This window comes from Falco punctatus (genome assembly GCF_963210335.1).
Source record: "Falco punctatus genome assembly, chromosome: 1".
In the NCBI taxonomy this organism is placed as follows: domain Eukaryota; kingdom Metazoa; phylum Chordata; class Aves; order Falconiformes; family Falconidae; genus Falco; species Falco punctatus.
The window spans coordinates 92,819,757-93,105,208 of NC_137580.1; the positions used below are offsets into that span (position 1 = coordinate 92,819,757).

General features: G+C 48.6%; 2 protein-coding genes across 9 annotated transcripts; both read left to right on the forward strand.

Moving 5' to 3' along the window:
• Positions 1 to 6,229: 6,229 nt before the first annotated feature.
• On the forward strand, positions 6,230 to 9,958 carry LOC308069503 (dynein regulatory complex protein 10-like). The gene is made up of 2 exons (XM_080401877.1): positions 6,230 to 8,440; positions 9,672 to 9,958. Exons 1-2 carry the CDS (start codon positions 7,748 to 7,750, stop codon positions 9,939 to 9,941), a joined length of 963 nt encoding a protein of 320 aa, XP_080258003.1. The 5' UTR covers positions 6,230 to 7,747; the 3' UTR covers positions 9,942 to 9,958.
• A 3,320-nt stretch (positions 9,959 to 13,278) lies between these two features.
• OSBP2 (oxysterol binding protein 2) lies at positions 13,279 to 133,045 on the forward strand. Of its 8 annotated transcripts, none has more exons than XM_080401737.1 (15): positions 13,279 to 16,590; positions 24,282 to 24,359; positions 46,961 to 47,169; positions 100,242 to 100,492; positions 118,076 to 118,274; positions 120,808 to 120,925; positions 121,629 to 121,695; positions 122,099 to 122,266; positions 125,683 to 125,928; positions 129,306 to 129,426; positions 130,189 to 130,292; positions 130,721 to 130,816; positions 131,255 to 131,439; positions 132,281 to 132,501; positions 132,692 to 133,045. In XM_080401737.1, exons 1-15 carry the CDS (start codon positions 16,313 to 16,315, stop codon positions 132,832 to 132,834), a joined length of 2,484 nt encoding a protein of 827 aa, XP_080257863.1. In that variant the 5' UTR covers positions 13,279 to 16,312; the 3' UTR covers positions 132,835 to 133,045. The 8 variants fall into 8 exon arrangements, with proteins under 8 accessions (XP_080257863.1, XP_080257864.1, XP_080257866.1 ...); XM_080401740.1 differs by lacking the exons at positions 13,279 to 16,590; positions 24,282 to 24,359 and adding exons at positions 41,470 to 45,120; positions 45,914 to 46,021; XM_080401738.1 differs by lacking the exon at positions 24,282 to 24,359 and having other exon boundaries at positions 13,281 to 16,590.
• Positions 133,046 to 285,452: the final 152,407 nt, after the last annotated feature.

Below are 285,452 nucleotides of genomic sequence, written 5' to 3' on the forward strand. Positions count from 1 at the left end.
CAGTTCTTGCGTTACAAGAAGCAGTGTCTGATTGCTCATTTGTTGCTTCCCCATTTTCTGATTTCAGAGTCTTCGGCTTTGCCTCCCCTCCATCAACCTCCTCTTCGATGTGGGGCGGTTTCAGCTCAGCGCCGCTGTGCAGCCAGCCCAGGAGCAGTTCATCCCCGTTGCTACAGTAACGGCTGCATCCATCCATCTCTCAAATGGCACCCACCCTGTGCTGGGGGGAGTCCCCAAGTGGTGCCTGGCATGCAGCAGTACCAGCACCCTGCAGGGAGCAGGGGATGTCCCTCCACTCTTGCCATGGGAGCAGAGGGGCTGTGGGGCTCCGTCTAACGGTGCTCCTCTGTGTGGAGGTGACAGGGCCAGAGCTCAGCCCCTCTGAGCACCTCCCTGTCCTCCTTGTGCTGGGAGAAACCAGTCACCAGTCGTCATTCCTTCAGCCCACCAGCTCAGTGCTGTCCTTGATCCCAGCGTCCCCACGGCAGGAGTCAGCCCTTGCCACGCAGCAGCCACCCCGGTATGAGGAGCACCAGGCGTGGGGTGATGCCTGGCCCCATTTGCCCTTGCCTCGCCTACCTTCAGCCCCGTGGCCTCGAAACCGGTGGAGCTGTTGGAGCTGTAGCGTTCACCACGGCAGGCTGCCAGCGTTAGCTGGTTCCTGGGCCTGGCTCTGCAGCCCCACACGTGTTCCCACCTGGCAGAGCAAGGAAGCAGCTGAGATCTTCCTGGGAGAGCAGAGGCTCGGACTTGCTGCAGACCCAGCAGGCAGGTGCCTATCAAAATCACACACTCGGTGTCCCCGACAGCCCCAGGGAGATTTTCCTCCCAAAGAGCTGGTCTCATCGCTGCCCACAGCTGACTGCAGAGGGTGCTGCTGGCTGAGCCAGTGTCCCCGCTCACCCATGCTTCTGCCATCCCCTTCCCAGCCTGGTGCTCTCAGGCTTCCAGCTTTGCTCAGCCAGCTCAGCGCATCCAGACCCATCTGTCTTCCCCCTTTTAAAAGTCAGTTTGCTCAGAGCTGACAAGAACTCCACTACACTTGTCTCTTCAGCAAACTCCTTACTGCAGGAACTCACTGGTTTCTCTGTTTAGGTAGAGCGGAGGTGAAGGCAATGGTGGTTTGATCAGGAAAGAGTCCCCAGCTCCAGTGCTTCCCCATGGGGATCTCTGAGGGGTTCTTCTTGCCTTCCAGTGTCGACAGATGGCTTCAGGCGGGAGAGGACCATTCACCTTGGTGTCGACTGGTGGGGTCTCTGTTTTCAGCCAAACCTGGAAGAATGTGGAGCTGTGTCAGCACAGCGCTCATCAGCTGAAACAGGTGATGCTTGGAGCAGAGTGGGCTAGTATGGGCTGCCCACATCTTTCCCAGGGGAGCAGCTGAAGCCAGAGCCATAGGGCAGCTGCCACCCAGGATTAGATGAATTATCAAAGCAGCCCAGGGCACCAGCACTGACATATAACCCATGTTTCCTCTCCCTGCAGCTCCAATCTCAGTGCATAAAAGCAAGCAGACAGGATCTGGGCAGAGACCTGGGCCCTTTCCTCACCCAAGAGACTCCCAAGGGGAGAAGGAGCTGATACATCCCAAGTCTGGCACACTGTACAGTGCTCATGGATGCCCTGGGGCGGTGTTAGAACAGGCAGGTGACTTGACCGTAGCCCCATGCAGGCAAGACCTAGTACAGACAGTGTGACAGGCAGGTGTGAGTGGTTAGGTTCAGCCTCATCACAGGGCAGCACTGCCTGTGTTTGGCTTGGCAGGCAGCTCCCTTGCCTGCCCATGTGTTCAAGCTTGGGCCACAAATATAATATTAACATTGTATGTTCACTGAATGCTAAATCACAGGAGCTTGCACTGACGTGGAACAAGCTTTGTAAACTGCTGAGACGAATGTGCAGTTGGAAAGAAATAGCAGCTCCTGCATGTCTATCCTGAGACCAGCACTACTGCTTCACTGGGCTTGTTTTACGTACATGCTGCATCACTGTTATCCTCCACAATTGCAAGAGTCTGGTAGGAAACATCGCCCAAGAAGCAAAACATTAGCTGCTACCTGCTGTCTGGGTTCCCAGCAGCAGCAGGTACTGCTACTTCTTTGAGGTGACTCCTGCACCAGAGCTGTCTTCCTGCCTGAAGCCATGGAGGAAGCAAAAGGGTGAAAGTTTCATGTTCTGCACGTAGCAACGCATAGCCTGTTCCCCAGCATCTCCCCCAGGCAGGTGACAGGGCTGGGTGTCCTGAGAGGCAGAGAGGCAGAATCGGCGGGACCTTGCCCAGGAGCCGATGCTGGCCGTGCAGGAGTGGGCAGCGCTGGAGCTGCGCAGGCAGATGAGCACCACTCCTGAAGGCGAACCCTGTGGCAGGTAGGGTGGGAAGGCTGGAAAGCACCAGGATCCCTTGTGGAACGAGCCCTCCCGCATGTGGTGAGAAGGTTCAGGGCAGTCAGCAAACCCCAGGGTACAGATCTGTGGAGCTGGAGATCAGCACCTCCCAGCCTGGCTCTGGAGAGCAGTGGGCAAAGCATGCAGCCACAGGGGCAGCGATACCTCCCTGCCTGCTCCTGCTGCCCCCATTGCCCTCCAGTGGTCCTCCCCTGTCCTACGGCTGTGAAACCACCACTTCTCATGATTTGCTTGCTGTTTAAATTCCCCTCGGAGGCTGGACAGGTCTCCTCTCCAGCTCGGCCAGTTGTGCTGCGCTGCCATGCTTGGATAAGCAGCTCCCCCACGTCATCCTAACGGTGCCCCTCGGTGTGATGAGTCTCCTGTCCTGTGCATGACCAAGGACCTCTCCGGGCTCATCTGCCTGGTGGCCACTGCAGAAGCAGAAACCATTACCCCCAAAGTGGTGCTTGGGAAGCTCCGTCATGCTTTAACTAACCCACATTCAACCCTAAATTAGCTGGCAAGGGAACCAGAGGATGCAGGTCAGACAATCCTGCATGTAGCAAGGGTGATTACATGTTCTCTCTCCCTCTGCCAGGAAATAAGCTCTGAGAAAAGGGCCTGACGTTATTTTTAATAAGGTTCTCAGAGCCCTGTCTGAGCCTTTCTGACAGTCTCTGGGGGCCAGGGGAAGAGCAAACTCCTTCCGACCTGCTCACACTACAGACGAGGAACACGTCATCCCACTGACGGCGAGACATGGGAATGAGTGAACACAAGCCGGAGCTGCAGGTGGGCCGTGGTCAGGGATCAGTCAGCCCTGCAGATTCCCCTGGGGCTTGGTGTGGTGCCAGAGCAACAGAGCATGATGCAAGGCTTGGTGCAGCACAGCAACCAGCACAACCGGCTCCTGTGAGGGTCTCCTGAGGACCAGCTCATGTGCCTCCAGACGCAGCCTGCTCCAGCTCAGCACTAAGGGCTCTGCAGGGGTTCATGGCTTCAGAGCTCCTGACGTGCAGAGGAGCAGGAGAAGATGCTTTCCATCGCATTGGCAAATCGGTTTCTGCCCACTCCTGTAGGTGCACTTTGGCTGCCAGAGCAAAGATGGTGGCAGGAGGGGACTGTCCCTACAGTGACGCCAGGTTGGAGTGCTGTAGCCTGCAGCAAGGCATTGTTGTGTACCTCTGCTCTTTCGCCACCATTTCATAATCTGTTTTAACTGGCATAATCCACCCCTTCACTGCTGTCCCCTCCCTTGTCCCACGCATGGGTGGGTGGCAGCAGGAACATGGAAATCATTGGGGAAACCCAAGTTGGGGTGGATCATGGGCTCCCAAGCTGATCGGCCGAGCCTGCCTGGCCCCAGACGCTGAGCTTTGCTTCCCTTCATCAGAGGAGAGGGATTCAGCATCTGAAGAATGGTTCTGACAGTGGGTGAAAGCCCAGATGGGGTCAGGGAGGTCTTTGATGTTCTTGTGCTGTTTAGTCACAAGGCCTTTGTGTCTGAACATGGCCGGCCGCAAACGGTGGGGGACAGTGTGCTTGGGCTGTACCTGCACCCAGAGTCTCTCGTCTCTCCAGGCCCTGCTTGGACATGCCCCACACAGCTCCCCTGCCCACATAGTTTGGATTCTGGGGCACCTCTGCCTCAGGGCGATGATGCAGTCTGGTGGGTTTGGATGCAGTGAATTGTTTCAGGATGGATCTGAGGTTTTTCTACATCCTGGATGAGGTGGGATTGACGCAGGTTCGGTGATGTTTCACCCAGCTCTCAAATCGATCTGGTTTCCTTCCTGGCAGAAGAGCTGCTGCTGGCCTGGAGCGGTGTGTGAAGCTGCAGGACGAGTCAGGCTGCTCTGGGCACGTGTCATCACCCCCATCTCCACCTGCAAGACAGGGATGTCTCTAATTCCCAAATTCAGGAAGGAGTGGCAGTGGTCCACAGGTCTTCCCTACTTCAGAGGAGGTTTGAATGTGACCCACCCTTCCACCCTTTCCATCCTCTCCCTGCACGTCCCAAGGGCCCTTCTGTCCCTTCAAGCAGGCTGTGCACCCAAGGGCATAGGCAACTCTGGTGACAGTCACTAGACAGCTGATCCCATCTCCAGGTCCCAGCTGTAAGGAAGCCCAAGTGTGCGTTTCTTGGAGGGCAGCGGCCCATTTCAAATGAAGCAATCAAGACACTCGTCAACTTGGGAAACAAAAAGACATTCTTTTCAAGACAGATTTAATTGCCAAAATGCCTGCAGGGTGGCAGCCTTGCACGGGGGTCAGGGTTCACCCCTGAAATCCTTGTCAGGAAAAGCAGCAGCTTTCCACGTCTCAAGGCTGCTTCTCTGTGCTGGGCTGACAGCTGTGAGGGAAAAATCCAACTGACAGCACATCACCTTTGTAATCTTATGGCCCCTATGTGCTTAAATCCCATGTCTCCTGATCATCCTGCTGTCTCCTGATCATCCTGCAGCCAGGAAATCATGGATCTGGATCCAGCAAGATCATAAGTTCCCATCTGCCAAATTAGAGCACAAGAAGGTGTTTCTGGACAGCTCTGCTTTCACTGGAGGCTGAGGGACAGTCTGTCCTAGACTTGTTAGAGCCACCCCTTCTCCCCACAGCAGGCTGGGTATGTCCCAGCCTAGGGTTTGTTCCAGTGGCTGCAGCGTTTTGACCCAAACCCAGACTTGCCATCACATTGAATCCCGGTGTTGCCTTTGAATTGGTCCTTTGCATGGGTCACTGAGGGCAGGAGGTGGCCCATGTGCAAGTCACTGCTCCCCCAGGCACGTAATGAACTGGATACATCAAGCCTGACACGGGTCTGCTCCCACTTTGCTCTCTGCAGTTCCATCTGCCTCCTGTGTCTCTGCCAGACCCGTGGTCCCACTCTGTACAGGGAAGCAGCAGACCTGGGCAAGCCTGGCCCCACCATGGGTGTCCTCTCAACCATCCTCACCAGTGCCAGGCCTTAAAATTCTGGCGCTGGTAGCCCCACTGCATCTCCCATCATCAGACCTTAGCCTGCTTTGTGTGGGGAAATAATTAATTACTGGCGACGTGCTGGACCAGTGGGCACAGTTCCCAGTGCTAGGGATTTATTCATGGGGTCAGGCACGATATGCACAGAAATAGAGGGGACTGCTCACACGAGGAAAGGCTGCATGGTGCTGGGCTGGCTGAAACCTGGGACGAGGCTGCCCACGGGTGCCACAGCCACCACACCACTGCTTCATGCTTGCTCCTACCCCCAAGGACGGAGCTGGCATCACTGGGAGCCCAGGCTGGCATTCAGCATTTTGCCAAGTTTCCTCCTGGAAACCAAAACCCTGGTCTCCATGAATGTACCCTTCTCACTGACAGCACAGCAGGGTGAGGGCAGGGCTTGAGCTCAGCTTTCAAGGGCCAACATGTTCTTTGCAGACATTACTAATTCAAGGGGTAACTAACTAATTGGGCATGTGCGGCATCAGCATTTTAATCAGCTGGAGTTTATTAGCATTTATATGGCCCTGAATGCAGAGTCCTATAAAACCAGTGTTCCTTAGTAGTGCAGTTAGGGTAATTTCTTGGTTGCTGGTGTCTGTAATCCCTGCTAGACTCTATGTTGTGCCTTATTTAATATTGCAACATGGTCTAAATTTCAGTAACTTCAGCCTGCCTGAGGTGTGTGAGCATGCAGCGTCCTCGGAATGTATTCCAGCGTGGCACCCCTGCCCTTCTGTGAGCTCTCCTCACCAGGAACCGCGGCCAAGGCCCCACGTCACCCCTTGACGGGGCCAGGGATGGCTCCGGGGCCAGGGATGGCTCCGGGGCTGATGCCCTCGTCCTCCTGACGCCTCCATCCCTGTGCTCAGCTGCATGGCCAGCCCCCTCAGGGCTCCTGACACCCACTCACTGACACCCTCCACTTTTCATTCCTACTCTTCTTTTATGACACCAGGGCCTGGGAGACTTGATCTCGGGGGGCATAAAGTTTTATTTTCCGCCTTATTTTAGGACTCCCTGCAATGCACTGCTGGGGACCCCTGAGAGAACGCTGCTGCGAGCACACACTGCTCGGGATGCCTCTTCTCTGCTGCACAGCTGCCACAAAACCGACGCTGGGTTCCGCGCCCGCGGATCCCCGCCCCGCGCCCGCGCCCGCGCCCGCCAAGATGGCGACCCACGCCCCATCCCGGCATCTCGCCGCCGCGGGGCGTCTCATTGGGCAGCGGCGCTGCCCATCAAGCGATCGGCGACCCTGCGGTGTGGGGCCGGCGCGGGGCGGGGCAGAGCCGCTGGCCATAGGCTGCCGGGGAGGCCCGCCCCCGGGACGGTTGCCTAGCAGCGGGGGGACTCTGGCGGCGGCCGGCTGGGCCCGCGGCGGTGGCGAGCGGGGCCGGACTGGGACCAGAACGGGGCCGGGACCGCCTGCGCTGCAGGGACTGGGGCAGCCTGGGACCGACGTCCCCTGGGAGCCGATCCCTGAGATACCCTTGGCCGCCGAGGTCCTGACCCCCGGGATCCCCGCCGGGCCTCTGTCCCCCCAGGCCCCTGTCCCCCGAGGCCCCGGGCCTCTCCTCAGAGGAACCCCCGAATCCCGGCCCGGGCCCGCCCGAGCCTCCTGACCCTTACACAGGGAGTCCTCCTCCCCGAGAATCCCCCCCCCCCGACCTCTGACTCCCACAGCCAGGGAATCCCTGGGTTCCCCCAGACCCACGCTGAGGGGCCCCTTTGCTCCCAGTCAGCCTCCCACACGCAGCTGCCCTCTGCCCCCTCACTGCCCTCTCTTGCCCTTGTCCCTGCCAGCACAGCCCCTCCTGGCACCCAGATCCCCTTTCCCACCTCATCCCTCTGGCAGTGCCAGGCCTGGAAGGACAGAGATTTCGCACTGGGAACCTGCCTTTCCCTCCAGGGTGGCCCCAGGGACCTGCAAGCCTGCCTCCACACACCTCTAGGGACTGCAGAGCTGCAACATGTGCTTCTCCACTTCAGCTGCTACTTAGAAACAGTTGGGAGGGAGTCTTCTCCTCACCACCCTTCAAAGTCGGTGGTCCATTACTCTCCTTCCTTCCCATGGGTGTTCGACAGCCTTTCTGGGACAAGGACCAGTTCTGGTGCATGAACCCCATGTCCTGGCCCTGTGCCCAGACCCAGGCAGAACTCCAGCGTGATCTGAAACTCCCACGTTTTCCCACTTTATATCGTTTCTCTAATGCTGTCACCTTGTTTTCCTTTTAGAGATAAAATCCAAGAAAGAAGAATACATGACAGTAGCAGCAGAGGGACCTTGAAGTTCCTTGATTGAATCTCACCTTGTATAAGAGCTGTGTCCTTTCTAGACCTAAAAACCCACTCAACTCACAAGTGTTTAACTGAAGCCATGGCAACAGGGAATCCAGCTGTATTCCAAGAATCATCTCAGGACGTGAAGCAAAGAAACAAACCCTTGATGAAGGGCATGGCAACTCAGGAGAAGGCAATGATCACATTAGATGCCATGAAGATGTTAGGTCCACATCAGTTAAAACCTGATAATGTTGAGACAGAAAGAATCATAGCTGTCTTGGATGAGACAATTGCCAAGCTGGAGATGAGCAGTTTGATACCACATATTATTAACTCTCTGGATAGGTTTGCTGATATGCTGGGACCTGAGATCACAAACAGCCTGACTGAGCACCAAAAGCTTTCAAATGAAATGGAGCATCTGCTTGCCAGGTCTGAAGAAGAGGACACCATGACAGCTGAGGAGCAACGGGGCTGTCTCTGCTTGCTAGAGCAACATCTGAAATGTTCTGTTAGAAACGTACTGAGACTCTTACTGGCCAACCCTTCAGTTTGCCACATTCTGAAATATGAAGCCTGGGCAAGAAAGTCGCCAGCTGAAGTGTTCATCAAAGCTTTTGGGGACTTCAGGAATTTCATGCTTGAGAGACTCCTGACTAGTCCTGTGGAAGAGGAAAGAAAGATTCAGATCAAGGAGGACATTTTCCTCCAGATTAAGAAAAACACTGAAGCAATCACAGCTTTACAAGCAGAACTGGCAGCAGCAATCCGGACTCAGGAGGAGGAGGTATGATACTGTGGGAATATGTTTTCCAACAAAGCGTTACTGAAGCAAAACATTGGTAAGCTAAAAAATGATCCCTTTCTTGCAGTTCTTAAAGATGAAATTCTAGAAATAATTTCTAAACCAGATCCTAAATTTAAAGATACTATTTTCATTGTAAAATATAATTAAAAATGCTTATTGCATACTTTTTTTTTAATTTGGCATGTTTTGAACCTGTTCTCACCAGCCAACTTCAATGATACAAGTCACTGAGTTTAAAAAGGAGCTGCAGGACAGGCACAAATTACTGCGGTAGTGTTTTGGCAGGGCTACAATGCCAGCTTCCAGCATGAGACTTCATCCACTGCTGATGAAATGATGAAAAGTCATTCCAGGGAGAGATTGCTCTGATTAAAATCCATTTTTAATATCTGCTCTGTCTTCACTCTTGCTTAAAACCAACATTTCTGTGACTTCCAGCTCTGTAATCCTAGCTGCCTTAGAGCATTTGTGATTAATATGTGATTATACAAAATCTTCATTTTTTTCAGTGAAGGCAGCTGAGATACAGACAAATGAACAGGCATTTCCCAGGCTCGCTCTGTGAGTCTGTGGGCAGTGCCAGCATCCAAGCCCCTGAACTCCTGACAAGCAATCCTTTGTTTTATACGTATGCTTTTCTTTCTCCTTCCTGCAAGAGGGGTCAGAGGGGAAGGTTTTGTCATGTGCTTACTGCATTGAATGGTGCTAACAGAGACAAGGGCCTGCTTTCCTCATTCTCTCCGCTCCTTGGAGATCCGTGAATCGAGACACTTGAGATTTTTATGTGCAATTTGGCAGCTTGTCCAGGGCATAATGAATAAATCTGTTTCACTGGTCCCTGCTGAGGATTTCTCTTGCAGGCAGCACACTGAGCTGCATCCCCCAGCCAGCCATTCTGAGCCTAATCCAAAGCTTGAGGGAGCTGTGGGTAGCCCTGATTTTGGCTGTTCCTCAGATGGCAGTGCCAGTGGGTCTTGGTATGGTTTGTTCAGTTCTCTACCTTTATTAACAGGTTGCCAGAGGAGCAGTGGGGGAAGGTTTCCAAAGCACCTTGTGCAAGTCTAACTCTGTTCCCTCAGCCAGCAGTGGCAGGTCCCTGTTGCTACCTGATCAGCAGGGTGTTGTCTTAGGTCTCCTCCACCTTTGCAAGAGTGCCTTACTTCTGCCCACCTTATGCCTCAATGGTATTTCTCTTGTTTTCTGGGTCTAGATTCACAGGAGGGACAATGTGATCAAAGACCTCAAAACCAGCATGCAAGCTCTGTCCAAAGACTGCGAGGCTGGCATCCAGCAGATCAAGCAGCAAGGAGAACAACAGCAAAAAGAGGAGCTGCAAGCCTCCCAGGCCAAATGTGCCAGGCTACAGCAGGACATTCAGCAGCTACGAACACAACTCAGTGCACTTGTACTGGAGCATCGAGCATCAGAGCTGGCTCTCAGAAAGGTAAATGGGAGGAGGGCTCTAGAACAGGACATTTAAAACCTTTTGTAGCGCTGTCAGGTCTGGTTGCTGGCTGCTGCAAGTAATTACTTGGTTCATGCTTGCTCCTGGCAGGATGCACATGCTTTTTGTCAGAGTATACCTGCTCTGTCCTCATGCTCTGCTGATTCCAGTGGAAAGCAACCCTGCAGCAACAGCAGGGAAGTAGCCTGCTCACAGGTCCTCCTCCTGCCTGCTGACTTGACTCTGAAAACACCTTTATACAGCACTGTGACACTGCATGCTAGAGAGACTGTGGTCTAGTTGAAGTGCAGAGCAGCTGGGCTGTGGCAAAACAGGCATGGCGTATGTTAAGAAACAAGGGATTTGGTGTAGGGTAAGCAGAGCAAACATAATATTGGCTCTATATAAAGCCATCTTTTAGAGTTGATTGTAGTATTCAAGGTTGAGCACAGCTGATCTTGGAAGCCAAGAAGTTCCTATGTTGTCTGGCACTTTGCTGAAGACACAAACTAAGGCATCGGGTTGAGTTGAACGAGGGGGGAGATTTGATTTATCACAGTGCTGAGCAGCTACAGGAGGAGGAAATGGGCATGGCAGGCAGGCTCAGGCCTCTGTATCAACAGCTTTGCCCTGAGCAAAACATGCTAGTGACATGGGCACAGAGAATCTAGAACTGGAAAAAGAGCATTTTTTTCCCGCCTCATATTACTCCTACTGGGTATTTACTCCGAGCAAGCATTGGCCTCCCATCGGCAGGACAACCCGTGCTGGTAATGGGGCATCTTTCACTTTTGCATTGGATGACATAGAGCAAAGTGGCCGTGGGGCTGGGCACTGACAAAGCGTGACATGCAACTTAGAGCTGCAGCACAAAATCCAAAACCTACCCGTTTACACCACCTTTAATGGAGTGGCTCTATCAGACAGTTTCTTTTGAGGCTGCAGGCCACTGCAGTATTTGTGGGTATGTTGCTTGGCTCATTCTAATGCTCATGCAGACAGATTTACTGACCACAGAGGTTTCCTTTCCCCCCCTTTAGCAGGTCCTGTAGTCCTGTGTGGTCTAAATAGCTGAGGTCTGACCTCATGATGGCCTGGGAGCCCTTGGGACATTCTGGGTCAGTGTCATACAGGAAATCAGGCGGCACTTGTGATGGGCTTTAGCTGATCTTTCTCTTGATGATTCTAGGGAGCACAGACACAGCAGCATGTGGTAAATGGCCCATAACTGGTTATGCTGCAGTATAGCCACCGTTAAGCTATTTTACAGCTAGAAATATCTCTTTGTTTTAAAAGGCACTATCTTTTGAGTACTTTCTGTCCGGCTTTCATGTTTAGCAATTCTCTGTTGCCTAAATTTTAGGGTAGTCACCCCAGTTTGTCAGTGACTTGCCACATTCCATCAGACATGTTCAGTTCCTACTGCAGAATACACCTTTCAGATGCATGTCAATCCCCCAGCTCTATGCTGTACACCAAATAGGGCCTTTTTGCCTCAGGGAGTGTCCCATGAGAATCCTCAAACCAGGGCAAGAAAAATACGTCAGCTGAAGGAAGCTTGCCACAAGGAGGAGGTGTTACGCTCAAATGTAATGATGCTGGGGCTCAAAACTACATTATTTTCTAACTCGGGCTGCTCTCTAGCAGGCTTCAGGTACCTGCAAGGAACCTCTATTGTTTTGTGTTACAGAGGAAGTGCAGACTGGAGAAGGAAATTGTGAACTGGATCGAGAAATATGACACAGACATGGGAGAAAAACAGGTATCCACTTTAGAGTGCTTTGCTATCCCGTGAAATTATATGTTCAGATAGATTCTTGTCCAAAAGGACACATGGCTCTTACACAGGAGGCTATGGAAGTGAGGAGCAGTTCAGCATCCAAAAGAAGTACAGGCTTTTGTAGGAAAGGTATCTTTGTCCTGCCTAGGTGTTAGGAGTTCTCTGCTGCTTTGACTTCAGAAAAAGTTACATCCACTGCTAAATCCCACAGTATCTGGGGGAAAGTGGCTTGCCATGTTCTGTAAGACATGTCCACCCAATGCTAGGGAACAAGTTTTTCAGTTTTGCTTCAATCCTCAATCCTGTTGGCCCCTAATTCATGTCCAATTTCTGCTGCCCCTCTTGGGAGATGCGCTAAGCACTAAGAAACAGAACAACCTGCATACTGCTGCCTTGGCATCCAACTTAACCACAGCAGTCTGAGAATCACATCAACACCCCGCAACCTCGCCTCTGAGAAGGCCCTAGTTGCTTTCCTGTTCTTGCCCTATTTATGGAGATGGATAAAAGCTGCTGGATTGCTAACAAAGCAAAAAGTAGGTTATGGAGATGGATAAAAGCTGTTGGATTACTAACAAAGCAAAATGTAGGGAGGGACCTAGAAGCTGGCTGCTAATAGTAGGAAGTGATCCCCCCATGTCAGATGCTTAACAATGTGATTATTTTGGTCTCCTGCATGCTGGGTGGCTGGAGCACCACGTCACAGAAGGTTTGGGGCAGAACTTGATAAGGCAGAGACACACATTAACACTGCTGATTCCCCTAATCTTCCCTCTCTGTGTGGCTTCCTCAAAGGCATTAGGAAAGGCATAAACTGCTGCTGAGCTTGGAAGTGTAGCAACATCATTAAAAATACCTGTCCTTGGACTTTTCCAGGCTGACATGGTCTGGCACTTCTCATGCTCTCAACAGCGTACAGCATATTAGCTGGGCTTCAGTGCTGCTTGCTTGAATGGCTGCTTAGCAAAGGTGTTAGCTCAGGCTCAGCCTTACCCAAACTGCAGTCTTTTTGCACGGAACACCTGCAAAAGGGACTCTGTCCTGCGTGTGTGTGGGTGCTGTTTGCAACACAGGGAGAATTATGAGAATATTTTTCAGAGGTGCATGAAGATACTAGGACCTGGCATCTCATGAAATTCCCTGGGTACCGGGCACATGCCTCCTTTTTGAGTTCCTTTGGAAAGACTCAGCTTAGCTCCCAGTTGTGGTTCTGCTTGCGTTTGGGATGAGTTTAAGGACCTTTACCCAGGGATGTACAGGGAGGAGCTGCTGAATGCCCTCCAAACTGCTGTATTTGGTATCTGCTGTCTTGCTAGCCTGAGTATGAGGAGGTTCATGCTGCCTATGCCAAGGAGAAGGTCCAACTATCCCTGCTGAAAGAGAAACACGCGGTCCTTCTCCAGGAGTATTCCCAGATTGAGGAAGAGCGCAGGATACGTCAGGAGAAGGAGGAGCAGGCTTTGAAAGAGTTGACCACCATGACCCTTGCTGCCACCCGCATCCAGGCCTTCTGGAGAGGCTACTTGGTCCGGTCCCTCTTCAAGCCAAAAAGGAAGAAGAAGAAGGGCAAGGGCAAGAAGTCCAAGAAATAAAGCACAAAATCTATTATCTGTCCTCCTGGCAGAGCTTCTGACTCTGCTTGGCCTGAGCTGTTCTAGATAAAAGCATTAGGTTGGAGTGATCGTTTGCATTCAGGCCTCTAGGGCTGGGGCTGCCTCTCATAGTTGGAGTATATTAGAGCTGCGGTTCCAGTATACTCCATTTTAGGTCTCCTCAATGCAAGGAGACTCTGCAAGGAGTCTCCTGGTGAAGGGACTGAGCCAGGAGCACAGGTTCCTGTCTTGTGGCCTTGGTTGTAGTCTCCTTGTTTATGCTTCGCTTGTGTGTCAGGGCCTCATTCTGTTCTTACTGAAGGTGGCAATAAAATCATTCCTGGGTCAAGATGAGGCCCTTCATCTGACAAGGTTTCTGCTTGTGTGGATTTGAGACACCATGTCCCTTTCTGCAGGAGGAAGCTGCAGGACCATTGCTTATCAGTGCGAGAAGTGATGCAAATCCTGACTGGGCATCACCCCTGGCAGTTTGCAGTTTTCAGCAGGGGCCGTCCAAAGGGTGGGATGTGGCATGGCCGCTCAGCACCTGCCCTGCTCCCAATCCTAACAAATCACTCCCTAAACCAAGTAGCAAACTGTGCCCTCTTTAATGCAGATCCCTGTTTTCGACAGCATGTTCTCCTCTGGGTTCCCCAGTGTCTAATTCCCCAAGAGCATACTGTAGCCTTTCCCTTTCACACTGGCATGAGTCAAGTGTTTTTCATCACTTGGTCTCCCATTTTCAGTAGCAGTGTAGCAATTCATACCATGGAGCTCTTTGCTGCTCACTGGGACTGAGCCGGGTGAATACAGTCACGCATTTATTTCGTTTTCTGGGGAAACCAGGCTGTTACATGTTACCATAAAGGCCCAGGCACCTCCCCTCACGTATATTTTGCACTTAACAAGGCTGGGAGCCAACAGCATTTTGGATCCAGACTCCCAGTGCTATTTCTTCACTCCCGACTTCAGTGGCCCTTCACTGCAGCCTCTCTTCCCAGGAGAGGGCAGTGATGCTGGCTGCAAAGCCCAAATTGCCACCAGACCCTGTCTGCCCCTCTACCTCTGCTGATAAACTGGTACCTACAGCAAAAGGGCTGAGATGCTTTTTACCACCTAATGCAAACTGCAGTGGAGAGAGGGCCATTTGGCTAAGGACAAAGAGTGACTGGACATGTTCAAGGGCTGAGCTTGCTGTGAGGGGAAGATCCCACAGCAGCACCCCATGTACTGAACACAAGGACCTGATGGATTTATCCTTGACTGTTTATTTGCGTAAGTCACAGGGTCAGTGTGATGCGTCCGTAGAACACTCAGTACGAGCTGCTGTATTGCCATCCTGTGTCCGATCCAGTGCAGGGCCTGATCCCAAGCACATGCTGGAATCACAAGGATGTGAAATACAGGACCAGGTGAGGCCTCCCTCTCCTCTGACATGGCCAGGGAAGGTGTCTTCCCTTGTTTGCAGCCACAAGAGATGCCAGGATCTCTGGATATTTTAAATGCTGGTAACCATGTGGGTAATTTGGAGTGTATTTACATCAAGAGGGACGTTTCATCTCCAGGGAGGCTTCAGTTCACAAACACTAACAGCCCTAGAATTATAGAGGGGATGTCGGGCTGTTGAATATTGATTTTGATGCCTAGCCGTAGCAGAGTTTTGTCTAAAACCTCCAGATGTTGCTTCCAGATGTCAAAGCCTATCTGGAGAGGCATTCAGCTGGGTGACAGACTGAGAACACCTTCTTATGGGAGAATACCAGCCTTTGGAGTCCAAAGTACTCTTAGACTGTTTGCAGACGTAGGACTTGTCTGGATGAGCTGCTCAGTGTCTGCTAGTGCCAGAGGTGCTGGTGCTCATGGCTGAAGGACTCTCAGAGGTGTCTCTTTAGAAGGGGAAGAAACGTTCAGCAAGTTTCAGGGGGGCAGAAGCAGCTCTGCCCAGAGCGGCAGATGAAGTTGGCCTGCTTCTTCACCCGAGGAGCTGCCTAGCCTGCATCCTCAGGCTTGGAGCCAAGTGCGCTCACTGAAGGTCTTTCCAGGGCTGGTGTCAGGGGGCTGGGGGAGCCCCTTCACCAACCCCTCAGCCCTGTGGGACCCCGGCGAGGCTGGCAGGAGCTGCCGGTTCGGGCTGTCTGTGCTGGCAGGGCCGCCATGGGCAGAGGTGCACGTGCAGGTGATGGGCGAGCAGTAATGTGATTGGGGGGATCACAGCAGATTAGAGAGATCAGAGAAAGGCGATCCCCGGGTGGGGAAGGCAGGGGCACGGGAGGGAAGAGGCCGCAGCAGATGACCCTGGCAGGGCAGCGTCTGCCACAGGTCCCAGCGGCACTTTGCTGGGCTTGCTGTGGAGAGGGGTCCCCCTTTTTTATGACCCAGCTCGTAAAAAAACTGGCCTGGGGGTTGGCAGGGGGTGACAGGGCTCTTCCGCTGGGCAGGTGGCAACAAGAAACATTTCTGTGTGCGCCCCTGGCCCAGCATTTCCACTCCTCATGCCGCCCCCCCCCCCCCTCATTATTTTCCATGTTTGCTTGCTGGTTTGCATTCTTCCCCAGGTTATCCTCTCCCTAAAACAGCGTTAAGAGTGGGTTTTTGTCAGTGTTTTCGGAGAGGGGCTCTGGAGTAATGGCACAGCTGTGGTGGTGGGCTGCAGGGCCCTGCAGGCTGCATACCCCGCCCCCCCCCACGTTCTCCAGAGCTTCCTCCGAGGCTCCCCCGAGGCACTGGCCGCTCGGTGGGCCCTGTTGCCCGTTTGTAAAGGAGGGGTCGGCGCAGCCAAGCCACAAGATCCCGCCCGCCGCGCCGTGCCAGCGGGGTCGCGAAATGGCGGCGGGGGTCAAAATGGCGGGGGAGGGGGGCGCGGGCTCTTCCCGCCCCGCCACCAGGGGGCACCCGCGGCGCGGCCTCACGTGCCTCTCCTTAACCCCCCCCTTCCCTTCCGTGACGTGCCGCGGCACCGCCCCCGCGCCGGGGCCCAGCGGAGCGGAGCGGGCGGCGGGAGCGGAGCCGTCGGGCCGCGCCGCGCCGCGGGGTCTATGGGGAAGGCAGCCGCGCTGTGTGGCGGTGGCGGCAACAACAGCACCCGCGGGCTGGTCTCTCTCCTCAGCGCCGTCCCCTGCTTGGCCTGCCAGGAGCTGCCGGCCATGAGCGCGGAGCCGGGGGGCCGGGGCGGCGGGGGACCGGCGGGGGGGCCGCCCGCAGCCCCCCCGGGCTCCGACACCTACAAGGGATGGCTCTTCAAGTGGACCAACTACCTGAAGGGCTACCAGCGCCGCTGGTTCGTGCTCAGCAACGGGCTCCTCAGCTACTACAGGTACCGGCGGCGGGGGGGCCGGTGGCCGCTCAGCCCGGGCCTGCCGCGGCGGGAGCCCTCTGGCTGCCCGGGCTGGGTGCGGGGCTGGCCCCGCCGGGCCCGGCCAGCTGCCCCCGGTGATGGGGGACGAGTCGCGGCCGCCCGGCGGGCTCCGCGCTTTTGCGGAACGGAAATCTTTTCGTTTCACTGAGTTTAGTTAGGTTTTTTGTTAGTTTTTTTTTTTTTTTTTTTTTGGTTATTTTCTCTCTTCTAAAGCAAAGCTCGGGTTTTGGTCTTTCGGCGCCGCGGCGGGGAGCCAGAGGGGCCCGGTGCGGGCCCCCGGGGATCGCTCCCCCGGGGATCGCCCCCCCCCTCGGTCATCTCCCATCCCACCGCTTCCTGCTGCGGCGGTACAGCCGCCCTTACAGCCAGAAGCTTGCCTTCTAGCAAAAGAAACCACAAACCCAAAGCCCTTCTTGCCTAAAATTGATTTCCTTTTGTAACCTGCTTCTGCTGCTTTTTGCTTTTTTCTTTTTTTTTTTTTTTTTCCTTTTTGCTGGGCAGGAGAGCAGAGGCAGAAAACCCTTCCAGCAGCCGTGCGTGTGCTGCGGTGCCAGGGCGGAGGGGAGAGGGTGGCCCGGGATGTGCCTGGGGAGGCAGCAGGCTGTGTTGGTGACAGAAGGAAGTTTTAGCACTCAGCAGTGACTCAGAAAGTCTTGCCTGGCTTTCTTTGCTGTCTAACGTGATGGTTTTTATACACACAGGCTATAGGCTTCGTGTATCCGAGTATTGGATGTGGGGACTGGGGACTGCGAGGTTTGAGCCAAAGTGATGTCATCTTAGCAGGTTTTCTTGTGTTTCTTCTAGCAGTTGAGTTGTAAAAATATAAATGTACAAGCATTGTCGGATTTTGGTGCTTGTGTCGTTTAGGAAGGATCATGCCTATTGTCACTTGAAAGGCAAGTGCTCTGTCACCTTCAGTATTGTGGAGAACATTTTGGCTGTGTTTCAGAATGTGGAAATGATCCTGGATATTAAAGATGGTTAGAACTTTATGAAATAATAATACATTTTTAAGTACCAAACCCTCTGGGTGAGGACTTCTCTGTAAAGGCTGTGCAAAAGCTGTTTTTCCTCGTGACGCAAAGTTCATCTTCTGGTTTCCTCTCTGCTACAGCTGATGACATGTAGCCTGAAGCAGATCCCCGAGCTTCAGCTCACTGTCAGGCGTTAATGTAAAACGCTTCCAGCTCTAAAGAGGGATCTGGAGCGTGGACCCTGGTGTCGGACTACAGGAGGTAACAGGTCAGAAGTTCAATGGTGTATTTATCCGCGTGGAGTTCAAGTCCCCCCCTACAACCTCAATCCAAACAAAAATGCTCTGTAATGAACACCCCCGCAAGAATGTAGTTACCTCTCAGTAATTCAGCTAATTTACTTATAATCCTTTCTGGTATGCTTATGCTCTTTAACTCTAGTCCAGATCTGGACCAGCAGAGCTACGAGGCTTGAAAAGGTTGAGTTTTAATGCTCCACTTGTAACCATGTCAGAATATTATTTTTCCTGTATTGGTGCCAAGTCTGTCATGAGCAAACAAGTGGTTTTCTTCAACAATTATTTTAGATTGGTACAACTAGGTTTATTTTAAGACAGTTTGACCTGTTTTAGGCTGAAACAACAAACAGAAACATCCAAGGAAATTATTCTGAGCAGCATGCGAAGTTGAAACTGCATTACTTTGTGGAGCTTTCAGCCAGCGCAGACCTGCAGCAGCTGCTTGGGAAAAGTGGTGCTGAAGGTTTTTGTGCCGCCTTTTCATCATTGGGCTTGATGAGAACTGAGTTAATTTGATTGTGAGTCAGGAGTACAAAAATACAGTGCAGAACACGTGGTAAATTTTTTCTGAAATGGAAAAAAGCCTCCATGATGCTTTTTAAAACCAAGGCTTTTAAATAGCGGCCGTGCTAACCCATTGAGTGTCAGCTCACATTGCTCAGTGCAGAGTGCTCCTGTGAGGCAATTTGGGGTAAAATGGCGTTTTTATTTTAATGTGACTTACAACTAACTGACAGGAGCAAGGAAGCTCCAGGTATCAGACCATGTGTTTTCATTGACCTCTTGTATGTGTGCAGACCGCTGGGCAGCATGTGGTCTTCTGCTTGTTTGACTTTTATCTAGGGATTTTAAGAAGTAACTTTTATAAAGGTCTCTTGCTATTAGGTGAGCCACGTGTCTTACTTTCTGCTGGGTCTTTGTGCTCATCCCAACTCTGAAGGTGCATGCCAGAATTTTCTTTTTCTGCCCTTGCTGCTGAAGGCTTCGCAGGTTAAATCACACCCTTGTGGGTGAATTGGTGAGCTCTCCTCATCTCCATGGCTTTTGATGCCATTGTAGCTTGAGTTTGGAAGGTGGTTGCCCTGGTACACAACCTGGATGATTTAGCAGTTGACTATTTAGGACGAATTTAATCAGAAACTTCGTTTTGCTTGTGCACTAGAACCATCTTACTTGGAAAAACTGCACCGTGATGCCCAAGTGGCCTCCTTGTGTGTATTGATTTAGTTTCATTTGAATTTCTTGCTGCTTCTGTTTAGCTTACTTTAGAAACCAGCCTGTCATGTTGCCTGGTGGTGATTCCTGGTAGGTTTTTTGTTTGTAGAGTTGAGCTCTTAAAATCCTGCGTGACCTCTTGGGAGCTCCTGTTGTAGTGGTGTGTGGGTGGGCGCAGCGCCATCAGGCAGGAGCTACTCAGTGGGGTTTTCTCGAGCAGCCAGGTGCAACGTCTGTTTTCTACCCGGTTGGTTTCACAGGGACAGTTTGCTGAATTAAAGCTTGTAATTAGAGTATTCTTTCCAAATGGAGTGTTTGAAGCCACCTGTATCTTTGCTAAAGCTATGAAGACATCAAGTCTTACTGCCAGCAAAGCTTCCCTTCAGGTCATGTGCTTTTGCTTCGTATTCCCAACTCTGACCCTTCGGAAAATGATAATAGCTGAGTAGTTCTTGAAGATTTCCTCTGTGGTACCCTCCTCTGGAGTGAGGTGTGTGGATTTAGGAACTTTTAGGAGTTGCACAGTAACAGTTGGATCATTTTAATTGCCCTTGATTGTCTCTCTTGGGGTTTTTTTTGACAGAGTTTTCTGGCTGACTTGGAAATCTACAGTGCAGAGGTGATGCCTGTGTTGGAAGGTGGTTTAAGCATGGCACAACTAGCCTACTTGACTTGATAATGATCAAAACTCTTCTAAACTGCTCTGGCAGGCTGCCACTTATAGATTTGTCATTATCTATAATTAGCATGTCTGTACAGGAGAATCTAATCACCTTGAACAGATAAGTGTTTTCAAGGAGATTAGAGAGGATCTTTAGGTAAGTATTAATTCATCAAAGATTGGTGTTAGCTCCTGATTGATGCTCCAGATGAGTGTTGTCTTCTCCAAGCAGCTTTCTCCTATTTCGAAGAGCTCACAAGTTTTGTGTTGTCTCCTCTGTGGGTTTGGTTCATAGCCTGTTATTTGTGGATTAGGTGTCTGCAGAGCCTTCAGCAAGTACTTTCTGTGGTCACAGTTTGTACCAGTTAAAGCAAGGCCAAAAGGAGAAGGTAAAAACATTTCATGCTGTGTGTGATTTGATCATTGTAAAGTTGAAAGGCTTCTCACCAGAAAGCAACCTCAGCTCCTTTTGCTGGGTCTGCTCTTAAGAGGAATGATGGGTGCCTGGGGCAGTTAAGCTGCCTCTTCTGCATTATCCTGCTAAGGTGGAGGACATGGGAAGCTCAGTTCTTTGGAAAAACTGTGTTTCCCAGAGCAGCATTCTTCACTAGCTTTGTTTATCCAGCAGTTAACTCTTGATTAGCTTTGTAAGGCCTTGAGTACAACCCAGAGGGTTTTTTTCTCTGCTTCATTCATGTGCTGACACTGCAGCTGAAAGCTGAGGCGGTGAGTTCAGGAAGGAGCTTGAAAACCACTGCTGATAATAGAGACATGGAGGAATTGAGGACTTTCAGAAGAGACTGAGAGCCTCTGATCCAGTGCCCACTCAATACGGGGCCACCCAGTGAGGTTGCTCAGGACCTTGAGCTGCTGAAGTTTGAAAGTTTGAATGTCTCTGAGGCCTCTCTGGCCCCCTCTTCCAGTGTTGGACCACCTTTAGGGTGTGTGTGTGTGGGGAGGGGAATGTTTCCTTATATTTAGCTTATACATACTTTTGTAGAATGACTTTTATAACACCTTGTCAGACTTCACAGACATAGGAGTAGCTGAATGTCTCTGACTGTCATCCTGAGGGTGCTGGAGCACGCAGGTTTCAAGGACAGCCCTTTAGCTGTGGGGTGAATTTGAGCTACTTGTTTTTGAGCAGCTTTTAAATAAATTGTGTGCCCAGTCGTCTTGTTTTCACATGATGCTCGCTTTATCCGTATGGCACTTTGCTGTTGATCATTGTTCATCATTTGCCCGTTTTTGAGGAAGCTCTACTTCTGTGCTTTGTAGCTGGGGTCACGGTGCTTGCACAGCTCCATCAAGGCACAGCACACCAGAGCAACACTGAAGTGCTGCCATGGTGTGATATGAGCGATGCTCTTTGCTGTGCTGCTTGTTGCAGGCTTGATTGCTCCGGTTCTGGTTTAGTGCTGTGGTGGGGGAGCTGGGCTTACTTGGCTCCAAACAGTAACTGCTGCTGACACTGCAGGAGAGCGTGAGACACAGATCTTAGTCCTTAAGGGTGTCTTGATCATGGCTGGATTTATTAGCAGTGTATGAGGAGTCTTATATTTGTTCCTTCAGTTGTAGTATTCTGCCGGGTTCTCTTTGCTGGTTGCAAACTGCCAATGAGAGTTACGAACTATTGATGCTTTATTTCTGCTCATATAATCTTAAATGGAGTATGCTGACCCAAATGCTTCATTTGATGAAATTGTAGCTGAAGTAACTGGTTTCTCTTGTGCAGAACTAAAATTTTGAGAGGGGGAGTGCATTCTGGTTTTGTGTGGAACAACTGCAGCCTATATTTCTGTCTCAAGGTCGATGTATGGTGAACTTTCAGGTAGCGTTGCTCTCACTGCATTTTTAGCTCCTGGAGCTGTTTGCAGGTATGAAGCATGTTTATGGGCTCAGTGGCTTGGATACTTAGGGGAGCCCTTCACCCATTTCTGGTCTCAATTGTTCCAACTTTCATGGCTGGAGAACACGTAGGTGTAGTTACGCCTTTGCTGTAGCCTTCCTCCGTTGTCCTCTGCAAAGGCAGGGGAGGGCATTGCTACAGTCCTGCATTTCTCCCTACATTGCTGGTAGCTGCTGCTCAGCTCTGCCTTTTGCAGCTTAAGGCTTGTGTGGGCAGGCTGCTGCTTCATGACAACAGTGGCTTTGCTCACCTCTCAGAAATTGTCAGCCTTTGGGTTGGTCTTCTGTTGGTGTGTGCTGCTGGGCACACTTGGGGAGCGATATGGCTGGTCTCTTCTGGTCCAGGTGCACAGAGATGATGGGCATCACCTGCCTTTTGACTGTAGCTCCCATGCCTGCCTTTTTCCAGAGTGATACATATTCAGCTCTAACTTGGCTTGCTCTAATTACAGGTTTAAATTTGCTTGCATGGTCTGTCATCCTCTGTACCCACAGTGAGTCACTGGTGAAGGAGCTGATCTTTCTTGTTAGAAGTAATGTGAGAAACCTGCTGTGTTTTTCCTTACAGTATCCCTTTTAACTTACCTGATTTCCTCCCAAAGAGTTTTCAATCAGTGCAGTGTGCAGTGTTTAGAGCTTCTGAATGACTTGGACACTCATTATCTGTAGGTTGATTTTTACGTTGCAGCAAGTCAGACTATTGAGCTTATTTTCTGTATTGTTTTGTGCTTATATATAGATTGCATTGCAGCTAGGTAACTTGAGGAATTTTAGGTAACTTAAGCGTGCAGTGCTATCAGAGCCGTTTGCTTCTTGTAGGTCTCTTCAGATCTAGTGCTGATGGCCAACAACTGGGGACGTCACCCTGAAATGTGAGCTGCGCCAGCCGGCTGTTTGGGTGGCGGGCAGCTCGCCATGCTGTAACATCCTGGAGATTTGTCCCCTAAATAGGGTAGTGCTTCAAAACCTGGGCTAACTAGAGGTGTTAAACTTTCCCCATTATACTATTCAATTACTTTAATTGTTCCTATGGTACCTTGGCAGAGACCTTTCTACATGTTATGTCAGCCTTTGTTTGGTTTTGATCAAAAAGCTTCTTTAATAGTTAATTACTGACTATTCCTGTGTCTGATGGCTGCAGGCTGGGCAGAGTTAAAGCTGGAGGACAGCAAAGCTGTATGTGCTTGTTGCAGTTGGGTCAGCAATTGCTGACTCACACAGGCATGTGTTCCAGGACCAGTGCTGAGCTGTCAGCCTTCAGGCTATGTACGAATCTACTTCAGAATTAAAAATGCAAATTGAAAGCATGGTACTATAGGCCAGTGCCATGATTTGATTGTTAGTGGCAGCACGGGGATAAAAGCAGAACAAATTTCTTCCTTGATCCCATTCCAGGCACTTCTTTCACCTTTGCAAGCACAGGCTTCTGGGCGTAATGTTTTGAAATGTGGCTTGTTGCTCTCTGTCATCCCCACCTCCTGCTGTCACCAGGTGATGTTGCTCATAACTGTATGGCGTTGCTGCACTGTTGGGTTTGTTGCTGCTTGCAAGTCATGTCGTGCAGTTCACAGTGCTTATATGGGCAGCGATGAAATTTTTGCAGTGTAAGCCATACTGATGGGCTTGCATGCCTGTCTTAGGAACAAGTTGTTGTGTGTGTTTGCCCTGTGTCCAGCAGTCCTTTCTTTTACTCTAATTTGGGCCAAACTGTATTTTTATCAACTTTGCTGTTTTTTAAAAAATCTCTTATCCAACTCTTCAAGGATATTTCTGCTTTGAAATCACGACCAGATACATGTATGTCCCTACAGTGTCTCAGAAGGAGGTCCTTCATTCCCTAAAAATAGTCTTAATTCTCCAAATCTTTCTAGATGAAGAGCACTGTATAGGCACGCGTAGCAGTTTAAAGCAGCTTCTGCAGTGCATGTGAAGATAAATATGGTGAAGTGGGAGTCTGTGCTTTTCTCTTTTCCTTCTTTAACACAAAGCAGTCATTCTTAATCTGTTATTAATAGCTAGAGCAGGTTTTTGCTAAGGCCTTTGTAAGAAACAGAGCAGGAAAATGTTGTCCTTCTCACCCACTGCTTTTATGGTACTGCTGTATGTGTAAGTTCATCTTATTTCAGGCTTGTTGATTGATACGGATACCTAAACACTGCAGCTGTGTAGGTTTTTAAAGAACAGCGAACTGCTTCCCATGGCACAGCCGTCAGATGTGATAACAGGGCCTTGCAGTAGTAACCTTGGATGGGCAGCAAAGCTCCTTTCGGAAGACACTTGACCTCCTGTTGCCAGGGCATACGTTCGGATTACTTGCTTAGTTTCTTTAGGGATGCTCCCTGCGGCGTTCTGTGAAGTTGGGCTGTAAGTGCAGCCACGTTCTCAGAAGTCTGTTCTCAGAAGTGTGGTGCTGGGCACTTCCCAGCTGACTTGGTGCTTTGTGCCTGTCGCTCATCCGAACAGAGAATTATTTATCACAGCAGAAAATATCCATGGCAACTAATTCGCCAGTTCTGTGAATCTTCATGATTTTTGAAGTTTCTCTTTCTTTGTGAAATGCACAGGGGTGGTTCCACAAACTTTTTTTTTCAGGTCTTCTACAACTGTAAGGAGTGATGGCTCTTCTTGGAAACGTATGAAAGATACACCGGTCCCAGTTCGGAAGATGGGGTGAGTTTGGGTGATTTGGCTGCAGAATGGGCATGGGTGACTGAGATGTGCTTATGCCAGTAGGATGGAGACATGCCCCTTTATCCCCAGATGGATTGTGCATGAGTGGAGATTATGTGATTAAATAAGCACCTTTTTGTCTTAAAAATGTGGAGATGATATGCAGCAGGTGGAGGTGTCACCTGTGCCTGCAGCTTGTTAAGAGTTGATGAAGTTAAGTTCTAGCCTTTGGTTTGAAGTCTGTTTTGGAGGCATGTGGATGTGAGCTGGGGTGGTGCTGCCTGGCTAGGTGTCAGGGCTGTGTACTTCAGAAGCCCTGTTCTTTTATTTTTAAAAGTCTGAGACCTTCCAGCTTTGCTGTTTCCAAGTGTGTGCATTACTGATGTTGGATGCTGTTTACATACCGTTTATTATTCCCAAGTTACCACTGAGATGTTGCCCAGTAGAGCTTGTGGAGCAAAAAGCACTACAGGTTTATAGTGTGCGGTCAGGTGAAAATGACATATGACTTAATTATATCCAAACAGTTTTTTCCTTTCCTTGTCAGTTGGGTCTCTTGTGGCGTGTGTTGGTGAGAGACTGCTGCAGGCTCTCCATCTTTAAATCTCTCTTGGGATGTAATTTTTATAAGCAGGAGGGAAGAGAATACTCAAACCCAAAGTTGTTTTGCGATGGTACAGAAGGTGATAATCCTCTTAATACTGTGTAATTTGTATTGGGCGTGCAAGGTGCGCTATCAGCGCACATTGCTGATACATACAACTTCCATTGTCTTGAGAAAACCTGTAGGATCCCGTTTTGAAGCTGGTGTGGTGTTGATGTTCACAGTAGCCATATCCTGCCAAGGACTGATTAGGAGTACTATGTGGCTTGGTACTAGCGTATAGTGTTTGAACAATGTAATTTGATTATTTTTTCTGTAGATGTTATAAGATTACATCACATTAGTCCTAGTATTTGCTTTGTAATGTCTTTATTAATGGCTGAATGCACTCACAGCCAGTCTGTGGATGATACTAAATGGAGCAGAGAGGTTGCTACCTCAGAAGGCAGGTCTGGATCCTTCTGCATTTCTTCTGAAATCCATGATTTCGTGGCAGACTGGAGGAACAGGATGATGGGAACCTCATGATGTTCAGCAAAGGTGAACAAGATGACTAGGAGTCATCAGAGGTCAGCTGTCTCTTTGGCTGCGCTAGCAGGATGCACCCAGAATGTCGAGGGAAGGGATCATGCCCTCTGCTCAGCACTGGGGAGACCCATCTCGGCTGTGGGTCCAGTTTGGGGGTCACCAGCACAAGGCTGCAGTGGTGAAGGGATGTGGGTGTGCTCAGCCTGGAGCGGAGGAGGAAAAGGGGAGATCTTATAGCTGCTCACAGCTACGTGATGGGAGCTGCAGGGAGGACAGAGCCTGGCTCTGCTCGTGACAGAATGAGGCAATGGGCTGGTACCAGAGGATGGGAAATCCTACGTGGTCACAAGGAAACAAGTTTTAATGGGGAGTGAGGGCTGAATACTGGGATAGGTGTTTGAAGAGGTGGAGTAGGCTCTTGACTATATTCAAGCTGTGGCTAGACAAAGTCCCGAGCAACCTGATCTGGTTGCTTCTGCTCACAGCAGAAGATTGGACCTGAGGCCTCCTGAGTTGCCTGCCAAACTCAGTTAATGTACTATTCTTCATTATTTGGTTTCTGATGCTTAAAACTTGGTAAGTTTGCCTTCAGCTCTCCAGATACTTGAAGGAGGATGAAGAAAAGCCATGTCATATCTGCGGCTTGCCCATTGTGCCGGAGGAGCACCTGTGCCTGGATGCTTTAGGCTGTTTCACAGAATTTCCCACTTCCATGGCACCCTTCACTTACTCTCTTTTTTTTTTTTTTTTTTTTTTCTCTCGCTGATTCATGTTCCGCTGCCAGTATCAGGGACAGATAGCTGTAGCTGGGTGCTGGCTTTTGGGAGGGCAAGAGAGCTGCGTCAGCAAAGTGCCTGATGGCAAGAGCTGTGTGGGGAGGTCTGTAAACATGAAGTGAGGAGATCTGATCAGGGCTTACAGAGCATTGGGTGTGTACTGATAACCAGTGGTTTACTGCATCCTTCTGGTCCTTGTGTTGTACCTGCTCTGCTCGTTTCACAGGTGAGAGTCATGTCACAGCTGGGGGAGTGGGAAGGGAGGAGCTGCAGGTATGTCCCCTGTGGTCTGGAGCTCTGCTATGCCTTGCATTTGGAAGTGAGCAGGATGCACTTAGAAAACTGAAAAGCCGCTTTGTTCAAGAATCGGGACACTGGTGCTTTCAGTATAGCTTGAACAATGCAATCTCACCATGCACTCTGTGCTGTTCTAAAGTTGATTTTTTAATAGTACTGAGAGTTCGGCTTTGTAAAAGCTAGCATTACTCATCCAGCCCTTCCAGCTCTCCATTCCTGCACTGCTTGTGGTTGTAGTACTTCTTTTAAAAAATCGGTACAATTTTATTCTCTAAAGTTATTAAGTTGGCCCCTCAGTTGAGGGAAGGGCTGCTGCCTGACACTGGGACAGCCTGAGGATTGGCAAACTAATATAAATGCATGTCTGAGATTTATGATGTGATTAGACTGTGTTTTACTGGTATATCATGGTTTTATTAGTTAAAGCTTATAAATACAGTGTTTTGCTGGCTTGCTTAGGTAGGTAAAGACCTGGTTGGGTTTCTGATCCCTTTAGGAGTAGGATTTGCTTAGAAGCTGAAACAGAAATGTGTTTTCTTACCTGTTCACTTTTGCTTGTGTAGTCTCTGGAAGTCGTAGCTGTGGTGCTGCCCTTGAACTGTTTTCCAACGAGCCGCATTTTTATGTAGGTGAACTTTGAGTATGCACTGGGTGAGGCATATCTACCTCTTCCTCTCTGTCCCTTTCTTTTACACCACAAGAAAAGCAGTAAAGACTTCTGCTTTGAAATGGAAAACCTGTGAATGCAAACTCCTTGGAAGTTTAGTTTTAAATTTGGAAGTTGACTTGCAGAGGTCTAGCAAGTTGTCTTTTGTTGCCCTGTAGTAAGCCAGTTTTTTTCCTCCTTAGAGCCTGTAGGCATCAAGCCCTGAATTGTCACTTCTGAGTACCTTTAGATGATGCAGCACTGTGTCTCAGCACAGATAAGGTCTGTAATTACTGGATTGGATTGAATTCTACTTCACATCTGCAGCCCTAAGCTGCCTTTACAGTACAGTAATGAAATATCTCTCTGGCTGCCCATATCCAATATTCTCTGTTTTGGGGACATTACAGGTTAATGTATTGCCTGTCATCCCCTGCTTTAGAGACAGCATAAAGCATGTGCCACGGGAAAAAGACTGATTTAATCATAATTTTTACATTTGATTTCCAAATGTGCAATACCTGTAACAAGCTCAGTGATTGTGAGAGTCAGGTTCTGCCGTTAGTGTAGATGGGGCACTGAGAGCTTTAGGGGAACATCCCTATGGATGCTGCAGGGAAGCAGTGACATTTGTTTAGTGAAGCACTGCGAGCTTGCCAGTGGAGATTTCCTCTGTAAGGTGACTGCTGTGCTATGCTCTGGGTTTCACAGGGTAAGGCTGGATTGTTGTAATGGGAGTGTAGGAGCTCTGTAGTCTTTGACACAGTGTGGTTTTAATATTGTTGTGAACTTGGTCCGAGGGATCTGTAGTTCTAGGAAGGAAGAATTTGTGAAGTAATTAGCTTCAATGTCAGTAGTAAGCTTGCTTCTAATCATAGCAGGCATTGCCCTGAAGCAGGGCGTCATCACAGCTATGGAGGGGAATTACATTTTTGTGTCACGTTCAATACACCATTCTTTAGATATTTTTGCTGTTTTTCATTTGCCTTGTAAAGGAAATAAGTTAAATCTAGCAAGCTTTTTGTCCCATGTGTCATGTAAGTAAACTCTGCTGTTAGCATTAAGTGTATTTTAAATTGTGGTTTATTTATGGTACTGCTGGTTTACCTGTGCTGTTGATTTTTCATACAACTAACCAAGTGTTAATAACCCATGGCAGGTATATGTTACGGTAAACCCACATACTGCCAGCAGGAATCATAGAATCATATGATGGTTTGGGTTGGAAGGGACCTTAAAGACCATCTAGTTCCACCCCCCTGCCCTGGGCAGGGACATCTTCCACCAGACCAGGTTGCTCCAAGCCCCGTCCAGCCCGGCCTTGAGCACCTCCAAGGATGAGGCACCCACAGCTGCTCTGGGCAACCTGTGCCAGGGCCTCACCACTCTCACAGTAAATACCTTTAAAAGTATTCCCTGCCCATACAAGACTATGGGATAAGGTTTTGTTGATCAGACTTTTGTGTTGCCCAAACCTGGGATCAATACCTTGCATTGTGGTTGGCAGCAGGGTGTACGTGGCTGCTGGTCCCATATCGTCTTGCTGGGGTTGGAGCCTAAGATGTGCAGAAGACTTGATGGAGAGTGTGGTGTAGGTGAGCTTGGGCCTCCCCCCTGCTGCCACATCGATAGAGGTTCCCTGGTAGGAATTGCTTTAAGAAAAGCCACAGTGCATCAGATCTTGCATCAAAAAAAAAAAATTTGGCTTTTCAAGGAGCATTTAGAGGACATGCAAGAGTTGCATGTAAATTGTTGTTACTTAGCTTGTAGCATGTGTCTGGGACCACTGCTTCCCCCCCCCCCCCCCCATACTGAGTATATCTTCGTCAGATGGGAGGAGAACAAATACAAAATGCAAGACCCGAACTTGTTGTTGTGGACCTGCCAGTTGAGGTGTGATGGGCTTTGGGGTGATGAGGTTTGCCTGGAGTTGGAAAGCTGTCTTTCACCCTAAATGTTTTTACTGTACTTGATAATGGGAGAAAATATGGGGAGTTTTGTTGGCTTTGTACAGGACTAAACCAAAGACAACAGTGGTAATGTATGGTATGTTGAGGGTGGATTTATAGCCTGAGGGGTGTAAAGCTAGCAGAAATGCTTAAAATCACTGTATGGTTTCAGTGTGCTCTTGTGATTGAAATTAGTGAAGGCACATTAGAGTACGTGGTGTGAAGTGCGCCTTTTATCTCTTTAATAGAACCTCGAGAGTAACGTTTCTGCTGCAGCAGATCTCTATAAAGAGAATCTGCTCTCATGTGCAAGTACTGTAGTCTGAGCAGATTAGTTTAGTTTTAAGCAAGCATGAATATGATGTGATCTAGCTCGTTTACTTGGGAAAAAGAGCATTTTACTACTTTTTCACTGGTGTGTAGTTCTTAAGATGTTGATACAATTCAAGGTTTAAACCTGCTTTTTTTCCCTGCATCTCCTTACAAGACTGAAGAAATAAAAATGGGGAAAGAAGATTAAAAAGTGAATTTTCATGCATAAAAGTACTTTGGTGTATCCTGGGAGGAGGATGAACACAGCTTTTTTTCACCTGTATGAAGTTATGCTCTGAATACTAGCTAAGCAGTAGGCTGCTTTCTTCTGCAGCTCAGCTGGGGTCTTTCTCCTCCCCTGAGGACACTTGCCATGTCCTCCCTGCAGTACTTTGGGCTCCTTTGGTGGTAAAGTTCCAGCAGCTGAACCTGCTAGGGTGAGATCCCTGGGGCTCATTGTCCTTCCTGGTGGCTGCTAGAAAGACATGGGACCTTCTTAGATGTGCTTAAATGGAGGAGCACGTGTATGCAGAGGGTGGCTTTTAGACCAATTTTGGCCATTCTTATGTGTGACCTGCCATAATGCTTTCATATAGAAGTTCATTCTTCGATATACTACAAAGCTATGCAACAGAATTCATCTCTCTTCTGTTGGCTGGATAAGATGTAAAGCTGTGTAAAAGATTCAGAGAACTGGTTTCCTTCTGGTGCTGAGCTGTCCTTGTCAATGTTTGTTTTCAGAGGTGTATCTATATCTCATACCATATTGGGGTACTGTGTATCAATACACTGATAGCTGGTTAAGGCATGTGGCAAATACCTTTCTGCTTTTCCGGTTATCACTTCTGTTTTTTTCTGCGCTGGCAAAGTAACCAGCTGTTGCCCCTGTGTATGTTAGCTCTTTGCTTGCTTCATCCTGTTGAAATTGTTCTCATTAGCAAAGAGAAATCTCTATTCTGTCTCAAGCAGTATAATTTTGAAATTGTTGGGGAGGCAGAGGAGGCAGGCATTTAAAGAAGGTAAGCGTTTCATGCGTCTCCTATGGAAATGAAAGTTGCTGAGGCTGAAGTCTAAAAATAAACTGTTCCCAGCCCTGTCCTTTTGATGGGAACTGCTGGGCACAAGCTCTCGGGCACTCAGCAAGACAGGTTGTTAATGCCCCTTTATGAAGCATCAGGGCCTGGACCTGCAGTGGGGCTTTGGGACCTGCTGGCAAAATCCTTCTGCTTCCCAAGAGCCTGAGCAGCTGGGTGGGCTGGGTCGGGTCGCCTGGCTGAGCAGAGCGCCTGTCATTGTTCGCTTTTGTAATACATGTAAGGTGGGATTCTTTGGAAGTCCCTTGGCTTCTGAAAGTGGCTTCTGAAATGAAATACAGTGACTTTGAATAAAGTGCTGATGCTGCTTTTGTGGATGTGAACCTTGACTTTGTGGAGGAGACAGGTGGGATGGCAGCTGATTCTTCTTGAGAAGGTGTGAAAATGTCCTGTGAAGTGCTGCTTAGGAGACTAGCACCTAGACTTGACTGTAACCAGAGGAGCATGAAGCTGGTGAGAACAGAGGGCAGGTCTCTGTCTGTGCCAAAGCAGCTCCAGTATTTCTGCCTTAAAAAACCCCAAGCATCTTATTGCACCACTGAAGTTTCCTTGCAACACAGTATACTAAAATAACACTGAAAGTCTGGTTTGAGCAGTTGGGAAATTTGCTTAAAGCTGTAATTCATTCTTGCCTATGCATGAGAGCAGTCCCTTGTGAAGGTCACTGACTTTGCCTTCCCTCTTCGCTGTACGTTTAACTCTTCTGTTCCTGGTAATCCGCAGACAATATCCATAGGATTTTTCAGGAAGACACTGATCCCAATGTAGAGCGTTGGCATGACTTGAATCCCCAAGATAAATTTCTGAAAATACCTGTACATACGTTATACAGCTGTGTATTCCTGCATGCGTTCTCCTGGAGGGAACGTGGTGTCCCTAGCACTGGAGCAGACCAACTGTCTTCCTGGCATTTACTTGGTCAAGGTAGATACACCAACACAGTGTCGCCCGGTGCTTGCTTGTCATTTTGGAGTTTTGGCCAGTTTATATGATACAGTATAATCTTTATATAATAATACAATATATTACTGAAAATACACAATATATGGCACAATACTATATATATGATACAGTATGAATTAATTATATCACACACACATATATATAAATTGTATATGTACATAAATCCTAAATTTAATACCTGGCCCTAACTGTTGTAACTTTTTTCCATTCTTCATCCTTGGTTGGCTTGATTGACCCTGCTGAGCAGTGTTCATCTAAGGAGGCTGATGCTAATGAAAATGTGACTGTTCAGGAGGAGGTCTTGAGGCGCTAACACTGAAATACCTGTTTTGGGCATTCAGTCTTGCAGGTGAAGCAGTCGAGATGTCAGGTCTGTCCAGAAGTGGTTGGACAAGGTCACTTAGGCATCTGCAGGGTTTGATCGAAGATATCTGCCAATCTGAATCGTGGGCCAGTAAGCAGTTAACTCAGTTTCTATCTTAATAAAAGCTCTTGGCATCTCTAGTGACTGAAAAGCCAGCTGCCAAAATTTCTTTATTTTTTGGGTAGTGTCATAAGGAATGGGAAAGGTCTTATGTTGTGTCACACTGTCCCATGCACTCACATTGCAGACATGTTTTAATATCCTGCTTGCGTTTTCCCCTCTCTGTTTCATCAGTTCTTATGGAGAAAAAAATGCTGTTCATTGGATTGCTACCTCCTGTGCTCCTCAGGAGTGTGTCCCCAAAGGATAATCTTATTTCATAGGTAATGGAGATTGTGGAGGTACCTTAAATACCCAAGTGTCTCATTCAGTTTTCATGTTCCCTTCTTCTGCTGAGACTTGAGTAGCAATGTTATGCCCGCTACACAGCAACTTGAAGTGGTTCTGAAAGACAGGTAGCTGTGTCTGATATCTCTGCAAAGAAGAGGTAATTGCTACCAAAAGTAGGTTAAGCTGATTGTAGAGCTGAACACTTTTTTTGGTCGTGGAATAAAATTTCTGGGTTGCAGGAGGCCTCAGAAACTGCTGTTGTCCACTGATGTAGAGTTTTTGCCTTGAGCGGAAGCATCTGTTTGTTGTGTTTGGTGAGAAAAAGCAATTGAATGAACAGCTTTCCAAATCTGTGCTGGCACACACCTAGAAACCAGCCTTTATGCTGTACAGTAGATAAACCTGTAGCAAGGCAGTTGCTGAACTTGTTCACAGTCAAGGGCTGAGAGGCAACAGTTAGGTGAGGTGTTAAATGTGAGATTTTAGCTTTGTCTTCTTGTGCCAAGGCCTTAAAACAGAGGAAGAAGTATGTCTGTGCAACCATGTGGGCTTTGCATCTAGATATCTAGCTGTAAGAAATATTTCACACAGAAAGAAATTCTGTGCTGTAATTTTAGCGTTGTTTGAAAGTAGTCACAAGTGCGATGACTTCAAAAGTGATGTTCAAGGTCAGAGGCAGTGTCTCTGAAGAAAATTTGTTTGGTACTGAAAACATTAACGTTGATGGTAACTAGCATGAAGAGAGCTGCTTGCAGCTATGGAAAAATTCTTGAAAGCAAGCTCTTCAACCCACACTTGGTCTCAGAAAGACTAGGTAAGTCTTGTGCTCAGAGCAGATAAACCCCTAAACTCTATAGTCTGGAAAACCAGGATATTTTTACCATTCTGAATACTGTAAGTATGAAGACACATCAGCAGGATAGGAATAAAAGTCTGATCTTAATATTGACTGTGCTGTGCCTTCTGTGCTCTACGCTCTTGGACGTGGTGGAGGGTGTCCCTGCCTGTGGCAGGGGGCTGGAACTAGATGATCCTTAAGGTCTTTTCCAACCCAAACCATTCTGTGGTTCTATGATACGATTCTATGGTGGTGAGAAAATACAAACATGAGCAGACTATGGCTGATCTTTATTTTGATTATTACGCAAGTAATCATATAAGTTCCCAAGGGCTGAAGGACCAGTAAAAACTTAAAAGCAGAGGCTGTAACAAGAAAAATTACTGCTTGAGACTCTCATCTGCTGGTATTGCATTTATTTCAGTGTTCTTGTGTAGTAACAGCATTTGTCAAATTAACGTTCTGTATCGCCATTTGTTGTTTGTTCTTGCTTAAAAATGAGCCACCATGCATGTAAGTCATGTGTTGCCCAGGTCTTAGTTTATACTAACTTCTGTGGAGATGATGGGATCTGGACCAGACCTTCCATAAACTTCTAATTAATGCAGTAAATGTGGCAGCACTACTACCCACAAATCTTGGTGGGTTTTTTCCCCTCTGGATCTTTAGCATTTTTGCTTGGAAAGTAATGAAAATGGTGAACTGCTGTGCTTCCTGTGGCATTTTTAGAAGAGGCGAACAGGGTTTCTAACAGGGTTTTCTTGAACACTGAGCGTGTGCCTGCCTCCTGCGAAGCTGCTGGTGTTGCTGCTGGGCTGCAAGCTCCAGGCTCTGTCCAGCAGTTGCAGTTTGGCACTTTTTCATATGTGTTTGTAGTTACCTGAACATACCCCTGAACTGAGCTTTTATCGTAGGGAACTACATCTAGGCAACTAGTCAGAGGGGAGCCTAAATGGGAGGAAAGCCAGTGCATTCAAAATACAGGTGAGGGAGTGCCGAGGGTGATACAGGTGTGCCTGTGTCTTTTGCCCAGAAGCTTTTTGTTGTTGTGCCTAGTGTTGTTACAATCGTTGGCAATGTCGTTGCAGGAGATGCAGCTCCTTATGCAGAGCCCGGCTTGCTGCAGCCTTCCCCCTGCCCAGCTGTACACTAATGGCTTTGCTAAAGACGCTGACCTCATGGTTTGGGTTTCTCAGCTGAGATGGGCAACTGTGTGTCACATATATTGTATCAGCTGTGGGCTAATTGCTGTAAACGGGACACTTAGTACTCTGATATACTCTTACGGGGTTTCCTTTTGGCCAAGTACTAGGGTATTTTCCCAACCAGATACACTTTGCTTTGCTTTCCCTGTGCTGAGCTCCTTTGCAGCCTGTCATTCTGCTTCTGCTGGAAAGGGAGGAGTAAAAGCCCTTTTTGGGAGGTTGCAGCAGTGCTGCGTTGGAGCAAAGCTGTGGTTGTGCAGTGTCACACCAGCATGGAGAGCTTTTCTTGTCCTACAGAAGAAGGTGAAGGTTCACCCTGGGGAGCAGGTGAAGCCACTCACCCGAACCAGTGGCTTGAAGAGCTCTTTCTGGGTGCCCTGGTCTACAGGGCTGATAGCCTTATCAGCTGGGGCCACCACCAGCCCCTCCAGAGGCAGACAGGAGATAGCATGACATGGTGGAAGGAGTGGGGAAGCTTACTGGGAACTTTTTTTTAATCATTTGTTTTATTTCTTCATTTTTTTCATAAAAAAACCCAATGCAAAATCCCTTTGCCAGACCCTGTCTTACACTTGCTGATACCTGCTCAGTGGCTTACCTTTTTCCCCCCTCCTGATCACTGCTGAGCTTTCCTGGCAGAAAACTTGCACTGTGCACATGGGAGAGTCATAAACGTGTTATAAAAGCTAATCCTGAAGAACGTGAATCTAGGTAGATTGCTTTTAGAGTATCCTTTTATTTGGGGTGGAAATCTTGTTTGTGGGAGCACTGTAGGAGCAGAACATCTCCTCTTTGGGGAATGAGGGGAAGGGAACTGGGGTACATCTATGTGTTTTGATGTGGTTCTGATGTTAGCAGTAAAAGCATTTCTCAGTTTGTGTGCATTTATACAGGCTTTACACAGTGTTTTTTGGGGAAACAAGAGGCTGTGTGCTTGGCTCTCTGCTTGGATATGTTATACATTTGGAGGAGATTGCCTGTTGACAAGCCAAATAGGGCTAGCTGTGCTGTTCAGCCATCTAGCCAGCAGGTCTGCCACACATTTATTTAAGAAAAGAGGGGGGAGGCCTGGGTGTTTTCAGAGATGTTTCAGCTGGGCAATGCTGTTGATTTTCTTGACCTGACCATCTATTAAACCTGTGTGCTTCTCCAGTAGTGAATTTTCTGACACTCAGTTACATCGAAGATGCCTCTGACCTGAAAGTGCTAACGTTTGCTTAATGCGCTTGTGAGATTTTGCGTTAAACCTTTATGGCACATAGTGTCAGGGGTGAGTGCAGTGCCTTGTCCTACACTGCAGCGGGGTGGGTGAGAATGTTGCTGACAGATTACTTTCCCCAAGCTCCCTTGTAGTTTTTGTGGTGTGTGTTTTTTTTTTTTTTTTTTTTTTTTTGTGAAGCATGGAGAACCAAGTTCTATTTGTACATGATGCAAAGCAGAAGTGTCTTTGGGGTTTTTCCTTGCAGAGGCTTGCCCTGCACTGGGGCAGGTGTTGCAGCCAAACTAAAGTGGCAAAGCACTAGAGAAAGGAGTGTGAAACCCAGATTGCTTCACTGCATCCATTTATTTACCGCAGAGGTTTACAGTCAAGTCAGCCCTAAATCCTTGCTTGTGCAGTGCTGGCTGAGGCTCATTGGTGTTGGGTCCCAGGTGTGGGTAGGGGCTTGGCCCGGAAGTCAGGTTGGGAAGCTGCTGGACAGGTCAGGGATGGGTGGGAATATTCTTGTGATCTGTGGAGGGTGTCTGATCTACAGGCATCCCTCTGGCTGGTGAGGATTGCAGCCCGGATTGCAGGCTTTCCTTTAAACCCGATCGTTGCTAATCTGTGCCCATCCTGACTGCAGCCAGTGGCAGATTAATCGGCCTCAAAATAGAAGTAAATCGCATTTTTTTACAGAAATCTCAGGACAACGCTTACCATATGCTTGTTTGGGGCTTGTTTGTGATTTGGTAGGTTTGGTGAAGGCAAAAAGAGGAAGGAAAAAAATAATCTGAGCTATTTGTCATGTGGAGCTTGCGGTTTGTGAGAGCTGTGCTGAACCAGCTTGTGATGTGCTGAACGTGAATACTGCTTACTGTGTGAGCTGGGGAAAATACCTCCCGAGCCACGCGCCTGCTTTCTCTTGGGCATTTGTGTTCTGGAATTGAGTCATCACAAAAATCCTTTTTCCTTCAACCAAGGGAGAGCAATAACCCCAAGAGGTTTGGTGTCCACACTTACATTCCCTAATTTCAGGCACGTGAGCTTTTGGCCTCAAAATAAAACCAGTTTTAAAGTGCTTTTTGGAATTTCTCATGCATAAAGGAGAATGCAGAGATTTCACTGGCTTTATACCCCCAATTATTCTGAACAAAGGACGTGCAAAACCTCAGTTTATTAGGAAATGTGCCAGGAAGCACTTGCAGGTTTCTGTAACCCAGCTACGGGGCTGCTCTGCCTGAAATGTTTTAAAGGTTCTTGTATTGATGATGGGATGCCGGTGACTGTGAAACTGGGCACCAGATTTCAGTGCAGGTTAACTGCTTGGGCTCAGAGGATGCCGAAGTGGCAGTGGCATAGGACTGGAGGCTGGTGCCGAGGTGGGGAGGGAGCCACTGGCCGGCACAGGCGACGTTGAGGAGGCGGTGGTGGCACAACAGCCTTTTGTTGTCAGGGTGAGATGGGGAGCGCGCAGCTCCTGTCCCTGCACTGTATGGCAGTGCTGGTGGGGTCACTGAAGGATCAGAGAGCTTGACCTAATCCAGATAGTTGTTAGACTATGAATTCTATATGGAAATCCTTGTGCGCTGTCCAGAGTTGGTTCGTGCTTTGTGGAACACAAGCAGAGAGCAGCATCCCGTGGGAAGAGGGAGGCTTGCTGCTGAACCGTGTGGCAGATGGGCACAAATGGCCTTTCCTGCACCCTGAGTGCTTGTGACTGCATTGCCTTTTGTGCTGCCCCCCACTCTAGTAATGAAACAAAATCTCCTGAGAGAAATTTCCATCTGCAATTAACTAAGAGAAGGATCAGCCTGATTACCCTTGTGGACTGTGGTGATTGTTCTCCATCATCTTAGGGAAAAAAAAAGAAAAAGAAAAGGTGCTGAAAGTATTTAAATGCATTGCTTATACTGTGAGCCAGGCAGAGTGTAAATCCATTCGGTATCACCTCTTTTCTGTCCCGATCTATTGCATTGCCCAATTTTGCTTATTTTGTTTCCTGGTCCTTGATTTTTGTTCTTGCCTCTGCCTGCATTAGGCTCTGCAGCTTACTCTAAAGGGCATTTCCCAGTTATGCAGCTGGTACAAATATTTCTCTATGGCTGCAGAGCCCTTAACTTAGTTAATCATATGATACTTTTCAGGGGGATGGGAAAATGAAATGAATAAACTGGTTTCAACTTAATCCATGGAAGATGCAGTGGCAAGTTGGGAGAGGTCAGTGGTGTAAGAAGCAGCAAGGCTTTCCAGTTCCTCTCTTTTCCAGGGTAAACAGGATTTAAAAAGTGGTTTTTTGTCTGAACTTCTGAATGTTTCCAGGTTGCCATATAGTGGAGAAAGCAAAGGCAGAGATTAGTACGCTCCCTGTGTAATCAGATGTGGAGTGATGAGGGGTCAAACATCTACACTTTCACCACAGAGAATGGTCTTCATGTGTGTAATGTTAACAGAAGTGAAATAATCTTGTTGCACAAACGCAAGCAATGAGAGGTCTGCACAATTTCTCTATTAAATGTCTGTGTTTTGAAATACTGGTAAGAAGTAGTAGCAATTAGCAGACTCAGCCAGAGGGATGCTTCGCAGCCATTTATAGTTGGGTTTCCTGCCTGTTTCTGGTGATGTACTCTGCTTCTCTGTCAGAACGCCCACATTTAAATGAACTTCAATGCGCATTTGCCTTTTTTTGTGGTAGTTATAAGAATACCTGCCCTGTTTCCTGTATACCTATATATCTGTGGTCATGCGATGCACAATGATCTGTGTCTTGGACCGCTGTGCTTTTCAGGGGCTGATGCTCTTCCACAACCCTCTGCAGAGAAACTCTCTGATCTCCCTGGGACTGGGATGTGCTGAACTGCTGCTCCCGAGTTGGAAGTGCTGGGGACTTACCTTCTTTCTGTGGGAGGGAATATGCTGTCGGGGAGCCCTGAGCAGATGCAGGAACAGGACTCCCTCTCTCTAATTGGGGAAGTACCTCCTGGATGTGTTACTTTGCAGTCCATCTGCTACACTACAAGTTTCCTTTGCCTTGTTCTCTTCTTGATAGATCAGGATGAAAATGTTTATCCTTGTCATCTTGTTGAGAAAACTGGAGAACAGATACAAACCCCGGTGGTGTTTGTCTGGCGGCGTGTGAGTGCTAGACTGTAAACCTAGCTGTAAGGTGGTGCTGAGCTGGCTGAATTTGGTAGAGTGGCCAGGGCAGCCAGGCTGGAGGTGTTCAGGGATGGTTGACAACAGTAATCTTGCTACAGCGCTCTTCAGTTCTTGGGCTGTGAGTTGTCATTTGGGTCCTTGAGCTGCTTTGATACCAGATGTGCACCGGCATCTCCAGACCAACATGTTTATCAGTCCTGTCCTTTCCAGGTCTCCTGGTATGTTGGAGGGTGCGCTGAGATGCTGGGTTTGTGCTGCAAGGATGCAGTGTTTACTTCTGGCTGTGTTGGATTGGTTTTTGGGTGTGATCTGCAGCACCGGTGCAGAAGCCTAGATTTGTAATTTTGTTGAGATATGACAGCCAAAAAGTGTTTCTGAGCATCTAGCTCTTGAAATACAGTGTGGTGGTGGAGCTCACAGAGGAAGCTCCTTGAGGTGTGTGTTTTCTAGCTCCAGAAATGGACCTGGGATTTGTGTACAGCTTCATGCCATGTGTGTAGTGGCAATGTTGCTGTAAGGTCTCTGTATCTCACTTCCACGACTCAAACCGCCTGCCCCCATAGTTTCACTCTTTTCTATGACAGTTTGTAACTTTTCCTTTTCAGATGCTTCATGTGTCCCTTGTTCTCTCCCTGAATCCTTTGTAAGGGTTCCAGAGTACAAGTCAGAAACGTCCCTGATGGTGGTGAACTGCTTGGATCTGTCCCTGTGCTGTGTTCATCATCTCAGCTGAAGCGTGTGACCTGCAGGAGCCAGCTGTCACAGTGATGCCAGTGGTGCTGGGGAGGCTGTTTCTGGACCTACAATCAAAACTCAAACGTGAACAGTAAAACTTCCTTGTAAAACTTCAGCCACACATTATGAGCTGTTACAGCTCAAGTAATCTTTGAGAGAAGGGAAAAAAGACCAAAGGAGATTGCATGGCAACATCAGTAGATTTTCCTGTAAAAGTTATTTAAATTAGGAAATATTTCCTCGTTGGTAAATAGTGACCAAGCAGCTGAGTGATAACCTGGCAAATGGTCTAGTGTGTCTGCTAGTACCTCTTGCCTGTTGCCAGGGCTGTAGCTCACAGCAGATTTCTGTATAAACACTCAGTGCTGCTTTCCCAAGGGAAGAATGACTCAGACGGCTGCTTATGAGCTGTGCTGGCGTTCGCATCCTTGCTTACACTGGGGATGAATTTTCTGAAGCGTGTGGTCAGACACTTGGAGGTTCAGATGCAGCAGCCTCTAACGTACGTGCCCAAATTTTACTTGTTGTGGCATAACTGTGGTGAGTGAAATCCCAAGGTGAAGGACATGCTGGAATAGGAAAGACAAGAATATGTGACTGTTTAAATGCTGCTCACCTCGTGCCTCTCTGAGTTTGTTCCAGGGAGGTGGCTGTGGCTCTCAGCATGGGGACAAGTTTGAGGCCTGCAGTAACCTACATTTATACCAGAAAACAGAATGACTGTAGGAGTGATAAGATGGGAATTAAGTATTTAAAATGTAGAATCATGTGTGCTGGTTACTGAGGCTTATAGCAAGGTTTTGAGATAGTAGGAGAAGGATCTCTAGGAAGCAAGTGAGTGCGTATTTCAGGAGGTTATTTTTTGGGGTATAACTTAATTTGTGTTTGGATTTTCCTGTGAACATGCCGAGTGGTATGGAGTGGTGTTGGGAACCCACGAGCAAGCAGTATTGGCCCTCCCAGCTTAGGAGAGAAGCCTCAGGTCAGTCTTTGCGTAGCTTCCTGCTGAGTTTTTTGTGGATTAGCCACTTTGGAGAGCTGCACAGTCACTAGCCTGAGCATTTTTAGCGCCCTTGTGATGCTGGATGCTCCTAGCTAGGGTGTAACAAGATCTGTACATGTGTCATACCCACTGTGCTTAGCTGAACTGAGCTTTTGAGCTGCCAGGGTTGCAGCTGTGTGCTCTGGTCTCAAAGTTGGGCTGCTGTGCTCTCCTTGACCTCCTTGTTGGTGCTCAAGCTATAAAGCACGCTGAAATACTGCTGGCCACCTGGAAAGTGGATCCTGTGCAGAGCAATCTCTGTTCCCTGCTGGGGTTCTTTGCCTGATCCTGTCTGAGCTGTGAGAAAAGGAGTCATCGAGTTTTAGGACAGATGAGGCTACCCAGAAATGGTGTTGAGCTTTGCTGGTGGAAAGGAAATCTTAGCAGAGAAATTCTGTGAGCATCTGTCATGCTTGCTTGCTTTAAGTGAATGGTGTTTAGGAGCAGCGTGAGCTGGAGCTGTTTATTGCTTGCTGCGTCTTATTAACTTCCAGCAGAGCCACGCAGTTATTACAAAACCCGTATACAACACCTTACCAGCATCTGAGGCTAAATCTCTGGCTGTTATGATACCACTGAAACCAGAGCTGTGGAGCTAGTAGGTGATCTACTTTTTCACCTCCGCTGTTGGTAAATCTGTCTTCTGAGCTCTTACAAAGGAATTTCATCGTTTCATATATAGTAAGATTTCTTACAGTTGTTGAAAAGTAGGAGCATCTTTCTCTTGTATAGCACTGGCATACTCGGAAGCCTAGTGTAGCTCAAGTATTCGTTCAGAACTGGAAAGCAGGTCTTTAAATCATGATTTGTTGTTCTTTTATTGCAGTACGGCATGTAGCTGATCTGACAGGCTGCAGAATGAGTTGCTAAAATTTAGACTCCAGGAGTTTTATACTGAAGGCCTTTTTAAGTAACTGATGCTGATAAGTTGTCAAGCTCTGTATGTTTAGGTTTGTGGTATTAAAGTAGCTGAAGCAGATTTTCCAGTCCCCCCCCCCCCCCCCCCCCCCCCCAAAAAAAAAAAAAAAAAAAAAAGAGAGAGAAATGCTGCAAATAATATTTTAATAACAAGGTCTTTGAAGGTTTTTGCAAAATCCAGCATTCTGGAAATTGCTGTGATGCAAGAGCTTTGCTGTACTTGTGGTAGGGTGCCTGAGTGATGATGCCAGTCTGAAATTTGTGTCCTACACACTGTCAAAATAAAAAACGCAAATGTGGCCATATTCAGAACAGCATCTTCTGCTAGCTTTGACAGAATCTGTGCAGGAACTGGGACCTGTGTGTCCAGAGTAGGTTTGACAGCTGAAGTAGAGACCTGCTGGCATCATGAGAAAGTATGTTCATGCTTCTAGAGTAAGAAAACTCCTTTCTGATGATCCTAATGCATCTATGGGCAGCACCGTTCTTGCTACAAGAATGAATTTGGGAATAAGCCATGAGATCTGTCTCCACAATTCCTGGCCTTTTTTGTCTGGAGCCACATGCTGGAGCTGGGCAGCCCTGGCAGGGCCATGTAGCCTATGGCTTGGTTAATAGCTCGACTTGTGTGGAGCTTGCCCTGGTGCTTTGAGGATCTTGCTGCTGTGCTCTGGGGGGTAAGGGGTTATATTCACCCAGGATGTTAAGTTTTCCCCTTGCTGGATGGATGCTTAAGTCCTCCCTGGTTTTTAACACCTGCAGGTATTGTTTTTTAAAATTGTTTTAGCCCCTCTCACTGTGTATGTTGGCAAGGGCTGTATGCAAGTCAGTCCTCTTCCATCTCCCACGTGCAGCTGTAATTTTATGTCTCTGAAGGAGAGTCCCATCGATTAGCTTTGAGAGGGAGCAGCAGAAGAATCCTAGGTATTAATCTCTGTCCAGCTCTGTGTGGTCTATGTCCATGTTTACACTCCCTTTGGCTTTTTTGCAGCCTGCCCAGGTGCTCTCCCATATGTGCAGTGCTCAGATTATTGCAGAAAGTTGAGAATCAGAAAATCTGCCTGGATCATGTTATGCAATAGTTGAGCTGTTAGTGGTGAATAAGCAGATCCAGCTGACCACGAATGCTTCTGAAGGGCACCTTTTTTTTTTTTTTTTTTTTCCCCTCCCCCTTGCATGTGGATAGAGGAGATTGCTTGCTTGTTGGCTTGGGGCTGAGTCAGGTGCTTGCCTCGTGTGTGGGTGCTGATTGATAGGAATTGATTTCCCATGCAGATTGGCATGGGAAGGTAGCTTAAAGAACAAAATCCTGTACCAAAACAGTCGTCTTGAGTGGGAGAGCAAGGCTGTTTAACATGACTTAAACTGATATAGTGAAGTCACCTTTGTTTTGTGTAGAAGAGAAATTAATTTTTGCAGTTCTCTCCAGGTGGGAAGTAATCCCTCCTGAGAACCCATTGGTATGTACTGCATCATGAAGAGAATGACTTTGGAAATGAAATTCAGTGCTTGATTTCATTTGGAGCCAGTTCACCCCCACTGCAAGCAAACGTTACCACACTGTTAGACTGAGTTTGAACTTACCCTGTGGTGCTGTGAGACATGAATCGTAGGTCCTTGGGAGGTACCAAGATGCTTTAATTTCTGCATGTTGAGCTTGGATGTGACCCTAGGTTAAATCTGTTCTGCAAAACAGCGTCGGGGCTGAGCAGGCAAGAGAAGTCCTCAGGATGCTGTAGTTAGGGTTGTGGGGCTTGGGGATTTGGATTCGTGTTCAGCCAGAATGGCTTCTTTCTGTGTAACATGCAATCCCAGCAATAAGGTTGGTAGTGAGTATCTCTGGATTGCTGCCTGTTCTCCCCTGGTAGGAACCGTATCTCCATCCCATAATGAACTCCATTGCCAACACTATCTGAGAGTAATTCAAGGCTATGCCTGTAAAACCTCCCTAAAGAGACCTAGAGACTCCTGTTTGTGATGTGTTCCTTGGGGAGCAAAGTGCAGCCAAAATTTGGCTCTCCTGCTGTATCAGCATGTGGAGCAGGGCCAGAAGGTGTAGGAAGCTCATCACCAACATGTGGTGGCTTTTACAGATGCTGCGTGTGAACAGTGTTGAAAATCAGATATTTGCCATACCGCTGCCTGTGTCACTGTGCTCCAGGCCACAGAGAAGGAAGCAATGTGCAAACTGCCTTGAGTCTTTCAGGAGTAAGGGGAGATGCTCCTGGCACTGGTGGGAATGGTCTACTTGCTGAGCTGGTGATGTGTGCCTTCATGAAAGCTTCCAACGCTCAGCAGCTGATGACTTGTTCAGCTCCTACCTTTAAAGATGTGAATTGATTTTAAAATTTTGAAAAAGCAGCGGCCAGTGATCACTTTTGGACTTCAGTACATTTGTGGAGGTGTTATTAATGATCTGGGAGCTGTGCATCAGGGTGGCTGCTGTTGGGGTGGAGGAAGGCTGTTCGCAGTGGAAAAAAGGAGTAACTGGATGCCCTGAATGGAGATGAGGAGGACTCTGTGTAGAGGGAAATCAGAGGCAGAGGGAGAGACTTGGCATTGCCCTGTGAGGATCAGCAAAGACTTTCTGGGTCTGGGGGTATTGTAGTTTTAGGTGCAAATAGCTGGGTTAAGACATGTAGGGTAAAGGAACAAGGAAGAAGTGGAGAAAAATAGCAGAAAGCTGATGGAAAAACAGACAGATATGGGACTTAAAGCAGAGCTACATAACTGAGGGTTCAAAGCTGTGAAGCAAGAGTTGTTCGCTGCTTCTGGAGTCTGAAGTAGTCTTGTACAGCTGGGGTGAGGTCTTCTCACTGTTAGGTGCTTTATCATGCACAAATAGCCTTCAAGCCTTCAAAACTAGTTGGAAATAAGTGTGCTGTTTGGAAAATAACTTCAGGTAACAAGGCTGAACTTTAAAAAGCAGTCAGGTGTGTGAGGAGCACCAGTTCTTCTCTAGACCTTGTGCTCCGAGTTACTTTGCTGCCCTGAGCAATTAGTTCATCCTCACCCACGGTGCTCACACCAGCTGCCTGTGGCTGATGCAAACTGTTCTATAAATTGTCAAGGCTGATGAGGCAAGAGCCTGTCCTGCCTCTGGATCTTGTGGCTCCTTCAGTACCCCCAGGGCATTTCAGACAGGCCTCCATCCAGAACTGATGGGGCAATGTTCCTGGGTGAGGACTGTGCTGCTAGGCTTGGGGGGGAGGAAAGGGGCAGGTAATTCTACAAGTGACTGCAATTCCTCCTGCTATTGCAAGTCGGTGAGCAACTGTGTAGTAATGTATTTTGCTGAAATACTAGCAAAATCCTTGCAATGATTGCCTGACATCTGCTGAATTCCAGCATGTCATAATGTTAGGAAAAGGGTAGGAGAGAGGACTCTGGAAATGACTCAGACAAGAGCATTTAAAAGTATACAAGGCATATTTGTCCTATGATAGCGTTGTCCTGCTCCCATCTCTTTCCCCCAGCATGGTCACCTGGACTTAAGGGAATTTACAGTCTTGAAAACTCTCCTCGGACCTTTGACTAATTATGTGGGTGAAAATGGTAAACACGCTGAGGAAGATTGAACTGCTATGGGAAGTGATAGCTGGCAGCAGAAGGGAGGAAAACAGGGAGGAACTGAATTTTCAAAGTGTTAATGATGGCTGTTCTACATCAGCTGTTTAACGAGGTCAGAAGCGTGGACAAGCTGGGAAGGATCCTGCCTTGCTGTGCAGTGTAAATGCAAGGTGGTAAGTGGCTTGTGGGTCTGGGGGGAACAGGGGATGGCTGTGGATCTAGAAGTGGTCTAATGCCAAATGTGTTTATTGTAGTCCCACTTTCAGGGAGGGAATAGGCAGTGTGGTAGGGGGAGAAGGCACTGGGCAGTGGGAAGGTTGTCAGGGTGGATGAGGAATGAGGATTGGGGGTGGGTATGCATGCAGCAGAGCTGATTGATTTTGTCCATTCGCTTTCCCATTTCAAAGTAAAAAAAATTAATGAACTAAAGTAAAAGATGGATGGTAAAAGATGGAAAAATACAATGAGGATCAAGGAAAATTCTCATTTTTCCTCCTGTCCAAAGGTCCTCGCTTCCAGGTGCTGCTCAGCCCTTCCTGGCTGGAGGGACATGGGGGTTGCAGCCTCTATACCCCAGGCTGGAGAACATGCAGCCCCTGGGGTGGGAGCAGGGCAGTGGAGGCCAGTGGCTGCCGTGTTTGCCCTGGTCTTGCTGGGGTTTGTGTGGTGTTAGTGATGCTGTCGGCTGTGCCTGTGCTGGCTGCTCTGAGTGTGTCTGCTGGGCTGGTGGGAAACCTTGAGGACTTACTGGCTTAATGCTTGTAGAGCTATTTTAGGCATCTGCAATGCAGCAGTGGGTGTGGAGGCAGTTTTAGGACTATTTCAGCCTTTCTCTTTGTACCCAAGTGCCTTAAAAAACCTAGTCTTTGTAACTATTTTTTAAAAAATTGCTTCAGTTGCTTCTGAAAACACTGTTAAGTCATGTTTTAAGAAGTGGCTGTCGGTTTCTATGTGGCTCTTCCACAGCTTGCATGCTCTGAAAAGACAAGGCATCTCTGTGCACAAGAAGGCGGCTCTTGGCTGGTGTGGTACTGGCAGCATGGGACTGGCCGCTCTCCTGGGGCCCAAGAGCTGGTGAGGGGAAAGAGGAAAACTAATAAATAAAAAAAATTAAGTAGTTGTTTCAGCTTTAAAGCTAAAAGCCCATGGAGAGGTAAGAATGTCTGAAGATGTGGAAATATTTTCATGATAGAGCAGCAGCTATTGTGGATGCTGCACGGGCTCTTGCTTTGAAGCAACCTGCTGTGCTTTGTCCTTGGCTGGGGCTGTGGCATGAGGCAGGGGTGTGTATGGGCTGGGGGGCTTTGGCCCCTGGGCATGAAGTCCTGGATGCAGCTGTCAGCAGTGGGATTGTTGTGCGTAAGGGTGGGTTCTCCCTGGGATGTCCAGCTGGGGTGGAAGGAGGACTGGTTCTTTGGGAGGTAAGCCCCAGGAATGCTTTCTGCTCATGTGGGTGAGCCTACTGAAGTTCAAGAAGTGCTAAGCAATTTTGCCAGTAGTAAAGGTGCTTTAACAGCTGAAAAAGAATTGTGCTGCTTTCATTTGCCTTACAAGTGGATATCTTTGCATGTGAGATCTTACCACAACTGGAGAAAAAAGTGATTGAAAGGAGAGGATATAAAGAGCCGCAAAATACTACATGCTGGAGGTGGGATAGCAGGGAGAAGGGAGAAAAGCAGCAATGCAAATGAGATGAGAAAGGCCAGTGGTGTGCACTTGGTAGTTTTACTTTTAGGGCAACCAGAAGCAGTCAGCACAGCAGGATGTGAAACCAGCAGGCTAAATGATGGGGGTGATGTTTGTACAAGGGAATAAGCTCGATCTATGTGCTACATCCCATCCTTGTTTTTCTGTTCGAGGAGCTTGCCTAGCTTTGGCGGCTTTGATGGGCTTGCTGCCTGCTCGGGACATTTCTACAGGTCTCTGCTGAGCGGGAGGGAGTGTTGGTGGGATTTTGGGGACAGGCTGGGTGCAGGGAGACTGATACTTCTTTTTCCCTCTGTTCCCCTGCAGGACGCAGGCAGAAATGGCCCATACATGTCGCGGGACCATCAACCTGTCCACGGCTCATATCGATACAGAGGACTCTTGTAACATAGTGCTTTCGAATGGGGGAAGGACGTACCACTTAAAGGCAAACTCGGAAGTGGAGAGGCAGCGCTGGGTCACAGCCCTGGAGCTGGCCAAAGCAAAAGCCATCCGCATGAGGAACAACCAGTCAGGTAGAGTGTGTCTTAGTGTGCGAATCTGCAACTGGATCCTTTTTAAAACCTCCTTGTAAACGAGCTCTTCTGTGCTAGCTAAATTGTGCAGAAACCCTGGCAGATACTATTTCATATGCAATTAAAAATAGCTGGTGGTTTCACAGAGACACAAAGGGTTTTAAACAATACTGTGTGTACCAAACATAATCTCATCTGGTCATGCAGGATTGAGCAGGTCTTTAAAGCCCCTGGTAGTGACTGTAAATTATAGCGAGCCGGTAAAAATGAGCTAATGATGCTTCTTCTGGAAGGCAGGATGTATGCGCCTTTGTCCTGGAGACTTTGTATTGGTCCTTGTGGACAGAGTGCTGTAAGAGGCACTAAGTGCAGTGGTCGGTGGCACTATAGGGAACACCGGTTCACAACACAGTGCTGGAGCTGTGCCTTTCTGATTCGCCCATAGCTTAGGATAGTTTGGTAGATGAATGACCCATATATTTAGCTGAGCTGTCTCTCTCCATACATACTTCTCCTTCTGCCCCCTACACTCACTAAGCTATGGTGTGGTGTTTATTAGTATACCTTTGGGGCAACTGCATTAATATAAAGCTGTCAGAGAGTCATGCCTGTTACGCAGTCCACAGTGTCATTTTTACTGTTCCATTGTGTAATGGATCAGTTAGGTGCTTAACAAACAGAGTATTTTAGAAATATTTCAATGTTCGTAACTCTTGGGATTAATGTTTGGTTTTCTTCCACAAACAAGCATGGCTTCAAGTTGCAGAGAACAAAATCCATGAATGTATTAAAAAACTGGTTATCGCCTCTGTCCTAAAATAAAACCACTGCCAGATCTTACTTTGAATGCTGGAAATCAGGCCTTATACAAGATAAAAGAGTTAGCAAGCGCTTGATTTTGTAATGCTCTGCTTAAAAAGAAAATGTAGCTTCAGAAAATGCACCGAGTACTTCAGAAATAGTGTGTGTGAGGGTTAGACCGAGGAAAGCTGTGGTATTTGTTGCATACATAGCCTGGGCTGTTTTGGTGCAGTGCTTGTATAGCATCTTGCTGTCCTGGTCCAGGTTTGGGCTTTGGGGCAGCTGCAGGTGCTGTTCTGTGCTATCGACTACAGAGAATATGCATCTGTAGGTAGAATGTTTGTGAAGCTTATCTCTCAGAGTCACCACCGAGGAAGGTTGTGGTTGCTTCAGTGCATTAAGAAAAGCCTCTGCTTCCCCAGGGGAAATGCTGCTGTGTGCACACCAAAACCACAATGTGCCACGGTGTGACTGCGGGGTGCAGCTCTCTGTCTAATGCTGCTGGCTTATGAAAACACGCAGTCAACATAAAATTAGTGTAACCATGCTTTCAGAAGGGAGCGCGTTAATATTTTCATGTGTGCACCGGTGGGTGGGTCGTTTGGGAGGCTGGCTGCCAGAGGCACTGTGCGGGCAGAGTCTGTGCTTAATATAATAGTTTATAGAGAGCAGCAGAATGCCAGAGTGCCAGTGGTTTGACTTGCAGGAGAATAAAGCCCCGGTCCTGGACTAATGTGGTCTGACTTTTGTATAATTAGCCATCCCACAAGGTCATACAGAAGTTGATTAGTGTGTGAGCCATTTACCAATTCCCATAATTGTTTAAGTATGCTGTGTTCTGGGGCACTAGCATCTATGGATTTAATTACATAAAGTATTGTGAACTCTCTGTCCCTTAATATTTCAGCTGCGGTATGTATGTGAATACTGATGGAGAATACAGCTGACTGAAGAGAAGATGGAAGTTTCTAGGGACCCTTGTTTTGCCTGGCAGAGTGTGACATTGTGCCAGGTCACTGCTGTGGTGAGCTGGGTGTAATGGGTATTGGTCCTCTGAACATCCCATAGTGGGAAGTGAGTCCTCTAGCTGGGTGGGTGTTTGGAGAAGGATCTTGCATGTGAGAGAAGTTGGTGTGTGCCTTTTACCTTTACTTTTTTGAGCGTCAGGCTGTGGGCAGTGCTGGGGCAGGCGGGGAGTGGCACAGGCAGCTGGCTGCTGAGTCCTGCCTAGCCAGGGGCTGCAGGAGGATGTCAGTGATGTTGCCTCTGGAGTCATGCACAGTTATTTTGGTTTGTGTCTTTACACAAAAATAGCAAATGCAGAGACTTCCTGTCTCAAGGCTCTGGACATGCTGACTTCCTAACTCCAGTGAGCTCAGGCCATTCAGGGTAAGGACAGTGCAGCAGCAGTGCTGATTTGGCTGCGGATGCTCGTTTCTGAGCTGCCTCACAGTTGTGCTGACTCAGCTGTTTGCAGGGCAATGCTGTGGTTCAGGCCAGGGAGCTGATGGGAGAAAAAAACCTAAACCAAACTCTTGTTTTTCCAGGCTTTTCTGATCTGATCCAAGGGAATAAGACACTCTGTAAATGGGTGCTGAAACCTTGTGCTGTGGAGTTAGAGCTGAGGATGTTGGTGAATTACTTTATAGCTTGTTCACCTGGCTGATGGTGTTTTGTCCCACTTAGAGACCTTTTAATTAATGTAAAGAATGAATGTGTGCCAGCTGGGAGGGAACATTGATGGCTCTGAGAGGCCAGAAGACTGGGCGAGTGTTGCAGGAGGCAGGTGGGGAGGACAGAGAAGCAGGTTAGTATCTAACACTGCCTGCCCTTCTGCGGAAGAACACGAGAAGCCATCCTTGTGGTGATCTCACAGGCCCTGCCTGCTGCCCTGCCCGCTGCAGGGGATGCAGCAGGAACCCATCTTTGGCGTTGCCTGCTGGCGCTCAGGAATGTGGGGGCTCTGGAGGTGGCATGTCTGGGGAGGAGACGGCTGGCTTTAAGTCGGCTGTTTCTGAGATGTCTGCAGCTAACGAGTGCTGGGGCAGTCTCATGTGTGGAGCAGCTTTTCAGCTCTACAGTTTTCAGCAGGTGAGGAGCACCCAGGAGAGGGGAGGGGGTGTCCTTCATGGTGCTCTGAGGTCCATTGTAATCGTCCTCTCCTTGCATCCAAAAAGCAGCAATGTGTTAGTATGGAATTAATTAATTTAAAAAAACCCAAAAAGCCTGCCTTCTTTTTGGACATGTTTTAAAGATGAGCCACACTTGAGTCACTGCTGAAAATAAAACATGCTCAAGTGTAAGCTGGAGTTCTCCACTAATTTGTGTTTCTGCAGAAATCAGTGGTCTCTCCCTGTTTTACTGGCAGTTGGGATGTGATGGGGTGCTGGACCAGCAAACCAGGTTAACTCTGCAAATACCTAGACTACTGGGAGATTATTTTGGGGTGGATGAGAAATCTTTTTCCCCCAGTAGTTACCTAAAAAACCAGATACGGAAGCGTTTTTAACTTGGAGTACTAGCTAGCTCAAGCTGTGCACAGAGATGCCATTTTCACAGGACTGTTTTTCATTTCTATTTTTAAGAAATAGCAAAACCTGTACCCAAACCAAGTATGAGATAGGAGACTTTGCTGTTCCCTCTTGTGTGTAACTGAAGGAGCTCTGGTTTCCCCTCTACCCAGTGTGTAGCTAGGACTATTTTGGTAATGAGCTGTGAGCCTGGACATGAGTAAGTACTGATAGATGTCACCTGAGAAAGCTCACTGTCCTCATCCTGCCTCACTGGTGAGAAACATGCCTAGTGATACAGGGTCTATTAGTGGCAGAAAGCGAGAGTAGAGCTGGGTTGTTGTCTTGGCGTTCTCAATTACCATGTGGTGCTTAATTCCTCTAAAATCAATGTGTAGTGTAGCATTAGGACAGAAGGGGCCCAGACCTGGCTGGCTGGCTCACCTTTAGCTGCTGCTCAGCCAAATCTGGCATTCCAATTTCTAGTTGGATTTATAAAGTGTCGGTGAAGTCCTAGTAAACTTGATTTGCCCACAGTACCCAGCTCCATCACCCCATGGCGTCGGTGCTTGGTATGGGCCTGTGCTGTTTATCTGTCCTGAAAATCAGATTTCTGTAATTGCCCTCTGTTCACATGACTATAAGCTCTTGAATAATTCCAACCTTCTCCACTCACCATATTGTATCTGCATCACCCCTTGAATTTTTGTCAGTTTGTGCATTGGCCTCTTGACAGCTCCAAATTTGTAGACTGGCAGCAGCAAAGAAGTGCTTTTATCTGCTGCTTATATTCGCTTTTCTGTCTGCTCTTGTGGCTTGGAGGATGCAAACTTAAAAGTATTTGATGGCTGTGGTTAATATACCTTTTTTATGGCAGTAGAAATATTCTTTCTTTTTAGGGCAGTATCATGAGATACAAGAATTGATTGTGTGAATGGTGAGAATTATTTTCTTGTCTATGTGATGAGAGTCTTTGGAAAAGCCTACAAGAGGAGGGTAGAAATCTGTGACTGGTATTTTAAACACTAGGTGTTGTGTTGGGAGAGCTCTGCAAAATGAACTTGGGCTCCTTGGTGATTGATTAGAGATGTGTGGGGTTGGTGACTTCTTTTGACCCCCTGCTCGGTGGTTCCTGGGAGGAGGGAAGATGAAATCCACACTGTGATTCAGGTCATTGACTGAACCAGTGCAGATTTTGGGTTGACTGAAGGCACTTTTGGTGTTCATGATACTAAAAAACCCAGGAGTTAACTGGATAGGTGTCAGGGCTCATATCTGTGCCATGACCAACTCATCTGCCAGCTCCCCTCAAATGCATCTGGTGCCTCACACTGGGGTCAGGGCTCAAGAGATGTCAGTGTGGCAACAAAGCTGGGAACACTAAGAAAAGAGCAAAAGAGAACATACAGGTTTGCTTCGCAAGCAGCTGTGATGCTTGTCCCCTGGAGAGGCCCTGGCTTTCATCACACTAGCTCAGAAAGTTTTCAGCAAACTTAAGCAGAACCCTAAAACCCGAACAGGCACAAGATTAACCAGACAAATAAAACCTCCTCCACCAAGGGAAGGTGGATGGAAAAATTTACTTTCTATCTGGAAGAATGACAGCTGGAGGTGTGTGTGTAAGATAGTAAATGCTGCAGGAATAGATGGGGACAATTGCTTATAACAAGGAGGAAATTATCAGGTCATAGGTTTAAATGAAGCAGGAATAATTAGTATTTCGTACAACACAAAATTAAGTGGTGGCACTTGCTGTGGGAAGTTAGAAAATCAAGAGAGATTGAACAGATCTGGGCATAGTTTTATCACTCATGGATATAAGCTGTAAATTTCTGTATACAAAATGCAAACCAGGAGGTCCTTAAGCAGCACAGTACTAAAAGCTTACCAGCTGTGCCCAGAAAAACTCCTGCATGTGCCCTGTCCCTTTATCCTGTTTCTTAAGTACTAATTACAGTTTGCTTGCTAGAGAAGAGATGAAGCTGCCTGGGTGTTTGGGCTGACCTTGTGTGACCATCCTGGCAAGGCTGCCACTGAAACAATGCTCCCCAAAATATCTCGGTTGTGCCTGTCTGCCTGCATGTGGCATTTTCAGGCTCTTGGGTTTGTGACATCTGGGGGAGGATTCACTTTGAGACCAACACCCTGGCCGTGACTGTGTGTGGTGTGGGTCTGGGATTTGGGGTAGTGGGTTGACTGCTTGGGTTGTCTGGTTATTCTTACTACCTTAATCAGCTGTTTTCTTAGCAAAAAGGGAGTGATTAAAAGCAGCATTATAGGGGCTTGTTTGTAGGCTGTAGGAGAGCAGCAGCTTTGAGTGGTGCGAAGCGGGAGGAGGAGGGTTTTTAGTGCTGGTGATGCCTTCTACTCAGGCAGGCTACTGGGATCAGTTTCTGCTGTAGCAGAGTGTAAAGGGAGAATAAAACTCTGGAGAGGAACACTGCTGCCACAGAGGCTGGTGATCCCACCACAGGTTAGGTGTGCAGTTTGGTGAGAGCCAAGGTGCAGCTCTCAGGGTTGCAGCTCACCTAAGCAGGCTGCCAGAAAGTAGTTCTGCTTCTGCATGCCAGATCCAGTCATAGTGCCTTTGTAGTAGTATTAAAAAGGATCCATAATTAGTTATTCCTTGGCTTTCCTTTAATTGCTCTAGTGATAAAGCCAGTTTTGTTGCTTGATGTATTTTGGCTGTTCTTTTCCTCTTTCCAAGTAAGGGATTTGTTTGCAAAAGACATTTTGACTTGGGAATGTGATACTGCAAAGCATCTGCAACCTTCTTTGCCCTGCTCTTTGAATTATCCTGTTATTGCCCCCCCCCCCCCCCCCCCCCCCTTTCCTTGCAGCAAGCTCCTGGCCAGGTGGCCGTGGTTTGTGCTTCTGCTCTGGTTGTGGCAGGACCAGACAATCTGCGTCATTGTTGTCCATATGCTGTTGACACCAGCTCATTGCTTGCTATAATAGTCCTTGCTATTTCCAGCTCTTTTTACAAAAGCGCTCTCTTTTCGCATCCTCCTTGTGATGTTTCTTCATTACACTGCCATCTATTTTCCCCTGTTCGTAGGGCTTGTGCCTGGAGAGGCACTGGCTGCCAGCACTCCGTTACCTTGCTCTTCTAATTGTCTTTTTGATCCTTGGAGTCTTGATTTTCCAGGGATAGGTGGCAGCCGTTAACTGTGCCAGGAGCTGCTGCCATGGAAGAATATAATTGACAGTGCTGCTGAGATGGAGCCGTTTGCTTGGATTTGCCACTTCTAATGATTCCTGTCTCTGTTCAGTGCCTTCTGCTGCTCACTTGTGTTCCCTTCTGCAGTTGGCAGGATGCTCTGCCTCTCCTGTTTCCCTGTTAAGCTGTGACTGGGACAGGTTGCTCCATCTCAGCCATGACTGGTGAGCCGTAGTCAACACTTCAGCTTCTCCTGTTGCGGCCAGAGGGATGTGCTGTGATGCACCATGGGTGTGTGGTGTGTGAACCCCCTGTAAGTAGAGGCGGTGTGGAGGAGAGACAGCTGGAGCCGTGCCTGCTCTTAGATACCATGGAAGGGGTTTATTACTATGTCAACATGGAATTTTTCAAACTTCAGAGAGTTTCAGCCAGTCCTCCTCTTTCAAAAACGGCAAGATTTCTATGAGGGTATCACAATGGTACTTGGCCTTGGGGTTTTTCCATATATGTTTGTTTTTTTATATATGCTCTGAAGAGTCCTTGTTGGTTCTTTTTGACTAGTGGTGTCTAGAAAAACTGTAATCCTGCTGGCTGGTTCAGCCCTTTCTTGGGGGTAACCCTGCTCTAGCTGTGGATGTCACTAATGGAATTGCAAGGCTTGATACTGATCTGATTTCTGAGTGTTTATTCTCCATGTAATAAGGTTATATTAGGTTAGGCTTATTTAGGAATAACTGTGCTAGTTATCAGCCTTGCCTGTCGGATGGGGCCTGACACCCAGGGTTGGATGTAGGATGTTTGGAGGATATCAGAGCATGAAGCTTCCTGCTGGCTGCTGTGGAAATGGTGCCAGTGAGCTACAGGAGCCATCTCAAGTGGGTTTGGGGGACTTCTCCAGTCCTCTGTGCTCTCCAGGCTGCTGCTTTTGATCTCCCTGGCTTTTGCCTTCACTACTGAATACCTGACCTTAGCGAAGAGGCTGTGTAAAGCACTCCTCTTTTCTCCAGCTCTCCATAATCAGGCTGGTGGTGTACCCACAGGCTTTGCTGGCAAAGCCACATCCTGGTGGCATGGTGCAGGCACAGTCTCCTGCAACTCCCTTCCTTGTTTTGCAAGCCTTTGCTTTGCCACAGATGTGCTGGAAGTGTGTGGGACAAGATCCATCCCTAGCTGTCATCCAGTGTGATGGGATGAAGTTCCTGGGCACCGTGCAAGGAGTGGAAGGGCTTTGGGGATTGGAGGTGCGGAAGATGGCTGTGGTCCTCCACATCTGCTGCAGCTGTATGCTTGGGGATTCTCAGGTGATGGGACTATTGGCAGTTGCCCTAAACATGGAGGGTTATAGAGCATTTTTAAAATTTAGAAAAATTTAAATTTAAAATTTAAAACTTCTTTTTAAGTCCAGGTGGTTAAAATGAGGGATCTGAATACATATCTGGCATGTTCTAGGAAATTCAAGTGGCAAGCGGAAAAAGTAAGTGAATTCTCATTTTTGTTGGTTTTAGTGTGTCTGAGGTTGGGGATTTTTCTCAACCTGTGAAGTTTTCAGGCCTTGCCATGGGAGGCCCAGGGGGGTGAGTACTTAATCAGGTTGTCTGAATATTTGCAGCTGATGAGATCCTGATGGATGGACATTCAGCTGAAATGGGCTGTAAACAGTCAGAGATTTGCACAGCTTCCAGCTGCTCCCTTTCTCAGGCTGCTGCCTGGCAATGCGAACATGAGGAGGATGGGGGGAATCTTTAGGATTTTCCTATGTCACAAGCCAGGAACTGCCCCTCCCCACTCCCCCCCCCCCCCCCCTTTTTTTTTTTTTTTGCTAATCTGTTTTAATTCTCTTGTTACTGTTTTCCACTTAACGTGTTGGGATAGTTACCCCTGAAATATGCTGACCTCCTTGGTTTGATGCTGATCTTTCCCTTGTTTCCCAGGTGCAATACTATGTTAACTATTATTCTATTGTAGATGTAATCCATGATAATCATTTATAGCAAAGGAACACAGAAAATGGTGCTTATGTAACATCACAAATTAAACATTACAGCAGGGAGCTCAGCAGAGCCTGCAGTATATAGGCCATCTCCGCTGCTGCAGCCTCGTCCTCTGGAGTGAGCGAAGGAGCTGTGCTGCTGCTGCATGTGCCATGTGGCTGCTCCGTTCATCGCTGCTGTGGTGTCGATGGAAAAGGGTTTATTGTGCAACAGCAGCAGCTAAAGGCAAGAGAAAGACTGGCAAAACGCTCCAAGATGATGTTATAAATTTTCTTCTTAAAGAAAACACAAGACCTGCTATGAGGCATGGAGTGGTGTTGGGGAAGCAGTACACGTTAGCATTGCAGACATGTGGTGTACCAGCAGGATTCAGAAGAAGGATGGAAAATGATGTCCCAGCTCATGGCGTTCCCCACCGCTTCTGCAGGATGTGCTCTTACAACTGCATGACAGCACAGGTACATCCCCACCGCCTCTGCTGGTGTGTGGTGCTGCCCTGGGGAGCAGGAGGAAGAGGGTAGTGGCACTTTGCTTTCCAGGCAGTTGTCCTGCACTTTTATGCTGTTGGCAGACTTGTGGCACGAACTTGTGAAGCACATTTTAGGGCTCCTAAAATATAACTGCAGAAATCAGTGCAGTGAAGTAGGCTGCGTGTGGTGAGCTGTGCTCTGTGGCAGTGACAGAGCCTGCTCCAGCTGCTTGTTGGAACTTTATGGCCTCCTGTGTACTCAGTGTTACAGGTAAGGCTGCATTAATAAATCCCCAGAAAATAAATAATTGAACCGTGACTGTGCAGAGGAGTGAAGGGGGCGAGGGTTTTGTTAACTGCTGCCGCAGCAGGAGCAGTGCAGCAGTGGGCAGGAGCCTCTGCTCCCACGCTGGTGCTCAGAAAGATGCTCCTCCTGGAGGAGGGGGGATGGCATGTGCTGCACGAGGACATCAGCTGATGACAAAGGCCTGAGATGTTGAGTGTGAACACAGCAAACTTTGGGTCTGCAAGATGTCATTGATGCTGTGATTTATAGAATTTTTTGAGTGAAAAGTTGTTTTTGTGGTGATCTTAAAGGAAAGCTTTGATTATTTTTATTCCCCAAGTATAGAACAAGCATTGCTGTTAAATTATAGCCCACTTAATTACTTCTTAGGCTACGAATCTGTTAATGCCACTGTGGCTCTGTGCAGAATGCCCTCTGCTTGCAGCTGGCATTGGGGTGAGGGATGCTGCTTTGGTGACTTGCAAATATTTGAGTCCACTGAAGTCTGGCACAGCTGCGCTGTGTGGAGCTGCACCAGCTGTCTAGGCCCCTTCTTTCATCTGCAAAGCTGGCAGGGTTGTGCAAAGCGGGCCTGGGAGGTGTATAGTGAAGGAAAAGGCTCTCTTTTGGCTGAGCTAATGGTAGGAGTTTGGGGCAAGTATACAGAGAGAAAAAAACCCTTCTTAGTCCTTACCTGGTCCTGCATTGTGGCTGTAGGAGCTGGGAGATAAGGCAAAATTAGGGGTCTAAAGTAGCCCGTTGTAGCAATAGCAGTCAGGCCTGTTTTATCCTTGGTGAGTTGAACAAAAGCTTCACCAGCAAAAATGGGAGGGCAATAAAGATCTATGGCGAGGATTGTGCTACTCCTTGACTTGATAAATATGAAGGAAAAATGGAGACAGAATGCTTTCTGTTTTGCCATGTCTGTATTTACTACAAATTTCTTCCTGTTCTTAAGTGCTGTGTATCATGTTGGTTTTTTTTTTTTATTTTTCTCCTGTCCCTGGCTTCTGTGTTTCTTTAAAATCTGTGTTTTTTCCTCATTTCGTTATTTATCAACCTCTTGCCCTGCACTCTGGACAAAGGCCAGTATTCGCTGTGAGTGAGTGCATGGCTTAAGTGTTATTTCCATCATTTCATGGTTTTCAGCTGTGATTAAATAAGTGTTTCCTATGTCTAATGGTTGGTGGCCTTTTTGTTGCTTCTGTATGATTTCATCACTTCCATGCATTTTTTTGTGACAAAAGAATTTATCAAGGCTGCAAAGCAAAGATCAGTAAAACCTGGGAAGCTCTGCACATGTTTTACTTTAACTCATGTTTAATTATTTCACTTGGAGAATGACAAGTGGCACTTGGTTACTTCACCAGGGTTTGAAATAGCCTTCATAGGGTCCCATCCTTTGCTTGCAGTGGACAAAGTTTTGCTTTATCTGTGTGTCCAGTCCCTTTCTCTGTGTCGTTTTGAGCCTACGAAGGAAACAAGGAGCTGTTGGCTCTGCATTAATCCCTGTAAAGAGCTGGGTGGGCAGAGACCAGAGCAGACCTCAGGAGCCAGCACTGGCTGCTCTTGTAAATGCTGAAACCCAGAAAGAGCAATGAGTGGCTGCCTGAGGCTTGGGTTGAATCCTGTGCCTCTTTGTGGGGGGGATTAATCGCCTGATCCCTCCGGCTTTGGTCTGTATGATGTTGGCTGTTTTTAAGCAGTAATGGTGGAAGAATGGAGGCAGCAGCTTCAGTTTGCATTAATGTTGGTTTTAGTAATCCTTTTGAATGAGGACTTGTCAGTGGCTGGTTTGCAGACCTTGGTGCACCAGGGTCGTCAGAGAAGTTTGGTATTGGTAGTGGGAAGCAGAGGGCTGCTGTTGCTTGCTATGCTGTGGTAGACACTGTTGGGCTGATGCCTGCCTCTGTTAGCAATTTGCAAGACAAATGAGTTAAACCTGCTTCCCTTTTGCTGGGGGATCATGGCATGGGCCCTGGAGCGAGCCCACGTCCTGTGCCATGGCCACAGTCCAGAAGCACCAGCCCTTTCCACCTGGTGAAGCAAATCCCCTGCCTTTGGTAGTGGCTTTGTGCAGCATGGGACTTCCCTGGGAGGCTACCAGCTCCGATGCCCTGAGCGAAGCAGGACACAAATGCTTGTGGGTGGCAGGGCTTGGGCCCTGCCCAGATCCATCCTGAGGTTTCACCTCAGGGCTGCGAATGCAACCGAAGATTCTGCTCTCTGCAGAGGTAAAAACGCTCTGAGTAGACGCCTTCCTGTGCAGCCCTGTACCCCTTGCTGCCCCTTCTCCCTTCCTCCAAGGCAGCAGGAAAGAGCTGTTCCTCTTCTGTCCCCAACCCAGGTTCCATATCTTTTTGTTTGTACCAGGGTATGGGACTGCTTTGGACAGATGGAGGAGTGATTTGCCTGTGTGAATTCTTGATTATATTTTAAAATAATTTTTTATTTTCCCTCTACCTTTTTCTCTTGATGTGTATACGCATGATAAGTTCTTGCCTTGTCATTTGTGCCCTTTGTCCCTCCAGGGTGGGATGGCTGTGTGTCCTGAGAAATGGGATGGAAACCTATGGTCCTTTGCCTTTATAACTTGCATGCCTGCAAGCTGTTTTGAAGTAGTCCTGGGTTCATTTTAATAAAACACACCCTTGGTGACCAATTTCCATCGCCTGCAGGCGAAGCCGCTCTCAGTACGAAGTGAGCCAGCCCCTGGCAGCTGGGACCAAGGGGCAGGTGGCACCGTGCTCTGTGCAGCCATCATGTGGGTGGGTGAATTTGGGCTCCGTCGGTGATTGTTCATGCTGTGGCTGGGATCACTGCTCTGACGGACTTCGGAGGGGCTCATGTTGCAAGGGTTTGTGTTTCCAGGTTGAGCCTGGTGCTGCTGGTCTGGTGCATGGTGCTGCGTGGGGTGGCCAGAGGCGGGGTGGCCTCAGGCTGCTGCAGCAGAAGCTGGCTGTCTTTCCCATTGGAAAAAGGGAAGCTCCAACCTGGCCATTCTCAAGCCTTCTGCCTGTCTTGTGGTGTGGGTCACAGCTTTGCTACAGAGCTGGCGTGTGGTTGGCTTTCTATACCTTTATCATGCTGGCTGCTTTTGGGGGCAGAATTATCCTTAAGCAAAAGCAAAGCAAAGATGTAAGTTCTGGAGCAGACTGATGGTGGGCTGGGATGCAGCAGTGGCTGATGCACATCCCATTCCTGACCACCTGGCCCAGTAGTTGGAAACCCTGGGGAGCAAGCAAAAAGCCCCCAGGATTTCTTGTGGTCGGCAGTGCTCCTCTTGGCCAAGCACTGGCTGTCACCAGTCCTCTGCCCTTCCAGTGATGGGGCCGGGACTGGGCAGGCAGGATGCTTTTTCCCTTAAAAGAAGCTTTCAGGAGCTATTGAGCTCTGACTGGGAATAGCCTGACTGGATGTAGGGGTATCCCTGCTTTGCACTGGTTGGGAGCACCTTTGCTGAGCCAAGGCTTCCGCTGTGCAGCGGGATGTGCCACCAGATGTAGCAGTGCCTGGGGCAAGCAGTGCCGTGTCTTTTGCCAGGGTTTCTTCAGGTCCTTTTAGCCGTGGTTTGGGTGCAGTGAAAGCACAGCCTGGGAGCAGCTAGTGCTCAAGACTTGCTTAAGTGCCCAATCTGGTTTACTGGTTTATTCCTTTTAGCCGGTCTCTTTCCAGTTAGTGACTGAAAACCACTGGTGTGGGGAGTTGCTGTGTTACGGGTTCAACCAGCTGTTCAACTCCTACTTTCCTCGTTAATTCAACAAGCAGACAACTGTGTCACTCGGTGAAATAACTGGGTATGTGTGAGCAGCTCTACATCCACGTAGGTTGTATTGGAGCAGCTTGTGTCTTTGCCGGCCTTAGTAAGCCAGCCTTGCGCTGATCCTGCTGTTTGGCTTGTCTTTTGGAGAGCAGATGCAGCTAAAACAGCCGGTGAGTCCTAGCTTGTCATAGGGCAGGTCTCTTCTTGGCTTGTGCCAGGTGTGCAGCGTACATTCCCTGCAATCTTAAAAATCCCTGTTCCCGTGTGGGTGGCAGAAGTGGGAAGGGTGAGCTGTGTCATTACTTCTCTGCTGCACCTGCTAATATTAGCTTGGTCTGTCATTTTGGTAAAGGTTATAACTGGAGTTGGCATGCAAGTCAACACTACTTACTGACCTTCTTACTGGCCACCAGTGGCGACTTGCTAATTTTAATTCTCTGCTTGTGTTGAATTTTAACTTGCTGTTGTACTTCTGGGTCTTCGGGGTTGATGTCTGTGGCTTTGCAGCAGCTTGTTCGTGAACCTGGAGCCGTGTAAGGTTGGGCCCAGCATTTCACTGAGTGTATCCTGAATGTGAGGATACTACAAACGAGCTGCATGCTCCTTTAGAGTTGACACAGACAGGGAGGGAGCCTGTGTCTGTAATGAGAAATAAAGCAAATGGCCAGTAACTCATGCTGAAGGCAGTGGGGAGCCCATCAACAGGCTGCTGGGCTGCATGGGGGATGTCTCAGCCCCAGCCGTTTGTGGCACTTGTCTGATGAAGAACAAGCTGACTCTCAAGTGAGGACATCTGGTCAGATCCTGACTTCTGACCCTGTAGCCACCCAATGAGGCCTCTGGTGAGATTTCCCACAGCTGCTGCTGGCACTTGGCTGCAGCATGTGATGGCTGGTTCGCACCAGGGAGCGGTGGCAGAGGAAGCAGAATGGCTTTGGGAGGGGAAACAGGCAGTTGGCATGGTGTTACCTCCTCCTGCCCTCACTGCCAGGTGATGCTGCCTTGTGCTGTGGGTACCGCTTGCACCAAGTGCTGTGGGCAGCCCCAGGCTGGGCTCAATGGCAGAGAGCGGCTCTGCTGGCATATCTGGAGATGCTGAAATCTCACACTTGGAGGCATGTAGGCTTTTCTGCTCTGCACAGTTGCATCACAGGAGGCTTCCTGGTGTGGTTCGAAGGCACGGTTTCCTCCTGGGGATGCTGATATGCGAAGCTGTGTGTGCAGGAGAGCATCTGCAGTGAAGAAGGGCAAAACCCTGCGGCTGGGTCCTTGTATGTCCTGGCTCTTGCTGGGTCTCATGCCTTGAACTCTTGCTAAGTGCTGAAAACGGATGCCTGTCACTTAGGTTTTTAAGCCAAGCATGTTTCACCTGTTAGTAGGTTTTAATACAGTTTTCAGTAATGTAACAGGGATTTTCATATGGTTGGGAGCACTGAGGGGAGCATTTCCAGCTCATGGAATTGATTCAGTGTATTTCTGTGTTATTTTTAGGCATTTAAAATTTATTTTAACTGACATGGAAAAGGCTGTTGGAGAAAAATTAGTTTTGAACTCTGAAAACAACAATTCTTAATCATTAGAAATGAGTAATTAAATGAAAGTTGATCCCTTCAAAAAGTATGAAGATATCTTTTGGTGGCTGAGCTGAGGCAGTGGTGTAGGTGGCAGAGCTGTTTTATAGTAAGGAGTCAATGACTGGAAGGAAGCCCTTCTCGCGTGTGATTTGTGTCTAATAAAGTAAGCCCATCTACAGAACAGAGACATGGATTTGAGCTTAAGGTTGGGTACAAGTGACCTGTGCCACCCTTGCAGGGCATGATGAGTCCCTCTGTGTTTCTTCCCGTGGCTAAATTAATTTGTATTTTTTTCAGATTGGATGCAATGGTTGTGTTTGTTATTCAGAGGTCAGTGAATTGGTGGGACTCCAGGCTCAGGAGGACTGATGGCATCAGTGTACCAGTAGAGCCATGTGTGGTTTCCCATCGCTGTGGGGTGTCCAGCATCCTTTGGGATGAGGTAAAGGGGATATCGGGATATCTGAGCATGCTACAGTCATTTGGGTCCCTGCAGAGCATTTCACCCAGCACTGCCAAATGGTTTGTCAGCCTCAAGGGAATGCAAAAAATCCACAGAAACGACATGTTCCTGGTTTTCTTAAACTGCCTACTGAGGGCTGTGGTGGTAATTTATTCCTGAGTGTCACGTTGCTGTCCGAAGCAGTAGCTGAGGGGTGCTGTGATTCAGGGCACCGGCTGCAGGTTGTTGGTGGCTTACTCTCCGCTCTGAGCTGAGGCGATGCAGCAGGAGCAGGTTGCCCTCTCCTGGCACGCTCGTTCCATGAACCCCTGGCTCCCTGTGGTGCTCTGCCGGATTTGCCGTGAGGCTCCCCAGCTCTTTCATAAGAAATGTCTCTGCAGAGCGTCTGGCGTCAAAGATGCTGAAGGTGTTTGCTTGCCTGTATTTGACTTTGCAGCTCGCCTTTAAGGGATGACTTAAAAGAACAGCATTTAGCAGCTAAACCTTGCTCAGACACTCTCCAGTGGGATAGGAGAGTCAGCTCTTCTGGTGAGGCTACTATAGGAAAAACTCCTGCTCCTCTCTCCAGCATTTCAGTTTTTTGCCTGGGCCCAGGCATGCTTCAGGCTGCTCTCATCTCGTGGTGCCCCATGGGGACCCCAAAACATCTGCCACACTGAGATGCCAGGGCAGAAATGGCTCATCCGACCAGCTCGTGCTGGTATCTTGCAGCGCCTTGTCTCCTTCCAGCACTGAAATAGCCTTTGGCGCTGACAGATGCACCTTTGGGATATTTCCCTGGGTCCAGCCTGGGAAATTTATAATTTTTGTTGAGTTTAGGAATTTTTAAGTTAGAAGTGTCACACTTGGAAGTAAAGATCAACTTCAAGAGGATATAATGTTGCTTTTAATTCTGTTCAGCTTTTTATCTTATTTCAAGGAAATCTGTCTTGAATGTTAACTTGTGGCCTGCTCCATTGGTGAGAGGTGGCATGCATGGAGTGCTGCTCCTGCTGGAGGTCTCAGCCCCACTGGACTTGACCATACTGCATCCCAGTCCCTTGGGAAGGGTCCAGGGTCCTCCTGGTCAGGAAGGGTGTCAGGAGTGGCAGGACTTGGAGCTTTAGCTGAGGTAATTGTGGAGTGACCCTGCAGATGGGACAGCTCAGAAGTGCCAGGGGCTCTGTAGCCTGAGATGTGCTGGTGTATGGTGTGGGAAGGTGGGGGCAGAGCAGCGAGCTGGCTCTGCATGTCTGTGCAGCAGCAGAGCCTGAGGATGGAGCAGGCGATGGGGTGGTCGGGCTGGGTAAGTTGCTTGAGAGCTTTGCAGGATGCTGAGTCCTTCACAGGTGGCTTCAGTCCTGCAGGGAGGGAAGAGGCGTGAAGCTACATGGAAGCTGGGGTTGGTTGGCACCTCTGGAGGTCATGCAGTCCCAGGAAGGGCTTTATCTGCAATTAGAAATCCCAGCAGCTTCATTTGCATAGCTCTAGTTGATTGCAAGTTGTTTCTCTTTATAGCTACAGTCTGTAACTCTCCTTTCCCTGCCTCTTTGCCAAGTGCAGTTGGCACTGTGGCGCTGTGCATCAACCCATGGCGTAAGGCTCTGTGTTCTGCAGGGGTTTGTGGTGTTGACCCACCATGTGCCCACCACCGGTGGATGGCAGGAGGTGGCTGCTGGCTCTGGGGCTGTGACCTCCCTGGTCTTGCTGTTGCCTGACCGCAGACAGACGCCAGCAGGACAAAACCCCAACGCAGCTTGGTGCTAGGGAAGGGAGATGGGACCTGCGAATTGGTGCGCAGGGTTGGACCCATGTCCCCTGGGATGTGCAGGGACCCTGACATGTGTACTCTGTGTTTGAACGCACACGTGGCAGGAGATGGCTCCTGTGGATGCTGGTAGCTGCCTCCTGGTGAGTGAGCTGGGGAGGGCAGGTGTAACTGCATAGTTGATGCTGACCCTGTCTCCTTACTTCAGGTGTTTGATTTTTGCAACAGAATTTCTTGCAGGTAGCCTCATGGTAGGTAACAACCTACTTTTTATTCTATTTAAAATAAAAACTTCTGAAGCGAGCGTGATTGTGAGACGTCAGCTCAGCCGGTGAATCTGCATGCCAGCGGGGAGGGAATGGCTGCAGTGCTGAGCCAAGCCAGGAATATTTGCTGTTGGGGAGAGTGATGGCTCTTTCCCTTGCCTAGGGAAGGAAGGTCCATGTGTCCTTGTGTAACCAGATTTTATTAGTCTGGATGGCGTGTGGGTCATTGGAGGAGACCAGCTGCGTCTGTCTGATAAAGTTTACCGAAGGGAACAGATGTTAATTGCTTTTTGTTCTGTTTGCCTTTTAAAGGTGTCTGGCTTATGAACAGTACAAAAGCAAGCAGCAGGTATGGCTTCCTTAGCTTTTCTTTCAGTTTTTTTTGCAAATGCTTTCCAACTCTCTGCTTTTGTTTTCTGATGTCATCTTTAAAAGGTCTGAAAAAGCATTTGGGGGCACCAGGGCAGAGTCAGGTTTCTAGGAACCCCCTCCTGCCTGGCTGCCAAGGAGGGAGGCATGTAGCTTGACCAAACTGGCATGCAGAGACCCCTGTCACTGAAAAGGGTTTCTTTGTCATGCTGCTGAATGCCGTGTCACTGCTAGCTTCTGGTAAGAGTTCATTTCCTCTATAACACCCAGTTACATGTCAGTATTTTGGGATGGGTGCTGGAGAAATTCCCAAGGTCTTCAGCCGGAACATGTTTTGCTGCAGTCACGGTGGGTCTGATTATCAGACTGATAAAGTGATCAGAACGAATGAGCTGTGCAGATGTTCCTGCAAGAAACCCCTTGTTAAGGACCAGCATTTCTCCAGTTAAAAGGAGGTGAAGCCACATGTGCTGGGCAGCGTCCTGCTGTGACTGAAGGTGTTGTAGCTCGTGCACGCTGCAGAGGTGTTGCTGCCCTTACCTTCCTCCTTGGGGCACTTTACAGTCCGCCACAGAGGTGAGACAACGAGGTATTGCCCCTGTCACTGAAATACAGCTGCTGCAAGTATCGTAAGACCGTTCAACTGCAGTTTAGGATGGAGCAAGAAAATAAAAATTAAACTACTAGTGTGGGGTGCAGAGAGGCTTCTGCAAGAGGAATGCCGCACTGAAGCCTGCCTTTTTCTGTGTAAAATGATTTCTCGTGGTACTGTAATAACTTACCGTTGGTGGGGAGTGCTGTTCATGGAGGTGAATAATGGGTGGGTTTTGACCTCAGTTATTAGATTTGTAGCTTCAACTAAAAATTCAGCTTTAAGGAGTCTTGCCAATTTTAAAGTAATCTCTTCAGGGAGACGCTTTCCCTCTGGCAGTAACCCATTCACTAGAAACTTAAATATTCATTTACAGCTAAAGCTGGACAAGCTGTTGTGGGAAAACAAGGAGGAATGAATGCATGACGGGATGATAAAAATCCAGTTTATGATTCTCCCTGAAATGTACTGATAGGAGCTTAAATTGCTGACAGAGTCTTATCAAGGGAAGTGGTAGGTGTTATATTTAGCAGCATGGGAGCACAGCAGTGACTTGGCACACCAGACATAGGTAATCATTCGGCTTCTGACATGAGTAAGGATGGAAAGGCTGTGCAGAGAGCCCTTGGACGTAAGCAGAAGTGCAAGCAGCAGCAGCACGGTGGAGAAGAGAAGGACCTGATGGCATAAGATGCTGACACTGACTTTGGAGAGGATGGAGGGGATAGAAAAGCTGTAAGGCTTTCTAAATAGGCTCCTTAGTGCTGCAGGAGGTTTCCAAACTACAGGGGTAGGTTTATCATCCTCCTTTCGTGAAAAGTGCTGGAGGCTGCTTATTCTTTTGGGCACTACTGGTCGTGCTACCGAGATTCAGAGCTGTTAACCTGCAGCCAGGCTGTCTGCCAGTCAGTAACCACAGCCATCGGGCAGTTGTTTCTTCTTCCCAGAAATGGTGCAGATTGTACTTTTTTTCTGGCAGTTACTGACAGGGTTTCCCCCCTGGAAGAGTATAGCTTATTCCCATGGTGGGTGAGATGGAGCAGGAAATCCTGCTGGTCCCAGGGGCATGTTAGACACAAGGCACCCAGTTATGTGGATGCAACGTTGGGAGGATTGGAAGAGGTCTCCTGCCCAAATCTAATCCTTGCAGATCATAGGGAATGGTAGACTCTGTGGGGACCAGCTGGATATTTTATCCCTGTTAATCTACTTGTGAATGGCTCTGAAGCTGGATAGTATTCCTTCTAACTCTTGTGAGTCCACAGAACTAGGGGGTTTCATTTTCAGTGGTGCTGCATCTGCCTGAGCCAGTTCCCAGCTAAGGCACCTCTGTCCTACTCCCTTTTCTAGCTCTTTGATTTTAAGTCAGTTCAGCAAGTGGATTCTTCCTTCCCTGCCTGCACTGCATGAACTTGGGAAGTCTTGACCCAGAGAGGCATTTCCTGCTCTCTTTCACTGCTTAGCATCATAAGCAGCACAACAAGAGATACTGGAGGATTAGCATTGCTTGAAAAACGGAAGGGGGGGGGGGGGGAAGGGAAGAAATCAAGTTGTTCCCCTGCCTTCTGCCTCTGCTCTCCAGCACCCAGCTGCAGGACTGGTATGCTCCTGGATGAACCAGCTTCTTTGGCGAGAGCAAGGTGGCCCAATGTGTCCAGATGGTGCAGCCAGACACGGTTGAGGCTTGTCAGTCTCTTGGGACTGTCTGCAGGCGGTTCCTCACCTGTGCCTCAGGGCATTTGTTTCTGATGGGCACAGGGGTGAGAAGGTGGAGAACTGAAGTCTCCACTTGAGTAGATGGCACAATCAGACCTGGCAGCAGAGCCGGAAAGGACCTACTGATGTTTTTTGACAGGCAGTTAAGAAACCTGCAGAATAATTATGCCAAGGAAGTGATTAAAAGAAATTAATCGAGCTGCAGGAACAAAAAAATGGATGTGTACCTTTGTTTCATCTCATGTTGAGAAAGTCCCTTTCGTTTTGAAAAAGGTCTTTTTTTTTCTACTGCTAGAGATTCAGGCCTGCTCAAAGGGGGAATTCCAGTACTTTGGAAAAGTAGTGGAATAATAGCATCAGCCACAAAGTTATTGATCAGAAGTGCTCACAGGAGACCAGAGATGGCAATTTGCATGGCTGAGATGGTTTTCCAGCAAGTCTTGGCCACTGACCAAGGTTGGTGCTGATGTTCATTGTGTTGTTTTTATCCAGTGCATTTATTTATATGCTTCAGCTTCCCCTATGTGTGAGTTGTGTCAGTATAAAGATGCTTGTCTCAACAATGCCTTATTCCCTCCTTTCTAAATCTCTGACTGGAAGGTTTATAATCAAGACCAAATCTTTCTACATGAGGTGAGTGGCAGCGTTTGAAGGATTCTGGCTACAGAGGTCACGGCCAGCAATGTGCAGAATCTGTGTGTGGACTCTTACCTAGCATGGGCTGGAAGCTAACACGTTGTCCACCCCAGGCCACTGTTTGCATGTCTTTCAGGATGTGGGGGTGAGAAGTTACCTTCTGTGGGGCCTGTCAGAGAGGGCTTATTTAAATCAGTTCATTTAATGTGTTTTTTCCCTGCCTCCTGATGGCATTCAAGCCATTGCAAATGTTCCAGCACTTTTTAGCATACATACATAATGTATTTTCTTTTTCGTTGTGCGTAATACTGGAAAAAAGGAGCTGTGGCAGCGGGCCATAGCTTTGAGCTCCTGCCTAAGCCTCATAACACTTCTTCAGGCTTTCTAGATCCTAAAATGCTCGAATGGTTGGATATGTTGTGTTAGCTGCTGATGTGGGTGATGGAGACTGAACCTCTCTGAAAAATGGGGAAAATGAGAAGCTCTGGGTATTACTAAAGCTTGATGATGCTTAATTTCTGTTTAACGTGTCATGCCGAGCATGGAGGTGGGCTGTGTGGCTCCGGAGAGTGGTCCAAGAGGAAAGACACTGCTCTGCTGAGTAAGCAACAATGGCACAGCGTGATGGTGGGACCTTGGCACAGTGTGGTTGGAGGGCTGACACGCTGCATGTGGTGTTTCAGACCCCCACGTAAGGCCTTGGGGTCCCACCATTGCTGTGGGACCAGGTGACCCCGAGGTGCTGAGGGGATGGCAGGGATGGCTGGCAGTCAGAGCTGCGCAAAGGGGCCACCAGGTGTGACCCCACAGGCACTAAGATGTGCCAGCTCCCAAGGGATTTCCACCTGAATCCCGTGTCTGTGCCAGCCAGCACAACCCACCAGAGACAGCTGTGGTTTACAGGGTGGGCTTGGGCAGCTGTAGTTTGCTTTTCAGGTTGTTTTTGGCTTCATGACTGTTCTGGCGTTCAGGAGCTGGTTGGAACCACAATGGAGCTGCCAGCTGCAGAAAACCTCCTGCTTGGCCTTGTCCCTTAGACTTGATTTTTTCCAAGCACATTTGATACTTAATTTCAGTATTTCTGAGGCCTGATGATGCGCTGCTTTGGTAAATGATTGCAAATGAAGTAAAAAGAGACATTGCATTGCTATGTCATTAACTATAGGACGTGTAGGTCTATATTGATGAGGGGCCAGATTTTAAAAAAAAAAAACACCAAAGGAAACAACCCACAAAGTTGATTGCAAGTGTTTTACTCCTTGTTTATCTGCTAATAGCAAGGTGTGTTTTCCTGATAAGAGATTTAAGAGCAAAGAGCAATAAATGTGTGATTAAACAGAGTTCTATTAAACCTGAATTGTCTTGGTTGCACTATTCCTTGTGGGACAGGTTGTTTAAAAGCAAATTACAATGTTTTTGTTTTGTTTCTTGTCAGATATGTGGTAAGTTTGATGCTGTAGTGAAAGGTGGAGATGACTGTGGTGTTCCCAGAGTGGCGTGCTTTTTGATGTCAAATTTAAAATTAATGTGGAAAAAAAAACTCTTGACATATTTCCAGAAGCTGGTAAATCATAATGTGTGCTGTTGATGGGTACTGATATACGTGGAACAGTGTAGCCTCATGTGATCCAGAATCCGGTAGATTTTGGAATATGTTGAAGTCTTTTGGCTTGATATGATACAAGACAATTTTTTTGTTAGGTTTTCACATTGTGAAGGAGAAATGGCAATGTAATAGCTCAGACTTGGTGTCCTTTTTTTTGGTAGCTCTTTTTTGCACATTGAATTCCTTCTGTTGAGCTCTCTTTCTATGCGAGTTGTTTCTTCATCAGTACAAAGGTCAAAATCCAGCTAAACAAACAGAAATACAGGCGGGTTGTGATTAAAATGCATTTTTTTAACAGTTTTGAGTGCCTAACAAGGGATGCTGTGACCTACAGTGCCAAAGAAGAGCCTTGGTCAAGCTGTCCGTGAGCAGAACTGTCAGTGTGTTAATGAAAGATCCATGCGTTATCTCTTTCAACTGCCTGTTTACACTAGAAAAAATGGTTATTTTGATTTTTCCATTTATTTTCATCTCAAGGGTGCATTGCATATTCTTCATTAATCGAAGATTTTCATAGTACGCAAGCCCACTGTGGGAATAAGTGTAAACATGGTGGAGCCTGTGAGTGTTTTCTCTCATTCCGCTAGCGCTTTGAGTGGAATAAAATAAATGAAGGCAGCAGCAAAATGTAAAGAAAAAGCTAAGTGTTGGACAAAGCTAATGGAAAGCTGTCAGGGATCTGTTTCTCTGGAGACAACCTTTCTGCGTGACCTTGGACAAGTTACATGGTTTTGATTCTGGGCATCTGTGGCTTGAGATTTGTGGTCTGTGGGGAGTGAGGTGGGTCTGAAACTGCTCTGGACCTGCACGTGTTGTTTTCCTGGTAATATCTAGAGGTTGAAATTCTTCTCAATTAGGAAAACAGAAAGAAGCAGTAATAGCCGGCTGTAATTTTGCTCTTTTGCTGTGTGGTAGGCACGCACGGTGGGGCTGGCAGGTCAGAGGGAGCAGTGAGTGTGTCTTTCCCCAAATGGCATTTTGTCTGCAGGGGAAGGTTTCAGCTCTGGACTGTCTGACTCTGCTCATGGACAGGTTGACTGTAAAAAAAACCAAAACCAACCAACCAACCAACCAACCAAAAACCCCACATGGACAAAATGGGGCTGAGGGGGTTTGCTCCACGGAGGTGTGCTGCCAGGCTGGTGCTGACTTACTGCTGATGATGGTGGCAAACTCAGTGCAGCAGAAGGGAGCACGGAGAGAGGATTTGAGATGTTGATTATTGTTGTGCCTTGCTTCAGTTGTGTTTAAGTGTTTACAGCAAAATTAATTCCTTGCAGGGAGAAGCATGAGGAAACCCAGAGAAGTAAAGATACTATTATGTTTTACTTTCTTTCTTTACTTTTTACCCCTTAAATAATTCTTTCTTTGATGCACAGAACAAGAGAGAAGTTACCTAGCTGGCAGGAGAAGGTTTAAGATGCTAAATGTGTTTTCCTTTTCAAAGTCTTGAGAGTTTTCTTGCTGTGTTGGCACAGTGTGAATGGCTTTTCCTGGAAGGGAGGAGAGCAACGAGAGAGGATTGGAAATTGGTGAGTGGTCTGATATCTGTAAGATGAAATTTAATAAAGCCAGGTGTGAAGTACTGTGGGGTGTGGGGGGAAATCACTATTGTGTTTGGCTGTTTTAAGGCAGGTATTTTGTTCAAGATACCTTTTACTTCATGCTTGTGCAGGTGAATATGTACTTTGTTTTAGGGCATCATGCTTTAAAAAGGCAGAAGGTATTTGGAGAGTTGTGAGGAACACCCGGCAATCTAGGAAGCATGAAAGAATCAAATTTTACTACTTTTTTTTTTAAAAGAAAGCAGATTATGAAGGTACGACAGTTGCTTCTGATATGCTGAAGTTTTTTGCATGGAAAGAAGGTGACTGTTTCTTCCCTGTGTCTGCAGGGGGCAGAGGCAATCCCTTCAGTTTGGAGCTGGAAAATAACTTGGGTGTTGAGAATCAAGTCTGCTTACAAAATACACTTTTCAAGACAAGGTTTGGCAAGTCGGTGTCAGAGGTGGTATGGGTACTCTGGATGTTGCCTCAGTGTTGCTCGATATCCCTTCCAGCCCTGTGTTGCTGCTGTGAATGTTAGAGACACCTTTCGCTGTTGCCTGTGTGAAATGCTTTTCTTTGTAAGATTCTCCATTTTCTTGTAGTTGTATTAAACTTTACCTATTTGTTCTGTTTCTTTGGGTCCTGACTGTATTCATATGGCTGGGTTTTGTGGTGGTTTTTTTTGTGTGTTGGGTTTTTTTTTACTTTGGAATGTTTGGGCATTTCTAGAAGGGCTGTTTCAAGGCAGTACTATATATTGTTATAATTAGTGTATTATACAGTATTTCAGTGCAGGCAGAAGTCCGCAGAATTATTTTAAGGCAATTTTGTTGTGCTGCCTCCCATATGGCTTGAAGTGAGGACCTGAAATTTGGCAAGGAGCCTGTCTTTGTGTAGCTGTTGTCGCTCTTGAGATGCGGATCTGCCCCCCTGTGCTCAAGCGGCGGCCTCCGAAAAGGGGCTGATTTTGTGCTTTTCTGTTAGAAACCTTTAAAACCCGAACAGCTGACATCTCCGAAGTTTCTGTTTTTTCTGAGCCGGGTTCTTTCCTCCTGTGTGCTGTGGCAGGGCAGGCAGTGCCTGCACGTGGTGGATGCAGGGAGAGGAGGAGGAGGTATCTCCAGCCCTGAGTGCAGGGGGATGAGAGCTGCGGAGAAGAGAGGTGAAGGGAAGAAAGGATATGGAGCCTGTGGAGAGCATCCCGGGGGAAAGATCGCCTTTGGTCGGAGCCTTACAACTGTGATCTCCCTCCACACCTCCCTGCTTCACTGAGCTGAGCCCCTGCTGAGCCCTGGATGAGGAAGAGGTGCTGTGGAAAGCACAGTATGTAATTGCATAAATATAGACTATAACAAACCAGGAGGTGGGCTGTGTTTGGCACGTGTGGGCCACCAAAATATTGGTGCTTTGAGTGCTGGGTTTTTCATCTTGGGTTGTGCTCCTTTTGGGGTGTGTAATGCATATGCACGTATTTGAAAGAGACCTTGAAGTTAGTTGTCTTAAACTAATGTGTAAGTTCATGAAGTGATGACTCCCCCCCGTATGTGAGTGGTCTCTAGAGCTTGTAGAAACGCAGTGGGTCCTTGCATAGGGCAGCCCTTCCTACTGCCCGTACGCAGTGCTGCTTTCTGCAGCTGAATCAGTGAGACATTATTTCAGCTGCTACAAATGAAGTGCTTCTGATTGAGGTGTGTATATATATATTTAATGGATGAGCTGGGGTTTGAGTAGTTGCAGTACCACTACTCCTATTAGAGCTCTGGATTGTTAAAATTCATCTAATGTTTTATCAGTTCGTTTTAGAGATGGATGTGGCACAACTATAAAGATGTTAGAAAATGGACTATGGATGCTTTCAAGAGCAGTTGAATAATAATGATGAGAAATGTCCTGCCAAAGTGTGTAGCCCTTGGACTTCTGGTGGGTCTGTGTGTTAGTGGTCACACTCTGGAATGGGAAAACAGAAAATACTTGGAAGTGTCTCCACTTTGTTTTAGAATTTCATCAAACTTGGACAAACAAGTCAGATTAAAACCAAACTACAATCGTCACCCTAACCTTCCTGCCTCCTTTTCTTCCACATGAAGTATTTGGAAGGTAGAATTTGCAAGGGAGGGGTCTGTTTTTAAAATCTGATGCAGTTTTGATATTGCCAAACGGAGCCTGAAGGTAGAGCTGGTGATCCAGGAGGCGGTGCATGTCCGTGGGGATGCTGGGTGTGCCACGGGGAGATGAATGTTCTCCTTCTGGCTCCCCTCATTCATCATTTTTATCCTGGTCTTTTCCTGGCCCCCCTCAGTCAGCCCTGCATGACCCACACCCCCACACCCGTTCCCACCTTTGTCTCACTGACTGATTTTGTGTTGCTCAGCAAGAAGTAACGTCATGATGGGAGTATTTCTTGTAGAAAGCAACCAAGAAGAAATTTCATTGTGACATAAAGTGACATGGCAGGTGGCATTTCCCAGGTACCTTTTGCTGATCCTGTGACCAAGGTAGCTCTTGTTTTTGTTCAGGGATAAGTCTGCAATCTGTTTTTAAAAGGGAAGTTTAGGACTAGTCCTCCAAGCATTTAGATGAGTTATTGCAGCTGTGACTTAAATATTGGCAGGAGGAGGTTCATGGTAGCTGGCAGAAGAGATGCAGAGCTAGTTACAGCCGTTTGTGAACATTAGGTTCATCAGGAGGGTCTTAGCTTTGCTTTCTGTGACCTTCCTTGCAGTTGCTGCAATAGGAGATAGCTAACTTGTGTTCAAGCCACCACCAGAATAAGGAAGTTGCTTAGAAGAGCAAAACAAAGAGTATCTTGGTGGAAAAAAACCTTTTTCCTGGTGATTTAGACAGCCATTAAATGCATTTTCCTATAGTTAACTGGGAGAGATCGCTGAGTTACATGCCATGGGTTTGTCTGGTGAGTGGGGAGACTTCACAGGGATGGTGCAGGGAGTTGAACTTAGATGAACATTGTGGGTCCCTTCCAACTTGAGATAATCATTCTGTATTTGACCAAGACCCTGTATCGCTGTGTTCATACGCAGCAGGTTATTAGCTCAGCCCTGCTTGTCCTGCCTAGTTGACCTTCGCTCCCTGCAGACTCCTGCAAGGCTCAAGTGGTTGTCTCCATGCTGCACTCCTCTTGCTGTTCTGCCTTCCAAACCCAAGTGGAAGGTTCTTGCAAGTCACCCTTAAACCCCCTCTTGCTGTCTGTCCTTGGCAAGTGGCAGGCTGTGCTTGAAGCTTGGGAGGCAAAGCTGGCCCAGAGAAGAAAAAGGCATTGGTTATGTCAGCCTGATGTCATCTACAGGGGCCTGGACTGGAAGCTGCTCCTGAACGGATCATAAGTGGTCTGATTTTCAGGGAAATGGAGTGATTGTAGGAAGTCAGAGCTCTGCAGGTCATAGGTGTGCACATGAGCTTTGAGTAATTTGTATGTGGAAGATGAGTATATGAGATACATATGTGTGAGTGTGTGTATGTCTATCCCTCTTGGTATGTATGTATACATAGACTGATATATAGATGTATGTATGTATTGGCTCTGATATTGGTGTCAAAACACAGATCTTGGCTCCATCTGGTTCTTGGATCTGCTAGCAGAAATGGAAGTGCTTGTTTTGAGCTGAATCCTGTTGAGGCCTTCCCTGCCAATTAAAAATTGCTGTTCTTGTGGTATTTGTGGGTTTTTTTCCCTTGAAAAAATGCTGGTTCCTACCCAAAGCATGAGTATATATGCAACCAAGTTAATAACATTTTTACATGCATGTGCATTGCCAGCATTAGTTTTCCCTGCCTCAAATATGTAGCGTGGTGATAGCTTGACTTTTCAGAATTTGTCCTTTTCCCACCCAGAATGCTTGAAAAGTCCCTCCATCTTTTTTAAAATGGGTATACACAGAGAGTAATTGCAGTTTAAAAGGTGGATGATGAGCCTTTCCTTCGTTGCTATAAAAGCCTTGCAATCCAGCTAAAGTGGGAGAAAAGTATTGCATATAAACTATTAATACTTGTAAATACTTGACAGTGGTCTCATCTCCAGTTCCCTGAGCCCTGATTGTGTATTCAGCTGCACATCACGCAGTAGCACCTTGGCTGCAGCTGCTCATCTTATATCGAGTTGTGTTTCATGCTGCATTTTTCCTCTGGACTCGCTGGTTCTCCTGAGACCAGTGAAATATTAAAGGCTGGGAAAATCCACTTGTCCCACAATGGAGGGGTGAGAAAATAGACATCAGGAGGGCGTGCGGTTGTGAAACATCAGAGGTTTTGTTATTGAGCTGTTGGGGAGATGTGAAAAGTAGCTGCACAAGTAAAATATATAATGACGTTCCTGATAAAACCAAAGAAATTCTGATGCGTATTTTAAGCAAGTGTCCTAAAAATAACCTCAGCAGCATTTAAAGGGACATGCTTCCAAATACCATCCTTTCTCCCAAAAAGAGCATCCCTTTGAATTTTGGGCTGAATATCCAGCATCACTTTGGAGATGGCTCCAGCGAAACCTCCCCTTAGCAGGACCTGGTATTGTTTTCCCTCCTCCCGTACCCCTTTTTTTTTGGCAGGATGATGCCGGTTTCTGGCAGAGATGGAGTTAAGGTTGCTCCGTAGTGCATGCTGGTAAGAGGGTGATTTGATGGTTGCTGTGTGCTGGGTGCCGTAGTGCTCTGCTAACAGCATGTGGCAAGAATTTCTTATGTGAAGTGTGGAACTGTAAGTGCAGCGATGCAGCCATCTGGCTGACTGCTGAATAAGGACATTTTCTTCTTTCCTTTATTTTCCATCCTAAAGCTGACAGCCATGTAGTGCGTAGCCTCTGCAAGAGAGATCCCGCGGTGGGCATGAAGGGTAGGGGCTGCTGGGAGACTGGATCCATCCGTTCCTTCTGCAACACCGGCTGTCTGAATAAATTTCACAAGGGTTAGTGGCCTTCCCGGCGTACTCCTGCTGTCGCTGCCGGACGGATCCAGCCCAGCATGTGCTCCCTTAGCATCCTGGGGAGCAATGGAGGGGCTGCTTTAGCTAGTCAGGAGCCTTCTGGGGATGGGTGTGTGCGTGTGTGTTTAACCTCATGCAGGAGCCCTGGGAGACAGAGAAATATAAAAAATACTCTGTGCAGGTCCCTCGGTGGTGTTTGTGTGACAGCGTGTCATCTTGCCTACAGACAGGACTCTTGGGCTTCATGTGCTATGTCCTTTCTAGGTTTGGTTTGAGATTTGTAAAATGTGTGGCACCTTGGTCTTTGCGCTTTATCAGGCGTTTAAAAAATAGGGTAAATCACCCGTGGTTCAGATTTACAAAGTTTTACTGTGGAGAAGGTTAAATTTTATTATAGTTTGTTCTTTTGTGCATCTTTAATGTCACAAAGAATTGGTTTGCTTGTAAAGGGTAAATTATCAGACTTGTTACTTGGTTTCAGTAAATGAGATAGTTTGATGGTTTTGGTTTTTGTGTGGTGTGTTGTGTTTTTTTTTTTTTTTTTATAAGCCAAATCACCTTGCATTTGAGACAAAATGAGTGCGTGTGTGTACTGTAATCCGCCTTGCCCCTGCTTTGGTCTGACATACTGCAAGAGACAGAGATGTTCTCCAGGAGCACCTGGGTGGTGGTGAGCTGGAATTTAAGGCTGCGCACTATAATCTCCAAATAGTTACTGCTCCTGAGGTTACTCCAGGTATTTCCCACTGCCAGTCTCAGGAGAGCTCAGTGGTGGGTGTGCAGGAGCACTGTTCTTTGTGGGGCAAGTGATACTCTGCCCAAATCCGTGCTGGTTTAGGGCAGAAATCCCTGTTTTGTGAGTGCTACCAAACAATTTTGTTGTGCTTTTTCTGGGTGGGATCCTGCGATGAAGCAGAACAAGTCTGCCGTGGGGGGCCCTGCCTTTCATTTTGGACAACTTCTATATTGCTTCATTGGTGGAGGGGCCAAGCAAAACCAGGCTTCTCACAGCAAAGGAAAAGGGGTGGTGGTGAGAAAGGAGGGTTTGCAGGATGCTCTTAACTTTCCTTTCAGACCACTGAAGGCTCTTTTGATCCTGGGCACTGACAACTCATTGCTTACTGTATTTTCTTTACATTTCTGCGGTGCCCAGAGGGTCTGTACCTGCTGGGAGTTGGTGGCACTGAGACTTCCTTGGTGGTCACATCCAACTGTTGCTCCTTTGATGGAGTTTGAGATAATTAATAGGTTTATGGGAGGAAAAGGGGCAAATCCTAACAAAAAATTCATCAGGAACCAAGTCACTAATCTCCTCCTGCAAAGATTCATTAGGAATCATGTCACCATCTCCTGTGTGGGTTTCATCTCACCTCACTGAAGTTGAGATCATACTATATCCAATTTAAAAGCTGAAGCCTGATCCCTTACCCAGGGTTGTCAGTAGAGAGCTGGGCACTTCCAAGAGCTGTTTGTTTCTTCCCAAAATAGGTTGCCCACTGACCCTGAGGAAAGTCTGGGGATGGACCTGCTCAGATTTGGACTTTCCATTTCTGGCTGTCCAAAGGTGAGATGAGTCATCCCATCTTCTTTAGATATAGGTGTTTAAAGTTGCAACTTCTAAACACTGGTCCTATTTTATTTTCATTAGTGTGTGGTGTGAAGCTGCCTCTGCAGAACGGTGTGTGAGAGCATCAGCCGCTGCTTGATCTGGTCCTGGTACAGTCCACGTGGACGTGCATCTCCATCCTGCTCTCAAGCATCACTTCACAATAAGCTATTTTATCTAAATGTAATTTCTTTCCCCTAGAAAAAGGCAAGGAAAGAAGAAATGCAAATAGGTCAAATAAAAATGAAAGCAATTAAGGATTTACAGCAGGCTTCAGATGACAGAAAAAAAGTGCTCTTTTTATCAAATCCAGATTGTCTGCTTTCCATTGGTTTTCTTCTCGAGCCATTTTTCTAGCTGGGTGATGTAAGGACATGTGAGTAACAGGAGATCTGCACATGCATGCACAGCAGTTTATATAACTAGGCTTCAGTGGAGAATAAAATGCCCCAAACCAGAATTATTCTCACAAAAAGCTGAAGCCATCCTGATTCTTGATGCATGAAAATTGAGGGGAAGGTGGTGAGTGTTAAGCGCAAGAGAAGCAGTGACTGGGGCTTCAGGGAGACCTTGGTAACCACAAGGAACAAACCTAGGGAGATCTCTTCCAAGGGTGTCTGAAGTCAGATTATTTCTGGTTTGATACTGGGAAGGTGTTAGGTGGCTTTGGCATCTTTGCAATGGGGAGTGATAGAGAGCACAAAGCACTTTTTCTTTTTTTTTTTTTTTTTTTTTTTTTTGGTAGCAACTTAAAAATTCAAATATTCTCAGGGTGTCTTGTAGTTCTGCCTGTGCTGTTCCTTGTCATCTTGCCCAACTGTTGAGTTGTTCAGCTGTTGTTCTGCCTAGTGCTGACAAAATGATTGTGGTTGCTTGCAGCCACCACAGATGTGTGCACTTCTTTTCCTGGGCACATTGAATGCATTTATCATGGGGCTGCATGTGTGAAACGTAAACTCTAGTGTACTGTATGTGTGCAGTATCTATGTGCTTTTAATAGTTTCAGGTGTCCTTCATAAGCCTTTCCTATGAATGAAGATACCCCACCTGATCTCCACAGCCCTGGGCAAAGGGAGTGACTCATGACAAGGGCTGAAGGCAGCACGCAGCCCTCCTGGAGTGGACACCTCAAATCACAGCCTGATTTTTTTTCCCCCTCCATTTCAGTGAATATTGTGTTTATCAGGCTCTTTTTGATGCATCTCTTGATGCAGAAGCTTCCAGTGGCTCTGTGATGGTGCTTCACGCTGGCAGGATAAGGTGGGAGTGGTTTTTCTGTCTGGACTGGTCATTTGCTGCCCCCAAAGCGTTTTCTGGTGGGCAAGTGACGCTTTTTGAGGAAGCTTTGCGTTGACATCTATAAAGCTTTCCCTGTACGGTAGGGGGCATGTCCATATGCCACATGTGGAGCATATTCGGCAAGCCCAGAGGGTTGTTAGTCCTGGGATGTGACGAGCAGATATTTCTGATGTTTAAGCAACAAACTGAACCCCAAAGCTGTGAAAACATTGGCTTTTAAAATCAATTTACTGTAAAAAATGTGATGTGCGAACTGTGTGCTAGAAGTCTCTCTGGCAAGCCCATTCCCCGCTGGAAATGGGGAATACTTTGGAAGTGAAAATACTTCCCAAGGGCGCTTTGCTTTTCATTTAGAAATCCTCACGCTATAATAGTTGTTTTCTACAAAAATTTTGGCCTTAAATCCACTTACCTCACCAAAAAGGAGCTGTTTGAGGTATGCTTAAAATAAGGATCACTTTTATCATTAAAAGCTGCCCAGGGAAAAGCTGGCCCTGGCTTTTTGCTTGGCAGGAGATTCCTTGCGGAGAGAAGCGCTTAGCCTGGAGGCTCGGGGTTACTTTTAATAGGTTTTTTTGTGCTTGTAAGATGAAACCAATGCAGACCTTGTGATTAGACAGTGAGAGAAAAAGGTGAACATGGAATTAAGGAGATGTTTTGTATTCTTCTGTGTTTGTATGTTGAAGGCCTGATCTGCTTTGGTTAGAGCTGATGGGATCTTGTATATTGGGTTCATTGACATCGGCCAAATTAAGGAAGGACTGAGGTGTTGAAAGCCTTCTTTTTAGAGTGAGGTATTCTGCATTATGATAACAGGTTACAGCTGCCTGCCTTATGCACTGGGAGTGCTGGCTAGCAGGAATACAAAGGCCACACTTACTGTGCATAAAAAGGTCTGACAGATGAAGATAATTAGTTTGTCTTTAGTTAATTTTGAGGCTATGAAAGCTTTTTCCAGTAGGAGTAAAGGTGCTCCTGCTTGCAGAGGAAATTTGCAACAGAAGTATCCCTTGCGAGGTCCACTTAGTGCATTTGGTGCTAAGGCCTGGGTTTCTTACTGTGTTCCCTACTCAGCAAATATAATCTGTCATTAATATTTGATGGCAATACGGATGATAATCATCTAATGAAAGTCAAATCCTGGGCTGCCACTTAGCAGTGACCAAGGGCTCCCTGGGTTGGGTCATCAGTGCATTGGGCTTGTGGCATCTGCACCAAGGTGCACACGTGTGGTAGTAGTTTATAGCTGGGCTATAAAATAGGTGAATAAATACATTCCTATAGTTACATAATAGCAGTGTGTATTTATTTTATGGCCCAGCTAGAAACCATTTGAATGAATGTTTTAAAGTTGATGTACAGGCCAACCCTGCTATGTAACAAATATTGGATTGAAATTTGAGGAGGGACCAGGCATGAGTGGCTGCTGTACTGTTGAGTAGCCTGTCCCAAAGTAGAAGTGTTGATTCAGCCTCTTTCCAGATTTACTTAAAAATCTCCTAAGGGGCTCTTGCCTGGAAGTTTTGACATCTCCTTCCTTGGCACAGCCATCCAGAGGAAGCGTGAAATAGAAAGTAATACCTAATACCTGTCCCGTGAAACCTACAGGTACGTCCTGTATTGTTTAGTGATGTAGTTCCTCTGGAAAGTAGGTCAGTTAGAAAGGCATCTTGCTGAGTTGTAAAAGAATGGAGAGATGCTATATCCACTAGTTCCTAGGTTGTTGCCAAGTTGGCTGCTGTCAGGGTTAAAAGGTATCTGTAGTTTACCCTGGGCTTGTGCCTGGCTTGAGCCTGCTGGAGAGCTGTAGTTCTGTTCTGACTTCAGCAGTTGAACAGCCTGTGGCTGCTGTTCTCCCTTTGTGAAAGTGCTTAAAGTTTGTGGCCAGGGCTGTTGGATTCATCTTTTTTAAAATACAGACTGAACGCTGTACACCTATCATGTATTACGTAAGGTGTATACTTTATATTATATTAACATACGTTGCTCTAGAAGGTTTTACTAGCCACAGGGGTGTCTGTGGGGATGGTTAGAGATGTTTCGTGTTGTGGAAATCCTCTCTTGTTTTAATCAGCATGAACAAAAGGAGAAGCGGCTGGGATGTTTGCTTGCAGGAGCAAGGGAGGAACCACCCCCCCAGCTGTCCTTGACCCCCATGGCCAGTGGAGCTGGACGTGCAGGTATTTGCATGCACATGACAAGGCACCAGCGGTGGTTTATGCAGCCTCTGCAGCCCTGCAAGGCTTGTTAGGAAGAGCTTGTAGGGCAGCGAGCATCCGATGGGAGGTCCTGCTTTGCAAACAGGGATCATTGCATTGCCTCCTTTGCAGTAAGGAGCCCTCAGAGTTCAGCAAGGTAGCAAAACTGTGTGCTGAGGCCAGGGACTGTTAGTTTTCTTTGTGAATGATGCCCTCTCTGCCCCTTTTCCCTTTATTTCTAGCAATCATGGAGGTGGGTTCCTGCCTATGTGCCTGTGTGTCTCAGTTGGACGAGGATACGTAGGTGCTGATGGAAATGAATGTGCTGCTTGGGAGCTCATGGCGCAGGATCGGTGCCAGAGCGGCTCAGCACAAGGCTGGAGATGCTCTCCTCCATGGAGCTAATAGGCAGCAATCACTAACAACATGGGCTTATTAGCTGTGTCTTAAATACAAAGCAGAGTAATTAGGGAGGAAGTGGCCATCTTGACCACCTGATGGTGTAATTAGAGACCAGAAATGCATTTATAGAATGGGAAAGGAGATGAACTCCCAGCTCCATCCGAATGGGTCTGCAAATAGAGGCTCTATGTACAGCAGAAATAGATTATTATTTTTTTTTCCTTCTTTACTGACTAGGCTGTGCTGACAGCCGGTGCAGCACTTCTAGGGGAGATGCTGCTGCATCAGTGACTGCCCTTCTCCCTGTCTGTGCTGTTCCCCAACTAAACCTGGACTGTGGACTGTGTGATGGGCCGATCTGTCACTGAGTGGAACTGATTAAATTACCTTTCCATTTGTAGGAAATGGGTTGCTAGGGCTGTTTGCCCATTAATGATTTCTCTCTTGCCCCCCTTGCAGAGAATAGTGCTTTGTTGTTTGTCTGTTCTGGCATGTTGGGAAAGTCTTGCTGCTCAGTGAGTGGAAGGAAGGAGGGAAAAGGATAAGGGAAGGGTGTCTCTGTAGGCAGTTGTGACTAGTGCCATGGTGCCAGCCCGCCTCCAATGCAAGGACTGGCATGTCTGTGTGCTATGCCATGCCATAGCATCTCTTGACATGCAGCATTCAGGCCTCTCAACAGTATTTTGCAGATGTGGAGAAAATAGGTGCTTCCCCCATGTGCTCCTGCTATTGGGCATCTTGTGCTGAGCTGGTGTCAGACCAGGACCCATGCTGGCAGCTTAGCAGCAAGCTGGATGTAATACTGTGCAGCCCACTAATTAGTATCTGTGGCTTTGCTGTTCGTTGTGAATTAAAGTGGCTTTAATGGTGCTGATAAACTGCAGCTTTTAATTAATGAACACGCAGTCCAGGAAAATATACATTTTGTTGTGCAGGCATTCATCCCGCCTTACCCGGGGGAAGATTACTAGTAATTACTGAAGCCGTGTTAGCAGTTGTTAGTTTGTAAAGGCATGCTTCCAGTTAACTTGGGTTTGGATCTGTCATGGCATCTGCCTGTGAGCCCTCTAGTCTGCAGTGATGTCCCCAGCGCTATGCCCTCGATGGTGTTTGCTTGTCCTGGTGCAGGTTTCACTTGAAGTCTCTCACTTTTAGGTAGGTTCTGTGTTTCACCAAATCTTTGCTCTTGCTCTCAGTTAGAAAAATCTTCCCTACAAAGGGGCTGACAGAAGGTTTGCCTTTCCTTCCAGTTCAAACCCTTAACGAAAACCCTTAACGAGCCTGTCCCAGCCCTGCTGGATGGCTGGTGCTCAGGAGGAGGTTGGTGGTGTGTGCGCTCCGGGGCTTTGCCTGTGTGTGAGTACTGAAGGAGCAGAATTTAAATTTGAAGGCAAAAGCGGTGGGAAGGGGCTGTAAGTCAGGTGCCTTTTTGGGGCTGCTTGTGACCTGCTTTCACCCTCGCCATGCCTGGGGCTCTCAATTACAGGCTGGGTGGCAGAGCAAAGGGTCTGGGAGACTTCCAGGTCCTGCAGCATCCCTCCCTTGCTGCTGGCTTGTCCTGACCCTTGGGGAATTGGAGGAAGGTAGGTAACTTACACCCACCCTGATCCTCTTACATGTGAGTAAGCTGAGCTCAGGTGGCTTAGGCAGATGACTTAATGGGAGGGTTTCCACAGTATGCAGCTTAGCCTGGATGGCTCTTCCTCCAGAACCTTGGGTGAGCTGAGCTTATAAGCCTGTAGGGATGTTGCTGTGTGTAACCCCCGGGTCTGAAGAGTGAGGGGTGCGTTAGCTGGTGGGTTTGGGAGAAGGGAGGCTGCAGCATGCCCTCCCCTGAGCTGCTCTGGGCAGCATTACAGCAGCAGAAATTTTGTGATGGGCTGCCCTGGTGTGGCTGTGGGAGCTGAGCCTGTATCCCAGCAGACCTTCACTGCTGTTGCACTGGTGCTAGCCATCCTAAACCTGGGAATTCTGCTGTCGCGTGTGTGGTTCTGTGGTGGCTGCAAGTTTGGTGGGGATGATGCTATCGCAGCCCTGCAGTCCCTTCCCTGCCTCTGTTTGTGACGCTGCTCCCCCTCCCTGGGAACAGGGTCCCTTGTCATGTCTGGTTAGTGAGAAAAGAGAGTGCTGCCAGGAATGTACGAGTGTCCTTTGTACATCTCCCACTGGTTTCAGCGAGGATGAGGAAGCCTGGGGCAGGTTGTGTGTTGCCTGCTGATGTGGGAGACTTTCAGGAAAAAAAAGACGCTATTAGTAAAAAAAACAAAATTAAAAAATCATGGGCCAGGTTCATCCTTGGTGAACCCCCTGGGAGTGGTCCCACTTACACCAAGGATGACGTTATCCTGAGGAGGATGGGAGCATGGCATTAGCTGATGTACCTCTCAGATGCTGTCTGGTTCCCGAGTGCCAGCTGTGCCACCGGCCGTGCAGCTGCCTTTGGCTGATGGATGTCAGGAAGAGAGGCCAACCCATATGTGAGCTCCCCTCCTCACACTGCTGAAATAGTAGATAGACCCAAGGCTGGAAAATGTTTGAGCATCATTAAAAATGTATGTTCAGTGACGCACTTAAGAAGACATCCAAGACCTTCGGTGGTTTTCAGTAGCTGTGTGCCAGAGTGCTGTTGCTGTTGTCTGTGAAAGATGGGGGTGCCACCCCACATCTGTGATGGTGGTCACTTCTGTGAGCTTCTGCTCTGAAGACAACTAATTTCTTCCAAAATATCTTGACATTTGAGTTTTATGCCATTTTGCGTTTCTTCTGGCTTGTTTCAGGCTAAACAAGCTGTTCATGCCCAGCCCTGCCCTGCTGCCCTTGCAGAGACACGGGGACTTCTTGTTCCCCTGCTCATGGTGCTGCCAAACTGTAGTGGCTTCTCCATTTCAGTGCAGGGGAACAGTGCAAATTCATAGTAATCTCTGGATACTAAAGGATGTAGCGAATAGACAGACAGGCACAATTAAGTAACAATTTTTGTACATATTTTTCATGTGCTTTGTTCATCTGTTAAGCAAGAACAAATGACTTAATTATTTATGATGGCACTTGTACTCTTGGGGCTAAATATTTCCTGGTCTACTTGGAGGTAGTCCTGAAGTTGTAGGTAGTGCAAGTCCTCCCTGCAGTTGTCTTGGATTGTGTGCTGGCTGTGAATTCGGTGTGTACATACAAATAGCAGGAGGGATGGTTTATTAAAGTGCGTATTTGTAATGTTCATGTGGATGTGGATCTCTTTGGTCCTGGAGAGTCGGAATGGGTCACAGAGGTTTTTGTGTCTGTATTGCTGATATGGATATATCCAAAGATGATAAACACTTTATCAAGCAGTTTTATGTGGGGTTTGGTGGGGTGAGTAACCAGATGTCCAGCGTCTCTGTACAAAATTTCAGAGTGATGCTGGGAGGAGACGGGGCCTCCTGCAAACTCACCATATGCCAACCAGCTCCCAGAAGACCCTCATCACCAAGGGTTTGTCTGCCTGGAGGCTTCCTTATTCCCCTGCTTTCTGTCTGGTGGACTGTGAACCCCGTGGAAGAGAAGAATATGAAAGAATATAGTCTGCAATGGAGCTGGCAGCCCCAGGGTGGATCTGTTCCACCTAAAGAGGTTTCTGGGGCTGAACCTGATACCTGCCACAGCAATCTGACTTGGGATAGTTTTAAATGCAAGCATTATCAGGGCTGCCTGACTATGGATTTGTTGATCTCTGTTCCATCTGCTGAGTAATTTAATGACCCCAGAATACCCCAGGGGATGATCTCAATGTTACCGTCAAACTCGTGTGGCGGCGGTTGTGTTGAGAGGGGAACTGGGTACCAGACGTGGGCTGGGGACTTGCTCTGCAGCATTGACATTGTTCCATCTTTCTTGAAATTTGCAGAAGAGGTGCAGCTGAGCTTTGAGGCTTGCTGGGTGGCACACACGGCCTGATTGGTGGTTGGCTTCCTTAGCAAGCCTTGAGCTTCTCTCTGGGCAGTGTCCTACAATGTCTGCTTTGATGTAATTCAATGTAGAGCAGTACCCAGGGAGCTGACAGAGTGATCCTAGCGTGCAACATGCGGTTTTGATCTTCTAACAGCTTGGAAGGTCTCCTCCGTGCTCAGCAAGTGATTTGTGAATGAAATTCTGGCATGAAAACTTGTGGTTGTTAAAGGTGCAAAGAGGGAACAGGTTCCCTCTGCAGATGAGACAGCCTCAGACTAGATGTAAGGAAGAAATGTTTTATGATGAAGGTGGTGGAAAAACTGGCACTGGTAACCCAAAGAGGTGGTAGATGCCCCATCCCTGGAAGCATTCAAGGTCAGGTTGGCTGGGCTCTGAGTAACCTGGTCGAGTTGAAGATGTCCCTGCATATGGCAGGGGGATTGGACTAGATGGTCTTTAATGTCCCCTTCATCCCAAACCATTCTATGATTATAAAAGAGGATGTCATCTGCAGTTTCAATCCCTGGGGAAGGGGAGGTAGGAGCGTTATGGGAGTCTGGGTAGCAGAAACCCTTTGCTACTGCAGAATATCTGCTCTGAGAAACAGGCTGTTGCCTGCATGTGTGCTGGTCAGACCCAACCCCAAACTGTTCTTCAGGCTTGCAAGCATCTTCAGAGCTGTCAGGGATGCACTGGGAAGCTGATGTCCTGATGAATGGGCTCGGTACATCGAAGACTGTAGCAGTGCAGTGTGTGTCTGCATGTGCTCTCAGCAAAGACCTTCTCCATCATGGTTTCTGATACTGATCCTTGCTCAGCATGGCGTGGCCATAAACAGGTTGTTTTTTTCCCCTTCCCTGGTGTTAGTTGCTCCATAAAGATTTGATCCACTGAAATGTGGAATCATCCCTTGGAGGTGTGCTGGGCCTCCCACTGATATCTCCAGACTCTCCAGCTGGAGGTGCTGGGATCCCTGGACCATTACTGGCCTTGCAGAGTAGCTGAGGAGCGGGGAGGTGATGCTGCAGGCGCCTGGGTTGTATGCTTGCATCCCACCATGGGGCTAATCCAGGCTTTACAAGGATCCCCTCACAGAGAAGCAGTCTGGCCAGTTTTGCAGGTATGAAAAGCAAAGTCGCTGTCCCTGGGGCCCACAATTAGCTGTGCTTGTAATCCAGGAGGCAGGTGTTAACACATGCTGGCAGTGAAGCAGAGCTTTGCACCCCAAGCTGTTAACTGGGAGGTCAGTACTTTGTGTGTCATTGCTGTTCTAAGCATATAATGAAAAAGTTTCTATTTTTATCAGGCCTTCTAAACTTAAAAAAAAATAAATTATTTTCTGGTGATGAGATGCGCAGCATGAGCCACCAGTTATTTGATAATGAGCGGTTATTTCCCTATAATCACACCTTCACCACCAATTTTTTTTTTCATTGCTATTTAGAATTGTCTGCAGGGGACATGAGGGGACATTTGGCCGCATCCTGCAGGGCTAACTTTGGTTCTCCAGCATTTTCACAAAAGCATCAGCTGGGCTCGTTTTTATCTCCACTTGTATTCCCTGCCAACTCTGCTCTTCGGGCCCTGTGACTCCACTTTAGCAGGCTTGAGGTCTGGCTCTGTAGTTCTGGTGGCTGCCAAACTTTTTATTCCAATGGAAATGAAGAGCAGAATAGTGTAGTCAAAGGACAGAGGAAAAAAACAAGCCCAACCCCTTCTACCCTCTCCAAAAACCAGCAAACCAGAATCTCCTTGCAAAGTCCTCCTGGCTGCTGCTGAGAAGAGTTTTGGAAAGCTTTTGAAGAAATCCACTTGAAAGACTTGTGGAAGCAGCACTGATGCCTGCCTATGTTTCATCCTATTTCAAATCTATCTATATGTCTAAAGGCAAGGGGTGAGTCCTCTTCACCTTGGCAGGATCCAGGTTTGGCTCATGCTGTAGCTGACCTCTGTAGTTGCTGCTTTTTGCAAGTTTGCTTCCTGAGTGATCTCTAGCCTACCCCCCTAGCCCCCGTCAAATCACAGAATCATGCAAGACGAGGCTGGAAGAAGCCTGTTGAATTCCCCTCTCTGCCCAAGGCAGGATAAGCTCCATCAGAGTGATGCTCACGGGTGGTTGCTGTTCTGTCCCCAGAGTACTGTGGTCCCTGTCCAGAGCCTCGCCAGCATCCCTGGCCCTGGGCTCAGGCAGTTGTCCCAAATATCAGAGTCTTTGCAACCACTGAACCTTGTGGCTGCTGCTTCTCTCATCTGTTATGGACATGGAGAGCAGATCAGTCCCTTTTATACTTTATAAAAGTTGTTATTTGTGGACTGTTAGCGTGTCTCCTGTTGATTTTTCTCTTGCTTGTACTTAACACTGCCCTTCCATTCGGTCTCCCCCTGCAGGATGTGTTTTCCAGCCCCAATGTTGTCCTCATGGGTGTCTTTTTATGGTGCGCATCTGTCTGAGCAGTGCAGTATCCCAAACCAGCTGTAGGCTGCTGGGGACTTACTGGAAATTATATCTCAGATGTGACTTTTCTATGCCTATAACCCTGAATTTATTTGCTTTTGTAGCTTGCTTTTAGAAATTGTATTGTAATTTATATCGGATTTATAATAAGCCATGATTATTGGCTCCTTTTCTGCTAACCAGGCAGTTGCCCAATATCTGTTGGGTTGTTTCTCCCTGCTGATATAGTGTGGTGTCTTGCATTTATGTCCTGTGTTTCAGTCTCCATTTCTCCAATGTGTCAATCTTATTTTGAGATTAAACCCTGCCTTTCGGTGTGTTTTAAACCCATCCGTATGTCTTTGTAGCCGAATTTATCAGCTTATTGGAGTTCTTCAGGCAATTGGGTAATCGGAAAATGTGCCGGAAAGAGAGAATGACTGCAATCCAGATAAAGTGCAGCATTTACTGCTGAGGCTTATTGACTGGTAGCATCATCATTTTCTAATTGCAGCAATAAAATGTTCAATAGCTGGACTGGGAATGCTGCAATAATTATAATAAAAATACTTTGTGCTTTCCCACTGCTTTTCTTTCAAGAAACAAGAAGTCCTTTACATGCATTAATGGACTGGTATGTCTACTGTCCATTCAGGCTTGTATTTTAATATGCTTTTCATAGGAAAGGAAGCTGTCACCATAAGATGGGTCAAAATTCATCCCTTGTGTGACTTCATTGGTTTCAAGACCCTTATGGCAAGGATAGCTTTGCCAAAAGAAATTAATGGGTTTAGGTCTCCTGTATGGTGCTGTGCTGTAATGGGACAAATGCTGGTTTCTTGCCAGTCGAACCTTGAAAATGAAACTTGGTGTGTGTTTTTCTTTGAAATGTGGTCCTCTGCTATTCCTGCAGCATGGACGAAAAGTTTTGCATAGGGTCTGCTTGTACTGAAGCAAGCAGTTTTTTCACACGGGTGGGTGCCCGCGCACCAAGGCAGCTCCTGTTACAAAGTGGATTTTGCTTCAGGCTGATGGCTCGGATGGGTAGCTGTGCAACAGGCAGGATGGGGCTGACTGCTCACTCCTTGAAACTGGTCGTCTTCAGTGCAGAAGACTCAGTCACAGGAAAATGGTGAAGGGCTGGTGCCAGAGCAGGTCAAGACCTATCGATATTTCGGTTGGCCTCCTTGTTTGCATCAGCTTTCTGATGCCTTGGAAAAAATTGCTTGAGCAGCCTCCTCTCAGGAGCATTGTTCCTTCCAAGGAGGCATCTTCATGGGATCAGCCTTGGTACCTTTGTTCTGGGGTTCTGGCTCCCTTGGACATGTTCCCTGTTGTAACGGTGTGTATTTGCCTGATTACTTTCCATGTAAGCTGTAATTTATCCCGTTTGCGAGGCAGAGAGATTAACCCCAGCTGCTTTTTATCCCTTTGGTCTCGTGTTCAGAGTATTTTCAGTTCTTGTGTCATTGTAGTGTTCGCTTACCAAAAAATCAAGCACTAGGGCCACATTAAAGCACCACTTCTCCCCTTAGGTGTGACTCCAACCAGCTGCACCAAAGTATTAAGGAAATGAGAATTACAGAAATATAGAGATGGTAGTAAAATGTTTTAAATCAAAACAAAAGAAGCTGCTTACCTTCTTTATTTCAGCATGTCCTGGTGGAAGAAGGATGCTGTATTGTCCAAGCTATCAGCCAAAGAAAGTCTGCAAAAATTAAGCCTATTTTTGTATCCTACTTATTTTACCTATTCATTTTTAACCAGATACATATATTGAATTTCCCTTGTTATTGCAACTTGGTGTTACATCCAATTTGTTAATCAAAAGCAATTATTACAAGTGACAAAGTACAACTAAGTATAGAGTTGGGGAGTAACTTAGTCTGGAGGTCTCTGGTCCAGCCCCCTGGGTAACCTTGGGCCAATCTAAATCACGCCGCTGAAGTCTTTAAGCTTAAATTTCTGCAGAATTTATTAATTTCGCTTCTCTCTGTGGTGCTTACAGATATCAGGCAAATTTGACGGGGTGTTTTGCTAGAAGCATTGGTGTTTGAGCTGTGGATTTGTTCAGTGGACCCCCATCGCTGGGTTGGGGTCATCCTCCCTTGACTCGTGCCCACCACCTGCTTCCACTGAATGTGACTTCAAGAAATATCACAGCTTGTCACAAACAGCCAGTGTTTGGTATTTTTAGGCCTCTATTTGCTTGAACAGCCTTCCGTTTGCATTAGCAGGGAGAAGAAATAGCCCTGCCAGGTTGGTGATAATTGCTAAGTGATCACCCAGATTTGGAATGATGTATGAATGATTATTCGTTGTACTATTTTGATGATTAATTTCCAGCGTAATTCTTTATAACCACAAAAGTACTGCCTGTGCCTGCATCTGCAGATGCTGTAAAAATCTTTTGGCAGCCAAGCCCAACTATTAAATATAGATACCCATTTCTATTTAATATTCATAGCTATTAAAAGTGATGAAAGCAGATGCATCTTCTAGAGCCAATGTGGAAATTGCTCTTGTGGAGAAATGACGGGTGATAAACGTTTCGAAGAGATCTGGATAATCCCAGGCTGGAAGGGCTGGCATTTCTGAACCAAACCCCTGGTATCAGCAGGGAGACTAGTTGATGTTGGGATAAATAGGGAGTCTGCTAAGGAGGTGGGATGGGTTTCTGTGGTAGTTGCTTGGGGAAGCGCTTGTGAGGATCAAGGGCTTGGAGTTTTGTTTGGGAGTGCCACAGCAGAGGTTGGCTTTGATGCTTGCTTGTCCTCATGGACCTCCTACATTCTGCCTGCTGGAGGAAAAAAGTCATTTACCAAACGAGTGATATTTTTCATATGTTCAGATACAAAACTCCTAGACAGGTAACAGAAAAGGCAAGAGAAAGTGCACTAGAGGTAGAACTGAGGAAAAAAGAGGCTGAGGGGGAAAAATTGCTCTTTCCACGTGGTATTTTGCAGTTAGGTTGTGTCCTGTTCATCGCATCTGTCCCCCCTCTGTGTTTCCTTTCATCTTCTCCAAACCCCGCAGATGTACCATGATTCCCAGACACTGGCTCTCGGTGGCAGCAGGAGGGAAGCTGAGGCAGGGGGGAGGCAGAGTCTGTGACCCACCTCAAGCGGCTCAGCCAGGGGACGGTTTTGGCCTGGGGTCTGCGTGTCACGCTGCATCACCCTGAGCATCCTTGGACCTGTGCAGTCCTTCCCTGTCCTCCTGGCTGAGGTTTCCTCCAGGCAGCCAGGACAGGTACCATCCCCTGCAGGGCAGCAATTTGATGTCCAGCGCTTTCTTATTCCCCGTGGAAAGGGAAGAAGGAAGTAAGACTTCAGCAGAGATTAATTTAGCCTGCGTCAGACATCTGAAAGTCAGGTATGTGAGCTGTCTGGATCGCCAGAGGAGTGGGCAGTGGCTCCGGAGCCTGCTCCTTTCCCAGCAGCTTCCTTGTGGGCAGTGAGAGCTGGGGGATAGGTCTGCTGTTGAGACCCCCAAAATCAGGTGAGAGAAGTGTGTAGGCATTGGAACACAACCTCCTTTTAAGTGTTGCAAATAAATTTGGGCGCTGAGTGTTTGCAGTGACCTGGAGTGGTGATAAATGCTGACATGAGAACCCAGCCTAGACTTGTTTTTTGGTAAAGATAAAGCTCTGCTTTTCTGGTAGGAAGCCTTATTATCTGTGACAAGATTCACATGCTGGTGCTCTGGAAACATCAGAAACAAGTTAAGTTGGATCAACTCCTAAAGACAAGGAGGTGGAAGAAGAGCTTTGAGTCACCTGTTTCTGTAATCCTCTGAGCTATGGACTGGGGAGGTTTCCAGGGGATGTGTCTCAGATGATGAAGGGCTCTTTGGACTTTCCAATAGATCTCTGGTGACAACTGTGGAGAGAAAGCTCGGACAAGGTGGGGCATGGCCATTGCTGACTTTCCCCTTGGAAACTGTAGTGGTAGGGAAGCTCCTGAATCTCTGGTGCTTATTACAGCCTGCGCGCGCTGCCTGGGCTGGCTGTGGGCAGCCTGCTGTCCCCAGATGGGCAAAATCATGTCCCAGAGTCACCACATGGCAGTGCGTGATAGGAAGGACATGTGCTGCAGCATTTCCGTAGGGATGGGGAAAACAACCTCTAAATATGCTGCCTGTCAGACCTGGGAGAGTATGACAGCAACCGGTCTGGGCTCTCCTGGTTCTCACTTTGAGAGAAGCTTGTTAGCGCTGTGAGGTTTATTAAAACCACTGATGCTGCTCCACCAGTTGCTTCAGCAGCACTCTGAGATGCCCTGTGTTCACTGCTGTGGCTGCTGGTGGCTTTGGGGGAGCCCAGGAGTAATAAAGTCATCAGTGCTCCTTCTGTTCCATTATGGTTTTACCTGTGGACAGGAGTTGGTGGTCTCTTTTTCCCTGTATACCTACAGGATGCAGAGGACAGCGTGCAGCGCACAGTTTACTTTTGGGTTGTACGGGGCTCCTTGGTAGGTGCTGGGCATTGCAAAGCTCTGCACCTCTGTGGTGCAGGAGCCAGTCTGACTTGCCTTTGCTCCTGCAATATTAATCCCACACTTTCACCTCCTTGTCTGCTTGTTATCCTTTGCTACCAGCAGAAAGATTTAATTTCTTGCAGAGGGCCAGCCCAGCCTTTGAGAGGCTCCAGAGGCTTTGACGGTGTGTGGGCAGCTCAGGGTTGCAGGAGGCTGGAGGAGAAGTTTCGAGGTGATGTAGGAAGGGTGAGGTGTTTTTCTGAAAGCAAGGATATTTGGGAAGAGAAAGTTTTCCACTCACAGGGTTAAGAAGGAAGGTGTGGGATGTAGGAAAAGGAGAGCATCTGTGCTGGACCTGGAGAGGAAGGTAAGCAGGGATTAACTGCACCCCCTAGCCATGATGGGGTGCTGTGTAGCTGTGGTGCTTTGGGATGGAGATGTCACAGCCAGACTGCAGGTACAGTTTGAGAATTCTGGAATAAAAGGCCTTAACGCTGAACCCTTCAATCTCTTTGCCTTCTCCTGGTTTATCCTGTCAAAAGGCTCTTCCCAGCTCTGCTCCTGGGGACAGCACTCAGCCCAGCCTTGAGCAGCAGCACCCTGGGGTTGCTCCAGGTCTCCCCAATGATTTGGGGTGGGTGTGCTGTGTGGCAGTGCCTTCGGTGGGCACCGTGTCACGGGGTTTCGTCGTGGGGGGCAATGCAAAGCCCTGGTGTGTCACCAGCATGGGGAAGTGCCTGCATTGTGCTTCCAGCCAGCAGCTTTTCCACCAGCTCTGGAGAAATTGTAAGCCATGGGAAATAGTTAACTGAGGGAAGTTTTAAGAGACAGAACACGGAGGTGTAAAGGGAACTTCTGACTTAATGGCCTCCTTGTGAGATGCTGCTCTGGGCGCTGAGGTTTCGTGTTGCTCTCTGAGCTGAGAAACAAGCCCGAAGAGGCTTATGACTGATAGCTGCCGATCCATTTTACATAGATTAAATAGCATCACAGCTCCAAAAATAATCTTCCCAGCTTACTGTGAGGCTGGCTGTTCCTATAGCAACTGCTTCATGCCAGTGCCCTACAAATACAAATCACAACAGATTGCCTTTAAGTTGGTTCACAAGTCAAAACAAAGTATGAGATGGGGAATGAAGGGACTCTGCTTGCAGCGGCGCATGTTTTTAGCGTGCATAGTGTGTGCAAAACACGAGAGGTGCATGTTCCTGGAGAGGAGACTGATTAAAAGCTGCTGTTAATGGTGATCTGTCTCTCTTGTGTTAGAGGCTTTGATTGCAGATCTTTCCTGTGTGCATTGTAAGATTGTAAAGCAGCAACTGCATTTGTAAAATCTTGCTGGTGCGAGAGGGAGAGGAGGATTTTGCAAAGTTTGGTAGCTGTTATGTGGGTTACTGTGCTGCCTGGGGCTAGCCCTGCTCTGCCATGCTTGCACGTCATGGTAGCCCTGCCCAATGCTGCAGGGAGAGGGCAAAAGCAGCGGTTTTGGGCTTGGGTTGTGCTCCCACGTGGCTGATGATACCTTGCATGCTGGCTCAGCCCGAAACCTCCACCTCAGGGCCACCTCTGGCTCAGGGTCCCAGCAGGCATCGCCTCCAGAGATGCTGGTACCGAGCGGTGGGCCCTGCCATGGGCAGTCCATGGTTGGTGCAAAGCTTGGCTGCAGGAGGGAGACGGGGATGGATTCAAATTGTTGGTTGTCCCTATGTGCTACTGGGGCACGGGGAGGTCTCCAGGGGACACTTGAGCTTCGGGAGGGCAGGGAGGCCTGGGATGATGCCGTGGAAGCTGTGCTGACTCATCCAAGGCACAGGACTGAGAGGAACCTTGCAATTTGTTGGCAAATATTTGCTGCTAGCCTTTCATGTTTATTTCCTTGGTTAGCTTTTGTTTGCTGTAGAAGAGTGACATGAATTCTTGCTAAATGTCTGTCTTTCATTATAAACCTGGCTTGTATCGAGGAGCAGGGTGAGCCAAGGTGAAGCTCACGAGTTGGGGATGTGCTGCTCCCTGAGGGTGTCCCGGGGCACCTGCATATCGGCACGGATGGGGAGTCCCAGGCTGGGCAGCCCCCCTGCCAACCCACTGGAGGTTTGCTGCTTTAGGGAGGATCTTTCTTCTGTGGAGAGCAGATGGCAGAGCTGCTGCTGGCAGCACCAGCTGGCGCCTGGCACAGAGAGAGAGGGACGAGGGTCAGGTCGAAACACCACTGTCCTCCTTCGCTGAAGGAGGGGGATCCATCGCAGAGCCCCTTCCCTCTGCAGGGGCAGGGTGTGCTTTGGGCTGCATTGGAGGGTGATGTGGTTGGAAACCATGTATTAAAATAGTATTTGTGTCCTTGAAGGATCTTCCCTGTGTGAAGGGAGCAGGGATGCCTTCCTGGCTTCTGCAGAGCCTCCAGGCTTTTTGCTGGTTGCAGCACGCAGCCCCCTGTACACCCTGGCCCTGCCCCACTAGTGGATATGGGTTTGAGGTTTAATTTGAGTTAGGAGCTGCTGGGAGCAGCCTGGGCTTGGAGCTGAGGATCCAAAAGGGCCAGACTGGTGAAAGGTGTGAGGGCAGCATCCAGAGGCAATGAACACAGAGCATCTTCCATCTCAGCAAGTTCTCACGGCCCTGGTTTTGGTTCCTGCTCATACCCTGCTTGTGTTGGAAACCCCCTTCAAAGCCATCATGAAAACTCATTTTGGGCTGGGATGCACTTGCTGTGCTGGACAGTTTTGCAACAGGAGTCTGTTGGGTAGCGCCTGGGCATCTGAGTGTTCCTCACCATCGCCCTCGTGCAGTCCTTGCTCTGCCAGCTCTCCCATTGTGGTGGAGCCGTGCTGGGCCAGTGAGGGATGCTGCCCTGCGTTGGCTTGGCATCTCGTGCATTGCAGTGGCCTTGGTGAAGAACAGTTTTGCCCTTGTCAGGTGTCTTCCAAGTTGAACCTATCAGCCATTGCCAGGGATGGAAAAAACAGCTGGGAGTCATTTTTGCTTCCTCCCTAGCTTCTAAGCATTTAGGAATATAAGTTTCTTCAACTTCCAGGATGTTTTGTGATCTTGAATCACTGCGGTTAGGAAACTCCCCATTTGGATGGCTCTCACACCAAGTGGTGTGACTTTGCTGGGCCCATTGCAGATTCGCTTCTGCAAATCGCCTGTTGTCTTTGTCCTCAGATGAGGAGTCCTGGACAGAGCCTCCCTCCCTCTCTGTGGGTACTCTCTGACCTTCAGGGGTTTTACCAGCCTTAGCAAAGCAAAATGCAGGTTTTTTTCCTGGCTGAATTGATACAAAAGCTTGAATAAGGGAAGGATCCCCAATGCTGTGGCATTTGGCCATGCTCCAAGCAAAGACCTCCGGGCAATGGCTTGCGGCTGTTTCACCTCTCTGGATGAGTGAATACTTTATCCTCAGCAATAAGAACAAATGTTGCTGCTCCTCTCTCCTCCAGCACTTCACAGATAACCTCCAGAAGTAACTGTAAGAGTTGGTAGGTCTTGTGCTGCCACAACAAAGTGGCATCCCTGCAACCATCCTCTGCTAAATGGGGAAACAAGGGGCTGTCCAGACCCTGGACAACCCTGTCCTCTACCCTCTCGACTGTGCCACAGGGACAGGCAGGAGAGTTTTTGTTGTGGTTGTTGTCCTGGTGGTACCAAGAAACCAAAAGCTGGGTGGAGGTTGTGTGGAAGCAGGGCTCTTCTGCCTGGATCTGGGGCAGCTCTTAGCCCCAAGCTGATGGACCAAAGCTGGTGCAGATCTGAGAGGCTGCTGGTTGCTTGAGGAAACAGAAGGATATGTGTTCCTGTGTATTTTGGCTTCGGTCAGCCTTCTCCCGAGCTTCTAGAAGAAAGAAGTACAGCAGCACTGGTCCTCCCGCCTCCCTTCCTGGGGCTGGAGAGTAGTGTGCTGGTGGCAGCCTGGCACTGGAGGATGCTAAAGTCTCCGGTGAGCACTGTGTGTGGAGCAGGTGCAGAAGGATGGAGCAGGGGAAACATGAGGATAACTTAAAAAAAATAATTGTAAGTGCACGCACTGCTCTTCTAGTGGTCCCTGTGGGGCTGCAGTTTGTGTTTTCCTGGCCCTTTTTTAGGATGCTTTTTCTGGTGCTGCATCTGTAGGTGAAGCCAAGACCTCATTCGACCTCCTGGCTTTTCCAGAGCCAGGATTTCACTAGTGACTATCTTTACAGTCAGAAAAACCCCAGGTAGCAAAGTGAGGGATGAGTAGTTTCAGGGAACTTGGTTGATTGTGCTTGGCCTGTGCTGGTGCCTCAAGGGTGGTAAGAGGCAGAGTATTTCAGTGCTGGGGGGTGTTTTGGTATTGATTGTGGCTTGGAAACCCATCCTCAGAACTGATGTCAGTGCTTCACCCTGGTGGGGTGGCCGTGCAGTTGTCTGGGTGCTTTGCATGATCATTTCTGCTTTAACTTGCTCTGGCTTGATTGTAGCTGTGATGTTCGTGTTTCCTTCTTCCTGTGCTTTGATTTGAGGTAATTACAGCAAATTATGTTACTTGAGATATTTTTATTTTACTGTGAGTCACAGAAGCATAAATTTGTCCAGGTCTCTGTGTGTCCTGGGTGCGGAGGCAGTGCTGGTTATGGGGATGTGCTTACTGGGGACAGGTGGAGGTTATGAGGTTTCTGTCCTTTGCGTTGGCTGTGCTTTCGTTCCCGTGGCAGCGTTGCATATTGCTCCCCATGGGTACACCATGACCCTCTAGCCTTAAGATCCTGTTTGAAGCCTGCAGCCTCAGCAGAGGGTCTGACACCCTGTTCCTCCATTTGCACAGGCAAGAGGGGGAAGGTGGGATCCTGCTGCCCACCCCACCAGCATCCCGGCAGAGCAGTGCAGGCAGTTTTGGGGCAGCTGGAGCAGCCAGCGAGGGATGTTCAGCTCAACTAGCTCAGCCTGGATAAGCAGCATCATGACTCGTGTGGTCTGACCCAGGTGCCTTTCCCCTTTTTCCTGGGTTTTGAAGCATTTATGTAATTCTGCACAGTGATAAAAAAAAATAAATGGGCCACGCTTGTGTTCGTGCCTCCTGCCTCAAGCTGAGCACAGAGGCAGGGATCATTACTGCAGCCTCGGTAAACGGGCAGTGACAGGCAGGAAATAATGCCCTGGCAAAGGATGGAGCCCGTCTGTCGCCGTGCAGTGCTGTCCCTGTGTCAGAGCGTTTTAATGATGGGCGGAAATCCTCAGGCTGTGATCTGGGATTGCATTTGGGAAAGGTGATTCAGGATCTGCTCTGGGAAGCATGGACCATCAACAGCCCATGGGAGCCGGGGCTTCAGGGTGGCCCTGTGGCACTTCTCTGGGTGGGAAAAAGCATTTTATATAAGGAGAAAAGGGGGAAGAAGTGAGACTGAGAGATTTTGGGGTTAAATACTGCCTCAGGACAGGCAAAGAGATGCTTCTTCCTGCTTGGCACAATTTTTGCAGCTTTTTAACAGGTAAAAACATCGTTGGAAAGTATTACCAATATCTGCAAACAGAAATATTGCAAATTTGGTTTGTCCCCTTGAGTCCCACAGAGTTAATGGTGTTTTTTGACATAATTAGTGGTGGTACATGCCTGACTTGTGTTTGCAATGAAAGCTGAGCTAGCATGTTTGACTTCTGCATCTGGTACTGTCATAAAACACTATAATATATTATAAATTGGCTGTTAAAGACTGGCATCATTAGTGATCGGATCCTGGATGCTATGGAGGGTAGTTCCTATCTGCATTCTGGAGCACAGGCAGGTTGCACAGCCCAGGAGGGGCTGCTGGGATGCTCATGGGGAGAGCGTAGGTGGGTGTCTGGAGAGAGCAAGGGGCTCTTGGACTCGAAATAGGTGGCTTTGGCTGGGCTGAGCTGTGTAAACGCCACCCCCATCCTGTTTCCACCCTGTGTGCAGTTTGCACGCCTGAGATCTGGGCTGTGTTTGGATCCATGCCTGTGGAGATGCTGCTGGGGTGTGTGGTGTCATGGCCTGAGGGCAGTGCCCCAGGATGGAGCTCCTGGACCAGCACATGGACCTTGCAGCTCAAGTGGAGCAGGTTAACAGCCTGATCAGAGGCGATAGCTGTGAATGGAGTCTTGCAAGGTGGAACTTGTGTTGCTGTGCAGTAGGTCTGCTGAAAGCCCATGCGGTATTTGATGGCAGAGGAAAGTTGCATGGGAGACCGTGAAAGGAGGTGGATTCACACCTCTGCCCAAGATTGCCCTGGAAAGCCTTGTGGGGGTGGCTCTAAGCAGCAGTAGCAGCACCATGTCCATCTCCCAGTGAGCATCTGGGCACTGCAGGGTACAGTGTGCTCTGTCCTGCAGATGCACCAGCTCAGGGCAGGTACAAAGACAATATTCAAAGCTCAGGAGGATGTGTATACACTGCCAGGGATTCAGAGCGCCTTTGTGTGCCCCAAGATGAAATGCACTGTGGAAATACTTGAAACAGAAAGTGGACCTTAGGGAGGTTTTGGTTACTTTCCTTGCTGGTGGATAAGTGGCTTAAATTTTCTTGCTAGATCTTTTGCAGATGGCATGTACAGGATGCCTGTGGTGTAAGACCATGCCCGTTGTCATGGTACCTCTGTGCATCCTCCTGGGACAGAGCCCTTTGAAACCTGCATGCTCCCATTTTCTTCCCCCTACCTGTCCTCTCCACCTGTGCCAGAGACTTCCCTGGTGGCGTGTGTTTCCAAAGTGCTGGTCCACCAGCCATGCAGCTCGCTCAGTAGCTCCCCAGGCTGTTGGTGGGAGCCGGCCCTGCTCCCAGCACCTTGGCCGGCTGTTCACCTTCCTCAGGAAGGTCTTGGTTGGTTTCCCATGGGTGCTGAGAATGCTGGCTCTGATAGTCCTTTGTCCTTGGTGGCCACAAGCTGTATTGTCTCCTGGCTTTAACAGCAGCTCCTTGTGTTTGTCAGAGATTTGTGTGCTGTGGATGCTTGGGGCTGGGTGATGGACAGACCAAATGGTTGTGTTGGGAGATACTGCCCTGGTGCTTCATGAGCCACTTGCATTCTGTTCTGTGCCCTGTTTCCCAGCAGGGCTTTGATTGCCCCAGCAGGGCAGCTGGGGTAGATCCTGCTGTGTAGGATAAATCTTATCCCTGGGCTACACTTCTTTGTCCCATGAGATCCTTTCTGGGTAGCTTCGTAGCCACAAGTGTGATGGCTGAACATCACTCTCCGTATCTAGAGCATTTCCAAAGGTCTTATAAATGAGCCAGGAATAAAACCCAAGCACCCACACAACAGTGAACTATGGGCTTTTCTCCTTTCCTTGCAGCCCAGAAAGGGGATGTGCTGCACCCCTTGTAAGTGAGGCATCCCCGAGGTCTGTGCTTTGCAGCGTTGCAATGTCTTTCAGCCTGGCTGACTCAGAGGAGATCCTCATACCTGCCCTGGTTCACCCAGAAGCTGCCAGGCAAGTTTTGCTGGTCCCCATCTCTTTTTAATCCAGAGACTGATGTTTGAGGGAGGGGAAATTAAGGGGCTGCTCCCTGCTCTGCTGCCTTGGTGGTTTTGGGGTGTACCTGGAGAAACCTTTGATAAAATTTAAACCTAAGGATGGGGTGCAGGTGCTGTGCAGGACCTGCTCTGCTCTTGCGTTTTTTATTTACTTGGGGCAATGCTGCCCCTCAGAGCGATTCACCTCCTCTGCCTTCCCTGGGGGAGTGGTGGGATGATGAGAAGAAATGCTGCTTTATACTCACTGCTTGGTTTTTGGTTGGTTTTCAGTTGGTTTTCTGGTTTTAAGACATCCAGGTGTTCTGAAATTGCAGGAATAACAGTTTCTGCTGTACCTGAGATGCTGATCACGGAGTTTTCTGCTTTCTGAAGATGTGATGATGGTTTTGGATAAAGGCTATTACTCCCCCCTGTGTCTTTGTGACCTTTCCCTTGGGTGAAATAGTTTATCCTGCCCAAAGCAGACCTTGCAGAGCTCCCGTGAGTTTCACTTCTGGTGCAGGGTGAGTTGACACTGTGGAAAAGAGAGGTTTGGCATGTGACCCTTGCCAGTAGCACCAGCACGCCACCCCCCATGCCACCCCCCATCACTCAGCCTTAGTAGCCCTGAACCAAATCCTGGTGACAGCCACAGGAGTCCTTCAGATGCCTTGGGGCTCAGGGTGGTGCTCCCACATTGCCGCTCCACACCATGCTCTGCTCCTGGGGAGCGTGGTGGCCACGACCCCCAGCCCTGGCAGAGCTGCCTGCGTGTGGGAGGAGGCAGGAGGTCCCCCTGCCCGCTGCCATGGTGGTTAGTACGGTCCGGGAGTAACCATGGAAACTGTTTTTTCTCCATCCCTCCCTTTGCAGATGACTCGGGCGATGAGGAGCCCGCCTCGCAGTCAGACAAGAGCGAGCTGCATGGCACGCTGAAAACCCTTTCGAGTAAGCTGGAGGATCTGAGCACTTGCAATGACCTGATCGCGAAGCATGGGGCGGCCCTGCAGCGCTCGCTCAGCGAGCTGGAGAACCTGAAGCTGCCAGCCGAGAGCGGTGAGAAGATCAAGGCGGTGAATGAACGAGCCACGCTCTTCCGCATCACCTCCAATGCTATGATCAACGTAAGTGCTGCCGGCTGAGCCACCACGGTTTTGAAGAGGCAGAGGGAGAAGTGTGTTTTCTCCTCCTCTTCCTCCATTGTCCTTCTTCCCCCTGGCACGGCCCCGTTTACTCCCTGTGCACTGGCTCTCTGCAGGAGCTGTGTGTTGGCTCACGGGGCTGGGGCACAGCTTGGGGCTCGGTGCTGGCTCAGCACCACGGCGTGGGGATGGGAAGTTGGGAAGCTGCAGCCTGGGAAGCGGGCATGGGCGCGCGTGAGAGAGACCTGAGATATAGGTCTGTTACATTTTACAGTGCGCTTTCTGCTCCAAAATAGGATGTTTTGGATGTAAAGCTGGGTAATGAGGCGGTTTGGAGTGCAGAGGGGCTTTCTGCTGTTCCTGGGGGTGGTTTTGTGACTGGCACAGCAATTCGGAGCCCATTGCCTGCTGCAGAGGCAGACCCACATCCTCACAGAGTTCTGTAAAGCTGCTTGTGTTTTACAGGATGGGGGAATTTAACCCTGGCGGGGTCCGAGAGCTGTCTCGTGCTGGCTGTGTTCTTCCAGCCCGGCTGGTTAGACGTTGTGAAGCGTGTACTGGCACCAACGCTGCTCCCTGCCTTGTGCAGTGTGATGCTTTCTGATTATTTTTTGGACAGCTTCTGTTTGTGGGGTGAATCTGCCTCCATCGCAGGGAGATGACCCTTCTTGAGGAGCCTTATATTCCCTGGGGAGGGGAAGAGAGAGCAAAACTAAGTGAAATATTTAAAGCAAAAAAACCCCAACCCCAACAAACAACAACAGCCCAAAAACCGAACAGAGCTGGAATCATATGTGAAAGCAGAGCTCGGGGAATTGTGAATGGAGCAGTGCTGTCATTGTGCTGTTCCAGCCCTGAGCAAAAGGAGGTCGTGTGTTCTTTTATGTGGCCTTTTAAAAAATAATAATAATCTTAAATGGGAGCTGGAGGGTACTTGGGAGCCCTGCGGTTGCAGCATCCTCCCAGTCTCCACTCAGGATTTTGTAGCCATGGGGGGAAAGGGTTTCCTGAGACGGTGTTTTGTGTTTTGGAGCAGTTTTGGGGGTGCCTGTGCAGCACACTCCCCGTGGAGAGTTTGTCAAAGTTTTTGGAGTGGGGATGGCGGTGTTGCGAGCGGTGGGAGGTGATGGTGGAGCCCTCAGTGCTGCCAAGGTTTGCTGTTAGGAGGCAGACTAGTGACGGGATGTGGGCAAGGAATTGCTGGGGAGAGGATTTCTCTGGCAGCCTTTTGGGAAGAGATGAGCAGAGCAATATTGGCTATGTCCAGCCCAGAGAGGAGGAGGTTGTGGTGGTTGTGACATGATGAAAGCTTCAGCTAGGCTGTCTGGATGGTGGAAAATAGCATGAAAACTGTTGTGCAGGGAAAAAATGGTAGAAAGGTGGTTTGTCCAAAACACTGAGCAGGTGAGAGGGGCCAAGGAGGGAGTGAAGCCTTTGTTTTCAGGTGGGTGTCAAAGGTCTGTTTTTAATAGCATCCTTTTGTACTTCAGCTTGTGGCTGAACATCTTGAGGAGATGTCTGAAGGGGAAGGGCTGAAACATGGAAGAAGCAGGATGGGAGCAGAGTGGCAGCTCCAGGGGTTTGGTTACGGCTGTCACAGCTTCCTGCTGAGCCTGTCGTTTCAGGGGGAGGTGATAGAACTGTGGGCAGGGGATGCTGACCCCGAAGGAAGCAGCGATACTTTGCAGGGGATGGATTAGAAAGGCAAGAGGATGGTGAACAGGTCTTGGGGACCAGGAGGGAAGGGGTCTGACAGCCTGACGACCCCATCATGGTGCGGTGGTGCTCCCAGCTCTGCTGTCGCCTTTTCCTGCACAGATTTTTGCACCTTGATTTACCTTTTTCAGTATGGGATGATGCCTTCTGCGACTGCTGCGTGCACCCTGCCCAGGGAGTCTCGTGGGGTGGGGGCATTGCTCTGTGCAATGCAAAGGTCCCAAAATCTCCCGTATTGAAAGACAAAACATTGCTACAGGGAAGCACATGGAGTCAAGCCATCTCCTGGCAGTAGGTGAAAATACACCCTGCCCCTGCCCACCGCGATCCCTGCAGGCTTCTCAGGGCCACACGTCTCACGGGAGCACAAGGTGATTTTGAGGTGCTGGTAGTGCCTTGCAGGAGCAATTAAACCACCCTTATTTGCCAGCTATTCCCCAGAGAGGACTGAGCTAGCAGTGACAGGCTGCTGCCGGCATGTGGATACTGCGCGTCCACGCTCTGCCCTGGCTGTAGCACCAAACCTTGCTGATCCGCTCCACCCGGCACAGCCAAATCCTGCCTCCCAGGGCATCGCCTCTGCCGGGGCAGCAGAGATTGGCTTTTGCAGGAGACGCTGTGGCTCACGTCCATGCCTTGGCTGGCTGAGGATGGTGACATGCAGTGCTGCTCGATTATTGCCGAGATTGCGCTGCGTTCGCTTCTTTTTCAGTTGCATGCTGGAGCGATTTAGGGGGGGTTGGACCTGTGACCCGCCAGCTACAACAAACCCCCAGGAGCTGTCTGCCCTTTTTAATTTTTCTTTTTTTTACTGCCCTTTTACTGAGCAGTGCTGGGCTCACAGGAGCAGCCCGGGGCTATGTGCTTAGGTCTTGCTTCTGGCTGCTGGGATCTGTGTGGCTGGTGTTCCCCAGCCATCAGGCAAGGGACAGGGCAGGGCTGGGCTTTGCTGCCTGCAGCGTGAAGGGATGGATGCTCCAGGACCAGTGCTTGTGGTTTTCGTCCAGCTGTGTGTGATCCAATTATGTAAATGTCTGAGGAGTGGCTACAAGCAAGTAGAAATAAATAAATATATATGTAAATGAAAGAGCTTCACTGCAAAGGTGACCTCCTTGCTGAATGCTCTGGGTGCTTCTCCTCTGGAGACTGGGAGGAGAAAGTGGCTTGGGCTGTCCCTGGGCTGGTGATGCTCAGAATGATGGAGGAATGTTTTGGCCGAGGCATAGTGGGATGTGCTGGACCTTTGCATTACAGGTGAGGATCTAAAATACAGAGGTGCTGACTGCTGCAGGGCTTAAATTTAAGGCCAGACCTCTGCGAGCCACCTGTTTGCTCTGCCCCCATCTGTACCTGGAGATCTCATGTAACACCATGCCAGGTGAGACTCGTGGCAGAGTTCAGCCTTGCTGGGACCAAGATGCCTGGTGTCAGTGGGGCTGTGAGGAGCAATGAGGGGGAGACACAAAAAAGCAAGTCACAGTCTGCCATGGGGGAGGAGTGGGAGGTGTGTGAAAACAAGAAGCCACAAATTAAGGGGGTAATTAGAGGAAGAGAGATGAAGAGCGCTGCGCTGTATTGCGTAGACTCATCCAAAGAGCAGGGAAGGCTCCTGTCTCATAATTTAGCAGCAGACAGCAGGCAGGAAGGCCATGTGGATATGCTGAGGAAGCCAGTTTGGGCGTCAGGAAGAGCTCACAGGGCTGTGGGTGGTGCTAGAAATAGTTTTTTAATGGGAATGGGGTTTGCTACAGTGAAGCTGAGAGGCAGCCAAACTGTATGCGAGCGTGCAGTAGCTGTTCTCCTGGCTTGCTTTGTGCTCCCTTAAGGGATGTGAGCTGGGAGAGCAGCAGGGCTTGGGCTTGGTTTGTTGTTCCTGGGTTAGTCGGCATTTTCCCTAGAAGTTTATGAGGAGTGGACGTGGAAGAAGACTCTGCTGGGTGGTGCAGCCCAGGCAAGGAGGGATGAGAGAGGCAGCCAGGGCAGAGGTGTGGTGCGAGGTGGGAGATACTGAGCAGGCAAGGTTTTGCAAGAAGGGAGCCCTGCACAGGCTGGCAAGGAGCAGGCCGTTTCAGGGACATGAAGGACTCCATGACTGCTCTTATGAGAGGCCACTGTGCTGGTGGCCACCCAAGCCTATCATGCAGAGGATGCTGGCACCCACTTTGAGGCAGGCTGACTTCCCCACCCAGGTTTTCCTTTCCTGTGGGAACAGATCCATTTGGAGTACTGGCATCCCAAGACACCAGCAAAGAGCATCCTTCGCCCCTCTGAACCTGTAGGGAGGGGTTTTAAGTATGTGAAACACAGTGCTGGAACCAGAAGCGAGATCGATAATGATATGTGCTGCTTCATCCCTGGGGAAGGTGGCTGTGGGTTGTTTGTTTAAGCCTCTCCGGGATGCCCAGCAGCATTCCAGAGGCTGTATCCTCCAGCCCTGGCAGCATTTCTGTCTGTGGAGCCCTCTGGGGCTGTGCTCTGGCTCAGCAGTAGTTATGGGGTGGCCCTGTACCACGAGCTGGTGGCTTGAGGAGTAGCCAGCTTCTCCCTGTGGCCATGCGTGGCTCCTGGAGACTGAGTGGCATTTGTCCAGTGGAGGCATCCACTCCCGGGTGAGTTGTAGAAGGTCTGAGTGCTGGAGCTGGGGTGATTACAGCTGCTCAATTATTTATTTGGAGACCTCCTGGGTGCCTGTGCTGGAGCAAGATGTGCTTCCCCAGAGCCATTCCTCTGCCCTCCCAGGGCCCAGTTTCACTGCTCTTTTTGTGAAGTGCCGAGTCTCCCGTGGGGATGCTGCTGTGATTAATCCGTACTCCTGAAATTGTTGCCATGTTAAACCGGACTGATGTTGAGCATGTGCTCTGAGCAGCATCAGGTTCACCAGAGCAGCCTCCAGCCCAGTGTGTGATTTCTAATGGTTTATTTTAGTGATAGGTTAACTGCCGTATGTGTCTGTGTGTGCTTGCAAAACTGCTTAAAGCTGGTAGGAAACAGAGTCCCCGGGATATCTTCCCTGGGGTGACCGCATGGTTGGGGTGATGCTGTCTGTGCAAACCTGGCCAGGTCCCAGCGCAGAGCCAGCTGCTGGCACAGGGTGGGCGTGCGATGCTGTCCCTCAGGGTCCCCCAAACCCATCACGACACAGGGAGGCTGACTGACCTGAACTCTTCTTTATAGTACTCCAGGCAGCTGGGGCAAAGAGGCTGAGCAGGGAGAGAACAGCAGCCCACGGGGCTGCTCCCAATACAGCCAGTGGGGCTGGAGGAGCCTCCACCCTGTGCATCCTTATACTACAGGGGCTAATTCAGGCAATGCAGCAAACAAGCTCCAGCTTCAGCCTCCGGATTTACGTTGTTAGTGGCAGGGATTGCCTCCCGCCACTGCCCTCGATGGCCCCAGGCAGATGCTCTATTGCCTCAAATCAGAGCAAAACCCTGCAGCGGGGCTGGCTTTCTCTTCCCTGTGACTATTGCAATGGTGATTGTGAAGAGGGAGCTTGTTCTTGCAGGTAATGCAGCCCATGTTAATTATCTGTGCTATGCTAACAACATGCACACTAATCAGCGCATTGCAAACGATGTCACTGACCCAGAAAACCCCCAGCCTTGGGATTAAATCTTTAACCCAGCCCTAATCCTTGTCAGATGAGAAGGCTGCATCGAGGGGTCTGCATGTCCTGGGGTGGTTTTGCTGTGGATGTGCTGCGCTGATGAATAAGTAACTGGTGGGTGCTTGCTGTTACCCAGGGGAGGTGGTGGAAGGTGGTGGGTGTCACCCTGGGTTCTGTCCCTGCCTGCACAGCTGTTAGAGTGGGACTGGGGTCCAGGGGTTGTTTAGATGCAGAGCCTGGCCCCTGTGCTCAAAGCTGCTGTGACTTTCTTTGGAGCATCCTTTATTGCTTTTTTTAAATTTAGAGGTGTGAGGGTATCTCTGATCAGATCCATCCAGACAGGCGGCGCCTTCCTCCAGCTCCCTTCATCATCATTTCCCATGGTTGCTGAGTCCTTCCAGCCAGATTATATTATGTGTGTGGCTGCTTAGACCTCACGCGCATCTATGGGACCTCCATGCTGGCCAGGGCTTTCAGCTGGTGCTCCTGCAGACAACTTGCTTTATCCTCACCATGTCTTGGGGCTTCTCACTTTTTCTTCTCCCCCTCCTCCTCCTCCTCTTCCTCCTCATAGTGTTCATCTGACCCTCAGAAGGCTTCAGACTCTCTGCTGGGGCTCCCCTCGGAGCCTTGTGCAAGAGGAAGGGGGACGTATCCGTCACCAGCACCTGATGATGTCTCTCACAGCTCTGTCCTCCTGTTTTTTTGGCTGAGTGCGATAACTTCTCTGTTGCAGCTTTCAGTGGAGACTTTCCAGCATTTTTGCTCAGGCGGCTGCTGGATTAGCAGGGCTGCATGTTGGTGGGCTTAGCACGTCGTAGATGGGGATTGCACTGTCAGCAGTGCCTGATGTTGATCAGCAGCTCTGCTGAACCGTGAGACAGCCCAGCCAGGCATTGCCTCTGATGTTAAAACACTGTGCTGTCACCGGGTGAGCCCTGCCCATACCTTGTGTGATCCTCTGGCAGTTGCCCACAGCACATGGGTAGCTGCCACGTGTCTGTGCCTGGTGGTTACTGGTGCGTTGGGGCAGGATGGGAACCTGGGGAGGGCACACAGCAAAGTGTCACTTGGTTAATCCCTTGTGGAGTTCTGCTCCTGGTATTGTAAGGGTTGTGTTCGCCTTTTACTTGGGCTGATGCACCAAGGTGCTTCTCTCCAGCTCCTTCCTCCAGTGTCTGTTGAAGGAGAAGACATTGAAATGGCAGCACGGCTTTCCTGTGGATTTACCCAGAGGAAGTTATGGCACTGGGAGACTAGTGGAATAGCGAGGTGCTGCCTCCAGAGAAGCTGCTGATGGCAGCCACTGCTCCTGCACCACCTTTTGTACAGCAGAGCGGGCTGCAGAGGCATTGCATGAGGCTGAAACTGAGGTACAAACCGAAGCAGCTTCCTCCATGTCCCAGGGCTGGAACTGCCCGTGGGCAATGCCAGCTGCTCACTGCCACTGTGGCCGCCTGCCATGCGATTGGGGACAGATGCTCTTCCAGCCTGGAGTTCGCTCCATTGGGCAGATGAGAAATTAAGCTGCCAGCGAGAGCCTCATAAATGTCTCTTTATGAGAGCCGTTTGCAGGACAGAGCTCTCCAAGCCCACCAGAGCCAGGGTCAGGCCTCCAGGTGTGCTAAAAGCAGGGGCTGGCTGTTCTCTTGGTGTTGGCTCTTCTGCTTTGCCAGGGTCCCCACACTGCTGATTTTGGGGTTTTGGTGGTTTGGGCAAGCGAAGAGGAAGGATGGAACTACAGCAGCCACTTTGGAGATACCTCCTGGCCAGGGAAGAGCTGATGCTGGGAGCTTCCCTGGGAGCTGATTTTTGGTGCAAGGAGAGAGGCCCTGCTGCTGGCTGGGTGGGCAAGAGCATTAAAAGGAAAAGCTGAAGATGTTAAGCATTGCCAAAGGAGACCAGTGAAAGTGCACGATCCTGGGCTGGCTGCTCTACGGCAGGAGGTCCCAGCATGAAGCCTCAGCTCCCCACCTCAGCTCCAGCTGCATCTTCTATGCTGGTCCTGGTGCATCCTTGGCATGCTGTGGTGCCCTGACATGCCTCTGGCATGGCCAGCGGAGGCTGCTGTGTGCTGCTCGGCGAGGCTTGGGGTGGAAGGGGTAGTACCGAATGCCGAAGCATCCAGCAAATGCCTCCGTTGTTTTTCCACCAGGGAGCGATGCTTTGGAAACCAGACCCCGTGTGTTTGCTGGCCCACAGCTCCCGGCTGGCATCACTTTGGTCTGTAACCCACGGGCAGCGTTGGCTTATTCTGCTTCTCAGGGCCACAATGAAAATTTCCTTTTATCGTGCCAAGTACGCGATGGTTGCAGATTCAGTCGCCTACGTAAAGGCTGCATGGGTACGGGATTAGAACCTGTTAACATAGCTGGGCTGGCAGATTTGCCACTGTTTAACACTGATCCTTTCTTTGTTGCGTGAGGTGGATTACGTGTCTGTAATGGTGCTTGCTGCAATCAGTCTGGCTGTGGTGCCAGCGCAGGCCCCGGACTGCCTCTGCTGCTTTGGACCCTGGGGTGAGGTCCTCTTTCGAGGAACTACACCCAGGGCAAGGTGTGTGTGGCTGGCTAAGCAGTGCTGAACCTGCCTCATGGAGGAAAACACTGGTGTCTTTGTATCATTTAGGCAGATGGCCCATAATAACACGATAAGGTAGTAAAACTCCCAGAGACACGACCAGGAGACCAGATCCTACTCCCAGCTGAGTATGGACATCTCCATCTTGGACATCTCTGACTCTGAGGGAATCCACAGTCCCCAGAGAGAAACCGGTGCTGCTGGGGTGCACGGTGCCACCTGGAACAGGATCATCAGTGGTTTTGTGAGCACCTTGGGTGAGCATTGGAGGTCTTGCTGAGATGCTGGCATTGGCGACGTGCAGTGTGAGCAGCAGGTCACCAAGAGGTGGGCTGGAGCCTGCTCTGCTCTGGCGTCTTCCCACTCCCCCTTGGGGCACTAACAGGCTTTTCTATATCCATGCATTTCTGTAGCACCCATTTTTGCCTGGATGTAAAGCTCCTTCCAATGTAACACTTAAGTATGGAAAGAAAGGCAATAAGGAGTAGGATGATTTTCTGTGTTGAACTCACACCTGCTGCCCTCACAGGTTTTTATGGAATGCCACTTTATTATTTTTTTTTGTGGTGGTGTGACCTGATGAGGCTCAGCTCAACACCTTCTTTCAGGCTCTCCTCAGCCCTGCCCCAGGGAGAAGCAGCTCTCGGTGTGTCTGCATCCTCCTGCTTCAGACAGCTGGGATGATCTTGAGCCAGCTGAGGGTCACTCCAAGAATTTGGGACAGATTTGCCATTATTTAAGCTGTCTGTGTTGATCTGGATGTTTCCCTGTGCTGCTGCTTTGGTGGTGTCCAGCCAGCCTGGCCTTGGGCCACCGGCACGTCTGTGGGTACCTTCGCTGTTGCGGCAGATGACTGCTCAAAACCACGTCTTGTTGCGATCTGACTGTTGGTGTGAGATGATTTGGGATTCAGGTCAGCTTCATCCTTGTATTTTCCCTTTTGCTTTCTGCTCAAGAGTATTTTGGTGGAGGGTAAGGACAAATTAACCCTGTCTCGGTCCAAACGCTCTGTGTATCTCACTGCTTTGAATCCAAACAACTCATTTTTATGCCGTGCCATGCACCTGGGTTGCTGACACGGTGTGAATGCGGTCAGAGCTAAAAAGAGGATCAGAAATTGCCCTTCCCTGGAGGGGCTGTTATGCAGTAAGCAGCAGCACAGATGTGTCCCAGGGTTTTGATGACTCGAGGAAGGAAGGGAGCACTTATCTTTGAGGCACCAGATGCATGCAAAAAGGCAAGGCACTATTTCCCCTCATGAATGAAGTGATGGCTCTTGCTGCATAATTCACTGTTGAAAAAGAGATGATTGAATGCATCTGGCAGTTGCCTTCTCTCATGTCACTCCTGGGTGATGAAGTGCTCCTTGTCCCATGCAGGCAAAGGAAGGGTCTGGTTGAGGAGCAGGAGATGTCGCTCCCAGAACAGCAGGCACTTCCTGGTAGGTTTTTTCCTCCCCAAGGTTAGATTTGCAGAACTGTTCCTTCGGGATGCTCAGGGCAGGTGGGACTACAGGTTTGAGCACGTTCTCTCGGCATCCATCAGCATCGCGCTGGAGGTGGTAAAAAGCTTAGCCTTGCTAGGCCTCCTGAGAAGTTGTCATCCCCTGTGGTTCAGACCCCTGCGCAGAAATCTGGCATACCTCGATGTGACCATTTACACTTTCAAGCTAATTAACCTAATTTCTTTATTCCTTATACCTATTTTTGACTGCTCTCGTTGAGGAACCCAGAAGCACTGCTGCTCTGCAGAGGTACCCACAGGTGTGTGACACCATCACCACCTTGGCAGGGTGCGGGTGACCTCAGGTGATCATTTTCAGCAGCATAGATAATCCATGGACTGTTAACAGTGTTCCTGTTAGCCTGCAGCAAGCTGTGAAATCTGGTATATTTGCCATGACAAATGTGTGAAAAGTGCTAAATTTGCCCATCATGGCAGCGGCTGCTGAGCATGGGGACAGACCACAGAGCTGGTGGCACCACATATCGCCTCCTGCTGCCCAGCAGGATCTTGATGGCACCTTGCCTCTTCCTCCATGGGAATTTGGAGGAGTCTCAATGGTGTTTTTCCATGAAAACATGCTCTTTTGACCACCTTGGCCGTGCCTCCTTGTCTCGACAAGTGATTTACAGCACCACCATCCAACACTGAATTAGGACCTGCTACAACTTGTTCCAGCAACTGGGAGAAAGAGAAGCCACCTCTGTCCCTCCTGCCACCTGGTTGCAGGTAATGCTGGACTCCTCTGGGACCTTGGACCTGTACTGCAGATGGATGGAACTTGCTTTTATCTTCAGTCATTGGTGACCTGCCAGAATTGCCAAGATGACGAGGGGTAAGCACTGTTTGGGACATTCAGGGGTGACTAAGCAGCCCTGCTTCCTACCCTTACCTTCATCTTGATTGTTTTCAAGCAGGCTTGCTTGTGGCGAAGGAGAACATCTTGGCCACTGCTCTCTGACCCTGACGATGCTGAGGAATGGTATGGCCTCTGGGCTGCAAGGCTGGCAGTTGGACTTTGGAACTCTATCCAGCTCTGGCCCTGTGGCAAAAGTTGGGGCACATTGTGCCACCTCCTGTACCCTGCCATCTCCCCTGTATGTGAGGAGGCATCAGCTAGGGTGCTGGAGGATTAAAAGCATTCTCCTGCTGGGATGGGATGCTGGGTGGTGGGGATGGGCACAGCATCCTCTGCAGGTCCCTCCCTTTTGAGGAGGGCAGCAGATAAAGTTTGTGTAGGTGCAGTAGAATGGGAGGAAGAAATCACCTTTTTCTCTAGGAGGCACTGAAAGCAGGTGACTTCCCTCGTGATAGACCCTGCTCCAGGGTGTTAGCAGGTGGCTCCCTGAAAGCCCTGCATGCACAGCCCTGCTGTGCCCTGTCCCTGCCTGGCTGGGCTGGGGGTAGGAGCTTCCCTGTTCTGCAGGAGTGGAGCAAATGTTGGTGCTGTCTGAACCCCACCTGCATCCAGGCACTGCTTAAACACAGCTGCGTCATGGTAGTGATGGCTCGGGGGGATGTGGGTGTATGGGGTATGACTTGGTCTTCCTGGTGCTGCAGGAGAGCTGTAGGGTGGGTAAACTCTGCAGATGATGATGGAGATATCTGTATGAAGGCTGTATCTTTAGATGTGCATTGCCTCGACACCCCAGCCATATAGCTCACTAGGAAATTGCTTTTCTTTTGCTTTCATCCTGCAAACTGGGGGCTACGTTCTCCTTTGTGGTACATTCATAAAGCAGGCTCTTGCCTGCTGACCTTTGCGAGGATGGCCTGTGTCCCTGCACCAGCGTAATGTGGATTTGTGGCTGTCTCTTGCTTACCACCCAGATCAGGTTCAGCTGTAACTAAATTTAGCTGCCACTCCATAAGGGTTTTATAAGCTGGATTTCGAGGTGTTGCTCTGCTTGGCTGTTGCAGTTGTTTGCACCTTTGAATCACCAAGCCAGGGGTTAATGAAGTGAATGAGTGGTGACCTGGGATGCTGGAGTTTGGGGCAGGTTTGTGTCCCTTGCCCTCACCTTAATCTGCACCAGGACTGGTCCGAGGCAGTTGGTCGCATCCCTCCGGGATTGCTGGTGGGGTCTTCCCTTTGCTCCTCAGCTTCCCTCAGAGGAAGGATTGCTGCCACCAAAAGTGGTTGTCTGCCTTTATCCTGTGTGGTTTGTAAGAGGTGTTGCTGTTGGGGACGATGTGACACAACCCACTGATGGAGGTGGGAAGCAGCGATGCGTGCAAGCGATGAAGCAGAAGGTCCAGGTTCCCCCATGGGTGTTCCCAGCTTCTGTTTGAGGTAAGATGGGTACTAGGGAAACAGTGGGTGGCTCCTGGACCCTTTACCTCTGGCTTCACCTGAAACAAGAGCAGGCAGGAGGACAATGAGGGTGAGCAGCTTGTGGGTGCTTTCAGCCTAGGTCCTGACCACTGGCTGGGCTGTTGTAACAGGTGTAGTGGCCCAGGAGGGGAGCGGAGTCAGGAGTCATCCCAGCATGGTGCAGAGCAGTGAGCCAAACCTGCCTGAAGTCAGGATTTGGCAGAGTGGGGGCATGAAGGGATTGTCTCCTTCCCTGGGTCCAAGCTTGTCCTGGGACCTTGTCATGCCATCTCCTGCTGCAGCTGGTCCTCCTTGGCTGCCCCAGTGGGTCGAGGTGTGGGAGCATCATTCTTGATGCTTCTTTGGGTATGGCTGGAGTGTGAGGGTTCCAGGGCACTGCTGGTGTGGTTGGAGTGGTGGCAGCAGGGTAAGCTATGTGTCCCTGTGCACAGCATCTGATTATCTGTGGCTCTGCCTGAGGGAAGGCATGTGGAGAGCATCCCACCGAGGTGCTGCCTCCTGCTCTGGCTGTTGTGCGCAGTGAATGTCGCTGCTCTTTCCTCCCTTCCTGCATGATGGTCACTTGCTGCTCAGGTTCTCACCGTCATGCCCCAGGTCCACGCCCGGCAAGACATTCCCCTTTCCAACTTTGTCTCCCATTTGCCTTCACTCCCCTCTCCTCCAGGACCGTTTTCCTAGCTACATTTCCTTGCTCTGCAGTGGCACCAAACAGCCCTGGGAGCTGGTGGTGCTCAGCCAGCTGGAAAAAGCATCTTGGTGATGGATGTCACCGAGAGCGGTGGCAAAGCTGTCCCAGCCTGGAACAGAAGACCTGGCTGAGCAGTCCCGGAGGAGCCTCGTGACTGGTTTCCTTCCGGATTTGTTTCCTTTGGAAGCATCGGGCTGGCCTCTTCGATGTGTGTCCCCACACCGAGCAGCAGCGCCACACTGGCATGCCAGCTCTGGTGCAGTGTGTCCAGGGGCTCCATCCTGCATCTCAGGGGGATGGAGACAGTGTGCAGCAAGGGGTTTCGCTGGAAGAGGAACGTGTGTCCAAGGGGATGCTGCAGCTCTCTGGGCTTTTGTGGCTGTGACCAGAAGTAAGTCATGTCATGTCCTTCAGTGGACGGCAGCAGCCAGCGGCATTTTAATTACTGCTGCTGACAGCTGGGGACGATGTGGCCCCGGAGGATGTCAGGCTGTGGATGCATTTCATGTGCCTGTTTCTTTGTCTTGGGGAAGGGTCATCATGGCTCCTCGCTTGAGCTGGTGCTGTGTAAGCAAATACTGTAACGCAACAACTGCTGATCTTGGGTTTGCTATTGCTAAAGTTGGGGACAGCCAAAACAGGCTTATCCAAGGTGGGGGTTGGTTTGAGCTGCTGAAGGGAGTGGGGCTGTTGGGTGGTGAGCCGGGATGGAGCCGAGACGTGGCTGAGACCTGGCTCCTCATGGACCATGTGAGCAGCCAGGGGGGTTGAGAAAACCTGACAGCCAAGCCCGAGATAAGGGCTGGGGTTCATTTCCCTTCAATATTGACCTTTCTGAGGGAGATGCTCGTGTCTGAGCTGCTCATGCTCAGCTCCCTGCAGCCCCGCGGAGCTCATGGGCTGGTGCTGTGGGGCTGCCCCAGCTCTCCACGCGGGGGTTCTGGGGTGTATTTTGGCTCAGGAATGAGCTCTCTTGATGGAGACTGTGGTGACAAAATACACCCTCAGCCCTGTTCAGTGCTACTCTCGCCTCCGGCAAGCATCCCTGTGAAACTCTGCACTGTCTGGCTGTAGGAGTTACAAAAGCAAATTAGTAACTTTTAATTTGCTTGGCTGCTGCTGGCAGCTGCTGAGCTGGGTTTGGGGGATCTTTCTGGCAGGATGTTCTCATGTTGTCACCCTCAGCATTGCTTCTCTTCCAACAAGCAAATGTGGTGCTCTTTTGTGTTGGATCCAGATGCTTCATGAGTATATAGGTTTGGATCAGACCATGGGGACGGCGCTCATGCCGGTGTCTGAATTACAGAGAAAGGTGGCCTTACAGTCTTTCAAAAACAGAGAATAAATCCTGTGCATACATACCCCAGCCAGCTCCTAAATCCACATGGACACAAGTTGTGGAGTGCTGCCAGGAACAAGGACCAGCTATGTGGAGGTACCACTGCTGCTGGTGGGGTCTGAGGCCACATGAGGGCCATCTTGGTCATCTTCCCAAAACCTCCCCACACTTGGTGGAGGAGGTCTGCAAAGCCAGCAGCCACTTCTCCATCACTTGGATTTTTAAATTTTTTTAATGGCTGTAAATGAAGCCTGTCAGTGCAGATTTCCCTTTGGAGTACAGCAGAGGTCCATGGAGCTTAGCAGCCTTGGGATGGGAGGACCCAAGGTTTGATATGCTGCGATTTTTATTTAGGACTTTGATTCCTGTCAACTGATCAAGCAATTTCTCCTCCACATCCCGCTGCTCTCTGCAGCTTGGTGACACACTGGAGGGCTGGCTTTGTGTGGCTTCTCTATAATTACCTCCTTTTCTCCTAATTTACCATTATACCTTACAAACTGTGTTTAATTGCAGCGTGATAATTACAGGCGATCTCCTAGCGCATCGTTTTAAAGTGCTCAACCCGCTGAGCCAGGGACAGCCAGCAATTTCCATCCTCAGTGCCAGTGAGCTGCGCCAAAATGGGTATTTCTGTGCCCGCTGTATGTGAGAGGGACCTTTGGAGCAGATAATGAGCTTTGCTGGGCTGGGAAGGTCACAGCCACTATCTCATTACTTGCCCTTATGGTTTCATCCTCTTATTGCAAGGCATCAGCGTAATAAAAGAAGCCAGCAGGCCAGCTCAGGGCATGGGTTTGTTCTAACTGGCAGGAGGCTTCAGCTTGAAGCTGGGTACAGAGGCATCAGGGCAGGGTCTGCCCGTGGGCTCTGTGGCCATGCGTGGCTGCCAGTGGGACTTTTTGGGGTAGGGAGAGGAGCTGAGTTGTTTCCAGAGAATGAGGTGAAAATGTGGTGCGAAGCGCCCTGAAAAACTGCGGTTTGGTCTCGCATCTCCCTGTGCCCATCCCTGCATCCCTTCGGGGTCCATGTCTCATGTGAGGAGGAGCTGGGTGGTCCCTGTCAGGCTGGGAGGATGCAGGATGGGACAGGGACAGGATCCTGACACCTCCCTGCCTGCAGTCAGAGAAAGAGCAAAGTGGGGGGACCTGCTGCATTGCTCCAAGCTTGCAGGAGCCACGTTGCCCATCCTGGCGCTGAGGATGTGCAAAGGGCTCTGCTCTTCGCCTTTCCTTGGGGCATTTCCACCCTTTCTCCTGGCTAATGATAGTCTTAATGCCCTTGCAGTGTGGTGCTTGCAGGGGAATAGTTGTTGAGCTCAGGTGGGTGGGCATCTCCATTGGTGTGACAGCACTGCTGAGTTGCTTCCTGGAGTTGCTGATGGCCACAAATAGAAATCCAGAGGCTGAGAGGCTGACGCTGTAGGACAAACCCATGTTCAGAGCTTGCAAACACTTTTGGGCTGAATTATTTCTGCCTAGCAAAACTGCATGTGATTGTGTATCATTGGAGCGCCTTCATGATGCTGAAGATGGATGTATGATGGAGCTCGCCCTTGGGACACTTGCATTGTGGTTTATGGATTTAATTTCACCCCAGCCAGTTTGGTGCTGGGGCTGATCCGGCAGAAATCCACCTGTGAACTGGAATCTGTGGTGAGAGCAGGCAGGAGCAGTTGGGGATGGAGATAACACAAATGCAGGATCAGGTTCTTCCATGCTGCACTTCCTGGGGAGTGGGAGAGAGCAGACATGAATACAAAGCAGAACATCTTTTTAAATCTGATGGGTAGCACTGATTATATTTTTTTTTTTCTTCCCAAAGGACAGTGTCAAACTTGCTGTGTTTGTTCATCATTTGATCTGAGTTTTGTTCCTGCCTCTTCCTGCAATGAGGGGGCTCCGTGAGGTGGGACTGGGGGCAGTGGTGAGCACCCAGGGGATGTGGCTGTGTTCAGGATGTCACCAAAGGCACGTGTGCTTGCCCCCTGCATTTTTCTTTCTTGTGATGCGATATTCATTCTCTCTGCTTTGTGCTTCTTCACCTAAAATATGAACACCTGATGCTTTGTGTCACTTCCCTGGTGTTTTTTTTTCTGATGTTGTTAAAGGAAAAACTTACCTTCCCTGGATGAGACTCTGATCCTGCTCCTATCCAAAGGAGAGGTTTGATGAAGAATTGCTAAATTGGAGCTTTTGTTGTGCAAATCCTGGTAATATCAGGCCAGGTCATGGAAGCTGAAGCCCTGACCCTGTTGCTTGAACCAGAGAGACCTTGATATCCAGGTGCCACCTGCAGCCCAAATCTAGAGTAACCTGCCAAGGGCTGAATAAATCACATGTGAAATCCATGTAGATGGAAACAAAGAAAATAACTAAATCCTGGGGATTGTTAGAAGCCTGTTAAGACATTCAAAACTCTCTCATTTTAAGCCTTTTGGATAGTTTTGAGTTTTTCAGGCCAGCATTTATCTAAAGAGGACCTCCCTTGGTATGACCATGGGTTGGAGCTAGTGAAGCACAAGCACAGTAAATTGGCCTGTAAGTTGACAGCCTGCCTCCAAACTCCTATATAATTTCCATAAAAATCATATTATCCTACTTTTAAACGTAAGAAAAAATTTAGTGCATTCCAACTTGCAGAGATTTAAGGGAGGGAGGAGGTGTTACAGCCCTGCCTCTGTGTTCAGCTTCACGTGGGGTTGGGAGTTGATGGCAAAGGAAGCAGCAAAGCCAAGGTGTTTCAGTCTAATGTGAAAAATAACCTAAAAATAGAGTTCTGAGGGCTGGCTTTCTCTTGTCAGACAATAGAAAAGCAGCTTGCGTGACCTGGCAGTGTCCCATCCCCGAGCGGACATCCTGCACCAGGAAATGTCCTACTGGGTGTCTGGCACATGTGGGAATGGGTGATGCTGCAGTCATGGCGATACTGAGGGGGGGTCTGGGGGCTGTGGTAGTGGTTTATGGCATCGAGGGGTTCTCCTGTCAGCCTAGGTCGTGGTGTCCCAGCTGTCCCTTCCCTGGTGGCACAGGACAGGAGCGCTGTGCATTCTGCAAGGCGTCACTTAGAGTGCATCCTGTGAGCCCTCCTTCCCCTGTGTGGCTGCGTGTGTCCCTGTGGCTGGTGGGTCCTGAGGGTCTGTTGTGGAGAGAAGAGGGCTTCTGGCCATGGTGAATGTGTTACGGGTGCCAGGCCGGGCCTTTTGGTGTCTGCTGAGCTCTGTGGCTCTGGGGAGGAGCTGGGCATCCTTCCTCTCTGCCTTCTCGGAGCAAAGGCCTTGCTGGCTCCCAGATTTGAGCATCCTCTCCTGTCTGTGGCTGTTACCCTGGGGACCACTGTCCTGTCTGCAGGGTTGGAGATGGAGGTGGCTGCTTAAGATCTTAGGGCAACTGCAAAAGGCTGGGCTTGACTGAGGTTTGTGAGAGCCCAGCCTGGGCTCCCAGGGACCAGCGATAGGGTCAGGGACAGAAACGGGCTGTGGCATGGCAAGCCAGGCTGTCATGGGAGGTGGGGCATCACGAAGGCTTCATGGACTCGGGGAAGTTGTCAGTGTTGCAGCCATCTCCTTGGAGATGATTCAGGTTTGGATGGTCAGAGTTGCACTGTCCTTAGCCCCATGGGTATGGGGGATTGTGCAAAGCTCTGGGACTGTATTTCATAAAACCAGGGTCTTGGGAGAGGAGGAGGGGGGTAGTGGTGGGGAGTCAGCTCTGAAGTCACCACGTGCTGCTAGTGCTGGCTCCATGACAAGTTTCCAGGCTGCGCTGGGTGCTGACATGTCCCTTCCTCCCCTCCAGGCTTGCCGCGATTTCCTGGACTTAGCTGAAACTCACAGCCGAAAATGGCAACGGGCACTGCAGTATGAGCGGGAGCAGAGGATCCGGCTGGAGGAGACCATCGAGCAGTTAGCCAAGCAGCACAACAGCTTGGAGCGAGCCTGCCGTGGGGCCCCCGGCCTGTCTGCCAGCAGCACTGGCATCACCAGCACTGCCAAGGGTGAGCACCGGCAGGCCAGACAGTGGGGCTGGGGCTGTTACAGGGCAGAGCCCTGTGGGAAGCCCCGGGATTAACAGAGACTTTCTGCTTGGTTGTTCCCAGCCAGTCGGCAGAGATGGGAAGGATGCACAAGGCAATACCCTGTGTGTCCCCTGAGGGTTTTTTTTTTTTTTTTTTAACAAATCCCATTGCACCATAATTATTGCTAATTGTCCTGCTGCTCCTTTCTTGGGGACTTGGATGTTCCCAAGATACAGATGTGGAAGAGGGCTGTGTCCCCAGCTTGTTCATGCTATTCCAGACTATTTTGGTAGCCTAAACCCTCATCGGTGGGCACACCTCTGGCTGCTGGAGGGCAGCCATGGTGCTTGGAGGTAGCCCAGGCTGCCCTGGCACTGTGGAGTTCCCAGCTGCGTGGGGTGGCGATGGCACAGCCAGGGCTCGTTTGCTGCTCACAGGAGTTACTGGGCAATAAAATCTAACAGCTTTGCATATTCTTGCCAAATCTCCTTCCCTGTGGGAGGCATTAGCCTACAGCCGGGTAGCTAAAAACTGTAAATAGTGCCTTGTCTGATTTTTAAAGAATATACAGACTCAAGGGACAGAATAGCGGCTGTTACAGGGGGTGGTGGCAGTGCCAGGCACTGCCCTTGTTCTTGTATGACCTCAAGGAAATGGCCTCAAGTTGTGCCAGGGGATGTTTAGATTGGATATTAGTAAAAATTTCTTCCCTGAAGGGGTGGTCAAGCATTGGCACAGGCTGACCAGGGAGGTAGTGGAGTCACCATCCCTGAGGGTGTTTAGAAGACATGTAGACATGGTGCTTAGGGATGTGGTTTAGTGATGGATTTGGCAGTCCTGAGTTAATGGCTGGACTTGATCTTTTCCAGCCTGAGTGATTCTGTGGTTCTGTGGCGCCGCTGGGGAAGGCAGGGGGGAAACTGCTGTAGCACCAGGCTCTTGTGGTTGAACCCCAGCTGGTAACGAAGTGCCATGCAGCTGCTTGCTCACTCCCCCTCAAAGGGGTAGGGAAGAGAATCTGAAAGGAATGTAAAACTCAAGGGTTGAGATAAGAACAATTTAATAATTGAAATAAAATAAAAAGAGTAATAATGATTCTAACAGTTATAATGAAAAGGAGGGAGAGGAATGAAATCGAAGGGGAAGAGAGAAAAGAAAACAAGAGGTGCACAGTAAAATTGCTCACCATCCGCTGACTGGTGCCCAGCCAGTCCCCGAGCGATGATCCCCTGGCCCTGGCCAACCCCCCCTGCCCTCCAGGTTATACACTCAGCGTGACATGCCATGGTGTGGAACACCCCTTTGGCTAGTTGGGGTCAGCTGTCCCGGCTGTGTCCCCTCCCAGTGCCCCGTGCCCCTCCAGCCCTCCCGCCGGCAGGGCCTGAGAAACTGAGAAGTCCTCGACTTGGTATAAACATCCCCCAGCAACAGCTGGGACCATCAGTGCGCTGTCAGTGGTGTTCTCGCCCCAAATCCAAACCGCAGCACTGCGCCAGCTACTAAGAAGAAAATCAACTCCGTTCCAGCTGAAACCAGGACACAGGCACAATTCCAGCCCGACCCCATTGCAGGGGGTGACCCTGCTCCTTTGGAGGAGTGTGGGAATGATGCAGGGAAGGAGGTTGCTGCTGGGGAGCTGAACCAGCTGCTGAGCTGGATGGGTCACTGTAGCGAGGTGGCTTCATCTGGGGTGACTCTTCTGGTCCCTCCACATGGCCTCGGCAGTGCTGTGCCAGATGCCTGCGTCATCACCATCACTGGAGTACTGCCCAGAGGTCTTGAGAGAGGTGACCAGCTCTGCCCGTGTGCCCTGCATCGGTGAGGTTGCTTGACTGCTTGGTGCAGCTGCTCGAGCAGTGGATTTGTGGCAGTGGTGAAGCGCATAGTGAGCCTGCACCCGGGGAGCGGTGCAGCAAGGACAGGAGCAGGGGAACTGCACCGGGTCTCAAAAGTCACTGCTATTAAAATCTGCTCCCACCTTTGTAGTGATCCCTCCCACCACAGCAGAGAAGAGAAAAGTTTGTAAGTGCAGGGCTGGAAAATCTGAGGGCCAGGAAATCTCTCTGAGCATCACCTGAAACATGTGACTATTTTTTTTTCTTTCCCCCCTCCCTCCCCTGTTTTAATCCAAACCAGATTGCCTGGTAGACAGGGCGGTGCTGGGGTGGCAGCCGCGTTAGTGGTTGGGTGTGCGAGTCACGCGCATGTGTCTGGCTCAGGCAGCCTGGTGGCATTTTTGGAAGTGTTCCTGAACACGGCAGGGAAGCCTTGTATGCCTGGATTGCAGAGCAGGACACAGGCTTCCAGGGCGCATCCTTGCTTTTAGGAGCTGGAAATTGGTATGGCATCCTCTTGCTGAGTGGGATGGAGAGGAGGGGGAAAAGCTGTAAAGGGAACCAGCACTGGTGGGGACACAGCAGGAGGAGGGTGGGCTCTGGGCACAGGCTCGTGCTTGATGGGTTCTGAAAGGGACCAGCAGCACCTGAACATCTCAAACCCTTTGTGCCAACAGGGAGTGTGCAGTCTGCAAAAGGAGAGGCCAGTGATGAAGATGAAGAGACGGAGTATTTTGATGCCATGGAGGATGCGCCAGCTTTTATCACTGTAACCGCAGACCCCAAGCACCACAGGTAAAAGCCCCTGCCCCAGAGCCATGCGTTGCACGGTACAACCTGGTGAAACCTGCTGTCAGTGCAGAGGGAGCACTGGTTGCCTGGTGGTGTGCTTGGGCTTGAGGGCAGCATCCTCTCCCGTGGGGCTACTCTGGGTGCATGTCCCCCAGCAAACGGGCTGTCTCTGCCCAGGGCTCTGTGCTACGCCTGTCTGCTCTTGCATTCCTGGAGCAAGTGAGGCTGAGGATGGTCCCAGCTGTAGTGAAGAAGGCAAGCATCAAGCCTGTGTCGTGGAAAGCTGAGTCCTCTGCCCCAACAGCTGATGTGAGCTTGAGGGAAGCCTGGGCAGGGACTTGGAGGGAAATCTCTCGGAGCATTGGGCAGAAGCAGGGAGTATCTTGCCTTCGTCTGCCTTGACCTGCTGTGATGCCTCCCTGGGCATCTGTCTGGTCCGGAGGTACCTGTGGTCTGAGCCATGATCACATTGCTGGGCTCACTGGCAAAAGCAGAGGCTCTGCACCCATGCTGGGACATAGGCGCTGAGCATCCCCTCTCAATGCCTGTGCATGGCCTCCGTCACCTTGTTGCCTTCCAGGCAGCACCCTGGGGTGGTGCAGGGAGGTGCTCCAGGTGATGTTGGCTATGCTGCACCAGCTCCAGTTCTTCTATCCCCTTCTCTGCTCTTTCTGGTGTTTACCAGCTGGTACTTTCTTCCCCACAGGCGTTCAGGCAGTAACCTGAGTGGGGCCAGCGAGGGCCACCCCGAGGACTGGAACCTGGAGGACAGTGTGAGTTGGCCGGGCAGAGTGGGTGGGACAGTCCCAGTGGGATGAGACCAGGGGACAGGAGAAGGAGAGGAGGTTGTTGGAGGGACTGTCCATCTGGATCCCTCCTGTGCCACCAGGATGGAGCAGAACTGGTTGCTCTGTGAGCTGTGGGCAGGGGACAGATCTCAGCAGCCTTACAGCAGCACCCCAGACACCATCTTGAGGGAAGCAAGAAAGTGTTGCAGGGCAGTGTCACCATTGTTACCGTTGTTTCCCCTGTACTGTGGAAAACAGGCTTCCAGCGATGCTCCCCAGCACAAGTATCTCCTGAGCTGTGGTTGCTGCTTCTGGGAGCTGTCAGGTCCGGTTGGGTCATGCAGGGCTGGTCCAGCTTAGACATGTGTTTCTCCTGTTGCTTCCACAGGTCTTTGAAAGCTCAAATCAAAGCAGCTGCAATGAGTCCACTTGCAAAGATCTCCTGCCAAAGAAAAGGAGACGGACTCGCATCCCTGACAAACCCAACTACAGCCTTAACCTCTGGAGCATCATGAAAAACTGCATCGGCAAAGAACTGTCCAAGATCCCCATGCCCGTAAGTGAGCATGTCCCAGGTGCTGAGGGCAGGCCGAGAGGGTGCTGCTGTGATGCCAGCATTGAGGGTTTGATTTGGACATGGCTCCTGGCTGTGCGAAGGATTTGGATTATGGCTCCGGGTGGTCTGATCAGGTGCTGTGGTAGCACAGCAGCCCTGAGCGGGACAGGAGCATGTCACCAGTTTCCAGCCCAGTCCTGCACTGGCAGAGCCCTCTGAAACCACCTCACTCATTTCCCCAGCCCTGCTCTGCAGCACCCATCAGTGTGTCCTCCCTGCTCAGCTCTGCTGACTCTAAGCCCTGCATTTTTTCCTGCAATTTATTTATACCTTGAAATCATCCGTCTGCTGCCAGAGAGCCAGCACAGCCAGAAAACTAAACCAGCCAGGCAGGAGGAGGCTGTCCTCAGCGGCTCGGAGCTGTAGTGCTAATTGCTTTGTGGTAAATAGCTCTGGTGTCGTGGCTGTTACATTAGGGACTGTTTGAGTTGGGTTGGCTCTTTCTTTGGGACTGATCCATTCTCCTGTGCCAGCTGTGGAGAGCCCTGGCAGCTTGCTCACATGAGTCCTAGAGTGAGCTGGAGCAGAGGGGATGTTGCCCAGGTGTTCTCTGCAAATCCAACTGTTGCAGAGGCAAGGAGGGAACCAGGACACCTTGAATCCCTGAGGATTCAAGTGTTTCAAGCAGGAGCTGGAAGAAAAAAAACCTACAGCCCTTCTTTTCAAAGCAAACCAGCCCTTTTCAGGCTGCTGCTTCTCGAGCAGGTCTTCACCAGCCCAGTAATCAGCATGGGTGGGACTAGGTGCCGTTGTAAGGAATCCCATTTCCCCAAAAACCAGAAGCACTGTGGGAGAGTTGTAAACCAGCTGGGGGTGGCTAGGGCTTTTTGTGGTGCTGACTGGTGTGGAAGTAGCCCAGCAAAGTGTGGTCCATAGCCCTGGCACTGTATTCAGGGTCCTTCCTTTGCTGGGTAAAGGGGAGGAGCATGTTACAGAGGTTTGGATGCTGAATTGATTGTATTTCTGTCTCTTCCTAAAGCAGTGCCTGACACTCCCCAACTGAGAGTGACGCGTGTCTCTTACTTGTGCTGTTTCCAGATGAGATATACAGCCCCGTGCTGTCCATTAGCGTTTCTGCAGCAGCATCAGTATCAGATGAAGGTGTGATGGGTACAGAAATAAGCTCAGAACGTGAAATACCAGCAGCTGCTGGTGTCTGGAGAGAGGAAATTTATACCTTCCCTATCAATCAAATCATTCTGGGATCTGCTAAAGCTGAGTCTGAAGCTGAGGGCAATATGTTCTGCTTGAACAGCAGCCCCCTGATGTGGCTTAGGGGATGTAATTACTCCATCCCTCCCTGGGGCAAGTGGATCCGATTTCCCAGCATTGCTGTCTCAGTAACCTGTTCAACAGAGCTATGGGCTGTAAAGAAGGGGCTCAGCCCAGCATCAAGTGCTCACTGTCAGCTCCTCTCTGGATATCTGTACAGATACAGAGGAAGGGAGATGCTTTGCACCTCACAGGCTCAGCCCAACACGGCATTTCCTTGCTGGGGCATTCACCCCAAGAACAAGCAGCCTGTGGGAAGACAACAGGGTGCAATTTAATCTCCTTTCAACAGATACTTAAGTTCTCCTTCCATAGTAAGTGTGCTTGGAGCACAGGAGAAGGCAGCAGCTCTGTGAATTGAAACGGAGCTGCTGAGTGAGGGCTTTCAAGCTGACGTTGTGGTAAATGGAGTGAAGGAGGAGGAGCAGAAGGAAGCGGAGCAGCCGGCTCAGGGAGGGCTGTTTGGAAACGTGGTTAATTATAGTACAAACTGTTAATGAGCATGTTGTGTGCACCCAGTGATGGGAGTTCCTCTTTCCGTGTGCTTCAGCTGACTCTTGGCAAATTATGAGCATTTCTGAGACCTGGTCCCCTTCCTGAGGGATACGATGGACTGAAAAACCTCTCTGTACAAACAGCATCCTCCTTAAATTTTCCTCTGAATGAACAAATCTGCAGCATTGAAAATGAAGAAAACAGCTTTAGGGATTTTGTGTTTCGGGTGGGTTCATTTTCCTTCCTCCATGGAAGGGTTTTGCTTTGCTGTTGCCAGAGCAGTGCTGGTGGAGAGGATGCAGCTGCCGGCTTTGTTCTTGTGCCGCCTGCATCTCTCCTGAGAGTTGTCTCAAGCCGGCAGTGATTTGATTTTTTTGTGTGTGGATGTGATGCTGCCCTTTCTACACAGCTCTTTCTTTCTGGGATGCTGTAAGTTCCCTGCTGCTTATAGGGCTTACAGGCTAAATGCCCAAGTGGAACAGTCTGGAGTTTGTTTTTTTTTAGTATTAAATACGTAACTTGGCTTATAGAAGTCATTCTCCCATCCTTAACCATCTGCTTCTTCTAAAATAGATTTCTTTGTTCTGAACTGAAAGTAAATGTAAATTTCACATCGTTTTGAGGCAGAAGACCTTTTGAGAAGAAGTATCTCCATCTTCGTTTCAATTATTTTTTTATTTCAATTCTTTTCAGAACAAAAATTACTGCTAAAATCAACCCTTTGGGTTTTTTTCCCCAGAGATGTTTGCAGCCTGTCCAACCTTGCAATTTACAGCAAAGTTTTCTAATGGACAAAGCAATGACTTTGGAGTATAAGTACAACACTTTTGGGCTCTTCCAGGACAGGGCTTCCCCTCTGCTCTCTGCTCCATGGGGCATGGCTGCTGCCACTGCCTGTAGCTCACACGTGCAGTTTGGTGCTGTCATGGGGCTGCAGTCCCCAGGAGCAGGGAGACCCTGAAATGGAGCTTTTCAAGGTTTCCTGAGCAACTCGGCTGCAGCCTGGCATGGGGGTGGCTTTGCTACGAGGTGATGGAGGGCAGCCTGGGGAGCAGCACATCTCTGCCCTGTGTTGCTGGTTGGTTGTGGCTGGTGGGATGCTGGCTAGGAGACAGGAGGGACCTGATCTCGCTGCTGAGGCTCGTTTTGGGGGTCACTGCTGCTCCGTCACTGGAGCAAGGTGATACCTGCTTAGTTCACTGGGCTCCCGGCTCCCTGGCCCACCTCTTCTCAGCTGGAAACTTCAAAGCCTTCATGCTTTTGTGGTATGGTTCAGGGAGCAGAGCAGAGCACATATTTCTTGCCTTTATTTAACATTTGAGTGATGCTGCAGAAGCAGTGTGTGCCCAGTGTGCCTTGGCACATCCAGCCCCACGCTGTCAGCTGCCCTGTGGGGCTGCTGCTTCGGTTCAGCAGTTCCCATCCGCCTGGATCCTTGACTCTTGGAGTGCGTAGCACCGTGCTTGGAGAGCCAGATGTGTGGGATGCCAGTGGTTAGCAGGGCACAGTGCTGGGGGAAAAAGGCAAAGGATGAAGTGCCTGACTTGGCATCTCTCCTGCTCTGCTAACTCTTACTTGTTCCCCTCCAGGTAAACTTCAACGAGCCACTCTCCATGCTGCAGAGGCTGACAGAGGACCTGGAGTACCACGAGCTGCTGGACAAAGCAGTCAAGTGCGAGAGCTCCACGGAGCAGATGTGCTTTGTCGCTGCATTTTCAGTGTCTTCCTACTCAACAACTGTCCACCGCACCGCAAAGCCATTCAACCCTCTGCTGGGGGAGACCTATGAGCTCGACCGGCTGGAGGAGTTTGGTTTCCGTTCCCTGTGCGAGCAGGTGAGCAGGTCTGTGTAGGGGCTCTGTGTACCTTCCCTGCTGCTCATGTCCAGCCAAAGCAGCCCTTCTCTGAAGGAGACTGGGCATCTCCTCGCACTGAGCCTTCCTCCTGGCCAAGACAGCCAGTGCGTTGCTATTGGCGCTGGCAGAAGCAGCTGCATGTGCAGCCCAAGCCATTCTTCAGAAGCCAAGTGTGCCCACTCCAGTGTTGCAGAGCAGGAGGGTGGGGAAGGGAGGAGAGGAGAAAGGTGTCCTATCACCCTGCCAGGTCTCCTGGCAGCCGTTCTGGAGCTGGGGTTGTCGTCACATCTCAAACCTTGAGCAGAAAGGAAGACGCTGTAGCTATAAAGTGATGCCCCAAAAGGTTTTGGGATATTTTTGGGCCAGAGGGTGTCATAAGGTCTTGTTTCTTGTTGGACTGCAGAATTTTAGTTTCAGAGCTTGGGAGCAACCTGAGAACCTCTGACAGCCCCATGCTCTACCCACAGAGTGCATCTGGCATGCATCAGTTAAACAGCAGGTCTTAATTAAAAACCTGGAGTGCTTAGTGAGTTGTGACCTGTGAAGAAAATGAACTGTTTAATATTTAGCACACTTGGCTGGTTCGGCCTGGGTTCCTGGGGAGAGATGGGGCCATTTATCACCCCTTTCAGGTGGGACATCGCTTTGGTGGGGCCTCTCTGTTCTTCAGGAGGTGGCTGTGCCATCTTGGGGACTGAGCAACCACCACGTCTTTTCAGTGTTCAGAAGCATCAAACAAAATCACAAACCTCTGTCACTCTGCAGAGTGTGATGCAGGTCCAGGACCTGCAGAGCTGTTCAGCAGACCATGCCCTGAGACTCGTAGGATTTTTGGAGGGGCATTGCATGGGAGAAGGGTCTTACTGCTAATCTGGACATGCCATGCTGTGCTGTATGATGTTTACAGCAGATGTCAGACATGTGGACAGGGCGTGCTGAGAACATGCAGTGAAGGAGGCTCAGGCTTGCACCAGCATCCCTGTGTCCCCCTGACATGGTTCAGCTCGTCTCTGTCCTCCTCCTCATCTTCTCCAAGTCATGGCCCTTTGTACCCAAGTCTGGAGCAGTCACTGTAGCAGGTGCCATGCTCTGCCATCAGCAGGGGACACAGGCACGTACAAAACCCCTCTGTGGTAATGGGTGCCCAAGCTCGACAAACTTGGAAAGCTCTGACCTGAGGCAGGATAGCAGCTCCTGTCACATCCCTTCTCTCGGCTGCGCTACTCCAGGCAGTGACAGACTCTGTGGGGTCTCCTGGAAACGTGAGCCCTTGCTCATGACAAAAGGAAAGGTCCTTCAGTAGATATCTCCAAGATTCGTGTCTCTGCTGTCCCTTTGCACCATCCAGAGCTGCATGCCCCATGTCAGCCAGCTTTGATCGTCCCCAGTGATGCCCACGTGGTCTGTCCCAGTCTTGGGAGCTCATGCCCTTGGCTGCAGTGAGCCAGGACACTGCTGACCAGAGTGTAATGAGCTACAACTGTGAATGTGCCTCCTGTTCCTGCTCTGCCCAGCCCCTTGCCTGCTCCCAGGAGGCAGGTCAGAGGCTGCAGCATTACACCTTCACCTCCCCTTGCCCAGCAGTGATTCCCCTGTCCTGCCACACAGCCAAATTCCCCAGCTGGCTTTAGGCACAGCAGAGAGAAATTAGGAGTCTCTGTTCTCCAACACCTCCCTGGTGCCCCGTCTCCCTGCGCTGTCACCCTTCTCATCCCAGTACTATAGGAAGTGGGTCGTTCCTTATCAGGATGCTCAATCCATCCCTTAGCCAGCAACACCCCTCATCCCTCCAGGGTCCAGCCGGAACAGGAGGCTGGGTTTATATCCTCATTTGGGCTGTGGTGATGAAGCCTGGTGCTGCCTGTCGGGTGCTGCTGGACAGCGCTGACCAAGTCACTCCCACACCTTGACATCCCTTGTCTCATTCCTTCACCCTCCGTTTCACCACCCTCCTTCCTCCATTCCTGTTCCATCCTAAATAAATGACCCTCTCTGAATTGCTTTCTCTGGTTGGTCCCAGTTTTCCTGCATCTGTACCCAAATCTGCTGTTTCTGACACCTCGATGTTAGCTGAGCTGCAGGCTGGCCTGAACCCTGGGTGCACCCCTCCTATCTGGTCCTTGAGTCCTTCCCTCGCTGGCACAGCACATGAGCTTCATTTGAAATTAGGTTTACTGTAACTTGGAACAAACCCGCTCCCTTGCAGCGCTCTGGAGCCTTCGGTCTATGAGCGGAGCCTCTAAATCTCCCTCCTGGACCCACCTCAAAAGGGCACGTTTTAGTGACAGTAGCTTTGTGCTGATGCAGCGTTGTCAGCGCATCTTGCCCCGGTGCTGCCGTCAGTGCAGGCAGCGTGGGGTAGACAGACAGACACCCTTCCTGCTGCTCTGAACTTTCCTTGGATGCTGCATGCGCTGCTTAGCCCACCAACACACTGAGCGAAGCGTTGATCATCTCGTGCCTGAAATCCAGTTATCCAAATAGGATTTTCTCCTGCTGGTGACAGTGAGATTTAATGGAGAGGTCTTTGCTCATGTTTGTAATCCAGTAGCTTGGGGCGCTCAGCCTGTAATTATGTTGGTGCAAATAATCTCTGATCTCAGCAGTGCAGCTGTCGGAGCTCGGTGGTTAGTGGGTTCCCGGTGGTGGGTGGTGCATGCTGGGTCGGCTGTGTGAGACCCTGTGAAGGCAGAGCCCTCTGGTTGGGGTGTCCTGCTTCCACCTTGCTCTTGGGCAGCTTTTCCAGTGCAAGGGAATGTGAGTAATGCCCTTTTACAAGTCATGCCCAGGACAGAGGATATTGTATCCACCTTTCCAGCCCAGCATGTCTGTAGGGGCAAAGCCAAAGTCTTGGCTGAGCAGGTCCGTGTGTCTCAGACAACCTGGAGACTTGCATCCCCTGGGAATTCCCAGGCAGAGCAGTGGGAGCCGCTGCTGGTAGGAGAGGTGCTGTTACACTGGGATTACTGGGGATCTAGGCTGGATGTTGGCACATCACCGTTTCTCAATCAGGACCCCTGAAGAGTGGGGTCGTGTCCTGGGGTCACAGTACAGCATTGTTTCACAACGATAGTTGATTAAATTAACGTTTTATTGATAATGCTTCAAATAACGTGCCTTAGAAAATCCTGGCAGGAGCTCGGTGCATCTCTGTTTGCTGATAGGGTACTTCATGGGAGGTCACCCTGATGTTCAGGAGAAGACCGGAGTGTTCAGGTCAGCACAGCAGAGCAGCCTGAGGGCTAAAGTTGGTGTGCGGCTATTGCCTCTCCTAAGAGTCACACTGTGAGCACTCGCCAGGGCTCTCTGGGGTGCTGGTGGCTGTGATCTTACGGGCTGTTTCTCCTCTCCTCCAGGTGAGCCACCACCCCCCGGCAGCTGCCCATCACGTTTACTCCAAGCGAGGGTGGACGTTGTGGCAGGAAATCACCATCGCCAGCAAGTTCAGGGGCAAATACCTCTCCATCATGCCACTGGGTAGGTGACTTACACCGACAGGATTGGGGCTTGCTTTTTTCCCTGCACTGCTCATGCAATACTCAAAGGTTAAAGCAACATGCCAGTCCCTTGGGCTCTCACAGGGCTCAGTGAATTCTACCCCAAGCAATGCAGAGAGCACAGATTTGTGCTCCTGATCACAGACAACCTGACAATAACTCGTCTGCCCTGGAAATGGAAATTACACCAGCTGCAAAGGGAGACTGCTTTGCTTGCTGCTAGCACCATAGTGGTTTGGAAGTATCTTGCCTGCCCATTAATTGATTTCTTCTCAAATGATATATAAAGGTTAGCTTACTCCCTGTTTTAACCCTCTCCCTGGGTGGCAGATGCAGTAAGCTGCCTGCTTCCAGTGTTCTGTTTGTCTTCTGCCTGTCCCTGGGCTGGGCAGCACACCTGGGGCTGGTCCCAGAGCTGTGGTGGTGGCTGGCTGGTCTCGTGGCACTGAGAATCAACCAGGCAGCTTGTTTCTGACCTGTTTTTAAAATTAGTGCTTTTGAGGGGGTGGGAAGAGGGCAGAGGGCCTTGCAGCTCTCTTGCTGCAGCAGCCCACAGAGCATGCAGCAAGGGAGGGGTGAACCCAGACCCGGCGCTGGTTGGGAGCTGATGGTGGGGGATGCAGGTAGAGAGGCCAGGTTGGCTCTGGGGACAGGCATGGTGCTGGGGCGCTCCAGGGGAGCGTGCCTCCAGCCCTGCCCAGCCATCTGCCCTTGCTGAGCCCAGGCACCCCTCTGTCTGCAGGTGCCATCCACCTTGAGTTTCACTCCAGCGGGAATCACTATGTCTGGAGGAAAGTCACCTCCACCGTTCACAACATCATTGTGGGCAAGCTCTGGATTGATCAGGTCGGTGGCTACGGGTCCAAGGTGATGGGTCCTGCCTGGCCTCACTGGGCTCCAGGGAAGGGGCAGGGGGGCTGGAAGGACATTGTCCTCCCTCCTGGGGTGTATGCCAGCGCTGCCTGGTGTCCCCACCATACTCCTGCCATGATAGGAAGGTGTGCTTTCCTGGCAGGGATGAGGGGGGAAGCTTCTTGGGAGCTCCTAATGGCTCTTCCCAAGGCCAGCAGCTCCATGCAGCAGGGTGGTCATATGCGTGGTGGGTTCTACTGTGCTGCTGGCGAGCCACGGGGCTGGTGGGGGTGGTCGCTGTGGTGGCTACAGCCAGAAGTAATGCTGCAGCTGGTGTTGATCTGTACCTGCACTACAACTAACACCTGATTTGTCTCCTTGCAAAGTCTCTCACTCGCTGTGGTTCTGTGTCTTTTATCTAGTCTGGTGAAATAGAGATTGTTAACCATAAGTCAAAAGATAAATGCCAGCTGAAATTTACCCCCTACAGCTACTTCTCCAGAGATGTCCCCCGAAAGGTACGTAGCCATCCATCTCCCTGCTCCTTCTAGCAGCCTTGTGTGGGATGAGACCTTGCCTCTAAGCTGGGCTCACAGGATCCCAGTACCGCAGCTGGGATGAGCCCCAGCACAGGGCCAAGGAGCCGCACTGGCACCTCTGATGTGGGTCACCAGGGAGGTCTGGGGGGAGGGACTTCCAAGCATAGCCACTGTTTTGGCTCTCCAGGTGCTGGAGCTGCTGCAGAGACTGGAAAGGGTTTGGTGGGCTGGAGACCCACCTGTGTGGTCAGAATGGGCCAGCGTTTCCCCTGTGCTGGGCACAGCTGATGTCCGAGGACATGCAGTGCCAGGTCCACCTGTTCTTGTTGGGGCACCTGGAAGGTGTTCTGCCCTCCTGTGCCTCTCCCTGTGCTCTGGATGTTTCCAAATGCCACCAGAGCCATCTCCTTCTGCCAGGTGACAGGGGTGGTGAGTGATGCTGATGGTAAAGCCCACTACGTAATGTCTGGCACATGGGATGAGAAGATGGAGTGCTCCAAGATAGTGCATAGCAGCCATGGCAGCACCAGCATGGAGGGCAAGCAGAAGACAGTCTACCAGACGCTGTCTCCAAAGGTCCTGTGGAAGAAGTACCCCCTCCCGTGAGTCCCCTCCTCGGCGTGGGGTGCTGTGCTTGGGGGTCCAACAGCCGGATGGGGATTAATGGCATCACCCTGAGTCCCGTGGGAGGGAGGGGGCTTGTGTGCCTAGTCGTGAGGACATGGGAAGGGGACCAGGACTTGAGTGGCTGGTTTGGCTTTTTCGATGTGAGCACATGGCAGGAGAGAGCAGGTCCCTGCGAGAGGAGGGTGGCTTTTGGGGGGATCCGTTGCAGGTAGGTTTTGGGCAGGTGAGGGTACTGTTTAGGTTTTTTTGGGCTGCTGGCTATAGTGGGGAGGTGTGTTGGCTCTCTGCCTTGCTGGTGCGTCCCTGGCCATCTTGTCCCACTGGTTGCTTTAGCCCTCTGGAGACTGGTCCTCTCTTGAGACTCTTACCCACGGTGGGGCTGCTCTGTCTCCAGCCTTCAGTAGCACCAATGGCCGGTCCCAGCTTTGGAGGTGCTCTGTGGGAATGGTCCCCCGTGGAAAGCACCCTCCGCTTGGTGCCACCGGTTCTGCAGTCGGGGATCCAGCAGATCTCGGGTGAAGCAGTTTCATGTCTCAGTGGTGCAGCGCAGCAGCCAGGCTTGGCTTTTAGCTTCCCTATATGGAGCCAACAGAGGAGGGGTCTGCTCCCCTCCAGGACACCATTGAGGTGTCATTGGCATCTCCAGTTAGAGGGTGGGAGGCAGGGCTCCCTAAATAACCTCTGTGTATCTGGTTTGGGGTAGCAGGAGAAGCGTCAGTGGGGCTGGGGTGAGATGCAAGGACGCAGAGGGCCGGGGGAGCTCCGCTCAAGGTAGGCACCATCTCCACCACCCTGATCAGGGCTCTCCGCCTGCAGGGAGAACGCCGAGAACATGTATTTCTTCTCTGACCTGGCCCTCACCTTGAACGAGCCTGAGGAGCGAGTGGCCCCCACGGACAGCCGGCTGAGACCCGACCAGCGGCTGATGGAGAGCGGCCGCTGGGATGAGGCCAACGTGGAGAAGCAGCGGCTGGAGGAGAAGCAGCGAGCTGTGCGCCGGCGGCGAGAGGCCGAGGCTGTGGAAGCCCTGGAGGAAGGTAAGATGTTCTGGGATGCTGGCCGGCAGGGACTGCCCGCCCCTCGCTGCAGGAGGGGGATGTGGCAAAGAAAGCCCACCGGCTTTGCGGGATGAAGGAAGGACCCTGCAGCTATCTGGGGGCTGGGGGAAGCTCGGGAGTGGCGGCTTCCAGGACAAGCAGCCCTTAGCCCCTGTTTCTCCCTGGACAGGCAAGGACTACGAAGGCTACATCCCACTGTGGTTTGAGCGCAAGCTGGATGCTGTGACGGGGGAGCTGATCTGTGTTTATAGGGGCGGCTACTGGGAGGCCAAGGACAAGCAGGACTGGAGTACGTGCCCTGACATCTTCTGAGCCACTCTGCTGGCACCGGGGTGGCCGGCCCTGCGCCTCGGTTCACCGGGACAAACAGAGGGACAGTGAGGACATGCTGGCAGCGTCCCGCCGGCAGTTAACAGTGCAAATACACAGAGTCAATACATACAGAAATTTGAAAAGCAAATCTAAACAGGGATTCCAAACCTATTTTTTTACGCACTAATAAATAGCATCCTTTTCTTTTTAATGATGGCTTTTTCAGCGACTAATTAGGAACGAGAACACGTGAATCTGGTTCGTTTTTAGCCTAGCATATTTATTGCTATCAGGAGTTGCTGCCTATATCTTTCAGCGCCTCAGCTTTATCAGCTGAGACGTCAACTTCCAAAGATGCTCGCATTGTGGGGATGCTGTGCATTTGTGTGAGCTCTTTTCTTTGGTATTTTTTTTCCCCATTTGTGTGTGACTTTATAGAATTATTTAAAAAAAATAATAATAATCTGCTTCTGGTTCAGGTTCCTTCAAAAACAGACGTGAACTAGCCTGCATCCTGCTCAGAAAGTGTCTCCAGGGGCTGTGGCACTTGATCCTCGAGGCTCTAGGTGGTTCTCACAGTGCCCAGTCATCCCAGTAGCACCAATCAGGATATTTTTTTCTTTACTTTTCTTTTTTTTTTTTTTTTTTAAAGAAGTGTTTGAGCAGATTCCCCGCAGTCTGCCATGTTTAGTCAAGGCTTAGGACTGTCTCTAACATGATGCTTTGTGAGAGTGATTTGAGTGAGGTCTGGTTTGGTTTTCCTGCAACCACATCCAAAGGGGAAAACGGCCTCGCTGAGGCTGGGAATGCCTGGTAGACACACAGAGGAGGTCTGCAGGCCAGCGATGCTCGGGGGTTCCGGTACCAGCTCCCTCCCACTCCATACAGCTGCAGCCCAGGGGTTGGCAGGAGCCTAGACCTCGGTGCCAGGTTTGCAGGCAGCGTCTCCCTGCTGAGCTCTGCCTGATGCAAGCGGGAAGGGAGGGAAGAGATGCTGTGGTGCCGCTGGGATGCAGCCTTGGTCCTGGGTCTCCTGTCCCTGTCTTCCCCATTAAGCCAGACGGGTCTGGTCCACAGTTCCCTGGCACTGGGGGTCACAGGCTGAGCCTGGAGGACACCCACAGCCCGTTGCCCGGCTCCGTGCCTTCTCCCTCGTGGCTGGTCTCGCCCAGGAGCAGTTTCAGATCATCACTAAAGCAGCCTGAGCACAGGGCGGGGGGAACCCCATGTCCCCCACTCACCCCTCCTGTGTGCCATCGCCTTGCTGCAGCCCTGGACCTGCTGGGAGAAGCGGAGCAAGCCCTGCCAGCGATCGGCATGGAGCAGGAGCCAGTGGTGCTTGGGCGCCGGCCACGCAGGCAGGTACCGCTGGTCCCCAGCAGCACAGGGGAGGATGGGATCTGCTGGGCCCTGAAGATGGGATCTGCTGGGCCCTGAAGATGGGATCTGCTGGGCCAGAGAGTATCAGGGAGGCCTGGACACCCACGTTTACCCCGTTGGATCTCATTTTTGATGTCATCTTCTCTGGGTCTTCATCATATCACAGACTGCTGCCTCCCGGGGTGAGAGGCCAGCCCTAGCTGGACTGTCACATCCACATTGGAAGATAATTAGCAATAATAAACTTTGAGGCAATGGTAACTGGAATACCCGGGCTGCACATGGGACATTTATGCAATCAGGTTCCTCAACCATCAGTCTCCTCCTGGTCAGCTTCTCTTCCACCACCTCCATACCTGTTACTTACAGCAAACCTACGTGTACAGTATATATAGACCTTGTACGGCGTAACAGTAGTGAGTGGCTATTGGAGTGGCAACACCCACTGATTTCAATGTACCCTTTAATCTTATTTATTTGCTTCTAATTTATATATATATATAAATATATATAAAATTATTTTGCTTAAATTTCTATGGTACACAATAGAAGAAAAATAATGAAGACAGAAGTGTCTGTCTGAGTTTTTGTAGCATGAGTACGATTTCCCTAGGCTTGTCCGGAAGGTAGGGTTGTAGGGGTGATGGTGACGGAGTAATTCCCAAAGTAGAGAAGCAACGTTTTGCTCCAGAGCTGGATGTGATAGCATTTAAAAGGTGTTAGAAAGACATTCCCTTCTGGAAATGATGCATTTGGGGTTTGAAGGGTGGCATTTGGTATCCTGCGTGTTTGGAAGTGGGATGCTCCGAGCCACTTCCCAGCTCTCTGGGTGTTACAGCAGCCGGTCTGGCATGTTTGCTGCTTCCAGAGCCTTCCTGGAGGTTTGCTTGTGGCTCTGGTGCAGCTCTTAAATGATCCAGACTTCTGCGTTAGCTGTTGAATGCAGCCTGCAGAGAGCTGCCGGGTGTCCCAGCCCCAGGATGTGCATATCTCCTTTGGAGATGGGCTTTCGCCTACCTGGGAGAGCAGAGGATGCTCCACACTAAACCTTGATGCTGCTGGCTCAGTTTGTGGTGGCAACCAAGGTTGCCCAGGGGATTTTATCCCACTCAAGGCCCGAATCGGTTTTGTAAAATGGGCTAGAAACAGAGCTCTTCAAAATGCCTTATTTTCCTTGTTTGCTTTGTCAATGCAAGTGTTACCTGAGAACTTGGAGAGGTGAGAAACTCCTGCACAGGCTGTCCCCAAACCAGGAGCAGAGTGTTCCCGCAGCGGAGTGGGGAGCGAGATGTTGCTCAGTAAGTGCTGGCACCAAGGGTCCTGCTGGGCTCTGGGACCCTGAGGGGTCCTCTCTGACGTACCTCCCATCTCTGCGCCTGCCTAGAAATCGCCATCACGGACCCTGCACAGCTTAGCAGAGCTCGGGGGAGCGCGAGGAGCACCCTCCACAACAGAAGTCCCCCGTTTTTTAGGTTAATTTTAAAAGTTGCTCTATCTTCCAGCGATCATCTAGCGGCAGCACTTAATCAGAGCACCATCTCCTGGTCTTTCTATTCCCCCCAGAGGATTTTAATGTCATTCCACTGTAAATGCTGTTGAATGTATTTCTTTTGGAACAATATATTGTGAGTGATCCCCTCTTCTCCTACATGGTAATAAAACTTGGATTCGGGAGTTTTAAAAGCCGCAGTGCTGAGATGGTCACTCGCTGCCCAAGGCTGCAGGTGGGGGTCCTGGAGGAGCCCCGAGGCGGGTGAGCGCTGGGGTGCACGTGGGGGCCTGGGCACGTGGTGGATGGTGGGTGAGGTGGCCAGGAAAGGGACCAGAGGAGGTGGCCCGGGGAGGAGATGACCCAGGGAGGGTTGTTGAGAGGAGGTTGCTCAGGGGAGGGGGGCTGTGGGAGGTGGCTCAGATGACAAGGAGGTCCAGGAAAGTGGTTCAGTGAGGGAGAAAGATCAGGGGGAGGTTGGCCAGGGGAGGAGATGGTCAGGGAAGGTGACTGGGGTGGGAGAGGAGGGCCAGGAGAGGATGTGGCCCAGCAGAGATTGTCCAAGGCAGGAGGTGTCTGTCCATGGGCAGGTTGCCGAGGGGAGGAGGTCCAGGAAGGCCAGAACATGAGATGCAGCCCAGGGGTGGTACCCATGGAAGGAGGTTCTCCAGGAAAGATAGCTTAGAGAAGGAGGATGGGGGAAGGGGGTTGCCCAAGAAGGAAGGAGAGCCAGGGGAGGAGACCATCCAGGGGAGATGTCCCAGTGGAGTTCAGCCAAGGGAGAAGGTGGTGGCCCAGGGGAAGGTGCCAAGGTAAGGCGTTTCCTCTAGGGATGGTGGGAAGGAGATGGCTTCAGGGACGTTGTCTGGGACACACAGTGGCCAGGAGTTGAGGCCCAGGGGATCTGGGCAGGGGAAGCCTGGAGCGGGCAGAGACTGGCCGGCTGCTGCGGCGTTACCAGGCGACAGACACACACAGCACTGCCTGCCCTGCCTGCCTGCCCTGCCTGCCCCAGCCCAGCTTGGCTAGGTGAGCACGAGTTGGGTCTGGGGTGGGGGACTGGGCACTGGGAGCCTGCCTGGTGGTGGGGAGGGGAGGAACCTCCTTGCCTGCTCTGGGCGCAGGCAGCGGGGCACCGGGCACACAGTTCCTGGGTGTAGCAAGTGCGCCGGCACCTTGACTCTAACGAAAGGCAAACCTCTGCACCCTGCAGCACCTGCAAATCCACCCACCCACCCACCACCCCTGCGGCGTGGCCCTCAGCCTGGCGCCACAGCTCTGGGAGGTGAGCGGGCTGAGCTCTGTGTTGGTCTCGGCGTGTTCACTCTGAAGCCTAATGAGTTCACAGGGGGCTCCTGGAGCTCCTAGAGGCTCACCCGCACCTTGCCTTGTGTGGCAGGCCTGGGTGGCAGGCGTGGAGCTGGAGGAGGCTGTCTTCAAAGGGCAGAAACGCAGTAAGGCTCACACAGGTGCCTGGCGCTGCACCTGGGGCATGGGGGTCCCTGGCTCTCCCCCGGTCCTAGACCAACACCCTGCCGTGTTTCTGGGGGGGCGGCGGGGGGGGGCTTGTCCCATCCACTCCATAGCAGAGCGGTTTGCAAGCCCCGGGTGCAAGAAGCCAGGGCTGCTGCCTGCTGCCCTCCCTGCCTGTCCCCACTGGAGTGCCCCCCCCGCCTATCCCAGCCCCTCCAGGCTTTAAGACTTGCTGCTCTGTCCTGAGCAGCATCGCCTCTTTCCTCCTCTCTGCAGACCTGGACCCAGGGAAGCAGCTGGGTTTTGCAGGATCTCGGGCAAGGGAACGCCGGGATTGTGGGCTGCACCCCGCTGATGCCCAGCTCAGCCAGGTGTGGGGCGTGGGAAGGGGGGGTCACATCATGGGGGTGCAGTGGGACCACCCAGGAGACGATGCAGCCCCGACACCAGGGTGCTCCTGCCTTGTCCCACAGCCTGGTGCGCTGAAGTTGTCTGAAGACGGGTGGCCAGCGGTGCCCCGTGCCCCCCTCTGCGGCGGCATGGGGTGGCTGTGCGGGGCACCACCGGCGCCAGGGATGGTGACATCTCTCCTGACACCTTTCTTGATGGCTCTTGGGTGGCTGGTGAGTGGGGACAGGGCACTTTGGTACTTTCTGGGCTCTGCTTTGCCCCCCTGAGCCTGCCAGCCCCAAACCCTGTTGCAGAGGGTGCCTGGCTGGGGCCCAGCAGGTGACCTGGTGCTGGGGAAGAGGATTTTGCAGCTAGAGCTACTTAAATAAAACAACAGCGCACCACAGAGACCGAAATAGCAAGTGCTAGAGAGTAAAGCAGTACCCGGGGAAATGTCAGAGGGGCTTTTGCAAAGGTGCAAAGGGCAGTTTCAGGACCATCAGGTAGCAGCTTCCCATTTTTTGTGATGGAAAAGCTAGCGGCATCCCACCCCTGTGCCCCGCTGCGCCGGCCAGCCTTTGTGCTGCAGCCGCTGCTGGGCTGTGCTGCCACGGCAATGCCTGGGAGCATCCGTCAGGGTGAAAAATTACCCTAGTTTACAAAAAAAAAAAAAAAAAAAAGGATTATATTGTGTTTTTTTCTTTCGGAAGCAGTTGAGGTTGAGGATCTTGCTGGAGGGGGTGGGATGCCTTCAGTGTTTGGGCTTAGGCGCACACCAAATGCTTCCTGGTGAGAACAGGCAACGCCGGTACCTCCAAGCTGGTTCAGATCCAGCTGGATGGGATGGCTCCTTCCCATCCCTGCCTGGGTGCAGGAGAGGCTCAGGGCTCTGCTTTCCCATGCAGAGCTGGAAGGACACCGTTCCGGGTGTCCCCGGGGTGACGCCAGCCCTGTCCCATGGGAGGAGTGCTGCTGCAGGCTGGCTCAGCTCCTGGGCTCCCAGCGCAGCCCGGGGGACCGGAGCAGCTCCAGCTTTATCTGCACAGAGGACTTTGCTGCCAGGTTTGGGGAGGTCATGGTGGAGTCCCTGCTGTCCGAGGAGGTAGATGAGCCTGCTGGGGGTGTCCCTACTGAGGGAGACGACCCTGGGCAGGATAAGTCCTTGTTCCCTGCAGGGAGAAGACTGGATGTCCAGCGACAGTTGGCGATGGAGCTGGCCAGATCTCTTTTGCAGGGCAGGTCTCCACCTCTGATGGGAAGGGAGAGCCTGGAGTCTCTGGGAGAGAGGATATCCAGACTAAGCCAGAGCAATGCTTTGGGGATGGCCGGGGGGTGTCCCTGGCCAGACCCCTCCACGCAACTGGCCCTGGGCGTGCGGGGCTCTGCCCATGGGGGTCCACACTCCAGGGAAGATACGTTAGCCATCGCCTTGCATGGTGAAGACCTGGCTGCTGGGCATCCTCAGAGAGGTGTCTCTGCTGGCAGGGGCACGGCTGGGGCAAGGAGGGGCTCTGCCCATGGCAGTGTGCCAGGGGCCAGCAGAGCTGGGACCAGGGGACATTCCACCAGCAAGCCCCTGGGCTCAAGATGGCAGGAGCCACCTGCTCTCCAGGGACAGCATGGAGGGGCTGTCACCCTGGCTGTGGATGACATGGAGAAGGAAGGTGCAGGCAGCAGGTGGAGGAGAGCTCGCTGCTCAGCTCATCAGGAGTCCGGGCCGGCTGCACGGTGCTGGCACAGGGCTGGAGAAGGATGGAGAACGGGGACCAAGCAGGGGGAAGGGGCACGGCTGGGCCAGGGACCCTCTTTCTGGGCAGGTGCAGTGAGCTGTGTGCAGGGCATGGAGGCAGGGACCAGCCCCAGTTGCTCGTGGGGTTTGTCTGGGGGGTGTGAGCTCTCCCCCCAAAATGCCATTTTTCCTGCAGCGGGACCCCCTGGGCGATGCGGAATCAGGACAGATCTGTCACCCCGGCCAGGACGAGCGGCTGCGTCCTGGTGGCAGTGTGGGAAGCAGAAAGCCATGCTGCCCTGCAAGGTACACCCCTGGGCTGGCTGTGCCCTGCTGTGGGGTACAGCAGGGTGGGTGTTACTGCTCCAAGGGGACAGCCCTGGCTGTGGCAGGGTGCACCAGGTGGCCAGCGCTGGATGAGGGGACAACTGCGGGCTCTGCCTTCTGCCCGGGTGTGGAGACCAGAGGGATTGTGACCAGGACATCAAGCCTGGCCACAGTCCTTGGGTTCCACGTGATGGCCAAGGGAATGCACAGGGAAAGGAACAAATGGGTTTGTAGCCCCACTCCTGGCTGCCACTGGTGTAGCTGGTGTCACTGTGTTGGTCCCTGCAGAGGAGCCAGGAGGAGAAGCGAGAGCTGAGATCTGGTGCGAAGGGGACTTGGAGCAAAGGGGACAGAGCCAGGTATGCCGGAGGTGTCGGGGACGGATCCCACACTGAGGCTGGAGACTCAGCTCAGGCCTGCCCACAGGTGCCTGCCAGTGCCCCGGGAGCAGAAGATGGTGGCACTGGAAGCCCAAGAGGGTCCTGGACCCCTGGGCACTGGGTGGGCATCCTGTGGGGTCTCTGTCTGCAGAGCCAGGGAGCGGTGTGGGCAGGGATGTGGATGACGGTGTCCCTGCCACAGGGCTGGCCTGGTGCTGCTGGCACCCACCCAGGATGCCTGCCGTGGGGAACCGGTGGACCTGGCGAGGATGGTGAGGCTGCCAGAGCGGGAGCTGGCCAGGCAGCGCTGCAAGTGGCAGGGACAGGTTGGGGGGTCTTCAGGCGTGTGTCCTGGGGGACACCAGGCTGCAGGCAGCTGTGCTGGCCATGGCCACCAGCTCTGCTTTGGGAGGGAAAGGCAGTGCTGCTCCTGTGTATGGTGCCTGGGCTAGAGCTGGCTCCTGGGAGCTTAGGAGGTGGACAAGGGGGATTTTCCAGACTTGGCAGGAGCAGAGAGCCTGTGTGGACTGCCAGGAGGGGCTGGAGGAGGAGAAAAGGAGAACATCGGCTTTGCAAGAAGAGAAACTGGAGCTACGGAAGGTCAGTGTCCTCCTGGCTTTCCAGTGGGGCCAGGGTTGCAGTGGAGGGACCCTGGGAAGGAGCACACCACATTCCCTGTCAGAGGATGAGCCCCTTACCCAGGCATGCACGTGTCCCATGGGAAGCGTTTGCTGTTGCCCAAATTCCTGAAAAGCCAAACTAAATTTATCTGCAGGAAGGTTTTATTGAGGAGCTGGAGCTTTTAAGAGAAGAATTTGTTGGGGAAACCACTCTTGTGGCTGTACGCAGACCGGGGTTATTGGTCTGCAGGTCAGAAGGTCCCTGGAGAGTCCCAGCAGAAGCAGGGAGAGCTGGCAGCTTGGGTGCAGGCAGGGCTCGATGCTGGGGTGGCGATCCCTGTGCTGATGTCACTTCCCCATCAAACCTCAGCTCTTGCCGGGTGTGCCATCGAGCCCTGTGTCAGAGCAGCCTGAGGGGTGCCACCCCGGCCAGGGGGGACTGGGGCATCCCGCAGGGAGCCTGCCCTTGGGAAGAGCCTGCCTGGACCTGGAGGGTGGCTGTGGGCTGCCAAAAGGGGTGACATGACCCCAGCTTCTCTTGCAGAGGCTCCGGGAGCTGGAGCATCATACCTGCTCCCTCCTGCAGCAGAGGTGGGAAGCCCTGCACCAGCCCACCGTGCTGCTCCAGAAGGAGAAGCTGGACACCCTTCGGCAGCGCCAGGAGGCCCTGGAGCAGGTTGGGAAAGGGAGAACCGGACACACCATGGCTGGTCACATCCAACCACAGCAAAAGTGCTGGCTCCGCTCAGCTGGCCAGGGGCTGGGGCTCGTTCAGGGAGGGGGAGCACTGCTGGCGAGCACAGCAGCCCAGATGTGCTGCTCCCTGAGGTCACCCAAGTGTTTTGTTCTGCTCATGAGGGGGACTGTGCAGGGTTGGCGGGGTCTGCTGGGCACGTTGGGTGGCAAGTTCAGCAGTTTGCCTGACAGGGGCAAGGACTGTGCACCGAGCTGGGGATGCCTTGGGAGGGCACAGCTGCTCCCCTGGGTGCCTCCACGCTTGACCTGCACACGCCAACCTCTCCTGCTCAGCCCTGGGTGTGCGAGGTGGCGCCAGGTCTTTCCTAGAAGCTCTGACCTGGCTGCAGGGCTGTTTTTATACTAAGTGGACCTGGGGGGCAGATCTGGGTGGTGCAGGTGCCGTTCTGACCTGCCTCTTGCCCTGCGACTGCTCCCCCAGGGAGGGGCTGGCAGGAGCGCCCGGCTGCGGGCACGGCTGCAGCAGCTGGAGCATCTCCTGAGCCACCCAGGGCAGCCGGTGGTGCCGGGGCGCTCCCTGGCCGTGGGGACCCCCTCAGTGTGCCTGTGCCAACACAACCCGCTCCCTGACAGTGCCGTGGGGCAGGGCTCTTTGCCAGCAGTGGTCAGGTGAGTCCTGCAACTGCAGGTGCTTCATACTTTGGCAGGAGGCTGCATGGGCGATGTGGGCTCCTGTGCCCAGCAACGCGGGGCATCCTCTAGAGATGCCGTGCGGTGCTGTTGGGCATGCCGGCTCTCCCTCTCTGCCTGTGGCCCATCTCCTCCAGCTCGTCTCTGCTCTCTCCCAGCCGCTCACTCCGTGTCTTGTGTGGCCTCCGAGAGCAAATCCAGCATCACCTCAGGGAGCTGCAGAGGGAGCCCAGGGACCCATCAGCCAGAGGAAGAAGGTGATTTGGGGCCGGGGAGGAGGGTCTTGCCCTGCGCAGCCGTTGAGCCAGGGTGGGCTCTGACCAGTGGTGTCTGGCCCTGGCTCCTCGAGCTGTGCCCTCTGCCTGTGCCACCCAGCCGGGTGCTGGGGGCTTTGGTGGCTCTTGCCCTGTCGGCATCCATCCCTCCACCCCTCCATCCCTCCATCCCTTCATCCCTCCCTCCGTCCCTCCATCCCTCCCACCCCTGGGCTGGGAGCAGCGAGGCAGGAATCCCCTAGACCAGACCTCTGGTGAGGGAACGATGCTCACACTCAGGGCTCCTGGCTTTACAATTTTACAAGCCACGCTGTCGTGGGGCCCCAGCCCAGGAGCTCACCCCCAGAAAAGACGCAGGGAGGCTTGGGAGCTGCTTGCCACTGACTCCTTCACTGGGTCAGGATTTTACCCTCAGGGGGTGAAGTTATCCTGGGCAGTGGAGCTGCTGGGAGGGCTTTGGGCACCCTCTTGCCTGTCCTCAGCACCAAGCAGACCTTCGCTGATATAATTCAGCTCATTCACCCAGCAGAAACCTGCTCTTGGTGACTTAGAGGACTCATCCCAGCTCAGTGTGAGGGTACAGTTATCTAGGGATGCTCAAGGTAATTTCGAAAATAGCTGTCCCAGAAAAGAAGAGGTCCTGGTCCTCTGCTATCCCCTTCCTCTTCTCTCTTCAGCTGCACGCTCCTTGCTGCAATTATCTGTCCACTCTGGGGGAAAATTCTGCAGGATGAAGGTTTTGCAGAAAGCTGGCAAGCCCATTTAGGCTGTTAATAAGTTTGCTCTATGAGGTGTCTGAACAAGTGCCAGGGAGTGGGCAGGAGCACAGCAAAAGGATGGGGATACCGTGTGGAGATGGTGGGTGGGGGCTGACACAGCCCTCCTAGCAGAAACAGAACCAGTTTCTGACAATTCAGCTCTTGCTCACCCTCCCCAGAGTCCTGCTGCTGCAGGTAGCTGGGCCACTTGCATTCGGGGGTCGTTGGGCCGTTTCATGGGATGGGAGCACTCCTTTCCCCACGTGCCATCTCACGAGCATCCTTCCCTTCCCGCACACCGAGGCCTCAGCAGGGGCTGCGATGAAGCCCAGGTGTTGCAGTTACAGGGTTGCATGAACGCGCCATGAATGCCATGGCAAAGCTCCTGCAAATACCTGCTGCTGCGATGGCTCTGGAAGGTGCCAAGTGCCCCGAGGTGAGCAGGATCCGGCCCCTCAGCTGAGCTGGGAGCACTGACCCTGGGACGGCTTCAGGCAGAAAGGGTCCATAAAAAAGAAAAAAAAACAACCAACGGGGAATTGTTCTGTTCAGATGCTTTGATTTTAATTTTGAAAAGGACAAACCTCATTCTCAGTCTTGATGCATCTCATTGGAGCGAATGCTGGTTTTAATTTACAGGACAGCATCCAAGGAGAGTTCCTCCATGTGCAGGGCGGGAAATGAGAATTTCTGGTAGTACTTTATTACTACACGTCCTTCCAGGGGAAGGGAGGGGATGAGAGTTGAAATATCTGTATGCTTTCTTTCCGATTAAAATAAAAGTGTTTTTCATTATGTTTTTCTGCCGTGTTGGACTGGGGAGGTCTCTGAAATTACTTATGTTGCACAGCCGTTCCCTTGTCGAAGTTCTTGCATTTCTTTTTTTTTTTTTTCCCCTTTAAGTTTCACAGAGAGAACTGTGGGGCAGGCAACATTTTTTTCCTGAAGAACTTTTAATTAAAACCCAAATGATTGCAAGGCTCCATGAATGTCTTTGCAAACAGCCAGCTGAGGTCCCTGGTCGTATGAGTGATACTAGGAAAGATCGAACTGGTGCTTTAGCAGAAGGTTGACGCAGAAATGGCTCCTGAATCTCTGGATGATCACAGCAATGTTTTCATCACTGGAATTTCACCTGTGGGGTTCCTTGTCTGAGTCTCAGTCCTTCCCTCTTCATTATGTGCATGAAGGTTTTGGTTCTGGAGGAAGCTGAAGGCACAGTAAGTGGAAGATCGACCGTGGTTAACTTTGCTTTAGTGATGGACTTTCATAAGAGAACTTGCTGGTTCTTCAACAATTCACGGAAGCGTTGGGGTTGGGTTGTCACCATTTGCTTTCCCAACAAGGGCTGGGAGGAGTTGGGGATGACTGATGGAAACGGTGAAGGATGACTAGGAGGCTTTGAGGTGGCATGGTAAGAACTGTTGGAAGAGGGTGTGTGAATTTACAGGATGCTCAGGGGAGATTCAGATCTCAGGTGTCGTTTTGTTCCTCACTTTGGAGGATCTGTTGGTGTAAAGAAAGAGCTTTGGGCAATGGAAATTCAACCACTCTTTGCTCACACTTTTATCTCTAAATCATCCCACGTCCGAAGTCAGCTGCTGCTGTGTTTCATGCACAAGAAAGTCTATTCCAGGTGCTGGAGCAGGGATGCTATAATAGAAACAAGGAAAGCATTTTGCGTTCACCAGTTTCCCTTTGGTAACTGAGGAATAACAGAAATTTTATGACATTCCTCCATGTATGGCTTAGCTCCAGTTTATTCCCAAACTCCTGCAACACAGTTTCTGAGCGTGGCCATTGCAGTCCAGCTGCCGTTCAGAGGATGATGCGGAGCGATAGGAAAAGCAACACAGGCAGCAGGTTAGGATGAGGTCCTCCTCTCCCTGGAGCTGCCTCCTGTGCTTTCAGGCTGGGGCTAGAGGTTGCCGGCTGGGCTAGAGAGGAACCCTCTTTGCCCTCCCACCCATTTTTATATGGATTTATTTATAGACTGGGGAAGATGTTTGCTCAGCATTTCGGGACCGCTCAGAAAGTGATATAAGCCTGCATAGAATGAGAAGGAAAATTAAAAGTAATACAGAAGTGCTGTTCCTTCCCTACTGCGAGCTACAAAAAGTCTTCAGGTGGAGGAACTTGCATCACCCTCCGTTACCACAGGTGCTTTGATCCCCAAGGACAGCACGTTGCAGCCAGTGGTGTTTCTGGCTGGACTGCACCTCCTCCCTCCTACCACCTTTTTTTTATTTCTCCCTGCTCAGTGTAAGCTGAAGCATCTGTTTCTGTCTTCGCTTGTTTTTCTTGTTGTTCTGCAGCTTGGGATGAAGCCATGCCTCTGTTTTCGCAGCGTCTCATGCAGTGACTCTGCATTTGCTCCTGTGCATCTGCTTCCATGTCTCCCATGATCTCCACTGCACAGACACCTGGATTCTTATTTCGGCCCAGCAGGTGAAGGAGCAGCGTGGAAGATGAGAGGGACCATCAGCAGGAAAATCACCCCAGGAACATTTTGAGCCATGCCAAAAGCTTTGCTCACCAGTCACGGCTTCTGCAGCACCAGTGAACCTTCCTGGGGAAGAGACCCCAGCCATGCAGAGGTGTGAGATGAGCTTCTGCAGGGCTCAGCACTCGCTGCTCACCAGAGGATGCTCTTGCAGAAGCCCTCCAAATGCCAGGAAAAGAGAAAAGCTTCAGCCGTAGCCTGCGGTTCATCCAGCGTCACCATATTCACCAGGGAAAAACTCCAAAGAAGAGCTTTGGCAGGATCAGAGGCAGTGTCTGCTGGGCTACAGTCAAACTGGTGTTCCTGGAGATACAGAAGAGAGAAGGTTCTCCAGAGCAGAGCGTTGCATGTTTATTAGTAACAGAGGGACCTGGACTTCTACGCTGCCAATTTGATGTATAGAAATATTGTCCCTTGTAGCACAAGTTAAACGTTTTCTTTGTTGGCACTGCTTGTCTGCATGGGACCTTCCAGACAAATCAAGGTTGTCAAGGTTAGTCCTGAAGAATCGGGTGGGTCATGGCCTGATGGGGACTCATCTGATTGCTGGGGTGGGGAACAGCTGCTCCAGTGAATTGGCATGTTCCTGTGGCTGCATAATGCAGACAAAGTTTTAATATGGTTTTCTTGGACACGTCTCCACATCTAATTTGTCCTACAGAGGGGCCTCTTCTTCCTCTTTGGACGTGGCCATGGGTTATAAGCTCAGGCTGAGGGGTGAGATGGGTCTTGTTGAAGGGCCTCAGCCATGTTCTGCTTGATCTTCATCTTTCCTCTGGAGATGTTGCAGATGACCACCACTGTGACGTCCCTGTCTGCGTGGGTTTGCCACGTGCTGTGTGGGCAAAGCAAACCAGATAGCTCCTCTCTTTAAGTCAATGGTGACAAACCTTTTTGCTTTTGGGCTTTGCATTGGGTGTGTAAGCTGATGCAGGAGGGTGCTGCGGGGTTCAGAGTGGTGGGGGTAGGGATGAGGAGGGCTTACAGGTGGTGTGTGCGGGGATGCTGGTGTGGTGCACCTCGATGGGGTGCATGATCTGGGCGCAGAGCCCCGAGTGCGAGGTGCCTGCTGTCAGGTTCTGTGGTGCAGCGTCCCAGGTGCTGGGGTGCGCCCTGTTGGGGTGCATGGTCTGGGTGCACAGCCTGAGGTCATAGGGTGCAGGGTCCCAGATACTCGTGTATGGGTGCAGGGTGCTGGCTGCTGCATGTGGAGACTGAGTGCAAGGCTCTGGGTGCAGAGACCTGGTGCAGGGTGCTGGCTGCAAAGCTCCGGGCTGCATGTGCATGGGGAACTGCTGGTGATGCAGGTGATGCAGGGATGCAGGTACGGCAGAGCTGAGCCTGGAGGATGGGGCTGGGAGCAGCCTGCTGCATCCCCCTGCGCAGAAGAGGAAGGCAGGACCCAGCTTTGGTGCAAGGTTTGGGTGCGAGGCTGGGGGAAAGTCTTCCAGGCAGAGCACCGAGGCTTTGCTTTAGGTTAAACTGGCATTGAAAGTGTCCATACGTGAAATCTGCTACGGCTGCAGCGAGGATCAGATGTTCCTCTGGCTACTGGTGCAGTGGCGATGTCCTGGGGAGGACGGCTGCTCAGGAGGTGTCTGGCGCTGAGCATCTCAGTCTGACACACACCATGCATGAACCTGTCACCTCCCTGCAGAACCAGGCAGCCCCTTCTGAGCTGTTGTTAACTGCAAACGCTGTTATTCTACTTTTAATACACAGATGGAGATGGTTCAGGTAAATGACCCTTGTCTGGGAGCTTCCCAGTCCGGTCTCACTCCTGCTGAAACATTTCAGTTTGGTCGGAGGCTGCCTGTGGCTGGGATATCTTGCAGGTTTTTCACAGGGGAAAAAATAAAAATGGAAAACTAGGTGATCTAATTGAGGTCTCTTGTATTTGATTCTGGAGTGGGATGTCCCCTTTTAAATGGGAACTGAGCTGGGAGTGCTCTTGCAATGGAATTTTACGTGAAGCCTTGGTGCTCCCCGTCCTGTGGTCACGTTGGGCTTTTGGAGTCAATTTTACACTTGCCTGGGAGAAGCCTTTAAAGAACGGTATAAGGCAGTGGATGGAGCTAGACTGTAGCACTTCTGCCTTTTGAAATATTCATGCATTCACTTTTTTCCAGGTTTGACCATGTTTTTTAATGCTGGGGTGCAGGTGGGCACCTGCTCAGCACTGACCTGTGCCTCCTGCTCCGGCTGGGTGGAAGCTGGTGCTGTCAGGCTGCCTCTGCCCCCTCGCCTGCTGCTGCGAGCCCTATTGCTTTGCTCTGGAGCCATCCAGAGGACTGTAGGGAGAAGATGCTTTGTTGTCAAAGACCAGGAAGAATAGCTGAGGATGGGAGCTGATTTGTCACCACACGCTTTCCAGGCAGCCCTGAAACCGCACTACTCTGTTCATGCAATGCTGATAGCTCCCCGTACCCACGTCTGCCTTGTTTTGATGGCTTGTGGAGGCAAATCCCAACCTCGGGCTTGAGGAGCGGCCTGGGTGTTCCTGTTTGGCATGCTCAGGTCCTTGGTTTCCGTTTCATGCCCCTGCAATGTTTGAGGATGTTGGCAGTTTCTTGGAGGAGGAGAGGAACGCCTTGGAAGATGTCAGGAGTCGTTGTCAGAGCACGGCTGGTGTCACAGTGCTCTTGGATTTTGATGGTTTTGCACCTCTCCTCTTCTATAGGAAAAACATTTGTGCTGGGAATAAAGCTGGAAAGGTACAGGTCACCTGTACCAATGCTGTGTGGTGCTGCCGGATGCAAACACAGCCCTTTTGTCTGTGCTCCCATTTCTCCTCTGGTAGAGCATCTCCAGAGCTTCACTGCCACTGTCTGGGATCCAGCACAAACTGTCCCTTTCTTCTCCTTTTTCTTGGGCCACCTTTGTCCTTTCTGCTCTGCAGAAGACTTCATTTTCCCTCTAAAAGACCCTGCTGCCTTGGAACCCATCAGTGTCCACGTGACCGTGCCTAAGGGGCTGGTGGGGAGCCCTCTCCAGCCACCTCCACTGGTGGGTACAAGGGTGAGACCTGCAGAGACCCCACTGCAGGGTGAGCTCAGAGGGCACAAAGAGTATTTCACTGGGTTTAGGGCTCATAGACCCTTTTTGGCCTCGGTATTGATGGTGGCATGGCTGACCCATGGGAAGGGAAGCAGGTAAGCATTACTGCTGCTTTTAAAGTGTGTAAAGTACTTTACACTCCTGTCCTCAAAACAGCTTTGGTTCCTTATGTCACGTTTGCACGTCCAAGATCTTTTGCATGTTCATGTAAGGTCTGGATTTGCATTTTGTTCCAGCAAGTCAGGGGATGCAAAGGGGGACAGCATCCTCCTCGGCAGGAAGATCCCGACATAACTCCTGAGTGTTATGTGTCCTCCAGATGGAGAGCAAGGGGCCTGGGAGGGTGGGAGGGTGAGCCGGGCAGATCCTCAAGGCAAGGAGGACTCCTCCAGTAAGCCCCTGAACAGTGCTGCTCACCGGAGCAGGGACCCTGTGAAGGTACGGGGATAACCTCGCCTGTGCGGGAGGGAAATGCCTTCTCTGCGCTTCACTGCGGAGAAGCCTCTCACCCACGGTGGCCAGGAGGAGGAGGGGATGGGGAAAACCTATGGTCTAACTTGCATTTTTAGTGCCTGGAGGAGTCTCACCCAGGAGAACTGGCAGGCATGAGGTGGTGGGAGATGCAGGTCTGGGAACGTGTCCTATAACCACCATAGCTGCGAAGGTGGGAAACCCTGCGATGTCCCGGTGCTGCATTCAGCTCCTGTGCCATGGGTTAACACTGCCTGCTGGATGAGTTGCAATGAATGTGGCTTTAAAACTAAATAGTAAAGAGCGAGTCTCTGCAATTTTAGGAACAGTGTCATGCATCAGTACTTTCCTGACACATCTAAAAGGTGCTAGGGCTTGGCCACGTCCTGCAGGTCAGTCCCAGCTTTGCTGCTGATTAAGGTTCCTTAATCTTAATTAAGATTAATAAGCAGGCACGTGCTCTGCTGCCTCCCAGACTGTAGCTGTGCAGCCAAAATGAAGTGTAGGTGCTGTGGCTGAAGTTGGAGTGAGCACGCTGTTATGCAGCTGAAAGGCACAACCCTCCTGCTGTGGACGTGGCTTTGGTCTGTTTGTCTGCAGCAGCATCAGTAAAGAACTGTGTTGCTCTCTGGCAAGGTAGAGTTTACTCTGCCAGAAAGAGATCATTTACAGAAGGGGGAAAAATATATATATTTCAAAGCTGACACCTACCAATGTGCGGGGAAATGATGAATCTCCTTAAAATGCTCAGTAATTCCCCTTACTCCTACATTGCAGGTCACAGCCCACTCATTTGTTACCGGAGCTGTTCTGTCTGCAAAAGAGTAACTTATCATGGAGATTTAACTATGCTGAGGGTTGTCCTGTGGGTCTGTTGGGCCATATTTTCACTGCAGAGGCAAACATCTGAGATGACAGATCCGCAGCAGCCCCACACGCCTCCTGCCCCTGCGCAGCACAAGATGAAGCCGTGGCTAAGGCTGCACTCTGGAGGCAGCTTCTCGGCAGCCTTTGCGAAGGAGGCACCGGGCTGAGATGGCTGAGGCTATTCCCAGGTCCCATGGGTGGACAAAGTCCCCCCGGTTGGCTGGAGCACACCATGGAAATGGGACTTACAGCGGTGGGATGCGCCCCGGTGCCCTGGGGGCAAGGGGTCTGTTAGGACCTGACGCAGCTCCGAGTGCAGATGCTCATACCCGCCAGAGTCTGAAGCGGTTGCTCACTTTTGCACCTGGTTTTCCTGGAGATGTGCAGGTCCCCTGAGCTGGGAGGAATGGCTGGGAGCAGAGGTGATGCACCCCAGCCTCGGCTCCCGCTTGACAATAACCAGGAGGCCCTTTCCCTGGCTTTTGGGGCTAAAGACACGAGGTTGAGATGCTCGCGTTACAGGAGGGCAGCGCTAGGGAAGGGAGCCGGTGGAGCCTGCCTGCTTAGCTCTAAGTGTTGCCATTGAGAAGCCAATGTTGACGTATGTGTAATGCAGAAGACGTAAGGAGACTGAAAATGGAAATGTGGTGAGACGGGGGCACGGCGGGATGCCGACAGTTTGGTGATGAGAAGCAAAAAGGGGAGTGTGCAGGGGGGTGTTAAAATGGGGACGTGGCGTGAGCTGCAGAAACCCAGATTTTGGTTGAAATGCAGAGTGGAAAAAAATAGTGAGGTGCAGCAAATGCATTTGGTTGTGAAATGCACAAAGTGGTGAGAAATAAAAATGCTGAGGAGACAGACGTGAAGGAACAGAGAGAGATCTGTGCAGGAAGAACTGCATGGTGCACGGGGGATCCTAGGGGGGACAGGCCATGCCGTTTCAACCGGTTTCATTAGAAGCCATAACACCTGATGCTTCTGCCTTGACTCACGCTTGAAGGTCCATCAGGCAGCGCAGCTCTGGGACACCGGTGCAACCTGGACAGCATCTGGTACAATACGTGTCCCTGTGGAAGGCAGTGCAAGAATCTGAAAGCAGCTGTTATTTTTAATTTAGGATAACCAAACTCCGGTTGAAAGCTGGATGAAATACTGAAAGTCAATGCTCTGCACCAGAAATGATGAACTGTCACGCAGGAAAAAAAAAAAAAAAAAAAAAAAAGAAAAATAAGATGTGTTTAGAAAGACTCTGGGAAGTTCTGACGGAGCAATGTGTAACTTGTAATGCTATAGAAAATGTCCTTTATAAGAAAATATGAGCTGACAATTCCTATTTTATAGTGTTCTGTGCAGCTGTAACAGTGGACGGTCTGTGGAGGATTGAGGAGAGCTCGATCCAGGGTGAACCGTGAGCGCAGCGGGGCTGTGCCGTTAAAGCCGGTGACTGCAGCCCTGCTGGACCCTTCACTGCCTGGGCTTGTCCAACGTTTTCAATCACATATTTTTAATTAAAGGTTTCCAAAGCTGCCCCACGTTGAAACCTGCTGGGTGCAAAGAGCACAACTTGGGAAGGCGCTTGCTACCAGCACTGGCGGTGAATTCTTATCGGGGTGTGTGTGGGGGCTGGGTTATGAGGGAGGTGTAAGGAGGAGCTTTCAGAGATAAAATGGTCTGGATAACAAAAAGCCTTTTATTCAGGAGGAGAAGTAGTTTAACAGAAATTGCTGTAGAAAAGCTGCTAGGAATGAAAGCCCTCTATTTAAAAATCAATCCCTGGGTGAAACCTGCCCATCACTCGCTCCTGGTGCCTGCCACAGAATGCCATCAAATCTTCCTCTTTTGTGGCGTAACTCATTTTAATCATGGGAGTGATCTGAACTGATAATTTCTTTTGTGCTCTTCATGTTGCCAGTCTCTTAATGGTGACCCAGGATGGGGTCTGGGCTGCCTCTCGCTGGTGAACTGCCTGGTACATGGTTTCCACGTGCCCTCTGGTGAGCTGAAAATGTAAACCTTGCTGTCAGATGCAAGGAGTAATATATGAAAACACACGCCACAATCGTTCACCTCTGCCTTATATATAAAGAGAAAATAAAGCACAAGGGAGAAGCCCTGTAGCACAAGGAGAACCCCAAGGAAAAGCGGTATTTGTAACCAGGGAAGCTAATTCCAGCAGCTGTCACTATTTTTACTGTGATAATGGTGATCATGGGTGTGTGGATCCAGCTTTTCCCCTTGCCAGGGATGCTTGGGGCTGACCCTTACAGGTGAGTCAATATTTTTCTATTTTTAAAAAATACCCCAAATGTTAAGCTTCCAGTTCTCATGGTGGCAGGGAAAACCTGACCTAAGTGAAGCCTAGAAGGACTCCAGATCTCAGCTGGGTTTTTTTGGGGCGTGCTGTTTTGGTTCGGTTTGCTTATAAAAATAGGATGTTTAAAAAGAAAACACTTCCATATTTGCACAGAGTGAAAAATCCAGCTAGAAATGGGATCTCTTAAACCCTGTGTACCTATTCTGGTTATCAGACCAGCTGTTATCTTCCCCTCAGTCAAGGGTTTGACATGTCAGTTGATGGTTCAGTGCAGTTGATGGTTCAGCTCCGGTTAACCAGCCAGTGCCACCAGCAGGCCTCAGCTTTTGGGCTTTTCTTTGCTGAAAAAACCCTCCAGAACGGGACAGCACTTCCTGCCACAGCCCTCGAACAGGCAGCTGCGATCCTATAGCCATAGTTACCTGTACAGAACTTTCTGCTCAACTATATTACTTCTGCTAACTGGGCTCCAGATCTCCATCTTTCCAGTGGCCTGACGGTGCACTGGAGTCCCCCATCACTGCTGGTGGGGTACACGTGGCAGAGATGCAGGGGTGCCTGTGGTAGGGCTCACGCGCTGCAAGGACTTGTTTTCTTCACCATTCCCTGTCACTGAGATTGCCTAGGAAGTAACTTCTGGGTGTTATAAAAGGTTCCTCTAATATAGCTCATATATATTTATAATTTGCCTGGCTATTTTAAAATCTTTAAAATGTAATAATGTGGCCTTTGAAAGGACTGCAGATTGAAGTTCTATCTCACAAGACTTTTCCCCTGTTAAGAAATAGAGGCAGCAGAAAAGAGAAAATCTTCTATTTCTACAGACAAAAACCTGTTAAGTATCAAAGTATCTTTCAATGTTATCATCACTTTGCAAGTGTTTGCTCTGTGGCTGGTGTACGTTAGCAAGCGGTTAGGTAACTGGGTGCGTATGGGAGTGATTAAGTTACATGTTGGCATTCTTGGTTGTTGGTTTTTGGTTTTTTTTTTTAAATTTTGTTTGGGTTTGTTTAGGTTTTCAGAGTGTTTCTTTGCAGGACTGTGCTGAACTCTGTTTCCCTTGGCAGCCAGTGTTATCCTGCTTACAGATGTAATTGCTACCCAGGAAATGGGAGTCTCTAAATCAGCAGCTGCCTGTGGACTCCAGCTCTTTTCACCTTAAAACTGCAGCTCGTGGCCAGTCAAATGAAGAAAACGGAGAACAGGAAGGCAGGACTGTGCATGGTCCCCTCTGCCTGCCTGCATTGGTTCAGCGCTGGAATATGCCACCATCCCCATCCCAAAGCCTCTTCTTTTGGGACTGGGAGTGAGAGACAGCATACTAGAAACTCTTGAACTCCTGGAAATGGTGAGGTATGACACGTGATCTGGAAATAAATGCTTATTTGTATCTGAATATGATTTTGGAAAGGTATAAAAAAATAGCCGCTAGAGTTGCTGGGTATTCTTGGTAGCCATAAAGGGCTGTGGGTGGTACCGGGAGACCCTTACGCCAAGCAAAGGGTTGTCTCGATCCAGTAATATAACATAATATAATGCAATTAATAAATCTGGTGTGTTAATATGCAGACTGATATGACATAACATAACGTAATAATATAATAATAGAGTATCTCTCCAGCTCCACGCAGGTCAGGGGGGCAGCTTTGACATCTCTGGGGGTTTGCAGAGAGAGGAGGTTTCTGCCTGGCAGAGCGGGGAGGTTGGCTGATGGCTCTGGGGACTGGCTCTCTGTGATTGTAAGGAACGTGGCGCATGCTTTGCCGGGGAAAAAAGGAGGAACTATCCTAACCAAGGTGGTGAAATGGGTGTGTTGAACCATGAAGGCTCAGGACATTTGCTGGGAGCTCCCCAGCCCTAGTGTCTGTGGTGGCCTTGGGCCTCTGAGGGGTTGAAGATGAAGATGCTCCCCACCTCATGCTTGCATGAAGTTAATCAAGGCCAGATGGAGATTTGGAATTTGGTATTTTCTACTGTTTACAGAGCCACCCACCCGCAGCAGTGCTGCTTAGCTGAAAGATCACTTGTCGTCTTGTTGAGTAATTTTGTATGTTTTTATGGAGAGCACTCACCCATTAGAGATATTTACTTATGGAGAGCATCTCCTAATGCCTGGGGATTGTGGATACTCGTGGTTCACGGCTGATATATTTGCTTTGCGGTAATTAAATTCCCCCCTCTGAGAAACGCAGAGTAATTGGTGGCATCCTCGTTCCATACGAGCAGTTCTCGTCTTTTCTGAAAGGGAGACGGAAAGCAGAGCAGTGAGGAGCAGTTGTAGCAGGATAATCACATCCCAGCCACGTCAGTGACTTCTGGGTGCTCAGTGGTGTTTGTCAGAAGGAAAGAGTTGTCCCCATCCTTCTGCAGGAATTGCAGGTGAGGGTAATTAGCTGGAATTATTGCATAAGCATGTGGGAAATGACTCACCTGGAAGTGCAAGCAGGCTGTTAGCCACAGCTCTGTGCTTTCTCTTGGTGCTTAATAGATGCTGTTTGGATCTCCTCGCCTAGCTGTGGGCAGGCGTGTGTTAATGTGTGTGCAGCGGGGCCACGGGTACCATCCCTGAGCAAGAGCCTTAAGGTTACAAGTCAAAGCACGTGCTAAGAACAGCATAGAGACCCCAGGGCCATAGGAAAAGGACTTAATGCAATCTAGAAAAATATGTTGGAAAGCCAGAGGTAGTTGAATAGGAAAAAATTGCACATAGGAACAGCCTGGATCAGGTAGCAGAAGGCTGAAGTCCTTCTCAGCCATGTCTGGGGCTGGACTGGCTGCCTGGTTGGACCTGGCCAGCGTTGGTCTGAGGGCTGGCCAGAGATGGAAGAAGGGGTGCAAGGCTCTGAGTGGGGTGGTCTAAGCCATTTGCAAGGCTGATCTTGAAGTCTGGAGAGCCAGTGATGGGAAGGAGTCCGACCCATCCAGGATGGGGACTCACAAGTGAGCAAGCTGCTGCCATGGACCAAGATTAATGCACCTCGGTCCCACCCAGCATCCCTCCGCAGATGCTGTAGTCTCAAAGGGTCACAGCATCCATGCAAACCGGCCAGGAGACTGGGAGGAAGGGGCTCAGCTGGTCTGCAGTCACCTCCTGGGCACCTGGACTGAGAAAAAGAGCACAGCAGGAGAGCCAACTGTCCCAAGGAACAGAGGATAAGGGTGCTTAGTTGTATGTGTCGCATATATTTGCCTCCCACTCGTTAATTATCCTGATTCTTAAGCCATGTCAGTTAACAAGAGCCATTTGGGGCTGTGGTAAAGACTCCCATCATTTGTATGAATTACAGGTAGTGGCTAATCGAAGATGTATTTGCTTTATGCTGATACAGTCTGGTGCTCATGCTGTTTTCGGGGGTGGCAGTTAATTTTAGTCACATCTGATTGTAGCAGTTTCCTGGGAAGTGCCAGGTAAGCAGACAATTTCTGCTTATGATGAGAAATACCCACAGCTCCTCATCAGCTTTGACTAAATGAAAATGTAGCCACCTCATGTTAATTAACTAATTCCCTCTATTCCTGGGCAATACCGGTTAATCAGCTATATTCTTTTGATTATCATTACTAACTCCAGCCAATCAATAGGGACTGTGGAGCATGGTGATTTTATGGAAGTACATTTACCATCTGCTGATTAATTTCTACTATTCTGAGACAACATCAGCCTGTAAAAGACATTATTTTTCCTCCTGGTTAGTTATTAGTGTCATACGGTAATGCAGTGTGCAGTAGTGCTTAACTAAAGACATATTTTCTGTCTACTATCTAATTCCAATAATTTCTGTAGGTTGCTACTTAATCAGCAGCATTTTTTGCCTGTGCTCTCTGCCAGTATTTCTAGGCCGTTTGTGATGGTCAGAAGGAGCTGTAGTTGTTCACTTGCTTTAACACATTCAGTTACTAAACACTGCTGGAAGTTGCAAGTAGCGAAGAGTATTTTGCTCACAGAGTGTAACCCCGTTTGGAAGGAGGCTCAGGTCCGGGTGGTGAAGAGACCTGTTTGTCCCGTGACAGAAACTCCCACTTGACCCTGAGAAATCCACTTGCTCAGCAGCATGCTTCTTTCTATTCCCCACCATTCCCAAAGAGTGCTGCTTCATCAGGTACGTGTTTTGTGGGTAAAGCCTAATTTGATCATGCGCGTGGAATGGCTGGTATTGTTGTTAAGCAGGGCTAGGCTTGTATTATGCTCATTAAGCCTCTTAATTTGTAGGTAATTAGATTTATTAGATGCATTTTGTACTTATACCCAACAGCTTCCATTATTATTTATGGCTGGGGCACTGGTAGTCAATTGGTGGCGTATTTGCCTCAAGCTGCTTCATTCCCATTCTCCACGGACGACCTCAGCTAATTGGCAGCAGCTTGTGCACGTGGTGAGTAATTCCCCCCTTTCCCAGGGAAATGAGAGCTAATGATGGTTGATCAGGAGCAGATTTGTCACCGACTGATTAATTCCCAGCATCCCTAGGAATTCCAGCCAACTTAATATACCCGTCTCCCAGCATTCGTAAGGACACGGTTGTGACTGGTTTCGTTTATGCTGGTTGACTGCCCTGAGGGTTGGGTGTGCTGGAGGGACCAGTGGCTTTCTGCAAGGGTGAATTATTCTGAGGCCGTGGAAATGGATATAATTTATGGTGATAAATGCCATCATCTCTGTAGGGGGTCAGGATATCTGTTGTTACTCGGGATGAGGCACTCTCCTTATTCCGAGCAATTTTGAGCAATGACAGCGATGATGAGCCGTGCTTACCTTGTAGTGGCAATTTCTCAGCTTTCTAACAGATTTCAGTGAAGATACATTTTCTAGGGTCATAACCCTTGTCCTAGAGCATTGTGGATAGCAGTGACTAAGTAGAGCCATTGGTGGGTTTTAATGAAAATTTCCCATCAGTTCTAGGCAATGGGGATTAATCAAAGGTGTTTTCCTCATAATTTCCGCCGTTCCTGAGGAAGTGGCAGTAATTAACTGAACACAATTGATTTATGGCAATTCAATCCTGCTGCTGGTGGGGAACACCAGCCAACAAGAGTTTTTCGCTCGTGTTGCTTATGTAGCCCAGTTCTTGCAGAAGTGTGGTCCTGCAGCAGTGAACATTCTTGGGGATATATTAATCCCCACACCATCTAGAAAAAGCTGGTTAATCTGAAGCAATTTTACTGTCCAGACCACGTCATCCCTAGGAAACTGCAGGTGATGATGGTCAAACAGAGACATCTCCATGCTGCTGTTGGCAGTTCCCCACATCCCTGGGGAAGGCTGAAGAGCTGCAGATGGTTTCCTGGCAGACCCCTGTCCAGCCGGTCCCTCAGGGATCTGGGAAAAGGTGGGTGTTCAGAGCTGTTTATTCTTTCTACTGATTTCTTTCCTGTTTCTGTAGAAAAAGTTGGCAACTTTTGATCATGGGTTGCAACTCTTCTCCTTCCTAGGGAGCTGTGGGAAGCAAAGCCTACTCAAATTTGCCTTTTTTATTTAATTGTTGCAAATGCGGAATCATTTTCTTTAATAACACCCAAGATGCTTTGAGCAAAGCAAAACTCCTGTCCTACCAGCCCCTGAGAGCCACTTCCAAATAACCAGAAACCCTGCCCTTTGCTTTGTCCATTCCCAACCCCATCGCTAGGCATCCCCCCAAGAGACCTGAAGGTTTTCTGCATGCCTGCCTGGGGCATGTTTGGCATTTTCTCATGTGTTCTGATGGCCTTCAGCAAGCAGGGGTTTAAAAACAAACCTCTGGACGAGGAGATACTCCATGCTGGGCATGGTCCCCCCTGCCAGGAGACCGTGTGAGGGGTGGCGGGGCTGTTTATGGCTTTCCCCCCATCAGGAATGCTGTTGTTTCATCTCTTGTGAAAAGAGAAGAGAGGGGGGAAAAAAGGAAAGAAAAGCTACCTACCCAAACAAGAGTAAAGAAAACATGTTGCCACTTGGATGACATGAGAAACTGGATAGAAAATTAAAGGAAAAAAAGAAAAGACAAATGAGATGAAGCCACTGCCACATTGTTCCACTGGAGGGATCACATGAAAAGAAAAAGATGAAAAATGATGGGAAAAAAATGAGAAAGAATGTTTGCCACCATTTTGTCCATCAGGGGAAAAAATTATATGCAATGAGACAAAACCTGTTGTTGCCCTGCTGGGCTTAAGGCGGTGGACACACAAGGAGCAGCAGTGCAGGGAAGGTGACCTGCTTTCTGACCCCAGTAGGAAGAAATAAGGGGAAAAAATCCCTTTGCTTTGCCCCAAAGAAAAAGTGAAGCAAAAAGAGGCAGGGGGAAGGGTAGGGGGAAAAGCCGACCATGCTTCAATGAAAAAAGTGAGAAAGCATGAAGAAGGTGAGGGAAAAAATTGGAGAATCAGTTAGAAAAACTGTGGAGATGAAAAAAACACATTTAATGGAAACTGATCTTTTGGTAAAGAACAAGAAATGGGATAAAATAAGAAAAAAAAAAAGGATTTTTTTCACTAGATATGAAAAAAATCAAGCAGATCCAAGGGAAAAAAAGATGTTGAATGGAAGCAAATATTAAATGCTTTTGATCAAAACAGGAAACTGTCAGTAAATGGAGAAGAAGCAAAGAAATCAAGAGGTGCTACTTGGCCTTCCTGGGGAGAAAGGAGATCTAGAAAAATGCAGGCAAAACCCTCCAATTTCCCCACCGGTGGGTGAGATAATGAAAACTGCACATCTCCCCTTCTCCCCATGAGGCAAACAAACCAAAAAAAACCCAAACGGAGGAAAAATAAAAGGAAGTTTATGACAAATCAGTTCCCGAGGGGGGGGGGGGGGGGGGGGAATGGCCAAAAAAATGGAAAAGAGAGAAAGAATATAAATAAGAAAAGAATCACCCCTTGAGTAAAAGTGATCCATTTCCCTTGCATCACCCCTCATGCCTGGGACCAGCCCCCTGTGCCAGCACCCCCAGTGCAAACCAGCCCAGGGGCTTGAGATGAGGACCAGAGGCAGTGATCCCATCACTACGACACAGCCCTGGATCCTACATCCCTCCCCACCGGAGGGCTGTTGTGGTGGGGGGAGTAAAGATGGACCAGCCTGTAAAAAAACCCATGCGTAGAACACTGGTTTAGGAAGGCAGAGACCCCAGGATCTCCCACCCTCCTCTGTCTGTAGGCTCTTCTCCCCATGCCCAAGAAGGACAAGCACCTTTCGCAGACCCTCACTGCTTGGTTATTTATAGTACTAATTCTCTGGTTTCTCTTAACCCTGCTTTAAACCGGTTCACATTTAATGGTTTCACGTCTGAAAGACTGTCAAACAGAAGGTTCTTGGCCGTAAAAGCTCTTTAGGGCTCAAGAGAATGAGAATAATGGTTGCCATCAAATGAAGAGCCTTATCGCTTAATATTCCAGTGCATTAACTGGTTTTCCCATTCTTTCAGCAACTTTAATAAAAATGTTTAAATGATTTTCAAGAGTTGTTTTTATGATAGGCAAAAGCCAGTAATAACCTGACACCCAGCGTATTTCATGCTTGCAATGTGAGGACTTCTTTTACCCCCCTTTGCATTGCATTTCAAACTTGCCTTTGCATTTTATGGAGCGCAAATGGCCCCTGAGTTTGCAGATGAGAGCCTCTCTACGCTCAGTAACTCCTGATTTGTGTAATTGTTACTGCTAAGGAAATCTTGCACAACTCCTTGGGTGATAAAATCCTGCTCTTGCTGCAGCCTCGTGGCGCTTCTGCAACCCAAAACTCATGGATGCTCTGTAGGAGCAGGGATAGGAAGAGGCAGCCTGCTCCCACGCACCGCTTCTGGGCTCAGAGGATGCTTCCACTCTTCTTGGAGAAGATGCTTGCTGTATGAAAGGGCAGTAAATCATAGCATCTGCAAACCTTCTCAGAACTGGGGCTAGTCAACAGAAGATATAGCTGAAGATATAGCTGTGAAACAACCACCGCTCCATGACATTATAGTCTGAGCACATTCGTGGGCGTTTTAACGGAGGGGCCCCACGATAATGCTGCAGGGAAATACACGTTATGCACTGCTAATTTGTAAGAGCTGCCAGAAGAAAACAGTTTGTTTTCTTTTTTTCTTTCTTTTATTTATTTTTTTTAAATCAATTTACCTGTAGGAGACGCATCTAACGGGTGTTGGAAATATGCAGAGTTCTCGCTTTAATTAGAACTATGGAAAATATGGCAGTCAGGCAAGCAATAAGAAAATCTCTTGGTTGCAGTCACTGAACCCTGCACTGGAGCTCCAGTTGCAGCCACAGAGCCTAAAAGAAACCCCCAGGACAGTGTCCTGCGACCACGCACATAGGACCCACCTTGCCTAACATCAGCGGGCTAAAAGCAAGCCCGAGGTTGATACTGGGCATCCAGTCCCTTTGCAATTAGCAGATGCGGAGCAGTTGCATCAGTCATTGTGGCAAGGTACTCTTCTTACCCCAGAGGCGAGGCTAGGTGGCAGCTCTCCCTTTTGGATGGTACCCGTTGGAGATAAACCCCACTCTGGTGACCGCTGGAGGCAAACAAAGCCCAGGCACCTCTGCAGAGATGCTCTCACCCACTAGATGGCAAGTTTGCTCTGCGCAAGGAGAGACCCGCGCTCAGCAATGCTCATCCGCAGAGCGCTCGGGAAGCGGCAAGTGGGTTATGAAAAGGCAGCAGGTCCTGTTTACCTTGAGACTTGGGGGGTTTTTCTCCTGGAGAAGCAGCAGGATATAGAGCAGCATCAAGGCTATAAGCCAAAGTGGTAAATCTAGGTGCGGCCGGGCTTTGCTGGAGACGGATGCGTTGGGCTGCGGGTTAGCAAGGGCGGATGTGTCCTGCCTTCTGGGACAACCGACGGTGTGGTTCAGCACGAAGCTGTGGCTGAGCACATCTCGAGTCTACCGGCCTTTCTTTCCTTTAGGACACTGCCGTTTCCCAAGCATTTCCTTTGGGTTTCTTATCATCACCTGATGCTGGAGAGCTGGCTGACCTCTGCAAGAGCATGAAGGTGTGACATGGAGAAATGGCACCTGCCAGGGTCCAAATACCACAGGACCCTTCCCACATCTCTAAGAGACAAACCTTGGATCCAGCACCCAAAAGCCAACCCCTATGGGCTTATATGTAACCCCAGAAAAGGGGGGTAAGAAACAGTTACCCCCCTTCACTAATATTTGCCATCTTTCCCCATGCAGGTCTCTATCCAGTTGCAATCAGCACACAGTTGACTGCTTGCGAGCAGAGAAGCTTTGGCCGACATTTCAAGTGGGCTTGAGCAGAGCAGGAGACCTATCTTAAAGTGCATCCTTTTCCCCTGTGAAACTTCACATGGGTTTTATCTATGCAGCCAAAGCAATGTGAAGAAAAATCTCTTCTATAAACCAGCAGTTTTACATGTCCAACCTCACCGGAGCCAAGGGAGTTTTAGAGCAGAACATATTCCTCTCCTTCATGTTCACCTTGTCTTTTTCTTGGCACCCTGCCCTCTTGGACCACTCTTGCCTGGACAGAGGCTGTTTCTACCTGACTCAATCGTATGTTTGGAGTCAAAGCAAGCAGCTGGAAGGGGGAGTTATTGCACAGAACTCTTTACGGTCCTCATTTGTAAAGCAGATGGAAAATGTTTCTCTGGCAGGACCAACGCCTTCCAGCAGCACACAGCATTGCTGGCTCCTGTGCACCTGGACTGCAGCATCTGTAAAACAATGGGGCTGGAAAAATCATGCATTAAATGCTCTGGTTATGAATCATAATCTTCGTTGACACTTGTGTTTTGCTTGCGAGGCTCTGCGCAGAACACACCCTACAGAGAAACTGGAGGCTGCTTCATCCTCTAGAGCAGGGAGAGGAAAGCATTAAAAAAGTGGTGGCACCTTTTGTATGTGGCCCCGGTGACCAGAATGCTAATGCAGTGGGAACTCATTCTCATACGTAGGAAGTGCCGATAATAGAGAAGCAAATCCAGTTTTTGCTAGATACAAATTCCACCAAACAGTTCAAAGCCTAACTGAAATATTTGAAGAGGCTGTAATTGAATTAGAGCTGTCTGAGGAAGGCTGCAGCTCTGAGCTGTGAGGGGCTGGGGAGGAATGTGCAGCCTTGGGCCAGGTGGAAGGAGATTTTGGAAGCGCAACAGAGGCTCTTGCAGGAGAAGAGGGAGAAGATGGACCTGCCTGGCAGAGAGCAAGGTTCTGTGCTGCTCAGCAGGCATGGCTGGAGACAGGACACAGCAATGCTGGCATGGCCAGATGGACCCTGGGAAGCAATGACCACCAACCCAGAGCTAGAGGAAGAAACGCATCCCATTTCTGATGGTGACAAGGTGGGAGCTGACAGTCCTGATGAAGACTTTTTGCCTTCTGTGTCTGCCCTGTGACAAGTGAGGTGGGTTTAAGAATGGGGTGAGGGAAAAAGCTGAAGTGGAGGTTGCTTCATGTCTTGGTGTTTGGTGAGGTCTTTCCAAGATCAGCCCTTTGTCCCAGGGCAGCTGGTTCTGGCTGGTGATGGGGACACCATTTTTTGAGGGGGATCAGAGGAGGAGGAAGGTTCCTGTTTGAGGAAGGCATCTGTGATCGATCCCTCCCTGGGGCAAGGAACCAGACAAGTCCTTGTGCCCTGTGCACACATTGCAGCTACCCATCGACCACACAGCTTTACCCACCTCTGGCTCTGGAGAGCCTGGCCGGTGCATCCAAAGCTGGAGTGTGCCCACCTTATCCATGCCGCATCCCCTACAACCTTTCTGATATTTGCCTGATTGTCAGTCCCTTGGCACCCACACGTTGCACCTACATAAAGGTTTGGCTACCGTGCCCCATGGGATCCATGCTGTCCTGTAGGTGATGCTCAGTATCACAGGTGGGGAAGGTGGGCTGCAGAAAGGGCTGGCAGCAGAAGAGGATGGCTGGTAGCCACACGGTTTCAGGTCCCTGGACACTATCAGGAGCAGAGCTGCCCCATGAAGGCTGGAGGGACAAACCTGTGAGCATCCCACCAGCGCAGTGGGCACACCTGAGCTGGCAGATGGTGCAGCCACCAGTGGCCATGCACGTGCTTACCTGTATCTTTCAAAACATGAGGTTTACTGCTTCTGGGGTGAGAGGCAGCTTCTCAATATCATCACCCACAGCACCTGTAGGGCCACTCTCATCCCTCCAGTGCTCACTGGTATCTCAGGCGTTGCGTGCCGATGGCATTTTCTTACTTAAAGGCACCTGAGCAGGATGCCTGTGAGAACAGCTCTGGGGCCAGCCAGTGCTCTAGATGCACAAGCACCACATGAAGAGGACAAGCCCGCAGCAGAGAAGCTGAGCAAATGTTTTCTGTCCGTGCAGAGGAGCTTACAGGAGTCCCCAGCCCGGAACCCTTCTTCATGGGGGATGAGTCAGAAAATGTGTCTCAAAGTGATGTTTCAGCAGATGAAGTTATAAAACAACTTGACAAAATAAACGGTAACAGTTTGGTAGTACCGGATGGTGTTCAGTCAAGAGCTCTGAGGGAATTCAAGGATGAAATAGCTAAACTATTAACTGTATTAAGTCTACTGTGAAACCTCTCACTTAAATTTTTCTCCCTATCAGAGGAAAAGAAAGCAGAAAGACTTTGATTTTAAAAAATGCTCCTGAGCAGATCCAGGAACAGCAGATTATTAAAACTGATGTCCAAATGAGGTAAAACTGTAGTATGGAGGAGATTTAGGGAGCATGTAAGTGAGACGTGATTTATGTGGAAATTCAACAACGGTTTTGTGAATGGAAGCCCTACCTTAGTAACTCCTGGGAGCTTTTGAAGGAGTCAGCAAGGGCTCAGGGATCCAGCTGACATAATCTACTTGAATTTCCTAAAGATTTTTAACAGGTTCTCTAATCAAAGGAGCTGTAAGAAATCTTTAAGTAACGCAAAGTCACCGAACTCACTACAAAATGAGAAGGAAGGTCCTTCCAGAAGGGCATCAGGTTAAAGACTAGGAAACAGAGGGAAGGAGGAAGAGGTCAGCCTTCACGGTAATGAGCTCCACAAGGCTTGACCTTCATAATGTTTGAAAAACCCAGGCTCCAGGCTGGGCCCACAACTGAAGTGTAGGTAGAGATGAAAACAGAAATGTACAGTCCCGCGCTGGGGCAGAACACGTACGTCTTAGCAAGCGCTTGTGCAAAATGCAGCTGGGGCATCCTCAACAAAAGATGACGTCAGGAGACACAAGGGTGAAGCACACAAGAGAGAACAAAGCCTGAAATGAGAGCCTGCTCACCATGGGGATCCACACGTTGGTGCTTGTACACCCCCTATCCCTCCACACCTCTGTTTCGTGGGCTGGCAGAGTCCTGCCCTGGAGCCCCCCGCCTGGGGCCGCAGTGACTGCAGTGGTCAGCGCTCAGGGAAGCCTTTGGCAGCAGCATCAGCCTGTAGGGATGTGATTTCCTCAGCTCCAACACCCCCCTGGACCTCTCTTTAATAGCTCTCAATCAAGAAACGTCTGGTTTTCCTTCCTTATTGCTCTTCTCAGTAAATTCTCCGACTTTGCCGTGTGTCTTTGGAAGCTGGGAAAGGGACCGGGAACACTACCATTTTCCACTTGCAGGTGAGCCTCAGTGTTTTACAAGAATGGTTTCTGTTTCATTCTCTATTTGTTCCCAGCATTCAATTTTCTTATTTTTTTGACCACTTCAGAGAGCTGCACTGACATTTTCACAGAACTGTACATTATAACGCCAGCTCTTGTTCCTGAGTGGTAATTTTTCAGAGCCCATTATAGTACATCTGAAGTTAGGATTTGTTTTTCCCGTGTGCATCACTTTATATTTATCTATATTGAATTTCATCTGCCATTTTGTCATCCATTCTCTCAATGTTATGAGCTCCCCCTGAAAGTCTCTGTAGTCAGCCCTTGCCTTTACTGCCTTCAGTAACTCAGTTCAGCAAATTGTGTTACGTTTCCATCCATTTCCTTCACAGATCGTGCATAAGTGTCCTGCCTTAAGCAGAGATCCCTTCAAAAAGCCACCTCCTTGCACTCCAGAAACTGAGCACTTATTCCAGTCCTTTGCTTTCTGCTTTTTAGACAGACATTTATTGATGAGGACCTTCTCTTATGGTATCTTAGACGATCTACAGGCCTCTGGTGGGACCATTTTCTTGCTTCGGGGGCATCTTGCAGATTTCTGAGTGAGGTAGGTTGACCCTGGCTGGAGGCCAGGTGCCCACCCAAGCTGTTCCATCACCCCCTCCTCAGGTGGACAGGGGAGAGAAAATATAATGAAAGGCTTGTGGGTCAAGATAAGGACAAGGAGAGCACTCAGGCATTACCATTATGGGCAAAACAGACTCGACTTTGGGGAATTAGTTTAATCTATTACCATTCAAATAAGAAAAAAACCACCTTCCCCCCAACCCTCCCTTGTTCCCAGGCTTAATTCACGATTTCTCTGCCTCCTCCCCCCAAGTGCTGCAGGGGATGGGGAGTGGGGGCTCCATCACACGTTGTCTCTGCTGCTCCTTCCTCCTCACCCTCTTCCCCTGCCCCAGCGTGGGGTCCTCCCTGGGCTGCAGGTGGGGATCTGCTCCACCATGGACCTCCACAGGCTGAGGGGCACAAACTGCCTCACCGTGATCTTCATCATGGCTGCCAGAGAATCCCTGCTCCGGCACCTGGAGCACCTCCTGCCCCACTCCTGCCCTGTCCTGGGGGGCTGCAGGGCTGTTGCTCTCACAGAACCTCACTCCTCTCTCTGGCTGCAGCTGCTGTTGCACCTTTTTTCCCCCCTTTCTTGAGCACTTTATCCCAGGGACACTACCACCATCACTGAGGGCTCAGCCTTGGCCAGCAGCAGATCTGTCTTGCAGCCAGCTGGCATTGGCCCCATCGGACACAGGGGAAGCTTCTGGCAGCTTCTCACAGAAGCCACCCCGGTAGCCCCCGGCTACGAAAACCTTGCCATGCAAACCTGCTACGCTGAGGCTTGCTGAGGTGTTTAGTAGCCCCTGCTGAATCTCTCCCCCAAACCCATTCCCATGTCTCCCTTGAGCTCATGGAAGGTTTTAGCAGTTGCAATTTTCCTTGGCAAGGAGGTCAGCGAGTCTATTACCTGTTGCATGAAGAATAAGCTCTTTTTTGTTTGCTTTGAGCTTGACTCCCGCTAGTTTAATTTGATGCCCCTTGTCCTTCTGTAGGAAGAGAAATGAAAAGCTGAGCCCTACATACACATCCTCTTAGGGCTCTGATGATTTTGTTGATTTCTTTCATATGTTCATTATGTCAATCTCTTTTTCTCTGCCTGGGTCTTGTCCTCCAGTTTTCCTCATACAAAAGCCATTCCAGACCTCTTGTCATCCTCTAATGTGTTCCTGGCTGTGGTATGTCTGAGATGAGGGGATCAAAACTGCACGCAGAAGCCAAGGTATGGCCAAAACACGGTTTTATATAGCAGTGAAACTGCATTTTCTATTGATCAGACAATTTGCCATTTTCTATGAGGTTTTCAAAGAGGCAGCACATGATGTGTTATAACATAGGTGACCTGTTTGATGTTTGAGATGCTTTCTTACAAATGACCTTCCTCCACCTTCAGTTAGTTTTGGAGTCCTCTTGTCACAATGACTCACTAACATGCTCTTCTCCCGGATTTGCTTGGTGATTTCATCCCTGTGATTTACAGGTCTCCTTTTGCTGTTCCTACCTGACATCCCAAGAGCTATACACCGTCTTCCTCTCCTTGGCTCGTAATTTTATAGCATTTGGGCTCACATTCCTCTTCCAAAACCAATTTGCAGGATTGTCCACCACGTTGTTTTGCTCCCTCTTTGGGAGGCAAGCTGATTTCATTAGTAATATAGTCAATTTTTAAAGAGTGATCATGAAATACTAAATCATAGTCACAGTTGCAATAGAAAAGACTGATGTCCACAGGTTGTGCTCTGGCTCAGGCCATCTTTCATGGGACACTGTAATGCTGCAGGTTGAGCTGCTTTATTTTGGTGCCTGATGGGTTACCACGGCCTCTTTATAACTTTTCAGTGGTCATTTGCTGTAGAATATGGTCTCTCACGGGATGTCAAAGGAGATTACTGCTGAGCACTTGGCTCTGAAGAGAAGCAAGGCTGCCTGTGCCGACAGCCGGCTCAACAGGAGGAGCGCTGGTGATGCAATTAGGAATAAAGCTCTAATATGTAATACTGCAAGACATAAAAGGAACTCTGTTTGGACTGAACATTCTGTCGCCCTTTAGAAAGTGGATGCCTGAGTGACCTCTGTTTCCATCCGCAAGGTGTTTCGTTTTTTTTTTTTTTTTTTTTTTCTCCCATTGAGATATTAATGGATCCTTTGAATTCATTGAACTGGATGTTTCTTTTGCAAGTGACAAATTACCTGTGAAAGATCTTACTTGAAAGCCTCTTCCCGAGTCAGAGAATTGATTTCCAGATATCTCAGCATTTCCTCCATCTTCTCTAAGACAGCAGCTCTCCAGGACTCCTTGTTCTTTGAGATACTCCAAGTACCTGATAACAAGGGAGTGCATCCTGCCCGCGAAGATGGGCAGCAATGTAAGCAGAGCGAGCAGGTTGGCGGACACTATTCTGTTAATCTCATGCACTCAGGACCACTCACTGTTGACAGCCTTTCTGCTGTGGTGCGTTACACTGCAGTGGCTCAGGGGTCGAGAGCTATGGAGAGATGCGTGCCAGTTAGGGAGGGAACTCTTCGAGTCCCTTCCGTGTCTAACTCCTTGTCCATGATTAAAATATATTTGAAAGAAACCCCTGGAACAAAATGTGTCCACTGTTCAAAGAGCTGTCTGAAGCACTCATCTAGGTGATATATTGATGATATGCAGAAAACATGTGCAGTGAACAGAGTGCTAAAGGATCCCTAAGGAACAGAGGCAAAAGCTTTTTCTTTTTTTCTTTTTTTTTTTTTTTTTTAATATATGCAGCCTCTTGCTTTTGAAACTCAAGAATATTTTCAAATTAAGTCCTTTGGCTCTGAACTGCCTTCAGGACTGCTTGATTTATGGTGCCATGTGTGAGCTTCTGACAGGTAAGAACTTCAGCTGACCACATGTACCCTTTCTTTGAGATGTGATCAAAAATGCATGTTTGAACCTGTGCGATCATCCATTTCATCATTAACGACTGCAATAGGTGGAGCCTTTCATAGTGACTTTGGGCTGAAGTTTTTCTCCTTGCAAATCAAGTGCGTGAACTGCCCGATGCAGATGCTGCTCAATGCTGTAGCTTTGCTCTTTGTTTTGTGCCTTGGGAAGTCACACACGCAGAGGGAGTGTTGGCATGTTGGCAGCAGCGCCCATTTAAACTCAATTCCTGGCCCCAGCCGTTCACAGTATTATTTTGTGGGAGCTACTCGGAGAAACCTCCTCTGGCTCTGGGCATCTAGCAGCCTGCTCTGGCTGCCCTATGCCTTTCCCTAAAGCAGAGACCTGTGTGAGATTTACAAGATTATGGAAAAGCTCCTCTCTCCAGCTTTGGTGCGCTTGCTGAACTGTGTTTTGCAACAGATACCATCGCTGGTTGCGATGCTGAGCATCATTCACCCGCCTGGTGAGTGAAGGTAGTGCTCTTACTCATGGTACATATACTCAATCTTGTTTCGCTGCTGTACCCACAAGCACCCCACTCCCCTCTTCTCCCCCAGACCCCCTTCTAGTTATGATTTTCTCCTGTTCTCTTCCTGAGCTGTCTCTGAAGTGCAGCTTTATCCTCCTGCTCTTCTCTTGGCTGTAAGACTCGCCCATGAACCAGAAGACACCGGGGATCTGCATGTTCAAGCTGTCAATAGGTGCTCACTGGTGTCTCAACATCCTTTCTTGGCAGCTAGAGCTGTCCCTCCACAGAGTGCAGTATCATCAGAGCTAGTGTTAGGGACCAGTATTGCTTTTTTTTAACCTTTGCAAGGTAAAGTGGGAAGGCACTTAAGCTATTTTTGAAGGATCTGTGGAGCCCTGTCTCTTTGATGATATAAATACTTGTACTGGCATCTCACATCCAACTAGTGGGTGAGAGATGATGTTAAAAAGATACGAAATATCTCCTTTGTTGGAAAAAAAAAATTAAGAAGTGCAAACCCAGTAAAACTTGGAAATTATATGGAAAAAACCTGTGTATTCAAACACAAACACAGAAAACAACAAACTTCTCAGGGTTTACACTATATCTGCTCTGCCTTTCTCCACCTTTTAGGCTCACCACTGGACGATGCACTGAATTTGTCCCTTGGTCTGTGCTAGGGCTTGCAGTGTCCTGCCAGTGCTCCTGTACGGAGTTCGAGATGCACTTGATCTCGCTGGAGCCACACAGTGGGGCTGTTATCCCACTTGATGGAAAGATGCCTCGGTGAACCAAAGCTGAGGCTGGCTGGGCCTTTCCTGCAGTTGCATTTCATGGCAAAGACATCCCTAATTTGCAGCTCTTTTTTGATCCCCTCGAGATGTGTTCAGCACTGCCGCGTCTCGGGCTTTCCTCATCTGTAGAGTTGGTGACCCCTCTGGACACCAGCCGGTTGCATCTCTGCTACCTGTTTAGGTGCAGCCGGTGGTTGAGGTTCTCCTGCTGTCCATCTCCAGTCCTGGAGGAGGCAACTGAGCTATCCATTATCTGGGGTGCGTGTCTGGATTGATAATCTGGTCTCAGTAAGGAGCATCTTCAAAGTGCCGTGGGATATGACCCCTGGCACACCTGATTTGGGCTTGGAGGAGCCCAGCTCCCTGTGCTTGCATCCTGCTTGATGGGATGGTGCCTGTGCACTGGACTTTTCTGGGCTTACCAGCAAGATCTCGTTTCTCCTTGGGCAGCCCCATTTGCTCATCTCTTCCCAGGCTTTATAAAATCCCAACAGCATCCTGAGCTGAATACCAGCCCAGCCGCCTGGCAAGCAGTGCTCCAGCCTTGCACAGCTCCAGGTTGCACCAGCTTTCAGAGAGGCAGGACCAAATTTTGAAGGTAATGCAAGTGCTTGGGTTACCTGTACCTTTCCCCTGCCTCTGTCCCTCTGCCTCCCTTCCATCCCATGTTGGTTAACTGCTTGCTGAGACAATTCCTGCGTGTAATTGGAATTACTGGAGAAATTGGAATTTATTTGAATCGGAAATAGCTGGAGAAAATGTCACCGGCCACACGTGTGCATGGGTCCAATCACCCTGCGCTGCACGCTGTGGTCAGCCTGTTTCCCCGGGTGTCTTCCCTGGCACAAGGAGCTGTGGGAGGACAACGCTGTTTGCCTACCAAGGGTTAACTCACCCTTCAGTGCAAGATGCAGTCAGAAGTTTGCAAGAACAGTACCCATGCCATATGCCGAGGATTTAGCTTTATAATCATCTTGGCTTTAACAGCAAAGCTGGAAAGAGAAGCGTTTTTGTGTTTATTATACATAAGAAGATCTCAGTGGTTAAGAATATACAGGGCTGAAAATGGAAAAAAAACCCCTTTGATAAGCCTTAAAGATTTAAGAGATGGAATCTGCATCTGTGTTACCAAAAATATCTTTGTTAAACCTGACTGCTGGGATGGGCAAAGCATGTGAGCTGTGACACCCCCACTGCGGTGCAGCATTTGCCCAGTTCTACCATTAGTCAAGCAGATGTCAAACTCTGCTGTTACTTTACAGGAGCATCAATCCGTTCAGCCCGCAGTATCACTTTCAAGCTGAATCTAAGCCCTGTATGTTTGTTTTTACTTGCTATTTTCTTCTCTAAACGAATCCTTTTTTTTTTTTTTTTTTTTTTCCTGGGAGAATCCCCTAGAGAAGTGCACAGGTGTCAAGAGCACACAAGCGTCTTCTGTAGATCGAGGAAATGAAAAGGGTGGTTGAATTTTATTATTCCCTGCATGGTCCCATGCCCCTGCCAGCTCCTGCTCTCACACAACCTCACTGATGCATCTTGTGCCTGGGCACTGCACTGCAGCTCCCAAACCCCCTCTGCCTATAGGAAACCAACACAGTATGGATGTCCCCTTCCCCATCTCGCCCTGGGATCTGGGGACATGTCTGGGAGATCCCGGGTCCCCATCTGCTTCGGGCTGGAGGGCTGTGGTGGCCACAGCATGGCCAGAGCTGTGCTTTCAGGGATGTTCCTGCTCCATCAGGCTGTTCGAGCGGCGGCTGTTTGAGAAATCCAGGGATCCCAGCGTGTCATCCGAGCAGAATGACTAACAGCTGCAAATGGGAAAAAACTCCAGCTCATTGTGGCTATTGACAGCAGGGGCATTTTTATAGCTGTGCTCAAAGAACGGTTCCCCCCGTCCATGGGATGCTCAGGGCAGCCAGGGGTTGTCCCATCAAGTCCCTGGGCGGTGGCACAGGGGTGTCTTGGCAAATGGTTTCTGCAAGAAAATATCCCCCCCAAATATGGAAAACCCTCATGCTTCCATTGTAGGCTTTGTTGCAGAAGTGTTCTAACGCAGCCTGGCTCCAGCAGTGTGTCTCATTTTTCTTTTCCAGACTTGCCACTCTGCCAGAAGGTTTGTCTTTTAAAAATTCATTCAAGCCTTAGATGGGGCCGCATGCCAAGGTCGTTACAAGTTGCGAGGTGTCCAGCTGCTTCACTAAATCAAACGGGCTTAAAGTTCAAGGGTAAGGGTTCGGCACCTCCCCAAGGTTAGTTCCCTCTTGACTTGCCCACCCAAAAAGCAGGGCTATACAAAATTAAAAGGAAATAACTGAAGCCGTTGGGAATGAGTTCCTCTATGTTCCTGCTAGGGCACAGTGGTGAAAGAGCAAAGCAAATGGTAGAAAGTAATTCTGCCCTTTGGTCCCTTGCCTGTTTGCTTCAGGGTTTCATACTTGCAAGGCTAGCAGGGGTTTGTTACTGTTGCTCCCAGTTTTTTGCTGTCCTGAAAGTTGTTCGCTGTGGTCTGGGACACGGACCCTGCTGAACACACCAGACAGGTAAGAATTTTTGATTTCACAAATTTTAGTTTTTCCTAAAAATGTTGATATGTGTTTACAGCCTTCAGATGATTTATGCCCTTGAGCTTTACGGAAAGACACACGTTTACGTTTTGCAAACCTCCAGGCAGTATTTTGCCTCTGGAGTATTTTGCTCGTGGTTTCTCAGGACCCAGCTGTGCTGTAGGTCCCTGCAGCCACACAAGCTTGGTCACAGGTCGGTCGTGCCAGTTGGTTTCCTTCAGCAGCCCCAGTCACCCGCTGCTGCCGTGCCGGGGATGGTGGAGGGAGCTGATGTAAGATGTGCCATGGATGTGCTTTTCACAGAGGTAGGTTGTATTTCAGGCATATTGCGTTCTCTGTGCACTGGTTAAAATATACGAACCTCTAATGCATATTGTATGCCAAGGCCTGGTTGAACATTTGGGAACAGGACTTTCCTCTTAAATTTTTCAGCCTTATATCTTCAGTTAAGATATAGGGAAGTTTAAAATGCTTATTAGTGATAGCTTCCCCTCCTTTTTTTCCACTGTCCTCAACAAAGCCATAGGTCCAGAGTCAGAGTTTTCCTATGTTACAGATTTAAACAGATTTTTTCCCATGGGTGCACCCGAGCTGTGTTTTCCCCACTGAAGCCAATTGAGGATTGAGCCCCCACCCCTGGACAGAGCAGTGGGGGGTGGTCAGTGACTTTGGGGTGAAAATACCTGCTGTGGACACCGGTGGCCTTTCCCTGCAGGCACATCCCTGCCCATCCATGCCTGTGCTGTCTGCACGACCCTTGTGTGAACTGGCTGCACATCCCAGCTGTAACTGAATCCATTTTAGCTAGTTTGGGGCTGGGCTTAGTCTACTCCCACATATTTTGGTAGGAGATCAATAGCTGAGCAATTGCTGCTTTCACTGTCTCGTCCTAGGGTATAACTTTTCTGATAAATTTGCCACTCCTCCGCTTTCCGTGCTTGCAACAAACCCAGGCTGAGTTGCTATCAGGAGAAACTGAGCTGATTCTGTTATCTTTCTAAGTAACCCTGATTAAAGACATTTGGTCAAAGATGACTGTACCTCCTCCCTGCGTGCTAAAATTCGCCCTCAATAACTCGCACAGACATCACATCAAAGTTGCTAGGGAAATTTGCTGCTGAGAGATGCCAAAATGCAAACAAAGCCCCTGCATTTCATCATTCACAGCATGTGAGGGCAGGGGATTTTTCACTGCATAAAATCTGGCTTGTAGCATTAAAATGTAGAACATGAAAATCTACTCCAGGTCCACCCAAGAGGGGAAGGCAGGGCAAGTGTGAGGGACTAATGATGACCTTCTGATGGGTCTTCCTCCCTGTCAGCTGTCATGGTAACCCCCACTAATGATGCTGCCACATCAGCACCAGCAAGGAGTTGTCAAGTTTGGCAAGAAATTCCGCTGTCTCCTCCTTGGAAACCACAACCCTTCCTCCTCCTTCAGCAGGAGGAATACAGGCACATGAGTCTGGGTGGGAAGACCTGCTGTGGCCAGCTTCAGCACCTGCAGCCTGGCCGCTGCCTGTGGCTCTTCCTAGCCCTGTGTACCGTGCATCAGGGGGCACATCCAGACCACCGTGGCCACGGCTCCAGCTTCTCTATCCATGCAGAGCATGACCTCTCAGCTTCCTTGGGCAGCACTGGTAATGCTTGATGGCTTTCTTTGCCTGGAATTGAGAGAGGATGACCCACTGGGGGTTGGATGGGGAGGCTACTTGATGGTGGTCCTGCCTTCCAGCAAGGATGGGAAAACGGTTTTCTTCCTGACATCAGAAGCACCTGACTCCTCTGCCACTCCTTTTTACTTCAGCACCTGGTTATCAGTGTAGCTTGCTAGAAATGTCCTTTTTGGGGTTGGTCTATCAAATGCAATAGAGCAAAGTGTGTCCTAGAAACACTCTTCCCTTTTCTTTCTGTGGGTGTGTAGCCAGATCTCAGCTGTGCTGGTATCGAGGAGCGGGGAGAGAGGAAGGTGGATGGGGCAGTTCTTTCCAAGTAGCCTGGGAAGAGCAAGTCACCCCTGAGCACTGGTACCTTTCCATGCTGTCTTTTATTTACACCCTGCCTGTTGCCCCTTTCTCTGAGCCCTGTGGGTTGCCAGTTATCGCTGCTGGCTTGGGTCCTGGTATGGGGAAATCAATGGGAAATGCCCATCACCTGCCTGGGCTTGCAGGATCTCCTTCCCTACATGCAAAGCCCTTGCAGAGCCACGGATGTGCCCATACAGACAGTCAGTGGAGTAGGCTGATTCCAGAGTGGGATTAGGTAAATTTTCTCTTGAGATAAGATGGGCATCTGTGTTTTGTTCTAAAGCAAAACTTCTGAACCAAAAAATTAATCCTTTCCATTTCACATTTATTATTGTCTTCTTTATTTTTCACATAAGTTCCGTTATATCGTCAAGCTTGAATTCTCAGTGTTAGCTCCATTGCATTGCTCTCCATTTATCATTTTACTGTAAAGTATAAATTTTAAGTGGCATTCTTTCGAGGTATTTCTGTGAGGTCTGAGTTTCACTGAGAATGGCTCCTCTCCCATTTTGTGTCCCTCATTCATATCGGGCAGAAGTGACAGAAGTAGTTTTCATAGTCAAGTTGGGTATGCCTTTCCCAAATTGCATATCACTTTTTTTTCTGGTTGACTTGATATATAGTCCTTTGATATCTTTAAGTCCCCCCACTGAAACAGTTTGCTGGGGATATAATGTCCCCAAAAGGTCATAAACTTCTTCAAAGTTGGTACGAGTTCCTGGGAGGGTGCTGTGAAAGTCTTAATCCTTGTCAGTGATCCGGAGTCAAGCATATATTAAATCATCACATGAATTTTGCAAGTGACAAAAATTGGTGCACAGGGACAAGTCAGTTTTCACAGAATGATCTGAATTACTTGACAAGAGGGGCTTCAGTGAACATGCATTTTAATATTGCTAAATGCAAGGTTATATTTCTAGAAAGAAAGCAGCTTATACCTGTGAGGCGAGGGGCCGTACCCTGCAGTGAACAAGACCTGAGATGGGCGTGCGAGAGCTGGTGAGAACCAAGTGAGTGTGCAATGCAGTGACTGCAGAGCTGATGTGGTCCATAAAGATGCAGGCTGCTAATAAGCAGTTACAAGAAGATACAGGGAAAAATAACAATGGTCTTACACAGAATGTTTTTACAGCCGTTCTAGTTTGTTGGCAACAACATATTAGTCTGTTCAACCAGTAAAGGAAAGAGAAAAAAATTGCTGATGAGTGTTTGGAAGATTGCTCCAAAGATTTCCATTGCTATTTTTTTTTCTCTTCATTCTTTACAGTGACATCTCTGACATATTCCTCCTTTCTTTCCTTTTCTTCACAAGCTCTTTCCACATTTGTGAACGGTCCAAAGAAGTGACCAAAACTGGAACTTCCCATCAGCCTTTGACTGCTGGAGGTGTTCCTTCAGGTAAGATTCAGCTGAAAGCCAAAATGTTTCTGTTGCCCGTTTCCCTGGGGAAAGGCGGCAAGCAGCCCGAAGGTTTGTGCACCCAAGCATCTCTCAGAAGCTCATTAGCCCCCCGTGGTGCTGAGGGCACCTCCGTGATTGTACCTGTGCTCCTGCCTGAACATCTGCCTAAGCTGTTGCTGGGCTTCAGACCTGCTTCACACCCAGGTTGCACAGACACAAGCTCACATAGGGGGTCCCAGTGCATAGAGGAAAACAAGGTGCTCAGGCAAGTGTGAACCCACCACACATCACTGTGGCTCACTGCCTTAACACCGCCCATCTCCTTTCTTGTGACACCACAGGGAAGCAGCGCCCTGCTTTTGTGGCTTCTTCATGGCATGCTGGGTGCTCTCGGAGCAGTGGAAGGTGCTACAGCTCAGCTGCAGATGTCCTCCAGGCAGCACCAAGGGTGCGTGAAACCAGGTCACAGAGCACATCAGACAGCAAAGGATGTGCTGAGCTGTACATCACCGCCCATCCTGGGCCATGCTTGTGGCCTCCACTGTCTCCAAAAGGAACCAGGTACTGTGCGTGGATGGAGATGACCACACTGGAGACATCTTGTTCCAAGACAAGCTCGTTCCTTGGCCTGACGACTTGAGATTGGCCTGGGCAGGCCCCAGGCTGTCATTGCTTCAGGTGGTGATGGTCTGAACTCCCTGGTGCTTCTGGATGCTTCTCAGTGCCTGTGACAAGTTGCACACACACCGGTTTTCTCTGAGCACCCAGTGACCTCGGTGTCACAGAGCGATGCTCTCTTCTGCAGACAGCCCCTCCTGGGTGACGTACCTACTGCAGGTGGGTTGTGCTGGTAGTAGGACTGTGGTGAGCCTGGTGACCTCTGGGCTCCTGAGAGCCCTGTGATGGTGATGGGAGCACTGCCTGAAGACATGCCACGTCTGGGGACAGGTTTGGGGCTGGGGACTAGTTGCATGTGTGGAGGTAAGGGCAGAGGTGGGAGGGCTTCGGTCACATCAGCCTCTTGGGTCTTTCCACATGGGACCAGTGAGGTGAACTGCAGGCAGGGACATGGGCAAGTGCAAAGCCAGAGCATGGGTGACTGTTACGCCAGAGCAACAGCTCTGCTCCATCCTGGAAGGGCTTTGCTGATATAGGATGAGAGGAGACCTCACCAGGAAAACCACTTCCATAACCTTGGACCCAGAAGTGGTGGCTGAAATAGTGATAAATTAAAACCACGGGTAAAATAGCTTATTTTCTACTCCTTTCTGGACAGTGAGGAGTTAAGAGCTCCAGTTAAAACCAGTGACCACTATTCAGCCCTGACCATACATCCAGGCATGGGGTGCAGGAGCTGCTGGTGCTGGCCGTTGCAGGGACTGGTTAACTGTGTGTGGCTGTGCCCCATAGAGAGCACATGGGTGGCTGCAGCACCTCCGCGTACTGCAGGGAGCAGCCGTGCCCCCAGCACACGCCAAGCATCACAGTGGTTATAGCTGTCTTGTTTTTATTTCTAAAGCGGCCATCAGTCATCTTCTGCCTGGCTGCTGCACGCCTGCTGCTCCTCCTGACACAGTGCCTGTCCCTCCCTATCCATTCCTGCCTTCCCCGCCCCCCCCCCCCCCCACTGGTATAATATTCATCTCCCAAAGATCCCTATCTACGCTGAGTGGGGAAAAAAATAGTTTCACATTTGCACATCAAAAGAAGGCCACGTCTGCTATCGGGAAAATTAATAAGAATTAAGACTCTTTCAAAAGCTGTGCAGCCCAGTTTTTGAAATGGAACCAATTAAAAATATTCTTGAGCTGGAAATGCTCTTGTGTGCTCAGCCCAGGCTCAATAAGCCCTTTCAGTGATGAAAGAAGGTCTTTCCCCCACTCAGACGATCAGGAAAACATCCAACCACCAGTTTCTTAGGGAAGAGCAGACATCAATTTCTGGCTGGGAACACCCTTCCCATGAGCTGCAGAGAATCGCCTGGTAAGAGAATAATGCAAAGGGAATCGCAGGCACTGGCATGTGACAAATTAAGCAAACAATTTGTTTATAGGGTGCAAGAGCAGGAAGATAACCCTTTGTGATATGGCTTCAAGCAGGGAAAAAAGAAAATATCTGTCAGTCTCTGGGAAGAGATGCCTTCTTTAAAACGGAAAGAATGCTCTGGAAAATGCTGCACTCTATTATTATTATTTATCTGTTTGGAGCAACTGAGCTGTTTACTAAAGCTGCATTTCATGATCTCTGCCTTGCTCCTAGGCAGGGCAGGAACGTGCGGCAGCAGCAGGATGGATGTGGATTGGACTTGGGGAAGAAGGAAGATGGATAGAGCCCTGGAGCAGCACTGGCATGCCTGGCTTCTGCTCTTAAAACATGGGGATCTTGTGAGTGCTTCACAGCTGGGCTGAGCTGGGGGTTCGGCTGTTGGTACAGCCTTTGACATGGGACTTGGCTCCAAGAGCACAAAATTCAGGTGTCTGTGTTGGAGGTATCTATGTCGGAGCTAACCATCCTGGGATCTTCTTCTAGGCAATGGCACCCACGTAACTATACTCGGTGCAGTTCAGGATGTGATTCACCCGGGACAGCAAAGCATGTGCTGAGCTGTATGTACATCACTGCCCATCCTGGGTCATGCTCGGGGCCTCCACTGTCTCCAAAAGGAACCAGGTACTGTGCATGGATGGAGGTGACCACATTGGAGACACCTTCGCTCACCTGGAGAGATGCTGTTGCTGGTTTGGGACCCCTGTACACCACTTTGCTGCAGCACAAAGCACCAGTCCAGCATCAGACCATGCTGCTAGATGAGATGTTGCACCCCAGGAAGCCACAGGAAGGTGTGCTGCATGTCTGCCTTGTACCATGCTTTGGTCTGTAGATAAGCACTGCCTTCTTATCTCTCCCCAGCATCAGGGCTTATAGTGCAGAACTGGCTCTAGATCTCGCCACCTGCTCCCTCTCCCTTGCTGCTCTCCCTGTTTCCTTTCATCACATTCAGACCTTTCTTTGATTTGGATTTTTTTGCCTCATACCAAGATTTGTAGCTCTTGCTCTCCTCAGCACCCCCCGCAGTGTGTTCCTGACCCAGACAGAGGGGAGACCTCATGCACAGTGGTCAGCTTGCCTTGTCCTGGCCCTGTGTGGCCCCCAGTGGGACCTACCGGGTCGTGGGAGGGCTGGGAGGTGTGGGGTGATTCAGTTTCCACCACCATCTTCTTTGTCAGCACCGGGACCTGGAGCTGTGCAGGGCCAATGCTCAGGAAAGGGCAAGGGATATCAGGACAGGACACTGAACAGGACACTTGGGGTGTGGATGTGTCCCAGCTAAGGCATTTCACCCTTTAAGTGTTGTGCATGTGCTTTCGTACGTGGGACCAGTTTCAAATCTGGTTGCTGCTGCTGCTGGTTTCTCTGAGTCTCCCACCTCCTGCTCAATCTGTGAGCGTGCAAAGGCGATGCCCTCACGCAGTGTCTGCCCACCCCCCTCCAGCGTCCCCCGGCTGCTCACACATCGGCTCCCCAGAGAGGTCCCCCCAGTGGGGGACCAGCAGGGACCAGGGGACCCGATGGGTGCTGCATGCTCATTTGCACAGTGCTGCCTCTGAGTGTGAGAGCTGTGGCTGGCTGTGCCTAGCTGGGGGGGTGGGGAGACCCCCTAATCTGCCACCCTGCTGCCTGGGGTCAGCAGCAGCTTCCCTGGCAGCAGGTCCCAGCAGCCAGCTCTTGTCACTGCTCCCTAGAACAACTGATGGGCAGCTTTGTATTTCTGGACCTCAGAGGCCCAGTTTGGAAAGGATGTTCTGGCAGCAGCTCAACTGGGGACATGGCTATTTCATTCCTTTGCAGCCAAGGCACAATTCCTGTTTGCAAAGGCTGCTTGTTGCACAGGTTGTCCAGCATCCCTGCACCCCAGCCTGCACCCCGCTCTCCTCCCAGCAGCTCATCCTCATGGCTGCCAGAGGCAAGCAGCAATCCAGTGCCGGACTCCAGGCCCTGCAGAGGTGAATTCTCACCTGGATGAGACCTGAGCACCTTCAGGTCCCCTTAAGAGGCTACGGCTGCAATTTGGTCTTGGACAGCTATTGAGACCTTTGTGGCTTTGCTGGGATCGGCACCAGTAAGGGGTACTACTCCCCTTGGGCGGTGGTGCTGCTGGGTGGCAGGGATGATTGATAAATCATGCTGGAGTCCTTGCAAAGGAAAAGGCATTTTTTTTCCTAGCCGCTGCCTATTATGCTATGGAAGAAGGACTAACAGCCCAGCAGAGTATCAGTAACACAGCTTTTGAATAAAATCATCCCTGAATAGAGATAGATGTAGAATAGAATAGAACAGAACAGAACAGAATAGATCTTTTTCACAATAGAAAAGTATCCGTTTGCTCCGCTCCTGATGTGCAGCTATTAACATTGCACAGGGCACCCAAGAAAGGAAAAAGGGTGCAGAATGGTAAAGCTGCCTCCTCGCTGCCTGGTCACCCCAACCTTCTTCAGCACAAAGGCTGGGCTGTAATGGCCCAGAAGGATATTACCCGTGTATTCATTCTGGTCACACAGAGGACACAAAAGTGTCACGTTTCTCTCTAAGAGCATTGCCTTCATGTCGAATGAAATTTCTATCTTATTATAAACCTCTGTGAGTGGCAGTAGACTCGGTGCTGGGATGGGCTGTGGGACCAGTGCTCCCACCCGCTCGCAGAAGTGCGCATAGATCAGAAAGTGCAGCGAGCTTTTAATAATGTGTCTACACACAGCCTGTCTCGGTGGCTCTTTATACTTTCTGTTGTTCCAGGAAGATAACACTTCACAGAAGCTATAAAAGACACATCATATCTCAGTGACACTTTGGGACAATGCAGGATAAAATTCAATTAAATGCAAAATCCAAAAGAAGTCTGACGGAGTTTCAGGTGCTTTTCAATTCGTCACTTTTCAATATTTCTTGAAATTCCCCAGAACCAAATATCCAGAGGTCATTTCAAAAGCTACCATGAAGAATGTGCCAGAGGAGTTTTCATCAGGGACCTTGACTTGCCTTACAATAGAAAACTCTCTCCATGAGTCTGAAATTTGGGACCAGCAGAAATGTTTCACTGAGAACTTACACCCGTCTGTATCTTCATCACATATTTTGATTTTGCTGGAGCGGATATTGAATCTGAACCCACGTGCCTTCTGGTGCCAGGGGTGTTTATTTCAGGTTTGCCGTTCTCCCCATCTCCTGTCACGTTGTGATTACATGCCTTCTGTACCCAGGGAAAACCTCCACACCACAGGGTACGATGACAACTAGCACTTTGTTTTCAGAAAGCATGGAGTAGTAACACAAACTCTTATTTCGTATGCGCTGGTGAAATCCATCTAGATTTTTCCTTTGTATCTGGAATACTATGGAGTGGGAAAATCTGTGTGCTTTCCACCAAGGCAAAGCCCTAAACTCATTGCAGGGAAATGTAGTTCTACATTTTCCATTTAAATGTGCTTCAGGAAGGGGCTACTTGTTTCATAGACTATGCCAAAGACGATAGTGGGTTTTAGATGATGTATTGCAGTATCAATAAACTCTGTGCTACCAGCACAATACCTATTACAGTACCTGAAAAAATCAGTATTGGCTGCAGTATTGATTGTTTTCAATATTAATTGCTTTAGTTTACTGAAGACACATTTACACTAAAGAAGGGCAAGTTAAAATGTAAGCCTGAGACTGCCATGGAGAGTAAATACCGTACATGGACAGATCCAGCCCCCAATTCTCCTGACTTTTTAATGCATAAATTTAGTATTAAAGAAATGCAAAAGATTGTGGGGTGGGAAAATACCAGCTGGCTGAATTTGCTAAGGGGTGGAGGACAGGGATTTTGTTAACGTATGGGCTTGTAATTCAGCCCCAGAAAGGTTGGTAGACTGATAATGAAAAACATCTCCCTTGAAAACCACCTGTTGACTTTTTTTTATGATCATTTCTTCCTTGGCTCCTGCCAATCTGGTGGGCTGTTGGCCTCTTCTGTACCATACCGACTCACCGACTCACCTTTTTTTTTTTTTTTTTTAAAACTTTAGAGTAAGTCTTGGAAGCCAAATATTCCTTCATGAAGCCATTCACATTTAGTTGTGCTACGAGCTCCTCCATCCTCTCCCTGAGCACATCACTTTGCGGGGGAGCTTGCCTCAATCCTGGGGGCTTGCTCCCACTGTGATGGCTTTCTGCTTTCCACTGGCAGGCACTGGTTTGGCCCCAGAGATTGCAGTAGACGGGAGATTTCAGCACACATTAGTTCTGCAGCCAATTAGAACTGCTATTCCTGCTTCAGCGCCCCAGGGAAGTGGCAGCAAGTTTTCTATCTGCTTACGGTTTCCAGTCTCCCACTCTCGCTGAGTTGTCCAGAGGCAACGTATTGAAGGAGGAGGTTGTTTATGAGGCCCGTGTGCCGACTTATCCACGCTCAGACGATTTGTCCTTTGACACAGGGTATTTCCCAGCTGCTGCTTTGAGTGTGTGGTCTGATGCTGTGACCTCCTAAGACAGCTCCAGCAAGCCTCTGCTAAGAAAATGAGGCAGAAATTTGAACACTAGGCCCTTGATCTTCAGAACAAGAATTTCACAGCCTTTCTTTCCTAAGATTAAGATCTGTGTGGGTATGATGAAGTCTTGAGTCTGACAGAGCCCTGTGGTTGGTCTGCTCGGACCTTCTCTTACAGAGAGCTATCCAAAGAAGCCAGAAGAGGTTTTTACATCCAAACCCCAAGGCCTTTTAGAATAAAACCTCTAATATTTAATTTATACATTAAGACAACTCCAAGGAGCTAGAGAAAAAAGAAGGAATAGAAATAGGTTTATGTGTATATCTTCATCTTTCCTCAGCCCAGTTGCCTGCTCCCCGGCTCAGCTTCACGCAGTGCTGGGGCTTTCCTGCTGGGGGGGAAGAGCTGCACAGCCCAGCCTGTCTCTAGGAGGGCTTTTTTTGCCACTTCTTCGCTTTATTCTCTGCTCCTTGGTCTTGTCAGTGGTTGCTTGGTCTCCCTTGAAGCTGCAGGCTCCCTGCTCCCTGCTGTGCCTCTTGTCCTCCTGCCCAGTGCCCCCAGACCCTGAGCCCTCCTGCTGCTCAGCTGGTCCTGGGGCTGGAGCATCCCTCCCTTCATCCCTCCCTTCATCCCTCCCTTCATCCTTCTCTCTGAAAGCTGCCTGACACGCTCAGGCTCCCTAAGGGAAGGGAACCCACAACCTAAGCACAACCAAAGAAAAAAATACGACTCACCACAGTGGGATATGTGGAGTTCAGGGAGGATGGACAATGTAAAGCATGAAAAACCAGAGGAGCTGCAACCACCTTTGTTCAAACACAAGCGAAGGCTTGGGGGTGTTGCATTTGCTGCGTTGTTGAATTCACCACCAAACCCTGCAGGAACAGTACTGCAGCCTGTACAGGAGTTTTCTACTGACACCTGGTGATGATAATATTTCAGGGTAAAGGCAGATGTGTTTCTCAAAGGATAAGTGATACATGTTTATCCTTTGAACAAATAGCTCAGTCTTACTAAGGCAGATGCTTATACCACTTCGGTTCTCCAGTTGCTCACTGGTAACTTATTTAAAAATCATTCTCTCTGATGATTAATGCTTGGTAATATTAGAAAGACAACCAGCTGCTGAGATGTGTACATGAAATCTGCTGATTTGTTTTAATTAGTCTAAGACCTATTATTGGGTAGTTGAAAAGACATTCATCTCTTCTTTCGGTGGTGCGGGCCTTTCTGAGCCACGGTGCTGGGCAGGCGCAAGGAAAGAGGTGGAGAGAGGCATTTGGGAGAAGGCATCATTCACACACATCAATTTTTCCTCCAAAATGGGTGCACACTAAGCATTTGATTCTCGTCTTCTAGTGATGCACAGCGAGCCAGCTTTATTTGTCAAAAGCCTGTAGGGGTGCTTGGGGAGAGATAAAACCCACAAACTTTGTGGTGGTTGGAGCTTGCTATAGTGCTGTATGCGCTGTAGTGTCACAGCTGGCTGTGCGTGCCGGCAGTCGTTACGGCTTGTATGATGAGCTATAACACATCGAAATTGGTAACTCGACCAATTTGCTAATGTACTTCTTCTTGGCAGAATCTGGGAGAAATTCATGACCATGAAAAGTCCTACAGCTACCCCTGAGGACGGACTCCAGGGTCCTTCAGATGTCCCCAGGTACCTGGCCAATGCCTTGCAGCACTGTATGAAATCGTGTCATGGTGGATGGACTGGGAAGGTCGGAGCTTGGTGATTTCTGGATGCAACTGTAAGTCAAAATTCTACTGCTGATATTCTTCCAGTAGAGAAACCTGGGGCAGCAGGGGATGCAAGAGCACCCTGACAGAGTGAACCCCACGGGAAGCCAGGAAAGGCTCTCCATTCTAACACTTGAGGCATTCAGATCTGCTGGAGGGGCTTCAGCCGCCCCTTTTCAATCTGTTGGGGAACTGCCCTACCACTTGGCTTACAAGCTATGCCTGTGGCAGTAGTGCAGATGCTTTCGAGCCCCGTTTCAGCCACCGTACAAAGCAGGACTGTGGCTTTCCCAGGCCAGGGCGCAGGCAGGTAGCTCATTATTGCAGGGGTCTGGGGACATCTAAATTCTAGTCCTGCTCTGGAGCGTTGTAGAAGAATGGGAGTACCAATCCATCATTGCTGGGACAGGTTACTCTGATTTATCAAGTCTCAGCTAGCAGGCTGAAGAGTAATTTCTTCTTGCTGAAAATGTGGAGGAGTCATATGTGCTTGGACATCCAGAGAGGATCTCACTTTATCACTTAAGAAGCCATTAAGTGGTTGAGCAGCTGGGTTCAGCTTCGTATCCGCAAGGCGAGGGTGCTGGCTGCGTTCCCTGGCTGCAGAGAGCCATCGGGGTGGGGTGGGGAGCAAACACCAGCACAGACACATTCAGAGGACAAATATCATCTCCCCTGTGCATTTGTCCAGGCTCTCCAAGGAAGGGCAGAGGTGGCCAACCCAAGCAGGTTCTGCCATGGGGAAAGGCTGCAGCAGCCATGACTGAGGTGTGAAAGTCCCAGATGGATCTGGGCTGAAGGCTCCCTGGTCCTCTGGAAAGAGCTGGCCAGTGCCAGGCAGCTCCCTCCCAGGGCTGTGGATCCTGCCCCCCTCTTTCCTCCTCAAACACAGCAAGTACAGACAACCCTAGACTGTGAAAGGCATGTAAAGTGAGTATTGCAAGCATGGCCAAAAGAGAGAGGACATGTTGGCAAAGGTCTGAGGCTCCTTGGCTCTCCTCCTGCTCCACCACGGCTTTTCTGTGTGACTTCAGGCCTCAAAGTCTTCCTTAGCATCTGTGTCTATTTTAAGAAGCAGACACTCTCCTATTTTACTGACATTTCTATAGTGGCTTTGCTTCCTTGGCTGCTGAGAGCTGAATTAGAAAACTTTTCTGTGATATACTGCTTGCTCATCTAAAAGCAAGGCACCAAGCAGAGCAAGGCAAGGGCTAAGAAAGAGCCAAAATTACACGAAATCTTGGGGAAAGACTGTGTATACATAGAAATCAGTAATAAATACGAGTTAATCCAGCCCACGTGGTTGATATTGCCTTGTGCCATGCCTAGTTTTAATGCTAAAGGCTTACCGTTTCCAGTGACATAATTAGTAATTGCATGCTTAAATATTAATAATAGTTGCTTTTGTATGTGAGGGGAGGATGGGTCGCTGACCACTTGGGCTGGTGTCACTTGGGCTAGTGGCCCATTGCCAGGAAGAAAGGGTTGTCCCCCTCCACTTTTCTTCAAGAAGGGAGCAAACGGTGGGAGGTGCTCTCCTTTCTCCTGGTGCCCTTCTCCCCCATCGCACACCTCCGCGCGAGTGCCAAGCCACCGCGTCCCACTTCAGGTCCCAGCTGGGAGTTACGCCGGCGGGATTGTTTTCTCTGGCTGTGCATTACTCACCGTTACGGCGCTCTGTTTCAGCTGCTTTCTCCACAATAAACCCCACAGTGATTTACGACCAGTGAGGATTGCTCGCTATCTTCTCTCTCTTTTTAAACGTGGCCCCAGCTCTGCCATCTGTTGCTGTGTGTGACTGTGTTAGAGCTCCAGGTTCATTTCTGTGACCCTGGGGAGTGCTGCTGGATCCTCTCTGATCCCCATGCTCTCCCCCTTGCCCTGGGTGGGCTTGGATGTGCTGTCTCTGGTGCTCTGAGGATGGTGCAGGGAGGACTGACAAATCTCTCCCCCAGGAAGATTTTAAGTTCTAAGGAAATGCATTGACAGATGTGAATTGTTCATTCTGCTGGAAATGTTTACATCTAGGAGAAGACAGTTTTCCTCCTAAAAGACAATCTGGTCATGTTGAACTCTGAATCTACTCTTCTGACACACCGTAGTAAAGCCTGCAAGATATTTTCTGGCTGTCCAGAGGATTTTTTTAACATAAAAATTTTCTCCAGAAGATCTTGCGTCCCAGAATTGAGTGCTGATGCATAGCTCTGTAGCATATGGGAACATATAGTAAATACAGTGAGACCTCTGCCTCCCTGGCAAAAGTACTGCTTCAGCATGTGGAAATGCACAGCGTTCAATCCACGTGGACCTGCTGAGCTCCACGAGGCCCATTCAAGGAGAAGCTCTGCCTCTACCACTGCTGTTGTAGAGACACAAGCGGAAGTTGAGTTTTTTCGAAGGCATCATCCTTGAACAGACTTTAACCTTGTACTGAAGTAGCAGGCAGCGCAATTTCTATACTTGGGGTGCCAATTAATTTGAATTTTGGCTTGGTGGATTGAACTCACCCATAGAGCCAGCTGTTGCTCAGCCCTGTCACCAGAGCAGGTGCCAGAGGGCTCTGCTGGAGCAGCACACGCGCAGCTGGAGCTTTGCCCCCCGCGGTGATCAGCCGGCACGCTGGCTTTGGCTGCAGGACCGGGGGCTACGCGTGGCAGGAGCGGTATTCACGAGAGATGCAGTTCTCCTGCACGCATGCAGCCCCAGCGTTCATTCTTCAGACAACTCACTAAAAATCAGCTACATCCATTAAATGACACAGTTTAAGGAGCTGCAAGCGTGCGCGTTCAGTAGCGTGGAGCTGCTGAGCTGGCACGCGGTTTTAATTCAATACTCCAAGATCCCCTCGTGACTAAGGGGAATGTTTGCACTATGCATTATTGCTACTGCATGTTGATGTTTCCAAGGGGGATGACCAGCTCCTGGGACAACATGATTTAAATGTACAAACTTACACTAACTATACGGTAAGATATGTTTATCTCAGCACAACTGAGGCTACTGCATTGCCTAACTGGGGGAAGGACACAGCTTTAAATTCTAATCCAAAGAAAATTATATTCCAGCCTTTATGTACACTTTAATTCACAGGAGCTTTATGTAGGTATTCTGGCATTTCCCAGTTACATATTTCTGTAACTCTTTTACAAACAACACTAACACCACACAGTGATACTATTTTTCATGCTTTATGAATGCGTCTTTGCAGTGGAACGGCTCCTTGCAGCAAGCATGGCACTTTACTTATTTATCACTTTATCCTGGGTTTGCATCATTCCTAAATGCTGATCATGGCTACTGTTCCAGCTCTGTCTGTCCTGCAGAAAGACCATGCCCACAGGACCTTCCTGAAGGGGCTCTCTGCTATATTAACAGTTCACTATATGCAGAAGGTGATGTTTCAGCACCTTGGTGCTTCCAAAGCTGTATTACTGGGCACCGTAATTTCAAAACCCTGATCAACCTCGTCTGAAGTCTTCACCCTGCTCTAAGGTCGAGAGACCTCCTGAGTTGTCCCCGCCTGAATTCTTCTTGATTTTATGTTCCTCTTGCTTGAGACTATATGCTGTATCTCAGAGAGCTCCCCTACCTGCAGTGCCCGTGCAAAGCACGGAGCGAGGCACTGTTCCTGCTCTCCAGCACCATGGCTTTAAATCACATCTGTAACAGCTGTGTGACTCAACGCTGGCCATAGCTCCTGGATCCTTTCGTGTCTGCTGCCGTTGTGCTCATTTTTGCCTGCAATGGGAGCTGTGAATGGATGTCTTGAGAGAGGTGCGATGTAATTGTTTAGCTCGGAAATGATTTCTCTCGCCGTGCTTCCCAACCTGTGGGTAACCCGGCAGCTTGCTTAAAGCAGGATGGTATTGTGCCCACAAAACCACCTGCTTTTTTTTTTCTCAACACGAGTGAAATTTGTAGCCTTCAGCCACCACGTTCATTAGAGACATGAATTTTTAACATCACACGCAGGAGCGCTGGCTGAGATGTGCCTTCCCAACGGCAAGCGCAGAGCGTGCGTGGCCTTCTGCTCCCAGCCTTAGCGATGCAGCAAACGCTGTCACACCTCGAGGAGCCCCTGTTACAAATGTGAGCAGATCGCTTCCAAATGCCGGGATCGAAGCGCTAAAGAAGCGACAGAGACAGAGCTCTGATCTCCTCCAAGAAGTGTCTCTCTGCCCTCAGGTTTGGTCCATGTGGGACCAAATCCTTTCTGCTTTTGCCTTTATTTTTGGTCTTTGGCTTGTGAAGGACAGAAGATGACGCTGGTGAGATGCTGAGGGACAGTCCCTTGCCGAACCCAGGTATCTTCCCTGCAAAGGAGGAGCAGATAAGCCCGCCCGCAGCATCGCGCTGCTGTGGGGAAACAAGTGGTACCCAAACAGTGCTCTGGGCAGGGAGGGCATTTCTGTAGTTATATCTTGAAAAGAAAAATGATGCTGATAATCATTGTCTGAATAGGGATTATTTTAAAGGGGTTGTTTAACAATGATAGCTAAATGCAGTTATTTTGAAATCCGTGTATCCAGATAATTGCATCAAAGGCTTTAAAAAGATCAGGCCAAAGAATTCTCTGAAACACTAATGGAGGTTTCCAGTAAATGTGAAGCAAGGGGGAAGCTCCAGGGGGCTGGGAGAAAGGCTAAATGACTGTTACAGGTAACTCCAGCCATGGGGAAAACCACAAGAAGCAGCAGGGCAGCTGAGTAATTGCAGAGTTGAAGGAAGACTAATAATAATTGATGATTGATGCTGGTTTATTGAAGTTTGGTTGCAACCAACAGTTTTTCTTTTTGATGGGACAAATAATTGTGTGCTGATACCGTGCTTTTATGGCCAGCACTTGACTTGTTATTGTAGAACATTGTCTTGCAGGAGAAAGGCAATTGAGGTCCACCAGAATAACTAGTTAGGATTTCTACATTGTGTTACAGAAAACTGCAGCTACAGATGCTGTAAATGCATTTGCCGGAGAAGTTCAGGGCTGCAGAGCTGCCCAGGAGTCTGAACACTTCCACAGTGCAGAAGCACTATGGGTGAAACATTTTCCCTGCTTAGATCCACAGAGGGTAGTGCCCAGGTGGAAAGACCCCAAATGTCATCAGAGATCCTTCGAAGGATCCAGTTTCCCAGCAATGCCCATCACACGCCAGCAATGGGACAGGGTACATCAGCAATCGTTACACTCACGAACATAAAAAACTAGAGCTGAGGATAACAGCAAGTACCTCTTGCTTTCTAGGCTGATGGATAGCAATCCCACATCCCTGGAGGGGAAGGAAGGATGGCATGTGTCTCTGTCCTACTGATTAAAGCTTGTAGACAGGATAGTTGTCACTGATGTAAAACAAGGAAATAATTCAGTCAAGAGGCTGTGGCACTTGGCTCCTACATCGCTGGAGGGTGCCTGGAGAGCAGAGCAAGGATGTAGCCAGGAGAAGGCAGAAGGGGCAAGGAGGAGGTGGGTTGGGGGGGCTTTGCAGGTACCTCTGCCTGAAGCCCCGGGGGTCCCTTGGCTGCTTCTGCGCCACTCATCAGGGTCAGGAGTGGTGTGTGGCTCTTCTTTAAGGCAGGGCTTTGGAGGTCCTCTTCCGTTTTAAGATATGGCCCTCAGAGGAGAGTTCCTTCATCGGATGGCATGTAGGACTGCTTGTACTCTAGTGACACGATATCTGGCAGGGATCGAATGTGTTTCTCAGATGATGGTGGGATGACGGCATGCATCTTCATCCTCATCATCCTTATGGGATCCTTGCTTGGATCAGTACAGAGGTGCCTCACACAAGAAACAGATATTGGAGACAAAGAGCTGAGGGAAACGTGGGGTAATTTATCACCATAACACCTTACCAAAGGCTGGTTTGGGTTCAGCGAGACTAAATTTTTCAGTCCAGCTTTTGTCCTTTTTCTAAAAGAACTGGTCTAATTTTGACAGATAGTAGACTTGAAGAGGAGCAAACACAGATAATACCTCTGAAGAGCATTTATAGGTGATTCCTAGTCTTACTGCCTGTGGGATTTCTTTTGCTTCATTGGTACATGCTGACTGTGCCTCAGTGGGTGGGGAATGCCGGCAGTCCCTCCTGTAATTAGTTTAAAGTCCAATTCTGAAGCAGAAATCTGAGAAAACCTAGAGGGGGTCAAAGTGCGAAATCCTAATTTGCAGATGTTATCCAGAGCGATTGATGGGCTCATTGAGAAGACTTTATCTTACAAGTGTTATCATGTGGCCTGAAGAGAAAGGAGAATATATTTATTTGGGAATGCCCTGCATGAGACAACTGATAAGAAGAACTCTGCTGAAAATGTTCCTCAGCTGGTTTTAAGGATCTGCCCGTAGGTTGGTAGGTATAGGGGCTCTAGGCAGCACTGGAAATCAGGCAGGGGAATGCTGTCCTGGAGCACAGTGGGGCATCCCCAGACATTGTTACCTAGAGCTTGGTGGTAGACAGGGATGATGACCCACCAGCTCAAATGTTGTGTGTTTGTGACAGTTGCTGTGAGGTTTACAGCTCTCCAAACCACTTTTTCACGGTCTCTGTTGGAAACAAATCTGGACTGCACCATGGGGGGGTGACAACGCAGTTGCAAACCATGACCTACAGTGAGGAAATGTTGTTTATGTTGGATGGTAGCAGAAGTTCCTAAAGGTCCTCACCGTATGGCATACAGGTGCTAGAACATCAGCATTGCCGTTTCCTAGCAGTTTCAAGCTGTTGCAAGCAGCTTAAAGCAGCGTAAAGGATGCCACAGCCAGTGGAAAGAGGGTTTTTCTTTGACAGTTTGCAGAGAGCTTACTAAAGCACGGGGACAGTCTTCACTGACTGTTTTCAGAGCAAATAAGGAGTGCAGCAGCTCAGGCTCAAGGGACACCGGCACATCCAAAGCCAGCGAGAGCAGGCAACGCTGTAGGCACAGGAAACACAAACCTTCCCGACTGTAGTGGAATAACTGGGGTGGTGGGAGGTACAGAGAGGGGGATGGTGGAAGTGTCAGAGGGTCCAGTTTGGACAAATAACAAGGATAGGCCTATGGCTTTAAATGGAAGAGTGTCTAGTATAGCAATGCCCTCTTTCAGGGCAGACTGAGGGCACAACAGTGCCAACACACTCCAGCTAAGACACCCAGTGAGTACATTGCTGGAGCGCACCCATGTGCAGCAAGGGAATCCCTCATGAAGTGGGAGATAAATACGAACTAGCCTCAGTCCAGCTAACCATGGCCTTTTGTCTCTTCATAATCTGAGATAACTGTGCCATATATTTGGAATGTGACAAACATATATTCTTCTTGGCTTTTCCTTCATCACACTTCGAACTCGGCGTCGCTTTAAGGGAACTGGCTCATACCATGTGCCTAACGAGCCCTAAAACCAGTGACCTGGGAGAGTGCACCACTGTCTGGCTCCCCACCTCAGTGCCCCAGGTACTTAGGAGTCTTCCTCTGCCCAAGCAGAGGTCTCAAGGTCTTCCTCTGTGCAAGCAGTCCAGTTCTCTGAGAGCTGCCAGGGCAAGCAAGACAGTGGAATGGGGCTCCCTGTGGCTTTCTCTAATCAAAGGGTGATCATTAGTAAGCAAATAGCCTGTTAATGAGTTGATGTGATGAGCTGGATTACCCATTGCGCTTTGGGGTTCAGCTTGGCAGCCACACAAGGAAGGGGTGTCCTGACAGATGATGTTGCATTGATCTAATGTCACACGAGCAGAGCTCCTGCAGTAGAAATATTCATGTTCTTACAAAAGCAAGGAGATGGAGGAAAGGGCTGGTATGAAAATGGGAGAAACCGCACATTCAGTGGGAGGGTGAGGTGGAAAGATGGAGGAGAAATAAGAGAAGAGGAGACTGCTGTGGGATTGGGGATCCCTGGCAGTACTGGTCTGGGCAGCTGGTACAGACGGACATGGAGAAGAGGGTGGAGAGAAAGCCTGGGTGTGATCTGCAGAGACAGCACTGATCCTCCTGCCATGAATGCCAAGATGGACTGGGGGAATGAGGTACAAAAAAGACCATCAGGCCCAAGCAGGATAGTTTTATACCTCTTTGTGGTTCTTCCAGTCTTTCCTTGGTCATGGGGTGAGGTGTGCTGGAACGGTCTTTGCCAACTGCTTTAAAAATCATGACAGCTAATGTATTGCATTTCCAGGCCCCAACATAACTTTTTCCAGAGTAATTACTTTCAATTTCCTCACAATAAATACACTGCTATTTTTTCCTTTCCAATAATTGTGCGTATTTATTAAGACAAAGATTAACTGTCTTTTGGAGCCCGAAATGAATGGGGTTGCCTTGGGAGATCAATACGAATGCTCATAAGAGTTGTCTCTTTGTGAAGCTTGCGACAGCCCTGAAGACCCTCCAGCTGACCTTAGATGACCACTTCTCCCTTATTCTAGAGCAACCTGGGCTAGTGGAAGGTCCTTACCCATGGTAGGGGGTTGGAACTAGATGATCTTTAAGGTCCCTTCCAACCCAAACTGTTCTGTGATAACATGATTGCTTCAACCCACTATGGTCCATCAAGCCCTGAAGAAATCCTCTGTTTAGAGTGGACCTTGTGGACGGTGTGTCCTGCTGATGTCACCCCGGGAGAAAGCAGACTAATCTGTAATTTACTCACTTTATTCTGTTTTTGTAAGTTGTCCTTATCTTCCCTCTCTTCTCAAGTTGTGTGGCAGTGTGGGTTTCCCAGTACCACCAGAAAGGAAAGGATTTGCCCTATGATTCCGTGTTAGAGAGTGTCTTCAAACTGAGGACAGCATAAGAAAATAGGCAGTGATGGGATGGCAGCACAGACATGGGATTCTGGAAAGGAGGGTGGAGGTCTCGGCTCTGGGGATGTGCCTACAACAAGCCAGACTGATGGTTGCCCTCAATCTTTACAGTTGTCTTGAACTTCTCAGGAGGAAATGAGAGAATACAGCTGAAACAGGCTTGTTTGGTCTTGGGAAGGGTTTCCACAAGTCAGAAATATCTCCCCTTTCTTTGGTCCTGGGATGGCCCTAGTTCCAGTAGGATTCTTAGCCATGACTGTCTGGTAGGACATTGTCATGTTAGGTCACTGCAGAGTTACTTGGCAATCTATCTAAAAATACAAATAAAAATAAATCTCTGCACAGCTCTGCAGACCAGTTGTCGCCTTATCTAGATGAAAGGGATGCTAAAATGCAGAGGTGAAAGTCACAGGGAAAACTAGCACCGGCACTGGTCTGAGGTGCCAGCCTGAACTTCGGCGGAATCAGTGGGAACAAGGGCTGTGCTATCCATGCTGCTGGATTTACTGCTATTATTGAAATAACATTGACTGGCAAATATGACCCTTCCATAGCCTTTCCCAGGGCTCAGTCTTCCCTTTGGTGACAGGCATATGCTGATAAAATAGGAAAAGGTAATGAAGGTAGCACGATACTGTGAAATATTGCACTGCAAGAAAGATGATATAATCTATAATACCAATAGGGCTTCATTTTTCTTTCAAGGTGGATAAATGTGCTCTTTTCTTTTCACTAAAAGGCAGCTGGAGTCTTATTTGACCCTCTCCAGTGTGCTCAGTGTCTGGCCTTTAAGCAGCGACTGTTGAAGTCTTGAAGTTCACGGTGCGATGTCTGTGCTTTTCATCTCCTTCTGCACAGGATGAAGATGTCAGCCTGCTTGGAAAATGCAGGAGTCAAGAGAGGTGGAAGAGTCATTGGATGCACAAACAAAAGTTAAGACTGTAAAGAGTCAACTGAGCCAGCTAGGCTTGACCTTAACTTCTCCATCTGCCGTATAGAGGGAATATCCAGAGAAAGGAAGGGACAACTGACCGGTATTTCACAATGTCAATGATATAAATAGCAATTTTCGAGTATTATCTGAACGGTGTCGTGTATATTTTTAATATGGTTTTTGTAACATGGGCAAGTGAGGCAAAGAAGTCCTTGCATGCCAGGAATGACTACAGCAAGGGGGTGAAATGGACCTGAGCTGGCTGTTAGAAATAATTATGGGACACCTGCAATTTATTAGAAAGCGAGTAATAGCTCCTTGGACTTTTGTCTAACAGCCTTTAGGAGGGTCCTGTGCCTATTCTGGTATTTTAAGGACTATTATTTAATATTACCTATAAAATCATCATATCAGGGGATTCCCTTCACTGTAGACATTCCTAACTATCTGGTTTTGAGCTTATTGACTTAAAAAGTTGCAAGTTTCTAGGTCTTCAAGAAGTCCACCTAGAAAGAGATAGTTTGATTTCCACCTGATGCCTGGGGTGCAATGGTTTATAGCAATATCGTAAGAGGCAGAAAGCTGCAGTGAAATGTTGATTTACTTCCAGGTAGCGCTCCCTTATTCCTGATGTATGACGGAACAGGACAGTGGTAGAGGTAGGGCTAAAACCCAGAGCAGCAGCTTCGTGGCGAGGGTCTGATTTGGGTTATGCAGAAGGATGGCTTTAGGTGCAGGCTGGGGATGTTCCCTTCCAAAAATCTGGTTTAAAATTCCTCTGTTTGATAGGAAGCCATCTCCCAAAGAGGGGCATCAGCTGCCACGTGCATGAGGAGAACAGCCACCCTGAAATCTGCCCCGAAGTGGATCAGCCTCAAGGAACCATTCTGGGTGAGTGGCGGCTCTGCTGCCTTCAGCCCAGCCCAGCCATCCAAGGGGACCTTGGTGGGAACAGGGGACCAAGCACAAGCCCATGGGACTGCCAGCATCAGTGGTTCCTCTGCCTTTGGGGAAATGTGCAACTGTTTGCTAATGAAATAAAATGAGCACATTTCTTGTTCTCTTAAAATCTCCAGAAACATCCTCTCCACACCAACCACCCCAGAACAGGAGGTTCTGCCATCTAGAACATTGTCCGGGAGAGTCCCGCTGCATTTCACTGGACCACCTCCTAGGAGAGCCAAGCCCTCCCGTGAAACTAAACTTATTAAAAGCCATTTGTTAAAACCCCAAGAGTGTGGAGTGTGGAGCGCACCGAGAGGTCTCTAACCCCCGAGTAGTGGGTCTTTGCTCTCTCGTGTCATAGGTATCTTGGCCTTCTAAGTACAGTCCCCACCGTCCACTGCAGGGAACGGTGGGACCAAGGTCAGGAGAGGCTTGGAGTGAAGGGCACCCCTTGGGAGCCAGCCCCACTGCTCCCGACAGCTTCACGTTCTCTGTCACCTTCCTGACTCCTCAAAGAGAAGGCTCGATGATTCTATTCCAGCTATTAGCAGGCATTTAATAAGTATTAGTAATTACTGGATGGTATAAATTTTAATAATAATTATTATTATAATTCTTAATGCGGCCATTAATCAATTCATTATTATTGAGATAATAATTGCTCCAAGATTTATAACTCCAGTTAATGTTTTTTAATTAATTTAATTTGGTGAGGTGAGGAAGTGAAATAAAAACACACTGCATTGTTGGCATTTCTCAAGTGGGACTTTTCTGCTTTTGGTTTAGGGTGTGTGCACAACTTGTGTTCTTCCACACATTGGCTGGACACGTCCCAGGCTTGCAAATATATGTAGCCTCATATTCCCTTGGAGATGTGGGGCACGGCTGCTGTCCCTGGCCCGTTCTGGGGTACCACAGCATGGTTATGGAGCTGAGCATCACTTTTTAGCCCACTGGAGAGGAATGTTACCCTGGAGCTGCCAGTCCCCTGCATGGGATGCTGGTACCTCAGACTGTGGATGGGAGAGAGGATACCCTGGGTGGGAATGATCCTGGTCTGCCTAATAGCAAACCCTGAAACAGAGATTTGTCTTGAACATTCCCTGTGGTTTAGGCACCATGTTCAGACTGGCAGGAGGAGGGGGATTCTTTTCCTGAAAGCCTTGAGTGGGATCATGGCTTTCAGATAAAATCATATTAGCACCTGAGGAACACTGCTGTGAATGGGATGAGTATTTAGTCTCAGGATAGGAAAAGCCTTTGTCCTGGTTGCTGCTTTGGCATGAGAGATTCCCTCACAGTGACCAAGCAGAGACTCCCAAATTCTGGTTGTTTTGGTTGGGATGTTCCTTTCTATGGAAACTGCTACTTGTGAAAGAAAGTGGGATCCAGAAACTGGGAGAACAGAGGGCTGAGCCTGCTGCGCATCCTCCCTCAGCAGCAGCTGGCAGGGCAGCTGGACTGCGGCTGCTCATCAGTGCTGAACTCACCTACAGTATTCAGATATTTAAACTTTTAGACGGGACCCCTCTAATTCTGTGAATGTTATTAGTCACATCTCCAGCATCCCCCTGTAATATGTTCGTCCAGCTACAAATATCAGAAAGCCCCGTGCCCGAGTCAAACATACTCCTTCTGGGGCCAAGCTGTCTTATTTTTAGCACCCAGGTTAGGAAAGGTGAATTCATATGTAATATTGGCCATCTCCAGGCAGGACAGTAAAGCACTGGTAGGACTCTCTTGCGGGGCAAGGGGGAGGAGGAGCTGTGCTTGGAGAACTCATCTGGTACAAGCTGGAAAGAGCTTCTTGACATCGGGAATAGCAGACATGCAGGAGCGGAGGCTCAGCACACCAGGGTGTGTTAGAGGACCCTGGCCAAAGAGGCATTACAGATGATGGAGTGGGAATCACAGCGGAGGACAGCCCAGGAGATCTTAGCAAGGCCTTGGAGATGATGGGTAGGATGGGTTGACCCTGGCCAGCAGCTAAGCTTTCGCTGATGATCTGTGGAATTTCCCTTGCTCAGGTCAAATAAGTTTTCATTATAGCATCTATATTCTTCCTCCTGAGCATTTAATCTTTGGGGATTACTTCAAAGAGTCTCTCTATTGCTTGGCTGATGAATGGAGCCTTTCTGAGCAGGCCCCCAGGTTGGAAACCGTTTCAATTAATTTTCATTCTCTCTTTTATGCATAACCCTCCTAGTCCCCTCAAGAAGCATCGCCATTCCCTCCTGCATAAAATGTAACATGTGTCAGTTTTTTATTTTCAAATTGACATTTATGTGGGATTTCAAAACGAGTTAAGATCTGACGAGAGTTTCATTTTGTCAGAGGTATATTTTGGACTAGATTTGCAAGTTACAAGTGGCAATTCCCCTTCCTCCAAGAGGCATCACCCTTGGGAGGGGGCTTCCAGTCTGTTTTTTTGAGAAGGGATCCTAAAAGGCTTTTCATTTCACTCCTCCAGACTATGTTATTTAATAGAGTGGCACAGGAATATAAAATATCTGCATTCAAACACAAAAATCTGCATGCCTGTGATTACAAATTCCAATGAACGTGGGGTTGTTCTGGAGTTAAATTGTGTCATTTTCTGCAAATGGCGAAGTCTTCCATCTGCTTGTGTTTGAGGTCTAACGACAGCAGGAATGGTACAAGAGAAGAGTTTTCTTCTTCTGTATGACCTCAAAGGTGATTCCCAGCTTCACCTCCCTGCTTAAAGCCACCACAGAAAGAAGTCATGCAAATAAAAATCAGGGATGTCCTTATGGATTTCTCACTCTTTTTTTTCAGAAAATGCTCCCAAGTCACAAGCTACAATGATCTCTGAGGAGCGGGTCTCCGACAAGAAGGATAGGGCTTGTCAAGGATGGGGACTGGGAATGAATGACTGGTACCAGTATCCCTCACGCTCACCGTGCTTAAGTCATCCTGAAGAAGCTCTCTTGCTTGGCGAGCAGATGTAGGACAGTGCCACGACATAGGTAAGCATGTGGGCTCTGATACATGAGCGGCGCATTGCTGTTAGGGACGGAGAAGCCAATTCTCTACCCTTGGGCATCGCTATTACCGTTCTGTAACTCACCTGTCTCACAGGAGGCTCAGGCTCTTTCACAACTATTTACCTTTATATTCAATTTGTGTCCCAACATAACGTGTTTAACCCACCCAAAGGTACACAAGTGTCTCCAGGATGCTTGAGGCTGTTGTTTAAAGACAACCTGTAGCCATCGGCGGAGTATGTTCTGGCACACATCTGTGGGGCAGACATACAGCTTTAGGGGATGGAGAATACTTCCACCCTTCCCAGTACGTATTTACTATGCTCTCCTTTACTTCATGGCTTCTTGTTGTCTTTTCTCACTCCTCTGGTATCTCATGACGGCTTCCAGTGATGGTTACTGGGCTGCAGAGCCACTGCAGGGAGGTGCTGCTCTGCTCAGCCTGCCCCGGCTGTGTAGCAGCCCAACATCTTCCATCTTTCTTCTGTCTCTGTAATTTTGGGTCATGTAACTCTTCTGGGACTCTCCAGTTATTTAAATAGCCTCTGTGCTATTGAGAACAACCGTCCTTTTCTTGCTGTTTTTTAACTAACTTCCTCATTTAGTATTTGCACAGAGTAGCTCTGGGGTTGAGTTTCAAACGAAAATCTTTGAGTATTTTGCTGTTCACTTTGGTTGCGCTTACCCTGTTCCATGGTGATTGCACAGAGACTGACTTTTAATTAGCACCAAAGCTGTGTGATATCTTTGGGAGCAGTCAATACGGCTATTGGGCTTCCTTTATTTGTGGAAAAGATGTGAAAAATATGCTGAATAGACTAGTTTCCCTCCAGAAGGGAGGAAAAGAAACAGTCCAATTTTATGTAGTGGCAAGTTTTCTGCAAGTTTGTTTTTGCAAGAAAAAAAGAAGAAAGAAAAAAACCCAAAGAAACAAAGAGAAAAGACTAGGAAAAAAAATAAGCATTTATTACACTATAATGAGGTAAAACCAAGCTCACATGCCAATGGGGGAGCTGACAATAATATATGGCTTTAATTAGCAATCAGGATTTGAGGAACAGCTTATTATGCTAATAGTTTCAAAGCTTCCCAGTAAAAAAGTGCCTATGGAGAGATTTGCTAATGACAAGGAGATCTCCATTTTGTAATATAATAATGTAATTCTCTAGACAGTAATTACACATTTCCTTCAATGTTTGTTATGAAACTCTGGACTTCAGATGCTGTGCTGCGTACTCCCAGTGGACCGAGAAAAAAAATATAATGACCCAAAACTTCTATTCTAAAAGGCAGGGAAGTGAGTTATTTTGCTGTCCTAAAGGAAATCTGCCAGGTCATGGATTTGAATGGAAAAAGCACCAAAGATTCATTCTGGGCTCAATGAATTGGAAATGAAGCAGGACCCAGCTGCTGAAGTCAGTGGGATCTGGCCATGTGGAAGCTGGAGGAAGCTCCCAGTCAGATCCACGGTCTCCAGGCTGAGCCGTGGCTGGTGGGGAGGACACACCAACAAGGTGCTGGCTAATTCAACTCACAGCTGCAGGATTCAGGGCCCAATGGAAGCCTCTATGTGGCCCCCCAAAAGGATTTGGTGATTAAGAATAAATGCTTCGAGGGGCACCATGCCTTGCCCAGGCTGGAGTCAGGCGTGCTCCTACGGACAATGGAGCAGAGGAGGTGCTTCCCACTGAGGACGTGAGGCACTGGGGGTTGATGGGGACAGGATGGAGGCGTGAGCTTCCCTGGTGCATTCACTACAGGCGAAAACCATCCACCAGGTCCCCTTTGTAACTGCTCCTTACCAAAGGATAATTCGAAAGATGTGTTAAGCCTTTTGCATTCAACCCAAGCCCCTGCAAACGTTGGAGGAGCTGAATGACCAAGCTGCCAATCACCCAGGCACAGCAGTTAATTAACTGCAGGTTTTTCTCAGCCTGCTGCTTCCCCTTCACAAGCATTAAGCTAGACTTGGAGTGACCCAGGAACGACAAGCAAAAGATCTCAGACTTTCTTTTTTTTTTTTTTGGCAGATGCCTTCTAGCCATGCCCTGAAAGGAGCTGCTGGGAGGCACTTCTGTGGGCAAACTGGAGGCATGAGGGATTGCCTGCACACATGCATCTCATGCTCAGGTCTCCAGACTCATTCCAGGACCTTCTTCCAGGGATTTCAAGTGTCCTACAGAGCCAGGCCTCCTCTGGAAGAGGAGAAAAAAAAATACAAAGCTCAGTCTTGTCCCTGTAGCAGCTCACCACATCTTTTTCCATCACTGTATAGAGGTCCAAGGTGGGGCAGACCATCATCTGGCTGCACCTGTGGAGGCCAGAAGATCCCACCCAGGCACCCCTTGACTGACTCTTCAAACGCTTTACGTTTGAAATGAGTAGGCTATTTCCAGAAACACAAAAATTTGTGTGTTTAAAGCCTGCCCCATCCCTAACTGAGGTATGCCTGTTTTCTGTGGCAGGATTGTCACAAAAAGGATATGGGCAAAACCCATCAGAAATTGCCAAAAAGACCTTGATTCCTACATGAATCATGCTCGGGGCAACAACTTCAATGTGGACTTTGTGGCCTCACAGCAACTGTGGCCAACAGAAGCATCAGCTACCATGCCACTTCCCTTAAGACATGGAGACCCCATGGAGTACCAAGAAGCCAAGTTGTGGCAGGTTCCTTTATGATAGCTCGGGAACGCATGAAACTGCTTCCCATGGACCGTCCGAAGGAGCGGTGCAAAGGGACAGCACCAGTGTGTGCAGACCTCGGCTGGGTGTGCTGTGCCCTCCCTGACTTGCTGCCCCCAGCCTTGGTCTGCGGCGGTGGCTGTGTGACCCGTGGGGAGCTGCTGCAAGGCACTGCTCTGCTGACAGCCCCCTTTTGCAAACAGCATGCCTCCCTTATCTCCCAGCTCCCACTTCTCCGGGGTTTAAGGTCTTCCTGATCTACAGGTTGTCTCCAGCCATCATTTGGAGACTTTGGAAAATCCCTTCGTTGCATCCATCGACAGTTTTTGACTCCCCCTGCTGCAGGCATGCATTGAGCCACTGCAATGCTGGAGTTGGCAATCCCAGAGCCTGCCTTCTCTCTGGGTAGAGCTTTGCCCTGTGGTCTGCAGAAGCTGGGTGGTGACCTACTGCTACTCTTGCCTACCAGATCCCAGCCACAACACTAGGGTCTGGGTGGGAGGACTACGTTCTGCAGCTGCAAACACACAAAAGGATGCAGAGGACCACAATGCATTTGGATTTTGCAGGTTTGGGTGTTTCTAGTGCTTTTTGTGCATTAACTTGTTCTCCCTGGGTTATTTCACATCCCTGCAGCTGACATGAGCTGGCATGCAGAGAGACTCGGGGATTTTGGCCTTTCTGCACGAATCTATTGCGTTATTCTGGCCCGAAACTACTGAGCTCCAGCTCTGCTCTCCATAAAATAAAGACAATTCTATGCGCAAATTGCTTTTTACTGTGAAAGGTCACCCAGAAGTATTGCACTGGTGTCCATGGCTCTCACTTGGGCTTAACCAGAGATGAGCTCTGGCAGTGCCCACCACCCAGCTGATGTGTGCTGACCTGCATTTGCGACCAGGCAGGGCAGCCAAGAACTGCAGCTTCCAGGGCATGTGGCAGCTGGGGACACGCTGCCCGCTCTCACCGCCTCCTCCCAAAGAGGGAAAAATTCTTTTCCTAGCTTCCAACCGGATAAGGAAACCTCCCGGGTACAGCATAAAAAATTAGTTGAATAAACTGGTTTGAATGCAAGCAGAGACAGAAACGAAACAGGGAGGAAAACTGTTATCAAACCTTCCCCCCAGAGCAACAAAATCAGGCAGCTGAAGGCAGCATCCCTGATTCTCAGGATTAATAGATGGAGAGGAACAAAACCAAATAGTGGGCTGACAAAAATACTCCTAAAGGCTTCAGGGTTTTAGGAGTTTTTTTGTCAGCCTACTTTTTGGTTCATGCCCTGCACCCCTCCACCTGGATACCAAGGGACTGACCGAGGAGCAATCACATAGCACCCCCCTCAGTGCTGAACTCGAGGACCAGCATCTGGCCCCCACTTCTGCCGTTTTGTAATGTGCGTGCCATGTGTGATGTCACGGTGCTGGAACGTCTAACTCCTGCAACAGCGACTCACAACAAATGCTTTCACAAGAGTAAAAGAAATACTTTTAGGACTGAAAAGTTGAAGCTGATTTTCATCGTCTTGTGTAGCAACATAATGATGGGATCTGGAAGGTTTTCAGGCATCTTCAGTAAGGGTGATTGGACCTTGCTCTTCCTACCCAGAGAATATAGAGTGAGTGCCCAGAAAGGGACTAAATTATGTGATAATTTTATGTGGGAGACCACAAGAGTGCACCGTCTCAGGATATCAAAACAAACCTCTCAAATGAAGATCACATCCCTACAAGCAAACTGTGTCCTGTAGTCCACTATGGACAAAGAGGACGGGTAGTGGGAGAGTTCAAAGATGAAAATAATGCTGTTTCAAGAGCACAGCACAGAAATACAAAAGCCAAAATTTCAAAAAAATTAACATTTAAACCAGAAAATTAGGCATCAACATTTTTTATTATTTATTTAGAAATTTCTTGTCTGCACATTTCTTACCATCAAACATCTGCAAGGTATTTAGTGACTATGAGATGGAGGAAGCAAATGTGTTAAATGATGAATGTGTTTTATTTTGAAGTACAGTCTCACAGGTGGATGACAGAGAGACCATAGCTGCCAGGTGACAGCTGGAGTGACAAGAGACAAGAACCCTCCAGAGCACGTGTGCTCACAAGAGCTACTGGCAGATGAGCCCCATTGCACCCTGCTTCCTGAAGAAGCCCTTGGACTACTCCAGGATGACCTGTCGCAATGAACATTTGAGCTTGGCCACGTGGTTCATTCAGTAATCTACACATTTCTTCCATATCGCTGAGAAAATCACAAGGCTGAAATGTTGCTGCTGAAAACTGGTCTGTCAGCTACTCGTGGTGGAATCCTGTTTTGTTCTTGAGCATCCCTCCCGGCATCTCAAGGGTGATCTTGTACAGAGCCCAGATGCTGGTCGAGGGGGTTGTCTACTTCCACGTTTCCCTCAAAAGCATTTTTCACTTCAGGTGCGTTTGATAACTCATAAGCAACCAATCCATGTACTAATTGAGGAAGTATCACACAGGCACGTAAACATGGTTTGATAGAGTAAGTTAGAATTATGTGGACATATAGAATGGTGTATCTTAAGAGTGCAAGGAGCACTTCAGTTTTCTGACATGAAAACTACAAAGTAAAGCAGAAATAGTGGGTAGGGGGTGTTTTTTCCCCCCTTCACTGATTGCATTCAAGTGGGGAAAAGCTGTCTGCAGGGATTCTACCAAATCCAAGGTGTCTGTGCAAGTTGTTTCCCCACACCATGGGCCTGCATCTGCTGGAGAAGAGGTCCTGTATCCCCCTGGGGTCACAGATTTCTTTGCTGTTTCTGTGACACCTTTCCCTCAACGCCCAGGTGATGGCACCAGCACACAGCAACTTTCTTTGATCTTTTTCTTATCGGAGCCTTTTTATATTTCCTCCATTTCAGAGGCTGTATTGCTGTACTAATTCACCCTATTCGTTTCAATTAAGCTATTCATTTTAATATTCCAGGTTATTATACAGCATGGCTAAGTATGCTCAGTGTTCTTACCCTCCTTATGCTAGGAAACTCATTTAATTCTTCAGTGTTGGAAAAATTTAGAGAAAACAGTAAAATCCCGCGGTTTCTCTAAATGGAGTAGGTTTCACACATACATTCTTTTTTATATCTAATATTTTTCAGCTCACATTCTTGAAGATGGAAAACAGAACAAGAGACGCAGCAATTAAAGAGCAAGACAGAAGACCCATGTATAGAAAAATGCATATCTGAATCGTGAGTTTAATAGATAAGCTGGGTTTGGTGCTTAGAGTTTTGAAGTTAATTAGGGAATTTTTTCTCCAGAACTTTTCATTTTCTGGTATGAATTTATTTTACCTAGGATAGCTAATCTCTTTTAACCTCTTCTTCAGTCCTTAGTTCAGTTGTAAATTGTAATCTGCTCAGGAAAAAGGGATGTTTCTGTGTTTGTCAGCTGCTGACACTTCCAACTCGGTGGGGAGAAATGACAGCTGATTCCTGCAGAGGGTGGCTGGAGGATCTCCCGATCCTCAGTGACTATGTCAGGAAATGGCAGGTGAGATGCAATGTCAATAATTGCAAGGCAAGGCACCATCATTTCCAAAGGTGCACTCCCAGCTGGCTGTTACTGCTCGGGAAAGGGATCGTGGAGGGACTCCAGGGAGTCCTCTGCAAATGCTAGCTCAGCGTTCATTGCTGTCTCAGAGGCTTTAGGTGGTGTAAAGATGAAGTGATGAAGAGGACCTAAGACCTGCTTGCGCAGCTCTGTAATCCGCTGTGTGCCTGCACCTGGAGCACGTGTGCTGTTTTGATCTCTGTGCCAGGAAGGCAGGAGGAGGTTTGAAAAGATCCAGAGACAGGCAGAAAGGGTGACCGAGAACTGGAGTGGCCTCCACATTAGACAAAACACTGTGCCCCTTCAGCCTGGAACAGAGACACATGAGCATCCATCACAGGTATATAAATGGTGTGGGAATAGGAATTGGAATTACTATCCGCTACCTCTCACAATCTGAAAATGGGCAGCTACTAAACAGGATGGTGTGAGAGCAGATGTAGAACAGACTAAATGTATTTGTTTTGGGTTTTTTCATTCAAAGTATGACTAAATTGCACAGCTCTTGACCACAACGTACTTGGTGTCTGAACTTATTTGTAAATTCAATCTATGGTTAAAGAAATTTGTGGGGGAAGTCCAAGAAGTGTTACTAAGCACAAAGATGCACCAAAAGCCCTCAGGCGGGTGAGTCCTAAGCTGTGGTCGCTGGGACACACACCAGGTAAAGGAATAAATATGTCTTTTTCTTTAATACACTGGGTTCTCAAATGTATTTTACTGGACACCTTCAGAGACAGGTAATGCGTAGATGGACCTTAGGGCTGACACAGTATGTTGACTTCTCTATTAAGCCTCCATACCATGATGCAGTGGCATAAGTGAACTGAGAACCTAAACGGAGGAGAAGACTTGGGTGGGTTGGCTGTCAGCACAACTGAAGGGTCACCCAGTCCCTCTGCTGGGTGCCACCACTGACTTTTTGGAGGGATCTTCCATTGCATCTTCCACTGCTGCCTATGACCAACACATATGACCAACACACTTTGGTTGGCCAGAGCTCCTCTCACCGTGCCGTTCGCCCACGCCTGCCCCAGCCCCCAAAGCATCCTTCCATCTCCTGCTCTCAGGGGCCTCCAGACCTTCAGGGTGGTATTATTTTCATTTCCTGGGGGATATTGCAATGGAAAGTTTTCACTTTTCATTTTTAAACTGTTGTCTTTTAGACTGCAGAGAATGTAACATGGTTTATAATATAATATATTGTAATTGATGATACAATTTAAGAATCAAAATCACACTACATTGTGCAAAATTAAATGCTTTCATTGGCTGCTTGTAATTTTCCCCCCAAGAATTATCTATGAAGAATACGTAAATGTTTGGTTTCTCATTCCTATTGGGACCATATTTCAAAATCTCAAAAAATCTTTGTGCTACAAAACAATTCCTCTCTTCTACGCTACTCTGGTTAGCAGAGCCCTATTAAACCCACACGGAGCAGAGCTTTGTCCTTGGCAGGGAAAAGGATCAGATATCGCCTGAAGCTCACTAGGGATTTAATTCTTGTTATTAATTTTATATAGAAGCTGTCCAGATACTACAAAGAAAGGGCAGGAGCGTGAACCCCGCAAATAGATCATCAGCAAAAATTTATTAGCAGTAACATATGTTGCAAAGGGAGAAGTGGGTCTGATTCATCCGGCTTTTGATTCCACCTGGTATTTCTTTTAGTCTTTGACACAAGGAAAAGAAAAGACAAATAACTGAGATGTGGATCATCCATGCCTCGCTGCGTGTTGTGCCATTAGCAGGACATTATCATTGCTTTAGAGGTATGAGATTTTTTTTCTCAGATAGTTTTTTTCCTGGTGACAGTCAGGTGTGCAGCCTGCAACAATGAGCTGGGCCAGCTTCAGTGAGTGTGGTCATGTGTGGTTCACCCAAGGGTGTCTTCACCGATGTCCAACAGGGAGCTTACAAGGACCAGGTGTATTGAATTAAAAGCAAGAATTAACTTAAAAGTAGAATTAAAAGCAAGCAAACACAGAAAATTTCCCATGGGGACAGGATCTTGCCATGAAAGCTTGATTCCTTTGTATGGTTTGTAGAGAGGTTTTTTTGGAGAAGTTTGGTGGCATTTGGGGTTACACAGCCATATTTTTATATTGAAGATGTAACATTTGGTGGAAGATCTTCCCGTGGAGGAAAGTCCATAAGGAACAATGTTCAGGCCCTGGACCCACATCCTTTCTTCTGGAAAGCTTCTGTAACCGCTTCTGCCCAGGCTTTGCAACCACACAGTCTCAGAGAAGCCCAGCTGTGAGTGCATCAAAACCTTGTCTTTGATGTTGCCAACACCATGACTCATGAATTACTCTGTAACTGATAGCTAAGGTCTGGTAAGGGTGCTAGGTGTCTCCTCAATGCGCTGCAGAGCTCTGGGCTCTGCTGCCTCTGCTCAGAGCAGCTAGAACTGAAGACAGACACAGGATTAGCCACTGGAGCCTGTGAATGTCGTCTTCATGTTCAGCCCTAGTGCAGAGACACCTGGGGCTTTAGCGTGAAGGTGACAGTACACCAACACCAACAGCTGAACTTTCCTTTGGGAGCAAACAACTGGCAGATGAATTGGATTTTCCATGGGCAATGGAGCAACAAAGTTGTGTCCCACATTGCCCTCTGCTTTCCTGGTCCCCTCACCTTCCCACCCAGACGAAGGTGTGAGCAGGGAGCTCTGAGCACTGCCCAGACTCCCAAGGATTCAGGGCACCGTGACATGCCTAGGAGATGCCTGGGGGTGGGGGTGGGGGGGTCACCCCTCCCCAGGTACCCTGTCCGTGTGGGTGGGTGGCATGGGTGAGTGTAACGACTGTGCCCTTGCACAGAGCTCATTGCCTGGTCCAGACCCCAACAAGACGGGACGCTGTAGGTAGGGGGGGTGAGGTGTAAAGATTTCCCTGTAGCTCCTGGAGGAGAGCCATCTGCTCCACCTGCAGTCCTGATGGCCAAGTACCGTGGCACTGGTGACAACAGCTTCACACCTCTTCTGCAGCCGTTTGCTTGCAGGATCAGCCTCTAGCCAAGTATAAGCATCTTGAAAACTGAGCCAGAAGATCATTTCAGTGACTGGGGGTCTCTTTTGAGTGCGTGTGTGTATGTGGTTTCTTGTTTTTTTTTTTTTTTCTTTGTTACAGTAGCAATAGTTAATAGCAAGTTTACATGAATGATTTGTGGGTTTCAATATAATTAAACTATACACGGAATCTTACAGGAGTATTGTGAAACAAATTAAACCATGATTGCTCTTCCGATTCACACCTAATGATTCATTAGTTATTATCAAAACAAGTGCAGTGAGTACAGGGCTACACTCCTAAAGTAAATCGATTTTGATGGCTTTAATTTGGGTTTTGCATGCACGTGAAAGCTACTCAATAGAGAGACTTGTAAGTAGGTGTCATAGTGATGTGCCATGGATGCCCCAAATCTTGTACCTTTTCTTGCACCTGTGCATAGCGGATGGAAAATAACTCTGTCCTCGGGTGTTTTTGCATCTTACAGAGGTGGCACAGATTTTGTGGGAAAACAGAGAATTGGGTCTGAGGATCCTGAAAGCAAAAAGACGCAATACATAATGAATTATTTAAACCTAGAGGGACTGGTACAAATGCGTATTTTGGGAATGTGAGCTTTTTGTCAGGCCTGGATCTACAGGGAGGGCTGATTTGCAGTGTGTGCTGGTGGGGATGTGGGGTGATGGCAGCTGCGTACCTCCAGATCAGTTCTGTGTCCAGAACAGCTTTGATCCTTTTGTTGAGTGTCTTTTTGCTCTGATAGTTTCTGCATTTCACTGATGCCTGAATTCATCAGGGATGGTGAAAGACTCACTGTCCAAGCCTTGAGCATGTCCATATTTCTGCAGTAGATGGTCTACAGAGTCCTATGGGGTCGGTCAGGCCAGGCCAGCCCTTTGTGGAACTGAACCCAACCTGTGATAACAGTTCAGCTCCCCTTCCTCCACAGAGCTAAGAGCTTTAGATTTCTGACAGCCACCCCTCTTCCGAAGTTTGACTCTTCCTGTACTTAAAAGCAGAAGCCTTTTCCCCAGCATCAACCTTGATTTTAGCTCAATGACTCAAGTGCCACAGCACAGCTGCCTGCACGGGATGCTGCAATGCCTGTGCATGCATTTAATGCAATTGCAAGAGCTGCAAAATGTGCATCTGTGCATGTGCATGGCCTGCTTTTCCTTTGGAGAAGAGGGACTGTCCATCTGTTGAGGAAGCAACTGCAGTCGCATGGAGGCAGCTCCTTAGAACTGCAGAATTAGAACATGTAATTAATGATCCCTTGACAGGGTGATGCCCTTGCACGAATAAAAACTAATCCAGAGCATGTTTCTGCCTTCTTGCAACTTTTAATCTTCCACATACGCCGCTGGGAATGTTTCTATGGTTACCTCCTAGAATATCAGTTTGCCAACATCAGGTCATTTCCATCTTGGAACCTAAATTCAGGCTAGATTTTTAGCTGTGCTGAACTTTTGTACTGATTTTTAGACTCCTGAGGAGCTGGAAGTGTAAAGCTTAGATGTGAATATACCACCATTTTTGTAGTGCCTGTCACAACTTTGACAGTGATGCAGAGCAGAGACTCAGCAAGAGAAAGACAAAATATCAAGGGTTTCATGTGCAGAAATTGTGGTGTCATGTGGCAGCTCACAAAGATACTCTAGATATGACCACAGCAAATAAAAGGTTGTGCTGGTTTCGACTGGGATGGAGTTAATTTTCTTCCTAGTAGCTGGTATGGGCTGTGTTTTGGATTTAGTAGAACAGTGTTGGTAGCACAGGGATGCTTTAGTGCCTGCCGAGCAGCCCCTGCCCAGAGCCAAGGGCTTTCCTGCTCCCCCCACCCCACCAGCGAGCGGGCTGGGGGTGCACAAGGAGCTGGGGGGGACACGGCCGGGACAGCTGACCCCACTGACCCGGGGGATATCCCAGGCCATACGATGCCACGCTCAGCATACAAAGTGTGGGGGAGAGGGAAGCAGGAGGGATGTTGGAGTGATGGCGTTTGCCTTCCCACGTCGGGGTTACGCGTGCTGGAGCCCCGCTGCCCTGGGGGCGGCTGAGCCCCTGCCTGCCCCTGGGGAGCGGTGAATGAATTCCTTGCTCTGCTTTGCCTGCGTGTGCGGCTTTTGCTTTACCCATTAAACTGTCTTTAGCTCAACCCACGAGTTCTCTCACGTTTACCCTCCGACCCTCTCCCCCATCCCACTGTGGGGGGAGGGAGCGAGCGGCTGCGTGGGGCTGAGTTGCCAGCCAGGATTAAACCATGAGAAAGACTCACAATCATTTAATTAGGTTATCTCCAAGTGCAGGCTCTGGAATTGCTGTCAGGAAGGTGAGCAGAAGTACAACATTTTTAGTATTGAATGCAGTAAGACTGATTAGTTGTAGCCAGTAACTATGTGTGCTCCTACAAGGGATGTGCCATTTGCAAATGTGACAGTGGATCAACTGTATATCCCTTCTCAGTATCCTTTGATGATAAGGAGAAGTGGGAATTTTGATGCTGCCCGGGTACTGTATTTCTGCATTCAGCAGCTAATCATAATAATACATTTCCTAAGCCAAAACTTTTCCTGACCTGAGTTTAAATGCATGTACAGCACTGAAATATATCCCTTTAAGTGCAGTTTCTGTTACAGAGTTGTATTAGAAATAGGCTGTGAATATGAGAAAGAATGTGAAACCTCATTGTCAGCTCTAAGCAGAACAATCACTGCTTTTGGGAGGTCATGTTGCTGATAGTCACAAAAATAAGCTTTTTTTGTGTCAGCAGCTTTGCCTGATCTGTCGAAAATGTCACAACTTGCTTGTAAATATTCCGAAAGCCAGAAGTCTTTGTTTCAAAAGCCAATTATGGTGGCTGACTGACAACAATGTACTTACTTATCGCAGCATCCAAAACACCTGGCCACTTAAAAGCAGCAAAGGGAATGGTTAGGGGCATCATACATCTTGCAGTGCCCACATAACAAATGAAATTATTCTTATTAAGCATAAAATTTTATCATAGTACAAGGACCCGAATTCTGACCCAAATGGAATATTATTGTTCCACCAGCAAATTCAAAATGCAAACACAACACAAAGTCATTTTACAACAGGGACATAAAAATTAAAGATATGTAGTTTCATGACATATCCACATAGCAATGGGAGTATTCCTCGTTCCAGTGCAAAACAAAATAAAAAACAATGTTTGAGGCACAGAACAGATATCTGAATATGGCTAGAGAAAATTCATTAAGACATTACAACTTACTCTGAAACTCAGGCTTTTAAAATACCTTCAGTAAAAAGCAAATACAGATTTGTGCATGCCTAGAGGTCTCCCTGGGTATAAGGCTGACTAATCATGTTGTTAAATGCATAAATTCTTGCTTTACCTAGATATTCATGAGTGACCTGGGAAGCCCAAAGGGTTAAAAAGGGAGATCTGCAGGAAAGATCCCAGCAGAGAAGCTACCAGGCTTGATCCTGTATTCCCAAAGGAAAAGAGCACAAGGGCTGGGCTGAAGTTTTAAAGAGAGCTACAAAACTTCACCTAAATCCTTTTCCAGAATGGAGGGGAATGCTGAAGCATCCTGCACACACCGACGGAGGATGCCCATGCAGTCCAGGTTGAGTGCATCATGCAGCACTGCCAGCAGGTACTTCTTGTGGGCTAAATACGGCCATCATTCAAGTGCAAAGGAAGGGGGGATTGTTCTTAATAACAAAATAAAAAAATGGAACAACAAGGAGGTGGGAGGCTGTGAAACCTCACAGAGTCGTGGGGGGTGCTTGGTGCGACCGAGCCTTGCTGAGCACCGGTGCTGCCCAGAGCTCTGCGTGTAGATGTGCTGCCTGGTGTTGTGCTGCGCCTCTGGCGTGAGCTGCAGGATGGGGCAGGAGGGAGCTGAAGGACATTTGGCTGCTGGAAAAGGGGAGAAAAGCAAAGCTTTTCTTTGCCCTTGCAAAAGGCAAGGTGTTCGGTTGGAGGCCAGTGAGTGAAAAGGAAAATCTGGGGTGCTTTGCTCTGGAAAGGGGGAGCATGGCCCTTCAGGGTGATGGAGGAGCTAAGAAAGAAAAGGTCCTTTCTCACTTGCCCAGGAGAAAGGAGAGCAGTGGGTGGCCCTGGACATGGGGGTGGAGTGATGTGAGCTCCATCCGTGGCGCAGCAGGTCGCAGGTAGTGCAGGTGCTGGGGTGGAGGTGAATGCCTCACGAACCTCGTGGTGCTTGCAGGGGTGACGTGATGGCTGGGCAGCCCCGCAGGCTGGGTCAGGGCCCACCAAGCCTTGGGTCATGCTCAGGATGGCCAGAGCTGCGAGTCTCTATCCGTCTGAGCGAAAGCTCTCATCTCTGAACAGATCCTTGCAGTGGGCTCACCGAAACCACACCAGCAACACGGAGACAACCACGTCATATGGTCTAAGCACACTCCAAGCCAGTGAATTACACATCCAAGGCTGTAATTGCCTTGTTATCCAATTAACAAAACCCAAATGGTTTCTCTGTGTCAAAGACAAATCCTTGCATGTATCCTCCTCCTCCCATTCCCATCACAGCAAGGCTTTGGCAGGGCTCGTGAGGTCCTGCCTGGAGCTGGCACAGGCACAGGAGGCTCTGGGCATGCTCTGGTGTGTGCTGCCCTGCTCTCAGTGGCTGCAGGGTTTTGTCCGGGAGTGATGCTGAGCAACTCAGCAGCATGCCTGGGTCAGGCAGGTCACGTAGGCGATGCTCCTGTACACCCTGCACACCCCATACGGTTCAGTGGGCAGACCACCAAGGTAGGACTGACAAGGACTTTCTCCGGCTGCATCCTGTTACTGTGCTCAGGGACAGGAGCTTTTTCTCAGAGAGGAGGGTAGGTGATCCAAACGGTCTCTCCAAGCCATAGAATTGGTATAACACTCTCTTGCTTGTTCCTCAGTGGATTAGCTTAACTCACAGAACCGTCAGTGTTTGCAGTGACCTCACATTTCCCAGGGAATAGGGAACTGCTGAAGGCTGGGTGGTGAGCAATGTAAGTGGGGCATCAATTTTTCAGGGAAAGGAAGAAGAGGCAATGTCCCCTTTTCCTGCTGGTGGAGACAAGCAACACCTGGGGATGTAAAGCCAAAATGGCAAATATAATAAATATAAATATCTTGACATAATAAGTGATTCAACCACATCGCACTCCATCATGTGAGGTGCTGTGGGACTCTGGGATGGGTATGCCATGCTCATCCCCCGCATTGCCGAACCCCCTGCAGCACAGCACAGGGCTGGAGGAATGGCTCAGGGACTAGGGTCTGTGGTGGATGGTGGCCACTGCCACCCTCTAAGGAGATACAGATGGTCCAAAGCCCTCTGCTCTCCAGACCCACACCTGGGTCCTGTCCTGTGTGTGGGGTTCTGCTCAGGCTGTCCTGCTTTCACCCCCACACAAATACCCTGTTTGGACACATCTCTGCTTCCTTTCTCTCTGGTATCATCAGGCGTGGCAGGAGCAAAACAAGACTTTGCTGCTGTCCCAGGACTTGGTGCCAAGGGACACCCTGCGTGAAGCATGTCCTTGATTCAGATACCCCTTTCCTTCTTGAACATCCATCATCTGTGCATTGCTGCAGCCTGGCATAATGTGTTAAATCATGGTGCTCCTCAGATACGGTGTGGAAAGAATGCAACTGGGGAGATGGTTGCCTTGTCAGAAGGTCTCCACACTGTACTTGCTCTCTCCATGCTCTCATTCCCACAGAAGCATGATCTTTTTTCCTAAGGTAAAGACTTGACAATTGATCTTCAAAATCCAAACATCTTCCCGGCCATTTTTGTGCAGCCATAACCCTCCTTCACGTGGACCAGCTACATAAGCACATTACCTATTAAAACCTGAATGATCCATAAGAAGATTTCTTCTATAACTATTCCATGCACAGTCTGAAAACGGGTTTTAATTGTATTTATGGTCTTATGAGGTGTGTGTTCCCTTTCTAGCATAGCTGGGAAAGGAAACATTTGCCTGAACTAAAGGGTAGGAAGTCAGATAGGGCTGTCTGCAGCCATCAGCCACACGGACCATTGCTCTGTCTCAGGAGTCAAGGGAGATTTAAGGCAATTCTCTGCTTTTGATGCTGCCAGGTAACATTGGGAAGGCTTTTTTTTTTTCTTTTTTTTTTTTTTTCCCTTTTCCTAATGTGTGAAACAGTGAGAAAACCATTAGGTGGTGCACAAAAGCAAGGAGGACACAGGCATTAGGTCTGTCTGTGCTGGCACAGAGGCTCTGCCTGGACACTGGGAGGGAGAGCACCAAGATGTGTCTTTGTCAGAGGAGGGGAGCGCAGCCAAAGCATCCCAAGCACCCAAGTACCGAATGGTGTTTCTGAGATTTGGTTCCCACAAGGTTTTCCTTCTCATTAGTGCTTGATTTGTCATTTTGCATTACTAGTGAATATCTTTAACTGCAAAACTGGGTGGGGGGTGGGTGGGAAATCTTCTGGAGATCTATTTATTAAGACACGGGAACAAATGGCATTACAGGATAATTCTTTAATATGTGAAAATTAAATCTGATGGAGAATTTATGCAATTGAATCACTTATTTATTTAGATGTTCAAAGCACCTATCCATAACAGTGCGTAAATTAAAAATACACAAGCAGGGATAATCCCACAGGATCAAGCCAGTATTAATCTCTCAGCCTCTTGCTGTAGACAGGCAGGCTGAAAGATTTTTTCCTTTCTCAAGTATTCTGGCTCAGTCTGATCCCCATTTTGCGTGAGGCAAACGTTCAGTATTTCTATTAAGTCCCTGTTATTAAACCACAGTCAGTCTGTTGTAAGATTCAGCCCTTGGAACTACACAATGAGATTTGGTTTCCTCCTCTGGCTGCGGTGTACCAGGGACGTCTCTGGGGAGCGAAAGCAAATGCAAAGTTTTTAAATAGAAGGGATTCTCTCTTTCCCTGGCATTTCAATAGATACTTGCAGGTGAAGGAAAGAGCTTCAGGCTCCATGCCAGAGACTGTGTCTATAGGAACCCAGCCCTTTTGCTTATTTCCTTTAAAATTAAGATGAATTAAATACGATTAATTTGACTTTTTTATTATTCTTGCACTGACACCACTTTGTTATCTCAGACAGGTAGGCAAGCAGCCTGTTCCGGAGAACGAGGAAGGAAAAAGCCCGATGAAGAGGTTTTAAATGCCACCTGTAGGCAAATTGAAAATTTCCCCTCAAAGTGCTAATCTTTTCTTTATTGCTTTAATGACAGTATACTTGTTGTATGCGGCAATACTGCTACGTTTATTTAAAAACCAAGCATATAAAAACTGTGAAGTGCTTCTGGTAAAAAAAAAATATGTTATTTGTTCTGAACCATTCCCCGGGTGTTGCAGACAGCCTGTAATCAAGGTGCTTCTGCTCACGGCTGCGGGGTTTGCTGCCACTGTGTTCCTGCAGCACAGGCCCCTGAACTCAAAACTCCTTTAAAAAAGAAAAAAATATATGTGTCTGGAGAGATTTTCTGTTAGCCTAACGGGAGTCACCTAACAGATAATATTTTTGCAGAATCAGTAGTTAGCAGCCGTGGAAGAGACGACGGAGCCAAGGTCCCATGAATGACTGATGCGATCATGGCAGAAGGCAGGTTGGAGGGGTCTTCAGGGGGTCCCTAGACCAGCCTCCTGCTCAGGGTGGGATCAGCTTGAGGCCAGACAAGGTTGCTCAGGGCTTTTATTTGATTCGATCTGGAAACCTCCAAGGTCAGAGACTGCGATGTTAGACGTCTGCCCCGCATGGGGACACGTAAACGTTGATGTCTTAATGCAGAGCCAAAATCCACTCCTGGCTCTGTGCAGCAGGCTTTCACCGGGGCTTTTCTGTCTTGTACTGGCAAGGTAGAGTAAGGTCCTGCTTGAAAGCTTTGCTCTCTTAAAGGCTCCACAAAGACCTGAAAAAATCAGGCTCTGTATAAATGGCTCTTAATTCAATTACTTAATATAATTGATTTAATTAAGAGCAAAGACTCGACAGGTTTATTGCTCTCAGAAGTAAGAGTTAGGACTCATACTGCTAAAAATTTGGGCATCGGCAGCATCAGCACTTCTTTTTGAGCTTTTTCTCCTGCATTCCCTTTTACTGTCAGGGGAGAAAAACTGAAACTCTGGAACAGAAATCACCTCTCTGGTCCTTCCCAGGGTCCTGATGCAGTGCACCAAGCCATCCGTGTTGCTTTCCTGTTGTGGACATAGAAGCATTGCTGGTGCTCAGCCCAAACCACTTTTGTTCTCCTTATTCACCCCAGCTTTGGGCAAAGAGCAATGTCCCATCACCCTGATCAGCTCTGGTCAGGCTGGAGCGGTGTGCAGGTCGCAGGGGTGCCTGGCAGTGCAGATCACCCAGATGCTTCAGGGGCACATCAGGAGCTGAAGCTCTCACTGCTGAGGTTTGTGGCCAGCATCTCGTGGTCGGGAGAGAGGTGCCTGAGTGGCACCATCACGGAACATCCCGTTGGCTGTCACCCAGGGACTTCCACAAGCTGGTGGTACCACCACGGGGCAGGGACAGACTCGCCCTGTGTCTGCCCAAGCACTGCAGCTCTGGCCACAGTGTCTCAGAGGAGCCACTACCTGTGGAGAGGCAGCCACCGCTCCAGGCTGGGGAACAGCATCCCTCTCGTGATCAGATGGCGCTGGACTGGGACACGAATCCCTTCTCTGCCACCCACCTTGGTACCCAGCACATTGAAGGCTTGAGTACCTTATCTTCCCCAGGCTGGGGTTGGTCTCTGGAGCACCACACATCATTTTATAGATGCAGAACGTACCCACGGCATCACATGGCCTGATGACAGTTTTCTGTTTGTGGGCTGGGAGGGATCCTGGAAACAGTTTCTGCTACAGAGACAAGGGCAGGCCTGCGCACAGGACCCTTCTCACCCTCTGGTCTCGGCCATGAACCCAGGATCTCTGCAGTCTCAGAGCTGGAGCCCATCTTCTAGCTCTCCTGGCCATCAGGACCTTTTCCTAGATATTCAGGCAGTCTGGCTCCCTGCCTTCCTAGAGGCAGATCCAAGCCTCCTGATAGATTTTCCCCCAAGGAGAACCAAGTGATTTAATGCTCAGGGGATCACAACTTGTGAACACTTCAGCCCCTTGCTCTCCCCTGGATGGTGGAGCCATTATAAAACTCAGCTCCTGATAACTCATCCTGACAAAACAGGGAAAGTTTTGGTTTAATTGCTGTTGTTAATTAATTTTATCACTGCAGAATCTGCAGCCTGATGGGAAAAGGGAAATTATGTTTAATGAATGGCTCCCATCTCTCAGCACCTGGTGGACAGTTTAGCAGGGTAAGGCATTCACACTCCTGTCCTTTGCCAGAAGTGTCTGCCACAGTCCCCAGCTCCTCTGAAAGCCCCTCCAAAGCTTGGCAAGCTCAGGCTGCCAAATGATCCTCCTGTCCCTGCCCTCCTTGCTCTGGGTCTCTGCAATGGCAGCAGAAGGCAGGTAGTGACCAAACCTGTGGATAAAGATATTTGGCAAAGTGGCTGTGCAGTAGGATCAAGGCTGCAAGCTTCTTGTGAAGGACTCTTGAAGGTCCTGCTGTAGAGGAAAAGAGAGATGGGTTCAAACTCTGCTTCTCTGTGGGCAATTAAACTGAACGGTGGGTGCTGCTGGTGGGAGGCTGCATCCTTATGGTGAGTGAAGGTACCACCCTTCCTAGGAGAGCTGAAGAAAGTCTTGGTCCCCATGCTAACTAGCAGCAGCAAGTCCGCTGCATGCAGGGAGCTGGCGTGGGGGAACCAGAGCTCCTACAGGAACGACTGTCTCCATCACATCCTGCCTCTGTGCCATGTGGATGTGAGACCAAAGTGTGGGGAGGCCAGTCTGGTCATTCTCGTCCCCACAGTCTAGTTGCCTTCCTGTCCTCTTTACTAACTTAATAATCGAGTCCCACCAGTCTGGTCCTTGCTTTTCCTCTCTGTTGCAATGGTGCAAGGTTTACCAGCTACTGTTTCTGTTTCCTCATAATGCCTTGTTAGTTCTGTTACCCCTTGCTCCTCCTTCTGGCTCCAATAAACCCCTCCTTGCAATATCTGCTCTTTCCCATTAATCCTTGTTTACTAGAAATGTACATATTTATTGCTTTTTATCTTGTTTAATCTATCAGGTCTTACAGTCCCTATCATTGTTGTTGCTTCCCTCTTAACTCCCACCCATTTATCTTCCTCTGTTATTGCATCTGCTCGACTACAATTTGATTATCTCCTGCCAGTTCTCATGCCAGCCCCTTGCTCTGTGCTGCGACTTGATCCTGCAGAACAGTTGGTCTCCCAAAATCATCATTAACTGAGTTATGGTGGAGACAGGAAGAGATTCCCCCCACAGATCTGGTGTCATCTTTTCCCCACTTAGTGGGCAAATGGGGCCAACATTTAATGGGTTGTCTGCCTCTGGGGGCTAAAAGCTTCCTAGATCTTTTGTTCCACCACTCCATATACCTAACGGGCAAATAGCCATGAGATACCATCTAGCTTGGTATCTCTGACAGTAAAACCTCCAGCAAATCTTTATAATTTTAAGAAAAGTCAGACAGAAAACAAATTCCCCAAATAAACCTCTTGGCTTCTGCAGTTCTGCCCATACATCCTCCTGCTAATGAACAACAGGAGTTTTGCAGCACTTCCCCGTGGGGAGCTCTTGGCTCTGGTCAGTGCTTGCTGTGATTTTGAAGTGACACCTCTCTTCCAGGTTTCAGGACCCCTCAGCTTGCTGCCACAGAGCTGCTGCCAGTGCTTTTGGGTACCACAGGGGCAGAGTCCAGTCCTGCGCGTGTGGCGTGAATGTCACCTACCGGATCGCTGCTTCTTCACAGGAGCTCTGGGAGGAACATCTCTGCCTCAGGGTTGCCCAAGGCCAACCACAGCTTGTATGTGAGCCACGTGAACAAGCTGCTCTTTCCCCACAGATAGCCATCTCTCTGTCTCACTCACTGAAGACAGAGCGATTGGGAGTGAGACATGACTTTTCCAGGGAAAAAAAAAATTAATCATGAGGCACCTGGGACTCAGGAAAAATTGTGGGCTTCTTTCTAAGCCACAGATGGCCCTCAGCAGTAGAGATGGATCAGAAATGCACCCACAAGGACAGGCTCAGGCTTTGAAACGATGCCACACTGATTCCAGCACCTCAGCTGCGGCCCCTTTTCCATCCTTCTCTGTAGCACAGAGCAAGGGCATCCACTGCGGCCACTGAACACACCGACACAACCAATGCCACAGCAAACGCCAGGCGGAGGGTCAGGAGCCAGCCTGGCCTTTTGACAAGCATTTGCCATGTGGTTTCTTCAGGGTCTTTGTCTACTTTCCAAACCCCGGCTAGGTCACAGTATAATATTCCTAAAAGATGCAAAGGAAATCAATCATGTAATTAGCTGACTCGTTAGATGGAAGGCTTGTGCAAGGCAGAATGATCTCAGGCAATAGCTCTGGAGGCAAAGGCAGCACAAGTGAGAACAGCTGTTGAGAGGAGAGGCAGCTGCCCACGGACCCTGGGGGTGGGACGCGAGAAAAGCTGCCGGCAGCACTGCTGGCTGTGACACGCATCCCACACTACAGGTGACCGGCGGACGTGTGACACCCATTTGCACCTGGCTAGTGCTAGGTCTGCACCATGGACTCATTGCCAGGTGTCCAGCTCGGTTCTGCTGAACTGGGAGACGCTGGGGGATAGACAGTGAGGAGCCAGTCTCACGTGCCATCCTGAACAGACCCTAGAGCCTTTGCAAACCCCTCCTCTCCTGGGCCACGGGTGTGCAGCCACTTCTGCTGCCAGCCAACAGTTCCCAACAAGCACATCTAGATGTTAGCAGTAGATGAAGAGAAACCATGTGTTCGGTTGGAGTTAGGGAGAGGGAGGGCCGTGCTCGTGCTCTGACAGAAAGCAGATGGGCATGAAGCTCTGAAATGGGCTGTCTAATTAGGGGAACCCTCTTACAGACATCAGTGTGATGGACGGCAGGCTCTGTACTGCATATCGCTGCAAATCCAGCCAGAATCTGCTCCTTTGGCGCCCAGAGGAAACATCACTAAAAACCCCTTATACTTCAGTGTCTATAACTGTCTGCTGGCAGGTCTCTGCTCTTCCCAGTCATCCCCAAAGCTGCCACTGTCACTGCTGTCGGGGTACAGCCTCTGCCGCGTGTGCCAACACTCCCCTTTCAGAGCACATTGCCCTCAGAGGCTGTGAGCTGCAGCACACAGCAGCTTCTCTCCCTTTCCCAGACTCAGAAAGTAGGTCAGACTCAGAAAGTGAGAGATCAACAGATTTCCTTTCAAGGTGACGGCTGTTCACAGCGCTATGGGGAGGAAAGCAAACACCACCCTTCTGGTTCTCTTCCAGGAGCAGTTTAGCAGGAAAACTACAATAGGACAATAATTAGGTTGCTTGTATTTGAATGCTTCATGGTCACCGTGGACTTCAAAGTTTAGGCAAACCCCTGGAGGGGTGCAGCTTAGTGCTAGCAAAGGGAAAAGATGAAAGAAACAGTCACTGAGTGAAGGGCAGAGAGCACAGACTTCACTGTATGGTGCTGGCAAGTGCGGCTGGCCAGGGTCAGCAGGCAGGCTGCCGGATCCAGCACACAGCCCCTTCCACCCAGTAACACCAACAGCACCAGACAGGCTTCCTCCCAGGCTGAGCCCCAGATAAAGGGTCACCACCAGGGAGAAGGTACCCCTGTCTGGTACAGGTGAATCCTCAGGGGTACCAAGTGATCCCTTAAACTTGAACTGCATTTTGCATATGGGGTTAAATACATTTTAATTTATACACAAAGGCCCTGATAGCAGGATGCAGCCAAGTGTAGCCTCCTGGCCCTTTGGCAAGCTGCAGAGGTCAGGCAGGATGAGGCTGTCCAGAGTCTCCAGTAGTACCTGTGACAGCTGCTGAGGGAGATGCTTGGCGAACCTGTCTTACCCTGTTGGGTAGGGATGTGGTGCTTGTAGGAGGTGGAAATGACGCAGCCTTCAGGCCTGGAGCAGTCCTCATCCCAGATGCCCTACTGAATGCCATACCAGAATCAGGGACGTCTCGTTTTTCTGAGTCCTCAACTTACTGTCAGATCCACCATCACAGCAGAGGATGACGAGACAGGGCAATAGAGTAGGACAGGAGCCTGTGGGTTTGAACCTTGGCAGGGGACAGACTCCTCACCTGAATCTAGAGGAGTCACTCAGTGCTGGAAGAAAAAAGCAAAACAACCAACCTACCAAACCAAATTCCCGAGCTTCATTGCTCGTAAGCCTCCCGCTGTGACAAGGGACTGGTCTCTGGCTGCTGGATCACAGCACCTTAAGTGAGAAGTGGATCTCCTGGCTCATCTGGGAGCTGAGCACATCCTGGAGGACTCTGGAGAGGCTGGAAGCCAAGTGGGGAATTGTCTGTGGCCAGCAAGGGAACCCCTGGAGCCCCTTGGAAATGGTGCACACAGGAGTTAGGTACATCAAAGTCAAATCGATCAGCTGTGATGAACGCCAAATCTATCTGGGGTACTCACAGCCAGTACTTCTCAAAAAGAGAAGTGATCAAACCTCCCTTTCTCAACTCACCCTGTCCAGAGAGGGTGGGGGTCTCTGGTACAGTCCCCTGTGGCAGTGGTGACAACAGATACCACTTCGACAGGGACATTCCTAGCTCATTCCCAGTGACACTGGAGCAGAAGGATGCTCTCTGCTGGGAGGCTCTCCTGGAAGACACTGGTTTCTTGGTGGGATGCTCGTGTCCCACTCTGACAAGAGAGTGTGGTGCACCCTAATCCTGCTGAGCTGTGCTCTGGTAGGACACAGGAAGGGTTGATTAATGATTATAATAAATCTGTTAATCTGCACGAATGATAGCTTTCTAATTAAGAAATGTCTTCTGAGGCTTTTGCTTCCCCTTTCCCAAGCTGCTGTGTGTGCATGGAGCATCTCCATCCACTCTGGTGTGATTAGCAGAGGGACCGGTGGTGCCAGTCACACACCATTCATCTGAGTTCAACAAAGGGGATTATTCCCTGCTCCTTCTCCTTGGCAGAAAAGGGTAAGTGTACTTCTGCACTGCTGACTCCTTTCTCCTTCTAACAGTATCAACCATGCTGGAGAAAAAAGCAGGATTTAAGCTAATGAAAGGATTAGAATAATCTCTGTGTAACCCAGGGCTCCATAGCTGCTCAGATCCGTAATGCACAGCTGTCCATCAGCCACAGCATGCCTGTGCAACCACAGCCTCAGTCCAGGCCCTTCTTGCATGTGGCCCTGTCACTGTCCAGGAGAGGAGCTGGATGGATCCATGAGTCCTCTGTGCTTCGCAGGGATGTCTGTAGAACTTCAGCACTCATCCTGCTCATTTCTCCATCCACCAGTATCATGATCCACCTTTGGATGTGGATACCATGGTAGTACGTGCCCCTGCTGACATGGCAGAGAGCTCACATTATTCCATCCTGTCAATGGATATGCCTGAATATTTGCTCAACGCTTTGCACTCACATACCCTGAGGGACAACAGAAAGGTCCTGCATTCGATCACGGTCACACGATCCCCATGACTGTGACCAACCTTTTCATGCAGGTCAGGTCAGACAGTCCTACCTGGTGCTTCCTGCACTGACCTCATCGCTTCTGTGCTTGAGTGCACCTTGTAAAAAAAGTGCTGGGATTTGATTTACTCCTAGTGACAGACCCCAGCGGCTGATCCCCTGTTAAACGCTGCAGCGTGCATCCAGCCCAGCTGTATCTACCTGCAGCTTCTAGCTCAGAGGTGCCTTCGCCTGCCAGATGCAGTGAGAAGTCTGGCTCTGGTCAGAAATCTCTTGGCTGGTAGGTCCCCAGGAGCTGCAATCACATTATCATTTCACACTTTCATAGAACATGCCGATCATTTTTGATGTGCAGACCCCCTCTTTTTTTCCCCTGTAAAGGTGCAAAACCTCCTACAGCAGCTGTAAACTGCTCAAGAACAGGGACCAAGAAGAAAAGGTTGGAAGTGGCAGATGAAAGCCAAGAAGAGAAATCTCCTTGGAAAAATAATTTTGTCTTATGTGTTAGGAATTCTGTGAATGTAGTTATAATAAAGTGAAAAAAAATAAAAATCTGCTTTTTAAAGTGGCTAAATTTAATGAAAAATAAGAATTAAAATAATATATTGGGATCCCAGCTCAGCATGGCTTGGAGGTCCCTTTCAGATTAACTTTCATTCCCAGCAGAAATTATTGCCAAATTTTCTGGAAGGAGATAAATTTTCAGATCCACGGTTACTTCACATTTGTAAAGCTGGTCTTAAGCTTCATTTTCTATCAGAAGAAATCACTTCTGACAAACAATGAAGCAGCCATTAATTAGTTGTCTTTAATTCTCTTAAGCTTGTTGCTGTAATTAATGTCTAACTTTCAGAAGTATACTTAAACTGGAATTGTTCCACATTTAATAGCTGAAACGTCCTATTAGATAAAGTTAATGCAACTGTCTTGGAATGGCAAATAGAGACTGCGGGGTCTTCCTTTAGGGGACTTATAAATAATCTTAATAGAAAACATAGAAGCTGAAATGGGGATAGAATAATGTCAATACTGATATGGAGAAATAGTGTGAAATGGGGACGCTTAACACCGACTGTGATTGTATATGTCTACTCAGAAATGTGGGTATGGTGACTAGTCATGGGTGCGGTGTCTGATCACATAGGCACACAGCTCTGAGGAGACAACTACAGTTTTTGAGGAGACGCCTGCCCTTCGACGCCTGCCCTTCTTTCTCTAACAAAAGGGGCTATTTAAAAGAGAATGAGAGAAGATGAGAGACATTCAAATGCTATCTAGAGGGAGGGAGTGCTAAGTCTCCTTGCTGGAGAAGATTAGATGGTCACAAGAACATGAATCACCTACAAACCTGCAAGACCACCACATTCCAGGAAACGGACTGATAAGCTAATTAACATACGAAGCGGGTTTAGGTAACAAATATGTATAGGCGCTAATTGAATATTCATTTGTTTCATTGTATAAATGTGGGATGGTTCGTCACTTCGGGCATGCACGCTTGTGGAGGAGCGATCCCCCGTGCATCTGCGCGCAATAAACATACCTACTTTATAACTTTCGAGTTATAGAGTCTAATTCCGCACGTCAATACCATTAGAAATAGCCTTTCATGGGCTTGTGTGAATATTAGGTGTTGGGCTTAATAGCTAATTATGAAGACAGTCACACTTACTGCAGTGCACAGCATCACGGTGCCCAAGCAGAGATGCGCTGTCTCACTTCTCCGGCCACCTCCCGCACTGAACACAGGCAGCACCGTCACCCCAAAGCCGAGCAGCACGTGGAGGCGGCACCCAAAAGCCAGTGGGGAGACATGCTGTGGGCATAGATCCTGCTTGGTGTGGCTTTGAGTACCGCTCCTTGAAGCAAACCCAGGTCCTCTTCCAGCCGGGGAGTATCTGCCCCTTGAGCAGAGCAGTAGCAGGGAAGGCTCTCGCATTTTACACTTGGTTGTGGGAAGGCAGCTGTTGGCCAAGACATCAACCCCTTTCCTTTGGCAATAGCAGTAAGAGAGAAGAAAAGACTGCGATCTTTAACCTGCAGCCAGCTCTGGCTGCTGCTGGTGTCCCTGTCGGTCTGTGCTGTTATGTTGGCCAGACAAATGTGCCATGGCACATGCTGGACGCTTCCAGAAGTTTCTGTCCTAGTCTTGCTCTTAACATTATGTTCAATGTTATCTCAGGCCAAGAATACCTTGTGGTGGAACCTATTCGAAACATCTCCAGCACATGGCAGATCTCCATGAGAATTACTTAGGAAAAAGCCTCCTTAGAGCTGTAGGTTCATCATTAATTTTGCTTAGCGATAGACTTCAGATCAAAATGGTGGACAATGCTGTCAAACACTGTGGCACAGCTCAAAGCATGTTGGTGGGAGTCAGCCCACCAAACATCTCATCCTTCAATATAGACACTTGTGGGTGACAGGTTCACCCTGCCTTTCCTTACCGCCAAGGAACAGAACTGGTGCTCCATAGGCACAGTCACCTGGCGGGATGGATGGACCCTGCTGCCGGCTGTGGCTCTGGTGCTGGGTCACTGTAGAGGAATGAAGACAGTGGGTTGATTGACACTGATAATATGCAGCCGTGGTCTTGCTTCCTCCTCCTTGTCTCGGCAACATCTGGATTCTTCCTTCTCCAGGCTTCTCCTTCATCCAGGTCCTTTCCCCATACTCCTCAGAGCTATTTAACCACTTTGTGGGGATGAGCTACAGCTGCACATCGCCAAAGCAAGGCCACAGCTGCATGTTATCAATGTCAATCAACCCACTGTCTTCATTCCTCTACAGGTCACCTGCCCCTGCACTGGACTCCTCATGGTGGCAATGGGCAGCTGCCACAACAGGATCTCAGCCTGGGTCTCATCCCAGGCATCGCCTCTCTAACACCTCACACAGCCATGGGGCCTTCCTGTCACCTTCTGCCATTACTAAGAAACTCTTTTCCTTGCGTAATTTTCCCCATTTCTTCTCCAGCACTGGAGCTATTGACATCTCCCCGTGCATGTGTTGAGACGTTTCTTGAAGCAGAAGGAACAATCCTTTTTGTGTATCATCTGCCTTTTTGTGATTCAAATCGCAATAAACAGCGAAGTCCTCCCCTATGTTGGCTCCCAGGTGTATTTTTTGATATATTTATCAAAACACCTCCCCCAGTTTTATTAAGCATAGAAAGATGAACTGTAAAACCTCAGCAGCAGACCTCAGAGCTTTTATGTTGTAAACGTGGAGACTGGCAGGTAGCTCTTGGGACTTGCTTGGGCCTAATCGTTGTTTTGGGGGTTTTGTCTCTTGGAGAAAGCTTTAAGGCACACAACGTTTGATGAGTCTCGTCGGGCAGTTTCCTGGGCATGAAGAAACGGGGCACTTGGCTGCACAGGACTCAGCAGCACAAGCCTGCGATGCTCAGGGAGTTACCTGAATTGCAAGAATCCGCTCAGCGAATATGCATGAGTTCAGCTTCTCAACACAATGGAGGAATGCTGTTAAAGGTTATAGCCAGCAGAAACATCCCAGGCTGCATATTTTACATCCCTTCATTATTTCCAGTGCTGCGCTCTCGTAGAAGCTGGAAGATTCATAAAACGTATTTAAATTTTTGATATTCAATTTATTTTAAATCTCCTGTCTGGCGCCCGTAATCTGATTTAGCAAGATACATAAACCAATTTGGTGCAGCCAGTGTGACCTTTTTCCCATCCTGCCCGCACCCAGTACCGCAGAGAAGGCTGAGTAGGGGGGTTTCATTTGCATGTGTGAAAAGTAGATAAATAAGCAGCAGAGGGAAAGGTTTTGCTGGAGCCTCTGTTCTCAATGCTTCACTGTTTCTAGCAAAAATAAAAAAAATAAAATAAAAAAAAAGATTCTTCCCTGCATTGAAATTCAGGCCAGAAGTGTGTTTGCTTTTCCACGTGTGTGTTGCATAATTGTTCTACATTTGCACGGAAAACCCCAAGGGAGGGATTGCTGGGCGCAGGGAAGAGTCCCTCACCACATGCCTCAGTCTGCTCTTGCTGGCACTGCAGAACGGGTCTAAGGACTCGGCTCAGACCGGTGCCCTGAGGGTCTGGGGGGCTTTGCCCTTTGCTGGGGCTCAGACCGGTGCCCTGAGGGTCTGGGGGGCTTTGCCCTTTGCTGGGGCTGTTTGTGGTGATTTTGGGGTTCAGGCTCCACAATCCTGCTTGAATAACAGGAATGTTTATGCCTTTGCTCTCAGGGCTGGTTAGCGTTTGGGTGGTAGCTAACACGATTCTGCAAATCAGAGTCGTTATTTCAAGCATGTCTCTCCAAATGAGAATAATTATTTCAAGTATCTTCTGTGGGGCTTAATAATTAGTTTTAAACTAATACGTACACAATAAACTGTAGCAACATAATTACTTAAAGTTTGTTGCAGTTTCCTGTGAGATCATTCCCAGGAATCCCTAATTGGTTTTGATCATTTTGGATCTGCTCTGCTGCTTCCAGCACAACAAGCTGACTTGAAGCAACTGAGAGAAGCATAATGGACTGACTAAAAGGAAATAATGATATCCACAATCTGGATATTTACCTCCAAAAAACCTGGACACAGCCCTGGACTACCTGCTCTACTGACCCTGTGTGAGCAGGAGGATTGATGATCTCCGGAGGTCTCTTCCATCCTCGCATATTCTGTAATTCCGTGAAATGAGCCTTCCTCTTTTTAGTCTTTTGAAACTGTGCCTTTATTTAATTCCAAAAGATAAAGAGGGCTAGCAGCCTGGCAGGGGATGGGTCTGTTCCCTTATCCTGGCATGCTGCTGCTGATTTTAATTAATTATTAAAGCAACAGCATCTCATGTTGGATGTTTCTCAGTGAGGAGTGAAACAGGTACCACCTCCAGTATGCCAAGGCTGTCAGTACCTGTTACATTAATTAACACGTTGCTCACGTCACACAGTAACAAGAGCTTTCCCTACCTGTCACTATAATGAATCGCTATACATACCAGGTGGCTTGTCAGTACTTTAATCTCTTTCCTCCCTTTTTGGTTCAAGTCTTTACACACTTGTACCACCATTAGGCCAGGGTAGGAGCATCCCTCTTACAGCCCCTGCCAGACTCTGAGCAGCTGCAAATTCTGCAAAACACCTCCTATTTTAGAAAAAAAAATAAAATATTTTGATCTGGGCAGGTCATTGGCACCATGGAAAAAACTTCTTAATGCGGCAGGCAAATATATCTGCAAATGTCAGAGAGGTCCCTGCCACCAAACAAGATCTATGGTGGTTGTTGGCAAGTCCGAATGCCATAACATCAGCTGGACTGTAACAGAAATAACGATAATGGAAACTCTTTGGAGCACAAGCACACAAACATCACCTGAGTTCAGTCATGGCCCAGCACTCCCTAATTATGCCCATGGCAGCCAGGGGTAACAGCAGTGCACCCCGGCCTGGCATGCCCACCACTTGGGCTGTGCATTAAGGCTGTTGTGGACAGTATCCCACACCTGTTGTGGGGACATTTGCTTTGCAGATCAAAGCAGGCATAACATCAGGATCCATGTCCTTCTGCTGCTCTTTTCATTTCTGAAAGTCAAACTGGGAAAGCCTCACTGAAAAACTTGGGGATAAAGCAGCAGGACATCACAGCAGGGGGTTTCAAAGGAGTGTACGGTCTCTCTAGGAAGCACTTTCCATTCGCTGTAGAAGGAATTACACACCAAGTTTCTTATCTAAACCAGCTGAAAGGCGTATGAAATTGGCATGTGCATGAAATGGCTTCATTTTCCAAATAAACTATTGCAGCCAGCAAAGAAGTGGTTAATGCAGGGATGGAGGCAGTAGGGTGCTACGGCAGTCCATGCTTATGAATCCTAAAGGCGATGGGGGGATGATGTCTTCCTGAAGCACTACCACACCTGGTCTCTGATATTCCTTGGTGGACTGGAGAAGTCAATATATGTAGAAAACCTGATGCCCTAACTGACACGTTAGGTAACTCACGCCGCGGTGGGTACCTCAGGTGGGTACCTCAGGCCAGCTAACGTGAGCAGTTACCAGATCTGGACAGGATCGCACCATGACATGCTGCAGGAGCGGGCACCAGTGAGGCCAAGTGCACAAACCAAAGCGTGCACAATCCTCCCGAAAATGACGTGGCCGTTGTAGGAATGCTGTCGTGATTTGTAAGGGTAAACGAGGGCTCGTGACTCCTGCTTTCCGACTGTTCAGTCTGGAGGACTGCTTGGTTTGGGACCCCTTGCAAAAACTGGCTGTGACTTGTCCTTGTTTGACACAATGGCCTCATCAGTGGTGCTGTGGGACCCTCCATGCATTATAGGACTGTTGCCAATCCTGTACATTCACAAAGGTGGGTCTCCTGAAATGCTGGGATTGGTGGAATACACGGGAGATTTAACCATGACCTGGGTGTATTTGCTTTATGGCTTTGAAGGCCATGTTTCCTAATCCTCCTTGATAATCAGAAGGATAAAAATTAACTGGAAAAAACTACCTGAAACTGTGAAATGACCGTGTAGTGGCTTTTTTTAAAAGGAAGTATTCCTCACTGTGATGAAAGGGCAAGAACTGGTAACTTCCAAACCGTATAAGTTCCAAACAACCTATGGAGTCCATCTGCTCATTCAGAGGGAAACCAAGCAATTCAGCCTTCTCTGAAGCTGTGATGTTATGTGATGTCTCTGGTATGGGGGCTAATTATTTTTCCTAACCATCCCAATTCCTCTAGTAAAGGAAAGATGTGACAATAATGATTCTTCCACTTCAGCGATTCCACTTTATTCCACTTCTCCCACTTCACCTCTTCCACATGTCGCTGAGAATCCTCCTGTGGGAAGCACAGGGTCATTGTTGCACTGAAAATAGGAAAAAAATTAAAAATTATAGAGCCCAAAGAAACAAAGGTTGACCTAGGTTGACCTAGGAGTCTGGGACAGCCCACTCTGCGTGCCTGTTTCTGGAGATCATTTTTAAGGAGGATGACTGAGAGACAGGTGACATCAGTGACATCCAAAAATATTTAACAGACTTTATAAGCTGAGGACTAAACCAAGGAATGCACAGGAATTGCTCCAGACAGCACAGCAAGGCTGCAGCAAGCTTTGGGGAGTGGGTGGTAAAGGGAACAAAAGCTGTGGGTGAGAGCTTAGGAGAAAAAAGGTCTGACATTTGAGAAGAAAAAAATAAACGCCAGCATTTATTAAGAATTCCTTTCTTGGTTAAATTATTTAGATTTTCATTAGCTTAATTTCACTTGTTTTTTCTTCACTTTTTTTTGTTTGCTTTGAGTAATAAAAGTATTTTATTTAAGAAAGTTCTCAGGTTCTAAACCCCAAAAATCTCTGAAGGTTTGATTTAATTTCTTTAATTAAAGCCCCCCTCCTTCTTTTGATAGGAGAAGGCATTATTTCAGCCACATGGGGCTTGGGATGAGACATTGCAGGCGAAGAAAGCCTGTTCTGGCGGAGTTCAGGCAGACAGAAGGGGATTGCTGAGGGGGTGCATGGGGAGGGCTGTGGAGGTCAACACCATCCCTTTCCTGAAGACACCATGGACTTTGGGATGAATTCAAACAGCCAGAGCCTCTGCTTTAGCTCCCAGCCAAGGACCAGCACGTGCAGGCTACAGCAGGGCTGGGGTCTGAATTTGGAGTGACGCTGATCCTGTTCCAGGGGATCCTCAGCAGATCTTCCCGTGGCTGTTCTAGGTGAATTGCCTTTCCAAGAGACTTTTGTTACCAATCCAGTTTGTGCCATGGATCTCCACGTATTTGCATGGGCTCACGCAGGGGAACAGACACGCCGAAGGGACTGGGCTGGCTGTACAGAGCTACCAGAGGGACGGTGAGGACGAGGCGGTCCATTTCTGATAGACTCACGCTAGAAATGAGATGCAAAGTTGGGGCTTTGTGCAGAGACAGGAGTAAGGCTGGGCAAAGAGCTCTGCACAAGCTGCGTGAGTTGCCTAAACTGCTTTTAGAAGTAGGGTAATATGTGCTACACTTAACATCCATTTTTTATGGGATGACGTTTTTCCTGTAATGCTGATAGTCAAACGTACAGGGCTCTGTCAAAGGCAACCAGATATAAATTAACCCGATAACATCCATAAGAAAAAGCTGACATGCAGGTATCAAATTAATTTTAGATCTGTTCGAAGTATTATAATGAACTGAATAAGGTCTACAGCCCTGGATCTGGCGTGGCAGAAGGAACATGAATATTCTCTTTGTAAAAAACAGCAGGGGCTCGAGGCTTAGGAGAAATACACTGCCAGGCTGTCGGCACCGAAACACTGGGCTGAACTTCACCAAGCCAGGCAGCCCCCAGCACTGTTATAACATAAGTGGTAAGTTGGTCTTGTCAACATTTTTGGCCACCTTGTATCATCTGCTCTTCATTAGGGTTGGGTGCAATAAAAAAAATATGCAATTAATATTGTTGTTATATTTCTCATATTTGCTTGGCACTTCAAATTGCACACAACACCTTGGAAAATGCATAGGTTTGGACTGGAGTGGAGATGCCCTGTCCCACAACAGCATCCATGGGGCTAGCGGAGCCCAGGAGGAGTAGGTTGTTAAAAGGGTATGATCCCGTGAGCTCTTTGCTCAAAGGCGAGCAACGGGAAATCCATGGGGGAATTCCATCCCCTTCCTGGCTCTGCCCTCCCTACTGCCGTATCAAGTGATCTGTTGGGAAAGACCTCTCCTAGTGCCGAGGAAGCCCATGAATTAGAAAGCGGCATGATGAGTACTCCTGCCAATTACCTGCTATCCTTTGTAATATTTAAATTATTTCTAAAATTATAATGTCCTTGGGGAAGAAGAGAAACTGTGTTCCACTAAGTAACATCTTATTAATCAGATTCTTTACGGCACTGAATGAATGACTGAAATCAAGGATCACGAATGTCAGATTAACTCAGTAATTATTGAAAAGCTCAGTAATACAGTTCTTGAATGGAGACATGGAAAATGACTTGCCTTCCTTTTAATCAGAGCCTTGTGCTCCGTGAGGGCTTTTTAGCAAGTGGTGCCTTGAGAAGGCTTTGCCTCCACAGAAGAAGGCAGCATATGTTTTGTATGCAAGTCTGCACCGAGGGAGCTTGCAGCTCCTATCTAAGCCACACATCAGGAGCCTCAAACTGCTCTGGAGGTGCAGGAGATGAAAAACTGCAGCTTCATGAGGGACAGGGTAGCTCAGGTCAGTCACGAGAGCACGGCTGGTGGGACAGGGTGGCAGGGGATGCTCTGAGGCAGAAGCAGAAAGATCTAAGCATCAGGTTCGATGCTCTCAAAGCCCAGCAGGGAGGACTCGGCCCTTTGTTCTTCAGGCAGCAGCTCTGGCTTGTCTCTAGAGAAATGTCAGAACAGCTGGGTGCAGCTGATGATATCAAGGGGCTCTGAACATCAGTTTTTATCCCAGTCAGATTTGGGAAAAAGATTGGACTTTTACATCAAATTAAATTTCAAAAAACTTTTCAAAACTATTCTGGAAGAACTTGAAAATGGTTTGGGGTTTGGTGTAAAAAGGGAGAACTGACAAGATGCCTTGCTGAATTTTGTGCATTTGTTATTTGAAAATGCAAAAGCTGACAAGTTATTGTTTTGAAAGGAATAAGGAAAATATTTTGCTGGAAAATGTACCACTTCTCCAAGTTGATTAAAACCTCAGCTAAATAAATCCTCACAGTTTGATGTGCTTTTGCAAAAGGTTTCAACAGGCAAACAGAAGACACAAGCTGCTCTCTGCTCCAGAGTATTTGACATTACACCAAGGGAAGCACGTTCCTTCCAGAACTGCTGGACGGATGCCCTCCAACAGAATTTTGATGGTACCTGGTCTCTCACAACCTTGGGAAGAACAGCAGAGGTATACAGTGTGTTGACTCTACCAATTGCACTTAAAGATCTTAGTTGGGGCATTCATGAAAAGGAAAAACACATCTCAACCGAGGTTACTGCTAGCCCAGGGACTCCAAGATCAGCGAGTTTATCTTGGACCTTGGACTCCTCCAGCTGCACAGACCTGCACAGAGATGCTTGGAGGCAACGAGGGCCAGGCTGGCATTCTCCTGTGACACAGAAAAACAGTTGATACTCAAAGCCCTGATACCAATGCAGGGAAATCGAGCCAGCAGGCAACAAGGCTAACAGAGGAATGATCTCTAGGCTAGGCCAGAAAGAAAGATATAGAGGAATGAAGGCAGTGGGTTGATTAACATTGATAATCTGCAGCTGTGGGTTTGCTTTGACGGCAGTGGGTTGATTGACATGGACGATGTGCAGCTGTAGCTTGTTCCACTAAGTGGTTAAATAGCCCTGAGGAGGGTAGGAGAGGGGCTGGATGGAGGAGAGCCTGGAGAAGGAGGAACCTGGTTGTAACAGAGGTATGGGGCAGTGTGGTCTGGCTTCTGGAGGCTGGAAGAACAGCATGGACAGTAAAAGCTGACCAAGGGTAAACCCTTTTTGCTGCCTGCTGGTTTGTTTGTGTTGTGACAATTGGTGCCCTGTGTGAGGCAAACTGATTTGGACCCAAATTACAACAGAAAGATTTCAGGAAAGAAGTTGAAATGCAGATGCCAAGGTCACCCCTGTGGACCCTAGCTCAGAAAAATGGTTTTTAATTGAAAGAAACCATAACATTTCTGCCTAGGGCACAGGCTATGTGAGGTGTACTCCAAGCCAAGCTGTGGATGAAGAGTAAAGACTATGCCAAGGAAAAGTCCTTATTCCTAGGAGGTCAGACAGTGTAGGACACTGACCCTTCTGCAGCATCTTCCCCAGAACAAGCTTTCCCCTTGAATTCAGGGACAAACCCAATCTTGGATTCACTTTTCCTTGAAAGCAGTCAGCTCCCTATAGCATCTATTGATCTAGCCATAAACACCTCATTGCTGTTATGATCTGGGCTGGTCACAGCTGGCTCCCCTGCTGTCTCTGCGGAGAGGCAGGTGCCTCTGAGCTGGCCCCTTTAGCCAAAAGATGAATCTTCCTGAGTGCCTAGCATGAGTACTGGGTATCCAGACTGCGAAGCTAAGGCAGGAGAAGGCTACACTCCAAACACAAGGCTGTTGTGCCAGTTGGAGATGAGCCACCGCCATGGCTGGCTCTGCAGTCACTCCGAAAAGGCAATTACACAGCAAATGGCAGCAGCAACGAGACATCAGCCCTTTCTCCTCATGCAGGAGAATGGGAAAGATCAGAAAAGTGAGTGTGAACAGGTCTTTACTCTTTTAATTAATTCTCAGCAAACTGTATTGAAATTGTGCCTCGGAGTGTTTATCATTAAGACAATTATTTTAGGCTGACCTACTTTTCTCTGTCTCTTTAATAACACGGGCCACATCATTAGATTTGTACATGGGCAACAGAGAAAGAAAGCTAATTGGTAGCAGCTTCTTTAAGAAATAAAGCAGCCTAATTGTTTGCCTCCTCACGTTCTTCCATTACAGCTGAGGAACTGCAGAAGATGTTCACTGATTAGTCTGTTGAATTATGAATTAGGCTTCTGGTCCCAGTGCAGCTGTTTTCTCCATGTCATTCCTAGCACTTTATTTCCCCATCTGCTTATAAAACCAGGAGCTTGATCCTGCAATAAACACTTCAAATGCTTTTTTTAGAGGCTAATTAATTGTGTTGCATTTCTTGAACGTGTATAGCTACCCTCGCTTGCATCAAATTAACAATGCTAATTTCTCTACTGCTCTGTGCCCAAACAATCCCTCCTACAGATGAGTTGGAAAATACAGAGGACCTCATCAAACCATTCTTATGTTTCAGGTTCTTACAGTTTTGATCATTTCCGTGCACAATGTGGAAAGGGTGTCATCAGAGGAGTTGCATTTGCAAACCAGGTTTATCACTCCCAAAGCAACTTGGACTGATCCTTCCTTGCAGGAGCCAGAACAGTGGAGTGACATTTGCAACTGGCTCACACCTAATGTTCAGTCTTAATCTCCAGTTGCTGCCTTGGCCACTGGTCTGTGTGAGCTGGAAAGGGCGCTGCTTGGCACCTGTGAGCTGGATGTACAGCTTCAGATGACATGATGCTAATGGGGTATGCTGAGGCCTGACTGAGTGATGAGCGAGGCTACATAAAAGTAACAGCTAAATAAGAGACTAGTTTAAATTAATGAGCCTTTTAAAGTATACAAGCCACTGCGGTCCACAGTAATTAGATGACAAATCATAGTTTATTGTCCATACCAAGCTCACTGTGGATCACCTCCGCATGCATGTTAGGGTTGATATACAAGGACATCTCATGTGGCACCTTGTGCAGCTGTGATTTGGATGCCAGTGGTATATTGCATGTGCAAGCAGATGTGTTGGCTTTCCAGGCTCACTGAGCACTCACAGGGAGTCTTGGGGACCCATGCAAGCCAACTAGGCGGACCTGGGTCTGCCTCTGAAGGAAGAAACTGGAGGGTGAGGAAAAGCAAGCACCAAGAGCATGGATCAACCCCTATCTAAGGGGCCAGAGTCCCTTTTTTGCTCCTAATTGGGGGGGCAAATCCATTCATCCAAGCTGATCTACAAGCACATCTTCCTCAGTTTTAATGCCTTGGCTTATGCAACTATAAGGAAGATGCCAAAATTTTTGTTTGGAATTTGAGCTGATATTGTAGGTCCACTTTTCTCTCAGACAGCAGCTTTTTAGCTTTTGGTGGAGGTGGTGGGGGCAGAAATCAGAGAAGTGTGTTTGGGGGATGGCAAGACAGAGGCCGGCAGGGCAGTAGTCCTTGGTCCCAGCTTTATACATCCAGTGGAAATGTATTTTTCTGCAGGAGGAGCCTATGGGCTCCTCACAGTCACCAGAGAGAGAGAGAGGTCCTGAAGGGCATTAGTCTAAGCCATGTTAGATGCTTCCTTTAGGATGGAATGGATAACACCCTAAGCGTGTCACTTCTCAGATGGTGCCGTGGTTGAATGACCGGCTCAAAATGGAGATATAAGAAACCAGGTGATACAAGCTCTGTTCCTCCTGCTTGACCCACTACTTGATCTAAGTTTGTTTTATTTTTCCTTTGCCTGTCCACTTTATCTTTCTCCCTCTCTCCTGCTCTTTTTAAGAGAACCACTCAAAAAATTAAAAGCCCAAATCTATTTTTTTTCACCATTAGGATAGCCAAGGATTGCAAGAGGTTGCCCATGGAGGACGTGGCATCTCCACACTCGCAGGTTTTTAAGACAAACCTGGATAAAGCTCTAAATTATCTCATTTCATAGTTGGCCATGCTTTGAGCAAGTGGTTGAATTAGAAACCACCTGAGGTTCTTTCCAACCTGAAGTATTTTGATGATTTTTTTCAGATTCCAGAAAGTTTCTTGATTATTTTTTTTTTTTCAGCTGAAGCCCTATGGCAAATTTCACTGACGTTCATGACTTACCTTACTCCTGCTGAGATTTGAGAGAGTTTGCTGATTAATGAGTATTTGCCCTCGTCTAGCTAGTCCCTGGTGTGTGGGAAGCCCCTGCAGGCAGGGTGTTTGCTGTGACCTGTAAAGGCTGTTGAGCTGGACATCAGCCTTCTTTAACATCCACCTTGCTCACGGTTGAACCTTGTCACTATTTTGGTCGACCATAGTCCAGATGTGGTGACACTGAATTCAAATATGCAAATGCTGGGCACCTGCCCAGCAAGAAAAGACTGGGATTTTTGGCTTCTGACTGGAATTATTTCTACCTGCTTCATGCTATGCTGCTGCAGGTTTCTTTCTTATTTTCGTTATTGAATTGTGGTGGTGGTGGGTTTTTTTTTTGCTAGCATTAAAGCACTCAGGGCTCGTCTCCCTGGAGGTGGGGAGTTTTCTTTTAATATATGTTTTTTTTAATGATCTACATGTAACACAATCAATCAGTTAAGCTCAAGGATGAAGGCAAAGTCCTGCCTGACATCAGTCTTAGCTCCATTTCTGCTCTTTAACTGAGGCTACAAAGCCTTAGATTTACAGTTTTAGATTTGTAAATACTTCTTCTAAACCCAATAAATTAAACTAGCCCCTGGTGTATCCTTGGTGTTCAAGAGTGAACAAGCCCAATTAGCTTGTGAAGAGCTGTTCCCTGCAGAATAATTTCAGTGTTTGGGTCAGTCCATTGTGAAAAGCATTTACAGCTATACCTCATCATTGATGGTGTCTAGTTCAACACAAGAAGCTCCAAAAGTGACTTGATTTCTTGCCAGAACGACTCCGTTGATTAACTCCTGTCCTCTCTTTCATCATCCTGCTCCTTCAACTCTGTTTTTCAGGGGAAGACAAAGGACGAATGTAGTTTTTAAGGAAGGTGTACACTTATTTTGCTGCTTTTCGTGTTTGGCCGTGTGCTATTTCCTCATGCTTGCTTTGTGTTTGTTTGATATTCTGGGTGTGTCTGTACATATCCAGCACAGTGTATGAATGACAACGCTCTGCATTAGCACTGGGTCCTGGTATTTACAGAAAATGATGGTACATGCATGGGACTTAAACACAGCATCCTCCCTCCTGCTGTGCTGTGTGGCTGTGGACCTTGCAAATACATTAGGCCAGCTAAAGCCCAGTCTTCAGGGGGAGGGTCACAGAATCACAGAACAAGGTGTGTTGGAAGGAACATTTAAAGGCCATCTTGTCCACCCCCCCTGCCATGGACAGGGACATCTTCAACTCGACCAGGTTGCTCAGAGCCCAGCCAACCTGACCTTGAGTGTTTCCAGGGATGGGGCATCTACCACCTCTTTGGGATACTGGTGCCAGTGTTTTACCACCCTCTTCATAAAAAAAAAATGGCTCTTTATAGCTAGTCTAACTCTATCCTCTTTTAGTTTAAAACTGTTACCCCTTGTCCTACTGCTACAAGCCCTACTAAAAAGTCTGTCCCTGTCTTTGTTACAAGCCCTCTTTAAGTATTGAAAGGCTGCAGTAAGGTCTCCCTGGAGCCTTCTCTTCTCCAGGGTGTCTCAGCCTTTCCTTATAGGAGGGATGTTCCATCCCTCTGATCATTTTTGCATCCCTCCTCTGGACTTGCTCCAACAGCTCCATGTCCCTCTTATGCTGGTACCCCAGAGCTGGACTCAGTGCTGCAGAGTGGGTGTCACCAGAACAGAGGGTGAGAATCCGCTCCCTTGACCTTCTGGCCACAAGACATTTATTTCTTGTTGGGTTTTGCAGCGTGGAGGGAAGCAGTGGCTCCCTGTCGCCTCCTGAGTCCACAGATAAGAGCTGGCAGATGACGAATTGGTGACACAGCATCCCACGCAGTTTATTCTGCAGGTGAGAATTGCTTTGTCAACAGCTGTGAAAAGCATCCCCTATCTGAGAGCTCAAACATGAGAGTGGGCAGGAGAAAACCTCCATTTCCTGCTAGAAGGGACTCCGCTGCTCTTGTGGCTGTAGGATTTTAAATTTCAGGCTGTGGATAAAAGTCAGCACAACTTTTCCTCCAGAGATATCAGTGGAGCTTCCTCAGAGCACTACAGGGATTGATCTCCTCTTACAATGTATATAACAGTGCAGATAGTGGAGGACAGCGCCATATAAAGCTCTGTGTGAGAGCCGGGCTGGAATCGCCATCTGTGCCAGTGGATGTTACGTTTGTGCTGGAGAGGCGATGTCAGGGCAGGCAGCGCAGGGGACGAGGCAGCTGCAGCAGTGTGGCTGCGTTTCTGCTGTGTGAGCGGGACAGAGGGAGGAACACCAGCGCATGGTGGAAGAACCTCCCAGGGGGGTAGCTCTCTCCAAGGCGGTGATGAGCACCCCTCTCTCTCAGGCCCAAGGCTGCCCCCCGCCTTGGCAATCATTCAAGTTTGAATGCAGAAGTGAGTCACCACATCCCAAAGTTTCCTCTGCACAGAATGAGGTTTTTCAGCTCTTGCTGTCTAGAAACTCCAGCAAGTAAATCAACCTGGTAGCATAAACACTCCTTTGAATCGTGAATCCAAACCACAAATCCAAAGAGTTTAAACAAAGCAAAAAGCAATAACCCATGCAGCCCCCCTGCGCTGCTCTTGCCTTGCTGTGGCAGCCACTTTCTCTTGCAGGTTTTAATGTCCAGTACTGGTGTTGATAGCCATACTAAGCAGCCAGCTCCAGGCAGCGGGAACAGCACCTCTGGCTGCCCCAGTTAACCCTCCAGTGTTTCATCCTCCAGACTGGCATCATGGCAAGATCATACCAGTGTATTTACCACTGAAAAATAAATGTTCCCAGATGTAATTCCCACGCCTAGTCTTTCCTATCTGCTTTTCCCCAGCCTTGCTCCAGCAGAGGTCAGGGTATCCTTTGTGCTGGGCACATTTCCAAAGGGAATTCAAATGCCAAGCTCTCTCCAGTGTAAACAGTCTCCCAGCTGACATGCATGGGGATGAGGACCACTCTGCACTCCTCCTCCTGACTTCCCCAGCAGAAAAATACTTTCCCCCAGAGGCATCTGCTGCTCTTCCCCTGAAGGTTTTGGAGACCTGTAGGCTGTGCTTCTCCAGTTCTGAAGCAAGGGAAAACAGCTCTGCACTCTGTGTTGCAGGTTATAGGGCTGCACAATGACTTCAAGGTCAGGACACCTACAGAGTTCTGCTGGTGTTGCAAATTATCTTAAGATTTTATCGAATCTTTCTATATTTTGTGTTTATGTAACAGTTCGTTATAAGAGCATTTTGATTTTAAGGAGTTAACCTCCGTGTTAGAATTACATTAGCACTTATTAACCAATGATGTATGAATTGCTGCGCTGCTTGTTATCTGAGACTCTTCCTGGAAGTCCCTATGCTATAGACCATAATACCTTCAGTCCTTACGTTCTATACCATAACCAGAGCACCCAGGTTCTATTGTGTATAGGATGAGTTATTGGACAGCTTGGCAAGACCAACATCCAGCAGTCCAACTTGGCAACAAAACTTACTTGTAAGGTGTCCTGAAGCGAACTACCTTCATTATAACACTAAAAATCACACCCACAGGTCAAGACGACCCTTGCCCAGGTGAAGACCCTTCCCTTGCGCAAGCATAGTAACAGAAAAGGATGACACAGTAAATATTCCAGTTATATGCAAATTACTAACCAATCATTGGAACTGGGAGTGTACGACCTTGTAATTTTGTGTATAAATGTAACGGTAACATCTACACAGGTGTGCTTGATCTGTGGAGATGCCACCGAGCACCCAGCACTGCAACAGAGGAGTGCTCGCTTCTTAATGCTGCAGTGGTGTTCAGAGGTTTGGTTCCCAATTTTGGTGACACTGGGGGACCTTCCTGCTGGGGCTCCTTCATTGCAGCTCCTTGGTTCCAGGTCCTGGGTCTGTTGAAGGCAGGCATGTACACCTGACTTGTCCTTGCGAAGCCCCTCCTGCTTCAGCTGTATTTTAAAAGAAAAAGTGACAGCTCCGTTTTATGAAGAGCCTGACCCAGTAGATGGACTGGGAGACAAAAGAGAATAGCTGGTTTTGGTGTTGTGACATGACCAGAGCCTACAGATGTGAGTAGGATGCCACCAGCATGGGAGTGGCTCCTGCTAACCCGGGTCCCAATTGCCTGACCTGGAAGCCAGGCTGGGGGGGGCGGGCTGGATGCTGAAAGCTGAAGCGGTATTTCCAGGGTTAGACAGAAGTTGAAAATGCATCTTGAAGAACACCACAATATCAAACACGGCCTTCTAAATCTAACTAGCTCCTATTTTAAGTGCCCCTGTCAGATTTACCCATAAAATTTTGTTCAGATGGGGAGTCCATGGCCAGGAAATGGATGTGAATACAAATCTCACCATTACTTAGCTAAAAGCTGAGTGTTTCAGCTGTATATACATATATACATACATGTCTTAGACCAACGGAGATAGGGGCTGAGCATCCGCTTTTGTATGACAGCTCTGCCCTTCTCCTGGTGAGCATTTGTGTTGCTGTATGCAGGGTACTGAGCCTGGGTTGAGAATGGGGTGGCTTAGAGCCAAATGAGACCTTGTGAGGAGCTCCAGGCATGGGTGGTTTTGTGGAATTAGTAAGGTGAGAATGACAAAAATAGCCTGTGATATTTTGATGATGGCAACTTTCTGATAGCTGCCAAACCACTCATCTCTTCTGTTGAGTCAGTTGCAAATCGCACTTGTGTTGCTCCCTGCAGTGCTCTCTGACTAAATTTGCAATAAAACCCGAGGAAGTGTTCAGTGGCAACGGAGTGGAGCAAACGTCAGTCGGACACGCCAGGTCATACGTCTTCCTGTCTCTGGAAAGCAGTGATCTCAGTTGGACAACACTTAGGAAAAGCACACAGGCTGGCTGGTGTCAGACAGTGTCAGAAGTCTCTTGACCAAAATGCTGGAAAATGGTCAGTGTTTAAGAGGAAAGTAACACATCCAGGCACTTAAAACTGTGTGAATTGGAGTGTCCAAAGGCCATTGCAACCTGCTGGTGTGCTGAAGCCAAGGACATCGTGTCCTACTGACATGCAGACAAGTATTTATTAGCTCATTACATCACTTCCCAAGTGCTAAAGATTCACAGGCAGACACAACTTTGTACAGGCTTTATGGAAAATCAAGGATTACATACCATGCCGCAGTTTATCAGGTGCACCACAGCTACCCTAGAGACCTCAGCCTTTTCTTAACTCCTCCTTTCTTGCTGATCTGCGTGACTTCTATGTCAGGATGTCACTCAGTTACTTTCCTTGGATCTTTCAGTGCTGAGTGCCTTCACCTGTCAGGTTTTGGCATCACCTCGTGCACAGCATTCTTGCAGAGCTAGGGCCAGACCCTCAGCCAGGGTCCTTGAGGCTCTTCCCATTCTCAGTCTTTCAGAGAACATGGAAAAATGATCTGCTGCAAATGCTGGTCCATACACAGGAGAGAGGCTGGTGATGGAAACCCTTAAACTACTGTGAAAAGGAATTACCGATTTGTTTGGCTAAGAATTGAAAAAAAGATAACTTTTCAGCTTATATCTTAAGAAGTATTGGTACCTGTGGTTGATGTGAGACAGCCAAGGCAATGGGCACACGTGGTGGAGAAGGCAATGACCTACGTATGGCTGTGTCAGAAGGAGACAGGAGTGGACCATTCACTGCTGCCATGGATGAATGAACACGTGCCTGAAAGCAGAAGCATCATCTGTTGAGCTTGCACAGCAAATATACGTGAGGCAGGAGCTTCTTGAATGCTCCAGCAGCTAGAAAACCTGTGGCAGGGCAGTGCAAGGTCTCTGGAGTTCCCATGCAAGCCCCTGCTTTGCACATCACCTGCTAAGAGCATGTGCCTGCTGCTCTGCAGCCGTGCCAGGCCATCTCCTGGGGGAGCAGCAGCAGCCTGCAAGAGGCCACCAGCTGGCTGGCCAAGGCACAGCGTGCTGGTGCTGGCACCTAGTTTTCCATCACGGCTTATTTGTGTCCAGAGAGTGAAACTGCAGCTGGATTTGCTCTGACGTGTTCAAGGTGAGTGTGAAGATGCCTCCGTGTGTGTGCTTTTTCTTCAGGATACACGGTACTTGGATCAGATCAAGTTTATGTTCAAATAAACCGTGTCTGGGCTGGAAGCCACGAGGAGGGTCCTGCTTAACACCCATGAAACCAAGAGCAGACCCCTGCTCCCAGAGGTAAATAAGATGAAAACCAACTTGTTTTGTTTTGCTGATTCTACAGAAACCGATGGCAGTTAACATTTCTCTCCTTTTTTTTTTTCTTTCTTTTTGTTTCTTGACAGCCCTCCCACCTCCAGAGTGAGCTACATGGGTCATTAATTATGCGGTTTCCATTTCATTAGGATTAAGTCCCACGTCCACAAAAAATGGACAGACCTGAGATATTTTGCTGAAGAGATATTTAAAGGTAAAAAAATTACCGATCCATCTGCAGTAAGAGAATTCCCAACCACATTCCCATCCCATAATACACAGAGCAGAGTAAGAAGGGTCTCATGAATAGCCATTGCTCATGATGATAACCCTAACAAAATAATTTTCTAGGAGTAATGGGAGGAAAATGAGAGCAAGGATGGTTAAACTGTCAGGGAAAGTCTCCCTGGAGATCAATTTTACAGAGGAAGAAGTTCTGGGAGGTAGATGATTGAAACTTCGGTTCTTCAGATATGATCTGGGAAAATAATAGTCTTTTCATTTCAGTGACCAAGCTTAAAAATCCAGTGAAGTTTGTTTTGGAAGGAACTTCTGTTGTTCTTGTTGGAAGCACATAGTTTGAAAAAAAGCATCCCTCAATTCCTTTTAGGTCAGTCTGGAATGTTTCCACTGAGAGGCAGATAAATACTGTGCTTTACTTTGGGCTGATCTGCCTGCTTTGTTTAAGTCTTGCTCCTTTGATGCTGGCTGTTTTTACATTGAAAAGATACAATTTAATTAAAAAAACCCAAACAAACAAACTCTGCTTACATTTCCTTAGCACATTTTTGTTTTGAGAGTGTCTAGACGGAACACTTGGGCATTGTCAGTTTCCCCCATTTCTTTATGCCCAGGACACTAATTCAATTTGGTCAACAATAACATGTGGTCTCATTCATCCTGAATGTTATTTTGTGTAACACTTTGCTTATTAATTGCATCCTTTTTTTTCTTTTTTTTTTTTCTTTTTTCCCTGATCTTGTTTTACTTGAGGTGCTTAAAATGAGCCTAGACACAGCTGAGTAGGACGCTGGTGCACAGAAGCTAACAGAAAACTTCAGACTGGCAAAAGAAAAAGAAAAAAGGCAGACAGCATCAAAAAACTGAGATGGGATTTTCCTTATCTTCCTCTCATCGTATGACCTGCTGAGCACATGTCATAAACTGGAGCAGCGTGAAATGAGTCAGCCGTCAGCAGCAGGCACAATTAGAAATGTTTTACAGTCCACTGGCACGAACATGGCAACTTTGGTGGGAACGGGTTTTTTTTACAGCGCCTCTTTGATGACCCAACGTCAATCAAATGACAGTAAAATTTATCCCACCTACCTCTAGCTGCCTAAACATTCAATGTCCAATCTACAGGACTAATCATTGATAATGAAAGAGTCACGCCTCTGGCAGGTGCTTCATCCCACCAGCTCCGGCTACTCATGATAGCCTGTGAAGAGCTGTCTCCCACCCAGCCTGCCTATGTTAAAGCAAACATCTTGGCTTAGCCTGCAGAAAGTTGGAAGCACTCAGTCCCCTGCAACCACAGCAACAGACATATGCTAATTACTTTTCTTGAAATATATATTTTTCATAAATTTCATTTTCAGTGTTTGCAGCTTGGGCTCTTTCCCAAATAAAGCAGCCAGTGATTGAGCCTGGGTTTATTGCTTCCACAATCCAAATTACAGCTATTATTGCCATCTACAACCTGTAATTATCCTCAGCTTGCATATTTCATTTCTTTATCGAAACATACTTTGCACTGATGAAAGGTGATAGACTGGCAGCCTTGGAAAGCGACGGCTTCTGCCAGATGCAAAGCGAGAAAGCAGAAACACGGCCCCTGCTCCAGCCCCCTCCCTCGCTTTTCAAGATGCAGCTGCGTGCTTGCTTCCCAGCACTCAGGGACACAGGGAGCATCATCTTGGGAAGAGGTGGTGCACCTCAGCTGTTCCCCCACGGATCAGCTCTCCCTAATTTCTTCTGCTTTATTCTGCACTCCTGCAGGCTGGGCTGAGGGAAACCTCTCACGCCTGTGGTCCAGCTGGTTTACCCAGCCAGGTGTTTTTTGCTCTACCACAGGGCTTGGTTTCTCATCCCTGAAAGACAAGCTCTCCGAACTACTTGAACGCGATATTTCTGCCAGGCTAAGGCTGTCTGGCTGGTTTACCTGGAGATAACCCTCTAATTCCACACAGTAATTAATCTCAATGAAGTTTCCCCAGGCTGAGAGCAGCCCAGTTGTATTTTCTGTGAACTAACCGGACTGTTCAGATGCAGAAATCCCATCTGCATCCACTGCATGCATCCATAGCAACTGCAGAGCTCATGCGTGTGTGTCCCACACCTGTAGAAGCACTAGATGTACCATTTGTGAATTTAGGTTTTTTTTGATCTGGGAAGTGATACTTCCCACAACAGCTGGCTTTCTGAGCCTGCACTGAGGCGTGTATATTCACGTATTTCAGGCCAGAAAATCGAAGGCAGAAATGGGGCTGTACTGAGAATAACAATACAGTATTTCTAAAAGGTTTGATTCAAAGCTCCCATACTCATACAGCAAAATGTGCTCCCAGTCAAGCATGGTGGGACAGAGGGCTGAAATGCAAGTAAACCTTCTCCCTTTTAGCAGTAAGGGAAATGTAGAGGTGGCTGCCTCCCAGCCATCCCAATTAGGATTAATTGTGGAAAAAAATCACTCCCAGTATGTTCCTCCATAAGTGCTCTTTGCGTTTTTAGAAGTTCTGTGTGTACCACTGCTCTGCTCCTACCTTTTTCTATAAAACAGGCTGCCTGGATGAATCCATGCCATGCCCCCTTTGAGCCCAGCATCTTTTCCTGCCCTTAGCATGTATAAAATTTTCCAGGGGCCTTAATTAGTAGAATTGGGCAACAATTACATAGAGAAGTATCAGTGGGACTGAACTGTGTGTTGCTTGGGTGGGGAATGGGATTAGCCCGAGACAGATGCTGCCATAAAAAGAAGTTAAACCCCTGCCCAGCAAGTACTGATGCACATGAAGGCAGAGCTCCTGCCACAGTGTCACTGGCTCACCTCTGGGCCACTTGTATGGACATACTCAGATGGACCATGTCCTGCAGCTCTGTTGAGAAGAGCTTTGACTGATGCTCGCACCAGTTTGGTGCGAATCTCTTGACTGCTCGTCTTGCTGCCGTTGCTTGGCAGCTGTGCTATGGATGGAGCTATCACACCCTTGGTTTATTCGGGATGGAGGTAGGAGGGAGTCATGGACAAAGTGACCAAAAGTCATGGGGGAGGGAGGCTGTTGGGTCAAGTACCACCCAGAAGATGCATCTGTGTCTGTAACTCGGTCCCTCTGATGGGAAGGAGGAGCACCTCTTTCTCACTTGGGAGAGTGTTAGTATTTTCACCAGCTGTCGTTGTCTGCTGTTAGTACGCGTGTGATGTCAGCACTGCAATCCCTGAGACCACAGTGTAGGTGTATTTGCTGCCTCAGATGCTTCAAGAATCTTTTTGCCTGAAGACTTGGATAGAGACATGAAACGTAGGTGCAAAATCCAAATCTGCAACCCTACTTACAGCAAAAGCCTTAGCAGCGTTCTCATCCTTTTCAGCTGCCTTTCACCACACGTGTTGGGTGCTGGTGGGGTTTTTTGGGGTTTTTTGTTTGTTTGTTTGTTTTCTGCCTTGAAGTTCTCTATTTGCTCAAAGTTTTCCTTGATCAAAGTTCTCTTTCATTTCCCTTGAAGGGTGACCCAGGTGCTAACTGGAGGCAGTTATTTAGTGCAGGACATCTTCCCAGCTGTCAGACTGGTCCTTTTGTAGAACAGTTATCAAGATTTGGTGGCCCAAAAGCTGGAGCGTGACTCCATTTAATTCAGTCCCAGTGGGATGGGAGTGCCCTGGCCCCAAGTCTTGAGATACATTAGAACATAAAGTGCCCACTGCTAACACAAAAGCATCTTTCTGCAGGAAGGATGTCCCCCAAAGGTTCAGCTACACAATCAAACTCAGTTTCAGCCCACAACCTAAATTCCAAGTTATTTTTAGGGGGCCAGCTTCCACAAAACAGGAGAAAAGTCCCCATTCCCTCCCTCCCAGATACCTTTTTCCAAGTAGCCACTTGAGAAGCAGTGAAAGCCTTCTCTGGAAAGGAGGAAATGTGCCTTGGGATATTCTGAAACAGAAGAGCAAATAAATACCTACGTTTCTTGCAGCCTGGGTGAGTGTTTCTGATTTAAAATAAAAGGCTGGTCAATGTTAACACTTGTCGTTATGTTTTTGCTTTCACATGGCTCTCCCTGCTGTCCCCCACATCCCTTTTAAAAATGTTCAAGATAGACTTTCTTTCCAGATACAGTTCATCTGCCTGAGGATGAAACAAGAGATACACTTGAGTCCTGTCTTCTGATATGAGGTGGACCAGTGAAACAGCTCTGCCTTTCTTGACAGGACCATCAGTAGTATCTGCTGCTACTGAGGTCGAATTAAAACTTAATAGTAACAGTTTTGGGCTCTGGCCAAGTTTCTAAATGGAAAAGGCAAAGCAACCTGGCAGACTGTCTTCAGTGAACTTCAGTGTGGGAATGAACCAATCTAAAATGCTTTGCTCTGATCTGCATTTCAAAGAAACTTTCGTAAAATGTCCGGTCTGTTAAGAGTGAAAAAACAAACAAGTAGTTCCAAGAAGATAAAGCACTCTCTTTCCTTCGATTAAGACAAAATACTTAATTTGGGGACTAGAGTAACCCTGCATCTCAGAGGGATGTGGTAGTAGGGGAGACACCTGGTTTTCTTTTTTGTTCCAGCGAGTAAAACACAAGTGGAACAGATTCGCCATGAAACATGGGGACTTTGTCCCCTGTGTGGATGCTGAGTGCCGAGACGCAGCTCCAAGCTATGCTAATGCTGGAGCTAATGGGCTGTTGAGTGTAAAAAGATGCTATAACTTGGGTTTCCAGGCTGCAGGTGCCATTTTCTTCAAAATGGCCCAAACTGGAATTAAACTTTTTTGTTTTTAATCACTGAAGTGGAATTGTTTCATTTTTCTTTTTGGCAAGGAAAATTGAAAAAACCCGCTTTTGTTTGGATCAAATTGATTTTTTTTTTCCACTTTTTAACTTGGTAGTTGAACTGAAAAAATCAATTATTCACCCAGCCTTACTCCCAACACATGTCTAGGAGCGGGAACTGTTGTTTTTATTCAGTAGCAGGTGCTCAGCAATTTGAGAAAATGAATGCTGGGGTAACAGGCTGCCCTGTTGCCTTACCTGACTCTTCCCGTCTCGCCTACTGAAACCCAACCAGGGCTGCAGGGCGAGACCCTGAAGCGTTTCATTGCCTTGATGCCATGCCATGGCTGCTTCTGCTGTGCCGTTTTGGCTGGCAACACAAAACAGGGTCTTGGTTTTGATCCTGAAGGCTGCTGCTGTTGTTGGTTTACTAGTCTCTGTTTTAACACGAACATAAGTTTCTTTGGACAAGATAATGAGGTCCCCTTGAGGAGCACTCAGATCACTCCTGTCTCATAATCTCATATCATAACGGTCTCCAAAGGAAGGAGATTGTCACTAAATGTGAAGTGCTAATGACTGTAATTCTGTGTCATAATAAGAAACTGAACAGAAAAACAACTTCATCAACGGCACATTTCCAAATAAAGAGCTCCGTTGGAAAGAACTCCCCTTTTTGCATGTTTCAGGCATTCCTAATTCTTCTGTCTCTCTTGTGTACCTTCAGTGGGGGAAATATCCAGGCGTTTGTTTCACAGCTGTCACAATGCTAAACGTTTGGCTGTCCAGGAGAGGAGTATCTGCTCTTAAAACCCTACCTAAGACCTGTCATTGCCATGGTTGTGGATTTGGCTACAGTAGCACTGGAGGACAGCAACAGTGGAGAACCATGGCAAAAAGCATACTTGTTACCCATTTCTTTTTTTCTTCTGAGAGGACAGAACGAGTCCAGAGCGTCCAGAGGAGACCCAGCCTTGACACAGTGTCAGAAGTTAGCCACTGTCCTCTAACAAGTAGGTGATCTGGACCACCAAATTCCATGGGAGCTTCTGGTCTCCTTCTGTGCTTTGGTAGCTGGCTTGAGTTTCTTCCACACTATGTTCTTCCCCGTTGGCTGTACGGTATGGGAAAGACAGAACACAATGCCTCAGCCCCCTTCATCCCTGCCATGTAACGCTGATCTGGAGGAGGAAGAAATGGGTGAGAGACAAAGACCAGGCCGGGTGAGGTCTCTGAATCTTGGCCAAAGTCTGTCTCCAGTGCTTAATCCACAGATGAATCCTGCAGAACCCCTGTACCCGAGAGGATGGTGGGTATCATTTCTCTCTGTCCAGGAGGCTACTCTGCACAGGCACGGTCCAGCAGGTCCTGCTGACCTTGGGATGACTTTCCTACAGGGACTTTGCTGATGCAGCACTCCTAGTTAAGAAGGGGTGTTAGTCCTGAGCGTCGGTGGCTAGGGCAGCTGTCTTACACCAGCTAGTGAAGGAGGGCTCTCATCCTCTGCCATCCCACCATCTTCACGCTCCAAAGCAAGGAACCGGCCTGAGCTGCCCCACCATAGCCCGCAGCACAACCTCACGTGTGCTCCCACCTTCTCCGCTCCATTCCCACCACACGCTCCGCATCGATCGGTGCTGTTGAGTTACGAGTGGTGGTCAGTTTGCGCCACAACTACCCACTCCAGGTTGGGATGTAATCTCTCTCCCCATGCATTTGCCGTGCAAGGTGTCTAGTGAGGAGCCAAGAGCAAATCCGTCATGTGGCCGTGGCGGGACGCGCTGGCAGGTAGGTCTAAGGAGAACATAAAGCATCCGAGCTGCAGACTGCAATTCCTGCCTCCTCCTTTGACCTCCTTTAACCCTGTCCCTGCTTGACGTTGATGCTTCCTGGGCTTTAACCAAAATGAAAAGTCTGGCTCATAAAACAGCTGGAAAGAAAAACTGTCAGCAAAATAATAAAAATATCAAGAGGTGAGAGCAGGCATGTGCCAGCAAAGTAAGCACTGTCGAACACACTACAGTCAGGGTGAGTGTCTGTGGGCTCTTGTACGGTATTAAAACTGTCCATCTTCACAACAGATGCCTGGAGTTTCTGTCTCAGTGGGTTCCCAGGGGATGACGGAGGGCTCCTTTTTCCATTTTCTTCTAACAGCTACCGGAGGTGGCTGCACAAGTGATAAATCCAGCCTGGACTGCTGCAGCACTGGCAGGACGAAGAATTATCATGTGGCTCAGGTGGCTGAGCGTGGTCAAACACCACTAACTGGGATGGGGGTGCACTGGGGACAGCAGAGGGGAGCTCTCGCTTCTTATTGCACCTTGATGAGGTTTTAGTTGATGTCTCAAGACCCCAAACTGGATTCAAAACACTTGCCAGGAGTAGTAAATCTGCCCTGGCTCTGGAGGTGTCCAGTGCTACAGCCTCCTCTGCCTCTCCTCCTGTGGCTGCAGCTCCTCCTGCACATCTGCTGACCGTCCTGGGAGCAGGCGTCCAGCAAAGGGCCAAGAGGATGATTATGGGATGGCAGCATCTTTCATACAAAGAGAGGTTGGGAGAGCTGGGACTGTTCAGCCTGGAGAAAAGAAGTCTTGGGGTGGGGAGATCTTATCTATATGTATAAATACATGATAGGAGGGTTCGAATGAGCTGAGGATCTTCTCAGTTGTGCCTGAGGCAATGGCCAAAACCTGAAACACAGGAAATTCCACTTACACCTAAGAAAAAAGCTTTTTGTTTTGAGGGTGTTGGAGCACTGGAACAGGTTGTCCAGACATCCCTGGAGATATTCAAAACCCTGCTGGACACCATCTCGGACAGCCTGCTGTAGGTGACCCTCCCTGAGCAGGGGAGCTGCGCTAGGTGATCTCCAGAGATGACTTCAACTTCAGCAGTTCTGTGGTTCTGTGAAGATGAGGAACAACCGACTGGCGATGAGGAAATAATGTTGTACGTGAAGCAATATTTAGAAAAACACTGTTTACCTTAGTCATTCATTTATTTTTCTTTCCACTAGATGTTACTGCCGCTCTCATAAATAATTCAGATTTTGTAAGTTGTAGTATATTATTTAAAATGGTACACATTAATCACCTTTAGTGCATTCCGGAGCTCCTATGTTATTTTTAATGAATTTGTAAAACACCGTTTACATGTACGAATAGGATTAACTTTAATTTGCAGGCTAGCCTGAACAGAATCAATATGTCATAGAATTCTGCAGCCTATTCATATTTAGTAATTCAAGGAAAGCTTTCTTCCCACTGATACGTGGACAACACATGTCCCTCATGGTGTCAGAATTTGAAAGAACTATCTGAAACCTGAATTTCAGACGTTTCCACACACAGGGCTCCTGGACCATTGAAAGGCACATACTCTACTGAGTCTTTCTGCACACAATAGTCCTTATCCAAGCAGCAAAATCAACTTCAACCCTCCCAAACGCCTCCTGATAAAAAAACAGCCCTCCTCCTCATCTCAAAATGCAATGGAATGAAACCTCTTCGCTTCTTTCCTACTTTGTCAGTGTTTTTTTTCATAGAAGCCGCATTTGTGGCCAAATAATCCGTCACCAGCTTCTTTTTATTTTAGCTCACACTTCAATGTCTGCAATACTTCATAAACAGAACATGAGATGAGACTGTTTTAATTAGCTGTGTCATAAAAATAAAATCTTTTGGTGTCTGGGGAAATAAATAAACAAATATGTACATATTGCTTTATCAAAAAGAGGGTCTCTGCATCACCAGCTTTATTACTGTTTAATAACATTAAAAAAAAAAATCAATGTGGAAAGCCCTCTCTCAATGTGCAGAAGTAACCTCTAATAACAGGAAATCATTTAATGATCCTTTTAGCTGCACATGATAGAGAAAAAAAAGGCTTCTGGGGATATACCTCAATATTTCTACACACTCAAGGTTGCCAAAATGAAAGATCTCTGTCGTGCTGGAACAGCTTTAATAAGCTGAGTGATAGAAATTGTTTATTGATGATTCTGAATAAAATTATGATATATCTGTGGCATACCCTGTTATTTTGTGCTGTATGTAAGCTGGTACTTAGTGGAGGGCACATATTTATTCTCATTTCCCGTTAATTTGGAGTCAACGGTAGCTACCAAAATTAACATTAGCGTAGCATCTACAAATGATGATAAATAATCAAAAGCTCAAACTGTTTGATTTTTTCATAATTCCTAAATAAGTATTGTGTTACCTTTGTTATCTTGAAAATAATCATGCATACGTAATGCATAACAACGGATTCTCTTATTTTCACAGCATGAAGTATCAACAGTAAAGAAAACCATGGTCAGCCTTTATTAATAATTTTCCTCAGATGAAGGAGAGCTAATCCATTCTTGGCAGCACACATACTTCTTTTGCTTTACCAAGATTTGCCATTTTACTGGTAAGTGAAGCCTGAGAAAGAAGTGTTTAATTTGTTATGACAATCACAAAAATCTATCTTAATGATTACTGATAATGCTGTGATACACTTTTGTTTCTGCAGCAGTAACCTTGTCATTTTCTGTATTTTCATTTTCCTCACACAAATTTCTTCTCTTCAGACAAAAAGTTCTTCTCTTACAAGTTCCATGATAATTATATAAAATTAATTATGTTAAAATTATAATTATATTCTATAAAATTCTAATGCCATAATTTTAGCATTTGCATTTGTTCCATTTGCATACTGACTTATATCTGATTACCCACCTCAAGCAATTGAGAACCTACTTCCATATAAACTCCAGCAAGGCTTATGGAAATGACTGTTATATTTAGTGATCTATGGGAGAGCTTTTCAGTTGGGAAAACAGGAAGCTTCTTTCTTTTTAGGGGCACATTTTGACTTGCTGCCATCGCTCAAATGGTCACAATCCATGTGGGGTGCAGAAATGGCGCTGTGACTGAGTCATCGTTCTTGGCCACCCTGCCTGCCCTCCAGCCCTGAGTACACCGGCTGGTGGACCATGGAGACCTGCCTTGGCCAGCCAGTCCTTAACTATCATATATTTACAGATTTAAAAATTTCCATTGAGGAAAGATTAACTACATAGTGTTGTCTCAGCTACAGAGTATCTAAACACACATTTCAAACAGGTCATTATATCTCAGTGGAAATGGGAGTAATTTCTGGAATTCTGGAACTTCTCCAAGTAAGGTAGCAGCCCCTTGGGTCTCAAGATGCTGTGTAGATGCAGCTTCTCAGTATTTGAGATGAAGTATGCTGAACTTGATCCCAAAGTTTTGGGAAATAAGGCAGCTTCCAGGGAAGATAACTGCAGTCCAGCTCTAGAGCCCTCCCAGCCAGCCAGGATGGAGATTTCCAGGGCGCCAGGCTCTAATATTCAGGTCCCATCACAGTGAGATGACCTTGTATGATATCTCAAAGCCCTGTCCTACCCATTAGACTCACTAAATCCTCGCAACAAAATGTCAGAGTGTCCGGGTAGGCTGAACATTTGCTGTTTTGTCCCCACAGATCTGTCTGGGAGACTTTTCTTGTATGCATTTCCCCTGCTTGATTGACAAGTGCAGAAGCAGAGGCTGGGGATAATATCTGACAGGCAGTCTGGAACACAACACCATCTCTGTGATATTTTAGTGCAAGTGCACGAGGAACACCATCTTTGGCAGCACAAAAGGAGAAACTCCTTTTCCCTCTAACTTTGTGATTAGTTTCTGTTAAAAGACAAGGCTCCTCCAGGCTGAATTCTACACCTAGAGCAAGGTTTAATCAGTGGTGGGACTGCTTACTCTCCAGATTTTGACTGATGGATATGGCCTTCCTGTAACTCGTGTAACATGAAATAAAGGTCATCTCTTATAAGAAGGAATAAACAATCACCTCAAGGAACAAATCAAAACCATCAGGGGTCTGTCTTTAAAACAAAGGACACTAAGCCAGCATAACTCTGGCTGTCGCTTGAACGGTGCATGGTGGTTCCCCAAGAAGGACCCATCTGTGTGGACATGGCTTCTGATCCCCTCTCTCCCAGCTGGGGCAAGCAGGTTTTGGAGTACTGGTAAAAGACACAGTTTCAGGGCTAACTTCTTCCCAGCCACCACGTGGGCACTGCTGGAGTGGTCCATAAGTGACCTGGCCACCTGCAGTATGCGTGCAAAAGGGCTGTCTTCAGGGATGTCCAGCACAGCCACATACCTGCAGCCTTCCTGCCACCCCAGCTCCTTCAGGCTCCTGCCTTCAGGAGCACCAAAAGACGTGATGTTACCTGGATTCACCTCCAGCCTCATAAAATTTGAAAGAAGCAGCCTTGAAAGTTTTATTCCAGCAAAGAAAAGCAGTAAGAGAGAGGCACAGCTGCAGCAGCCCAGCTTGATCAGATCTGGCACTCACCTATGTAGTGTGGGTACTAACGTGCGTAAATAGACTGAATACGGGGCTTCTGGGTATGCTGGGTACCTGTCTGGGCAGCCACCTTATCATGAAGTCTGTCTTACTGGTGGTGGATCCCCCAGCAAGATGACCCTGCGTCAAAGCTGGTGCAAAAGAACAACCCTTGCACACCACTCCCCATCGGGTGAATGTCCCGCTCAGTCCAGCACCCAGCTCACACCCCCAGCCTGACAGATGTCACGCACATGAGAGAACATCAGGCTAGGAGAAAAAGCAGCTTCCTACTGCCAGAAGAAAAGCTGAAACATGAAAGCCAACGATCTCATCTGATGTGTTTTCAGATGGAGTCCTTATTGCCTGATTCCCACTGAAAAGTATGATTCCAAGAGTGGTTTTGTCCCACATCTCACCACAGTGAGCTCCTACGGCTTACAGTGTCTTGTGACTAAACAAACCATATTTCTGCTTTTTCATTTCTCAGCACAGTTACTTCTTGCTCTGACTTCTTTGTGTTAGGAGAGGGGATGACTGATCACCCATTTCATCTTCTCCAGAGCATTCTTTGCTCCACAGCCTGGTACATGTCTATAGCAGCCTTGTCTTTGAACTGCACTGCCCCACTCTTCCCCTGCTTGCCAACTTTCTAATGAACTTGGTTGCTTTCTCTAGATTTTTCTTCTACTGTCTTACCTGTGAATCCGGAATCCGGTCGCCTCTGGACACTGGTGCTGGCCAGTTTGGGAGAGTGGCAATGGTTCACAGATGGCCCAGAAACCCTGGATACACAGAAAAAAAGACATGGAAGGGAAAGCAAATGTGTTTAGGTTCACAGAGGGGCTGTGAATTATGTTCAACATATAATGAATGTAGCAGCTTATCAGAAAGGGCCAACTCATTTTCCTAACAGCCTTTCTCCCTGCCCTGCTGGAATACATTCCACATTTCCATCACTGCTCTGTTTATGCTGGGTTATGTTCCAGGCAATAAATTGAACTCCTCCCTGTCCACTGTGACCACCTGAGCTGCTGCCCACTCTGTTCTCAGAGAGATTAGGGTGTGAGAAGAAATATACCCTGCAATTTGTTCATTGTGTAAAATTGCTTTTATGCTGAGTGCAATATGTTACAGGATAGAAAAGCTCCTGCAAAAGCACGACTCTCTTGACGCGTTACCGCAGAAGGAGGTTAGGTGAGAAAAACGAGCTTTGCAGCCTTTTCTGATCACAAATGGGCAGTGACTGGGGGTAGCAAGTGGCTGCCCCAGCTTTTCAGGCACCTACTATGGGGCAGGGTTCTCCAGATCTGGGAATATCTGTGGGGATGGAGCTCTGTTGCTCACCACCTTTCCCTCAGGTAAAAAAGACTTGCTTCTGCATGCTGGCTTCAGACACTGCAAACTTTGCCTTTTAGTTTCTCCCCACTCAGGGTTACCTGGACCACATTTTTCCCCTTGCTGGGACTCATCATTCCCCCGGTGAATACAAGATGATCAGTCAGGGGAATGCCCAGTTGTCCTGAGATAGACGTATGGACTGTTATGTCCAAGGGCACAGGATTGGCACAGGTCAGTGTTCAGACTGGAAAAAGGTAAAAGGATAGTTTTCCCTCGCCTCGCCCGTGGTGGTGTCACCATGCTGGCTCACAGCTGACTTGAATGAACGTGCAAGTCATACACAAACATGCCAGAACATGACATGCAAGAGATGAGCAGTGTAGGGAGAGAGTTAGCAGTGTCTGTGTCTTCTTCCATTGCTTTTTTTGAGTAAACTTATGCAGGGATCAATGAGGATGCTCTGATACATGGTAAGATATTAACTGGGGGATTTATTCCTCCTAATTTTTAATGCCTCTGTTTGATCACATCTCTGTGGGCTCCCTTTATAGTACCTGGAGAGAAAGTGGCACTTTTGGGTGCTGTTTGCTGACCCATTTTAGACTTTCGGACAAGATTAATGGTGTCTTGGGCTCTGCTGCTTATACTGATGAGAGCTCCAGTGACTGCAGAGGGACACATGTAGCCAGATGAATCCCACTCCCCAGTAATAGCAGGGTGCAGGGGACATTATGTACTGATAAATAGCTAGACAGACGGTTAGATTTTCACCATTTTCTCAGAGTTATTACTTCATATTTTCAGCAGACAACATAGGTTACACCTGCTTCACATTGGAGTGTGTTGTTTACAGCCATAATGGATTAAATTTTAGCTCCAAATCTGTTGTATAAGAGCTACATCATGGCAACAGCCAGGAAATATTACAGAGCCATCAGCTGCATTGTGACCATGGCTGAAATTCAGTCACCCTTGGAGTGCAGCTATTTGACACTGTACAAAGCTGTGTTGTGGGAAGCAAATTAAGAAACAATTATTCCTTAATAATGTCTTCAGTTCAGGCTTTAGAGGAACTTAGGTGAGCTCAGTGTAATTACCTTTGCTGGAATTTGACCAGAACTTTCTTTCAGGGCAAGAAAGCTAATTTGTACAGAAAGCAAGACATTAGCTTTATGTTTCATTCCAAATTAAATAGTTGAGATCTCATCTCTGCCACTGCCAGGAGAAGATTTTGCTTCCAGCAAGTCCAGACTGCGAGCACCAAGGGGGGCAGTTCTGCAATCCTGGACATGAACATCTTGCAAACATTGTAGCTCGGGGAGCTGACAGCCAAACGGCACCATCTCTGCGTGGGTTAGTAGGGCCAGGGAGAAGCATGTGCAGTCAGAGGGTATGTGAGACCCCACAGTGTGCACTACAGGAGCAGGAGGGGCAGCTCCACACGTGGTGAACAGAAGGGCTATAATGGAAATTAATGGTGATGAGGGTCATCAAACACTGGGCCAGGCACACAGAGGGGCGGAGGGATCTCCATCCTTGGTGATATTCAAACAGCAGCACAAAGCCCTAAGCAACCTGATGTTGGCCCTGCTTTGACCAGAGGTTGAACCAGAGTCTCTCAGAGGTCTCTTCTGACCTCAGATCCTACCTCCTGCTCTGAGGTAAGATGTCAGAAGAGCCACAAGGCTTTGAGCAGCCTGGTCTGGTGGAAGGTGTTCTTGCCCATGGCAGGGACATTGGAACTAGATGATCTTTAAGGTCCCTTCCAACCCAAACGATTCTATGATTCTAAGAGCAATCCCCAGGTGGAGGATAAGACCAAGTATCAGTCAATGAGGCAGAGAGGACCCTGCAGCCATAAGGGCAGGGGATAAATCACCCAGGGAAATGGCAGGGGTTGTTAACGCGGAGGAGCAGTGAGGCCACGCATGTAGAGGCATCCGCTCGCTCACCATCACAACAGAGAGGAACGTGATGGAAAGGTCACTGGCTCAGAGCAGCCAGGAATACCAGAGACCATTCAAAGATAACAATTTCTCTTTCTGTTTGGATGGGTAGCTCAGCTGCTGTTTGTCCTATTCCTGAGATATCCTTCTGACAGTACAGGCTCCTGACTACAGGTGCAAGAGAAAACAAATGTATAAAACTACTTTGGTTCACTATTTAAACATCATTTCTCACTGGAAGGCTGCCAGCATGCCTGGATTGTGTGTGGTCTAAAGCTGTGGTCCCTTCTTTACAGCCTGTCATCTTCCAGCAGGCGTTGAACATGGATAACAAACAATGCCCATCTTTATTACTGCCTCTCTGGCCTTTTCCACCAAGAACTAGAGTCCAGGGAGATACATCTGTCATTGCTGAAAACCATCAATGTCAAAAAAGAGAACACATCTTGTTTTGATCAAGTCCACGTCACAATTGTGGCAGGAGCTCCTAATGATCCAATACCAGCTGAGGGCCACTGTGTGGCTTGCATGGTTCAAGATCCTAAGGAGAGACAGTTTTCTTCTGTCCCATTACCCAACTGTCACAACTCTATAGGCTGGGATCGCAACTGAGAGATCTTCCAGCCCAGTTGCACAATACTTTGCATCAGCAAGGAAACCCAGCGCTTCGCTCTAAAGGCCACTGCGTGATTTACAGCGCTCAGCTTGCCCAAGCATGCTGTCCATGCCACACATGTAACGCCACAGCTGCATTAGGTACACAGCTGGAACATCTGCTGAGAGCAGAGCTGCATCACTTCAAAACTCCAGCCAGAAGAGCTTGGGATCAGATCTCCAGCCGTGCAGCCCTGCCTTTTTAACACAAGCAAAAGAGCTTCATTTTATACAGTTAAGTGAGTTTACACACTAATGCTAACTGACTTCTCTAATGAAGTGCTGTCAGGGCTGCTAGGTTTGTGTTTGCTGGACACTTGTGCTCTCACTTCGCCATCGATCACTGAGCGCCTCGTTGCCACAGCAATAGGAAAAGGGGGAAGGAGCACAGAGAGAGGATGGCTGTACAAGGTCACATAAAGTCCATCTGCCCTAACATCCTGCCTTCCAACAACAACCCCCCAGACTGGGAGGAGAGCCACGTCCTGCTGCTGTCCTGCCTTCTGCAGTCTCCCATGGGCTGGTTTGAGAAAACAGAGCAAATGCCTTTTTTTTAAAAAAAAATCTTTCTTCTTGCCTTTCTTAGAAAGCTTACTAGAAGAAGCACCTGACCCCATTTATCTCATTTGAAAAGCAGCTATCGCCTCTTTCTTTCAAGGTCCAACCTCTTCTTCCTATCCTATCCCACCCTCCTTCACCTGCAGTTTCAGGCTTTGTCCCCTCCCCATTTGAGGTCTCACTAAATTATGAGGCTGGCTGCGCTTTGCTAGATCTGATATGACCAGGCTGAATGAGGAGTGTTGCAGGGACTGTGGGACCTGCTTTCTCGCTCTTCCCTGTACCTGTCTCCAAGCAAGGGGCTCTGAGGCATGTCCAGAAGCTCCCTTGGTGCTTTCTAAGAGAGCTTCCCTACCCAGCTGTCTATTTCTGGCGTTCCCCTTGTCTATCTCTTAGCCTGTCACCTTCACACCTTTTTCCAGTTTTTGTATTTCTCATAGTCACCTCTGCTTTCTGAAATCTCCTGAAATCCAATTGCTCCTCATACAGAAATCCTTCCATGACCTTGTTCACCCTGTTGTGCTTTTCTTCACCATTTCCAGCATTCCTGCATCTCCTGTTTCGGATGGGAGGGACCAGAACCACACACAGTATTTGGGTAGAGGTTCATCATGGGTTTACTGGTATCACATATATATTTTTATGTATCTATTCTCTCTTGTCCTATTAATTCCATAATTGTATTTGCTTTTTTCTGTACTGAGCTGATGTATTCATAGAACTAGCTGTTATAATCTCACTACCTCACTCCTGAATGACAGTAATCAACTGGAGCCATTGCTGAAGATGAATAATTAGTATTTCCCACCGCCCGGCACTTGACTTTATATTTATTTACATTAAACTTCACCTTCCATTTCATCACATTGTACTTCTATAATCCTTCTTCCTTGGTCCCCTGAGCAACAATGCCTCAGCAGCAAAGCATTCCCTAAGCACTTGTGCTCTTCTCCAGATTGTTTATGAGAAAGCTGAGCAGCACAGAAACCCAGGCAGTTCTCTGCAGGCTTCCCCCCACTGTGACACTGCTCATTTGCTCCTAACCCCTTTCCTTTCTTTCAACCACATATTTGTCCACATGAGGACCTTCACCTTTCTTCCTATGGCAATGTAATTTCTCTAAAAGACTCTTGTGAGGGACCTTACTGTGTGCTCTCCAGACTATGAGCGGACTGAATCAACCAGAGCTCCTCTAGGATGTGGCTGCGGGCTCCTCTGGTGGTGTTCAGGAGTGGTCTGACTTCCCCTGAGAAAAGCTGCACTGACTCTTTCCCAATACATTATCTTTAGTCACTTCCCTACAAATGCCTGAAGGCTCCAGTCTTTTAGTCTTGTTGTTAGCTAAACCAGAAAACCTGAAAAAAAAAAATTATCTCTAATCCTGTGAAGGTTGTAAACAGCTGTTTTGTCCTTGAGTTCCCTTAGGACTTTTGTGTGAACACTGTCTGATTCTGGGGAGGGTTCCTGCCATTTTATCATTTTGTTCTCTAGCTTTCCCGCTTGCAGTTCAGTTTAAGCTACATCCTCTGATAAATAGATCCAGCTGGGGGGGCTTATTTATTCTAAGACAACACCAGGGTCTCTTCAAATCCTCCTTGCCCTTTGCAGCTGATGAGCAGAGCGAATCCTACTGCAGTGATCAAAATGCAGCGCCAGACCTCCCGTACCAGGCTACAGCAGAAGCACTTTCTGTTCTGTTCTGTACAACTTTGATGCAACACAACCAGAGGTTCAGGGCCTGAAAATTACACCGACTCAGGGTTCAGGGCTTGCAACACCCTGTGCCAGGTGTCTGTCAGAATAGCCCTGCCAGCCTGTGAAAGCCCATGAAACCTTTATGGTGCTGTATCTTATGATCCACCAATACCAGACGCAAATACTTTAGCCTCAGAAAAAACTCAGCATCCATTTTCTCCCCTTTGCCTCTTAGTCCTGTTAGATTAAGAGATGCCAGGCTGATAAATTACCATTGTATTAATCTAATATTATGTGGAGGTTCATAAATACTTGACTACCACTATGGAGTCCATGTATCTCCCTGATGAATGGAGAGTTTCTGCTCCAAAAACTTGCCATCAAATCTTATGCTTTGAGAATGTAAATGAACACTAATGTAGCATGCAGCAGGCTGGCTATGGTCAGCGGTTCAGTGACTGCCACAACACAGGTGGCTTTGGAGGAGGGTTCATAATAGCTTCTGAGAGTGGGTGACAGGGTTTAATCATACACAGTGACAGAAAGGTTAACTCCTGAAGTACTTAAAGAACAACTCTGAACAGGCCAAGCTGCAGGGAATTAAAGAATGGGATGAGAAAATCAGTGATGGAGAGGGGAATGCTCAAAGATGTTCCAGCAGCAGAGTGGCTGAAGGAGCTCACAGAGCTCATAGCACTGAGATTGTGGAACAAGGTAAAGGCAGTGGCCACCTGGGCACATCACATCCCAGGGCACATCCCTCAGTGGGTTATGAGATGAAGGATGAAGGCGCGGCAGAGGGGGGAGTGCAGGGAAGAAGCCTTACTGTATCTGTCTTTCTCATGCAACATGTGCACAACCCCGTGAGCTAGCAGCATGCCAGCCAAGAACGGGAGAGAGCGTTCAGTATTTTGGATGACTAAACTCCTCTTGCCTTATGCTCACCCCCTCCCCACCTCAAGTTTTCTTATCCTTCTGCTATTTAGATCGCCCTCCTTCAGCCTCTGCTGCCCAGTCTCAATGTCAGGAGAGTCAGGATGAGCAAATGCAGCTGTAATGACAGACTTAAGGATGGTAATATATTCCTCTTGTGTTAGCTTGCTTGCTGCCTTCTTTTATTAATTAACTTTACTAAATCAAAAACCTCCTGGGAGAAGCCAAAAGTAATTGGACTGTTTCATTTGCTTTCTAGGAACTGTTTACTAACGCTAAAATCCCCCCAAATAGTCTAAAACAATGGATGAGAACAGTCTCCTTGACAGAAACAGCTGAATTTCAATAACCCATGTCTTCAAATCCACAGGACTGGCTCACCATGGGCTCTAGCCAGAGCAAGTGTCAAAGCCTTTTGGAGATACGGTGGAGCCAGGCAGAACTGTGCCTTGCTAAAGGAGACACTGACCTGCCCTTTAGCAGCACTGAATGATGCTCTGAATCAATTGTGTCTCATTTTCCTCCCATTTCATATGCTAATTCAATTTCCCCCTTAGTTTGTAAGAAGATGAGGTGACCTGGATGTCCTATTCCACACACAACAGCCCCTGGTCCTGCCCTGGGGCCAGTGCAGGCACCTTATGCCGTCAGATAAGACCCAGCCTGCCCAAATATTCCTACTCAGAAGGAGATGCTACTACTCAAAGGGTAAGATCTCCTTAACTTTTGCTTTCCAGGAGCTGAAGGGGTTCCTTCGTGGTGATGTTTCTGGAGTGGGTTAGCCAAGGTACTGTTAAAACCAAAAGATTTTGTGCGTGTTACAACCTGTCCCTTGAAAGCTGGGTTTTGTTCCCACATCTCTCACTTTGTCTAAGCAGGTAAACACCTGGGGACCCCTCAATATAATTTAATTAATCCAGAAGACTTTTGCCCCTTTGTCCCAGACTGTAGACAGATCCTTTGTAGTTTCATTCCTTGCAAATTTGGGAGTAGGCTCTGTGCAACAATGCTCTTCCAGACAACAGTCAAGACATTCAAGTGTGTGACATGCCATGAAGGATGCCAAACAAAACATACCCTGGAGATTTCTGGACAAGAAGACACTGTGCACCCTGCAGAGGATGATCAAAATGGGCCATGCAAATATTGTATATATGAACATGGATTTTTACTCAACTCACATGACTGATAGAGTCACAGCATCCAGTTTTTAAAGGCTTGGTCTGGAGTCTTCTGTTAGAATAAATAACCGCAAGTACTTTCAAAGCAAGACTTTGCACAGTCTACAAAGCAATTCTTGGAGACTATCACCACAACATCAAGTTCTGAAGGAGGAACTGATCAGGTTCAGCAGCTGCCATATGACCCAAGATGGGTCCGTCTGGCCTTTGAACCTTGAATTCTTTCCCTTTTGTGGAGCTTTTATGGAGGACTTTCTCTCTGATACTGTTGTTTGCAAGATCTTGTCTGTCTTGGTCGTCCACAGAGCAGACCAGCTATGTGGTGATGCACAGCTACAGCTGCAGTGGAGCGCCAAAGCCAAGAAAGGTGGATCTGCTAAAAAGAAAACACCTTTAATACAGGGATGGAAAGAGAAGGCAGCAACTGAGATGACAGCAAGGAAAAATTAAGGCAGGCAGTTAAGAATTTATATTAATAAAGCATGCTCTCTGAAAGGTAACATTTGAAGCTGCTGACTCTTCAATTTGTCCTTGCTGCATTAAGGCTATGATACAGTAATGCAACCAAAATGCTGCTTTGAAAATGTCTGAACAAGCTCCAATAAACATGGCAAGAGGCTATCCGGAGCTTCACTGAGAACACAGAGTGGAAAGCAGCTGAGAAGGGGCGAGAGGTCAGCAGTCTTGCAGGTACTAACTCTTGTTCCCCAAGCCTTTCCTACCGTGGTGACAGCCAGCCAGCCTACGCACACCATCCTGCTGAGTCCTGCCCGTTGGAAGTGGAAAGCGATACTCTCCTTGCTGTTCCCTTTCTCCTGGAGTGGGGTTTCATGAACGCAGGAGAAAGCCCAGCTCTCTCCTCACTTCCAGGGGTGCTGCAATGCTGAAAATGCTTTGAGAGCATCTGAGGTCCCATTACAATGGATGTTACGCCACCACACATGAAGACACTTGTGCTTAGCCATAAATAAAGACACAAGAGAAAGGGCAGGCACAAGATGACAAGGAACCAAAGACAGAGGACGCCCCAAAGCCCCATAGGGTGGAGAGTCAGTTTTCCAGACTTTTTGACAACTTTGCTGTTGCCACAGCCCTGTCCCTTGTCAGACACTGGTCAGCTGCGGTACCCATCTGAGATAAAGAAGCCTGCTTGCAGTGGGCAGGCAGCTCGGTGACTGCTGGAGCAAAGGCAGCATGGAGGCTGCAATGGTCTTGTCCCCTAGTGCATCATATACCCTTCCTCTTGATTCTTTGTAGGCACTTCAGAGACATCAGTGTCCCACATTTGCTCTGCTGTCTCCATATGCTTTTTCCTAACGCTGCTGGCCCACATGGCTACTCCTTAGGTCCTATCTCTGTGATTTATTTTTTCTAGTTAGTGCAATATAGGGGTGTAGCCCATCTCCGGTCTTTCCCTGCAAATACTGAAGAGAAGTTCAAAGAAGCCAGTACTTCCAGTACTGAACACAGCAGGCTACAGAAGTGCTGCGTATGCCTGAAAAGATACCTCATTATTTTAACTGCAACTGAATTAATAGGGAACTCAGAAGTTCAATGGATAAGCACACAGGTACTAACCAGCAGGAGCGATGATGGTAATCCTTCAAAGAACAACAAAGAGATACAAAAGACACCTTAGATATTGCGTGGTGAAAGATATGCAGGACAGAAAATATCTAAATATAGCTTCTAAAAGTAACTACAATGTTAGTGTGTGTTCAGCGTATGGATAAAATCATTAACCAATTGAAATGAACATAACAACCCATGATGGATGATAATAGCCATTATGAATGCATAATTCAGTATATAAGGGACCAGTTCAGTATCTCTAATAAGGAACCTTAGCTCAGTCTCATTGGATTTAGACTGCTGGGAAGCTGGACCACACTATGCACTGCTTGTGTTCTGATACACTGGTCCTGCTGCAAAGGGCCTGGGGGTTATAATGCATGCCAGAGCAAGTATGAACCATCAGTGTGTTTTTTATTGCAATTAAACCAAACTGTACCCTGGGCTACGTTTCGGAGAAGAGTGGCTGGCATACTGAGGGAAAGAGTTATGGCCCTTTACTCAGCATGGGGCAAAGCACGGCTGCAATACTATGTCCAACTTTGAGCTCCCCCCAGTTCAAGAGATGCTGAGAAACTGTGAAGGATCTACTGGAGACCTATCAAGGTAGCCAGGGCTTGGAGCACATGTCTTACAAGGAGACACTGAGGAGCTGGGATGGTTTTATGCAATGAATAGGAGGTGCAGGTGTATAGTCCATTAGCTGCATACAACTACTTGAAGGAGAGTTACAGAAATGATAGTCAAACTCTTCTTGCCACAATACAGGTTTCTAGAACTCTAGCAGCTAGTGGACCCTAGCCTCCCACATACAGGATGATTTTTGTTACAACCATTCATGCCCAGTTAGGAAATTAAAATACGTAAGAATGTTTAGGCAGAAATAAATCACATAACATGCATAAGTCAACTGTGTTAGTAGCTATATGTGCAACAGAAGACAAGGAATCTGGGGATTTATGAAACCCTAAAGAATCCCCCGCAGCTCCCTCCTTTTCCTTCCCACCTCCTCTTGATTTGAGACTAGAATAAATAAAGCAAGGCACTCACCAGAGCCACTTATTTATCATGAAGCTAGCTGTCCTAGAGATGTTGCTGGGGACCTTGGCTGAGAAAGGCTGTTTGAGAGGTCTTGCCCCAAGGCTTGAAGCTTTTGCCAGGATCAATTTCATTACACAAAGTCTAACTCCAAGTCTAGGTGTCCCACAGGCTGTGAGTGGCAGTATGGTGACTCACAGCTAAGACCTGGGGCAGATCCTCACAGTATGAATGCGTTGGGTCCATCATCTGAACTTCAACAAGCTCTGCTCCATACCTCTAAGTGAGACATCTAAATAGCTAGTGTGTAGAGGAATGAAGGCAGTGGGTTGATTAACACTGATAATATGCAGCTGTGGGTTTGCTTCGAAGGCAGTGGGTTGATTGACATGGATGATGTGCAGCTGTAGCTCATCCCTGCTAAGTGGTTAAATAGCCCTGAGGAGCGTGGGAGAAGAGGTTGGATAGAGGAGGAGCTGGGAGAAGGAGGAACTCAGATATAGCAGAGCTGAGGATTGTAGTCTGGCCTCTGGAGGATGGAGAAACAGCATGGCTAGTAGAGTTTGACCTATGTAAAGCTTTGTTGCAGCTTGCTAAATTGCTTGTGCTGTGACACTAGTGGACATATATTTATCAGCCTCTCAGCTCCTGCCACCTTCTGGTATTGATTATAGGAAATCCTGTGAGCAGCAAACCTCTTACCTTCCCTCCTTCGCTGGCACAGTCTGACCAGCATCTCCTCTGGCTCTTTTGTGAGCAGCTTAAGGGTAAGGACTGAGATGCCTAACTCAGGGAAGGAATATAACACAATAATGAACAGGGAGAGTAACGGGAAAAGGAACCAACAAGTGTAAAAGAATGGCAGGAACAGACACACAACAACAAGGCCCAAGTGCTGGCATGGGTGTTTACAGCCTATGGTCCTCAGGTCCAGCAGCACACAGCTGGATGAAGCGTATGAGGCATTTGGGATTCCCTGAGCCCCTGCTGTTCCATAGAACCATCTTTGTGTGAGCCTGGGGTGCTGCTGGCTCGCTGCTCTGCTCGTGTCCCAAAGGGTGGTGAGCAGTGTGAGCCATCCTGTTTGGATGGGAGCTTGTTGGGCTTCAGAAGAATTACAGCTTCTTTCCAGCCACAGGTCTGAACATTTGGGGATTAGGGACCCAGAGGTAAGAGCCAGTCCAGCAGTATGGACGATACTGTGAATCCTCCTTCTAGAGAACATTGTCAATGATCAGTGGAGGGGCTGCAGCTCCAGGCAGCAGAGCACTGCATTACCGCGCAAGTTTCCTTTAGTGTGTGAATATATTTCTTTGTACTTCGGGAGCTTGTTCTGCAGTTTGTGACTGTGCCTTGCTGGTTGTGAGTAATTTATGTATTTATTGTGCCCCCTGGCAGTGCTGTTTTACTAAAGCTGTCTCTTTTTTTATGTTGCTCTTTTATCCCTCTGGGAATAGGGCTTATATATCTTTAAAGAAAACTGAATTATTTCATATTTCTTAAATGGGATTTTAAGTGGAATAATGCAGATGAAGGGCAGCACACAAACACAATAATGCTTTGTATCTTAAATAAAAAAATACCTTTCTCAGGAAGGCATGCAGCGGTGATTTTTCTCTTGGGCTTTCCACAGAAAGTGCTAGCTGTTAAAGGACTTTTCTATATGTCTCTAACCAATTCAGAGCACATTTTTCCAGTTCTGCTCTGTACTAAAGAGGAAAGCTTTTATCAAGTGTCTTTTGTGTATCCAGACAGTTTTTCTAGGTGCTAAGCAAGGCTTAAGAAGAGGCTGGAGTCTTTTCAGATGCAAAGGGAGGGACGGGAGAGCATGGGTGCTCCCAGACACTGATCCTGGCAAAGTCAGAGAGTAAATGAGATCCATGTTACACTTGGGGAGGATCTTGCCGCCCCTGGGTCACTCAACTGCCTGACCTCACTCCTTCTCCCCAGGTTTAGCTGCCTCCTGACAAAAGGTTTTTAAGCCTTTCCCTGGTGATGCCAGGAGCCTATAAGGAACGCTGCAGAAATTTTGCTGTTGTTGCTATTTATAATGCCTGTGTAATGGAGGGAGTGCAGGCGGCTTTGCAGAGATCTCTAAAATCACTGCCATTCTGTGCAGAGCAAGGGGAAGCAGTTTTTACAAGATGACATGACAAGCTGAGGGTGCAGCTGGGATCAGAGCCCACTGCAGCATCCTTCCCTCAGTCGCAACGTGCCCACGGTGCTCTGTGCACGGAGAGTCAGCCCCCTCCTCTGCCAGCTCTGCTGTCTGGTGAACAGATCAAGCTAGAAAACTGGAATGGTGACTTTCAAGCAAAGTGCAGGAAGAGGAGCAATTCTTTTGAGCCCAACTTAGCTGTGTTGGTTTTAGAGAAAGGCAGCTGCTCCCCGTGGAGCAGTGGGTACGAGGGAAGTTGTATTTGCAGGGGAAAAGTGAGCACTGGTCATGCTGCCTCTGTGCCCTCTTGCCTGGCAGGAATAGAGGAGGGATTCCTGCTCCCCGACGGCCTGGGGGCTACAAAGCAGGTACCTTCAGGGGAGCTGCTGATCCTGGGTCCTTCCTGGTATGGTCCTTGGGAGAAGCCCATGTTTCTGAGGAGTCTCACCCTGTTACTGGGCTTTGAGCATCCACTACCTCACCTCAGACATGATTCTCTCTCTCAGCATCACCACAGCACAGATGTGAGGATCTGGCCTTAAAGAGGAGTTTCCACCCACTTCATGGTACTGCTCCCTTCCTCCCTCCAGCCTCACCTCAGTTCCTCTTTGTTTAGTTCAAAGGAGTCATTTTTAACAACAGCCCTCTACTTCTTCCACTTAATTTTAGCTCTAAACTGACTGGTGGAGCAGACCAAGACCCCTCACCCCTCCTGAGGGTACAGAAATATCTCTGAACTGTCATTAAAGGACAGAAGAAGGGCTTTGAAAATTGTCTTGGGCAGAGCTGTTGAGTGCCTCCTGCTCCTGACCTGGCTCTGCACTTCCCCTTCCCTGCTTCATGCACAGGGAAGGATTCGGGCAGTTCCCCTTCAGCTTGATGTGGGGAGAGGGGGCAAAGTGGGGACCCTGGAGCATTCAGGCATCAGCTGCTGGCGGGCACTGAGGGAGACAGGGCAGTGGTGGGGCAGGGATGCTGGCTGAGTCATGCAGCCCCATGGTCACTGGGTTCAAACCAGCCACTGCTGCAGCTAGCCCACCATCTAACTCACAGCAGGGCCCATAATCACATTTTGGAGAGGGTGGTGTGCTCTGTAGTGAGCACAGCACTGAGCTGTACAGGACCAGCACAAAATGAAGATGGAAAACCAATATTGGATGGCCCAGACTGTACCCAGAGGCTCTGGCTGCAATCACAGCACCACAACCTTGTTTCCAGCACACGTGATGTGGAACATCGACAGTGCAGTAACACAAAACCATCCTTTCGATCATGCTGCTGCCCTCGATATTCATATTTGTCAGCGCAGGGATCACAGGGAGAGGGACCGGTGGAGCCTGCTGTAACCATGGCAGTGTCTCAGCCCAGCTAGCTCCCTCCTTCCAGCACATCCCCCAGAGAAATGACCCAGGCACCAGCAAAAAACCCATCTCACTGCCCAGGAGCCCCCTTGCTGTGCATGAAACCCCATCACCTTCCCGGCCCCATTGAGACACCCCTGTTCACCCTTACTGTGGCTACAAGCAGGCAGGCAGTGGAGGTCCAGTGCTGCAGACCCCTGAAAGGGAACTCCCCAGAGCTAATTCTGTTGTCTGCTGCCTTTTAACACCTCCTCATGCCAACTGCTGCCTTACTCTGTCCCTTTCAATCATGCTGAGCTGTCCTGGCCCCTTCTGATCCTGTGTTACTCAGGTGGGTAATCCACAGGAGCCCTTCCCATGCCTTGGAGCTGTGCCTCTGAGGAGGGGGTTGTTGGACTTGGCTGCAGTCCTCAGTGGGAACAGTATGAAGCTGGTTTTCGACTCTCTCGCATCACAGACTTGGCTCAGGGTCTCAAGTCTGGGGCAGCCCTGACACCATCCACTGTGCAACATCCATGAATCTATGACAAGCCTAAGGACCGAGCAAGAAAGATGGGGAGAGGGGAGAAGGCATCTGGAAATGGAGGACTCTAGCAAAGGAGGGTTCTTGGTGTGGAGGCAATTCCACAGTGCCAGTGTCTCCAGGGTGATTTGCGCTCATCACCAGCAGCCTGACCTTTGCCTCCTGTGTAATTATTAAAAATAAACCCTGGGTAGCAGTAAGACCAATGCTTTCCTGCCCTTTGGCATGGTAAGGAAATTAATCTGTAGGCAACCATCAAGTTGAGGTCCATCTTCTGGATGTGCTTCAATGTCAGCGAGAACAGATACAAGGAACCTGCTGCTCTTTGCCCTGTTTACTTGGGCAAGATCCCAACTTTTTGGCTCAGGTAGTCCTTCTGTCTTGCAACTCTTCTGGCCAGGAGGAACTAACACCAGGAGAGGGACCCTTGCTGGCTGAATCCCTTCTGTTGGTGGTGTCCTGGGCCTTGGTTTTGGTCCAGTGGACTGGAGAGCCTGAGCCAACGGTGGTCACGTCAGTCAAGCATCTCTCTCTTCTCTATCATAACCCTCAGCACCAAGCTGTAGGTGGCCCTGCCTGCGTAGTGTGGTTAGACAAGATGAACTGCAGACGTGCCTGCCAACCTCAGCCAGGTGGTCATGTCCTCCTGGGCAGGCAGCTCTGTGGTGGAGGCATTTTATTGCCTATTCATTTCTGGAGTAGTCTGCCCATTAGAGAGTTATTATCACTGAGACCTAAAATTTGGGGATTGAACCGAAAGAGAATGAGATGTTCAGTCACAGCTCAGAAAACAGGATGACAAGCAGAGTCCCAGAGACACTGACACAACGTGGGAGGTGCGGCACTAGGGAAGTACCAAATTTCTTTGCTGGAGAGCAAGCACAAGTTCACCAGCCTGCAAACTTCAACAGTCTTCTCTCATATCTCCCCATAATTTATCACCCTGGTAAGCAGGACTAAATCAGAGCTACAGCAACACTTAGCGCTCAACAGCGCCTTCAATCAGAGAGCTCAAAGCTCTATGTAGCATGCAATTAACCTTCCAGCTACTAAAGTAAATTACCACACAAGGTGAAGAACAAATCAGAACCTTGCCTCAAAGAATGAGGTCTGCATTCTGCCCTCTTGTTGATGCTCAGCCTGACTCCATGTTCATTTCACTGGAGCATAAATAAGGAATAAGTGCATAAAGGAGGGCAGGAACGGCAGGCAGCATCATGCATTCCAGGGCACAGGGCATTAGGGAGGGAGGGAGGGAGGCTGGGCACTGCCTCAGGCACCCCACTGCTGCCTCCTCCCTGAGCAGGCAGAGGCATCACCCTCCTCTTCCATTTCTGTGGTTTTTCAGAAAGTGAGCTGGGACCATGTTTGAGCCTGCAAGGTGCCAGATCTTTTCAGCTAAAGAGGGTGCAGTATTTTCAGGGAATGTATACATAACCTGATGAACGTATGTGAAAAAATCATATTTTTATTTTTATGCCCACCTACCTACTCTAGATCTCTTTTACCAAACCCCAGGGCAGCGAGTGCTCTCAGTGCCAGCATCTGCAGCTCTGGTGGGACACACTGGGACCACGCATAGCCATGCATCACTTCTCTGACTCGCGGAAAGACAAAGCCAATTTGACAACAGTTTTCATTCACAGGAATTGAGTCCAGTGACACCTGGTCTGTACTATTTGATTTACATGCTTCATAATCACTTTGCTTTTTACAGTAGTATGAGACGGCACCAGACCAAGTGCTGTTTATCACACATTCATCCCGCTCATGCCCTTTCCCTCTTCTGTCCCTGGTAGAGGACATCTGAGTTCAGTGCTGTGTTATTCTGACTTCACGCTGCTGACATCTTTGGAGTTGAAACAGCATCACAACGGTGTCACAGAGCAGCAAGTCAGACCTAGTGACTCACCATTTCCATAGCACACTCCTGTAAAAATGGTTCTCCTTGTTAATCTTGCTCTCTGTTTTTGCTGCTTCAAGAGACAGCTTCTTTCACAGCCATGCTGCAGAAGCAATTCCGTTAACTCAGTCTGGTTGCTCCCATGGACTCTGAACCTTAAGCCAAGTATCAGCAAGGATGGACAGCAAGAGAGAAGATGCCCAGAAGTTAATGGACAGATAGGACACAGGTGGCTGTGCCCAGCGCTATGATTCCCGTGTAGAGAGCTGTTTGTACAGGCCAAGTGACCATCTTCATCATCCAACACCATTATACTGAAACCAGCAAATAAACAAAGCTGATTTATGTATTTATGCAACTTTGCAGGTATTGGAGTTTTCAAATAGAGGGGAGTTTACCTCTCATTCTTTGAAGAATTTACTAAAAATCAAGGTTATGCTAGCTGAAACTCTGATACCTGGGCACAGACCCGAGGCAGGTGACAAAGCTGGTATCAGACCCCAGGCAGAGCCCTGGGTCTGCCAACATGTAGTGTGCCAAACAGGGACATTTCTGAGCAAGAAATGGAAAGGGAATAAATGGAGAAGTGAAGAAAGAATACCATTCACAGATTTATGAATGATTCCCACACCCTTAGGAGAAGATTGTGGTGTCTCAGAAGCACGAGCCTAGCAGGTTTTACTGCACTCAGTTGTAATCTGTGGCAGAGGTGGGTCGTCCCATGCGGCTTCAGTGGTGGGACAGTCACCGAGTCACAGTAAATAGGTCTGGAAGAAACTGCCTGGTGGCATTTAGCTCTTCCCCTGCCACAAGCCAGGATAATCCCATAACAGTCAGCTCAAACCTTTGCATCAACACCTCCAGTGAAAAAGATCACATCAATTCCCAAAGGAAAATGCTCCGCTCTCTTTCATCACTGGATTTTTTTTTAAATACCTACTCATAATACATCCATTGCCAGAAACTCCATCCCTTCCTTTATTTTTCTAAACTTAAATGACAAGATATTTTTTCATCTCTGCAGCTACCTTTAGTGCAATTACAACTGGCATCATGTCTCCATTCTGTCACCCCTTTCCTTTCAGTGATGATGATTCTTATTTTCTTCAAAGTTCATGTTTTCTAGACTGATGATCATTCCCACTTCTGCATCTCCAAACTCATCCACCTCCTTCTTGAACTGAAACAGAATTGAAACATCAAGACTCAGGTTTCCAGGCAAAGGCTCAGGTGTGTTGAGCAGGGCAGTCACCAGTGTTGGAGACCACGCTCATGTCCCCCATCCTGAACGGTGCCTGTCTTTCCCCACCACAATGTAACATTGTGAACCTCTCTGCTGTGCTCCCAGCTGCCTGTGACCCTGGGACACTGCTGGGCATTCCCTTCCCTGTCTCCGGGCAGCTGATTTTTTCCTCTTTGTTGAAATCATGACACGTGACATCCATCACTGCTCACCTGAGCATAAGTCCTGTTTTGCTGCCATGAAAGGATATTAAATTGATTTTATGTGATTTGTTCTTGACAAATCAAACTTGGCTGTAATTCCCTGGCTTGTTATCTCACAGGTGCTCACAAGTGCTTTTCCTGATAGTATGTTCCCGTTCTTTTCCAGGTATTTCAGGCAGCTTGGCTGGTCGATAGATCCCCATTTCATCCTTCCTTTTTAAAAGATGGGCTTTGCATTTATTTTTCCAGACCTCCAAAATTTTATCCATTCTCCACACACTTTCAAAGATAAAAGCCAGCTGCTCTGAGACTGATTCAGCTGCCTTTAAGCACCATACAGTGAATGCTGGCAGGCCCAGGCAATTTGAGCCCCTCTAATGTACCTAAGTGCTCTCTTACCCATTCTTCTGCTGTTGCAGAGTGAATTCTTGCCCCTCTGTCACCCTAGCATTTTTATTAACTGTATCATTGTCATCAACCCTTTTAGTGAAGGCTGAAACAACAGCAGGATAAATTCCCTTTGCCTGGGGCATCATCAGTCAAGATTTCTTCACCTCCTTGGAGTAGCAGAGGGCCAGAGAAGAGTCTCTTTTGTCTTTTTCTCATTACTTATTTCATTATAGAAAGTTTCCTCATTACTCTTTTTGTCCCTCACTAGTTGTATTTCCTTTTGTGCCCTTATTGTTTTGATTCCTCCCCTACTTCTCTTTTGTTCCTGCCCTTAGCAACCTGACTGAGGTCACCTCATGAAAGGGCCTCTTGCAAAGCTCAGGCTTGCCGGAGAGTCCCAGCCTGCACAAAGCAACACCCAGCTGCGAGCTGCGTGCAGTCCTGGGTGGCAGAGACGTGCTGCTCTCAGACAGCAGAACCCAGCACACCAGGACGTCACAGCCCGAGGACATCAGAGCAGCCTCCAGACGAACCGGCATGCTGCCTGCGCAGAGCCCACCCTTGGCTCCCTGCGCCTTGTAAACTCGCAAGTGCAATGCACTCAGGAAAAAGAAGACATGGTGCAAGTGGAAGCTCTGACCCCATCAATACTTTCTTCTTCCTGGGTGTCTTGTCTCCAGCATCGCTTTATCTACCTCTGAGCTCCAAACTGGGAACGCAGGCCTCAATTATCCGTCTCCCATGGGATACAAACTGAGCAAACACCCTTTCTCCCATGGTCCTAAGACAGCACATTTCTTCAGCATTGCCTTGGGCAGCTTTTTTGTATGTCATACTTAGATCTAGTTTTGCTCCCCCCCCCCCCGCCCCGAGAACGCACATGAACAGGGCCCAGCACCTTGGTCGACGTAGAGCCTGATCTGCACGTGAAAGGTATGCTGCTATGAACGCAATTTAACCCAGCACAGCTAAAATGATGCCGGTCCCAAGATAAATGCCCCTATTTTGATAACAAGAAATGGTAACAGGCATGGGCTAAAGACACAGTAGTTAATTTTACAATAAGCCAGAAGGATTTTCTGCAGGCTTGACTTGAGTCTAAAAGCAATGTTAAACCAATGCAATGTTTTCACATGCTGGTGATGGCAGGACACGTATATAATCTATGGGGCAGATGAGGTCTCCCTAGCCCCTGCTGACTGTCCCCTGGCTCCAGGAGTTTATGAGCTTACAAGGGATGTGGTGCTTTTTCATCCCTGCAGAGACCTTGGGATCCAGCTCTGCACAAGGTTTCTGTGCTCTGCGACACTTCTATTAATCACCATCTCAGTCAATTATTTATCGGTCTCTGTAAGTTGTACTCTGTCATAGGCTGAGCTGGAGCAGCTTGTGCTTCCAGACAGGCTGTAATGTATGTGGCTATCTTTGGAGCTCATCCCCACCTTCGTGACTCTGACGGAATAGATTAAGGGTACTTGTCACACCACTGCCAGTGCAGTCCAGAGCCACTCTTGCTGTCCCTGCATCACTCCTAGGAAAGAGGACAAAAAGTGGCATTTGCTACGGGTTTAAAAGTCATTGACTGCTTGTATTCCTGGCAGGGTAGGGGATGGAATAATAGGAAACAGGAGGAATCAATCCTGGACTATTAAATAAGAGCACTTTGATAGGACCATTACATCAATTAATTAATTAATTCTAAAATGATCATTCAGTTTTAAGGCCGTGTGTTGGCTTGCCATTTGAGCCTGTATTTCTGCTTTCTCATCTGTCCCTCTACAAGACAAATGTGTCCCAAAGGATGTCAGCAGCCCAGCTGTGATACGACATGTCAATAACCCTTCAGTGCTTTGCAGGCTGAGAGCCTGGAGGTGACCAAGAGGGGTGGGCAACCACCTTAGCACTCACTAATTACTGTAATGAAAGAACACATACTGTACATCCGTTTGTTATTCATATCTGAGATCCCACTGCGTCCCATCCCCTCTTAATGACTTCATGATGATGATGTGGTCATTAAAGATGGCTATTTGCTCAGGGCTCCTGTACGTAAATTACAAAAGTAAAACATTAAGCAGAGAGGTTTAGAGCCCTTGCAGAGCCATCAGCTTGTCATGATTCCTAATTAATCCAGGGTGTGATTAACTAGATTAACTAGAGACAGAAACACTGGTTGCTGCTCATTTTTAAGGGTGCGCTGGGAACCTGGGTGTGGATAGTGTTAATGCATCACCAGATTAGGAACAGATCATGCTCTGCGTGAGTCCTACCTGCTCCATGGTCCTTGGGCACTGACTGGTAGTGGTTCTCATGGTCATATTGTACAGCCAACAGCAAGAGCAGCTGGGCTCAATGCCTGAGCTGAGCACCATCCCTGCCTGCTAACCCTGGGCTAAGGTATCCCTCAGCAAGGGTTTGGTTGCTATGAAATCCTTGGCTCTGCACCACTGGTAGATCCTTTCCTTACATACCTAAGCCTTTTTTTCCGGCACCACAACGTATGTCTAAACTGGTTGTCAGGATCAACCTGAATTTGCTTGCGTAGGATAGGGCACGTCTCTGATCTCTCCGTGCCCTATAGCCCCCTTTGCAGGGGCTGGGGGGCATGAGAATATTCATATACCACTTGGGAGACCATCAGCCCTCTGCTCCTGTGGTTCAAAGGCAGAAATACCGCAGACCTCACTGGGTCTGGCTGCAGCTCTCCAGTGCCCCTGCTCACATGTTACACACCTCTGCACAGTGCAGGAGCTGAGAGGCTGCTGTGCTGCAAGCATGTTGTAGAAAACTCTTGCCAACGGTGTGTCCCTCAGGACTCCTGCTTCCTAATCTCAGTTATAGATCTTTTTATTTCCTCGTATGTAATATTTATGTCTGACCTTTGCCACTCAGACATGTGTGCATGAGCTATGGAGGAAAAACTGATGAAAGATTCTGGAGTCCTTCTGGGCCAGGCGGGTGTGCAGTGCTGCAGAAATGTCTACCAAAGTACTATTGATTTCTCAAGGATCCCCTTGGGTCAGCTATGGCCTCATCCATTTCAGAGAGAACTAATGGGCTCTTTCTTCCGCTCCAGGGTTATGAACTTGTCTTGTTGACAGTCTTCTACCTTGCTGGGATGGATTTCTGGTGTCTTTGCTGGGCTTTAAATGAGGCATACTCCTTTTCCGTGCGCACTCCTTTCCTTCCCTGCCCAGTATTAAGAGCACAACATTACCATGCACCATACAGACATTACTTTTCCCCCTTTTTCACTCATCCCCACTCTCCTCCTCTGACTACCAGATCCATAACTGCACAAGCAGAGCACCTCTGCTTTGTTCTGGCACTGACAGCAACATTCGCAGGGAGCAAGAGCTGCCATGTATGTACAAGTTTACTGCTTCTGCAAAACAAAATAGACCTTGGTGGAAACAACCCATGCTGCCTTTTGTTTAGCATTCAGCACTAGAATATACCGTACAAACCATAAAAAAACCTGTTTGGGAAAATACACAGCAGCAGAAAAAAAGCACAATTCCTCAATGGATGCTTCTAGTGACCTGCATGGTGACAGTCATTACATGAGGAAATAAATACTTTGCCTAAGAACAAAAAAGTACTTAGTTGCTGTCTAAATATCTCTGAAAGTTGCAAAGTAGGTGGCTTTTCCCCCTCCGTTCTTCCTGGGAAAGAATGTGGTGAAACCTTGGCATTGCCTGCTCTCCTGCCCAGTTCTGAATGATGGGCCGAGGACAGGTCCTGCTTCTTTCCCTGGCAATGAGAGATGTTCCTAGGTGGGGCCATGCCAGGTGGAAGTGATGGCTTTAATTTTGAGGACCATACAACCACAGCCAGGAGGAGACATGCAATTCCTCCTCCCATGACAGTTCTGCCTGGGAAAGCACAATTTGTCGTGTGCTTGTCAGAAGCTAGGCTGAATGCTGATCACTTACCAATAACTTTTTTATGCTCTTCTTGTGGAAAATGTTGTCTGTTTTGTAAAACATAACTGGAAACCTGGAAAACAAGCTGATTCAGATGCAAACTCTCCTCCCACTTCTTCTTGCAAATGTTGCGTTTCAGTTTTCTTGGGAATGCTGGGAAGCTGGAGAAAATCCTAATTCAGCCAAAACCACTGGAGCATTCATATGTTGAAAAAATCACTCACAAACTCTGTGGTTGTATGTGTGCATACTTCACCAGCACTCCTCGGCTGGGATGATTTTTCTTTGTGCATTTAGTCCTGAGATCCAGGAGCTATCAATCCAAGGTGCCTTTGCCACCTTTGCCACCAACTCGGAGAAGCAGCCAGAGTTCAGCATTTGACTTGTAGCAGGAGGGCTCCCAACTCTTAGGGGGCTTGTCATGAAAACACTGGAGATAGGTATAATTTACTACATTTCTTATAAGAGTAAATCTTTTTGCACACCCTTTTGAACTCCCAAATCTAAGGTCCATGGTCAGTGTTGCTGTGGGAGACTCCCACACTCTTGAGCAAGTACTTTAAGCTGTTTCTGTAGTTTAGCTTCTCCTGCTGGTGGGAACCTTACCCAACCCTTACAAATGGCTCTCCTGACCTTCACCTCCTTAAAAGCAACGCAAAAATAAATCCATCTCCTACCAGCCTCTGGCTCTTCTACTGTGAGAAGCTTCTCTCCCTTGTTGTCTTCACTGCTGGGAAAAGGTAAAGCTGAAAAATGGGTATTGTCTACGGAGCTGCTGATGTGCAGGGAGTGAGTGCGAAGAAAACCAGGGTTTGCTCCTGATGTGGTTAAATGTCTCTCCTGCCCGAGCTGTTTTGTGGGGCTGTCTGTCCTGCAGGGCTGTCTCTGCATGGGCAGCTCTGCCAAGGGTGTCATCACAGCAGGCATGCTGGTGGTACTGGCTCAGCAGGCACTGGCTGCAGGCCAGCAGGATGATAATAATAACAACAACAATAATAGTAATAACAATAGCAATAATAAAATAACAACAACAACAACAGCAACAACAACAACAATAATAATAATAATAATAATGGGATTATTTGCATTGCTCTGTGGCTTTCATGGAGGACATCAAATTGCATGGCAAATACTTCAGAATCAGTCTTCAGAATAACTGCCAGTTAAAGGCAGTCAAGAAGGAACAACCCCCTCCTCCCCTTTCCTGCTCCCAGAAAAAAACACACCATCAAAACCAAAGCAGCTTTGCATCCTTTCCTCCTGCCTGCCTCCTCCTCATGGTCTTGGGAAATGGGACCATGTCCCAGCACACACCCCTCATAACCAGCTCCGTGTCCCACCAGTAACAGGAGCACTGGCACCCAGGGCGGATGGGGAGGGGGTAAGACTCATCGCCAGCTCCTTCCCCTCTCCCTTCCAGGGGCCAGACATGCTGTGGTACCTTGCACCAGTGCGAGGGTGGGGTAGGAGCAGAAGCAGAGACAGATTATCTGGAGATGGGCCACCTGCACGCTCTGACAGTCCTGTCCAGTTTGTGCATTCTTTCAGCTGGACTCCATAGAGGTCAGACCTGTGTTCAAACTACCCTGTGCTATCCATTGTGTTTAGTTATTAGTCTTTCCTTTGGATTTGTTTGTGTTCCAGTGTAATTGGTCCTCCAGCTCATTCCTTTTAATAGGACACCAGCCCTGATCTCCTTTTTTCCATTGCAAGTATCGTCTGCCTTGGCTCATGGTGTGCTCTGCCCATCCTGGAGTTTGCACTGATTGATCATTGATATCTTCCCTGCTGCACCCCAGCTCAGGATGCCCTGTGGTCGGAGATGCTCAGTGCCCTGTCCCACCCCAGCTCAGGATGCCCTGTGGTCGGAGATGCTCAGTGCCTTGTCCCACCCCAGCTCAGGATTCCCTGTGGTCGGAGATGCTCAGTGCCCTGTCCCACCCCAGCTCAGGATGCCCTGTGGTCAGAGATGGCTGGTGCCTTGTCTGAAGCCCTGTGATTTCTAGGCAGGAAGATACCTTGACATGCTCCTGTCCACCTGTGAGGATGTCTGTAAGCAGGATGGCCATCAGTGCGTCCTGCAGGGAGATGAGCAAGGTGGATAGTGGTGGATAATTCCTGTCTTCCCCACTCACGTACTGATCTGTTTCTGTAAACCTCTTCACTTTCTTTATGGCCAAACACATTCCTTATTGTCCATATAGTGTAGATGTACGTGAATGGCTTAAAAGCCCCAAATCCTCCTGTCTCAGCATCCCTCAGATATGAGCTGGGGACCAAGACCTGTCAACATAATGGTTCCAGAAAAGTCAAATATAGCAAAGAAGTGACTTTGGAAGAACTTTGCTGGAATTATTAATCACGGAGTACAGCATATTACTTCAAATAGTGTAATACAAATATTTAACAAAAACTATGTATATAATTTTTACTTTAATGGAAAAAATAGATGTCTTTAAATACTGAAATGCCTGCATCCCTCCCTTATTTCCATTTCCACAAGCACTGGTGGCAGGGTCTTAGCAGGGAGTCAATAGAAGCCTCCAGAAAAGGGCTGTCCATGTTTCTTCCATGAGGAGAAGCAGCTCTCGCTACCTGCAGTGTAGGTCTTGGCTGACCTTCAGCCCTCTCTTCCCTGTCCCTTCTACTGCCTGGGCATAGAGCTTGAGTGCCAGCGCACGAAGGGTCTCCAATCTCATCAGTCCTACCATGACTTGCCAAGGTTCCAGTTCAACAGCAGAAACATGTCCTGCCATGCAGAAAGACGTCTACATGATTTCCAGCCCTGCCAGGGAGACGTGGATGCACAGGAGGCTTGATGGCTTTCTCTGTGCTGAGGAGCTGTGAGCTGGGGGGTCCCTGCAGTGTGCTCCCCAGACCCGGCAGGGCTCCAAGGGTAAAACTGGTGGTCTAAAGACATCCATGCCTAATAGGTATGTGGTGCCTGCAGGTAGGAAATTATTTTTAGGAAAGACAAAATTCAGCATGCTCTGTGTACCCCTTCTGGAAAAGTACAATGTGTTTCTAAAGCTAATCTTTAACATCTATTTGGTTGTTGCACCAGTTAAGTCCAGAGGAATATAGCCATATCAGCTTTGCTGTATAAAAGTAATTTATGAATTTATCCACTTCTTAACTTTCCATGTGCTGTCACATTTTTATTTTATATACAAATAAAAATATATTGGTGAGGAATGAAGTGCAATAGCTCCAGAATGGATGAAAACAATTTTACCAGCAGAGAATGAAGTGCAGGGGCTCAGCTGCATGTGGGAATCCTTGGTCTCCTGTTAGTCAGTGGGGGAATGAATCCTTCACTCTAACTAAATAAATAAAGAGACCAACTGCCTTGGAAAGAATAACACGTTGTATGTCAAAATATATTTGAATGGGCCCATGCCAGCACCAAGCTATAAAACACATTGCATGGGGGCTTAACTGCTCCTGTGTTCAGAAGCTTTCGCATTCCTCTGCTCCTCAGAAATGCTCCTTAAATAGGTAAGCGGTGAAAATGAACTTTAAAAAGCTGAGTGTGCGGCTCTGCTCCTTAAAAGAGAAGAGTGAGAGCTCAGAAAAGGCTGAAAGGGAGCGACAGAGTCCATGAAGGCAATATTCTGTGGAGACAAGGTGGTAAAACACAGGCAGGGCCAGTGGCTGGAACAGGACGGGAGGATGAACCACATCTGCTGCACTTAAACTACAGGCCAGCAGTGGGGCTGCAGCTCCTATCAGCATATATAAGCACATTCCTGGATCTGTGGCATGGACATCGAAGAGCAAACAGGTCAGCGTGGGATGCCGAAGCCCACCGCAGGTCTGGGAGGAACGCTCCGGCTGCTGGTGGGTCTCAGACCACATCGACTCAAAGCCCCGATGCTATCACTGCTGCACAGATGCGGTTTAATTCTACTGATGTAGGATAGCACAGAAAATAAATCCCTGCTCAGGCAGGTGGGTTAGGGCAGGGCTGAGGTAGAGAGCCCTGAAAGGAGTTTGCAGAGTACCCACAAGTTTACTGTCTTCCCTAGAGGTTAAAGGAATAATTTTGCTCTGGGACATCCATGCTGGCAGTGAAAAGGGACTAGACAGTCATCTTGTATTCTGGGGCAACTGCCTAAATCATAGACCAGACTGAGCTGGGCAGAAAACAAGGAAAGAGCATACAGATCACAATCCAAATGTTTATTAAAGGGGTTCAAAGCTCCTACAATTGATAAGGCAGGAGGCCCGGCTGACAGAGAACCTGGCTGCTAAATAAAAGGGGGATAGAAATTGGATAATCTGCACCAGATGCTTGTATTATTTTAAAAGCTCATTCACTTTAGATGAAATCCTTGCAGGCTGGAAGGTGTCCAGCTCCTGATACTAAAGGGAGCATCTGGAGGCAGTCCCAGCAGGACGCAGACGGAGGACCTTCCCTGTTTTCTTATCACTGTTGTGAAACAAACTGTCACTAAAAGGGAAGCAAGGCAAGCTACTTCTGATGCTTGGGGAAATAAAAAGCCCGAGACGTGAGCGGTGATTCCTGCAGTAAATTATCACCTCAGAAAGGCTTTTGGATGCTGTCTCCAGCACAACACGCTGCGGTCGAAATGGACTTTGTACCTATTTACAAAGTTTCCAAAATAAAGAAGGAAAAAAAACCCCACTCAACTTGTCTGTTCTCTTGGCTAGAGAGAAAGCTGCAGCTTTTATTGCTGTGTTTTAATCTATTTCTGATAGAAATCTGATGGATGGTGCACTTGCTCTTGCATTTTAATGTCAAACAAGTGTTTACTGCTGATTAATGCAGATTTGAACAGATCCAGACTGCCTGCCTCTGGGGGTTGGAGGCTGCACCCTGTACAGTCCCCATGAAAAAGTGTTTTTTTCATGTAATCATAATCCATAAGTAGCTTCTATTAAAAAAACCCAAACCCAAACAAACAAACAAAAAAACCCCACAAAACCAAACCCACAAATTCTAGATCTGAAAATAATCACTTGCAAATTACTGTAGAAATTCAGACTGGGGCTGTGAACCCCCAAAGGTGCCAGACAACAAATGAGGCTTCTCAGCATCATCACAACTGACTTGTGGCTCTGATCACTTCAGCAGGTTGCCTGGAGGTTGTGCAGGCTCCATCCTTGGAGGTTTCCAAGACCAGACTGGATAAATCCCTGCCGAAACTGCTTGGATCTTGTGGCTTGCTCTGCTTTAAGCAGGAGACAGGACTGGGACCTCCTGAGGTCTCTTCCAGTCTAAATTATCCTATGGCCCTAAGGTTATCCTTTTTTTCCAAGGCCATTCTCTTGGTCTTTTCTAAGCCTCCAGAAATCCACTCCTCCAGGTGCTTTTGGAGACAGGAATGGGCAGCTCTGACACAGCTCAGACCTGCCTGAAACACTCTGGGCTGAATTGTGTCAGGTTCAGATAACGTGAGAATCACAAACTTACGTAACTCTTCACTGCTTTTCCCTGTTTTAACCCGATTCCCACAGCTTTGCCACTCCTGTCAACTGCCTGAGCAGTCTGGCTTTTTGTAAGGATAAAGCAAAGGCATTAAACGTTTTACTTTGTGTCCTCTCTTGGGAGCTTTCCCTGTCCACTGAGTAGCAGACACATTTTTTCCCTACTCTTCCTCTTACGTGCATACAGAAGGCTTCTCAGCACTCCTTATGTCCCCTGCTGATTTTTTTTTGTCTTTTTCTGCCCTGCTCTTTCTTTTTTTCATCTGTAAATGTTCCTGTTATTGTTTCACATTTTTTCTTGCCAAGCTGACCCAGTTTCCATTCTCTGCTTGTCATTGAGAAACTTGTCTGCATTGGGATGATTTGACCTAATACACTTAATACAATTCACTTGTACCATAAGTACTACCACAAGTAGTCTTGAATGCTTTTCTCGTTAGGTTATTTTTTTCCACAAAAACTTACTTATCAAGTTAACTTTAAGACCACTGTCCTGTTTCATGGTCCTTTCTCCATCTCATCCTCAGATTGTTTATAATTTCATAGCCATTTCTGAGCTCCCTCTTACAAATTCCCTTTGTCTGCCACTGTTTGATATTGAATGTAATACCTGCCACCTAGGATTGTCTTCAATTTCTGAGGATACAGAGTGGAAATTTTAAAAGAGGAGACTAGAGGACAGCAAATTACCAACAGCAGCATATGGATTGCAAATAATGAATAATGAAAAGCAAATATTTGGTCAGGCACACACAACCCAGTTCATGAATGAATAAAAGCAAACAGCCACTCCCAAAATATCTAAGCAAACAGAAACCTGCTGACATAAATATTTGCAAATAGCACATCAGAGGCTGAGCCAGAAGGGTTTGCAAACACTGCCTGAAAACACTCCAGCAGGGCCAGAGAGCCCTGGATACAGCTTTACCCTGGCATTCCTTTCTTTGAGCTTACCTTTTTCTCACCAGTTACAGCCCCACACTCCTTTCCAGGAAAGCTATTACAAGTCTCTCTTCTTTGCCTGACTCTCTGGAAAGAAATTCCCCTTCTAGCCCATAATGCTCAAGTTTATGAAAAACAACAGAGAGGCAGAAGGGTGAGACCATCAAGAGCTTCAGCGGGAATGCATGAAGCTGGGCAAAACTTCATGAGGCTGAACTGGGTGCACTGGAAAGAGGCAGGCTTTTTTTGCAGTATAAAGAGCAAATTGGTTTTGTCAAAACTGCATTCCAATGGCCAAAATGCCCATTGTCACTTTTCAGCCAAATGGAAGCAACCAAGACGTCATCCAGATGCTGCCTAGTCAGCAGCACTGAAAGACTACCTTCCCACCAGCCTGTTTATTCTGGCTATTGATGCTTCAGCCTCTCCATATCACCACTCAGTGTTGCTACCTCATCTAAAAGAAGCCAAGGCATTCTCATTTTCAAATGCATAGAGATCAATTCTCAGGGCTTTCTTTCTTCACTGGATTTACAGCCCAGTAAAGTCACTGGGAGAGTGTTGTTTGAAGTGACATTTCTGGGCCAATGCCCACATGGATCACCAAAGCTGGCAGAAACTGTCTGGGAGATGAAAAAGTACCTCTTAGTATCTATTGCGCTGTCGAGACTGACAGAGATGTCTTGGGTGAGTTCAAAACTCACTCGTAGGGCAAAGCATCCCAATTCAAGGAAGCAGTGTCCCTGCTTTTAGCCCCAGCATACCGCTGGATACAGAGCCTGCCACCAGCGTGTGGCTACAGATCACCCCGTGTGGGACGAGCAAGGTGAAAGTCTTCGGCAGTGAGCGCATCAGTAAGTGTGCAGTGACCACTAGCAAAGCTGGACACTACTACTCCGGGTTATACCCACCGGTACTGGCAGCTTGGAGGACCTCGCCACTGCCCAGTCCCCAGTGGCTTCAGGTAGCTCTTTAGAAGTCTTCCTCTTGATTTAACATTTTCCCTTTTGGTTTTTATGCAAATCTCCAAGCCTTCAAACTGGGAAGGAGGTTTAAATGAGATGAGAATGCTGGTAGATTTAGCAACTAGATGAAAAAAGCCTTAGGATGAGACTGTAAACTGGCTCATGTCTTGTCTGACCGAGAAGCATTCAAAGACCCCAGAGGCCAACTGAAGATGCCTCTTGGACTGCAGAATTCACGTATCCATCAAAAAAAAAAAAAAAAAAAAAAAAAAAAAGAGAAAGACAAAACTATAAAGGAAAGTGATTTATACAGTGACAAGATGCAAATTAAACAAGTAAAAAGTGTTTCCAGAGGAACTCTCCCATCCTGAGCTGGGAAGAACAGACTATCATACCCAAGGGACCATGCAGAGCCCACACAACCCTGGGAAAGGAAATGTTGGAAAACAAGTCTATAATGTTTGGAGGTACTGAATGGTAAGTAGTAATGCAAAATGACAGCTCTTAGCACAAACTCCTCTCCACCCTGCCTGCAATTATATCCCCTAATTGCAGAGTATTTGAACAGCTCCTGTTCAAATACTAATAGAGTTCATTTCAGAGCATCCCTGTGTGTCAATACCAGTCCCACTGAACAAGGGTAAAAAGCCACGGGGAGAACATGTTGCTTGTCCAAAGCAACCACTCCACAGTGGAAAGAGGAGCTGTTGCTCCAGCAACAGCACTGCACTCTCCGCTTTAGGTCTAGATTTGGAGATACACTGCTGTTTGGGCAGAACATCAGCATTTTCTGTCTCATACCTTGCAGACACTAATTAATAAGGTTGTTATTTCTTTTGAAGCTCAAAAAACTCCGATAAAGAGAGGCTCGGTGTCTCATTTTTCCTGATACTTCTTTTTGAATGCGTATTTCCTCTGGCTAACCTGTGCGGGGATTTGCAGCATGTGAACAGTGCATGTAGCGTACAAGAGAGAATAAGCACAGACCACAGCAGGGGAAGTTATTCAGGATTTCTTGCGGAGACCCCACAAGCAGCTTGTGAATGCTTTTTGCTGAAAAGTCTGCCAGCTTTCTGTGGGTGGCAGTGAAGCAACAATTTTCACTTCTCTACCTTTTCCTTCCCCAGAGAGAATTTTTTTTGGGGGAACACATTTTATTTTCAGAGGTCTAAAATAGTCTTGAAATTCCACACTTCACAATGTGAATTGCATCTCACTTTTATCTCACTTTATAGGGTCTTCATTTTAATACTATTAGTTTATATGATTCCTTGACGGAGCAGTAATAGAGTGGGATAATATGTATGGCTGTCAATGTTTTACAGAATAACTGAATAAAGTCTTTTACATTCTGTAAAATTTTATCTGGTTTTATTTTATTTTCAAAACCACTGAGAACTGATTGAGACACCTTATGCTTTTTTCCAAGAGGAAGGTGTCTCCTGGCCATGGGGATGAGTCAGTCTGAAAAATCACGAAGTGGTCTTCGGAGTCATCATTAAGGCTCAGTTCCCCCCCACCTCCTCCAGCGTGTAATAACATCTTTTTTATCCTTCCCTGCAAGCCCTTTCATTTCTCTCATTAACTTAGCACCTTTGGGCTGTCCCATTCTTATTTTAATGACATCTTTCTTCATACTGGAAGAGTAAACCTGTGTGCATCATCAGGTTCATGAGACTCTGATCCAAAGCCCCTTGATGAGGGCTGATTTCTAAATGATGCTACATGCCCCAGGAATACAGTATCACTCAATGTGAGTAACAGTTGTCCTGAAACACCACCAACATCTCTCAGCCTTTCATTTAGGAGTCTGTGTCAAAGCATTCAGCAGAACATTTTCAGGTCAGCTGGTACGGCCAGACCTTTTCCCTTTAGGATTTACACTACTTCACCTTGACAATGACTTCAATCACAAGACATTGCTGTGTGCAGACACTGCATCCACACCAAGTCCTGATGGCAGGCATGGCAGAGCTTTCCCTAACGATTCGCTCTCTGCTCATCATGTCCTCTGACGGCAGCGAGTGATAGCTCCATCAGAACGATGGAGCCACAAGGCAAGTCGCCTATTTAACTTCAGAAGGACCAAATCTCACTGAACAGAGTCCTCCCAGCTGGCTCTCACCTGAAATGAAAGCTGTCACAGTGCCCACGGTAGCTGTTGGTGTATCAAGGGACACCGTCCTGAGGGGGTGCGGTGCCGGCAGGGAGCAGGACCTGGGGAGATGGAGAGGTCAAGCACAGCATGTGCAAAATACGATGTAGGGTAGGCATCTCTTGGGGTACCCATCCCCTAAGCTCCACTCTTGCACAAGCCCTGTGAGGCAGCAATACAGCACTGGGAACATCAATTACAAGCCAGAATGAAAAGGCTGTATGGGGATTCATCATGGGAAACTGCATCAAGACAAGGCATATGGAAAAAAACCCCAGATTTATGGAATTTATTGGTTCTCCTCTATCCAGACTGATAGTTACTTCATTAGAAAGTAATCGTATTAGACTGACATGATTTACTCCTTGCAAACTCAGCCTGACTCACACCTTTTTGACACATTTTACTAAATGTATCCTGAAGCTACCCAAAGACAGCAGTTTCTGGAGTTCCTTTTCACAGGGCTTTAGCACCATGGCTGCAACTTTCAGTTTCCAGCAAAACTAATTACCTGTTGAAATAATACACAATCTCACTGGCACCTTTGGTATTAAATATTATCAAAACATAATGATAATTAATGACTCTGATTCCTAACTTTGTATCTCATTTAGGGATGTGGTCCCCAAACCTTTGGGGGATATCTTGGTGGTTAATATTTGCTGTAATGAATATAGATGTGAAGAAGGTAGTGATACTTCACTCACTACACTTTCAGTAATAATTTCCTACTTTCCTGCCTCCTAACGACTCTTGTGATTTTCTCTTTGTTAAGATCACTAGATTATAACAACAATTTAATATGTATTTCACTGGTGACAATAATAAGCAGCACTGTGCATCATTACGTCTTAAAATATTCCCCCTGAAGATGGTAACACACACAATTTTCCAGAAAACCAAAGCATAAAGCAACGACAGACCCATGATGATGATGCAGAATGTAGAGCTAAAACCTGAATTTCATTTTTTTGCTCTCTCTCTCTTTGGCAGGTTTAATCAGGGTCGTGGCCCCATTGCACTGGTCACTGCATAAATCCCTAGTCAGATACAGTCCCTGCTCCACAGTGCCTCTG

Bases quoted from the DNA above. Each gene is read 5' to 3' on its own strand.
- LOC308069503 (XM_080401877.1), top strand. From the start codon at position 7,748: ATGGCAACAGGGAATCCAGCTGTATTCCAAGAATCATCTCAGGACGTG. The intron at 8,441-9,671 runs GTATGATACTGT...TTCTGGGTCTAG, and splicing joins TCCGGACTCAGGAGGAGGAG to ATTCACAGGAGGGACAATGT.
- OSBP2 (XM_080401737.1), top strand. From the start codon at position 16,313: ATGGGGAAGGCAGCCGCGCTGTGTGGCGGTGGCGGCAACAACAGCACC. The intron at 125,929-129,305 runs GTGAGCAGGTCT...CCTCTCCTCCAG, and splicing joins TCCGTTCCCTGTGCGAGCAG to GTGAGCCACCACCCCCCGGC. The intron at 132,502-132,691 runs GTAAGATGTTCT...CTCCCTGGACAG, and splicing joins TGTGGAAGCCCTGGAGGAAG to GCAAGGACTACGAAGGCTAC.